Source organism: Balaenoptera musculus, chromosome 5, assembly GCF_009873245.2.
Source record: "Balaenoptera musculus isolate JJ_BM4_2016_0621 chromosome 5, mBalMus1.pri.v3, whole genome shotgun sequence".
Lineage (NCBI taxonomy): Eukaryota > Metazoa > Chordata > Mammalia > Artiodactyla > Balaenopteridae > Balaenoptera > Balaenoptera musculus.
In genome coordinates, this window is record NC_045789.1 from 37,790,466 (window position 1) to 38,078,823 (window position 288,358).

Consider the following 288,358-nt stretch of genomic DNA (forward strand, 5'->3'; position numbering starts at 1 on the left):
TAGTTCCTATTTCTGTCTTCATTATTATTTTCCATGTTGTCAGTTTACGTCTACCACATCACAAATACAATATTCAGAAGAGAAAGCTGGAGTTTTTTATGATGTTCTTACCTTTGGAAACCAAATTACTGAAATGAAAATCAAATTGCCAATTTCCATCAGGTAAACCCCTCAAAGAACGATTGGTTTTCCCTTCAGCTGCTGGAAGCCAACCAACATAAATAATACATGACAACTTCATATGTAGGATGCTAACTTTATGGAGCTCAGGAGTATTAAGCATTATGTAGATGTACAAAGAAGTACTGAAAGCCCTCATTATAAACAATAACCATACCTTATCTACTATGTGACTCATCAATCCATAAGGTTTCTTGTACCTTTTTAAATCTCAAATGTCCAAGAAAGAAAACTATTCACCTCTTTGTTTTATACAACATACAAGATGTCAAAGTGAAACTGTCTCTTATCTGTGGAAGCTACCCAGTTCCCTGTAAGCTCAAAATTATAAATGTAAGTAAACATAGTTGTGTCCACACATATGAGTTAAAGTGTCGTCTGCCTTGGCCAACATTTTGGAAGCCTCTGCTTCTAGAGGGACTGACCAAGGTGCTAATGAGGTCGAAATTGAGGCTGACTGATGACTCCTGTATAGAGAGAAAAATGAGCAAGTCAACAAGCAAATCTCTCACTCATTACCAGGACTGCACCCTTAATTTCAGAGAAGCTCCGTGGATGACAACAAATCCAACCCCTCTGAAGGAATGACGTACATCATCCTGCAAGTGGGTGAGCAGTCAGTTACAGCACTATTTGTGGGGAAAAAAAAAAAAAAGACAAAAGAAAAAAATACAGCATATTCATCAAGTGGACGCTCAAACACTACTCATGGACAACTATGACTTTAACACGGTACAATCACAGTCATTGCTATTGTGCACTTTGGTATGGATTGATGAAAGTCTTTGAAGTTAAATCAGGCTTCTCCTACCCCCCAAACATAAGACTGGGGTTGGCCCTTTTGTTGAAAAGTAACTCATAGGTTGAGTCTTGCTCCAAGTTAAAGAAGAAGAAGGTTTGTTTTGCTTCCCGCTTGGTTGCGTGATTTACTCCAGGGCTCTGCAACCAGAGAGGGAGAGGGCAGACTCTAATACACTGAGAGATGAGAGGCCAGGAGGTCTGGAGTGGTGGCTGCCCAGCACGTCCTGCGGGCCTGCCGGTCATGCCTTCTCATGAGTAACTTAGTGACTGTCTCCTTTAGGGTGAACCCCATGGTGAAAGGAATAGACTGTAGCTGAGAACGTAGGTGGGATTTGTTTAAGAGAGGAAGAGTGGGAGGGTGGGGAGCGGGAAAGGAGAGAAATAGTGAAAGAGAGGGAGGAGGAAGAGGAGGGAAAAAAAAGAGGAAGAGGGGAAGAAAACAAGCAAAAGTAAGGCAGTTGAAAACCTGGTAATCTCTCTATTCAAGGAACTTAATAAACTTCATCTACTTTGCTGTGATAACCATGGGAAATTTGGAAGATTAGTCCTAAGTCAAACTGAGGAATCTCTGTATCTTATTTGCAATACACAGTAGCATAACAACAACAAATAAAAACTGGAACATTTACAAAGTGTTTCCCCTGCATTTTCTAACTTGATTCTCACAATGACCTCATTTCATTATCCACATTTTACAGACAAGGCACCTGAATTTATGGAGGATAAATTCTAAAGCAAGGATACACTGGGTCAAAGAGAAATATTATTAACTCAAAGATATATTTTATAATTACTCCTTCATTTAATCTTTTGGATCTTTTTGATTGTATTTTAGGAAAACATACTATAAATCTAGAGTCTTAACATGTTACTAGGAGCCAAGAATGAATTGCATTTCTGTGTTCTCCTCTCTGGCCATGAAGAAATTGTTGCTGCACCTTTACCAACTATAAACTGTGATATGTCTTTCACAACTATAAAATGTGGTGATGGTGTTCATCAGATTTAACTTAGAATGATATACTTTGCTATTTAAAACAAGATTCCAAAAATGGAGTAAAAAAGATAATATAAAAACTTATAAAATATTATGCTAGACCCTAGTAGCTAGAGGAATGTATTACTTTATAGGCCTTAATTTTTCCACTAATATTATACACTCACGTTTGGGAATGACGTGACCAAAATAAAAATCAAATGCCATGCTCTTATCAGACAAATATCACAAAGGATGACCGGTTTTCTCTTTAGCTACGATGTTTATGTTGACCATCTTACAAATTTTTAAATATTATAAATTAACCAGTCTTGTAAATAAATAAGATCTTTATTTATGGTGTGACTTAAGTTGCTCAGGAATCTACAGTGGTAACTCTAAACATTGCCCAGGTGTGCATGGCACATCCCTCCCTCATCTCCTCTCCCCCATCACCTCTCCCCTCCCCCTCCCTCTCCCATCTCCTCCCTCCCATCTCCTCTCCTAGGTCTCCCAGGCACCCCTGTTACCACCTGTCAAGTCTTCAGGCCTATTTCCCTCTTCACACTCATCACAAGGTGATGTTTCTTTACTTGTGTTGTCTCTTTTCCCTTGAGAAGGTGAGCAACTTAACGGTAGGCTCCTACCACCAGAGTCTAACTCATAAAAAAGATAATAAATATTTGTTGAAAAATGAGACATGTCCTAACATTTTCACTTAAGTCCACAAGAACTTTGTGCCTTTTAAACTTTAAAGGTTTCATGGAAATAACCAAGTTACCTCTAAAAGAAGAGTATCATTTCTAATAGTCTCAATATCTAAAATCTTTGACCTAAGCACTGTACTAATTATTGGCTTTAATCTTCCAGCATCTTACCACATTTTCCAGATCAGAAGACTAAGGTTTAGAGAGGTTAAATAATTAGTACAAGTTTATATGAATAGGAAGTGATGAGAGCAAGATGGTAGAGAAACATGGCTTTATTTCCATGGAGTACTGTAGGGCTTTAAATTCACCCGTTCATCCAACAAACTTTTATTTAGAACCAGGTTCTTGGAAGTTACTTGGTGGAATGTGGTCAGTGAGGAATACAAAATTGATTAACACATAGTTCCTGCCAGAGAGGAGCTCAGAGCTCACTGTCCCATGTGGAAACCCAAGGTAGTCTTGTCCATGTTGAGTGTGTTCACTGTGAATGGGAGAGTTTGTTTCAATTGGGATTTAGCAGAGTTAAAGTCTGGGGAAAACACATACTATTAAGAAGTGACTTGTTGAGTGTTTTCAACACCTGGAAAGCGATATACAATAAATATCCAATAACTAGATTTGTCAAGTAATTAATTCACAGATTCAGAATGCACTACACTCTAGCTGCTTGGGAACCCACTTGTGGCAGGAAGTGTCACCAAACACACTGAGTCATTAAGTCTTCCTAGTTGGGTAAAGAAATTAGGTTCAGCCACCACATTGCTCAAATTGTTTCATGAAAGATTCTTCCAAACTTCAGTGTCTTACTTCTATCTGATTCCTGGCCTCAGGAAATTAACCTTTTGACTCCTTGACTTTGCTTATATTTTATTTTACACTTGCGAAACCCAACTACTCTCCCATCTTTAGTCTAGTTTCACCTCTTCCTAGGAGCTGGTTTTTATCTCCTTATCTTGTTCAGGCTGCCTCCCAACCTCTGCTGTTTCGTTAGCCATTTAACTCATCCACCCCTGGATGTCTATGAGTGACCCAGGCTCAGCGGGGCAGCCGACAGGGGATGAGCGACAGCACCACAGAAATGGTACCTTGAACTGATGGGATTACGTAGGAGAGGAAAGAGTGAGCCAGTGAGAGTCATGGGTGCTCTGATGGAAAATGAGCCCCATGCCCCTCGGCCATTCTTCCATCCAGCTGGCCTCTAGTTGCCGGCCTCAGGGCAGGGCAATCTCTCTTGTCTAAAGTGTCTCCCAAACAACTCCAAGCACAAGTGAGGTTTCTCTCCAGCTTCTCTCACCTTCACCCCTGTTGCTTCCATCCTTCTTTCAGTGTGTAGCAGTGTATTCCATACTCTCTCACCACCAGATCTTAGCACGCAGTCCCCTGACTTGGATGAATCATCCCCTTCTGCCCTCCCTCCCCCACCTTCCTGGGTAACTTGCTGTCATTCAGGTCTCAGATGAACATGACTTCCTATGTGAACCTTCTCTAACAGCCTCCATCAGGCAAGAAAGATCCTGCTGCTCTGTGACCCCAAAGTTCCTTGTGCCTCTCTCCCTTCTCAGAGCTCTTTCATAATTACTTGTTTAATCAACTTTTATCTCCCTTATACTATACATTTTGTGAAGGCAGGACTCACCTCTCTCAAGCCTCCTAGTGTATCCCAGTGCCTAGCAGAGTTTGATACATAATTGAAACTAAGTAAATATTTGACTGAAAGAATATATAAATTCTTAGACATCAAGCTCTGCTCTCAGTTGACATCTGATACACCACCAGTCAAGCCTCAACAATTCAAAAATAACTTGGTCAAAATCTATGTTCACTAAGCTGCAACCACTTCCATCACCACAGGAAGCAGCTCATAGTTATGGATGAATGCAGATCTGAGAGGAGTGGCGTTCTGAGCTTGAGGAAGGACCCCCCTCCTCACTGCCTACTTCAGCCAGTTTATGTGGAAATACACCCGGAACCAGACAGAACCTGGAATATAGTCCAGTGACTGTGAGGTCCTGAGTAGGTGAACTGATCAGTACTCGCTTTGTTGCAACTAAAGTAAACTGAATTCAAAACTGCATAAGTAAATAGGAAGGAAGGGAGGGAGGGAGGGAGGGAGGAATGAGGGAGAGAGGGAGGAAGGGAGGGAAGGGAAGATAAAAATAAAGTGGAATAGAATGAACACAATTTAAGAAGACCATTCACTTCGGTCAACTAAATTGTCAAGGGGAATAGCCACCTGGACCATCTAGTTCCAGAGTTATTTTATGCTTTCAGTCCAGGATAGTCCTCCTTCCAGCAGGAAAATCACTTTCATTTTTGAAGTGTTATAAGAGATGCTGAAAAATAAAACATGGTTTGTTTAGACTAAGAAAACCTGGTAAAATGGCAGATAAACATCATTCCAGCATAAACTTTCCAATCAAATTGAAGACAAATCAGGAATTCCCTGGTGGTCCAGTGGTTAGGAATCCATGCTTCCCCTGCAGGGGGCACGTGTTCAATCCCTGGTCGGGTAACTAAGATCCCACATGCCTCGCAGCATGGCCCACCCCCCCAAAAAGAGTCAAAAAAATTGAAGACAAATTTTTCAAGTTTTTACTTTTTTATTTTTAAAATTTACTTATTTATTTATTTTTAGCTGTGTTGGGTCTTCGCTTCTGTGCAAGGGCTTTCTCTAGTTGCGGCGAGTGGGGGCCACTCTTCATTGCGGTGTGTGGGCCTCTCACTATCGCGGCCTCTCTTGTTGCGGAGCACAGGCTCCAGACGCGCAGGCTCAGTAGTTGTGGCTCACGGGCCCAGTTGCTCCGCGGCATGATGGGATCTTCCCAGACCAGGGCTCGAACCCGTGTCCCCTGCATTGGCAGGCAGATTCTCAACCACTGCGTCACCAGGGAAGCCCTCAAGTTTTTATTTTTAATAAATATGCTAAGTTATAGTATTGTGAAATAATAACTATTATAAGTTTAAATGTGCATTTGGTACTTATATCAATTTAATTTATTGAGTATATCTACCCACCACATTTTACAGAAAAATGTTTGTAAAGGCTGTATATTATCAATTAGCGTGCATATGGGAAAATAGGACTTTCCAATGAAAAGGATCAGTATTGGTTCAAAATTTTTCATTTCCTTGACAGTGCATTTGAAAAACATTAGTCAATTAATTTAGAAAATCAAACCTCAGTTGCTTTGTTTAATTGGCAGCTTTTTTGTTGCTATTGTTTCTATTTTGTGTTGGGCATTTTGCTATAAAAAAGTTTTTTATAGCTAACTGTGCAAGGTAAGCATTACTCGTCCCATTTTATAGACAAAGAAGCAGAGACTCAGTTAAGCAACCGGCCCAGGGTCACACAGACAGGCCACACAATAAACTGACTCCAAACCAGGGTCCGCTGTAGTTCCTGTGCCCTTTCCTCAGACCTCAGGGCTTCAAGCAATATACTGTCACCTATTGGCAAGGGAGCTACTGCTGGATGGTGAATTGCTTGCCAGTGGTCCCGTTTCCAAGCCCTGTTTCATGTCTATCCATTATAGAAAGGAGATTCAAGTCTAGGTAAGTGATTAAATTAAATGACTTTTAAGGTCATTGAAGGATACAGAAACATTCTGAAATTTCATCACCAACTCTGGAAAAGCTCCACTTCCTCCAGGTAAGTATTCAAGCTAACAGGAGGTAGAAAAATATCTTCTCTCTGTATTACAGTCTTACAGTCTTAAAAAAAGAATGGGATGTGTTCTTTAGAAGGAAGCAAGATTCTAGCATCCTGGCCTTCTGTTTAGAATCAAAGAAAATAATAATGTCCTTACTGTTGCTTATGGGTTGAAATGTGTTCCCCCAAAAGAAATTGGAGTTCTAACCCCCAGGACTTGTGAATGTGACCTTACTTGGAAATAGGGTCTTTGCAGAAGATCAGGTTAAGATGAGGTCATTAGGGTGAGGCCCTAATCCAATAGGGCTGGTGTCCTTATAAAAAAGGGGAAATTTTGACACAGAGATAGACACGCGCACACACAAAACACCATGTGAACGTGAAAGCATAGGTCTGGGGAATGCATCTATAAGCCACAGAACACCAGAGATTGCCAGTAGTCCACCAGAAGCTGGGAGAGAGGCATGGAGCAGACTTGCCCTCAGACTGTTCCTCACGGAACAGACTCGGAAGAAACCAACCTTGGCAACACCTTGATCTCAACTTCTAGCCTCCAGAACTGTGAGACAAAAATTTCTCGAGTTTAACACCCACCCAATCTGTGGTACTTTTGTTATGACAGACTAACACATTGTTAACTAAGGTTTGTTTGTTTTTAACAGCTTTGTTGAGATATAATTCACATACCATACAATTCACCATTTTGAGAGTATACTATTCAATGTCTTTTAGTGTATTGACAGGGTTGTGCCCCATCACCAATCTAATTTTAGAGTATTTTCATTTCCCGTGGAAGAAACCACATACCCATTAACAGTCAATTTCCATTCCTCAGCTACTCCCATCCTTCACTCACCTCCAGACCTAAGCAACCAGTACTCTACTTCCTGTCTCTATGAACTGCCTCTTCTGGACATTTCATACAAATGGAATCATACAATGTGTGATCTTTTGTGACAGGCTTCCTTTGCTCAGCACATTTTCAAGGTTCAACAATTCATGTTGTAGTACGAATCAGTACTTCATTCATTTTCATGACAATGATTTCTGTGCTACAGATATTGCATATTTTATTTACCTATTTACTGGTTGATAGACATTTGGGTTGTTTCCACCTTTTGGCTATTGTGAACCATGCTGCTATAAACATTCACTTACAAGTGTTTGTGTTCACATACATTTTCATTTCTCTTTGATATGCAGTGAGTGGAATTGCTGGGTCATATGGTAACTATGTTCAGTATGTTGCAAACTCTTTGCAAAGCAGCTGCAGCCACCAGCATTGTGTGAAGCTTCCAGTTTCTCCACATTCTTGCCAACACTTGCTATTGTCTGTCTTTTTGATATAGCCATCTGCATGGGTGTGAAGTGATACCTCACTGTGGCTTAGGTTTACATTTCCCTAATGACCAATGATATTGAGCATCTTTTCCTGTGCTTATTAGACATTTGTATATCTTCTGTGGAGAAGTGTCTATTCAAAACTTCTGCCCTTTTTTTTTTTTTAACTCAATTTTGTCTTAAGCAGTAATGTCCAGGAAATGATGTGTAGGATGTACTGGCTGGTTATTTTCTAATATGTTAAGGTAAATATGTAATTATTAAAAAGTACTAGTCCACACTTTGGAAAACTGCGTTTACTACCCCAGAGCTTCCCAATCAGTGTGCTGCAGCCTGTGTACTATTAATGAGGTACAGATGTCCCTGATGGCAAGCAGCCTCATCTGTTTAACTCAGTCTGCTAGATAAATGTTGTCTGCTGCCCGTTTTAAATTGAGTTATTTATTATTATTATTAAATTTGAGTTCTTTATATATAGCAGATACAAGTCCTTTATCAGATATAGAATATGCAAATGTTTTTTTCCCATTCTTTGGATTGGATTTAGTTTCTTGATGGCATTGTGTGCCACACAAGAGTTTTTAACCTTGATATAGTCCAATTTATCTATTATTTTCTTTTGTTGCTTGTGTTTTAGGGTCATTTCTAAGGAACCATTGACCCAATTACTATGTTTTCTTTTAAGAATTTTATATTTAAACATTTTACGTTTAGTGCTAGATCCATTTTGGGTTATTTTTGTATGTATGGACTGGGTAGGGATCTAACATCTTTCTTTTGCATGTGGATATCCAGCTGTTCTAGCACCATTTGTTTAAAAGACTATTTTATACCCATTTAATTGTCTTGGTACTGTTGCCAAAATCAATTGATTACCAATTAAGGATTTATTTTTGAATTTTCAATTCTGTTCCCTTTACTTATATGTCTTTCCTAAGCCAGTGCCACATTGTCTTGATTATTGTAACCTCATAGCAAGTTGTGAAATTGGAAAATGCGAGTCCTTCAACTTTGTGCTTTTTCAAGATTATTTTGACTATTCTGGGTCTCTTGCATTTGCATATAAATTATAGGATCCCACTTACCATCTTCTACAAAAAAGACAGCTGGGATTTTGACAGGGATTGCCTTGAATCTATAGATAAATTTGGGAAGTACCTTAACAATATCGTCTGGTGATCCATGAAAATATAGGATGTCTTTACATTTATTTTGATCTTTAATTTCTTTCAATAATGTTTTGTAGTTTTCAGTGTATAAGTCTTGTACTTCTTTTGTTAAATTTATACCCAAGTATTTTATTCTTTTTGATGCTATTGGAAATGTAATTTTTTGGTTAATTTTATTTTTTAGAATGTTCATTCTTAGTGTTACTGGCCAGAGCCAGAACTGAACTCAGGTTCGGCTGCTTGTCACTCAAAAGTCAATGTTTGAGAGACAAGGGTTGGTGGAAAAAGAAAGATGCTTTATTCAGGAAGCTGGCAACCTGGGAAGATGGCAGACTAGCATCCACCAAACCAGCTCCAAGTTGCCAATCAGAGTGCAAGAGCTTTTAAAGTAAATCTGCAAGGACATGCAGGTGGGGGTTATGTGCAGAACAGCACAGTCAGTTCCGAGAATCATCTTAAAATTGGTCATGCAATGTTCTGGTCAAGGTCATCTTGATTGTTTTAAGCAGTTAATCTTCAGCTCCAGGGTTGTTTTTTTCCCATTCCCTTGAGGCCAGTTCCTGGAATTGTCCTAGCCATAGATTTAGTACTACTCAAGATGGAGTAGCTTATGTCATGGCTACAGTCTGGTCAACATGCAGTTAGCTTTTTCCCTCTGGTGGCGGTTTTAGTATCTGCAAAACAACTCAGGAATGTGCATCTGACAGTGTTATCTATGTCTTTCAGGGAGGAACTAAAGATTCTGTGACTGCTATATGGCCAATTTACTGTTTAAACTGTTACCAGTTCTCTTGGCCTAACAGCTATTTTTGTCATACATGTCTATATCTTTTCAATCATTAATTCTTGAGCGATGCTTTGTGACTCAGGGGATGCCCCTAGGAGACTAAAGCCTTTTTCTGCAAACAAGAAACAGGGGACATGGAAGGGCTTTTGTACCTGGGAGTTTCCCACAGTGTCCTGTTTGGTTTCATTAGTGTATAGAAACACAACTTATTTTTGTATATTGGTCTTGTATTCTGCAACCTGGATAAACCCATTTAATTATTCTAATTAGTTTTAGTGGATTCTTTAGGATTTTTTAATGTAAAAGATTATGCCATCTGCAAATGGAGGTAATTTTACTTCTTCTTTTCCAATCTGGGTACGTTTTATTTCTTTTTCTTGCTCAATTAGCCTGCCTAGAACCTCCATTACTATGATAAATAGAAGTGGCAAGAACAGACATCCTTGTTCTGTTCCTAATCTTACAGGAAAAGCCGTTAGTATTTCACCATTAAATATGTTAGCTGTGGGTTTATGGTAGATGCCCTTTATCAGGTTGAGGTAGTTCCCTTCTACTGCTAGTTTGTTGAGTGTTTTCATCACAATAGTGTTGGATTTTTGTTGAATGCGTTTTTCTCTTTTTTCATTGACATGATCACATGGTTTTTATTCTTTTATTCTATTAACATGATGTTTATTGGTTTGGGGATGTTAAACTAACCTTACGTTTCTGGGATAAATCCCACTGATGTTGGTATATAATCCTTTTTATATGTTACTGGATTTGGTTTGCTAGTATATTCTTGTGGATTTTTGCATCTATAGTCATAAGGGATATTGGTCTGTAGTTTTCCTTTCTTGTGATATTATTGCCTGGTTTTGGTATCAGCATAATACTGGTCTCATAGAATGTGTGTTAACTGAATGATAAACAGTTACTATTTTTTTCTCTCTCTCTCTCTCAAGTCACTGCCAAGTGTTTTCACTTTCTTGAAAAGTCTGTGTACCTATAGGTATTCTGATTTTGGTCAACAACTGATTGAACATTTATCCACTTAATACTTACATTGAAATAACTTTTAGGCCTTTTTTTGTCAACCCATTCTGGTTTCAGCCCCCAAATAGTCATGTTTTCATTTTATTTAGCTTTCCTAGTAACCCCGGACACTGTGTAGGAACTGGGGAGGCTACTATGAGTAAGATAACCACTACGACAGTCCTTGAGGATTTTCCAGTCTACTGGGGGACACAGACAAGTAAAGTGGCCTTTGCAATGCAGTGTGCTGAGAGCCATGATAGGGGAAGAACAGTGTTAAGAGAGTACATCAGAGAAGTGCCCATGTCAGACTTGGAGAGAAGAGATCAGAAAATGATCGCCAGAAATGTCTGATCTGAGACAGGAGAACATGTGGGAATTAGTTAGTTAGGTGAAGAGGACGAAAGTTCTTAGAAAAGAAAGATTGTTCTAGGCATCAGGAAGAGAAAATAAATATGCCAAGAGGAAGGAGAGAACAAGGCTCTTTGCAGGGCTGAGCAGCTCTGTATGGACCCAGCTGGAGTGGTGCAAGTAGGATCCATTGAGACAAAACCTTGTAACCATATGAAAAATTGTTATAACAATAAAGTAAAATATCTTCACTAGAACCACGGACAGAGCTGGAAGTATCATTGGAAACAACTCTGTGCAAACTCTCCCTCATTTCACGGATCTCTCTGTGACATACTGATTAAGGATCCTATAGCTGCTGCCTAAACCATCAAGGAAGGAGCAGGCAACAAGCTCTAATGGTTAGAAAGTTCTTTCAGAGTTTGAGTTATTAAAAAAATTTTCTATAACTTTATTTCCTAGTAAAGTTCTTCCATCTGGGGCAATAAAGAATGCCTCACCCTCTTTTACAGAAAACCATCTCAGATATTTGAAGACAACTTTGATATTTCTATTTAGTCCTATTGTCACCAACCAGTGCTTTCCAAAAGACCTTCTGTAATGACGAAAATGTTCTATAATCTACTCTGTCAAGTGTGTCAGTAGCTACATGTAGCCAGTCACTCCCATACTCGATAGACCTGCTCTAGACTAGGTCTCTACATTCACTTACACTATTTTTGTGTCATTATTGCTAGGCCTTAAGCCATTCCTAGTTACTGTTTTGAATCCAAATGCACCACAATAAACATGATATGCTTTTCTGTGTGCAGCCAACCAAGCAGTCAAATAAGATGATTGATTACCTTCTCTGCAGTTTGGGCTTGCCAATAATTCAGTTTAAGATTGTCTTAACATTGGGGTAAGTTAGTGCTTGTAGTCTACTAAGATTCTTAAGTTTTTCGGCTATGTGTTGCTATTAATCCAACTCTGTAACTCTCAGCCTCCATTTGAACAGCTGATCTTTAAATGAAGGCAAAAATTTATTGGTTCTTGACTCTGTCACGTAGGACAAAGTGTTAGCTTTCTGTTTTTCCTTTGCCTTGATCATAAATTTGATAAGCTCACCTTCAATGGCATTATGCAAGGAAGATACATGTGTTTAACAGGACAAGGCCACAGCAAAGCCCCCTGTCACGACACTAGAAACACTCATTAATCAAGATAATTTGTATTCAGTTGTTCAACCAGGTAAGAATGTAACTATAGGGACTTCCCTGGTGGCGCAGTGGTTAAGAATCCGCCTGCCAATGCAGGGGACAAGGGTTCGATCCCTGGTCCAGGAAGATCCCACATGCCGTGGAGCAGCTAAGCCCGTGTGCCACAAATACCGAGCCTGCGCTCTAGAGCCCGTGAGCCACAACTGCTGAGCCCGTGTGCCGCAACTACTGAAGCCCGCACGCCTAGAGCCCGTGCTCCGCAACAAGAGAAGCCACCTCAATGAGAAGTCCACGCATTGCAACAAAGAGTAGCCCCCGCTCGCCGCAACTAGAGAAAGCCCGCGCACAGCAACGAAGACCCAATGCAGCCCAAAATCAATCAATCAATAAATAAAAATTGAAAAAAAAAAGAATCTATATTCCTGGTCAAAAGTGATAAAGGAGGTAGTCAAGTTCTTGATCTGGATAGTGACTCATGGATGTGATCATTCATCAAGCTGTGGGCTTTTGTTGGTATGATGTACTTCAATTAAAACTTTCTAACAGAGTATTGAAAAATACTGACATCCAGCATTGCAATCTCTATTCAGAACTCTGTTCACAAAGGCTTTAGGTCACAGGCCTCTTCCCCAGCTCTGCATGGCCACCCCTCCTAGGGAGCAGGTTTATTCTCTGGAGAAATTGAATAGAAATTGAACAAGAGAGGCTCAGGACTCTCTAGATACTGCGGAGGCCTCGTGTGAGGTGGGCATGAGGCTGAGAACAGAAGGATTTTGTGAAAGGGCACCTGCTGAACTTGGGGTCCTAGGTCCCCTTTCCATACCTGATCCCCAGAATGATGGCATCTAGGCATATTCTTCCCCAGACAGATTAGGAAATTCTTCTCCGGAGAAACTGAAACCAACCTACAGAAAAACACAAAGTCTGAAAAGACGGAGTGCTGCCTGATCGTCTAAAATGGTTTCAGAATCACATTTCAAATCCTTTCCCTCCTTAGAAATGTAACTCATTTGAAGCTGGAATCTTCAACGTTAATTTAAATCTATTAGGTGCTTGATGAAATATCTCCTCCGCTATATTGGGATTCAGTTCCCTCTCAACAGGGCTATTTTGCTTCCTTTTCCACCTTGAACATGGCTTTCCCTTGATAAAGGAGTGCAAGAATTGAGTTGTTCTGAAGCCCCCTAGCATGTTAATGGTGTGCCACCTACCCCTGAGGAGTGGTCCCTGCCTTATTCTCACGGCTTCCTTTTTACCTTCTTCTAGCACTAGCAGATGAATTATTTTCTAGCAAAAGAAATCTCAGAGACTTTTTTTTTTTAAATTTATTTTATTTATTTATTTTTGGCTGCGTTGGGTCTTTGTTGCTGCATGCGGGCTTCCTCTAGTTGCAGCGAGTGGGGGCTACTCTTGTGGTGCTCGGGCTTCTTATTGCGGTGGCTTCTCTTGTTGCGGAGCATGGGTTCTAGGTGTGCGGGCTCAGTAGTTGTGGCTCGCGGGCTCTAGAGCGCAGGCTCAGTAGTTGTGGCACACCGGCTTAGTTGCTCTGCAGCATGTGGGATCTTCCTGGACCAGGGATCGAACCCGTGTTCCCTGCATTGGCAGGCGGATTCTTAACCACTGTGCCACCAGGGAAGCCCTCAGAGATTCTTCATGGAATACAAGAAGTCTGGCTCAAATCTTCCAGAAGACTAAACAAAGTTTTACATTTTCCTTATCAGGTAAATACAGTCTTTGTTCAAGTTAAATACACACACACCCTCTAACCTGTAATTTGTTCCCTAAAAGAATACATCAAGCTGCATATCCCATGAGAATCTCCACTTACTAAGTCAAACCTTAGGATCCTGAAGCATCAGCGCGCAGTCAGACTTCAACGGGCCCCGGCAGCCCCACTATTTGCTGTTATTATTTAAAACTTTCTGAATTGATTGTTTAAATGGCAATGTAATTGCCAAATCCTACATTAAGTTGCTGTTACAATATTCTCCCCTTTTAAAAATCAATAAGACATTTCTTGAACTCCTACCACGTACAAGGAAGGCATCGCGTCAGGTGAACAGAGGATACGGGAGGAAAGATGGAGAATAGCAAAGTCCCAGCTCTGCAGTCAGTGCAGCCACTCATGACCTGCATGACTTTGACCTTATTAATAACCCTCACTGAGCCTGTTTCAGGCTAAGAGATTAGCATGAGCAAAGGTACAGGAGAATGAAATGACACAGTGCAAAATAGAAATCTTTGGATTAAAAGAGGTAGCAATACAAGGCAGCACGTGCTGAGGTGTGATAAAGGTGAGTGATACAGAACGAGGAGTGAGGGAGAGTGGCGAGAGGTTGCTGTCACCTGAAGCAGGGACAGGACCTCGGTAAGGAAGGTGGGGCTGGTGGGGGGAGGCTGGAGCTGGTCCATTAGAGAAGGGGAGGGAATTTGTAACACAATAGCTAACGTTTATTGCGCACAGCAACACATACTTCACATGGAGCATTTTACTAATCCTCACAAACTCCCTATGAAATGTCATCATCCTCATTTCACGGATGAGGAAATCAGTGCAGAGTAGCAGGAGGGGGAAGGGCTTTCTAGGAAGTGGACCAGTTCCCTGGAGCCAAGGGGCAAGGCCTGCTGTCCCAGCAGCTGCAGCTCAGTCCCCTGTGCTGCCTGGTGACGGGTTCAGTCTCCTGTGAGCAGGTCTCCTGGGAAGGTACCCTGGGCTCCGAGCCTCCAAGTACGCAGTGAGCCTCCACCCATCCTGACTTTTGCTTATTTTCTCAATAGTTTGAAGGTAGTGTTTCATATAGTAGGTTCTACCCTCTCACATCCTTCCTTTCAATGTTTGAAACACAACAGTACTCCTAAGTGTGTCGTAAAGACGTTTTACCATGGTCCTCTGGTGATTTTATGGAAGAATGTCAACATTTGACAGCCACCTGCCAGAGCATCCATTTGATGAAGGGCACATCACTCTTCTGAACATTAGCTGAAAGAGCCTGATCTTTTCGAAGAATGGATTAGAAGCTAAATCCTCAGAGACAAACATACAGCCCTTGTGCACTCATGCATGAAGATCTTGAAGAGCGTCTTTCTCCAGCTAGGGGAATTTAATAGCCCTAGGCTTTATGCGAGAGCTTAGGAATCGGAAGTTGGGATGAGAATTTCTTTAAGTATTGCAGACCCAAGCTTTTCCAAAGGTCTACATGTCTTTAGCCAGATTATATAGAAAAAAATAAAATACTAGTTAATTATGACTTTGTAGATAACTGACTCTAAGCATATCCTACCCCTCATTTTAATTACAATATTAACTTTAAGCTTTCAAATTACATTAGCAAAATCCAAAATAGATAAGAATAGATAAGAAACAAAGAATCCCGTTTTCTAGAATAGACTCAGATCTATGTATTGTTTTTGTACTCTAGTCTTTGTATTTATTTCTGTCTGTCTCACCGGCAAGTGCTAAAAGACAGAACGCTTAATTCAGGTAACTTTAAAAGAAGTCTGGCCAGTGAATCGTATCAAAATCCATTTGTACTAAAGTGCCTGTGAATGAGTCTTACTACTTTCTGGATGGCTACTGGCTTAGAACTTTCTTTCTTTTCAAGTGTCTTCTTAAAGACTGTGCATAAGAATGAGGGGGTAATTTGGGGAAGTATCCCCTGAGATTTTCTCAGAAGATGCAAGTCTGCGGTGCATGAATGGTCAACGTAGTGGCCACAACCATGGCTTCTGAAGTCAAAAGTCTGGCCCCGTGGGTCTGAGGTAACTTCACCTCTCAGACAATTCCCACAAATATAAATGGAAAAAAAATGGCATCTACATCAGAGCGATAAGTGAGACCATGCACAATTCAGGGTGTACTGTCAGTGCTCAGTAAAAGGTAACTAAGTATGAAAGAAAATTAGAATGTACCAAGTTGTTTAAAAATGTTTAGCACCATTTTCAACAGTAGGTGTCGCTCTCTCCCTAAGTGCTGGAAGGAGTTGCCTTCTACTGTTAGTTCAGACACCTGTGTGTTCCAGTATTAGGGAATGAAAGCAGACGATAAAAGAATTCCCTTAGATACCTTACAACTAAACAGCACAGTTTTAGGTACAGCCCCCAAACTGCTGTTTGAGATTTAAGAGATTGATTAAATAGACACACACACACACACACACACACACACACACACACACACGGCAGTATGGGTTGGAAAGGGAGAATGAAAAAGGCCAGAGAACCAGGTACTAGTTAGAAAACATGGTCTAGCAAGTCTCAGCTGTAACTTTCTCAACTCTTATTTGAACCTCTTTACTGTATAAGTGTAAAAACAAACAAACAAAAAGAAACTTACCAGAAGATGGCTCCATATTTTTAAAAAATTACGATTTGGTACTACCGTATACAAAGTTAGAATTACCACCTTTTGATTTAAATTAGACTCTAGATACTTGAAATTAAACCAGCCCTAAAAAGTTTAGCTCCATTCTTCCATCTGTACATTTTCTAAGTGGAGAAAAGAGCTGCTTCGATATCCTCCATTTTATTAGGTCAATAGAATTTCCCACAATAGGTAGCCTGATAAATACATGTTGAAACTGCCAAAAGTTTAGCAAATGAAGCACTTAAGAAGATAAAAACTATTCCTTTTATGACAAAATTTAATAATTTAGTGATTTCTGTGCTTTTCCTGATAAGAATAAAAGGTGACAAATGATGTTCAAAATTGGAAACCAGACAAAATCACATTTATTTCAATAGCTCCAAGTGCAAATACAGCAAGTCAGTACACAAAGTTTCAAGATACAGCTTTAAGTATAATGAAAACTTGATATACAAAAAAGAAAGGGTAAATAGCAGAAATAAAGCTCAATGTTTAAAAAATTCAAGTAACCTGAAAACCTTTAGACTAAAATAGTCTTTCATCAATTCAGAAATGCCTTAGTTTATAGATAAGAGTAGTACATTGCAGTCAAAAAGGACTTCTCAAAGAAAGAGAATCACCCCAAACTGGTCAGCTGCACATACGAGTAGAAATTCCCAGTGCTGGCTATTTCAGAGTTAGCATTCACTCACACTATACAGATTGGTGTGGTTCAACCCATGGCATTTGATCTTTAAGCAAATTCCAAAATAGTGTTTAAAGTTCAGTACTACTAAGAGTTCTTGAAATGGCCACTATATATTTAAAAGGTTTGAAGACCAATTTCAGGTTCAGGCCTATGGTACAACTTGGGGAAAAGACATACATTAATAGTCCTTCCATTACTTCAATCCTTTTTGTAAGGTTAGCAACATGGCCTTTAAAACTTCCTCAGGGAAACTGTAGTTAAACATAGAAAAGTTCCCACTAGGAAGATAATTAAAAGGTGTTAATGTTCTTTTTATCACTTAGCAACCAAGACACATGTTTATTTCCACTCCCCAGAAGCAATGTTAGCTACTAGCTTCAATTCAGGAAATGTGTATCTGCAGGAAGGTTTATGTGAGATGCTTATTCAGTCTTTTTCTCAACCTTCTTCATTTTCTCAACGTAGGCAGTAAATTGAGAGTCTGTTCCAAAAAGTCTATCCCACCATGTAAATGTCGAAGCATAGTTTCCAATGAAGTTCATGTGGTGGAAATCATGATGCCGAGAACCAGCATAGAAAGGAATAAGATTTAAAGGGTTGAGAGGAATGTCATAACCACTGAAATAAAAATGATAAAGAGTATTAAGAAAGTAAATACACCTTAAATAATCGACATTTTCATTGATAGTAATATGCTTGTTAACCATTCAAATAACATTCCACTTTACCTAAGTCACTTATTCCTGACATGTTTACAAAAGACAAAAACTCACAGCAAATGGTGCATATTCTAGAAACCACTTTAAGAAATTAAAGAAAAACTTGAACAATTAATAGACATTAATATTATACATCAGGGGATGAAAGAGGGGTTATAGTAATGAATCTTTAGACATAGATTTTCATGCCTTTTTTTTTTTTCTTGTTTTAGAGGACTTTCTCACCATAGTTTGTAACACCCATAATACTACATATTTTTTTTAGGAAAAGTTATATGAAATTAGTACCAAGCATTACAAAGGTTAAACCTGAGGATTACTGTTTTGCAACTTCTTTTAGAGTACCCACCTTTATTTCTAACTACAAGTCTAAAATCTGATATCTACAATTATACCAGTCTGAATCACCCCAATCCTTCCCTCCCTTGAGGAGTCTGAAGGGGGAAGGAAGGAGAAAAGAGCAATGGAAGGAAAGATTGAAGGAGACACCATCTACCACTTTTCTGCCTAAGACTAGAAGCATTAATTTTGCTACTTTAGTGATTCAGAAACAATTCCTAGAATTTCATATTCTGCTTGCACAGATGAAAATTCCCAAATAAAAATGCAATAAATATATAATCATTTTTAAATGATGAAAAATTAGGATATTGGGAATTTGAAAAGGCATTTAATAGAAATAATTTACCAAAAAATGCCTTCCAATCAACAGAAAGGAAGCATGTGAAATATGAACATATCACAAGCAGTTTTCATCAGTGCTGGGCAGTGGAGTACACAAATGTTTTATTCAGTGAATCCATTCAGTGGATGTTTCAATATTTTTTTCAAGTAAGAGTTAGGTTTAGGTTCATTACAGAAGGATAAAGTAATTGCTGCTCCTGAATTACAGTATTTAACCAAATTTTTAAGAAAACAACAAGAATATTTTCATTTGAACAATGTTTCAGGAAGACTCTGCAAGGCATGAAATCCAAAAGCCATTAAAAAAAAAAACTGAGAGATTTTACTACATAAAAATTTAAAACTTCAGAACTGCAAAAGAACCATCAAGAGTTAAAATTCAAATGACAGATGGAGAGAAAATATTTACAACATATGTAACAAACAAAGCTTACACATGAACCAATAGGTTATAAAACGTATAGCCTTAACAGAAAAACTGGCAAATGGTATAAAATGGTAATTCAAAGAAAAAATTACTGTTGGTCAACAAGCACAAAGACAGGTGGAGTAGAAGGACGTGTGCTCACTCCCTCTTGCAAGAGCACTGTAATCACAACTAACTGCTGAACAATCATTGACAGGAAGACACTGGAACTCACCAAAAAAGATACCCCACATCCAAAGACAAAGGAGAAGCCGAAATGAGACGGTAGGAGGGGCGCAATCACAATAAAATCAGAACCCATAACCGCTGGGTGGGTGATTCACAAACTGGAGAACAATATACCACAGAAGTCCACCCACTGGAGTGAAGGTTCTGAGCCCCACATCAGGCTTCCCAACCTGGGGGTCCAGCGATGGGAGGAGGAAGTCCCAGATTCAGACTTTGAAGGCTAGTGAGATTTGATTGTGGGACTTCGACTGAACTGTAGGAAACAGAGACTCCACTCTTGGAAGACACACACAAAGTAGTGTGTGCATCAGGACCCAGGGGGAAGGAGCACTGACCCCATAGGAGACTGAACTAGCTGTACCTGCTAATGTTGGAGGGTCTCCTGCAGAGGTGGGGGGTGGCTGTGGCTCACTGCGGGGACAGGGACATGGGCAGCAGAAGTTCTGGGAAGCACTCCTTGGTGTGAGCCCTCCCAGAGTCCGCCATTAACCACACCAAAGAGCCTCTAGGCTCCAGTGTTGCCTCAGGCCAAACAACCAACAGGCAGGGAACTCAGCCGCACCCATCAGCAGACAAATGGATTAAAGTTTTAGTGAGCTCTGCCCATGAGAGCAACACCCATCTCTACCCACCACCAGTCCCTCCCATCAGGAAACTTGCACAAGCCTCTTAGATAGCCTCATCCACCAGAGGGCAGACAGCAGAAGCAAGAAGAACTACTATCCTGAAGCCTGTGGGACGAAAACCACATTCACAGAAAGACAGACAAAATGAAAAGGCAGAGGACTATGTACCAGATGAAGGGAACAAGATAAAACCCCAGAAAAACAACTAAATGAAGTGGCGATAGGCAACCTTCCAGAAAAAGAATTCAGAATAATGATAGTGAAGATGATCCAGGACCTCAGAAAAAGAATGGAGGCAAAGATTGAGAAGAGGCAAGAAATGTTTAACCAAGACCTAGAAAAATAAAAGAACAAACAGAGATGAATACTACAATAACTGAAATGAAAAATACATGAGAAGGAATCAACAGCAGAATAACTGAGGCAGAAGAATGGATAAGTGACCTGGAAGATAGAATGGTGGAATTCACTGCCACAAAACAGAATAAAGACCAAAAAGAAATGAGGACAGCCTAAGAGACCTCTGGGACAATCTTAAATGCACCAACATTTGAGTTATAGGGGTCCCAGAAGGAGAAGAGAGAGAGAAAGGACCCAAGAAGACATCTGAAGAGACTACAGTCGAAAACTTCCCTAACATGGGAAAGGAAAGAGCCACCCAAGTCCTGGAAGCGCAGAGAGTCCCAGGCAGGATAAACCCAAGGAGAAACACACCGAGACACATAGTAATCAAACTGACAAAAATTAAAGACAAAGAAAAATTATTAAAAGCAACAAGGGAAAAACTACAAATAACATACAAGGGAACCCCCATAAGGTTAACAGCTGATTTCTCTGCAGAAACTCTATAAGCCAGAAGGGAGTGGCACGATATAGTTAAAGTGATGAAGGGGAAGAAACTACATCCAAGGTTACTCTACCCGGCAAGGATCTCGTTCAGATTCGACAGAGAAATCAAAAGCTTTACAGACAAGCAAAAGCTAAGAGAATTCAGCACCACCAAACCAGCTCTACAGGAAACGCTAAAGGAACTTCTCTAAGTGGGAAACACAAGAGAAGAAAAGGACCTACAAAAACAACCCCCAAACAATTAAGAAAATGGTAATAGGAACATAAATATCGATAATTACCTTAAATGTGAACGGATTAAATGCTCCAACTAAAAGACACAAGCTTGCTGAATGGATACAAAAACAAGACCCATATATATGCTGTCTACAAGAGACCCACTTCAGACCTAGGGACACATACAGACTGAAAGTGAGGGGATGGAAAAAGATATTCCATGCAAATGGAAATCATAAGAAAGCTGGAGTAGCAATACTCATATCAGATAAAGTAGACTTTAAAATAAAGAATGTTATGAGAGACAAGGAAGGACACTACGTAATGATCAAGGGATCAATCCAAGAAGAAGATATAACAATTATAAATATATAAGCATCCCACATAGGAGCACCTCAATACATAAGGCAAATGTTAACAGCTATAAAAGAGGAAATCGACAGTAACGCAATAATGGTGGGGGACTTTAACACCTCATTTACATCAATGGACAGATGATCCAGACAGAAAATTAATAAGGAAACAGAAGCTTTAAATGACACAATAGACCAGATAGATTTAAATGAAATTTATAGGACATTCCACCTGAAAAGAGCAGATTACACTTTCTTCAAGTGCACACGGAACATTCTCCAGGATAGATCACATCTTGGGTCACAAATCAAGCCTCGGTAAATTTAAGAAAACCGAAATCATATCAAGCATGTTTTCTGACGACAACGCTATGAGATTAGAAATCAATTACAAGGAAAAAAAATGTAAAAAACACAAACACATGGAGGCTAAACAATACGTTACTAAATAACCAAGAGAACACTGAAGAAATCAAAGAGGAAATCAAAAAATACCTAGAAACAAATGACAATAAAAATACGACGGCCCAAAACCTATGGGATACAGCAAAAGCTGTTCTAAGAGGGAAGTTTATAGCTATACAATCCTACCTCAAGAAACAAGAAAAATCTCAAACAAACAATCTAACCTTACATCTAAAGGAACTAGAGAAACAAGAACAAACAAAACCCATAGTTAGTAGAAGGAAAGAAATCATAAAGATCAGAGCAGAAATAAATGAAATAGAAACAGAGAAAACAATAGCAAAGATTAATAAAACTAAAAGCTGGTTCTTTGAGAACATGAACAAAATTGATAAACCTTTAGCCAGACTCATCAAGAAAAAGAGGGAGAGGACTAAAATCAATAAGAGTAGAAATGAAAACGGAGAAGTTACAACAGACACTGCAGAAGTACAAAGCATCACAAGAGACTACTACAAGCAACTCTATGCCAATAAAATGGACAACCTGCAAGAAATGGACAAATTCTTAGAAAGGTAAAACCTTCCAAGAATGAACCTGGAAGAAATAGAAAATATGAACAGGCTAATCACAAGTAATGAAATTGAAACTGTGATTAAAAATTTTCCAACAAACAAAAGTCCAGGACCAGACGGCTTCACAGGTGAATTCTATCAAACATTTAGAGAAGAGCTAACACCCATCCTTCTCAAACTCTTCCAAAACACTGCAGAGGAAGGAACACTCCCAAACACACTCTACAAGGCCACCATCACCCTGATACCAAAACCAGACAAAGATACTACAAAAAAAGAAAATTACAAAGCAATATCACTGATGAACATAGATGCAAAAATCCTCAACAAAATAATAGCAAACAGAATCCAACAACACAGTAAAAGGATCATACATAAGGCAAATGTTAACAGCTATAAAAGAGGAAATCGACAGTAACGCAATAATAGTGGGGGACTTTAACACCTCATTTACAGCAATGGACAGATCAAAGGATAAAATCCTTTTATCCTGGGATCAAAGGATTCATCCCTGGGATGCAAGGATTCTTCAATATACATAAATGAATCAATGTGATACACCATATTAACAAATTGAAGAATAAATACCATATGATCTCAAGAGATGCAGAAAAAGCTTTTGACAAAAATTCAACATCCATTTATGATAAAAACTCTCCAGAAGGTGGGCACAGAGGGAACCTACTTCAACATAATAAAGGCCATATATGACAAACCCACAGCAAACACCATTCTCAATGGTGAAAAACTGAAAGCATTTCCTCTAAGATCAGGAACAAGACAAGGATGTCCACTCTCACCACTATTATTCAACATAGCTTTGGAAGTCCTAGCTATGGCAATCAGAGAAGAAAAAGAAATAAAAGGAATACAAATTGCAAAAGAGAAGTAAAACTGTCACTGTTCGCAGATGACAAGATACTATACACAGATAATCCTAAAGATGTCACCAGAAAACTACTAGAGCTAATCAATGAATTTGGTAAAGTCCCAGGATACAAAATTAATGCACAGAAATCTCTTACATTCCTATACACTAACAACGAAAGATCAGAAAGAGAAATTAAGGAAACAATCCCATTCACCATTGCACTAAAAAGAACAAAATACCTAGGAATAAACCTACCTAAGGAGGTAAAAGACCTGTACTCAGAAAACCATAAAACACTGATGAAAGAAATCAATGATGACACAAACAGATGGAGAGATATACCATGTTCTTGGATTGGAAGAATCAATATTGTGAAAATGACTATACTACCCAAAGCAATCTACAGATTCAGTGCAATCCCTATCAAATTAACAATGGCATTTTTTATAGAACTAGAACAAAAAATCCTAAAATTTGTATGGAGACACAAAAGACCCCGAATTGCCAAAGCATCCTGAAGTGAGAAAACAGATCTGGGGGAATCAGACTCCCTGACTTCAGTCCATACTACAAAGCTACAGTAGTCAAGACAATATGGTACTGGCACAAAAACAGAGATATAGATCAATGGAACAGGATAGAAAGCCCAGAGATAAACCCATGCACCTATGGTCAACTAATCTATGACAAAGGAGGCAAGGATATACAATGGAGAAAAGACAGTCTCTTCAATAAGTGGTGCTGGGAAAACTGGACAGCTACATGTAAAAGAATGAAATTAGAACACTCCCCAACAACAATACACAAAAATAAACTCAATATGGATTAAAGACCTAAACGTTAAGACCGGACACTATAAAACTCTTAGAGGAAAACATAGGAAGAACACTCTTTGACATCAATCATAGCAAGATCTTTTTTGATCCACCTCCTAGAGTAATGGAAATAAAAACAAAAATAAACAAATGGGACCTAATGAAACTTCAAAGCTTTTGCACAGCAAAGGAAACTATAAGCAAGACGAAAAGACAACCCTCAGAATGGGAGAAAATATTTGCAAACAAATCAATGGACAAAGGATTAATCTCCAAAATATATAAACAGCTCATGCAGCTCAATATTAAAAAAAACAAACAACCCAATCCAAAAACTACAATTAGGTATCACCTCACACCAGTTAGAATGGGCATCATCAGAAAATCTACAAACAACAAATGCTGGAGAGGGTGTGGAGAAAAGGGAACCCTCTTGCACTGTTGGTGGGAATGTAAACTGATACAGCCACTATGGAGAACCGTATGGAGGTTCCTTAAGAAACTAAAAACAGAACTACCATATGACCCAGCAATCCCACTACTGGGCACATACCCAGAGAAAACCATAATTCAAAAAGACACATGCACCCCAATGTTCATTGCAGCACTGTTTACAATAGCCAGGTCATGGAAACAACCTAAATGCCCATCGACAGACGAATGGATAAAGAAGATGTGGCACATATATACAATGGAATATTACTCAGCCATAAAAAGGAATGCAATTGGGTCCTTTGCAGAGACGTGGATGGACTTAGAGACTGTCATACAGAGTGAAGTAAGTCAGAAAGAGAAAAACAAACATCGTATATTAACACATATATGTGGAATCTAGAAAAATGGTACAGATGAACCAGGTCTGCAAGGCAGAAATAGAGACACAGATGTAGAGAACAAACGTAGACACCAAGCGGGCGGGGTGGGGGGTGGTGGTGGGATGAATCGGCAGATGGGGAAAAAAAAAAAAACCAGCACAAAGACAGCCATGCAGCCTCACCAGCCCCTGGGGAATGCAGTGCATAACCCTGAAGGCTCTCTGCCCTCCTACTGACCAAGATTAACTAGACTGTAATGTCCAGGTTGCAAAAGGTGTTGGGTGCAGGGAAAGCATTCTTACAGGTTCCTGCTGGGTGTGTAGAGAGGGGCCCTTTTGGAGGGCAGTTCTGCAGCACTTATCAAAATTTTATTTCATTTTCTCAAATGATACATGAATATACTCTCACCATAAAAACGACAACAGCCATAGATAGGAATGTAAAAAAAACCAAAAATTATTATTTGAACTTTTATCCAATGATTATGTTCTCCTGTTTATTAAAAATAGCAACATTAACAAGGTTAACTTCTCCTATTACTCTACTTAGGAAAAAAGATAACCTATGACAATGATTACGGTGCATGAAATGGGTGAAGGTGGTCAAAAGGCATGAACGTCCAGTTATAAGATGAATAAGTCTTGGACATGTAATGTACAGCATGGAGGCTGAAGTCAACAATCCTGTGAATCTGAAAGTTGCTAAGAGAGTAGATCTTAAGAGTTCTCAAATTTGTAACTCTGTGTAGAGATGAACAGTGTGGTGAGCATTTTGCAATACATACATATATCAAACCATTATGTTGCACACCTAAAACACAATGTTACATGTCAGTTACATTTCAATTTAAAAAAAAAAACAGAAATAAAGATAATCTATGACCATGAAAAAAGAATATTTTATGATACTTTTACCTGAACAGAAACCATAGCTTACCTATGGACATCAATAGTTTCTATCAAACGAATGGTTACCCAGGCCCAAAGAAGAATAACATGATCACATAAAAGCATGATTCCAATGAAAAATCCAGTTCCAAGAATTAAGGTTTCCAGAGGATGTGCATATTCAGCTTCCATTCCAAATGGAGCCTAAAATAAGTAAGAATTGCTTAATATATTGTGATGGTTAATTTTATGTGTCAACTTATCTAGGCCATGGTGCCCAGCTGCTTGGTCAAACACCAGTCTAGATGCTGGTGTGAAGGTCTTTTTTAGATGTGATTAACAGTTAAGTCAGTAGACCATGAGTAAAGAAGAGGACCCTCCATAACCCAGGTAAGCTTCATCCAATCAGATGAAGGCCTTAAAAGCAAAGACTGAGGCTTCCCAAGAAAGAAGGAATTCTCAAGACTACAATACAGAAACCCTGCCTGGTTTCCAGCCTGCTGCCCTACGGAATTGAGATCCAGGCCTGCAACATCAACTCTCACCTGCGTTTCCAACCTGTGAGCTGCCCTACAGATTTCAGATTCACCAGCCCCCACAAGTGCATGAGCCAGTTCCTTAAAATAAATCTGTGTGTGTGTGTGTATCTCCTATTGATTTTGTTTCTTTGGAGAACCCTGACTAATATATATATTCTAATTTATTTATGTATATCATTTTATGAAATTATATCCCTTCTATATGTTATGATAGATAGTACAGGCATCCCTAGGTATCCCAGGGGGATTGGTTCCAGGACTCCCGTGGATACCAAACTCCAAGGATGCTCAAGTCCCTTATATAAAATGGTGCAATATTTGCATATAACCTATGCACATCCTCCCATATACTTTAAATCATCTATAGATTATAATACCTAATACCATGTAAATGCTGTGTAACTGTTGTAAATACAATTTAAACGTTATATAAATAGTTGTCCACTCGAGGCAAATTCAAGTTTTGCCTTTCGGAGCTTTCTGGAATTTTTTTCCCAAATATTTTCAATCCTCGGTTGGTTGAATTCATGAATTCAGAACCCATGGATACTGAGGATCAACTATATATCTAGCCATACATATATAAACATTAACAGTAATTCTCAATAAAAATGTTTTTTTGTTCTTACCAAACATTAAAAGTCTAGGGATGTCCTTAAAACAATCTATTTTAATAGCTGTCTTTGATGATTTGAGATAAAGGCATTAAACAATTGACTTGAATTCTAATTTTGGTTTATGCACCTGAATTTGTTCTGCCAAGAAAGGGATGTTTGGTTTATCATATCATGTAATTAGGATCAATGCAGAACATACCAAAATAACAAATTTGACAAAGCTAACATCAAAGCAGTTCTGATAAAAATCACTGTTTTGTGGGAAGGAGTTAGCAATGATGTGGAAATGTGTTAAAACTAACTTGGAAATTGTTTTAGGAATTTAACGATTCAAGGTTTGTTGTTTTGGGGTCCCACTTAAATGACCTTAACAGCACTAGAGGCCTCTATCAAACTGCCAGGTACCCAACTGTGTGAGGATAGCGCTCTGGACCCAAAGACAAAAATGAACGATTTCACGTAACATTTTTCTTTCAGGTCTCAATTTACCATGAAATTAAGATATTAAAGAAAATCTGTAGAACTCCCTTTGTGTTTAGGTGTGTGTGTATTATATTCTTAACAATCATGCCAAAGGAAAAAGAAATAAAAACATCACTGACAATTTTTTTTAAAAGTCCAGGAGATTTTTTTTTTAAATGACATTTTTGCCTCTAGTAGGAAAAATGTATTAAATATAGTTCTAACATACCTGAAACTCATGATGAATTTTATGAATATGCTTATATATTCTTTTGTGGTGTAAGAGCCTATGCAGGAAATAGTGCCAGGTATCCTCAATCACTGCACAGCCAAAGCATCTTGCCAAAAGCATGTACCTTTAAGATGAAAATACTGCAATGAGGATTAAATAACTTTTACTTAAACAATCTAGACTTTTACCTGGGATCACTGCTGGAGACACTGCATAAAACCAAATACCAGCTTGACCTAACTGGTTATATTGATCAACAAATTCTCAAAACAATATATATAGATGCAAGCTAGCTATATGATACCACCTGAAGAAGGGTTAAAGAATCTGACCACCATACCAATTCTAATTCACTTAAAAAAAAGTCACAGATATAAAATCAGAGTTAAGAAACAAAACTCAAAACTTCTAGGAAAAGAGTAACATTGATAAAAGACTTGAATTAAGATTAATAATAGTAAAATCATTGTTTTTTTCCTGACAAAGAGAAGCACATAAGTGCAATGGGCAAAATATATTTTATATACATATGAACACATACACAGAAATTCTTTTATATGTTGAATATACAGTAATAGGAAAAGCACATATCTATATACTGTACATCTGTGTTCAGGTTAAGTCAGAACAGACAGTTGAATACAAATATTATTTGAACACAAATATTTATGCTCAGATAATATATATTTGTGTCTGCATAGACACAATTTTTATAAACTTCACAAACTATTCTCTCATTTTTTTCTTTCATTTTAGACTTAAAATGCAATAAATTTTTTCTTTGGCATAAGCATGTGTACCTGTATACAATCATATAAAGGATGCTATGGAAACTTCTGATGCAAGAAACTCACCTTCCAATAAAAATATTACACTAAAATATAGAAACATATAAAAATGGGAACATTTTAAGTTTCTGCTACGGTTTACTTTTCTACATTTTATTTATTTCCAAAGTTTAGAAGAAACAAACATTAACCAAATGAAGAAAGAAAATAACATTAAGGATATTTTAATTGAATGATAAACCATGACTGAGTATAAAAAGCAAATCTTCATCTACATACCATCTTGGCATTGTTTCCCAATCATAAGGAATATTGAAATACTCTGTAAAATAATAGGTTCCACAAATCAAAGGAAGCTGGATACAAAAGTGATTAAAGAGAAGTACTTTAAAACATTTCCATTGATTTTCCCACGTTTCTGGTTTATCCTATGGAGAAAAAAAATCAAAATATTTAGTATTAGCCTCTGCTATCAGGAGTTTCACCTGAAAACTAGAAGTAAATTCCTAGCGTTTTCTCTAATGTTTATATGGGGACTTAAGTTTATGTTATTTAATTAATCCTATGTTATGTGAATTCTATATTATAATTGCTGTGTTATAGTAACTAAGGTCCAGGAACCACAACACACACACACACACACTCACACACACCCGCTTCTAAAACCTTGACAACTATCGATATTATCACTACTTTAAATAAGTGAAGAAATTGTCAATAGACAAACCCAGGCATAATGGTCCCGATGATCTCTACAAACCAAAGGAGCACTACAGAATGAATAACTCTTGTCTTTGCTGCCCACAGATCATTTACTTCTTTTATCAGGAATGCCAGAGAGGAAGAAATGTGTTATGCTAAGATCACAGTTGGGTTCTCCCAATTGCTGAGGCAGCTGCACACATAGCATTGGAAGCCTTATTACACAGGTAAATCAACACTGCCAGCCATTCAGCAGTTTTCATTCCCAGAAATAAGTGCATTTTTGTTCTTAAACATTGACAGAATGAGAAACTCTCTGAGCTGGAAGAACTTAGAAAACAAATGCGTCCAGTGGTTCCCAAAGAATGGAGAGCTACTACCCACATGAAGTTCACAGATTAAAGTCAAAATGAGGAAGTGAGATTAATGTAGTGAAACGTTCACAAAACCTCATGAGGATTATCGACTTGCTTAGCAAGCCATATAGAAAAATCTAAAATTTATTCAACTTAAAGGGGTGCACTTAGTTAAAAAGTGCTTTTGGTTTTACAAAAAGATGGTGATAATAAATAGTTATTGCTTTGTTTTAAATGTCCTTACCTAAAAATTCGGAAACCTACCAATGCAAGTTTTTTAACTTAACCATAATATCCCAAGGATGAAACCACTGACCTAAGCAGAGGCCCGGAGGTCAACCTCCCTGCCCAGGATCACACAGACAGTTATTAGCAGAACTTGGACTAACTAAAATCTAGGGTTCCAGTGTTGTTCTTGAAATTCTTTGGGAGAGTTACCTTCCCTGACAAAAAAGAAACAGCATTCAACTGGTAATCAGTCTGGAGAGCTGGCTCTAACCTCAGGGCCTCTGTGAAGCTCACATCTCAGTCTGCTCAACAATAAAATGAGAGAATTAGGTGAGATAATTTATAATTGTCTATTTCTACTCTGAGCATGATCTGACCCCGCTCCTCCAAACTTCCAGTCTGTGATTGGGGACAAAATAAATGGAAGATTCTGGCTTGGGCCGGCAAAGGCACTCTTTTTCCCATAGAACTATGTTTAACTGACAACTGACTTGTGATATCCTGGCTAGACTCTAATACTGATGTAGCTGCAGAAATTAACACAAAAATGAATCAACTGTAACTAAAAAATCATATGCTTTACTGTTTACCAGGCCCACACTTCAGAAAGAATGTTTTTAGTGTATAAATCCTTGAGGAAAATTCCTAGAGAATTATCAAGATGTAAGACTTAAAAAAATCCTGCAAGGTCTATTTCATTACTCTCTCATTCCTGTGAATATTCTCCCCACTAGCAAGCATGTGCATTAGCTGTCTATTCTGTTTCAAAGCAGAGTCTTCAGTGTTAGCTCCACCAGCAACTTTTTCCTGTACCCTCACTGTTTCAGGGTATCTGCCTTTAAAATGTGTAAACCTGTGTACACTGATTTTTTGGCTTGTTTTTAAACCCCCTGATATTGTGAAAACTTGTACTGATTATCTTCACAACTAATTTTAGTATCAAAAAATCTCAAAGCAGGGACCTTAATGGTTGTGAAACTCAAGGAAGACATGCTAAGTACAGACTTGAAGGCTTTCGATCTCTGTTTATCAGTAACTAGTTGTAAACTAGATTACTTCTTGTCCTTTCTTTTGCCACATTTTATTCTAAATTCTTCATAAAACCTTGAATGAAACAGGTCTGTCTCCCTCTGAAAAAGTTACCACCTCTGACCAGTGAGTCAACTGTAGAGGGCAGAAGACAGACAGGGATACTTTGGCCTGGACAGCCATACAACAAATCAGCCCCATAAATAAACCAATGGGTGACCCGTGGGAGCCAGAATTCCAAACATGCATGAGAACTTAGACATCCAAACTCAATTCTGCCTTTCAAAGCAGGCCTTTTTATAAGGCGTATTCTGGAAATGTTGTGCCCTTTATTTACGGTAAGAGGATACTCTCCTTTAGGCCACAGCCCTTTTAATTCCTTCTCCCTTTACCCTTTGTTCTTCCCTCCTTTGGCTTGGAGTCCACAGGCAGCTGACCCTCTGCACTATCCCCAGAGAGAATCAATGTTAGTACTTGCTTAAAGTGAGACTCACTGGGAGAGGCTACAAAGAGAAGAGACTGGTCAGAGAGGATGTGTGCACTGACTGCCACCCGACATGGACTCAATGAGTACAAACCAGTCTCCTTAGGTGAACACTCCCAAGATGCCTGCTTTCCACCAAGACTGTGTGCCCTTGAGTTTGAGTTTGGCAAGACTTTTTGAGAAAAGTTAACAGTAAGCATTAGAAACTATCGTGGGTTTACCAAGTGTCAATAAATCATTTCTTTCTCTAACAAGCTGGTGCAGATTCCTTCCTGGGAACTGTGTCAAACTCATTAGTCTACACATTACTAGAGTTCACTATTTTCCCTATGTTTAAAACTGAGAAGAGGGGCTTCCCTGGTGGCGCAGCGGTTGAGAATCTGCCTGCCAATGCAGGGGACACGGGTTCGAGCCCTGGTCTGGGAAGATCCCACATGCCACGGAGCAACTGGGCCCGTGAGCCACACTTACTGAGCCTGCGCGTCTGGAGCCTGTGCTCCACAGCAAGAGAGGCCGCGACAGTGAGAGGCCCGCGCACCGCGATGAAGAGAGGCCCCCGCTTGCCACAATGAGAGAAAGCCCTCGCACAGAAACGAAGACCCAACACAGCAAAAATAAAATAAATTAATTAATTAATTAAAAAAAAAAAAAAAAAAACGGAGTACAGAAACAATAAAAAAAAATGATTTGTTCCTTTAAAAAAAAAAGGAAAAAGAAAAAAAAACTGAGAAGAGGCACTGCATATATCTCAACACTTTGTCACGCATAGCAAGCTCTCAAGAAACATTTAGTACACTGAAGTGAATACCTAGAAGCTAGGAGCATCATCATTTTTGGGGGGATGACATGAATGCTGCAGAATTACCATGATATATTTAGGGTAAAAACAAAACCTTAACAGTCTTGATCAAAGTCTTAGCATATTAACATACATTTAAGAGTTGAGACATCATGGGCTGGAGTGAACTGCAAAATAATACTCATGAATCCCCATAGCCTTCCCTTCCAGCTAATTTAAAAATTAAAATTTATGTATGATAAACCTCTCCATAAAGTGGGTACAGAAGGAACATATCTCAACATAATAAAGGCCACAGATGATAAGCCCACAGCTAACAACATACTCAATGGTGAAAAGCTGAAAACATTTCCTCTAAGGTAGGAACAAGACAAAGATGACCACTTTTGCACTTTTATTCAACATAGTATTGGAAGTCCTAGCCACAGCAATCAGACAAGAAAAAGAAATAAAAGGAATCCAAATTGGAAAGGAAGAAGTAAAACTGCTACTGTTTGCAGATGACATGATACTATACTATACATAGAAAACCCTAAAGATGCCACCAGAAAACTACTGGAGCTCATCAATGAATCTGGTAAAGTTGCTGGATACAAAATTAATACACAGAACAGAAAACTGTAAGACACTGATCAAAGACACTGAAAACGACACAAATAGATGTAAAGATATAGTGTTCATGGATTGGAAGAATCAATATTGTTAAAATGACCACACTACCCAAGGCAATCTACAGATTCAATGCAATCCCTATCAAAACACCAGTGGCATTTTTCACAGAACTAGGACAAATAATTTTAAAATTTGTATGGAACCACCATAAAACTCCTAGAAGAAAACATAGGCAGAATACTCTGCCTCTACAATTATTAAATTGTAATAATATTTTTTTGGATCTGCCTCCTAAAGCAAAGGAAACAAAAGCAAAAATAAACAAATGGGACCTCATTAAACTTAAAAGCTTTTCTGGACAGCAAAGGAAACCTTTGACAAAACAGACAATCTGCTGAATGGGAGAAAATATTTGCAAATGATACAACTGATTAGGGGTTAATATCCAAAATATACAAACAGCTCATACAATTCAACATCAAAAAAAAAAACTGATTAAAAAATGGGCGTAATACCTGAACAGACATTTTTCCAAAGAAGACATACAGATGGCCAAAAGGCATATGAAAAGATGCTCAACACCACTAATCATCAAGGAAATGTAAATCAAAACCACAATGAGATTTCACCTCACACCTGTCAGAATGGTTATAATCAAAAAGACTACAAATAACAAATGCTGGCAAGGTTGTGAAGAAAAGGGAAACTTAGTACACAGTTGGTGCAAATCTAAATTGGTGCAACCACTGTGGAAAACAGTATGGAGGTTCCTCAAAACACTAAAAATAGAACTACCATATGATCTGGCAATTCTACTCCTGGGTATATATCTGAAAAAAATAAAAACACTAATTTGAAAACACCCACAACGTTCATAGCAGCATTCTTTACAATGGCCAAGATATGGAAGCAACATAAGTGTCCATTAACAGATGAATGGATGAAGAAGATGTGGCATATATACACAATGGAATACTACTTGGCCATAAAAAAGAATGAAATTTTGCCGTATGCAACAACATGGATGGATCTGCAAGGTATTATGCAAAGTGAAATAAGTCAGAGAAAGACAAATATGTATGTTATCACTTACATGTGGGAAAAAACCCCCCAAAATAAATGAACAAATATAACAAAACAGACTCACAGATATAGAGAACAAATTAGTGGTTACCAGCAGGGAGAGGAAAGGGGGAAGGAGCGAGATAGAGGTAGGGGATTAAGAGGTACAAGCTACTATGTATAAAATAGATAAGTAACAAGGATATATTGTATAGCATAGGGAATATAGTCAATATTTTATAAGAACTTTAAATGGAGTACAATGTATAAAAATTTTGAATCACAATGTTGTGCATCTGAAACTAATATACTGCATATCAACTATATCTCAGTAAAAAATATTTTTTTAATTAAAACTTATAAACCCAAATTAGATAAACATCAATCTACTTAAGGCACAATTTAACAAATTATTCTTGAAACCTTAACAGTAAATGCTCTAGGGTTGTGCTGTCCAATATGGTAGCAACTAGAAATGTGGCTATTGAACATTTTAAATATAGCTAGTCTTAACTGAGATGGGCTGAAATTAGTGTAAAATATACACTGGATTTCAAAGACTTATTATAAGAATAAGAACATAACATATCCCATTAAAACTTTTAAATTTTGATTACTTACTGAAATGCAACAGTTGAGATTTATTGGATTAAATAAAATATATTGCTAACATTATTTTCCCTACTTCTTTTTACTTTTTAATGTATTCTACTAGAAAATTACACATGTGGCTTCATTATATGTCTATTGGACAGCCCTGATCTAGAGTCTATTTTGAGTTATAAAGTTATATTTACCTTAAAAATATTCAACAAGACTAATGACAATACTCCATTGCAAGTCCATCATACTCACCTTTTGAATTTTGTACTTTTTCATGTAAGGTATAAATTGAAACAAGAATCCAGGTAAACAGAACAAGAAATAAAGGACCTCATGAACTATGAGGGATCCCCATGTTGCAATCTGGAACTTTGTATAATTATTCAACATATAGTTCCAAGCATTTTTAAATGGTTCCTGCAGAGGATTCTCAGGTAAAAGTGAATCTACATATTCCACAGCCAAGGATGCTGAACTAAAGATGCTGATACTTTCATTTGTTGCCATTTTGCAAATCTCTGCAGACAGCCTTATAATTCTGCAAAAATAAGTAAATAAATAAGTAAATAAATAAATAAGCAAGCTAAACAATGAAATTCTAAGAAAACAGTTTTAAAAATGCTTCTGATTAATTTTTAAATTACTAGAGGAGTGCCAATCTCTCAGGTCCTAAACATGATTAAAAACCCCAGTCTACAGGATGTCATCACCACCTCCATTTGTGGTGTATGATTTAAAAGTCACATGTTAACTTTCAAGAGCAGAATCTAAAGAACTATAGTGGATAAGAAATTTCAAGCCATCTTTAGACTTTTCAGTGTGGTCTCCAGGAAAAACTTGTAATTTCAATGAGCAATAGTTGGGTCACTTAAAACTAAAAGAATCTATAAAGAAAAAGTCTGCCAAACATGACTGCATAAAAATTAAATACTTATAATGGGGAATAAAAAGACAATCATAAATAAAGTCAAAGATCAAATGACAAACTGGGAAAAATATTTCCAAAAATTATGACAAAGGGCTACAATGAGTGCTTTAGAAAAAGCCTAAAAACCCAACAGAAAAATGACAAAGACCATTCACAGAAGGTTCACAGAAAAATAAATACAAATGCTTACTAAGCAAATAAGCAGTTCAATTTGACTCAAATAGGAAATGCAGCCTAAAACAAAATCTTTAAGTTTCATAATGCCCAGTACCCAGTAACAATTTGGGGAAACAGGCACCATTGTACATTGTTGATGGGAGGATTAGTCTATAAAATTCACAGTATTTATTACAACTCAAAATGAATACACCTTTTGACCCAGCAATTTTCTCACTCAAGTGTACCAAGATGAGCACACTAAGACTGAAAGAAGCATTGCTCATAATAGCAAAAAGAAAGAGAAAAAAGTAAAAGAAAATGTTAAGTCCGTCAACAAGAAATGAATTAAATAAATTCTATCAGGTCCTTCCAAAGACACACAGCCACAGAAAAGGAGGAAGATCTACATGTTCTACATAGAAAGATGCCTAAGATACAGTGTTGTGAAACAGCAAGTTGTGGAATGTATAGCAAGAACCCCACTTATGTTTTTGTGAAAAGGTTATATACTTTATGCACTTTCATGCATATGTATATATGAGAGACACACACACAAACATAGAAAATGTACAGAAAATGCATATGTATACACGGTTGGGGGGGTTATGAAGAGGAGAAAGATTTTACTTTCCATTTTATACCTTCTTACAATTTTAATTTTTTTCATGAGCATGTTTTACTTATTTAATAAATAAGCTTAATAGGTCACCAAATCAAAAAATATAGAAACTTATGAAGAATGTCACTTTCCTAAAAATGTTTACTGATGTCCCTAATTTATGAATTATGATGGGCCACTCTAAAAACAAATATATTAAGCCTAGGAAACTCTTAATAGTATTTAAAATGCCCCCTCCCCCCATAGACCTCTAATCATAGAGGATCGGGGAAGCTTAGCCAGCTTCCTCAGGACTCTGAATTCACTTTGCATCCTTATTCCTCTGTCCTACTCATTCTCAAGTGACTTACAGCACGGGGACTATTGTGCCACAGCCTGTGCTCACTCACCCTCTCCTCTAAGACTGTCTGGTCTTGTGTTCTTATCCTACCTCATCAAGAACTTGTCCATCACTTACTCTTTCTCATCTTTCCCTCTTCACTGAGTTCATCCCGTCAATTTTAAAAACATACTCAAGTCTTCCTTTCTTGAGAAAAGTTTTCCTAACCTCTATCACCTCTCCCCCAAGCCACTGTTCCCTTTCTCTTTTTCTTTGGACCAACCAACTTCTGTCTTAAGGGAGAGATCAACATGCAGCCTCTGACTGGTTAATTCTCACACACACAACTCACTCAACTACAGCTGACCCTTCAATAACATAGGTTTGAACTGTGCAGGTCCACTTAGACTCAGATTTTTTAAAATAAATATATTGGAAAAATTTGGGGAGATTTGCAACAATTTGAAAAAATTCACAGATGAACCACATAGCCTAGAAATATCAAAAAAAATTAAGAAAAAGTTAGGTATGTCGTGAATGCATAAAATATATGTAAATAGTATTCTTACATAGGCATAAAGTGAGTGATATTTAATATAAAATTAATGTGTTACTGCAAACCAGCCTATTATCAGTGAAGTGGTTTAAAAAAGTAACAATGTTTCCAATACTGTATTATGAATATGACTAATACTATGCTATAAAACTTTATAATGATTCATTTATTAGTGTATAGGCTGAGCTACTGTAAAGCAATAGTATCGACTACACGAGGTGACCACAAAGCAATCATATTGCTGCTTCTTCATTATCAATGCGTGAATCCTTATACATGTAAATAAATATGAATTTCTTTTTCACATTTTCTTTCCATTTTTGATATCTGGTGTTAGTAATATTCATAACATCCACAGTGTTTTGTATCATATGAGACAATGTTGATGTAGGTTCTGACAGACCATTCATCTTGTAAAAAGACATAAACTTACGGTATCAATAAATACAGCACAGTACTGTAAATGTATTTTCTCTTCCTAATTTTTTAACGTTTTCTTTTCTCAGCTGTTTATGTTATTGGTAAGGCTTCGGTCAACAGTAGGCTATCAGTAGTTCAGTTCTGGAGGAGTCAAAAGTTATGTGTGGATTTTCAACAGCCCAGGGGTTTGGCGCCCCAATCCCCGAGTTGTTCAAGGGCCCACTGTACTTGCAGTCTAGGTCCCCATCCACACCAAAACGTCTTCAATATTCTAAATTACAAAATAAAAGTTGTTCCAATCCTCATTTTTCATGAGGTTGTTACCAAATCTGATGATGCTAAACCAACACCAGTTACTAGCTGTGTGACCTTGAGCAAGTTAAGTCACTTCTCTAAGCCTCAGTTTTATTATCTGCAGAATGTAAAGAATAACAATAGTAACTAGATGATGGGAATCTTTTCATGATGTACATGTATATCAAATCACCACAACATACACTTGAAATATCTTGCAATTTTATTTGTCAACTGTACCTCAAAAAAGCTGAAAAAATAAGGAATAACAATATAGTTCTTCTCATGAGTCCAAGAAATAATGCACATGAAGTACTTAACATAGGACCTGACACATGGTAGCTACAAGAAGCTAACAATTATTAAGGACTTTCTATAGGCCACTCACTGTTCTAAGAGTGTTACATGCTCTCTCTATATTAAAGACTTTAATCCTTACCACACCTTCAAGGCAGGCACTTTTATTATCCCCATTTTACAAATGAAAAACTGAGGTTTAGAAAGATTAAGTAACTTTCCCAAATTACAAAAATGCTACGTGGGGGAGCCTGTGCTCGCATTCATTACGCTATACTGTGATCCGAAATAATAAAGTACATAAATATTATAGTAAGACGGGAATAATTCCCACAGTTTACCCAAGCCCCTTGAAAGGGTATTCCATATAGGCTGCCTTCATTTTCACATTTCCCATCCATTCTCCAGCAATTACAATCTGTTTCCTATTCTAATCAATGCACTGAATTTACTCTTACTAAGTAAAATCAGTAAGTCTCCTAGCTTCCAGATCCAACATTTTTTTGACTTTATTTTATCTGGCCAATCTGGAAGATTTGATACTTCTCACTTTGAAATGCCCGCCTTTCTTGGTTCTTGGGATTCATATGTATTCACTCTGATTTAGTGTGTGGTACTATGTGCAGCCACTGTGCTCCCTGCTGCCCTCACCCCTAACTTCAAAACATAAAATCTAGTGAGGAATACAAAGAAGTAACCAAACTGTCACAAAATCTGTGACAAGAACAATAAAGGGTTGGAAATATAGAACAGAGAGGCCCAGGGAAAGAGGCATCCTAGAGAAAGAGGCATCTAAACTCAAGTCTGGAGCACGGAGGGGAGGTGACTAGATTAAAAGAGAGTGAAGTCGGGTGGGATGGGGTTGGGGGGGATAGTTTTGAACAGAGGAAACATCAGTTCCAAAGACTCAACCAGGAGATGAGAAAGGATACAGCACTTTCTGATTTAGTTATGTCTGTGGTACAGCTTTTGAGAAAGGAAGGCTCAAGAATTGAGGTTGAATAGTTTCCCAGAGATGCTTTCTTTACTCCTTCCAACTATTCTACATTACCTGGAGTGAGCTTATCTGTTCCTGTTGCGAGAATATGCTGATATCCACAATCTCTCTCTCTCTCTAGGCCTCTCTCCTAAACCCCAGGTTCTGATTATCCAAAAATCTACTGGCCATCTCCAACTTAGACAGTTCAGAGGCACGTCAAAGTAAACATGTCCAACATGTTCCGCCACTGCCCCTTGCAGCACTACCCACACACTCCCTACCTCCTGTACCACTCAGTGAACCGGTGCCACCACCTACTTAGCCATCTGGGACAGAATGTTCCAGACCTCTATCTCTGCTGCCCGGGTTAAGTCTTCACACACTTACCCAACTGAGAGATAACTGCTTTAATTAACATTCAGGAGTTTACTCTCCAGACTCAAGGGAGGGAAATGGACACACTGTTGACAACTGAAGCAAAAAATAGGAATTCAAGAGGAAAGGGGAAGGGAAATAAAGAGTGGATTTTCTTTTCCTTTTTTCATCCTTGCACAACTGGATTGACTGGATGCCTGCTACAGGCTCAGACAAAAGAAATGTAGTCGTTTGTGGATTCCCTTAGAAACCTTCAAGTTTAGCTGTCGGAGTGCTGCCAGCAGTGCCTGCCCTTCGCCGTGCCCGGATCGCGCCTCCAAGCGTGCCTTTCTTAAACCCTCCCTCCAGAACAGCAGACAGGGTTCACCCCTTTTCCAGACCCTTAGAGTTCCAGGGAGCGCCTCCCCACAGATAAAGACCTAGGCCTCTGCTCTCCTCCTCTCTCACCTTCTCGCCCCCACCCTCGGTATTCCTACAAGAAGGCCTCTGACCGTCCTCCGCTTGGGCCTCTCTGCCCACGAAACAGCGTCCCTTGCCGGTACGTCCTCTGCCCAACTCCCATTCATCCTTCAGTACCCTTCTCGTACGCTCTTCCCAGCCGCACGCCCCGCCGCGCACACAAACAGATCTTGCCCCCCTCCTTTTGTACAACTCTGGTCACACTGGCACCGTGGGCTGTGACCACTGTCCCGGACGGCTGAGGGCCGTGCCCGGTTCCGACACTGACTGAGGGATTTCACCCTTTTCCACCCGTACCCGCCGCCACGCCCTCCATCCCGGCCTCCATCCGCGGGCACCGACACTGACTGAGGGATTTCACCCTTTTCCACCCGTACCCGCCGCCACGCCCTCCATCCCGGCCTCCATCCGCGGGCACCGGCCGTACCCTCTTCCATCCCGGGCCCTCACCTGCACACCGCTGTATCTGCTGCCGTCTCCTCCCGAGCTTCGCTAGGCTCAGCCGCTCGGGCGGTTCCTCCCGCCGTTATTGGCTTGCGAGGGCCCCCCGCCCCGCCTTCCGGGCGCTGTGATTGGTCTGCGCAGCTGCCGGCATCGTGTGACTCGCGCGAACGGAGCACTGGCGGCGCGGCCATTGGCTGCGAGGATGGAGTGAGGATCTTCAGAGCTGGGCGTCAGGCCAGTAGAGGCGCCGCGGCGCCTGGGGGCGGGAGCGCACAGCCAGGTAGGTGGGGCGGAGGTGAGGCAGTGAGGGGTCGCGCATCAACGTCGGTCCCGCTCCCAGCCTCCTGCGCGGCCGGGGAGGCAGTGATTCCGCTGGTTGTGAAGTGTTTTCGCGGCGCTGGGTTCACAGGTCGCTGCTTTCGCTGGTGCGCCTCGAGTTTAGACCACCTCTTTCTCCTCCCCAGCCCCAGCGCCCCTTGATAACTCCCACGTTTACGTAGGAGATGGGGAACTTCAAATGCAACGCCATTCCTGTATGCGGACGGGAAGCCGAGGGTCCGGGAGGTTTAGGAGAGACTGGACGCGGCAGTTGGCTCGGCACGCGGGGAGACCGCCGCCGCGGACCCGCACGGGGCTCACACTTGCAGCCCAGCTTGGCCGCCTTCCGCCCCTGCGGGGGTGCAGGAGTGTGCACGGATGGGGGTCATCCACGAATTTAAGCTTTCGCTTAAGAGAGCCTTTTAAAACTTGCACAAGGGCAACACGTGGTCTAGTTGAAGGCACTTTGTACAGGACTTTGTACAAACGGGATAATGTCGCTTTTCATGGCTGTGATCGGACTGGCTCTCCTGCCTGAAATAAGGGGTCAGGTACCACCTGCTTCAGGAAGCCCCTTCTTGAGGAATATGTCTCTTGTTAGGTCCAGTGACCTCTACCGATTCAGATAACTGTCCCATGTGTTTGACACCCACGTTCTTTGTAAAGTATCATGACAGAAAAATCACATCAAATGAAAAGAAATGGGATCTGTCCCTTGGGTGTTCAGAGCCTTGTCTTTAGGAGGCCTATGGTGTCCTGGGGTGGATGTTGTGCTGCACCACCTAGGTCCCCCCTTCAGGACTAAAGCAGGTCTTCAGCTACTGAATGTTGGCAAAAAGAGCCACTTTCCCATGGCACAAGTCCCTTTCCAGGGGGCAGCCTGAGTCCAGTGACTGGTTGATGCAGGAGTGTAAAGGCCCAGCCCCTCACCCCAATTTAGGATTCCTTTGGCCAGCCTAGCTCTAGGCACCCCCCCCGCCATTGGCTGAGGTTGTGGGAGTGACTGCACCGCAGCCCAAGTTTCCCTTTGCCCAAACGTGTTGCCTTCTGTCAAGGATTGTTAAGGGCATGCGCTATGGGGTCAGACCTACCAGGTTGTCACTCATTAGCAGTGTGCTCTTAGATAACTTACTTCTCAAAATTTTATCTAGTACTTCTGTAAAATGGGTATTATAATAATGTTTGTTATGACAGTAAATGTGATTATGTATGCAAAGCCCTTTGCACAGTATCTGAAATACAGGAAGTGCTCAGTAATACTATGTTGGTTATTATGACTTAAAATCCTACCACAGTAGCGATATATATTTTATATATCGGAGCAGATGTATGTATGTGAAGGGGTTAAATTATTATTTTAAATCTTGGAGATTCAGAGCTGAAAGGAAATACAGAGATGGCTCCAAAATTACAGAAATAAGCTCAACTCACTTATTTCCGTACAATGAAGAAATGGGAGGTTCAGAGAACTGCAACAATAGTGATAATTTATTGAGGGTCTTCTGTATGTCAAACACACTAATATACATCATTTCTTTCAAACTCCACAATAACCTTGTAAGTGACATAGACACTACTGTTGCCATTTTAGAGAAGACAAAATGTCAGAGGTTAAGAAATGTGTTTAAAGTGGTGACAGCTAGCAACTGACAGAGGGGGATGCAAACTGAGAGCCATCTGATTCCTATGCCCATGGGCTCTGCAATACATCACACACTGTTTTCCTTAGAGTCCTGAAGCCAGGGTTAGAATGCCAGAAACTTGATTCAAAGTGTGATTCAACTTTCCCATGTAGCCTCCTCTCCAAAATGAGACACGGCGGCCATAAAAGCCAGTAGGACACAATTTGCTCAAGACCAAACTGAAACAAGAGGCAGGCTAATCCAGGGGTCCCCAACCCCCGGGCCAGTACTGGTCCGTGGCCTGTTAGGAACCGGGCTGCACAGCAGGAGGTGAGCAGCCGGCCAGCGGACAAATCTTCATCTGTATTTACAGCCACTCCCCATTGCTCACATTACCGCCTGAGCTCCTCCTCCTGTCAGATCAGCAGCGGCATCAGATTCTCATAGCGCGAACCCTACTGTGAACTGCGCATGCAAGGGATCTAGGTTGTGTGCTCCTTACAAGAATCCAATGCCTGATGATCTGAGGTGGAGCTGAGGCAGTGATGCCAGCACTCGGGAGCAGCTGCAAATACAGATTATCATTAGAAGAGAGGTTGGACTGTACAGAGACCATAATAAATCAATTGCTTGCAGACTCATATCAAAACCTTATCAGTGAGTGGCAGGTGAAAACAAACTCAGGGCTCCCACTGATTCTGCATTATTTTAAGTTGTATAATTATTTCATTATATATTTACAATGTAATAATAATAGAAATAAAGTGCACAATGAATGTTATGAGCTTCGATCATCCTGAAACCATCCCCCTACCCCCACCACCATTCTGTGGAAAAATTTTCTTCCATGAAACCGGTCCCTGGTGCCAAAAAGGTTGGGGACCGCTGGGCTAATCCATTACATCACTATGTAATATTATGTTACCCTGTCTCATAACTCATCAACAGCTGACATTATAAATACATGGGTCCTCATGCTGTCTATAAGGGATGATAATAAAAAACAGGAATCATATGCCAGAGTCCATAAGGGATGGGAGGGGAACTGGAAGTATACACACCATTCACCTCAACCCCAGTCATCACTGCTTTCAGTCAAGAAGGTGTAGAGCCAAGCAAAGCAAGCAGCAGAGTTGCTTTACAATGCATTTTCATGGATATAACCTTGAACTCTGCTCACACCTGGTGGTCTTCTTGGCAGGATTTCTAAGACTTCTGACCTCTCTTTTTTGTACAATAATCTGAACAAGCCAGGAACATTTTTATAGGCCTAAACAAAACAAAACAAAACAAGATGTTTCAAACTGGAGAGGTAAGGCTGGCGGTGGGGGGGGGGGGGGGGAGTACATTCAAAGTCTCTGAAATCATGGAGTTATGAATCTAGCTACTGACAAACCTTGGCAAACTGTTTTATGGTATAGCTATTAAGGCTTCAAAGAAAGGAAAGACAAAGAGGTATCTGACATGCTAAGTTTTTAAGACTGTCACCCTAATAGATTGTATTTTAAGAAAAGCTTTAAAGATTTTTAGATAAATCTTTAATTGACAGATTCATGGAGAGTTTCATGCAACATTAGTGTTTGGAAGTGATCAGGAAAGGTAATGACACACTTTTCTTGGTGCCACTGTCAGAAGCAGCTAGCAGTGCTCCAAGTTCATTAGATCCTCAACATGTTTGTTGACAATGGATGTGCTTGGAGCCACACTAATGCAGAAATTCATGTTTTCATAGGGTGAACACAGGCTTTTTCTTTTTCTGATTAAAGTCTTCATATTTCCACTTATAATGGAAAATTCAACTAAGTTGGTAATAAATGTGGTTCTATGTTTAAATGTGAATACTCTATATTAACTAAACAGAAATTTTATCACAGGTATAATTCTTTCCTCTTGATTACTGACTGTTCTGGCAAGAGCTCATGCCTACCTTTTAAATTCCTGAGGAACAGCCACCATACCCCATCACCCCCTTCCATCTCCTTCCCCTCCTGTGTCCAGCACCTCAGCTGTCCACCCCACTCCCCCATGCCCATTTCCTCCATTCCTTTTATTTGGTATCAAAACCACAATTTATTTCTCAGTTGTTTTAAAGTAGGTATTTTTTCTTTGACTTTCTTTTTGGTCCAATGCTATTTGTTTTATCTTTATCTTGTGCCCTGCCCATATTAGGGACAGAAGAATATAAAACTTTAAATTTCACCAATCCTTGGGAGACTTTTTCCTTGATTATTAAGGTAGCTTTTTCTTGGAGAACAGTTTTCCATGACTTCAGTTGTTGAACTTTAACAGACTTGCCTTGTAGGTTTCTTTGGCAACAAATTTTAAATATTGATTTATGAAGTTAGAAAATGCAAATTTTATAAAAGAATACAAAAAGTGAACAGGCAACTTTCTTAGTAGCAAACTAAATAGATAAAAATCAAGGACAATGTGAAACAAATAATATACAAACTTTTATTCAAAGTTAATTCAAGAAAGACATATTTTGGTCATTTTTAAAGTAAGATTAATTGAACATCTCAGAAAAATTGTATCTGATCAACACACATGGCTACTCACAGAAAGTTCTCTCTTCTGTTAATAGCAGCTAAATTTATACACACAGAAAAAATTCTTAAGACCATGCAAATTCAGTTGAATTCCATACATTCATTATATTCATCAAAAACCTGCAGTTATGTTCATGCCAAACTGTTAAGAAAAAAATTTGAAATACACACCAAAACATGACCAAGATTAAACCAAAGAAAATAATAAATAAGCATAATTTATATTTTATTTTAAAAAGTTTGGCATCACACATGTATTCAAGTGTGTTACACCAGTTCATTCCTCAGAAGTGGCATTTTAAAGTGTTAAGCATTGTTAAATATCAAAAAATACAACTCTGTTTTACAATGTAGTACTGGCATAATTCAAAGTACTGTGCCAATTATAAATAGTATAATCAAGTTTCAAACATCTTTTAAAACATATTTAAAGGAAAGCATATAGACACACATTTATATGCACACAATTTATTATACTCATGTAATCAAACATATTTTATAAAAGCAAACAGTTTTATCCCTCAACTAGTTTGTATACTTACACAGAGTTTAATACCTGTTCAAAGATTTTCAGTTCCTGTGTATACAGATTTTCAGGAGAAGGAATAAAGATGAAACTTAATTTTACAAGAACACATATTACTTTATTCCCCTTCACAAAATAATCCAGTCATTCAAGATTGGTAACTAGTCTTTGTGGAAGCAACTATTGTCCAAAGACTACAGAATAATACTGCAGTACAAGTTTCTTATTAAAATTCAGTCAGCTGCTGCTCACTGCAGAAAAATCTTACACGGTGCATCTACCAAAAATAATCTTCAATATCTGAGGCCTATAAAGGCAGATGATCTTATCTTCTGCGGAGACTTAAAGTGCAGCTACAAGTGGAGAAGTGCTAGACTCTCAGTCACTTCAGAAGTACTTGTTGAAGTCTGCTTCTTCTCATGTGTAAATGCGCTGAAAATGTCCTTCAGGCTCATAATGGTTTATCAATAACTGTGACCCCTGAACAAAGAAACGAAGAAATAAAACAGAAGTCACAGGAAGCATTCTGTATCTCTGAGAAAATACTGAAGTTTTTATATTATTACTTAAGAGGGACTGAACACATCATGATGTTTCAAAATCTCTTTCTTAGAAACTTTAGTATTACTATCGTTTTAATCTAAATGACAATGAAATCTTTGTTTAAAAATTAGGGACCAAAACTGCATAAGACTATTTAATCCAGAGCTCATCTTTTGCTCTTCACAGTTACAATTAAGGGAAAATAATTTTACTCAAGAAATACTAAGATCCACTTAATACTCAAAGGGGCACAAACAGACTTTTAAGAGTGATGAATATTTTCATTACCTTGATTGTGGTGGTTTTGTGGTTATATACATATGTCAAAACTAATAAAACTGTACACTTTAAATATATGCTATTTATTCTTTGTCAGATATATCTCAATAAAGCCGTTTTAAAAAATTTCACGTAATTTTGAGGAATGCTATCCTGGGATCCTACTCTATATATCAATAGTTCTATTAGGTGTTGTTTTATATGACAAATAACAGTGATGGTTAATTAGTATAAATTTCTTTTTTCCCCACTATTAAATCTATATTAGAATGTTACTGAAACATTCTAGTATTTAAAGCAATATAAATATCTATCATCAGAATAAACTATATGCAACATATACTTTTAAAGACTCATCATTATATTTATTAAAGAGTATTACCATTTGTCTTACGAAGAGAATGGACCAAACTGATATTTTATAATTCAATCAGTGCTGTGCTTAAGTAAGAAAATTACTCTGTAGCCTCACTGTAATAGTATCACATGGAGCCCTGCCAGGGCAGATGTTATAGGGCTCATATCTTTTGGATATCTGAGTAATTAAAGCCTTGCCACATTGTGAATTCCATGACACTGAATACAGATGTAGCCATATTAAATTTTATTATATGATTCCACACTGGAAAGATTTGTAATTTTGAATACAAATGACTACAGAATGACAAAAGGATACTAGTGCTTTATTTCAGAATATACATATCTGATATTAATTATTTTGAGAATAAGAAATAAGATATACTTTGAGAAAAGACTTCCTTCTTATATAGGAGAAGAACATTCTTAATGTAAAAATCATAATGATGTAATCCTTTCATATTATAATAGACGACTATAAGAAAACTGAACAATTATTACCTGCGTAACTTCTCCCTGTGCTCATACAAGATGACACAACTGTCCATTTATCAGTTGTTGGGTTATAATATTCTACTGATGCCAAGTTACAGGAACCATCATCCCCTCCAACTACGTATAACAGACCGTTAACTGCACAAACTCCTTTAAAAAAATTACACAGAGAGAAAACAATTATTTTAAAAATTCGGACGAATATAAGTATCCCTGCACGTGTCTGGTGAGGTGATCCAGAGACACGTACTTCCTGGAAAGAGGCAAGGAGAGAAGATGGGGGAACCCGAAAAGAATTCCTTTATATGTGAGAATCTAATACTAACTGTAAGCTCCTACTCATGTTACTTATGCAGTAGATGCTTTATATATGCATTATTTCATTTAACCTTCACAATAACCTTACTTTACAGGTTAGAAACTATTTTAATCCCCATTGTATTAAAAACAATAGAAAATTAAAAGTCAAAGAAGGTTAGTAACTCTCCCAAAGTCAGCTTCTAAGGAAATCCTAAGGAAAAAGGAAAAATAAATATATATATTAGTAGAAAGTAAAAATGATTCTGAATTTTAATTATTATACTGACTGGTCAACCATTTTATCTCTTTAAAAGGGAAAACAGTATTATTTATTTAATTATTATGAGAATAATATATTTTTTGTATTTTTGCAAAATTCAAAATATCTAGAAAAGTGTAAAGAAAAAAAGTCCACCACTAATCCTATACTGCTTAGAATCCTGATCATCGAAATTCTGGCTCTTTTCTACACATACATACTCAGACACTCCTTTTTTTTAACCCCAAAGTAGCTCATACTACACATGCTACTTTTTACTCACTCCCACCAAACAATATATACCTTGGACATTACCCCAAGTTAATAAATACAGATCTACATAATTTGTAATGGCTGTATAGTATTCCATGTATGATAATACCATAATTTGTCTTTTACTGATGGATTTTAAATTATTTTCAGCTTTTTTGCTCTTATCAATAATGTTACAATGAACAAGGATCTCTCTTGCACATTTTGCATACTTGTGCAACAATTTTCTTAATATAAATGTTTACAAAGAAAACTGCTGAGTGAAAAGATAAACACCTTTTAAAAGCTCTTTATTTCAATTTATTTTTTAAAAGTATATTTAATAATTTTAAACACGATTCAGAGCTTTTATGAACTGGTACTACAGGGCATCAAAACATCCAGAAGGGTGCTGCCCACACACTGGTCTCTTTACAGACAGTTTTGCTAACACAATTAATAGGTGCTTGTAGATTTTTAACGTAACAAAATAATAAGCCCAAATCTCTACACAGCATTTAAAAGCAATAGCATCTTCTGTGCAAATGGAGTGGATCTCCTTTACTCAAACTCTGTTGTGCCACTATGCTAGTCTCTCGACAGGAAGCAAACTCATATCATTTTAAAGTAGTTCAAATACCTGAAATGCAAGAGCAGGATGACAATAGCTCTACATACACAAAGTATCTCCTTATTCTTATGGCTAGAAGAAATGAGCTAATTTTGATTTGAAAACAAGGGTAGAGAAAAAATAAGATTAGAATAATCTTTAGGAAAATAATAACAAAAGTTCAAATTGCAAATAAATTTCCTAATCCAGGAAGCACATGCACATATGCTTTTCTAACTTCATATGTGCTGGGGCCCAGATTTGTGGGTCTTACTATTAATAGTTCTGGACTATCCATAGCTGAGAGAGTTTTAGTACTTCACCAAGTACCAGTTGTACCAGTTGGATGAGGTAAAAGGTCACGTAAATTAATTTTATATTTTGCTCTTTTGAGCAAGTTCTTGCAGTCCCATATACTTGTCTCCCTTAGTGATCACATTTAAATTAAAGAGAAATTAAGAAGAACATTTCTGGGGGGATGGAGGGTGCATCTTGCAACATCATCCAGTGGTATACAGTGAGTTTGAGAATCATCAGGAACTTATTTTGGATTATAGGAACAGGCATGAAGATAATGGCATTTTTAAGAAAATGAGAATTTCCCAAAAAGACTACCCAGGTACACTGAATCTATTTTCCATTTCTATTTCCCTTCTACAGATCTTCCTTTTTTTTTTTTTTTTTTAAATTATTTATTTATTTATTTATGGCTGTGCTGGGTGTTCGTTTCTGTGCGAGGGCTTTCTCTAGTTGCGGCAAGCAGGGGCCACTCTTCATCGCTGTGCGCGGGCCTCTCACTATCGCGGCCTCTCTCGTTGCGGAGCACAGGCTCCAGACGTGCAGGCTCAGTAATTGTGGCTCACGGGCCCAGTTGCTCCGCGGCACGTGGGATCCTCCCAGACCAGGGCTCGAACCCGTGTCCCCTGCATTGGCAGGCAGACTCTCAACCACTGCGCCACCAGGGAAGCCCCAGATCTTCCTTTCAAGTAGGTAGTTCCCTACCTACTTAAGAGATCTTGAAGACCTCAGCTTTCTTAAAATTATTGTTGTTGTTATTTTAGCTTTTCCATTTTCTATAAACCCTGAACTGTATTAAATTGAGGTTGCCTTCTTCAGGCTTCCCCTCCAGATTCAGATAAACAACTAGCTTTTTTATCTGGTATAAATATTTACTCAACTAGACTAAATTCCCTGAGAACTGGGCTCCAGAATGTGATACAGGTAGACACTCAAAAATGTCTGTGGTAAGAATGAATGAATTCAAGTATCAAATAAAGAGGGTTCTTCCTCTAATTAAGTCTCTACATTCATCACCAAAAAGTAAACTTTGACAGAAATTATAAGTTAACAGAAGGATCACATCAACCTGTTATATCCAGACACTATGTTAGGCATTTACTATATAGGATTATTACAAAAGTTTCTGCAAGTTTCTGCCTTTAAAGAGCAAGTCTATTAGGGAACTCAGATCAGTAAAAGAACAATGGAAATACACAGTGATACTCTGAATATAATTCAGTATAAATTTCATAATCATAAACTAGATAGATACCTGCATTTCTTCTACACATGTTCATATCTGCAACCTGTCTCCATGTGTTGGTGGCGGGATCATACACTTCAACACTTTTTCTTACTAAAGGGCCATCATGACCCCCGACAGCATACAATAAGTTGTTTAGCACACCAACACCTGTAAAACACAAAGAACTAAACAATAGTAGAGTAAAAGGGACAAGAAATTTATAATATATTAGGGTTTCTTCAAATGACTTGTAAATAAAACTTTTGAAATGATTATTCATAATAAAAAGTCAATATTAAAGCATACAGCCTAAGAAATAGAAACGAATAGAATTACAAATGAGAATCTCAGTAAGAACTATTGTTCTAAAAAAGTATGTCAAATACAATAAAAATAATATGGAGGTGAAACACAGAGAGGGAAGTCCTTTACACAATTCTTTTGAAAACAACTTTCATGATAAAAGCAAACCAATATTAGAGCATAAAATCTGTAAGAAATGGATATGGAGTTGATTATTAAGCAAGTTCTCCAATAAGCACTAAAAACAAAAACCTAAAAGTAATGCCAAACAATATAATTAAATGAAACAGAAGCCTTTAATATAGCCCTTTAGAAATTTTACAAAGTGAAATTTAAGTGCAGCTACCTATCAACTCTACCTGCATAATGCAAAAGACATTTTAACAGTGGCACTAAAATCAGTATATATTTTCTGATAATATAAAGAGATGCCACCATTTCACTTGTTTAATTCTTTTCCATCATTTCCATGCTTCAGTTACTAAACGAGGTTCCTATTCACCTGCTCCGCTCCGTCTGGTGCTCATTTCTGCTATATAGGTCCACTCATTTGCTGTGGCACTGTAGCATTCTACTGTGCTGAGACACTGACGTGAAGCTCCGTCATAACCCCCGACAGCATAAAGCAGACCTAAACATGGAATCACAGAGAAAGCCAAATTCATAAAAAGCTATTTTTTCAAGTCAGGAAATAATATATTTTCCTCCTTGGTAGCACAGTTTACCTTTAAAGTATTAGGAACGATTTAAAATCTTGCCTAATGGTGATAGGTGGACTTACCAAATCATATTATGAAGATCTGCAGAATATATATGATATTAATTTAACACTTTCATCAATAATCTGACTGACAGAACAAGAGAGTACACTCAGTATACCTTTGGATAAACACTATTTGGTAAGTGAACATCCTGGAAAACCAAATTAAATATCAAAGTTATCTTAATAAATTGAAAAAAAAAGTTGAATCAAGAGTCAGTACCAGTATACAATGGAATATTATTTGGCAATAAAAACAAATGAAGTACTGGTAAAATGCTACAGCATGAACAAACCTCGAACGTTATGCCACGTCAAAGAAGCCAGTCACAAAGGACCACATACTGTATGATTTCATTAATATGACATGTCTGTAAGTGGAAAATTTATAGAGAGACAGAAAAGTAGATAGTGTTTGCTGAGGGGTGGGAGGATGGGGGTGATAGCCAAGGGGAGTAGGACTGCTTTGGGGGGTAATAAAAATGTTCTAAAATGAATTGTTATGACAGATGAACACTGGATTGTATACTTTAAATGCGTGAATTGTGTGGTATGTGAATTCTATCTCAGTAAAGCTGGTAAAAGAAAAGTTGGTGCAGAGGATTATACCCACCATGGGGAGGGGGGTGGGAACCCACAAATTTGCTCAACCAAGTAAAAAAAAAATCATACTAATTAAACTCTTTTGGGGGACAAAGTAGGATATAAATAAATAACTGTGGCAACCCATCCCTTAAATGTTGAACAGCCCTTCTCCAGATGTAAAATTTCATATTCACGCCATCTGGTTTGTTCCCCAGATGACTGTATTAAAGTCAGTTAATAATATTACACAGGTTACACAGAGAGAGGGAGGAGGACCAGAGGGCGGGCGTGCCTTATTTTAAAAAGGGATAACTAGCGTTTTCCAATAGCCACTATTTCCCTTTTAAATGGCCCTTTGGTTGCCCATTTAGAAAACCAGAGTCTGGGTTACGGGAAGAACCACTCACAACCGCCGGGAAGCCGACCCACCTCCAACTACGGCGACACCCACACTGCTCCTCCTCGTGTTCATGGGGGCCACGTGGAACCACTCGTTAGACTTGATGTTGTAAGCCTCCACCGAGGACAGCCCTGTAATAAACAAAGCACAACGCACTGCACGTCAGGTTCCTTATATGTATTAGCAGGGGAAATACTTCAGCTGCATTAAAGTGGGCCAAAATCCAATTATGTGACGAAGAGGAATAGCGAGCTCCTACGCAAGCTACTGACATTTACTGGCTTTTTAAACTTGGGAAGGTGACTGACACTGAAGCATGAGAAAGAAAATTTACATACTGAGCACTCTTAACATCATTTAAAGGAATTCTGGATGGAAATTTTAAACTTATCTTCACAATACCTGTTAAAACATTCAAATGTCTCCTAATTTTGCTAGGCCTTGTTCCATAAATGTGATCGCTATGTTAATTCTAACAGCAATGTAGGAAAGATAAAAGAAAATTGCCTGTACTCCCGTCAAAGCCTCCCACGGCATATAATAGTCCGTTCAACACAGCAGCCCCCAGGGTGCTTCTCCGGTCTCGCATGTTAGCAACACTGGTCCACTGATCTTTCACGGGGTCATAGGAATCCACAGTGCGGACCCTTAAGGAGCCATTAAAGCCACCGACAGCGAAAACGAGTCCAGCCATGTAGACCATCCCTGAAAAAGAAATATAGCAGTTAATGATGCATGTGCAACCCAACTGCTACCACCATCTAAAGACTGCATTCCAAACAGTCTACAGCTGTTGTCAGAACAGAAGTCCCCCTTAGGAGAAGCCTGGTTGAATAGGTCCTAAGAAACGCTATTCATTAGCGAGAATATAGAATGAATAGACTGTGCTCCTTACTACTACTGAAAAATGCAATGGCATGGGCTGAGGTACTATTTTGACTCTTGGCTTCTTCAAAGACTTACTTACAGACGTAAACAATGAGCCAATATTTTCCAACTACTTGAACCTGTACACATCTCCCATGGCTTTCAATTTTGGACCTTCTACTCAAAAATACCAGACCAAGTGCTCTTCAAAAGAATCAAGGGCATGAAAGATAAGGAAAGACTACGGAACTGTCACAGATCAGAAGAGACTAAGAAAACATGACAACTAAATGCAATATAACAAGGGAGGATCAAGATGGCAGAGTAGGAGGACATGGAGCTCACCTCACCCACAAACGCATCAAACATACATCTACATGTGGAACAATTCTCACAGAAAACCAACTGGAAACTGGCAGAAGATCTCTTTTACAACCAAAGCTGCAAGAAAGATCTCCACATAACCCGGCAGGATGGGGGAAAAAGGCATTCAGAACAGGACTGGCACCCCTGGGAGGGATCTGTGAAGGAGGGAAGGTCCACGCGGGCAGGACCTCGCTCTGGGGAGCCCCTCTGCCTGCTACGAAGTCTGCCAGGACAGACAGAGGGACTGGAGGTGTTACAGACCCGGGTTCTTGGACTCTTTAAGCAACAGAAATTGATAAGAGGCCAGATGAGGAATTCAGGCAAGGCTTTACTGGGACTTGTGCTTAGCACGAGGGAGCAAAAACAAGTAACAGGTTCCCTTTCTTGCTCCCTGAGGAGAGGGAAGCTGTTTCCTTAAATGGGGTGAGGGTGGGGGCACATTGGTGGCTTGGGCTGGAGGCGTGGCTTAGGTGGTCTGCCCACCCCTTGATGGTGGTGTGTGCAGGGATCATGCCCAGTACCCTGCTTTTGCTCCTAGCACTTCAGAAGTGGCAGTTGGGTTTTGGCCTTATTATTCATAATTACCCTGACTACACAGGTGCGTGGTTATTTTTAGTCCCTTAGAGTTTCTTTGTATTCTGTTGCTCAAGGAGATGTTTGTCCAGGTGCAAGCACTGCAGTAAAGGGTCCCAAGTCCCAGGTCCCAGCCTGTCTCAGAGGGGCCTGGTCTCTGCTCTCAAGGAGTGTGTGGGTGCTGGTTTACTAGCAATCAGAGCAGAGCTGATAGCTGCAACCTCGCCATGCTTCCCAGTCTGAAATGCATGATGGGCAGGGGTGCTAGTATGCACAGCGGCTAGATGCTGAGTCTTGGGCAGATGGGCCCGGGAAGAGGACTCTGTCTCCTTGCATGGAGACAGCTTGGAGGGCCTGGGGTATGGCCTTATCAAACCTCAGAGCCCACTGTCAGCATTCACACCACGGGGGAGGGTCCAGATCCAGTGGACATTGTTGGTGCACACACTGGGTCACACCACAGAAATGCATGTCTTGGCTGGACAGCCCCTTGGGAGGAATATACAGGGGTTCCTTTTCTGGCTGGAGCACTCTAGTTCTGCCCAGACCACACTGAAGCTTGGAGCCAGATCTAGTGCAGACAGGTCCTGGGAGAGGCCTGCCACAGAGGCAGCCCAGGTCCCAGGTGGCAGCACAACCACCTTGACTCTGCAGCCACAGTACCCCAGCCGCCAGCACCAGCCCACTCCACACCACACACCATAGCCTAGCACTAGATCTGGGACGAACACAGTGGAGAAAGAGACACGACCTTGGGCTGCTTCTGGGCAGAACTGCAGATGACTGCAGAGGCGGTGCATAGGTTCACTGTGACCACATGGGCCTCACTTGCTTCAGCACTCACCTCCTTTGCAACAGAGCAAGGGCAATGGAGCCATATTATATCTGAGACTCAGGGTTTCTACTCAAACAACTGGGGAGCAGACCTTGCCCCTGACAAGGCTGTGACATCCACAGAGAAAAGAGGAGGCTGTGCCCAATATCCAGGGCAGGCGCTAGACACCACAACTCCAATCACACTGCCTTATCAAGGGGATAATGGCCAGCACACTCTGAGGAAAGATATGGTTGGCATACAGCCCTTGCACCAAAAATATTGGACTTACACAGTCTACACAGGGATGCTCCCACATAAAAACAGCCCTTTAAGACCACAATAGACAACTGTTCCTCCTAAATTCATAGAGACAGACAAAGTCAAGTAAAATAAGAAAGCAGAGGAACTACTCCCAATTAAAAGAACAAGAGAAATCCCCTGAAAGAACAAATAATGAAACAGACCTCTCCAATCTACCAGACTCCTAGTTCAAAAAGGAGATAATAAAGACGCTGAAGGAATTAAAGATTATCGATAGAAATGAAGATCACTATAACAAGGAACTAGAAACTATAAAATGAACCAGTCAAAACTAGACAACTCAATTGCAGAGATAAAAACAAATCCAGAGGCAATGAACTGTAGACTAAATAATGCAGAAGAATGAATAAGTGATCTGGAAGATAGAATGATGGAAATCACCCAATCAGAGCAGCAGACAGAAAGACAAATGAAAAAAAAAAAACAAACAAAAAAACCCCAAAGTAACACACAAGATCTATGGGATAATATAAAGCATACCTACGCAAAATAGGGGGGTTGCAGAAAGAGAAAAAGGGCTCAAAAATGTATTTGAAGAAATTATGGCTGAAAACCTCCCAAACTTAAGAAGGAAACAGATATCCAGGTAGAGGAAGCACAGAGGGTCCCAAACAAGATGAACCCAATCACACCCACATCAACACATTTCATAATTAAAATGGCAAAAGAGATACTGTAAAAAAACTGATACTGTAAAAAACTAGAAATCAACCACAAAAAGAAAAACGGGAAAAAACCAAACACATGGAGACTAAACAACATGCTACTAAAAAACCAATGGTCACTGATGCAATCAAATAAGAAATCAGAAAATGCTTTGAGACAAATGACAATGAAAAACACAACCTTACAAAATCTACGGGATGAAGCAAAAGCAGTTCTAAGAGAGAAGTTCATACCCACACAGGCCTTCCTCAAGAAAAAAACTCAAATAAAAAACCTAACCTATCACCTGAAAGAATCAGAACAAGAAGAACAAACAAAACCAAGGTCAGCAGAAGGAAAAATAATAAGGATAAAAGAGGAAATGAAGAAAATGAAGATCAAAAAAACAATAGGAAAGATCAATAAAACCAAGAGCTGGTTTTTAGAAAAGATAAACAAAATTGACAAACCTCTAGCTAGGCTCACCAAGAAGAAAAGAGAGTGGATCCAAATAAAATAAGAAATGAAAGAGGAGAAATAACAACCACAGAAATACAAAAAAATCATAAGAGAATACTGTGAACAGTTACATAATGACAAATTGGACCTCCTAGAAGAAATGGAAAAGTTTCGAGAAACATATAACTGGCCAAAACTGAGTCAAGAAGGAACAGATAATTTGAACAGACTGATTATTAGAAGTGAAATAGAATCTGTAATGAAAACAACTCCCTGCAAACAAAAGGCCAGGACCATACAGCTTACCTATCCTTCTCAAACTATTCCAAAAAATTACAGAGTAAGGAACACTTCTAAAGTCATCGTATGAGGGCACCATCACCCTGATACCAAAACCAAACAAAGACACTACAAAAAAAGAAAATTACAGGCCAATATCTCTGAAGAATACAGATGCAAAATTCCTCAACAAAATATTAGCAAACCAAATCCAACAATACAGAGAAAGGATCATATCTCATGATCAAACTGGATTCATTCCAGGGTAAAAAGGATGGTTCAACATATGCAAATCAATCAATATGATACACCACCTTAACAAAAGGAAAGAAAAAAACCACAGGATCATATCAATAGACACAGAATAAGCATTTGATAAAATTCAACATCCACTCATGACAAAAACTCTCACCAAAGTGGGTATAAAGGGAACATATCTCAACATAATAAAAGCCATTTATGACAAAGCCACAGCCAACATAATACTCAACGGTGAAAAGCTGAAAAACTTCCTGCTAAATTCAGGAACAGGACAAGGATGTCCACTATTACCACTTCTATTTAATATTGTATTGGAAGTCCTAGCCACAGAAATCAGACAAGAAAAAGAAATAAAATGTATCCAAATTGGAAGTGAAGAGGTAAAACTGTCACTATATGCAGATGACGCGACACGCTATATAGAGAACCCTAAAGACTCCACACGAAAAGTATTAGAACAAATAAATTCAGCAAGGTGGCAGGATACAAGACTAATATACAGAAATCTGTTGCATTCCTTTACACAACAACAAAGTATCAGAAAGAGAAAGAAAAAAAAAATCCCATTTAAAATCCCAACAACCTAAGAATAAACTTAACCAAGGAGATGAAAGACCTATACACTGAAAACTATAAAACAATGATAAAGGAAGCTGAAGATAATTCAAAGAACTGGAAAGAAATCTCATGCTCTTGGAAAAATTAATATTGTTAAAATGACCATATGATTTACAGATTAAATGCAATCCTTATCAGAATATCCATGATATTTTTCAAAGAACTAGAACAAATAATACTAAAACTTATATGGAACCACGAAAGACCCAGAAATGCCAAAGAAATCCTGAGGAAAAAGAACAAAGCTGGAGGCATAACTCTTCCAGACTTAGACACTACTACAAAGCTACAGTAATCAAAACAGCATGGTATTGGCACAAAAACAGACATATAGATCAATGGAAGTGAACAGAGAGCCCAGAAATAAACCCACACACCTATGGTCAATTAATCCACGACAAAGGAGACAAAACTGTGTAATGGAGAAAAGACAGTCTCTTCAACAAGTAGTGTTGGGAAAGCTGGACAGCTGCATGTAAATCAATGAAATTAGAACACTCCCTCACACCATATACAAAAGTAAATATAAAATGGTTTAAAGACTTAAATGTAAGACATGATACCATAAAACTCCTAGGAGAGAACATAGGTGAAACATTCTTGGAAATAAATCATAGCATTATTTTCTTAGAGAAGTTTCCCAAGGCAAAAGAAATAAAGGCAAAAATAAACAATAGGACCTAATCAAATTTAAAGGTTTTGCACAGCAAAGGAAACCATCAACAAAATAAAAGACAACCTACGGAATGGAGAAAATATTTGCAAACGATGCGACTGACAAGGGGTTAATAACCCAGATATACAAATAGCTCATACTATTCAAAAAAAACCCCCACAACCCAATCAGGAAATAGGCAGAAACCTAAATAGACATTTCTCCAAAGAAGATATATAGATGGCCAACAGGCACATGAAAAAGATGCTCAACATCTCTAATTATTAGAGAAATGCAAATCAAAACCACAATGAGGTCTCACCTCACAGTGGTCAGAATGGCTATCATCAAAAAGTCTACAAATAATAAATGCTGGAGAGGATGTGAAGAAAAGGGAACCCTGCTGTTGGTGGGAACGTAAATTGGTGCAGCCAGTATGGAAAATGGTATGGAGTTTCCTTAAAAAACTGAAAATATAACTACGATATGATCCAGCAATCCCACACCTGGGCATATATCTGGAAAAGATGAAAACTGTCATTTGTAAAGATACATGCACCTCAATGTTCAGAGTAGCACTATTTATTGGGTTGGCCAAAAAGTTCATTCGGGTTTTTCTGTAACCTTATGGTAAAACCTGAACGAACTTTTTGGTCAACCCAATACAATAGTCTAGACATGGAAACAACCCAAGTGCCCGTCAACAGATGACTGGTTTAAGAAGATGTGTTATATATACAATGGAATATTACTCAGCCATAACAAAGAATGAAATACTGCCATTTGCAGCAACATGGGTGGACCTAGAGAATATTATACTAAGTAAAGTCAGACAGACAAATACTACATGACATCGCTTAAAATGTGGAATCTAAAAAAATGAAACAAACAAATCTACATACAAAAGAGACTCACAGACATAGGACATAAACTTATGGTTACCAAAGGGATAAATTAGGAGTATGGGATTAACGGATACAAACTACTACACATAAAATAGATAAGCAACAAGGATTTACTGTATAGCACAGAGAACTATATTCAATATTTTGTAATAACGTATAATGGAAAATAGTCTAAAATAAATATAAGTGAATCACTTTGCTGCATATCTGAAACTAACACAATATTGTAAATCAACTATACTTCAATTATAAATAAATGCATGCATGCATTCAATGTGGGATCCTGAACTAGAATAAGAACATTAATAGAAAGAATGATAAGATACAGTAAGTCTGTAGTTTAGATACATGCACCTCAATGTTCAGAGTAGCACTATTTATTGGGTTGGCCAAAAAGTTCGTTCAGGTTTTTCTGTAACCTTCTAGAAAAACCTGAACGAACTTTTTGGCCAACCCAATACAATAGCCAAGACATGGAAACAACCCAACTGCCCATCAACAGATGATTGGTTTAAGAAGATGTGTTATATATATAATGGAATATTACTCAGCCATAACAAAGAATGAAATACTGCCATTTGCAGCAACATGGGTGGACCTAGAGAATACCATACTAAGTAATAGTAATATGTCAATGCTAATTTCTTAGTTTTGATAACTGTATCACAGTTTTATAAGATATTAATACTAGGGAATTACACACACACAAATAATTTCTGAGTAAGGCTTTTCTACACGAGAAACAAATCTTTAAGTCCAAGGACAAAATTCTGATGTACAGGAATTCATAAAAAGTAACATTGTTAAATGGCAAAAATAACACAAAAATAATGCAAGTAAAGTCAGAAGATAAAAGATTAATACAAATAAACATTCACACCACAAATGACAAAAAGACTACTTCCCTTAAAGTATCAAATCAATAAAATAGTATAATAAAAAAATGGCAAGAATCATGAACTGACCATTCAGAAAGATGTTTAACTTTCCTCATAATAAAAGTGCAAAGTAGATAATGAGATAGCATTTTTCACCTACCAGATTGCAAAACTCAATTTAATTATAAGGTGTTCTAGGGTATGTAGGGAAATTTGTACCTTCATATTTTACTGTTAGTGGAAGTAATACTTGGTGTATCTTCCTTGCATACTCTTTTAATAATTAATTCTAGTTCTAGAGTTTTATCCCACTAAAATATATTAGCATACATACATAATAATGTATGTATAAGGAATTAATTGCAGTACTATTTATAACATAAGATTAAAAACAATTTTAATGTTCAATTAAAAGCTAGTAAAAATTATACTACATCCAGATCCCTGTCCAACATACTAGACAGCTCGAAAGGAATGAGTTAACTCTATGTTGTTATGTAACAGTTTCTAGGATATATTGTTAAAGGACTACCATGATAGAAATGTTCTGTTACACTTAGAACTCATTTGCTATGGGAGCTATGGTTTATGGATCCAGGTTTGAGTCACAGGAAGAATCCTTAGAATTTGCAACTGCCTCTTCTGATCACAGTTTTGGATAAATAAAGTCTATTTCAACAAATGTTTGTAAAACAGATGCTTGGAAAAAGGAAACTGTAGCTTATTAGCTAAGCCAGGAATCTCTTAGAACTAAGGGTCCCAACCTAAAGAATTCTCAACACTTCAGCAAAGGTAACTGGGAAAATATCCAGCAAATTGCTAGCTACTCCACTTTATACTAGAGAATCAGAAAAATATGTAAATTGAAGACAGAGCAGCTATCCCCATCGATGTCTTATGAGTTGCACGGTGCTCCTCAATCACTCTGTAATCACATGGCTATTTTAATCAAAGCTTTTCCAATAAAGATTCTTCTAGTTAATAAAATAAGACCTGAGCGAGAAGCTCCCAATGACCCAGCAATAGGGAAATGACCGCAATGCATGATGCTTACCTGCCCTACATCTCCTGGAAGGCAATTCTGCTACTTGGTGCCATCGTTCTTCTTTGAAGTCATAGCATTCCACACTGCGGATAGCCTTTGGTGCTTGGCCCCCAACCACCACCATTAACTGCAAGGGCAGAAGTAGAGGCACTTGAACCAACAACTACTGCATATTCAGGGATTTAAAATGTCTTACAAAGACAATGACGTGGAGAATATTAGGATGAAGATGGTAGGGGGAGCTGGGGGAAAACAACCACCTCATCAACATTTAATAAACATCAACAAAGGGGACACATGTATGTTAGAACTACAGTTCTATTTTCTAGCACATTTAGTCAAAAATAAGGATATCAGAAACTAAGTTTCTGATCCTTCAAGCAAAAGCAGTATTTAAGCCAAAAACAGCAGGCAGTCAGCACTGGCAAGGCTGCAGTGTCATAGGGCTTGCTATAAACTAGATCCCAGCTTTGTAAGGACCAGGGATTAGATCTCCACAATCTAGGAAAGCAGACGGAAGTGAAATTTATGTTAGGGGGTAGGTGAGATGAAAAGGACAATAAGGTATTAAAGAAAGATGGAAGAAGGAAAAAAAAAAACCTATTGAAAAAGGAGGACTAATTGAATTGTTCACAAGAGAGCACAGATTCCCAGATGTCAAGTAAAGAGACCTCCCTGGATGCCCCACAAATAAAACAACCAAGAGGACAGATAATGGAGATACTAGAAATCACAACGAATGAATGAACAACAGTCCAGCACTGAGAATAAGTGAGGTCGATAAACTTCTTCAATTCAATTCAATCCAACAACTATTTATTAAGTGCCTATCTTCCATATTTGATCAGAACTGTGCTAAGATGTTCTACATAAGAAATGTAAGACAGCGTCTCTACCCCCAAGAGCTATTAGATATCACTAAGGAGACAAGACTCTAAAGTACTTCAAGAACTATATACAATTATATGTGACCAGAAAGCTATGATTGGTTATAGACATTAATTGCTATTCCTGATCAGAAAATGAAACATAGCCATAATTTAGTGAAAGCTTCCTGGAGGGAGTGGAACCTTGAGAGATAAATGGGATTTAGCAATCAATGTGTTTGTCTTTTAATGAGTATAAGTGGGCACACTGGGCACTCTTTGGAAACACTGAAAACACAGCTGTCAATTCAGAAGAACGTAAAAGTTAATGATGTCACGTGTAGAACACTGTAAAGAATGGTAAGGACCTGTCAAGGGAAAAGTGAGATGACAGGAAAAACGGATGTTCAAAAGAAACAAAAAATCAAAACAAACAGAAGATGGAATGACTCATGCATACAAAAAGAGAAGGTTTGCAACCTTGACTGAGCAATGACCTACCTGTACTTGGAACTATAGAAAGATGGGTACACAGAAATCAGAATAAATCTTGTTTCCAAAAAGAAGCCTATTTTAGTAATTTATTTACTGTAAAGTATAAAGAATTTTAAAGGTCTTAAAAAGAAGACTGAATGTAGCACAGTTATATAATTTTTTTCAGACCTGCCATTCCTCTAGTGTTGAATACAAATAAATAAAAGGAAGAATTAACAAAGAAAATCTGCAATACCCTTCCCTCCTAATCCCAAAGGGAAAAAAGGGAGGGGCAAGGTTATGAAATCACAGAGGTGCAACAGACAGTAAGATCAATCCTGTATCTAGAGGTCTACAGAAGACCTACCTGTGCTTAACTTTTAAACTCTGCCCGGCAGTTAGACAACAGTTGAAAGAGGTTTGGTTAACATCTCTGATGAAGATCAGTTTGAAAAAATCTCTGAAGGGAATACTTTTCAAATAATCCTTGAGAAACAATACAGTTTATTAGATTTCATGATTCTCAACTATGAATCTTGTGATTTCCACACAATAGTTCACTTCTTGTAGATCAAAATGAGGATGGAAGGGAATATGTGCTACCGAATATAGAGGAAAGTAGTAATATCTGTCCTTTACTCACCCAAGAGAAGTAAAATGGGGTGAGGATTTGGAACTCCAGGAATCAGAGATAATGGGGAAAGGAAGAATGTATAATGGGAAGACAAGAGCAGGAGAGCAGGGATATTTGTATGAGATCAAGAGACGGTGATAAAAACCACTGTGCTACTAGCATTGAAAGAGGTGTCATGACTCTGACACCCCAATTATTTGTGACGCCTGATCTGAGAAACATCATACTAGTTTATGCTAATGCAAAGGAATAGAAAACTGGGAAGACATTTGTATGGAAAAGTTAAATGTGATGTATTTAAGGAAGGCAAGAGGTCGGGAGTTACACAAATTCAAGTGACCATCCTGAAATGTAGATCAATTAAACTTTGTTCTTTCATTTTCTTCACCTATTAAATATTAGTTTAAAATTGCCTCCTGAAATACCAAGTTTCATAATTTTCCAACTGGAAATCTTAATAGATATCCCGGGTAAAAAAAATAAAAATATATGTACAGAAATAATAAGATAGCATTTGTAAAAATACAGATTCCAAAGATAAAAAGAAGCTAACAACAAAGCACAGTAGCAAAACATATACAGTTTTTCATTATACTGTCCAAATCCAAGAGTGCCTTACACAATCCCAAGACGGTTTACTGACGATACAAAACTAATACCTGAGATATAAAAAGATCTTTCATGCAAATTAGTATGCGTCCACAGAATCAGAGCCTAATTAGTCACTGTCATGGTAGAAACATTATCTATTATTCCAGCATTGCTACCACATTTTGTCTCATAGGTCTTACCACGATTATGATATGTCAGCAAGAGAAATTAATCTTTGCCTCATTCTTACCTACCTATTTAGAATTAATCTTGAGTACAACCACTCTAAAATGACAAACAGTGCTACTGAAAAATGTCCAACACAAGCACTTTTGCAAAAACATGTGCAGATAAATAAACTTTGGGGAGAGACTATGCAAATGCAAAATCAGGAGCTGAGTAGCTCCCTGCTACCTGTCAGGTCTGCAACCCTCCTCCCCAGCCACCCTGAGAGAAGAGAAGAGAACCTTCATGGATCAGCGTACCCACCACAAAATCAGAGCTAAAGAACTGAGAAACCGAAAGTTTAATACAGTTAGGAGGGTCACTCCAAAGCCACAACCAGAGAAGCCCAGAGAGTGTCAACTGAACAGATGATCACAACTCTACATAAGCGAAAATACTTGATAGGATTTTACCAAAGACTCTTTAGAATGTTTTCAAAAGTGACATGCTTATTACAGAAATTAGAAGAGAATTAGTTTTCACTCTAAAGGTTAAGGCATAGCTAAAGATAGCAAAGCTAAAGATGCCAGCAGAGGGAATATGCAAGTTAAGAAGAGATCTTTTACAAATATGAAATGTTTAAAAAGTATTAAAGATAAAACAAGCTATTTAGAAGGAAGTTAAAAAGACCAGCATAAAAGAAATAATAATTCAAATGGGCTAAGGCTATGAACAACTTTTATAAATCTATTTTTTTGTAAGAACAAACACTGACACCAAATAATATGGACAAATATGAAGTAATGAAGACTTATAGAGATGGCTACTTATAAAAGGAGGTAAAAGGGTATTTGGAAAATGTAAACACTTATAAAATCGGCAGACCCAGATGGCATGCATACTAGGGTGTTAAGGGAACTAGCTAATGTACTTACTGAGCCACTTACAATTATTTTTGAAAAATCTTGGAGAACTGAGGAGAGATCAGAAAATTTAAAAACGGCAAATACCAATTTTCAAAATAGGGTAGGAAGTGAGTGCCTTGTAAATACTTTTTAAGTGATAATAATTCTCAGTAAAAATTTAGAATATTTTGAGAAAAGCATTTGAACTTCCAGGAGCCTATGAAACGATGAGTAACACGCAGAGGGATGTTAAAAAAAAAATCATGCCAAATTTGAATCTATATGATCCTGACTCTCAATAGATGTTATATGCCAAATTATTTACTTTTTGGCTTACATAATAAACATAATCATATAGACTGAAACTTCCTACAAACGGACTATGTTGGTAAGTGGGTATTTCTAATGAGGTATCACCAGGGAGAGCACTGAAGTCCATTTTTTTTTTTTTTAATTATTTATTTATTTTTGTTCATTTATTTTTGGCTGTGTTGGGTCTTCGTTTCTGTGTGTGGGCTTTCTCTAGTTGCGGCGAGCGGGGGCCACTCTTCATCGCGGTGCGCGGGCCTCTCACTATCGCGGCCTCTCCTGTTGTGGAGCACAGGCTCCAGACGCGCAGGCTCAGTAGTTGTGGCTCATGGGCCTAGTTGCTCCGTGGCATGTGGGATCTTCCCAGACCAGGGCTCGAACCCGTGTCCCCTGCATTGGCAGGCAGATTCTCAACCACTGTGCCACCAGGGAAGCCCTGAAGTCCATTTTAAATTAAAATATTTACTAATGATCTAGAAAAAAGGAGGGAGTAGCACACTGGCAAAATACAGTTGGTTCTAAATTGAGAACTCTTGTTAACACTGGGCAAAACAGAAAAACACTACTAATATGGATTTGAAGCAATTAAAATGTAGACTCCAAAAAAAAATAAAATTGAAAAAACACTAAATAAAAGTATTAAAGTGAAAGAATTTAAAAGATTTAATTTAATGGAAAGATAAAGTAATAACTAAAGGTGATATAAGAAAACAGTGGATAACAGATTGTCTTATTTCTTAATTCATCATTGCCCCAAACACACATGAGAGCTAAAAATCAATACATAAATAAAAGCATTATATTATGGGTCATTCTGATTAGACCATACACAAAATGGTGCTTAAAGTGCTGGTCTCCTAGTACTGTAAAGATGCAAACAGAGCAGAAGGAATTGCAAACAGAGAGACAGAAATGAGGGGTTATTCGTAAGGAAAATTAAATCACTAAGACATGAATGGCTTCAACTAAAAAGATAAAGGTAGAATATGAACTTTCACAGAGGAATTACATGAACACTGGAGATCTGGGAAAACATATGGAAAATCTACACTGAAATGACTATGTATGATGTGTGAGTGAACCATCAAATAGTACACAACAGACAATAGGAAGGAACAAAAAGAACAAGCTAGCATCCTAAGTTCTTAGCAATTCTGTGAAACTAGTCGGTTTTCAGTTATTATCCAAACATGTAGCTTACAAAGAAACCTTTGTAAAGAGCTAAAAAAAAACTCAGAAGGGACAAATACCAGTTGCCTCTGTTCCAGAAGAGTGACATCATGTGGTTTATAAAGATCAAGTGAGTCAAACAATCCCCACCCTCCACAGACAAAATCAATAGAGAAGTTGAATTATATACACTTCAATGAATTCCTGGGCACATGGAAAATCAGATGAGTAAAATATTAACAGCCTCACTATGGGCCTTTCAGATGAGGTAGTAACAAGTATGAACAGCAGATCCTACTTTGGGAAGGTTCATGGGTGTCCTCAGTCGGGTCCGGACACTCTTCATTAATATACGCTGCTCTGTTGGTAGCAGATGATACTTCATAGCTTCAATGAGGTAATCTTTGCAAGCACTGCTGTTCTTCACCAGTGCTTCTTCCTCAACCCTCTGGAAGAAAAAATCAGACCCACCCCATGAGGGGATAGCTACTTCATGCTAAGACTGACAAAGAAACAAGTAAAGTAGAGGAAAAAAGCAATAACTATCCTCCCTGGTTCAGTCTAAAAGTCACAGAGGAAAGTTTATAAACATCACTAAAAGAAAAGTAAATGATGCCCCCAAATGCTCAAGTATCTGGTCTGCAGAGCAAAATATTTATAAGTAATAAAGAAGAATTGCAATGAAAATTATATACTTCAATGTCAGCTACAGAATAATCTTTGGATAATATTATGTTCACCTATTGTTATCTTTAAACATTAAGCCAAATAGTAAGAAAAATAAGAAAATTTAGATAATGAGTCCTTCAGGTGGGGGAGGAAATATTTATAAATTAAAGACGTCTTTTTAAAACACAAATAAAATTTCCAGAAAAGGAATTCAAAATACTTTATAACAATGTGCCTACACCACAAATAAAACTTGTCCTTCCTATCCCTGACGTCAAGTGCAGGACAGATTTTTTCTGTTCATTTTCTTAAAGGCAGAGTACCAATGATTACACAGATTACCACAAATAATGAGGCTTCAAGAAATTCTAAAATGATCAGATCTAATCTCCTAATAAAGAAATGTTTCATTAGATGGTTTCAATTATAAATTAAAATGTTGAAATGTTCCTAGTAGAATGTTAATAATAAAACAATAAATTTAAAATTGTTCAGAGACCACTAAAGATCCATTTATTGCTATTTATTTCAAATAACCTGGTTTTCCTCAGTTTAGAAGTAAAGACAGAAACCAAATGCAAGCCACTGAAACTGTGAAGGAAAATTAAACAGTATTTGGGTTGAACGCCAAAATTCCATTTCTACAGAGCAGTCAGAGCAGGCTATCAAAAGGAAAGCAAAGGAGATGCAGAGCAGTGACACAGAGCCACAAATGCATTTATTTACATGTACTTAAGTCACCACAAATACTGCCTCCATAAGCTCTAGTACTTGCTTACTCAAATCAGAAATAGGGAAGAAGCAAACCTGTAAGACTGGGAACTGCCCCAAGAGTTAGCAGCTGCCAAGGACAGCAGGTGCATTTACTGCTCTCTGCCTAGTTACCACTGTGTAACAGGAATCTACATGCTGTCAGCCCAGTGACATGGAGTAGGTGTACTCATGTGTTTTGCAAATGCTTTTACCTGAACTAAATACTCCCGAGGAAGCAAAGGTAATCGTACATGTTCCATCAGCCGAGCCATAAATTCTTGCCTTACATCCTTGTCATGATTCACCCAAGCTATTACTGCTTCAAATACCTTGCCGAAAATACAGGGGAAAGAAAAATAAGTAATGAGTTATGTACCAAGGCATCTGAATAAAATACAATATTACATTTTATACACAACTCTTGCTAAGACATCCAAGTTTAATCCATGGCTCAAGTTTTTCAAATCCTGACTTAATGATGCACTTGAAAAGTACATCCACTCCATTTCTTTCTTTGCTTTTTATTTTTTTCATTTGGTACTTAGTATGTACTTAATTTAAGGGGTACTCTCAGGAACTTTTAGATAACACAGTATTGTTAATTGTTAGTCACATTAGGTCTCTAGAACTTTTTCATCTTATAACTAGTAGTTTGTACCCTTTGACCAACATCTCCCCGATTCCCCTACTCCCAGCCGCTGGTAACCACCACTCAACTCTCTTTTTATGTGTTTGACTTTTGAGTCTGCATATAAGTGAGATGACACAGTATTTGTCTTTCTCTGACTTATTTCACTTAGCATAATGCCCTCAAGGTCCATCCATGTTGTCACAAAAGGCAGGATTTCCTTCTTTTTATGGCTGAGTAATATTCCATTGTGTGTATATAGCAGCTCTCTATCCATTCATTCAGGTTGTTTCCACATCTTGGTTATTGTGAAAAATGCTGCAGCCAACACAGCAATACAGATATCTCTTCAAGATTCTGTTTCTATTTCCTTTGGATAAATACTCAGAAGTGGGACTGCTGGATCATATGGTAGATCTACTTTTAATTTAGTAGGTACTTTAATAAATACTTTAGTACCTTTACGTATTTAGTGAGTACTTTTTGCTGGGTATTTACTACGTATTTCATGAAGTACATTATCTAATCTTCTTGAACTTGAGTGGTAGCGGTGATAATTTGATGATATATGATCTAATTCATTGTTGACAACCTTTCCAAATTGAATTTGGTTCTACTTACCTAGATTTAAATCTAAAGTCCCTTTTGAATAAAGTACCCAAAATAATAAAGCAAAGTGATATCTGGAATGAAAATCATGTACTCTTAGCAACAACTCATTTTTTGGCTTTTTCTTTGGGTTTACAAACAAATGTTGGACCATATACTTCTAAATCAAGGATCTGCAGAATAGATTAACTCTCTTTTGTCACAACAGTAGAATGTATTAAAATATAATATTTTATATTAAAAATAATCAAAATAATAAGGGCATTACAACATATACCTATGAGAAAGCTAATAAGCTATTATGAAGACAGTATTTGACTAAATAATTTCCTTCCAGACTGATGAATATACAACACAGTAATCTTTAAAGGGTTGTAGAAAATGTTTGATGATATGTAAATGAATAACTGGGAAGCAATAAATAGGTTATTTTGATGCAGGTATAGAGCAAGAAGCTAAAAATAATCTACATTATAATTAATGAGCCTCTTTAATTCATTCAGTCACCAAGTACCTCTATGTGCCAGATGCTAGAAGATAAAGAGGGTCCTGTCAATTCTATCTGCTAACTATTTCTCAGCTCTGTCTTCTCTTCTCCACCCCTCTTTCTACCACCCTATACCAGATCCTATTGCTCACTGGTAACTTCAACATCCTCCTATCTGACCCTCACCCCACTTTTGGTCCATTCTGCACACCACCACTTTGGAGCTAGTCGCCAAAAATGGTCCCTAATAAACCACTTCTCTAGTATCCACACCTTATGTAGTAACCTCCCACAGGAATCTAAGCTGGCCCTGTGTAACCAACAGAAGGTTGTGGAGGTAGTGCTGTGGCGTTTCTGAAGCTGGGTCATAAGCTGCCTCTGGTCTCTTGAAATGTTCATTAGGGGGAAGCCAGGTGTCATGTAAAAAGTCTGATTACTGGAGATGAGATGCTATGAGACCCAAGCCAGTCATAGAGAGGAAGGGGGGGTGGGGAGGGTGAGATACCAACCAATACCTGGCCCAGGAGCCAGATAAGTGAGTGAAGGAACCATCCTGGGTGTTCCAGAAACATAAGATGCCACGTGCAGAGGGACTGAAGCCTTGGGTATGTGGCTCCAGTAGAATAATACCACCTGTCAAGCCAACCCAGCTGAAGCCCCAGGCACTGCAGAGCAGAGACAAGCTGTCCCTATGTGCCCTGCATGAATTCTGCCCACAGGCTGTGAGCATAATGACATGGTTGTTTTATGTCCCTACATTTTGGGGTGGTTGTTATGCAGCAGTAGAAAACCAGAACAGCCTCCGTGACATTTCTACAGTGAAGGCATTATCATGGCACTCTTCTACTGATTAGAACCCCTCAGAGGCTCTTCATTACCAGGATAAAGTCAATTATTTAAAAAAAATTTTATTTATTTTTGGCTGTGTTGGGTCTTCGTTGCTGTGCGTGGGCTTTCTCTAGCTGTGGCGAGCAGGGGCTACTCTTCATTGCGGTGCACGGGCTTCTTGTTGTGGCTTCTCTTGCTGTGGAGCATGGGCTCTAGGTGCGCGGGCTTCAGTAGTTGTGGCACACGGGCTCAGTAATCGTGTCATGCAGGGTTTAGAAAGCAGGCTTAGTAGTTGTGGTGCACGGGCTTAGCTGCTCTGCTGCATGTGGGATCTTCCCGGACCAGGGCTTGAATCCGTGTCCCCTGCACTGGCAGGCAGATTCCTATCCACTGCGCCACCAGGGAAGTCCAAGTCAATTTTCTTTAACATGGCTGAGAAGGTATTTTATGTCATCTTCCCACCTTATCTCCTACTACTGTGCCAAACATACTGTAAACTCTAATTGTACTGAACTAAAAGAATGCAATCATTCTTTCACAGCTCTTTACACTTACATATTCTGTTCCCTCTACCTGGGCTGCCCTTCTCCTTCCCACCCATCCTTGTTTCCCTGGCAAACTCATACGCACTTTTAAAAACTTGGATCATATATCTGAGCCACACTGAACTCCAATCTGTATCCAAGGAATGATTAAAGGCTCCTTCTGGACCCCCTACAGCATTCTGTGATCATTCATTACCCCACTGGTTGTCCCTGTAGTCATGAGTAAAGGATTTTATTTTGTCAATCTTCTTGTATGGAGGACTCCATGGCAGTGGTCTGGTACACAGTAGGCACTCAACACACATCTATTAAACATGAATAGTAGTGTCTTCCTCTCCTCTATATTTCTGGGGTGTTAAGATTATACATTTCACAACCACTTTCACATATTTTTTTATTTGGTAAATATTATAAGAAATGTGTCTTTTTGCCCCCAAGCAGTATGAATATCCTTGAGGAAAAGAACAACAAAGTTTATACAACGAATCACACAAAGGAAAAACTCAAGTTTCACTTCCTCCAAACACTGCAGGTTCATAAGCTTTTGCCCCGATTCCCACAAGCTACAAAACCTACCCAAAGAATAAAACCCACTGAGAAGCTTCTCCCTCCACCGATACAAAAGGTGCAGGTGGCTGAAAAAGGCAACCCCAACTTCGGAGAGACAGGCTACAACCAGACAAAGCAGCTGCACAGGGCTCTGGAAGGGGGGAAGGACACATGGGGAGGGTGGGGTGTAAGCTGCAGGGGCACATCTGAAGGAAGAGGTCAGTCTGGAACTAGCTAAACTTTGTCACCTGGGTGACTTTGTCCAACTCACATGATGGTGAAATTACTTTGGTTTGAGAATATTATGTTTATTTATTTATTTATTTTTAAAGTGGCTTCTTTTTATTAATTAATTAATTTATTTTTGGCTGCGTCGGGTCTTCATTGTTGCATGCGGCCTTTCTCTAGTAGTGTTGAGCGGGGGCTACTCTTTGTTGCGGTGTGTGGGCTTCTCATTGCGGTGGCTTCTCTTGTTGAGGAGCACAGGCTCTAGGCATGCAGGCTTCAGTAGTTGTGGCACACGGGCTCAGTAGTTTTGGCTCATGGGCTCTTGAGCGCAGGCTCAGTAGTTGTGGCGCACGGGCTAGTTGCTCCATGGCATGTGGGATCTTCCCAGACCAGGGCTTGAACCCATGTCCCCTGCATTGGCAGGCGGATTCTTAACCACTGTGCCACCAGGGAAGTCTGAGAATATTATGTTTAGATCACAATTTTTCCAGGTATCTAGCTGTGAGAAGAAACCCAGTTCCCCAAAGGCCCTCTGTTTCAGATAGTTCAATGTATGCAAGCTCTTGCTGTGGGGTCAAGCACAAAACTCTGGTGTCTAACCATTTGGGGAAGCTCCTAAGGAATGAGAACACAGTTATTTACACAACCAACAAGTCAACTAGTGGAGTTTCTCAACTTCCAGATCAAAGATCACTGGCTGCCACTACACATACAGGATCACAAAGTTAAAAAACAAAGCGAAAGAAAGGAAAAATACTATATCACTGTACACTGGAAAAAGAAAAATACACTTACCTTCTCTTCTGAAGAAATGGTAAGTTTGTCACTCGAGATTAAGCTGCACACTTGTTCAATGCCAAGGTTGAGAAATTCTTCACTAAGTACGACATCTGCAAAATGTTGCTCTGTTTGGAGGTTACAAAGAAAACCCATTAACGCCCCATTCTATTACCATAGTTTCAAACTGCTTAAAAAAGAAGAGGTTTTTCCTAATCTAACCCATGAAGGAGAAAACCAAGTGTACTTCCTTAAGGCAAGAACTAACAAGACAAACCCAAACAAACTCTCCTGGGGAAGTGGTCTGTACTTGAGTGACAAAGTGGAAGCACAGGCAGGAAGGTAGCCTTACTGTACGCTAGGCTGAATCACTTCTGTTTTATAAGGGGGAGTTTTAGAGTTAATCATCTATCTATTCCTTTTCTGGTAATAAGACTATCAGTGTTGAAATCTGTAAAACCTTTTGATTACATAAATCAGATAAAGTACATGGTGTTATTATTCACACACTTAAATGTATTATGTAAAACATTAGAGGGCTTTAGGACATAACGGGGTAAGGAGGGGAAGCTGCTTCAATTGAAAACCAAAGACTAAACAAGGAAATCTTAAATGCTGGTCAGTCTGAATACAGAACTCTGAATTCTATGTAAGCAATTTACTTGGGGATCAAGTTACACTATTTTATACCCTCAATTCCTTTCCAGAAACCAGTGAAATTAGTAATTCTTAAAACTGAAAAAGAAACACTTTCTTTGATTTCACAAATGTACCCACTCCTCCAAAGGGGGGGAGGGGGTACTATTAGTATAATCAATGACTTAAAAACTTAAAAAAAAATCAACTAATCATTTACAAAGTATCCTTTCCTCCAAATCTAGCTCTTATTTTAAAGCGTGAGCTCACAAGGAAATATGGTGGTCAAATCCCAGCTCTGCCACGTGCTAGTCTGTAAAACCTTGGGCAAGTTTTGTAATTTCTCTAACTCTTGGTTTCCTCATCTGTAAAATGGGGATAATAAAAATACCTTACATAACAAGATTGCTGTGAGGATTAAATAAATTAATGGCTTGTAAGCATCTAGAACTGTGTGTGGTAAAGGGTAAAGACTCAATAATTTAGCTCTTACTGTATTGTGATCCCTATATTCTAAAGTAAAAATCTGCTAGGAATTCTAGGTATTTTCTAGGTCTTTACAATTAACCATATTCTAATAGTAATTTTTTTCAAAGCCTTTTTTTTCTAAGGTGAAATAAAAGATTCATTTCAAATGTATGTTTCAACATACCATAAAAAGGGTTAGTTGGCTTCCCTTGCAGAGAACACAGAGCAAAGCAATGCCCCCAAGATTGGAGAGATCAACAGAACACAGGGAGCTGCAGCTGATTGAAACAGAGACTCACAAGTGGAAACCGCATGGGAATCAGTGCGAGGGTAGGAAAACCTCAGCGGGGACAACTCTTGAGAGTTAAAGACTCCAGGGGGACCCAGTCATAGGGGGGTCCCCACAATATTGTGAGATTTCCTCCAGGAGCTCAACCAGGTTTCCACAGTAAATATGAGAAGAATCCCCTCTGGCTTCTGGTAGGGGGAGGAGAAATGAAACAATTTGAAATACCCAAAGCAGTCTGTTCTTAATAAGGCCTGCCCTCAGGAGAAACTAGTTAATAACCAGAGCCTAACTGACCCAAGGAAGGGAAACACCCAACTCCAGCCCACTCCAGCCATCCTGTCCCACCTAGGGAGGGAGAAAGAAACCCGAGAAACATTTGTCAAGTTCACAGTCCAGAGCCATAGGCTCACTAACAAACTGAGACCTAATCATAGGAATACAGAAGGCTTCCCTCCCCACATCTCACTGCCACATCTCTAAAGGCCTGTTTACAGCAGTTCCTTTCACTGGGTACATCATGTCTGGCTACCAAGAAAAAAATTACAAGGCATCCCAAAAGGCAAAAAACACAACTTGAAGAGACAGAGCAAGCATCCAAACCAGACATGGCAGGGATGCTGGATTTATCAAAGTGGGAATTTAAAACAACTATGATAAATATGCTGAGAGCTCTAATGGATAAAGCAGACAGCATGCAGGAACAGATGGGCAATGTAAACAGAGAGATGGAAAATTCTAAGAAAAAAGTAAAAAGAAATGCTAGAGATCAAAAACACAGTAAGAAAAATGAAGAATGTCTTTGATGGGCTGATTAGTAGACTGGATACGGCTGAGGAAGCAACCTCTGAGTTTGAGGAAAACGGTGGATACATGTCATTACACATTGTCAAAACCCACAGAATATACAACACAAGTAGTGAACCATATATACTATGGTCTTCAGCTAATAATAATGTATCAATATTGGCTCATAATCTGTAACAAATGTACCACACTAATGCAATATGTTAATAATAGCAGAAACTGTAGGAAGAGGGAGGACACAGGAAGAACTCTCTGCACCGCCCACTCAATTTGTCTATAAAACTACAACTGCTCTAACAAATATTATTAGTTAAAAAAGAATGCACTGATAAAGAACATAAATGATTAATTTGTAACTTAATTTGTAATTAATCAAAAGTCAATGAAAAAACTAAAATTAGTATTTGAAAAAATACAAACGAAAGATTAAACTTACATTTTTAAGAGATATCTAGTCCTTATAACATAATATTACTTCATAATAGTACTTCAAAACCTACTGTGAATTTTTAATAGGATTATAGATTTTAATAAACCATCATGATTAATTACAAAGGTCCTTTCTATATCTGAAATATGATCCTAATAGTTCCTGACCTCACAAGAAGTTTACACAAAAAAATTATTTCAGAAGTTTTTATACATAAAGAAATAAGGAAAAACTTTTTTTCAGTGGTTGGATTTGCTTTTTAAAGAATGAACATAAGAAAAGCATACAGAGATTCTTTGTATTTAAAGTTCCCAAATATTGAGAAATTCATTTTAGTGAAAATTTGGCAAGTAGCATATAAACTTAAAAATGTTTATGACAGCAAATTGGAAATTCAAAGATAAATACACAATAGCTACTGAACAAAAGACAAGTGAATATAAACTCTTTTTCCTAGTCATAAAATATTTTCACTTCCAAACATAGGTCTGTAATGATTTTGCACCAAGCTTCTTTTACAATTTTAAAATCTGAATCAAAGAAAGAGATTACTGGCCTCCCTTTTTATGGGGGAAAAAATCTCTAGTGGTAACAAACACAACAGAGAGAACATAACTTTTCTATATCATGACTGTATAAGTTACCCTAGACTCCGCCTCATTAATCAGAAAAATGGGCTTACTAAAAAACAAATCTGGTGACTTTTTAAAAATAATCAATTACTTAAATTTAGAAGTAAGGGCATTAGTAAACTTTATCCAAAGTCAAGTTTGGGCTCTAAATTCATTGTGTACTCTTTACTAGTGACTAAAGGAGTTTAAGAGGGCAGGAAAAGTAGTCAACTACTACAACTGTACCGTCGACCTTCCCATATCCAGGGCTGTGAAACTCAACTGTATTCATCCTACATCATTTTATACAGGGGACCTGAGTATAGACAGATGTTGGTATCAGCGGGTCTCCTGGAACCAGTCTCCCAAGGATACACAGGGATGATGGTATTGCGAAAACCACAACACAGCTGTTATTCAAACAAATGAACCTGAGGACCCTCACCAATTACAAAAAAACTAGTCTAAATGAAAAGTGGAGAAAGATGAAATGTTCAAGGGAACTTTCATTGCAGAAAGTCATATACATATTTTTAAATAGTTCCAACCCTCACATACGTTCTACTCTCTACCTTAACAACCTCTCCTCCTCAGTAAAATCTTTCGGTATTGGTATCTAATGTTTACCCCTTCACATTAAGCTTTCTTTGGAAAGGTTTTGGCAATTATGTGGAGCATCACTAAATATGGAGGGCAGTATCTGGCAACATCAGGAGTAAATTAGTTTACTGTAAGGCCTGCCTTTTCTCTATTTATATGAACAGTATGAATCTTCAAATGTTCTGCTGTATTAACTGACAGGCAATTTGGCAGGACTCTTGCTGGTTAATACACCCCAGGCACCCAGACACACCAGATGACTGGCTCAGTCACTGTAAGGCACTCTGGGGCACGAGTGATATTTTAAATGTCTTTGGTTACCCAGGTTTGTCCTGTGAATAATATTCTTAATTTAATGTCACCTAACTTGAGCATTTACTGATCTTTCCCACTAAACCTGAAGATTCCACCTACCTACCTACAACAATTCACATAATTTATATGGCCTGACTTCATCCCACACACCAGCAGAACTCACGGTTATCCTAGGGCCACTGTCCCTGGCCCAACCCTCACTGTTTCCAGAACAGCTTACGCTTGACACTGCCAACTGTCTGCTATTTTATATGTTCTGAAGCCTTGGTCTCCAGATCCTATTGTTTCTTATCAGTCCATGCTTGCTCTGCATGATCCTACCAACCTTAAAACTTTAACCAATTCACTCAGTATCAAACTAAAAACATTAAAAGTAGCATCCATTCTTTTTGATGTGATGGTAAATAGGATTATTTCCTTAATCTCTCTTTCTGATACTTTGCTGTTAGTGTACAGAAATGCAACAGATTTCTGTATATTAATTTTGTATCCTGATACTTTACCAAATTCATTACTGAGCTCTAGTAGTTCTCGGGTAGCCTTTAGGACTTTCTATGTACAGTATCATGTCATCTGTAGACAGTGACAGTTATGGGACTTCCCTGGTGGCGCAGTGGTTAAGAATCCACCTGCCAATGCAGGGGACATGGGTTCGATCCCTCGTCTGGGAAGATCCCACATGCCGTGGAGCAACTAATTCTGTGCACCACAACTACTGAGCCTGTGCTCTAGAACCCGCGAGTCACAACTACTGCGCCCGTGTGCCACAACTACTGAAGCCCACGTGCCTAGAGCCTGTGCTCTGCAACGAGAAGCCACCGCAATGAGACGCCCGTGCACCGCAACCAAGAGTAGCCCCCACTTGCCGTAACTAGAGAAAGCCTGAGCGCAGCAACGAAGACCCAACGCAGCCAAAAAAAAAAAACACACAAACAAACAGTGACAGTTTTACTTCCTTTTCAGTTTGGATTCCTTTTATTTCTTTTTCTTCTCTGATTGCTGTGGCTAAGACTTCCAAAACTATGTTGAATAAAAGTGGCGAGAAGGACATCCTTGTCTTGTTCCTGATCTCAGAGAGAATGCTTTCAGCTTTTCACCGTTGAGTATGATGTTAGCTGTGGGTTTGTCATACTTGGCCTTTATTATGTTGAGGTATGTTCGTTCACTCTATGTCCACTTTCTGGAGAGTTTTTACCATAAATGGATACTGAATTTTATCAAAATCTTTTTTGGCATCTACTGAGATGATCATATGGTTTTTATTCTTCAATTTGTTAATGTGGTGTATCACACTGACTGATTTGTGGATACTGAAAAATCCTTGCATCCCTGAGACAAATCCCTTTTGATCATGGTGTATGATCCTTTAATGTATTGTTGGATTCGACTGGCTAGTATTTTGTTGAGGATTTTTGTATCTGTGTTCATCAGTGATATTGGTCTGTAATTTTCTTTTTTTGTGATATCTTTGTCTGGTTTTGGTTTCAGGGTGATGGTGCCCTCACAGGACGACTTTGGAAGTGTTCCTTCCTCTGCAATTTTTGGAATAGTTTGAGAAGGATAGGTATTAACTCTTCTCTAAATGTTTCATAGAATTCACCTGTAAAGCCATCTGGTTCTGGACTTCTGTTTTCTGGGAGTTTTTAAATTATTCAATTTCATTACTTGGTCTGTTCACATCTTCTATTTCTTCCTGGTTCAGTCTTGGGAGCTTCTCTCCATTTCTCATTGAATTTTAACTTTTCCACCTTTGGAAGGGACAGGAAGGGACAATAGGTTTGGCTACTGTGCTGGTCCAGATTGCCAGCAGCAATACCATCTAGCAAATGCTTCCCCTTCAGCCCACTCCCATTTACATAGGGTATCATTCCATAGGTACTGAACTAGTGGTCTATCTCAACCACTAGGTAATACAGCTGTATTCACTGTCAACCCCAAGTTTGCCAGATGGGGTGAACGCACAATCTATCACATTAGGCCTTTAGGAATCCTGATGTAAAAGTTTAGAAGTACAGTTAAGGTTTCTTGCTTAGGAATCACCCCTGCTTCTGGCCCCTGCAACTGCAGCCCTGGTCCTGGAACCACTGAATCAGGTAGGAATAAAAGGAAGTTGAGGTGTTGTGGGGGAAACTGTATAGTCATACCAGCATCTTCTCCCACCTCTTCTTCCCCAGATTCTTCTGAAAAGTGAAGGAATCTATCTGTTGAAGACCCTCCCTTGGTCACACCCACATGGGGTGTCCTTACCCCATGCTGAGTGCGAGCACACGCTTGTGAAGACGTGTAAGCCAGCCCTTCATGCCTTTACCTCCCCCAGTTTTAGACAACAAATGTTTCAGTTGCCTGTTCTAAGTCTCTATCAAAGTACTACTCCTAGGATATCTCTCCTAGGATACCTCTTTGCTCATTGTTGGACATTATGGATTACTACTGTGGACTGAATTGTGTTCCCCCAAAATTTACATTTTGAAGACTGAACACTTAATGTGGTTGTATTTGGAGATAGATCCTTCAAGGAGGTAATTAAATTTAAATGAGGTCATAAGAGAGCCCTAATCCAATAGGGCTGGTGTCCTTATAAAAAGACACCAGTGGTGTGCATGCACAGAGAAAATGCCATGTGTGGACACAGAAGGTGGTCATCTATAAGCTGGGAAGAGAGGTCTCACCAGAAACCAACCTTACTGGCAGCTTGATTTTGGACTTCCAGTCTCCAGAACTATGAGGAGGTAAATTTCTGTTATTTAAGTCACCCAGTCTGTGGTATTTTGTTATGGCAGGAAAACTTTTGGAAATTGCAAAGCACTACAGAATTTAAAGAATCTTTCATTCAATTAAAAAAAAATGTTTTTAATATCTACAAAAAAAAGTAGCATCCAAACCTATTACATTATTTTCAACAGCATATAACATTTCTCTTTTCTTCTTTGTAACCCTTGTGCTATAAGAAAAAAAAATATTTTAGTGAAAAACACTTTGGTGATATAAGCTTCTGGCAAGTACTACTGGAAACTGAGAATAGAGGAGGAATTAATTATTACTCAGTTAATGAGACAGTTTTAATGAATGGCCAAGAGAACACATATAGCACATCTAAATAATATACTAATAAACTCTTCTCTAAGTGACATTAGAGTGTAGTTTAATCTGCTACCTTCACAATGGTCATTCTCAAACCTTATGCTGAAGATGACAGTTCCACTGTTGCCATCAAACCATCCTGCTTTTTGATTGTGGGCTAGAAATGGAACAACTGTGAGAAATACAGAGTAGTATTACCACATGGACAGGATTCACTATCAAGAGGAACCACTGCACATCTGTGCACGTGCATAGACATGTGCATACTGAAACGGGTCCATTAGCTACCACCGCCATTCAGTTTTATGCCTCAGAATGCTTTGGGGTAAGGAGAATGGGAAGTGGTTTGTTTTACAGTATCTATAACCAATTCTCTTGAACTAAAATAAAGCAAGTCTTGTCATTTGAATGGGAAAAAGTATAATTCTGTATCTGTTGGAGGAAAAAAACCCTGTTGTCTAAATTGTAAGGGCAAAAGGAGCTTTACAAAGTTGTTATGGGAACATATAAAATTCAAACCACATTTATAAAGGGAATCGCTAGGCCATCTCAGAAGGAAGAGCTTTGGGTGTGATAAGATCACAAATTTTAGTCAACTAATGCAAGACACTTAAAATACGGCAAGCCATTTCCCCAATACATATTAAAAAAAATAGCATGGGCTCCTAACAATACCTTTAATGAATCGGTAAAATCTTGCATGTGTTTCTAAAACATTAAAATAACATAAACCTGTAATGACTGACAGTGGCAGTTCTCAATTTTACGATTCCTATATGCATATTCAAATTTCTAGGCACCAAAAGCAACTGAAAACATGTTTAGATAGAAATGTGTTCACAGGAACTCTGTAGAAAGAAAGACAAGGTTAGTGTTACCTGTCATTTTATGTGTTCTTTATACAAATCATTATTTGTCTCTCTGCTCCTTAGTTCCTGTTGTTAAATGCTCTAATATAACCACTACTGCTAATAAAAATGATATATGAACATTTCTTCCCTGGCCTCAAGCTACAAAACCATGAAGATCAAAATTAAAAACAAACAAAAAAACCCAAAACATATCCCTACTATGAAACTGTGTACTATTTCATACTGCCGGTAAGAGTATAAATTAGTACAAGCTCTACAGACATCAATATTGAAATCTCATCCTACAAATACACTTGACCAGTTATGAAATAACACATTCCAAGTTATTCACTGCAGCATTGTTTTTAATAACTGCAAAAGAGTTAATTGGTTGGCATTGATTAAAAATGGTACAATTACACAATATTCTGCATCTATAAAATATTCTGCATCTATAAAAAAGAATAAGAAAGTTCATGCTATGAAGAGAGTTTCAGGAAATGTTGCCAGTTTGAGGGGAAAAAAGGTACTACCGAAGGAGTACACAGCATATTAGCTACCTTTTGTGTAAAGAAAGGGGAAGGATAACACTATAGATTCATGTACACTGGAAAACTATAAAAGGAACTAATAAAAACACTTCCCTATAGAGGAGGGCATACCTAAGGAGGAGGGAAGTAGGACAGATGTGGAAACAAATTTTTTCAGTGGATAGCTTGGTACATTTTATTGTTATATGAACCATGTGAATAGATTACCTAGCCTCCCTCATCCCCACAAAACAAAAAAACCCCCAAAACTAATACTAGTAACTACATTTGTTGGGGGACAGGGGGTGAGGGGGAATGACAGACAAGGGTGAAAGGGAGACTTCTTCAATATACACCTTTCAATACCCTTGTGTATATAGTCAAATGATCTTTGATAAGGATGCCAAGACCACTGAAAGAGGAAAGAACAGTCTCTTCAAAAAACAGTGTTGGGAAAACTGGATACCCACCTGCAAAAGAATGAGGGCGGGCTCTGATCTTATACCATACACAAAAATTAATTCAAAATGGATTAAAGACCTAAACCTAAAACCCCAAACTATAAAACTCTAAAAGAAAACACAGGGGGAAAAACTTCATGATGTTTGATTTGGCAATTTTTTCTTAGATATGACACCAAAAGCACAGGCAACCAAAACAAAAACAGATAAATGGGACTACATCAAACTTAAAAACTTTGTGCATCAAAGGACACAATCAACAGAGTGCAAAAGCAACCTATGGGAACTGGAGAAAAATATTTACAGATCATATATCTGATTAGGTGTTACTATCAAGAATATAAAAATAACTCCTACACCTAATAAATAGCAAAAAAACAAACAATCCGATTAACAAATGGGCAGAGAATCTGCATAGACATTTTTCCAAAGACATTCAAATGGCCAAAAAAGCATATGAAAAGATGCTCAACATCACTTATCATCAGAAAATGCAAATCAAAACCACAGTGAGATATCACCTGACAACTATTAGAATGGCTCATCAAAAAGACAAGAGACAAGTATTGGTGAGGATGTGGAGAAAGGGAACCCTCCTGCACTGTTGGTGGAAATGTAAACTGGTGCAGCCACTATGGAAAACAGTATGGAGGTTCCTCAAAAAAATTAAAAATAAAACTACTGTATGATCCAGAAATCCCACTGCTGGTATATATTTGAAGGAAATGAAATCACTATCTTGAAGAGATACCTGTATTATCATGTTCACTGCAGCATTATTCATAATAGCCAACATATGGAAACGACCTAAGTGTCCATTAACAAATGAATGAAAAAAGATATGATACACACATATACACACTCAATGGAAAAAGAAGAAAATTGGACCATTTGTAACAACATGGATGGACCTTGAGGGCCTTATGCTAAGTGAAGTAAGTCAGATAAAGACAAATATTATATAATATCACTTATATGTGAAATCTAAAACAGCCAAAGTCATAGAAACAGAGTAGACTGTGGCGGTTACCAAGGCTTGGAGGGGTTAGGTCAAAGGGGATTATCTGCCAGTAAGAAGATGAATAAGTTCTGGGGATCTAACATACAGCATGGTGACTACCATCAACAATAATGCATTGCACAGTTGAAAGTTTCTATGAGAGTAAATCTTAAATGTTCTCACCACAAAGAAGTAATAGTAATTATGTTTTGTTATTGAATTGTGTGAGTTCATTATATATTTTAGATATCAATCCCTTATCAGATATATGATTTGCAAATATTTTCTCCCACTTTGTAGGCTGCGTTTTCATTTTATTTATTGTTTCTTTTGCTGTGCAGAAGCTTTTTCTTAGCTTGATATAGTCCTACTTATTAATTTTTGCTTTTGTTGCTTGTGCTTTTGGTGTCATATCTGAAAAATCATTACCAAGACCAATGTCAAGGAGCTGTTTTCATCTAGGAGTTTTATGGTTTCCGGTCTTATGTTTAAGTCTTTAATCTATTTGAGTTAATTTTAGTTAAGTGTTGTTAGATAGGGGTCCAATTTCATTCTTCTGTATGTGGTTATCCAGTTTTTCCAACACCACTTACTGAAGAGATTGTACTTCCCCCACTGAATATTCTCGACTTCCTTGCCAAATACTGGTTGGTTGTCCACAAGGTGGTTATTACCAGGCTCCCAATTCTGTTCCATTGGTCTATGTGTCTATTTTAATGCCAGTACCCACCCTGTTTTGATTATTGTATCTTTGTAATATAGTTTTAAGTCAGGAAGTGTGATGCTTTCAGCTTTGTTCTTCTCTCTCAGGACTGCTTTGGCTATTTGGGTTCTTTTGTGGTTCCACTAAAATTTCAGGATCTTTTTTCTATTTCTGTGAAAAATACCACTGAAATTTTGATAGGGATTGCATTGGATCCATAGATGGCTTTGGGTAATATGGACATTTTAACAATATTAATTCTTCCAATCTATCAATGCAGGATATCTTTCTATTTATTTGCATCTTTTTCAATTTCTTTCATCTAAGTCTTGTAGTTTTCAATGTACAGATCTTTCTCCTCCTTGGTTAAATTTATTCCTAAGTATTTTATTGTTTTTGATGCTATTGTGTATGGGGCTGTTTTATTTCTTTTTCATACATTTCATTGTTACTATATATAAATTCAACTGATTTATGTGCTGATTTTGCATCATGCAACTTTAATAAATTTGTTGATTAGTTTCAACAGGTTTTTTTTTTTTTTTGGTGGAGATCATATCATATAAGATCCTATCTGCAAACAAACAATTTTACTTCTTCCTTTCTGACTGGGTACCTTTTATTTCTTTCTCTTGCCTGATTGCTCTGGCTAGGACTTCCACTACTATGTTGAATAGGAGTGGTAATGGTGGGCACCCCTGTCTAATATCTGATCTTAAAGAAAAGCTTTCAACTTTTTGCTTTTGAGTATGACATTAGCTGTGGGCTTGCCATATATGGCCTTTATTATGTTACAGTATGTTCCTTCTATATCCAATTTGCTGAGAGTTTTTCTCATGAAAGGATGCTGTACTTCCGTCAAATGGTTTTTCTGCATCTGCTAAGATGACTGTATGATTTTTATCTTTCATTCTATTAAGTGGTGTACCTCATTAATTGATTTGCATATGTTGAATTCTATGCATACACTCCACTTGATCATGGTGTATGACCCATTTAATGTGCTGTTAACGTCAGTTTGCTAATATTTGGTTGAAAATTTTTGCATCTATATTCATCAAGGATACTGGCCTATAGTTATCTTTTCTTGTAATGTCCTTATCTGGCTTTGGTATCAGGGTAATGCTGGCCTTGTAAAATGAGTTTGAGAGTTTTGCTTCCTCTTTGACGTTTTGTAAGAGTTTGAGAAGGATTAGTGTTAATTCTTCTTTAAACGTTTGATGGAATTCACCAGTGAAGCCAACTTGGTCCTGGACTTTGCTTTGCTGGGAAGCTTTTGATTTCTGATTCAATCTCCTTATTTGTTATTGGTCTGTTCAGAGTTTCTGTTTCATGATTCAGTCTTCATAGATTGTATGTTTCTAGGAATTTATCCATTTCTTCGAGGTTATATTGGCATATAAACATCCATCATAGGCTCTTACAATCCTTTGCATTTCTGTGGTATAAGGTGTAATGTCTCCTCTTTCATTATTAATTTTAATTCACATGAACCTTCTTTATCCCCTAGTCTAGCTAAAGGTTTGTCCATTTGGTTTATCTTTTCAAAAAACCAGCCCTTAATTTCATTTACCTTTTTCTATTGTTTTTCTGGTCTCTATTTCATTTATTTCTACTCTGATCTTTGTTATTTCCTTCCTTCTGCTATCGTTGGGCTTAGTTTGTTCTTCTTTTTCTAGTTCCCTGAGATACAAAATTAGGTTGTTTGAGATCTTTTTTCTTAATATAGGCATTTATCACTGTTAACTTCCCTCTTAGAATTGGTTTTGCAGCATCTTGTAGATTTTGGTATGGTGTGTTTTCATTTTTGTTTGTTTCAAGGTATTTTTAAATTTCCTTTTTGATTTCTTTTCAGTTGTTTTCTTTTCTTTCTTTTTTTTTTTTTAATTTCTTTTTTTGACCCATTGGTTGTTCAGGACTGTGTTGTTTAATTTCCACACACTTGTGAATTTTTTTTTTTTAAACTTTGGGATTATTTATTTATTTATTTATTTTTGGCTGTGTTGGGTCCTTGTCTCTGCGCAAGGGCTCTCTCCAATTGCAGCAAGAGGGGGCCACTCTTCATCGCGGTGCGCGGGCCTCTCATTATCGCGGTCTCTCTTGTTGCGGAGCACAGGCTCCAGACGCGCAGGCTCAGTACTTGTAGCTCACAGGCCCAGTTGCTCCGCGGCACGTGGGATCCTCCCAGACCAGGGCTCAAACCCGTGTCCCCTGCATTGGCAGGCAGACTCTCAACCACTGCGCCACCAGGGAAGCCCACATTTGTGAATTTTTGAATTTCCTCCTGTTACTGATTTATAGTGTTATACCACTGCGGTCAAAAAATATACTTGGTATGTTTTTAATTTTCTTAAATTTGTTAAAACTTGTTGTGTGACCTACCATATGGTCTATCCTGGAGAATGTTCTCTGTGTGCTTGAGAATAATGTGTATTCTGCTATTTTCGGATAGAATGTTCTGAATATGTCTGTTAGGTCCACTGGGTCTAAAGTACGGCTCAAGTCCAATGTTTCCTTGTTGATATTCTGTCCCGATGATTATCCATTGTTGAAGGTGGGGTACTGATGTTCCTGAAGATTATTTTATTATTGTCTATTTCTCCTTCCAGATCGTTTAGTATTTCTTAATACATTTAGGTGCTCCAATGTTGGGTGCATATATATCTATGATTGTTATATCTTCTTGATGAATTGAACCATTTATCATTATATAATGACCTTCTCTGTCTCTAGTTACCATTTTTGGCTTAACATCTATTTTGTCTGACATCAGTATAGGTACCCCTGTACTCTTGTGGTTTCCAATTGCATGGAATATCTTTTCCATCTCTTCACTTTGAGCCCATGTGTGACCTCAAAACTGAAGTGAGATGCTGGTAGGCACCATATATTATTTTTTTGTTTGTTTGTTTTTTTAAATCCATCCAACCAATCTATGCCTTTTGATTCTCCAATCAAATCCATTTACATTTAACATGATTATTGATAGGTAAGATATTACTAATTCCATCTTACAGTTTTCTGGCTATTTTTGCAGTTCCCTTGTTCCTTTCTTCCTCTCTCACTGTCTTCCTTAGTAAACATGGTTTTCTATAGTGGTGTGCTTTGAGTCCCTTCTTTTACCTTTTGTGTATCTACTTTAGGTTTTTGCTTTGTGGTTACCATGAGGCTTACATAAAATATCTTATAGATATAACAATGTATTTTATGCTGATAACAACTTAACTTTAATCATATACAAAAACTCTACCCTTTTCCCCCCCCCCCCCCCCACCTTTTATGGGTTTTGATGTATAATGTACCTCTTTCTACATTGTAAATTCATGAACAAATTATTGTAGCTATAGTTTTTTTTAATACTCTTATCCTTCAACCTTATACCACTATTTTAGAGTATTAGAGTATTCTTAATTTGATTATACGCTTACCTTTACGAGTGTGTTGTATATTTTCATACATTTTCATGTTACTAATAGGTGCCCTTTTATTTCAGCTTGAAGAACTCCTTCCAGCATTTCTTTTATGGCAGAACTAGTGGTGATGAACTCCCTCAGCCTTTGTGTCTGGGAAAGTCTTTATCTCTCCTTCACTTCTGAATCATGGACTAAGAAAGGGCACTCCTGGCACTAAGCTGTGCTGCCATGTGGAAGGGGTGACACAGGTGAGGTCAAACTGTTCCTCTCACCCTCTCCAGCGTGTCCAAACTTGTGCTGGTATTGTTGTTTTTGCTCCGATGTAATGCTATATCATCTCCTCTGGAAACCTGGACTTCCAAGAAGGCTCTCTCATCTGTGGGGGATAGTCTGGCTCAGTGTTCTCCGGGGGCTCCCAGACTGCAGTCAAGAGGGGCTGGAACCATTTCACAGATCACTTCAGGATCCACAGCCAGTACCAAGGTCTGCCTGCCTATTGCCTAATGCACAGTGGGCAAGGCTCCTTCTGGGTCCCTTAGGGTATGATGCTGGATCCCACAGCTGCCACAAAGGTACCTTCATTTGTGGATGGATACAGGATATTTGTTGTGCAGGGAGGGAAGGCAAGAATGAGGGATGTCTTATGCCCACGACCAGAAAACATTTATAACCATGTGAAAACATCAGTGATTGAAATTTTAAAAACAAAAAAAATAACAAAATATCCCCAAACTAAGCCTAACTAGTTTCTGTCCCCAGTGAGAAAGAAAAGTGTTACTATAAACAGTCAATGCGTTTTATTGTCTTGACTTCAGTGAACAATCATCTGCTATCCTCTCCTACTTGGGCCACTGCTTTACCTTGCTGGCCTTTACACCAAAGTTCTTTGGAGCAGACCTTAATACTGAAGCCTCTACATACTGATGCACACACATCTTTATCTGTTGAAACACAGGCTCTGGCTCACTTTCCCCTCAAATTGTTCTTTGGAAGTTCTTAAGATTAGTATTTCTCAACCCCTGTGCAGTGTTTCACCCTAAGAACACTCTCTCCTAGCTTGGATTCTATAACACTTTTTTCTACCTTTCTAACTACTCAGTCTGTCTCTATCAGCTCCCTAAAGCTAGGTATTGCCTACAGTCCTGCCTGTCCCAAGTCCCCTTTTCATTTTCTGCTTGTTCTCCTTTAACCATTTCATCCACATTTGTGTGTCCCCAGTTACTGTCAACAGTTGACAATTCCAGAGTCAACCTCTTTCCCAAACCCCAATAACTGAATTTCCAGCTATCTGTTAGTCTCCATATGCTCTGTCTAACCGTCATAGCTATTTTAAACAAATAGATCCACCCCAACACCATTCACCTGCAACACATACAAGCAGTCCTCTAAAACTCACATTATTCATTGCCATAGGTCACTTACTTTGGCTTCTTTTGCGCTCTGTGGTCTGACTTTTTAATCATCATACATCTTTCCATTGATGGCTTTGCTTCACTTCTTGGCTTGATGCTCAGCAAAGATTCTCTGGCTGAGTGTGCTGATTATCTCCTCAAAACAAATTAATGTCTTCTGCTGGCCAAGCTGTCTTTGGCTACTGCTAATAATCTTGCCGAGTCTGAGAACCTCTAAAGTGATACTGCACTTCACTGCTGGTTGTCCCTTGAGCAAGCAAGACTAAGACCTATCTACACCTTCCTCCAGACACCTGCCTCCTGACCTCCCATGTTTCTTTTGGGTATTAATGGCTCTGTTATCCACACTGACTCCAAGGCTAAATAAAGTCTCAGTCACAATTGATTCCCCACTCCCTCTATCTCTTTTTATTGTGGTAAAAACATAAGATAATTTACCACCTTAACCATTTTTAAGTATACATATAGTTCAGTAGTGTTAAATATGCTCACATTGGAAAATCTAAAACTCTATACCTGTTAAACAACTCCCCTTTTCCTCCTCCTCCATCCCTTCCTCTCTATAAACCCGAAAATAAATTGTTTCACAAATCCTGGGAACCTTTCTCTATAGTGCCACAAGAAATCATAAGATCTAGTGGTATAAGGAATCTGAAAGGTCACCTGACCACAACTTTCATATGTAAGAGTAACCTCTAAAATGTTTACATTCAATGGATATCTAGCTACAGTTTGCACACATCAGCAGAGAGCAAAGCAGTCACCCTTGAGCATTTACTGTAAGCTTCTTTATGTTTCTCCTTATTTTGTAACATTGATACTACTTATGCCCACCACAGAACAAGATTAACTTCTTTCTCTCATGAAATTCCTTCGAACTTTTACAGAGAGCATTATATTCTCCTGAATTTTCCTTCTATGGTTTATAAATTCCTAAGTCTTTTGACAACTACTTCTACAACATGGTTTGGGGTCTTCATCATCATCCTGGCTGTGAATTCAGTGCTTCAGTTCATCAGTCTCTCTGAAAACAATAACTGAAAATGAATTCGGGACTTCCCGGGTGGTCCAGTGGTTAAGAATCCGCCTTCCAATGCAGGGGATGCGGGTTCAATCCTTGGTCGGGGAACCAAGAACCCAAATGCCGCGGGGCAACTAAGCCCATGCACTGGAACTACTGAGCCAGCGGGCTCTAGAGCCCACGAGCCACAACTAGAGAGAAGGCTGCGTGCCGCAACAAAGAACTAATGCAGCCAAATAAATAAATAAATAATAATAAAAAAGAAAGAAAATGAACTCAATTTCATAGATATGGTCTGACCTAGGCAGAAAAGAATGAGATAATCACCTTACACCTTTCTAGACACAATTACATTACTGATTGCTATTGAATCCACTATCAACAAAAACCCTAACAACTTTGGATTGGTTTGGCCAATACAAGCCTAATACTTGTCACAAAGCTGAGATAAGAAATTCTTCCTTTTTGCTAAATGAATTCTTATTCAGATTACTGTATCTCAGTAAGGTACAGTAAAAATTAGCAGCTACTGCACATTGGTAATAAATATACACACTTTGAAATGTACTTACAAAGCATTACCTAAAATGTAATGCTACAGGACAGAACATCTCAGAGTCTAGTCTGTTTCCTGTACTCTTATCCAGGGTTAGTTCCCAGATCCACAACCTCCTCTCTATCTTCACTACCCTAGTTCTCACTGTTACCAACCTCAACTACTCTTTCCAGTCCTCTCACCCACATGTTGACAGATTATTCTGTTTATAGCACAGAGCATGCATTGTGGTATTAGTGATTTGCCTCTACTAGTTTACTCTGGCACTGAGTAAAGCCAACCAGTAATTATACTGGCATTTGATAATCAGTTCCTTCTCTCTCAACAAACCCCATAACTGCAACAGAGCATGATTCCCAGTCGTATGGACTATGCCGTGGATATGCAACATACATTGAACACATATTTGTAGGTATATAATGTACATAGGCATTCTTCCTTATATATAAGGAATCTCCTCACTCCGTAGAGCAGATGAACTTTGCTGTTTGCTTCCCTCCTACAAATAAAATAAGTGTATCAAGAAATGAGAGACAGTCTCTAAGATCTGTCACACCAGGTCTAAAGGGCTCAGGTCCCTCATCCCAAATGAAGTCAACAATACAAATCCAAAGTTCTGCTTGTTCTGTTTTGTACCCTGTGATAAGGTACAAAGTAGTCTTTATATTTGATTTCTACACAACAAGCACCTTTTTGATCAAAATTAAATGCTGCAAGGGGCTCCTATAATTCCTCTATACTCCATCCAGTGCAGAATCTATCTGAGAAGTGAGGTTAAGTGCATGGATACAACAACAGTATTTTAGACCCACAAACAGCTTACCCCTGAGAGACAAAGTGTTTGGGGGAAAATAAAGATATCTCTAGTCTTCATTTTCTTAATTAATAAAATGACAGTGTTAGACTAGATAACTGCTAAGGTTCCCAACTAGTGCTAATACTCCATGAGTCTTTCATTCTGAATACTATTAGTCTCTAAGGGGAAAAAAATACATATATGTATCTCCATCAGTTCCATTAACACAGACAATTTGGTGAAACCTGAAAAGAGCTAACTCACCTCAGCTAGAAAAACTGTCAACAAAGCAGAACAGAGAAATTGCATGTAGTTTGTTAGGACATAAATGAAGATCATAATAAGTTTAAGAATATAAAAATGATTAATTCTTTTAAGAAGTGTCATTTAAGTCAGCTTAAATTCAATCAAGAAGTGGTGTACGGGCTTCCCTGGTGGCGCAGTGGTTGAGAGTCTGCCTGCTAATGCAGGGGACACGGGTTCGAGCCCTGGTCTGGGAAGATTCCACATGCCGCGGAGCAACTAGGCCCGTGAGCCACAACTGCTAAGCCTGCGCATCTGGAGCCTGTGCTCCGCAACAAGAGAGGCCGCTGTGGTGAGGGGCCCACGCACCGCGATGAAGAGTGGCTCCCGCTTGCCGCAACTAGAGAAAGCCCTCGCACAGAAATGAAGACCCAACACAGCCAAAAATAAATAAATAAAAATAAATTTTAAAAAAAGAAGTGGTGTACATCAAATGCTTTCACAGTTCTGCAAAGGAAGAAATTTTCTGTATCAGTAAATTAACATTGCGATAGACCCTCGAATAAGCGGCATCTGTTCTTTGGTATGCATATCACAAAGTCAAGGCTGGTGATACCATTATTAGAACCACTCTCTCAAGTTTCCTCCAAGAGGGCAGATTTCAAAATCATGAGCTTATTTTGACAGATGTTTACCCCAAGCAGTGATTCCTAGCCTAAATTACAGAAGGGTGGGCAAATGATTGAAGTAAACTGACTGCAGAAGAAAATGTTATGGGACCACCTCTCAGAGAGAATAAGGCATAATCTAGATATACCAAATTTGGGTGTGACTTGACTACTACTGGCCTATAAACTCCTTTGAAGCAGGGGTTAAATCGTATTGAGCCTGTCATCACCCACAGCAGTTTGGCACATAAAGAGGGTAGCTCTGAAAGGACTGACCACTGGGTCTAAGCTGAGCAGCCAAGAGATGACTGGGAGAACTGGGACCAGAGAACACATATTTATGAAGAAACACAAGAGCACGAGAAGGCAGGAATATGGTCAGTGCAAAGGTTGAAACCTTGGGAGTTCCAAATACCAGCAAGGTTCAACATGCCCTACAGTTGTGCTCTAAGGTGGCAAATGGGTTTATGGAAGGAAAACAGTAGTCTCAAGGAGGTAGGAAGAGGGAGGCTCAAGGGAGACAACAGTATAGATTTTGAAGTTGCTGATGGCAAGAGAAACAAAGTACAGAGGGAAAAGACAATACAGGTGTCAGACGAAGTATGACTGGAGGCCTGGAGTCCTAGAGAGAATGGGCTGCAGAGAGAATGCTGCAGACTGACAGCCAGAAAGTGCAGAACCGAGGACAGTGACAGTGACAGAACAACAGTCTGGAAGTCTACCCTCCTACCCACCTGGTGAGTAGGGGGGGAGTGCCCCTTAAAGAAGTTTGCCCCCAACATGCAGGTATGGGACAAAGCAAAGTTTCATTTAAGACAAAGGGAGAGGGTACACACAAGAAAACAGCTGGGCATATAAAAATGTTTGATCAGTGTCCAAGCATAGTGGGAAGGCTAAAGTAGGGCACTATGGGGTGCCTGGACAGGCCTAGGATATATAAACAGATAATAGGGTTAAGAGCAAGAAGAGAACAAGAAATAAACTGAAAGCATGTCAGTGACCTGAGGACGTCTTCACAGGTAGCCCTGTTACTGAGGAATGTCAGGTCCCTCAAAGTTTCAGCTAGAGCACTGGTTTGAATATGATACTAAAAATTTCCCCAAAGGTCAGTTAGAACCAATATTAAGCAGCTTCTCAAATTTTTAGTGTGGGGAGTGGTGAGATGTAGGAATGACTAAGAATCGGGAACTTACTGTTTCCCTTAAATTTGTTAGAAATTCTCACAATTCAACCACTGGTAACTTCTGTTTATCAACAAGAAAGTTAGAATAAAATTCATATTTCAAGTTAAAATCTAACTTCCAAAAGAATCTTTTGCTGGAACTATAAAAATGCACCTGAAGTCATAAGTTCAGTTTTTATCTCCTCTATATTTTCAGTTCAGCAAAAATGCTCAAAACAAAGGTCTTAATGATTTGGGAAATGAGTAAAACACGAACACCAATCAAAACACAAGTCCATAAACCAGCATTCTCCAAACAAGTCCATACTCTTGGCGTAGGTGTGAAATTTTGCGTTTTTAGGTATAGAGCAAAAATAATTTCACACAGCTTTTCTGCTAAGAAAACAATCACTCAAGAGCATAAGAAAGGCTGATTACAGTCCAGAACAACAGGTCTCAACATGAAGGTCGTTTTGCCTGACTGGTCTGGTGGCCCTCGGTGGTCCATGGTTTGAGGCTGCTCACGACCCTGGAAAAGCAGAGTGGGCCAGGGGGGAAGGGCTGTGACTGAAGCAATGGGAGGGGGTCACCAGGATGGGCAGTGCAGACTCTCCCCCAGTGCTGAGACCTCTGACCTTCCCCACTAGGTTTCCCATATTTTTACTTTTTCTAAAGATGCTGATATATGAAAAATGAACACGAGTTCATAGAAGAGATTCCCATGGACCATTTTAATTTTCATTACACCTGTACAATTTAATTCAATTATAATGAATATGACACAGCTCATTTCCAATCTGCAAGAAAAAGGAATGAAGCAGATCTTCTGCCCAGAAGCCCTGGTGAGTTTTCAGAGGATAAGGAGTGCTCCAGTCTCTTAAGCACAGTCACACCTTGGATCAGGATGTACCCTGAGGTTATGCAACTTTCTTCCCTTTCCCCTCTCTCTCCCTCAGCCCCTCTTTCTCCTCCCTGCTTCTTTCCATGTACGTATGTACTTATGTATTTAATAACTCTTCTATTGCTCCTTATTTCTTCCTTTCCTTCTTTCTTGCCTGTATGCCACACAGCCCACTTATAAGCACACTGCCTAGGATGGGGGAAAAAAGTTAAGATATTAACTTCTTCTATGGATGGGGGAAAAAAGTTAAGATATTAACTTCTTCTATTGTCACTGTTCCGGGAATACCTTCAGTCTCCTAGATTTATTTATATGCTCAAATTTGAACTTGAAAGTAATTTAGGAGTTTGGGTAGGCCTTCTGGACACATAAAATGTTTGAATTGTAAAAATAAAGGAGGGAAGGACTGAAAAACAATAATTTATTATGGCAGAAAAAGAGAACTCTAGGTATCTTCCTGTGTTGACTCCCTACCTCCCCACCTCCTGTTTGCTTAAGATATAAACAACAATCAGATATTTTCACTATGAAGAACAACTATTTTACTTTAGTATTATACTGGATTATTTATTTTAGAAAGTTTGTTGCAACTAGTTATCAATACCCCAAAGTTATGGAAATAGCTTGATTATATGAAGTTGGTCACTGCAATTTTATTTCTTTAAAATTATAAGGATGAAACATGTATATGAAATAATATTACTGAATTGCTTCAAAACAATATTGGACAGGGTGCTTTTAAGATGGCAGAGGAGTAAGATGTGGACATCACCTTGCTCCCCACAAATACATCAAAACTACATCTACATGTGGAACAACTCCTACAGAACACCTACTGAACTCTGCCAGAAGGCCACAGACTGGCCAAACGGGTCTTGGTACTTTGGCCCGGTGTCAGGCCTGAGCCTCTCAGGTGGGAGAGCCGAGTTCAGGACATTGGTCCGCCAGAGACCCCCCGGCCCCATATAATATCAAACGACGAAAGCTCTCCCAGAGATCTCCATCTCAACGCTAAGACCCAGCTCCATTCAACGACCACCAAGTTACAGTGCTGGACACCCTATGCCAAACAACTAGCAAGACAGGAACACAACCACACCCAATTAGCAGAGAGGCTGCCTAAAATCGTAAGGTCACAAACACCCCAAAACACACCATTGCACGCAGCCCTGCCCACCAGAAAGACAAGATCCAAACTCATCCACCAGAACACAGGCACCAGTCCCCTCCACCAGGAAGCCTACACAACCCACTGAAACAACCTTACCCACTGGGGGCAGACACCAAAAACGACAGGAACTACGACCCTGCAGCCAGCGAAAAGGAGACCCCAAACACAGTAAGTTAAGCAAGATGAGAAGACAGAGAAATACACAGCAGATGAAGGAGCAAGGTAAAAACCTACCAGACCAAATAATGAAGAGGAAATATGCAGTCTACCTGGAAAAGAATTCAGAGTAATGATAGTAAAGATGATCCAAAATCTTGCAAATAGAATGGAAAAATACAAGAAATGTTTAACAAGGACCTAGAAGAACTAAAGAGCTAACAAACAATGATGAACAACACAATACATGAAATTAAAAATCCTCTAGAAGGCATCAATAGCAGAATAACTGAGGCAGAGGAAGGCATAAGTGACCTGGAAGATAAAATAGTGGAAATAACTACTGCAGAGCAGAATAAAGAAAAAAGAATGAAAAGAATTGAGGACAATCTCAGAGACCTCTGGGACAACATTAAACGCACCAACATTCGAATTATAGGGGTCCCAGAAGAAGAAGAGAAAAAGAAAGGGACTGAGAAAATATTTGAAGAGATTATAGTTGAAAACTTCCCTAATATGGGAAAGGAAATAGTCAATCAAGTCCAGGAAGCACAGAGAGTCCCATACAGAATAAATCCAAGGAGAAACACGCCAAGACACATAGTAATCAAACTGACAAAAATTAAAGACAAAGAAAAAATATTAAAAGCAGCAAGGGAAAAGCAACAATTAACATACAAGGGAATCCACATAAGGTTAACAGCTGATCTTTCAGCAGAAACTCTGCAAGCCAGAAGGGAGTGGCAGGACATATTTAAAGTGATGAAAGGGAAAAACCTACAACCAACATTACTCTACCCAGCAAGGATCTCATTCAGATTTGATAGAGAAATTAAAACCTTTACAGATAAGCAAAAGTTAAGAGAACTCAGCACCACCAAACGAGCTCTACAACAGATGCTAAAGGAACTTCTCTAAGTGGGAAACACAAGAGGAGAAAAGGACCTACAAACACGAACCCAAAACAATTAAGAAAATAGTCATAGGAGCATACATATCAAAAATTACCTTAAACATGAATGGATTAAATGCTCCAACCAAAAGACATAGGCTTGCTGAATGGATACAAAAACAAGACCCATATATATGCTGTCTACAAGAGACCCACTTCAGACCTAGGGACACATACAGACTGAAAGTAAGGGGATAGAAAAAGATATTCCATGCAAATGGAAATCAAAAGAAAGCTGGAGTAGCAATTCTCTTATCAGACAAAATAGACTTTAAAATAAAGACTATTACAAGAGACAAAGAAGGACACTACATAATGATCAAGGGATCAATCCAAGAGGAAGATATAACAATGGTAAAAATTTATGCACCCCCCCCATAGGATAACCTCAATATATAAGGTAAATGCTAACAGCCATAAAAGGGGAAATTGACACTTACACAACAATAGTAGTGGACTTTAACACCCCACTTTCACCAATGGACAGATCATCCAAAATGAAAAAAAATAAGGAAACATAAGCTTTAAATGACACATTAAACAAGATGGACTTAAATGATATTTATAGGACATTCCATCCAAAAACAGCAGATTACACTTTCTTCTCAAGTGCTCATGGAACATTCTCCATGATAGATCATATCTTGGGTCACAAATCAAGCCTTGGTAAATTTAATATAACTGAAATCGTATCAAGTATCTTTTCCAACCACAATGCTCTGAGACTAGATATCAATTACAGGAAAAAATCTGTAAAAAAACAAACACATGGAGGCTAAACAATACACTACTAAATAACCAAGAGGTCACTGAAGAAATCAAAGAGGAAATCAAAAATACCTAGAAACAAATGACAATGAAACAAAAAACCTATGGGATACAGCAAAAGCACTTCTAAGAGGGAAGTTTATAGCAATACAATCCTACCTCAAGAAACAAGAAAAATCTCAAATAAATAATCTAACCTTACACCTAAAGGAACTAGAGAAAGAAGAACAAACAAAACCCAAAGTTAGCAGAAGGAAAGAAATCATAAAGATCAGAGCAGAAATAAATGAAATAGAAACAAAGAAAACAATAGCAAAGATCAATAAAACTAAAAGCTGGTTCTTTGAGAACATAAACAAAATTGATAAACCTTTAGCCAGACTCATCAAGAAAAAAAGGGAGAAGACTCAAATCAATAGAATGAGAAATGAAAAAGGAGAAGTAACAACTGACACTACAGAAATACAAAGGACCATGAGAGATTACTACAAGCAACTATATGCCAGTAAATTGGACAACCAGGAAGAAATGGACATTCTTAAAAAGCACAACCTTCCGAGACTGAACTAGGAAGAAATAGAAAATATAAACAGACCAATCACAAGCAATGAAATTGAAACTGTCATTAAAAATCTTCCAACAAACAAAAGTCCAGGACCAGATGGCTTCACAGGTGAATTCTATCAAACACTTAGAGAAGAGCTAAAACCCATCCTTCTCAAACTCTTCCAAAATATAGCAGAGGGAGAAAAACTCCCAAACTCATTCTAGGGGCCACCATCACCCTGATATGAAAACCAGACAAAGATGCCACAAAAAAAGAAAACTACAGGTCCATATCACTGATGAACACAGATGCAAAAATCCTCAACAAAATACTAGCAAGCAGAGTCCAACAGCACATTAAAAGGATCATACACCATCATCAAGTGGGGTTTATCCCAGGAACGCAAGGTTTCTTCAGTATACGCAAATCAATCAATGTGATACACCATATTAACAAACTGAAGGAGAAAAACCATATGATCATGTCAAAAGATGCAGAAAAAGCTTTCGACAAATTTCAACACCCATTTACGATAAAAACCTTGCAGAAAGTAGGCATAGAGGGAACTTACCTCAACATAATAAAGGCCATATATGACAAACCCACAGCCAACATCGTTCTCAATGGTGAAAAATTGAAACCATTTCCACTAAGATCAGGAACAAGACAAGGTTGCCCACTCTCACCACTAATATTCAACATGGTTTTGGAAGTTTCAGCCACAGCAATCAGAGAAGAAAAAGAAATAAAAGGAATCCAAATTGGAAAAGAAGAAGTAAAATTGTCCGTTTGCAGATGACATGATACTATACATAGAGAATCCTAAAGAAGCTACCAGAAAACTACTAGAGCTAATCAATGAATTTGGTAGAGTAGCAAGATATAAAATTAATGCACAGAAATCTCTTGCATTCCTATACACTAATGATGAAAAATCTAAAAGAGAAATTAAGGAAACACTCCCATTTACCACTGGAACAAAAAGAATAAAATACCTAGGAATAAACCTACCTAAGGAGACAAAAGACCTGTATGCAGAAAACTATAAGACACTGATGAAAGGAATTAAAGATGATATAAACAGATGGAGAGATACACCATGTTCTTGGATTGGAAGAATCAACATTGTGAAAATGACTATACTACCCAAAGCAATCTACAGATTCAATGCAATCCCTATCGAACTACCAAAGACAGTTTTCACAGAACTAGAACAAAAAATTTTACAATTTGTATGGAAACACAAAAGACCCTGAATAGCCGAAGCCATCTTGAGAAAGAAAAATGGAGCTGGAGGAATCAGGCTCCCAGACTTCAGACTATACTACAAAGCTACAGTAATCAAGACAATATGGTACTGGCACAAAAACAGAAATATAGATCAATGGAACAGGATAGAAAGCCCAGAGATAAACCCATGCACATATGGTCACCTTATCTTTGATAAAGGAGGCAAGAATATACAATGGAGAAAAGATAGCCTCTTCAATAAGTGGTGTTGGGAAAACTGGAGAGCTACGTGTAAAAGAATGAAATTAGAACACTCCCTAACACCATACACAAAAATAAATTCAAAATGGATTAAAGACCTAAATGTAAGGCCAGACACTATAAAACTCTTAGAGGAAAACATAGGCAGAACACTCCATGACATAAATCACAGCAAGATCCTTTTTGATCCACCTCCTAGAGAAATGGAAATAAAACCAAAAATAAACAAATGGGAACTAATGAAACTTCAAAGCTTTTGCACAGCAAAGGAAACCATAAAGAAGATGAAAAAAGAACCCTCAGAATGGGAGGAAATATTTGCAAACGAAGTGACTGACAAAGGATTAATCTCCAAAATATACAAGCAGCTCATACAGCTCAATATCAAAACAACAAACAACCCAATCAAAAAATGGGCAGAAGACCTAAACAGACATTTCCTCAAAGAAGATATACATATTGCCAACAAACACATGAAAGGATGCTCAACATCACTAATCATTAGATAAATGCAAATCAAAACTACAATGAGGTATTACTTCACACTGGTCAGAATGGCCATCATCAAAAAACCTACAAACAATAAATGCTGGAGAGGGTGTGGAGAAAAGGGAACCCTCCTGCCCTGTTGGTGGGAATGTAAATTGATACAGCCATTATGGAGAATGGTATGGAGATTTCTCAAAGAAATAAAAATAGAACTACCATACGACCCAGCAATCCCACTACTGGGCATATACCCTGAGAAAACCATAATTCAAAAAGAGGCATGTACCACAATGTTCATTGCAGCTCTATTTACAACAGCCAGGACATGGAAACAACCTAAGTGTCCATCGACAGATGAATGGATAAAGAAGATGTGGCACATATATACAATGGAATACTACTCAGCTATAAAAAGAAATGAAATTGAGTTATTTGCAGTGAGGTGGATGGACCTAGAGACTGTCATACAGAGGAAGTAAGTCAGAAAGAGAAAAACAAATACCGTATGCTAACCCATATATATGGAATCTAAAAAAAAAAAAAAAAAAGGTTCTGAAGAACCTAGGGCAAGGACAGGAATAAAGACACAGACAAAGAGAATGGACTTGAGGACACAGGAATGGGGAAGGGTAAGCTGGGATGAAGTGAGAGAGTGGCATGGACATATATACACTACCAAATGTAAAACAGATAGCTAGTGGGAAGCAGCCGCCTAGCACAGGGAGATCAGCTCGGTTCTTTGTGTCCACCTAGAGGGGTAGGATAGGGAGGGTGTGAGGGAGACGCAAGAGGGAGGAGATATGGGGGATTTATGTATATGTATAGCTGATTCACTTTGTTATAAGGCAGAAACTAACACACCATTGGAAAGCAATTATACTCCAGTAAAGATGTTTAAAATAATAATAATAATATTGCACAAGAGGATACAAAAATTCATGAAGCTGTAGATGTACGATTTGCATACTTTTTTATATGTTCATTAGACTTTATTAAAAAGTCTACATATAAAAAATAATAACAGAGGAGGAAAAGTTAAGAAGGGTGTAGTTAAAACAAGATTATCCATGAATTGGCAACTCATGGTGAGGTGGGTGGTGAGTACTATTCTATTTTTGTATGTGTTGCAACTTTTCATAATAAAAGATGCTATAAAATGTTACTTTAGAAACTTGAGCAACTTTAAGATTCAGATGCATGGTATAAAAGCAGTATATCTTTTAAATAAGACTTTGATTTAAGGTTTAGTGCATTAAAAATGAAAAATCAAATTTTCTTTGCAATTTTGTTGAAACTGACAATTTTTTCACAAAAAATTCTTGTCATAATTATGAAGGAAGACTCTGTAAACTACGATGTATAGGTGTTGTAATTCTGGTGGAAAATTGTTCACATTCTGTCATACACTACAATAAATTTATGATTGTAAATAAGAGAAAGAAATAATAAAATCTAAGTGTCTCCTAAAAACACAGTCAATGAGTTGGTTCTGATATGAGTGAAACTAACAGTTCTAGTGTATCATGGGAACTATGTATGGACATGTTTTGCATTAATTCTATTTTATTCATTCCCTCTCTATCTCTTAAGATTCAGTAATATTTATCAAGTACCGTGAGACAACCAGCAGCCCGAGAAAGATATATTAAATGCAAATTACATATTATATGCATTCCCCAACTTACAGAAGGGTTATGTTCTAAAAGTTTATCTGTAAATAAGCATTTTGGAACTCGTATCACATTTTCCCGCTGAAACAATTTTATAAAAGGTAGTTAGGTCAATCAGGCCACCCCACAGAAATCTATAAAGTTCAAACTCACTGGACCTATTATATTTTACTGCAGCACTGTGGGCTTTTTTTTTTTTTTTTTTCCAACTAACCACCTTGTACGACTATTTCTTTGATAAATGCAATAGGCATTCTAGGAATACTTCTCCTGTCAGAGGCTCTGTGTATACATACACACACACCCCTTACCTGGGTCTATGTGCCAAAATGTTCCTTAGTTATCAGAGTATGCAGAGTGGAGCAGAGTTTAGACGAGGGGCTCTTGCATTTGAAGGCTGCAGGAAGTTGGGGTTCTAGAGCTTACTAAGGGGCAGTAGTCTTGGGAGGTTCTATGGTAACTGTTCCTACTGGGTGTCACAGATATAGGGCAGAGATGGGGGATTATAACTTCCACCAGGTTTATCTTCTAGAAAATCATTTTTTAAAAAATTAGACACTTCCTAATAATCACTTTTAATATGAATTTTTTAAATGTTTATAAACTCAGAGCAAAATAAATTATAGGTTACTTTTGTGTATTTTAGCTACATCCTAAGCTATAACAATAATCTCTTCTCCCAGACTGGACAGACACAGGCCTCCCTCCACCCACCACAGGGAGAGGATGCCAGCAGGAGGTCCTGGAAACGAGTGTTTAATCTAAGGAGAGGGCTGCCTCTATTTGGGATCAACTTTTCTACCCCACTCAAAGGCAACTAGATTTCTTTGCTTTGAATATTTTTATGCCACAGAATGTTTTCTTGGATACAAGAAAAAGGTGTAAAAAGCCACAGAGATAAAATGACTTAATTTCATATGTAAACACTTTCTTATATGCTTATTAATTTGATAATTTGAAAGAAAAATACATAGGGATTCAATATTAACATAAAACTACCTATTCTATTATTTAGGCCTAATACCACATACAGTTTCTTCTTTTTTCTTTTAAATTCAGAACTCCATGAACATGCTTCAATTATGCAGTGCTACCATACCATTATAAGATTGTAAATGCATTTTTATAAAGTCCAGGTCCAGAAATATGACACAACTTTCCAGATTCACTATAGAATCATATCAGAAATCAAGAGTTCCAGATTCTTCCCTGTCTCAAACTCAGCTGAGGTTTATTCCACTTGCCTGCATAGGTGTTGGCCTTGTTCAGGAGGTCCGTGCATGCGTGCATATCAGCGAAAGCCCGGATTCCTAAGCAGTTGACAGGGTGAAGCTGAGATTCCAAAAATTCACAGCAAGTCTTCTTCACATCCTGTAACTGTAACAGACCAGCTGCTGGGAGAAGTACCTATAACACACAAGTAAGCATGGTTAGGCAACTGGCTAGAAAAAGTTTCACTGTTCACTGTGTCTATAGAGGGCTTAGGGGTCCAGCCACAGCTCAAGATCTGCATCCAGACCCCAGCATCCCATACAAGAGTCATGTAACAATTATTTGCAAAAAGGGTGATGCCTCCTTCCATTCCCCATAATTTCTATGGAATCTTTCAAAGATCTCTTCTTGGTCACAAGAATATAAGAGATATCAGATCATATTAGATTAATGATTCTTTTCATAAGCAGAAACAAAATGTTCCTTTGAATTTTAAAAACATAAATTATTAGGCTGTTAGGGGGTGCTATGGTTCAGTGAAAATGGTTTTCTTCCCTTAGTTCAAGTAGTCATGAGCTTCAGTGATTTGTGGGGAAGGGGTGAGCACAGAGTAATATATGCCACAACAAAGCCTCATTCTGTTTTTCCACTGTCTCTGAGTAACACCACAAACTACTTTCCTTAGGGGGACAGAACAATTTAAAACTCAACAGTCTAACTACAATCAAACAGTTTCTCTTAAATGTAATATATGTGCTAAAAAAACCCATAAAGAGTAATTGCCTAATAATAACTTTTTAATTTGTATTTTTATTTCAATAACTCCAAGAGATTTTGTATTAATTAGGTTATTCTTTGGGATTTAACCAGTATCTTTACTAGAAATACTACATCCAACAGTACAACTGCTTTTCAAATAGGTCAATAATGGAAACATTCTTCCTTGTAAGTGAATTAGTATGATGCTATGTAAAGGATCATATTTGAAAATCAAATTGGAAAACTTCATAAAAAATTTCAAAAAAAAGTGAATTAGTATGATGCTATGTAAAGGACCATATTTGAAAATCAAATTGGAAAACTTCTTAAAAAAACTTCATAAAACTTCATAAAAAAGAAGTTTCAAGTCCTTCTATAAAAGCCAAAGGAAAAAAAAAAACCTATCAGAATAGTCAATTTAAGAAAAGGTCACATTGGCATATTAGCGTAAAAAATAAATAAGATCTAAGTTCCTTCAGGAACTGACTTTCATATATGCCAAGCTGCAGCCCAAAGAGAAAAGGAGAAAAGAGATAGTAGTTTTGAATATCCTTTACAATTTTCCTAAATGTATGTAGTAAGTCCCAAATGCGGAAGAGAAAGAGTACATTCGTATCTTTCTGTAACACAAACTACTCTATTTTCTTAAAGGAACCACAGCAGCTTTAACTCTCAGATCTAAAGGCTGTGGGCCCGCATGTACACAATCAAATGATTATGAAGCAAGGACTAAGAGGACAACTCTTTGTGTTTTACTCCAACTCCACCAACTAATATTAGTTTTCTCTGAAAACAAGGAAACAGTATCTGGTGATAATGTCTTTTCCTTCTAAATTTAAGAAAAATAAAGTGTAAATAATTCTGTTTATAGCCGAATCTTTTGTATAATATATATAGTGTGTTTCATTATGTTATGGGAATGAATCTCCATGGAAGGCTTTAGTTGCTGACAATTTGCAAGTTGGAGTTTTTCTACACTGGTATAATTGTGCTCTGAAGTAACATAAAGTACATTCCAAGATGCTTAACTGTGCAGCCATTTAATTCAGCAAATACATATAGCTAAGTGGTCTTCAGCGTAAGATTCAATCTCTGTGAAATTTGCACAAATATCAATAGTAATGATCACCCACCTAATCAGCATTTTCCCAGAGACGACAAAGTATAATACAGTAGTACTCAAATTCCTTCGTAATACAGAAAGACAGGGATCCTTGAGGGGGAAAGCAGCCAAGCAGAAGCAGGTTCACTCACGCATTGTTGGTGGGTGTGTACACTGGTTCAACCTCCATGAAGAGCAATTTGTCTACTTAATCAAATTACAAAATGCACATATCCTCCAAACCCAGCAATTTAACCTACAGATACACTAACATACACACAAAAGCTCACACACACAAGACATTCATTAGAGCATTATTGTGGGTAATAGCAGAAGTTAGAAAAAGCCTAAAGTCCACCGTAAGGAGACTGGTTAAACACTGGTGATCATTCCATTCGATGGGAAAACACTGCAACCACTCAAAAGAATGAGGAAACTATATGAATGGGAAAATTTCCAAGATATATTCTTAAGGGAAAAAAATCAGCAATTGGTTCATACTATGCTGACATACACATACACACCCATATTTATATACACATCCATCTAAAAAAGCAGCTATAGCAGACTTTAAAAAATTTATTTTGCCTCCTTGACTTCACCTTCATCACTACCAAGTCTAGACCTACCCTATCAGGAGACTGAAACTCATAAAACTGTAGAATCCCAGATCTGGAAAGGATATGGCAAGTCATGTAGGCCAGAGATATAAAAGTTATTTTAATTGTAGGCCACATGGCTAGAGATTCACATATAATTTTTTATTGATGGCAATGATGCGTCAAGTGGTTCCATGCCTGGCAAACATATATTAAGTACACCTTAAATGTTAGTAACGTGTAAAATGTATTTATTTATATTTTCCTTTTATCAGTAAATCCTTCAAAAATGCCTCAGTTTTATGATGTAATTTTATTAGGATTAAACTTCAACAGCTCATAATTATTAAATAATTATATACAGCTTCAAAAACAATTAATAATTGGCCCAGGCTTACTAACATGATGAAAACAGGAAAGCAGCTGGGACCACACCAAATGCCCAGATTACTCTATGTATCAGACAACCAGCTAAAAAACCAACCAAACAAAACATGCTCAAATTACAGATGAACCATATCCCACAATCAGAACCAAACAGCTGGTGGCCTATGAGCCAGATGCCTTGGGACCAAATCAAATCAAACCTCCTGATTTGTCTGATGAAGAAACCAAATCCTAGAGAGGCCAAAAGATCTGACCAAGTTGCACAGAGCTAGTGATATAAAATGCACCAACTCTTTGGTCTATTGTTCTTTCCACTACCTTGAGCCCCATCTGTAGATGCAGAATGGAAGTGCTTGTCTAATTTCTAAATCTGCAATGTTGCTCTTTTCAGAAGAGTAATGAAGACGAAAATCACTTCAACCGAATTCATGCAGTTGCTTCCGTTTACTGACTAATTACTGTGTCGGGCACTGTCTTAAGCACTTGACAGGCAACAACACCTCATTACCCCCATTAGACACAACGAATACAGAGGCTGGGAGAAGCTGGTAACTTGCCCAAGGTCACACACCTGGATGGGATAGCTTGAATCTGCTAGGAGAGCGGTATTAACCAAAGTGGGTATAATGCTTTTAGATAGCACAGACGAACATTCTCATGTTAATAGTTGGGAATACATCTTTAAAGTTACTATCTATTTATTTCAATAAAATAAATTCTTAAGTAAATTTATGCAAAAACTGAGTCATTAAGTATTTAATAGTATGAGCACTACAGAATATAGCAAATCATGAAGGTGGCACACAAATTACTGATTTGGGAGATCAGATTTAGTATCCTAATCTTTCAATATCTGATATCATTCTGGCTTCTGTGGTTTTTACGTATCGCTGAAAAGGAAGATGTGCTTTTTAATCTGGGGCGATCATAATCCCATGGTTTATTTTCTACAAAGTGGATTAACTGTACAGTTAGTAACAAATGTGGGAAACACCTATATTGTGAAGAGGTGGTTTCTTAATGTGCTATTCAGGTCACAAAAATATCTTGGGCATTATAATTAAGAGATCTGAAGAATAAATTTACGTCTCTAAAACTAATTTTCCTGAGCTCTCTAAAGAAGCAGTTGAATAGTGCTGCTTCATATATGAAATGGAAGTATATATATATATATATATATATATATATATATTTTTTTTTTTTTTTTTAAAAGGATAGCTTTATTACTTTGCCAGGCAAAGGGGGACACAGCAGGCTCCTGCCTCAAAAAACTATGTGTCCCAACAAAGGAGGATTTGATAAGGCATTTTATAACAATACTTCCCAAGGGAGGGGCTGCTGACAAGATTACGGTGTATGCAGGGTCTCAGGTCCTTGGTCTCCTAATCTTTTTTTAATTTTTTAATTTAATTTAATTTTATTTTTTTATACAGCAGGTTCTTATTAGTCATCAGTTTTATACACATCAGTGTACACATGTCAATGCCAATTGCCCATTTCATCACACCACCACCAACATCCCCCCCGCGGCTTTCCCCACTTGGTGTCCATACCTTTGTTCTCTAAATCTGTGTCTCAATTTCTGCCCTGCAAACTGGTTCATCTGTACCATTTTTCTAGGTTCAACATATATGCGTTAATACACGATATTTGTTTTTCCCTTTCTGACTTACTGCACTCTGTATGACAGTCTCTAGATCTATCCACGTCTCTACAAATGAACCAATTTCATTCCTCTTTATGGCTGAGTAATATTCCATCGTATATACCTACCACTTCTTCTTTAACCATTCGTCTGTCGATGGGCATTTAGGTTGCTTCCATAACCTGGCTATTGTAAATAGTGCTGCAATGAACATTAGGCTGCATGTGTCTTTTTGAATTATGGTTTTCTCTGGGTATATGCCCAATAGTGGGATTGCTGGATCATATGGTAATTCTATTTTTAGTTTCTTGAGGAAACTGCATACTGTTCTCTGTAGTGGCTGTATCAATTTACATTCCCACCAACAGTGCAAGAGGGTTCCCTTTTCTCCACACCCTCTCCAGCATTTGTTGTTTGTAGATTTTCTGATGATGCCCATTCTAACTGGTGTGAGGTGATACCTCATTGTACTTTTGATTTGCATTTCTCTAATAATTAGTGATGTTGAGCAGCTTTTCATGTGCTTCTTGGCCATCTGTATGTCTTCTTTGGAGAAATGTCTATTTAGGTCTTCTGCCTGTTTTTGGATTGGGTTGTTTGTTTTTTTAATATTGAGCTGCATGAGCTGTTTATATATTTTGGAGATTAAAACTTTGTCCATTGATTCGTTTCCGAATATTTTCTCCCATTCTGAGGGTTGTCTTTTTGTCTAGTTCATGGTTTCCTTTGCTGTGCAAAAGCTTTGAAGTTTCATTAGGTCCCATTTGTTTATTTTTGTTTTTATTTCCATTACTTTAGGAGATGGATCAAAAAAGATCTTGCTGTGCTTTACGTCAAAGAGTGTGCTTCCTATGTTTTCCTCTAAGAGTTTTATAGTGTCTGGTCTTACATTTAGGTCTCTAATCCATTTTGACTTTATTTTTGTGTATGGTGTTAGGGAGTGTTCTAATTTCATTCTTTTACATGTAGCTGTCCAGTTTTCCCAGCACCACTTATTGAAGACACTGTCTTTTCTCCATTGTATATCCTTGCCTCCTTTGTCATAGATTAGTTGACCATAGGTGAGTGGGTTTATCTCTGGGATTTCTATCCTGTTCCACTGATCTATATCTCTGTTTTTGTGCCAGTACCATATTGTCTTGATTACTGTAGCTTTGTAGTATAGTCTGAAGTCAGGGAGTCTGATTCCTCCAGCTCTGTTTTTTTCCCTCAAGACTGCTTTGGCTATTCGGGGTCTTTTGTGTCTCCATACAAATTTTAAGATGATTTGTTCTAGCTCCGTAAAAACTGCGATTGGTAATTTGATAGGGATCGCATTGAATCTGTAGATTGCTTTGAGTAGTATAGTCATTTTCACAACATTGATTCTTCCAATCCAAGAACATGGTATATCTCTCCATCTGTTGGTATCATCTTTAATTTCTTTCATCAGTGTCTTATAGTTTTCTGCATACAGGTCTTTTGTCTCCTTAGGCAAGTTTATTCCTAGGTATATTATTCTTTTTGTTGCAGTGGTAAATGGGAGTGTTTCCTTAATTTCTCTTCCAGATTTTTCATCATTGGTGTATAGGAATGCAAGAGATTTCTGTGCATTAATTTTGTATCCTGCAACTTTACCAAATTCATTGATTAGCTCTAGTAGTTATCTGGTGGCATCTTTAGGATTCTCCATGTATAGTACCATGTGGTCTGCAAACAGTGACAGTTTCACTTCTTCTTTTCCAATTTATATTCCTTTTAATTTTTTATCTTCTCTGACTGCCGCGGCTAGGACTTCCAAAACTATGTTGAATAATAGTGGTGAGAGTGGACATCCTTGTCTTGTTCCTGATCTTAGAGGAAATGCTTTCAGTTTTTCACCATTGAGAATGATGTTTGCTGTGGGTCTGTCATATATGACCTTTATTATGTTGAGGTAGGCTCCCTCTATGCCCAATTTCTGGAGAGTTTTTATCATAAATAGGTGTTGACTTTTGTCAAAAGCTTTTTCTGCATCTATGAAGATGATCATATAGTTTTTATTCTTCAATTTCTTAATATGGTATATCACACTGATTGATTTGCATACACTGAAGAATCCTTGCATCCCTGGGATAAATCCCACTTGATCATGGTGTATGATTCTTTAATGAGTTGTTGGATTCTGTTTGCTAGTATTTTGTTGAGGATTTTTGCATCTATATTCATCAGTGATATTGGTCTGTAATTTTATTTTCTTGTAGTATCTTTGTCTGGTTTTGGTATCAGGGTGATGGTGGCCTCATAGAATGAGTTTGGGAGTGTTCCTTCCTCTGCAATTTTCTGGAAGAGTTTGAGAAGGATGGATGTTAGCTCTTCTCTAAATGTTTGATAGAATTCACCTGTGAAGCCATCTGGTCCTGGACTTTTGTTTGTTGGAAGATTTTTCATCATAGTTTCGATTTCATTACCTGTGATTGGTCTGTTTATATTTTCTATTTCTTCCTGGTTCAGTCTTGGAAGATTATACCTTTCTAAGAATTTGTCCATTTCTTCCAGGTTGTCCATTTTATTGGCATAGATTTGCTTGTAGTAGTCTCTTAGGATGCTTTGTATTTCTGTGGTGTCTGTTGTAACTTCTCCTTTTTAATTTCTAATTTGATTGATTTGAGTCCTCTCCCTCTTTTTCTTGATGAGCCTGGCTAATGGTTTATCAATTTTGTTTATCTTCTCAAAGAACCAGCTTTTAGTTTTATTGATCTTTGCTATTGTTTTCTTTGTTTCTATTTCATTTATTTCTGCTCTGATCTTTATGATTTCTTTCCTTCTGCTAACTTTGGGTTTTGTTTGTTCTTCTTTCTCTAGTTCCTTTAGGTGTAAGGTTAGATTTTTTGTTTGAGATTTTTCTTGTTTCTTGAGGTAGGTTTGTATAGCTATAAACTTCCCTCTTAGAACTGCTTTTGCTGCATCCCATAGGTTTTGGACATTCGTGTTTTCACTGTCATTTGTCCCTAGGTATTTTCTGATTTCCTCTTTGATTTCTTCAGTGATCTCTTGGTTATTTAGTAACGAACTGTTTGGCCTCCATGTGTTTGTGTTTTTTACGTTTTTTTCCCTGTAATTCACTTTTAATCTCATAGCATTGTGGTCTGAAAAGATGCTTGATATGATTTCAATTTTCTTAAATTTACTGAGGCTTGATTTGTGACCCAAGATGTAATCTATCCTGGAGGATGTTCCATGCGCACTTGAGAAGAAATTGTAATCTGCTGTTTTTGGATGGAATGTCCTATAAATATCAATTAAATCTATCTGGTCTATTGTGTCATTTAAAGCTTCTGTTTCCTTATTAATTTTCGCTTTGGATGATCTGTCCATTGGTGTAAGTGAGGTGTTAAAGTCCCCCACTATTATTGTGTTACTGTCGATTTCCTCTTTTATAGCTGTTAGCAGTTGCCTTATGTATTGAGGTGCTCCTATGTTGGGTGCATATAGATTTATAATTGTTATATCTTCTTCTTGGATTGATCCCTTGATCATTATGTAGTGTCCTTCCTTTTCTCTTGTAACATTCTTTATTTTAAAGTCTATTTTATCTGATATGAGTATTGCTACTCCAGCTTTCTTTTGATTTCCATTTGCATGGAATATCTTTTTCCACCCTCTCACTTTCAGTCTGTATGTGCCCCTAGGTCTGAAGTGGGTCTCTTGTAGATAGCATATATATGGGTCTTGTTTTTGTATCCATTCAGCAAGCCTGTGTCTTTTGGTTGAAGCATTTAATCCATTCATGTTTAAGGTAATTTTTGATATGTATGCTCCTATGACTATTTTCTTAATTGTTTTGGGTTCGTGTTTTTAGGTCCTTTTCTTCTCTTGTGTTTCCCACTTAGAGAAGTTCCTAGCATCTGTTGTAGAGCTGGTTTGGTGGTGCTGAATTCTCTTAGCTTTTGCTTGTCTGTAAACCTTTTGGTTTCTCCATCGAATCTGAATGAGATCCTTGCTGGGTAGAGTAATCTTGGTTGTAGGTTCTTCCCTTTCGTCACTTTAAGTATATCTTGCCACTCCCTTCTGGCTTGTAGAGTTTCTGCTGAGAAATCAGCTGTTAACCTTATGGGAGTTCCCTTGTATGTTACTTGTTGTTTTTCCCTTGCTGCTTTCAATAATTTTTCTTTGTCTTTAATTTTTGCCAATTTGATTACTATGTGTCTCAGTGTGTTTCTCCTTGGGTTTATCCTGTATGGGACTCACTGAGCTTCCTGGACTTAGGTGGCTATTTCCTTTCCCATGTTAGGGAAGTTTTCGACTATAATCTCTTCAAATATTTTATCTGGTCTTTTCTCTCTCTCTTCTCCTTCTGGGACCCTTATAATGCGAATGTTGGTGCGTTTAATGTTGTCTGAGAGGTCTCTTAGGCTGTCTTCATTTCTTTTCATTCTTTATTCTGTTCTGCAGCAGTGAATTCCACCATTCTGTCTTCCAGGTCACTTATCCGTTCTTCTGCCTCAGTTATTCTGCTATTGATTCCTTCTAGTGTAGTTTTCATTTCAGTTGTTGTATTGTTCATCTCTGTTTGTTTGTTCTTTAATTCTTCTAGGTCTTTGTTACACATTTCTTGTACCTTCTCAATCTTTGCCTCCATTCTTTTTCCGAGGTCCTGCATCATCTTCACTATCATTATTCTGAATTTTTTTTTCTGGAAGGTTGCCTATCTCCACTTCATTTGGTTTTTTTTCTAGGGTTTTAACTTGTTCCTTCATCTGGTACATAGCCCTTTGCCTTTTCATCTTGTCTATCTTTCTGTGAATCTGGTTTTTGTTCCACAGGCTGCAGGATTGTAGTTCTTCTTGCTTCTGCTGTCTGCCCTCTGGTGGATGAGGCTATCTAAGAGGCTTGTGCAAGTTTCCTGATGGGAGGGACTGGTGGTGGGTAGAGCTGACTGCTGCTCTGGTGGGCAGAGCTCAGCAAACTTTAATCCGCTTGACTGCTGATGGGTGCGGCTGGGTTCCCTCCTTGTTGGTTGTTTGGCCTGAGGCAACCCAACACTGGAGCCTACCTGGGCTCTTTGGTGGGGCTAATGGCAGACTCTGGGAGGGCGCATGCCAAGAAGTAATTCCCAGAAGTTCTGCTGACAGTGTCCTTGTCCCCACGGTGAGCCACAGTCAACCCCCGCCTCTGCAGGAGAGCCTCCAACACTAGCAGGTAGGTCTGGTTCAGTCTCCCCTGGGGTCACTGCTCCTTCCCCTGGGTCCTGATGCGCACACTACTTTGTGTGTGCCCTCCAAGAGTGGAGTCTCTGTTTCCCCCAGTCCTGTCGAAGTCCTGCAATCAAATCCCACTAGCTTTCAAAGTCTGATTCTCTAGGAATTCTTCCTCCTGTTGCCGGACCCCCAGGTTGGGAAGCCTGACGTGGGGCTCAGAACCTTCACTCCAGTGGGTGGACTTTTGTGGTATAAGTGTTCTCCAGTCTGTGAGTCACCCACCCAACAGTTATGGGATTTGATTTTACTGTGATTGCACCACTCCTACCGTCTTATTGTGGCTTCTCCTTTGTCTTTGGATGTGGGGTATCTTTTTTGGTGAGTTCCAGTGTCTTCCTGTCGGTGATTGTCCAGCAGCTAGTTGTGATTCTGGTGTTCTCACAAGAGGGAGTGAGAGCATGTCCTTCTACTCCGCCATCTTGGTTCAGGTCGAAATGGAAGCATATTGATACAATAAACCTTCATAGCCACAAAGCACTGTGATCTAATGGAAAATTTCCATTTGTTTCCTTTTCAATATGCTTCACTAGTATTAACTCTGAGATTGATTTTAAAAATCCTAAGGCACTCTAAGATCCTGAAGTGTATTCCAAAATGTCAAAGAAAAAGCAATTATATTGGCAATATAGTCTGAATGTTAATGATATATTCTAAGAATCTAAAAGTGATTAATTCCCATACAGTGTATATATTGAGAGAGGACGACATTCCAAAAGCTAAAACATCTCTCTTGGGTATGCCAAGCCCTAAGAAAAAATGTAAAGTAGGCAGTTTGTCTTGGGGCTGGCCCTCACCACTCCTTCCTACAGACTCCTCCTACGTTTCACCCTGAGTTCTATTCCATCAACCCTGATGCCCTCCACTCAGACCCTGGTGCTCTCACCAGGGTCTCAGTTCCTGCAGGTCACTACTAACAGCATTGCTCCATTTCATTTGCTTTGTAACATTCAGCAATGTCAGAATCAATCTTTACGTATCTGTTCCCACATTGACTCTCTCTATCCCTGCAAAAGAACATATACTCTGAGACAGTAGTCACATCTGTTCTACCCTCTGTTGTATCCTCAGGTAGCAGCAGAATATATAGGTGCTTAATAAATAAATCAACCTGAAAGTAAATTAATTTGTTACTCTGGGGGGTATTTGTATTTTAAGAGATACAATTTTGGATGTCTTTTGACCCAGAAATACTATTCTAAAATGTATATGGGACACTTGTGTCCTACTGCAAATCCTCTCAGTCCCACCTCTTGTTCAAGCTACCACTGCAACAACCAAGTGCAAGTAGGACTTGTTCACCTTTGTGAAGATGTAACTTAACAGTGCCTCACCCCAACCCCTACCATACCTGTCTTTGGCTGCCTACTGGGGGGGGGCACTTAGGGACCCACACCTGCACAACCTGGAAGCACAGGGGAAACAATGCTTGTGGGACCACCTTGGACCAGTGGAGAATGGTTCAAAGGAAGATGACAGATAAATGCTTCCCCATTTTCTTCCCCAAGCAGATAGCTCTGAGACACATTTCATAAGGCTCCTCAAAAGGTCCTGGTGAAAATAAACATGTCACATTTATATCTATACCACATTTTGAAATGGTTTTCCCTCCTTTTCAATTCAAATCCCCCATTTACTCACTGTCACTCTCTTGGATCACTTTCTAAATAAACTAACTGCCCAAAAGCTTTGCTTTCGGGGGAACCCCAGTCTATTATACTACACATGGAACAAACTGTGAATGTGGATATATTTAGTTATAATATTAATTACAGTGCTGTTCATAATATTGAAAATTGAAAAGAACTTACATGTCCAATAACAATGGGTAGATTATGCAAATTCTATATTATCAATAAAATTGAATACTTTGTAAGCACAGATGTCCCTCGGTTTCCACTAGGGACTGGTTTCAGGACCCTCCAAGGATACCAAAATCCACAGATGCTCAAGTCCCTTACATAAAATGGTGTAGTATTTGCGTATAACCTACACATATCCTCCTATATACTTCAAATCATCTATAGATTAATTATAATACCTAATACAATGTAAATGTTATGTAAATAGCTGTAAATACAATTTAAATGCTATGTGAATAGTTACCAGCACACAGCTTTTTGGAACTTCCTGGAATTTTTTTATTTTAATATTTTTAACCTCTGGTTGGTTGAATCCGCACATGTGGAACCTGAAGATATGGAGGGCCCACTGAATTAAAAGAGATATAGTAGATAAATAGTTAATGACTAGGAAGAATGTTCCTAATATATTTAGTATAAAAAGCTAATTTCTAAACAGTCCCCTTTTTTGTAAGCACACATACACATAAACACAGAGACAGTACTAGAGGAATATTCCACAATTGTTAATGGGGATGTTCTGTCTGGTTAACAGTGGTATGGAGGCTTTCTATTTTCTTCTTTTTATTTGTATTTTCTAAATTTTCAATCATGAATATGCACCATTTAAATGGTCACATATTATTCTAAAGGAAGTCAGGGAGAAGTAAGTAAAGAAATGCCTTTCTGGACCTCTAGAATTCTAGCCAATACAGCAATGGTAAGTGAGCTGTTTATTTAGTGACTATCACCCACCATTCACCATAAACTGCCTCAGTTTGGCCTGTCCTCTGAGTACCATGAAGCTGAAAGGCCTTTAGTCATAAAGCTAGTGTTTTGTAGAACAGTAAGAGGTTCTACACATTCCTCTTCTTGTTCATGTGAATAGCAATCTCTTTAAGTGCTCGGAGAAACATGAAGTAAAAGAACATGCCAGCTGATTAAATAAACTTAACTCCATATGCTATCATTCTGTTAAACAGAAAAAAAATTTTCCATCTAGATATGTTGATTTCCAACATATGGAGACACATAAAGCCTAAACATTTTATACTGTGGAGATGTTTTCTGCAATGAACAAAGAAGTTGGGGGAAAGCTACCGCTGACTCCTGAAGACAAGTAGAACACTTGGCACGGAAGACACCCAAGCCAAACAATGAGCACCCATATGACACTCTTACACCAGCTGCACATTTTAAAGTAAGAAGCTTTCATCCTACTTCACGTTGTCTGACAAGCCAAATTACATATAAGATGTTTCACTTAGACAAGTACACTCCTTCTGCTTGGCTATTAGGATCTGTAGCTTATTTTCAGCTTGGGTACTTACTCCATAGGGGGAAATAATTTATGTAGTAAATCTTTTAAATCCTAAGCCATTAGCAGGGTGTTTATTAGAAGATACTACCATGGCGTCTGATTATTCCATAGATGTAAGATTTCCAGATGTCTAGGAAAACATGCAAACACGATGCTCACAGCTCAGTCCCTATTAACGTTACAGTCAGTGTACTGCTAAAAAGCAAATTTTTATTAATTTCCCAGCCATCTTATATCAGAAGCACCTGTTTATTTAAAGTGCCAGGGCCTTGTGTGCCAGGAATGACGTGAAAACATGTAAACAGCTGTCCGAAGGGCAAGAGCAGAGGGTAGAAATTATCCCCAAAGTTAAAGAAGCTATATGTTGTTAGACTAAAAAAGCCTCATTATGAAATATAACCTATAACTTTCATTAGCATATGTCTTCTAAAATCCGCATTTAGTCCCCAATTTATAAATAAGTCATGTTCCAAAAGTTTATTTTTTCAACTGGCTACATGACACTCATTGCACATTTACTCATAGAAACAGTATTAAAAATAGTTATAAACCACAATAGCAATGAACATATTACTACTTGACTGCTATGACCTCAGGGGGCAGTGGGTGCAGAGAAGGAAGAAGAAAGTTTCCTTCCTCTTTCTGGGATGTAGGCCTGGCCGGGGAAGGAGTTTTGAAATAGGAAGTGTTTGTCATTGGCATCCCGCCACCTCATTTGCACTTCTACATCTCAAAGCCCTAAAGCTGGGCCACAGGCAGCCAGTTCTCTGTGCTGTGTACCCAGCTATGATTCTCCACCCAGATCTGCCTTTCCTGCTAAGTGTTTCATCCTCTAAATACACCTATCTCACCTCCCCCTCTGAACACCCTCCCCCCCCCACCCAAGCTCCATCCCTTGGGCTAGCTACTGCCAGCAGGGTCAAAAGGAAAGCCATCTTATTATTAATTCATATTAAGAGTTAATAACACATCACCTTCTAGGACAAATTCCTTCCAGAGGTATTTAAAGTTTTAAAAGAGGCTGACTCTTAAGCAGAACACGTCTGTAATTGATGTGATTTCCAATGATATAATAAATGAAGGAGAAAGGCAAAGGTAGCACTGGAAGAAGAAATATGGGGGCAATATGGCTTTCAGGCAGGATGAAAGCCCCCTCTCCTATATTACCCTTTTTACAGCTGCTTCTTCCATTATTTTTAACCCAAGTTTTCTCTAAAGTCTCCAACTTAGTCAACAGTGGCTCAAACGTACAATGAAGACAGCACCTACCTTGCAGAGTTGTTGAAAAAATTTAAAAAGTTGGTCAACCATTCAACACAGTGCCTGGCACATGACCAGAGTAGCACATTAGCGCTAATTCAAGGCTTTTGTTCTTAGTTTGAACATTCAATCCCATTACAATGAAATGCCACGATTTCCTTTCTCCCTCACAAGATGACGTTCTATGCCAGATCATTCACAATAAGCATAAGGTTGCTTTCTTTTTGCATCAAATATTCTAAAAGTAAAAGATATAATCAGGGACAATTTGGAAAAGAACAAACACAACATACAAAAATAGAAAATATATTTGATACCTCACTAATTATCAAATAAATATAAACTAAAATAAGAGCATTTTATGACTACTGATTAAAAAAATTAACATCAAACATTCAGGTCAAGGTACAGTAGGCCATGGCCCCTAGCACATTTTTGCTGTCGCTGTAAACTAGTCAGCTCTCTTAGAAAGGAAATAGGCAACATTCATAAAGAGCTACCAAAAAATATAAAAGTTTAAAGCCTTTGACCCTGAAAGTATGTTCTGGGAATGTACCTTGAGAAAATAGTTCAAAGAATGAAACAGGCTACATCCATGAATTCTACTTTAGCATTACTTATAAGAAGAGTAGGGAAAAAAACAGAAACAACTAAAGATTGAACAGTATGACAATTAACTAAATTATGTTACACTAAAAAAAAAAAAAAAAAAAAAATTATGTTACACTCACATAATAAAATATTATAATCAATGACAATGAAAACTAATAATGGTTGAAAAAACTAATATTTCTAAAATGTTTGCAATAAGATACAATCATATAAAATTAAGTGAATACACAGCTTTAACCTATAATCATACTAGAAAAAGTTTAATGGACATCAATCACGTTCCTTTGATCTCAAGGAACTTGATTAGTAAGACAATGTTGAACAAACAAAACACCTGAACATTCCCACAGGTTTCATTTTTCCTAACACATAGTGGACATAAGTAAAGAAAGTGGTCCATGGATCCTTCAATGACAGCTCGCCTCCTTGCCCTTGCATCCATCAGTTCCATAGCTGGAAGCTTTAGGTCTGAATCTAATCTTATCTCTAAGCAGAGAGAACATCGGGGCTCTAATTAAGCAGCTCAACCCAGTGGGCACTAATTTATCCCCACACTGATGTGGCCCTGGGCCCTGTGATGCTCTGCTCCCCAGACCCAGTTCCAGCCCACATGCCCCCCTAACTAGGTCCCTTCTCCCAGTGGACCCTACTTTACTGTGTACTGACCACTTCTCCGAGAAACCAAAATCGTGCCCCTGAGTCCCTGCCCAGAAAATACAAATGTCTGTTCCCAGGTCCCCTTCCTCCTGTCCTGCCAGGACCTCCTGCCTGGCTCAGCCTCTATTCATCAAACAGGGCCAACCTATCCTATGGGCATTCCCTCATTATTCATTTGACAAACGTTTATTGAGCTTCTAATTAATACCAACCACTAGTCTAGGTTCTGGGGATTTGGGAGTGAACAAAATGAACAAATATACCAGTCATCCTAGAGCCTGGATTCTAAAAGGTAGTGCTTACATTTGGTAGGGGCATGTGGAGTTTCCATCATCTGAGTGCTCCTGCCCTTCACAGTGGTCTCTGGATCACAAAGTCTAAAGTTCACAGGCATGAGAGTACTCAGGAGCTGTAGATATTAATCCCCAATCTGTCACTGAGTTCCTGTAAAGCCTCAGGGGCAGAATGGAGTTAGTGTGTAAAGAATGGAGAATGGAAACTCTACCACAAGCTCTAGAGTTAGAGAGCTCTGGCTTTGAAGGCTGGATAAGCTCCATACTCACTGTATCACCATAGTCACTTAGCCCCTCAGAGCTAGAATTCTCTGATTTGTAAAAAAAAAAAAAAAAATAACCCTCTGTCCAGGATGTTACAAAGACTAAATGAGGTCAGCATTTAGCAAAGTAACTGAAACACAGAAGGCAGGTAGTCCCTTCTTCTAACAAGAATATTTTATTCTATTTTTCCTATCATTAATCAGAATTAATCCATTTTAATCTCCTCTCCTTTAGTCTCTCCTCTCTATAATCACTACAAATCAAAAAACATGACTGCTGGTCTCTCGACTAAAACTAAACATACATTTTACTTCTATAGGTCAAAATTCCCTTCTGTATCTCCATCAGATCCTCTAAGATTCTTCCTTTTCACAACCTCAGAATTTCACAAATAACTACCTTCATAACCAGAATTTAAGCTGGTTAGATCCAGGTTGTGAGGTTAAGGGATTGACCCACTGTCTAAAGAAGAAAATAGAGACTGACAAGTGCCATCAGTGGGCCTCAAAAATATATATATTTTTTTAATTAAAATAAAAACAGGCAAGTTTAAGGCCAAGATTATCAGTTAACTCAAAGAACAGAAGTAAGATATACATCTCTTAATACAGGGGACTAAGGACACCTCTGACTTTTCAAAGGTGTTGCATGGATATAATTACAACTATGGATGATAATCACCAAATTAACTGCCAAATATAATTGTCAAAATAGTTCATATTCATTATCTCCCTTTTGTGTCAGTCATCTGGTCTAAGCACAAATAGGATTGGATTAAACTTTCATTCAAACATGTCTGAAAACCAGAAATTTTTTAAATGAAGGAAAAAAGAAAATTCCTAATATGATCAATTTGAGAGATCCTTTACCAAGGGTTCATTATTCTTCCACCAACAAATATTTCTTCCTTGTTCCAAAATCTGTAATGTTGATAAAAATGGGAGAGTCTTTATCCAACCATCATTGTTCAGTAGGTATCATAGAATAGTTAATGGGGAACAACTTTACATGCGTAATAGAATGAGTAAGGCCTTAAGCAAGATCTCTATTTTAAAGAAAAAAATTGGGTCATGTGAGGGCACAGTATGACTCAGTTACATCCTACACCCTCCTCTTCCTCTCTTTCTCTTTCTGTCCTCTCCCTCCTCTCGCCCTTTTTGTCCATGCCTATTCCTTTTCCATCTTCTTTCTAAACTGCTTTATATTATTCAGAGGACCCCACAGATTACCAAATTTATTTCAATGGGATTTTTTCAAGGCTGAAGAGACTGCTAATAATTTTTAAAGATTTTTTTTGTTTTTTTTGTAAATATAACGCTATATCAAAACAGACATATATGCATGTGCATATGTGCACACTTTCTCTCTCTCTCTCATACACACAAACACACACACACGTCATACACTCTTACTCCTTAGACAAATAGCTCTTTTCAGGTACATGTTATTTTTCATCAGAAATTATTCTGTATTCTCTCCTCTCAACCTTGTCTGCAATCAATATTCATACATCATCTCTCAACTTTGTTTCTCAAAGCCTAGACTTAACATAAAAAAGAGATTGTAAGATAAAATCAAATTATTGCTGGAGAATGAAAAGTGAGAAAATACATGATAAGAAAACACATGTTAGGCAAAACAAAGAAAAAGAAAAAAATAAAATCATATTTAATAGGCAATTAAATAAGTTCATCCATCTTAATAACAGCCTCTACCTGACCCCAACTAGAGCTTAATTATAGTGCGTTATTGTTAATGTCTCTTATCAAAGTGCTTTAAGTTTTCTTCATAACAGTCAAAAACTTTAGACATATGTTCTTCAACATGGTAAATTGCAGTAAATCCACACAAAGGAGTACTCAGCATATTTATAAAGAAGAACAAACTACTGGAACATGTGATAACATACGTGAATCTCACAAACGTTATGTTGTGCCAAAAAAGTCAGCCTCAGAAGAATACATTCTGTGTGGATCTATTTATATGAAGTTCAAGAGGCAAAACTAATATACTATAATAGAGATCATATCACCCTCGAGTTAGGGTGAGGGATTTACAGGGAAGGGGCTTGAAGTTATAAATGTTCAATATCTTGATTTGGGTGGGGTTAACAGGTGTATGCACTTGTTAACACTTAGCAAACTGAACAGTTAAAATCTATAGAATGTAAACTACAGCCCACCAGGTGGGGGAAACGATTGCTTTAAGCCAACACTGAGATTAACCAGAGGTCAGTGGAAGGTCTTTATAAATTATGAAACAAAATTTTTAATGGAAAATAATAATCCTATCTGATAGAATCCTAAATAAGAAACTGACCCCCCCAAAAAAATCAAACGTACTTACATGACCAAATTTCTACACTTGTCATCATAAAGTTAATTTAAAACAGCAGCTTCTGAAAACATGTTAGTGATACAGCTATACTTTCACAAAGTAAAGTTATCATAAATTATATGTCCTCGGGAAAGGCACAAGTACACTTAAACCAGATGATCAGGACTTCCCTGGTGGCGCAGTGGTTAAGAATCCGCCTGCATTGGCAGGGGAAACGGGTTTGATCTCTGGTCCGGGAAGATCCCACATGCTGTGGAGCAACTAAGCCCGTGTGCCACAACTACTGAGCCCGCACACCTAGAGCCCGTGCTCCACAACAAGAGAAGCCACTGCAATGAGAAGCCCACGCACTGCAAGGAAGAGTAGCCCCCGCACACCGCAACTAGAGAAAGCCCTTGCGCAGCAACAAAGACCCAATGCAGCCAAAAATAAATAAATAAATAATTAAAAACAAAAACAAAAACAAAAAAAAACCAGATGATCAGAAGTGCATTAATTTTACTAACCTGACAATGGAATTAATACATCAAGGTTCAAAAGGTAATAATTTTTAAAAACTGTATGTCAATAATGCTAGGGCTTATAAAACCTTTGGCTTATCTCAAACCACATACACCAGAATCACAGATAAATTAACAGCTCTAGACTCTAATCACCTAAACTGGTTTGGAGAGACAGACCCTTAACACTGGCCACATGCCAGATGCAAACGTGCTATCTCCCACGCAGGCTCCATACCTAAACATGAGGCAAAGATCAAAGATCAAGAAAAAAAATCCACCTGATAAGGATTTATTTCGAATTTTTCTCATCCTTGCACAAATTATTCAATGTTGCTTTATAAGATGCTAAGTCATAATCAGGATAGAGTCATTTTTTGTTCATCAAGATAAATACCTTTTATATACCACATGCAGCGCCTTAAAACATGAACTCCAAAATGACTCAACCATCTGGACATCTTCAAAGATTATGTATTGTAATGATATGAAGTTACAGCAAATAACATAATTACTAATGTTTCTGGAGTAACTAGCTTTTCTCCAAATAAGAACTTAAAAAACCACTTCAAGTGTGATGTCCATCTAGTTCTATAGGATATTCTTAAAATAAAGCTACTAGATTTTCTCAAACTAGCTGACCTCAATGGCTTCTTCCATATTAAATTTTAAATAAGTTCTTCATCTGTTCTATACTCTTAACTTATATAGAGTAAAACATAACTGGCATGATTAAAAATGGATGTTCTCATTGGTCAAATATTTTGATTAAAATTATGAGGCTTACCGAGTTCTAACTTAAAACATAATAAAATACAATTAAGATCAAAACTCAATTGTAAATAATTTAAAATTTTACAGTAATTATTAATGTAAAAGAAAGTCATCATTTTTGCCTCTGGATAATAACAATAAACTAAAATTATCACTATTCTGGTAAAGTGATAAAATACTAAGTTAACAGATCTCCAGGTATTAAAATGTCAGATAAATTCACTCCCATGATAGGATTTTCATTGCTATACCATAAACAACCACTAATCCTAAAGGTTTGATTCAAGGCATTTTTATTCTTTTTTAAGTTTTAACAAGTGTTTTCCAAGCACATTCTCTGCCAAAACCCTTTTAGACACAAAGGACTTACGCTCTACCTCATAAGAGAAACAGAACTCAAGTGGAAAAACAGTAAGCTTTCTGTAGACTTTGCTATGAGAAATATCTGCAGCCACCACAGTCAAACCAATGGAAAAGGCTGTTATAAGTCGAAGATATAAAACAGTACTGCCATCACTCCAGACTGCTGTCTCCACACTAATCCAAATACACAAGACTTGTTGGGTGGAGAGAAATCAATAGCAAATTAAGAATCTTTTTTTTTTTTTTTTTGGTTACAAATAATACATCCTGGTTTAAAGACTGAGATATAAAGAGTAAGGGAAAGAGTACATGAGCACTTTTTATCCAGCAATCCCAAACAATCTCAAATGAGTTCTTCTTCCTCATGGCCTCAAGTCTTTTTACTGCTGTTCCATTTTCTGGCTAACGTTCATAGAGCACTTTAATATTTTTAGAAGCTTTAACTAGTATATCTTACAGCATTTCTACGAGGTGTCAAAGCATCATTAGCCTCATTTAATAGCTGTAAAACAGACAGAAAGGTTAATGTCTTACTCAAGGCCATTAGTGAAGTCAATAGTAAGTTCAAGATTTGAGCTTTGAATTCTAACAGGACAACTAGCCAGAGTCCACTGGCCCATGAAGTTTCTAGCAGACAGCCAATCTAAGGGCTCCTTATTATGTTCTGAGTTGTTCAACAATAATCTAAATATGCAGTATTATATACTCACTTAAATAATTTTATGCTAAGATGCCACTGTAAAAATTTGTAAAACTATTCAGTAGATGTTTTGTTCACCTTGAAGATGAGCCTTCCTTCTACTGAACTCCTTTGGTACTTGGGCAACTTCTAAATGTGTGGCTGAGAATGGAGAATGGTCATTCAATCAGGATAACTAAAGGGCAGATCTAGAACATGACTATAACCAAGCTTAAACCATAATCAAGTGTAGAGTTATAGTCTCTGTCAGAAAAAATTATTTTTAACATAAGGTGCAAAATGGTCCATGTTATTCAATTTCCATATGGAGACAGATGAGAGTTCAAAAATACTACAGCCCTCTACCCTCTGGTTGGAATTCTGGCCTCAATAAGCACTGTGGCTGGTACAGTTTGTCACATGCTCAAGTGATTGAGGGTAGAAAAAACAACTACTGAATATCAAATGTTCAGAAATGGGTTATCTGAAGAGCAGTTATTCGTCAGAGTTTTTCTGGATACCACACAGCGTGGAGAGACACTGGATTTGATGGCACTCAATCAATATTCTCGTCACTAGAAATGTGTGTTTGATAGTTCATTAGAGCCCTCTCTTATCCATTTGAAGCAAACCCCCTTCTCTGTGACTCCACACTAACCACACAATCCTCTGATTACTAATTATATCACTTAGATACCTAGATCCTAAGAATGATGCACACTGGCTAATGTACACATATAGACAGTCACTAGAAACACCCAATTACATGTAAAGTAATAGGCTATAAAGGTTCTCAGGACAGAGGCCTTGTCTGTCTTGCTTGGTATTGCATCGCCAACAGCTGGAACACTGTCTGGCACAAAATGGATGCTCCATAAATTTTTAATGAACTATTATTGAAAATTGGAATTTATCAGGATCAATACTGGCAGTGGAAAAACAGGCAAGCTCAATAGCTTAGAAGTATGAAAGAGAAAGAGCAAGCCATGTATAAAAAGCAGTAAAATCACTGTTAATCCTTACGTGAACTAGCCTGGTCTAGCTGCAGACTTTAAAAGCCTTAAATCTTCAAGTTAAGTCCAATTCAGTCCTAAACTAATCCTGACCAAGACTGCAAAGTTTATTAGGAGCCTAATCAATGATTACGGTCTGTCATTAATCCTGCTGCGCTAAATGTGGTGTGCTCCCCCAAAGCACCCCCATGCTTACCAAGCCACAATGTGAACCCTACACCCCCACAGAACTGAGCATGACCCCAGATTCTGGGTTTGCTGTCCGTTCCCTAACAGACACCACAATCCCAAACTTACTTAGCTCTGGTCATTACAACTGCCTAGCCCTTACCAAGTCTCTTTCCAGACAAGCCAGAACACAGGAGCTGTACGCTCGGATCACTGTTCACTCAGGGGAGCTCTTCCTGAATCAAAGACATTGTCATCAGCCTAACGGTATGCACCACCACAAGACCCTGCTGCCATGCATCCTGAAGCACCTCATTCATACCTGAATTTGTCACTCATCCTTGAACATTTTAATTTGGAATGCATGCCACCCTCAATTTAAAAAATATTTATTGAGTGCTTGCCACCCGCCCTGCCCCAAATTACGCCCTTATTCCTAGCCCCATTTATTTCTGGCTCAAGCCTCAATCCCAACCGGGCTCTTAATGAAGTCCCAGCATGTCTCACCTCTATATAAACCAGTTATCTAATCACAGTGTTCCACAAGGTCTTATATAAGAAAGAACAGAATCATCCCCCTTTTTCAGACAAGAAAATCAGGCTCAGAGAGGTTAAGGAATAAGGACAAGGTCACACGGCATTTAAATAGCAAAGCCAAGATTCAAATTCAGTTTAAGTCTATACTCTATCCATTACGTTTTGTTCCTTGTTCATTTTTTGTAGCATCAGGACCGTCATCAGCATAGGCCTGACTACTCAGCAAATATTCCGTCAATGTCTGTTTAACTCATAGGGTGTCTTCAATGTCCATTTTTAAAATAAATAGCCATCAACAGGAATCTCATTTCAATGTTTATTTACCCAATGCAGAAATACAGCAAAAGCACCTTTTACCAACCTCCCCGTTTAACCTACTGGCCTGACTAACCAACTCTCCCACGCCCTCTGTACACTCTAACAGGCTTGCACACTTCTACCGCTCCTCTCCAGCTGAGATGCAACTTACCAACTCATGCATGTTAGGTTTGCTCCCAATTTGTTTGGAACACTTGCACTTGTTACTGAAATTATATAACTTGAATAAATATATGTAATCCAATGACATGTGCATGTAAAAACAGAGCTTTTCTAAGAAAACTAACTTGATTGCTTTAGAATGATTTGATCAATGTGTTACCACAAAAAAATTTCTCAATCAAATTAGACGTGTGAGGAATGTCAGAGAAAGTGTATAGTCCGAAGATGACTTTGCATTGAGATTTCTTTTCAAGTGTCTGAGCTCTCGCCGCACTTTAAAAGCACTGGGTAGTTAGAGCTGATGTATCAGTGTGGTGTGGTATGTGCAAGAACAAGCGTGTGGCTCTCCAAGCAGCGGGCCATACTTAGTTTTACAACGAAAGACTAGCATACAATTGTACAGTTACATGTTTGGGGTTAAAATAAAATATTTAGGGTATACAAGTACTCTGTTTTAACGGTTTCTCCCCTTCAGCCTTTTTTTGATTAAGTGGTCAACCATATCAACAGGACTCCTACCATGGAAGCCCCTCCTACGATGCCCTCCTTTCAGGAGCCCTCAGGGGTAGAAGGCTCCACAATGACACACTGCTGTCACTTATGGTCCCATCTCAAACAACAAACGTCCTGCCCTACACCACCAAGGAAATGGACACACGACCTTCAATTTTCTACTGTACTGAGGTTGTGTTAAACACTCTAGTGTGTTTATTACCAATAATTAATTTTAACTATCTCTTGAAAAACTCTTGTTTAAATTCTGTTCCTTTTTTGAACGAAAGTGAGTTATCTGTAATGAGGTGGATGGAGCCAGAGTCTGTCATACAGAGTGAAGTAAGTCAGAAAGAGAAAAACAAATGCCGTATGCTAACACACGTATATGGAATCTAAAAAGTGGTACTGATGAACCTAGTGGCAGAGTAGGAAAAAGGGGCAGACGTAGAGAATGGACTTGAGGACACAGGGTGGGTAGGGGAAGCTGGGATGAAGTGAGAGAGTAGCACTGGCATATATACACTACCAAATGTAAAACAGATAGCTAGTGGGAAGCAGCCACATAGCACAGAGAGATCAGCTCAATGCTTTGTGATGACCTAGAGGGGTGGGACAGGGAAGATGGGAGGGAGGCTCAAGAGGGAGGGGATATGGGGATATATGTATACATATAGCTGATTCACTTTGTTGTACAGCAGAAACTAACTCTACACTGTAAAGCAATTATACTCCAACAAAGATATTAAAAAATAAATAATAAATAAACTCTGCTCTTTTTTTAAAGAGATGAGATTTTCTATCTCAAATAATTCCAGTTCATGCAACATAAAAGTTTAAACAGTTCATGAACTGTTTAAAACCCATCCATTCAAGATTATCAGATGCTTCTTCAATTCTGAGATGATAAAAGTTCTAACGTAGACAGAACCTATAGATGAACACTTATAATATTAATTTGGGAATAAGATCATTTACTTACATTGGCACTGTCTATTAATAGCCTTACCTTAGTTTTTCACATTTACATCAGGTGAAAAACTCTTGTCTACTTTTAGCAAGCCAAAACAAATGCCCAAAAGCTGAGAAGTAAAAACATATGTAACAAAACCACAAATTTAGCAATAAAGTAAATGTTTTTAAAAATTCAAGATCCTTTAGGATTCTCCAAAATGTTCATCAACACATCAAATGAAGAATAGTAAACCTTCAATAATTTTGGGGATACTGAAAAAATTTTTTTCAGTTATAAATGTACCTTTATTTTTGAATATACAAACTCTCTTTTTCAATAACACTAGTAGTTAATGACAACTTAATAGTTGCTGTGTGATGCTGAACTAATTACTTAACCTTCCTGAGCTTCCTCATTTGCAAAATAGAGTAATACCTATCTAATACGCTGGTGAATATCAACTAAGACATATGTAAAATGCCTAGCACACAGCTGAAGATAAACCCATGTGAAAACCCTTCATATACATACACACAAACACACACACAAAGTCAAGTATTCTTAATGGGGAAGGTGGGAGGAGACAAAGTACATGCATTCTCTGAACATGTATGTGAAACTTCATGCATATATACTTTAGTGCCCTTTACTTGGGAAAGAGCTCAGTTTTTCATTAGCTTCTCAAAGGAGTCCATGACCCCAAAAAAGTTTACCTCCTTTTATAGTAGGCTTTGGCTTTATTTTCTCTGGTCCCATATATATAAAGTTTATAAAATTTGATTGGATACTTTAAACACAAGTAATTTAAATTATTCAACAGCAACAACAGCAAAAAAATTCAATTAAAAGTGTGGTCATGGTAAAATATGTATTCTCCTTTTATTTCTCTTTAAAAAAAAAAAAAAAACAAATTCATTTGGCTCAAATTATTCCCCAACCTTACCATAATTAAAAGCAACCATCCAAACTCAAAATCAAAGTTTGAAAACCTAAACAAAAAAACAACAGCAATAACAAAAGAAAAAAATAATCAGGAAACCCTAAACAGCCAGAATTAAAACCCTATTACTTATATAATAAAATGACAATTGTCCCTTCTTTAGAGTTAATCTTTCAAACTACTTCATTCCTTCATTTTGACTCAAAGTTAACAACATTCACTTCAAACAGTTATTACATATATTTTAAATCTGTGTAATAAGGAGACTGCGTAGTATCGCAGAAGGGACCCTTAACTAGGAATCAGGGAAACCAGGGTTATGGTCCTGTTCTGTCACCAACTGACTCTAAGACAGCTGGACCTCAGCATTCTATGGCACTATGCTTCTACATAAAAACATGCAGTCCCAAAGTAGAAGACTAAGATACCTGCTATCCTAAGACTATACTTTATTACTAAAACAGAAATGTACAAAAGGGAGGTTACCTGACAAGAGATTTGATTCTAGGTCTAATGAGAAAATATACCGACAACAATAAACCTTTGAATTACAGAGAGTTCCGTACCCACTGTCAGCACTCTCACAGCAGATATACTCAGAGCAGAGCTTCTAGTTGGGGCCATTTAAAACTTTAGCTTCACATTAATAAGAATAACTGATACCTCCCCAGAACTGCTCCTTTCCTTAAGGTGAACAGCACTTAGAAGAAAGATTTAACAAAGTACAGACAGACAAAAATATACAAAATAGAGGAAAGAGCAGTTTAGTGTGTCTGATAGGTAAGCCCTTACTCTGTATTTCAATAAAAAATACTTGTTATGGGGCTTCCCTGGTGGCACAGTGGTTAAGAATCCACCTGCCAATGCAGGGGACACGGGTTCGAGCCCTGGTCCAGGAAGATCCCACATGCCGCGGAGCAACTAAGCCCATGTGCCACAACTACTGAGCCTGCGCTCTAGAACCCACGAGCCACAACTACTGAGCCCACGTGCCACAACTACTGAAGCTTGTTTGCCTAAAAGCTCGAGCTCCACAACAAAACAAGCCACCGCAATGAGAAGCCTGCACACCACAACAAAGAGTAGCCCCTGCTTGCCGCAACTAGAGAAAGCCCACGTGCGGCAATGAAGACTCAATGCAGCCAAAAATAAATAAATAAAATAAATTTTTAAAATAATAATACTAGAAAGAATTTAAAAAAATACTTGTTAGGGAAAAGGTAGCTTATTTTAATCAATTTTATTTCCAAACTGACTTTTGCAAAACAAGTATTTTTCAATGGAGTATAAAATAAGGCTTTATATACCAAGATACCCCTACGGTGAAGAAACATCCCTCTTCCAAAAAACAACAAAAACAATGTGAATGTTAAGCATTTAATGAGTCTGCCAAATACAACTCTTTCAATGTATTCCTGTAAGAGCTAGCAATATACACAAAGGCAAATTAGCAGGGCAAGAGGTTTTCTGAGAGGTGTGATGACTAACACTTCAGGACTGGAACATGACAGTTATTAAAAGAAACATGAGAAGCGTTCTCCCAGTTCCTCACAGGCCAATGTCTCTACTGCAAGAGCTACTACAAACAGCATTCAGAGCTGAATTCACACACTCCAGTCTTGTAGGCCTAAACCACCTTTTGCAGTTTTCCCCCATGTGACACATTATGTGAATCAAAGAAACCAATCAGTAATTCATTTACTGAAGGTCAGATATAGGGTACAGTGAGACTCAGGCACTCAAACGAATAAAAAGAAGGAGCAAAAGAAACCCAAGATAAGGGTCTTGTTGAAACCAATGCCCCAGAATCCAGCAAACAGCCCACCTGTACAGAAAAGACCAGAATGAGATGACACGTACCAAACATTTTCCTCCATGTTAAAAAAAGGTTCACATAGCATCTGATTCACACCTTTGTACATGACTTCAGGATCAACCAAGGCTTTTCAAATGCTTTACCTCATGAATGGGACTTCCAAGCAGAGGTTAACTGAGGCCATCTAGGAAGGATCACCAGGAGGCCTTACCACTGCCAGTATTGAAGATTTAATAACAGCATGCTCTAACAAGTTAAAGTGAAAAGATTTCAGTCTCCAAATTCAAATATTTTGCAGCATATTTCAACTAATTACAAGGGACAAAAGATTTCCGATTTGCACAAGTAGAATTTAGAGATTATTTCTTAAGAAGTTAGTCCTAGTTCTTTTTGCTGTCCTCAAAATACAGTCTACCTATTGGAAGGAGTATAAATAAATACAAACTTTTAGATGGCAATTTGGCGTATCTATCAGAAATTAAAACATGAATGTACCTTTTGATCCAGCTATTACATGTTGAGGAATCTATCCCATGAAATTTTTGGATGCAAATATAAAAATGTTCATTCACTGCAACATTTTTGTAAAGGTGAAAAATCATATATGCTGATTAACGTACAGGACACCACACAAAAGAATGAGCTGGACTCATGTGTATTGACATGTAAAGAACTCCAAGACACTTTGTTCAGTGAAAAAAGCAAAGTTACAGAACAACAGGTATAGTAAAAGTATACTTATGTCAAGAAAATTGTGTGTGTGTGTGTGTGTGTGTGTGTGTGTGTAACTACATAGAAAATATTCTTAAAGATTAACACCAAACAGATAACAGAGGCTACCCTCTGGGGAAAGAGAGTAAGTCACGGAGTGTGGGATTGGTGAGTGCGAAGAGAAGTACAGTTTTAAAGAGGGACTTTCACTTTCTACTCCACATCCACCTGTATTAGTTAAACATTTACATCATATATATAAAGCATTTGTTCTTTATAGAAAGTAAGAGAGGTGCAATGCCAAATTTTAGCTAAAATCTAGAATCACTAATAGAGGATGCTGAAATAGTCAAAGAAGTAAAGGCTGTTGGCCATCAAAAACACCCTTTACAGACTTAACCTTCCAGGGAATAAAGGAAAATATGGGTAGCACTGTAGTTATAAATGAACATGACCATGTCTTCATAAAAGAACAAGCATCATTCAGAGAACTAAAGAATTTGTATCTTAGAACTTTGAGAATATAAAAGATACTGAAATCAGGAACATTATTAAAAAGCTATAATCTTTATAATGTCTCTTAGAAATACAGTTTTAACAACAAATTCTATTACTTTGGTACAAAGTGTCTATGTACAGGTATGTCCTTTTGCATTAGAACACTGACATGTGTAAAGAACCAAGTGATATGAGGCGTCACCCTTACCTGTACATTCTCTTCTGTCACCTGAATCTCCGCCGTGTAAACATAGTCAATCAGCATCCTCAGGGTCCAGCCGTCCACCTCCTTGATTCGAACTCTCTTTGCTCGGCTCTCACTCATCTCACCTGAAACACAAGGAGCAAGGCTGATGCTGTAGCAGACACCCAGCGGGAAGACCAAAACCCAGTCAGACGGCCACTCACTGTATTCAGGAGGCAACATGGTCAGCCACTTCAGCAGGCCTACAACATTCCCCTACCTCCCCTAAAAGCTTACCTGAGGAAACCATACAAGGTACTTCCGTTACCCACTTGTACCTGGAAATCACATCATGGTGATGAATATGCCACATGTCCAACTGCATGAACTCTTAATACCTGTAGAATTATAGGTTCAGGACCCAATGCCGTCCATGCCTCTTTTTGGTCCAATGTGTGGACAAAGAATGTCACCTGCCATAGCAGTAAACACAGGATGTTGCAGCCATCAGCCATTGCAGGCCACCCCAGACTGTGCACCATGAGGGGATTCAGAATGGGAAAAAAAAATAGGATACTGGCCCTAGGTAGTTAAGGTGTGTATCAAAGGAATGATTTCAATGAGCCCAGACGCTTGTTATCTTCCCATACATAGAAAAGTGCTAAATTTATTAACTTGTCTGGTTTTCTTTAATTAACAATAATCTTTTGATGTTCCGACTACCTGGTTCTTCTGCAAAAACTCCTACATATTCTGGCTCCTCCCTGACCTCTTTGGAGCAGTCCCTCAGAGAGATCTGAGAGGCTGCCTCCTGGGCTGAAGTCCTCCGAAAGTCCGCTGAGTAAAACATAATTCGCAGCTTCTAGGGTGTGCATTTTTTTAGTTGACAATGCTTTAGAGCAGTTTCTTTTCCTTTTGAATTTCTATTCAAGACTAGAACACAGCGTTACCCCGTGAGGCTAACTTCCAAGTTCCTGGTACTCGCTCACAAGCACACCAGTGCCTGCCCCTGCCCTCTGGGAAGACACACCTCTCAGATAGGAAACAATCAGAACACAAATTACAGAAGATGCCCAGGAAATGCAAGACAAAAGAGGGGTCTTAAAGAGGTGAGTCAATGGCCAAGGCAAATGGCAATGGGCCTTCTAGCCCAAGTTCCGTTCCTATTTGTCATCTGCAGCAACTTCATCCTGAAGTCATTTCCATACCAGCATTTATTACTAAAGCCAGATGCCCTTCTACATCACTGCCTGCTAAGTAAGTGGTACAAGACCTCCCTCTTACTACCCACTGAACCGGTTAAGCATTCAGGGATCATAAATAAGATCCTCTCTTGTATAAAGAAACGGGGAAGCAGAAAAGAGAAGGGATGGCTCCTAAACCCAGGGGACTCATGGAGAGTTAGAAGCAGGTTTGGGCACATATGTGCGGACATAAAATGGCCCAAGAATAGGGAAACATAAGCAATTGAATGGGGAAAGAAAACTCAATTAAAAACAAGACAGCCTAAAAATAATGTTGAGTGTTAGGGAACACCTTAGCAAAAAGGTTTAGTTCTACATTCATCAGGTTTCAAAGATAAAGGAAGTATGAAAAACAATGCCACCATCCCTCACCTGTTAGAAAAACAACACAATGGCCTCAAGATTTCTTGAAAGTTCATTTCTTTTTCAGGTACAGTATACTGTCAGTGATCATAAATTGTCAGAAAAAGCTATAGGAATCCATAATCATACAAAATTCCTTTGCAAACATAAACACCGGGAAGAGAGAAATAATAACAGTGATGTATATTTAACTACCTGCTTCCCTGGAGATTCTCTCTGACAAAAGCTCAAAAAAAGCTGTTCTCCTAAGAGCTAAAATATCTGAAAAACTATTATGCTACTTCCCAGGGGGGAAAACATCCACTGGTAGTACAAGGGAAGAGAGAAAGTTGATGATATGCTCCTGTTATATGCCTATATAGCAGGAAGACAAGGGATTGGGCTATGTATCTGCTGCCTCAGCATGTTTTTGGTTTTTTTTTCCTTTCATGAAAAAGGGGAAAGCATGTTTTTTTTCCCCCTTAAAGAAAAGGGTAAAAAAAGCAGGGTCGAGGAATATGGAAACATAATTCTTCATCTACATATAAGGCACCTTCCTCTGTCCTGCTCTCTCTGGATCTTGTAGCTAGATGGGATTTGTGTCATCTGAAAGCTCTTTTGTGGTAGTGAGGACACTTTGGTAATTCCCACTTGGACTTTAGCGAAAGGCCACTCTAATTCATCTCTAGGGTCCCTGCGATGTGCAAAGCCCCACAGGGCCCGGGGCCACACAAGCATAAAGCCATGTACTTAGTTCTCAAGGAATTCACTCCTCAGGACTTAGGCATGATTTAGACAAAAACAAGTTTGACCTTAATTTACATGTATGACTGAAAAATTATCAGTTCTCTGCCAAGCAGTTTTTAATATTATAGTTTTTAAGGTATTGCTGCTATAAGATGCACTGTGCTGATTCATACATTCCTTAAGTGTCATTTTTAATATTAATTATTTCTCTCCCAAGAAAACTGTATCTACTTCCAACAAATTCTATCTCTATCACATACTGCTTTAGAAATGCTTTAATCTTTATTTTTCATATTAATTTACAAAAACAAATAGCTTGCCGCAGACTGTGTTAATAGTTTAAAAATTCCAGTAACTACGAAGAACCAAAACACATACCAAAGAGAGTTGTAAAAGCTACTTAGAGCTAATTCTAGTTGTTAAATATTATCTTACTTCTGTCCTTTGCTGTGTTTATAGAGGAGATTTATTTTTGATAATGAGTTTTGTTTTTCTTTCTTTCTTTTTTTTTTTTTTTGGCCGTGCCATGTGGCTTGTGGGATCTTGGTTCTCCGACTAGGGACTGAACCCAGGCCCACAGCAGTGAAAACGTCAAGTCATAACCACTGGACCGCCAAGGAATTCCTGATAATGAATTTTAAAAAGATACCCAATGATACCGTAAAGAGTTTAATCACAGAACATTTTTTTAACTTCCTGTCTTAGGGTTCTTCTCCTGTGTTTGATCATGTATTATAGAGCTGAAGCTATACTGTGATATCCACACAGATACCGCCACCCTCACCTCCTCTCCATCCCTCCTGCCGCTGTGCCACCTCTTCCTTCGCCCTCACCTCCAGGATGGACTCCACACATCTGGCCATGGCGCTCAAAAGCCTTCAGCTGCTCCCAGTCCAGGCATGCAGGCCTGTCCACGTCCCACCCCTGCCTCGCTATCCAGCCTCCTCTCTCTCTCTCCCACTTCTAGTCTTAATTTACATAAGGAAGGAACTTTGTGTAGTTTCCCACACACACCCAGCAATTTCCTACCTCGATGCCTCTGTCGAGCTTCATCATCTCTGTCTCCCCATGCCCTCATTCCCCAGGCTAACCCCCACATATTCTTCCAGATTCAGCTGGAACCTCTCCAAGCAGCCTTGCCTGCTGATGACCCAAGGCTGGGTTAGGTTCTCACCGTAGGTTACCTCCTGCAAATCCACTCTGTCATAATAATATCTGGTTCTCCCCACCTGGATTCTCGAGTTTCCTGAGAGCAGGGATGACGTCTTCCTTACCTCTGTATCCCACAATGCCTGACATATGGTAGATACCCAATAAATAACGGCTGTTTGAATGAATGACTAGAAAAGCAAAAAGTAAAACAAGTGCCAATTTTAAATGTAGCACCTTTACTTAACACAATTACTAACACTTAAGTTAGTCTTGAATATGGGTATTCTAGCTCTGAAGGATTTCAGTTAACAAACATCTATTGAACGTCCACTATACAGGCCGAGCTAAGCACTTTCACTAATGAACACTGCACCATCTCTACTGTTTTTGAGAAAAGAAATGAAGTCCCCCCAAATCGTAAAAGCTTATGGACACATGTATGGATAGAAACATTTCCAGCTCAAGGATCTTAATCAGGACTCCTGAAGCCCAGAACAAACTGGTGACTGTATTTACCCATTCTGAAGTTCTAAAAAGTGAATAGGTTTAAGAGGGCAAACCCTAGGATCAATTAAAAACTCATGTGACTCTAATTTCAGTTATTGCTTAGCACATAAATTGAAAAAATAATAAAAATATAGTACAGTACACTTTATACTATGTTGAAACCCTAAGAATTGAATGACAAGCTTACAGCCACATTTAATAAATAAATTTTATTCCATTACTCTTCAAGTTATACTTGTCACCTAGTCGAATCACTATTGCCCTTTTGCTCATTATTAGTCTCAGGTTACAAAGAAGCTACTGACACAATGGTATCTTCGTTCTGGCAAGATGACCCGAATGCCCCTGCCAGGCACTGGGTATGGTGGCATGGTACATAATTCCCCAATTCTACAACTAATCTAAGGCAAACATGGTAACTACATTACCCTGCCAGTTTGGCTCTAGCTTGAGTAACTTCTGGAACAGGTCTCCCAGTTCCTAAAAGAAAAATAGGAAAGAGACAACCCCTCTCCTTCCTCGAGATGTTGGGTCCACTCTCGTAGGCATCTTGCATTCATGGGGGAAGCAACCATAGGATAAAATTTTTAGTGAGCACAGCCGGGTGGCGAGACAGAAGGAAGAGGATCCCTGATGATCCGATCATACCTGGTGCCCAGCCTATTTTCCAGTTATGAGAGAATATATTTCCTTGCTACTTAAACCAGCTTAAGGGGAGTTTTCTGTTATATGCAGACTAAAGTTATATGCACTTTATGTGCAATGCCCTATTTAATGTTCTTCACAGCAGTCAGCGATATGAGAAATTACCTTTTCTTTATGTTTCCTCTCTAACCATTCCTCCTCTCCCCAAAGCCTAGGATAACACCTAGCACACAGAAGATGCTCAATGAATACTCCTTCATGAAGGAAAGCACAAATCTTAGACAAATACAACATGCACACAACTTTTAAAATATCTCACATCTTAATCATTCAAATGATAATGTATCTTTTCCTATTCTAATTTACCTTACTAAATCATGTTCAATGTGACAAAAGAAATTATCAAAACGCACCCCCAAAAAAGAAGACTGAAAATAAAAATACAGTATTTCCCACTAGATTTCAGATATTTTAGCCTGTGGCACCACAGAAGCCTCAAATATATTTGTTAAGAAAAATGGCATTTTAAATGCCACATTTGTACACAAACAAGTAATTTTAAAACAAGAACTCAGGACTTCCCTGGAGGTCCACGGTTAAGGGACCATGCTTCCTTTGCAGGGGGCATGGGTTCAATCCCTGGTCGGGTAACTAAGATCCCGCATGCTGCGTGGCATGGCCAAAAAACCCCAAACCAAACCAAACCAAACCAAACAAAAAAAGGATGATAAAATAAATAAATAAATAAAAACACAAGAACACAATTTGATTTATTCTTTCCCAAGTAACAGTTAAACAACCTGGCCTTGATCTAAATTGGTCCATACTTCACAAAAGAAAAACCTGTGACTACATCACAGAATTACTTTTCACCTCCCTTCTACCCAAATGGAACTACAATAAGTAACAGAATTCTTTTTTAGGTGATATAATTTGAATGAAAAATTCACCTATAGTTTAGGGGAGATGAAAAACAAGGGCCAAAAAAGAATATCTGTAGAGTCCCCATTTCCTAATAGGCGAGTCACAGGGAACAAGAGGAGTACAAGGTAGCCCTGTGCCACTGCAGACACTTCTGCTTACTGCTGATCATTGAGCCACAGTGCACAAACATCATGGTGTGTGATGGGGTGGAAGCATGCCAAGGTCTTCTTGTGGGCCTCGACATATTTTTTATGACAGATAATATAAATATAATAGGACTTCAGACCAGGAAAACAGATAAACAATGGGCTCACAGTCTAGCAAATCTTAAATGAATATATGTACACTAAACCACCTAGACCAGATTTTCATGTCTTCTTTAGGTAAAAAATCTAATCTAATCTCTGCCAAACTGCTATTTAGTGGATTCAAAAGAAGAAAATGAACAAAGATTGCCAGAAAGGTAAATAGCATCTATTGCTGAAGAACCATAAAAGTCTAGCCTACTAAGCAAATGAAAAGATGCTCAACATCATTAGTCATTAGGGAAGTGCAAATTAAAACTATAAGAGATGCCATTTCACACCCATTAGAATGACCACAATTGAAAAAAAAAAAAAAAGATAGCAACAAGTGTTGGCAAGGATGTAGAGAAATGGGAACAGTCATACATAACATAGGCATATAAAATGATGCAGCCACTTGGGGAAATAGCATAGCAATTTTTAAAAAGTTAAATATAAATTTACCATATGACCCAGGAATTCCACACATAGGTATCTACCACCATGAGACATTTGTCCACACAAAGAACTGCACATGAATGTTCATAGCAGCATTATTCTTTTTTTTAATTTTAATTTTATTTTTGGCTGTGTTGGGTCTTCATTGCTGCACGTGAGCTCTCTCTAGTTGCGGCAAGCAGGGGCTACTCTTTGTTGCAGTGCGCAGGCTTCTCACTACAGTGGCTTCTCTTGTTGTGGAGCATGGGCTCCAGGCACGCAGGCTTCAGTAGCTGTGGTGCGCAGGCTCAGTAGTTGTGGCTTGCAGGCACTAGAGCACAGGCTCAGTAGTTGTGGCTCACAGGCTTAGCTGCTCCGCGGCATGTGGGATCTTCCCGGACCAGGGATCAAACACAGGTCCCTTCATTGGCAGGTGGATTCTTAACCACTGTGCCACCAAGGAAGTCCCCAGCCTTATTCTTAATAGCCAAAAATTGGAAACAATGTAAATGTCCATCAGCTTGGTAAATGAATAGTCAAAATGTGCCATTTTCATACAATGGAATCTACTTAGCAATAAAAAGGAACAGACTGATGATACATACTATGACATGGATGAACCTCAAAAATATTATGTGGGAACAAAAATGTTCTAAAGTTGATTTATGGTGATGGAAGTACTACTCAGTAAATTTACTAAAAATCACTGAACACTACAATATAAAATATGCCTCAATAAAGTTGTAAAAAAAATCACAATTGAGGTACTCAATTCACATTTTATATGTGTCAGAAATTAACATAGAATCCCTATTTTGTATCTACTTTAGCACCTAGCAATCTAAGATTTGACCAAGTACTCTCAGGCAGAAACAGGTTGAACTGCAAGGACCCACCCATCAGTTAACTGAGATACATACTTAGGAATACTTATACAATCAAGACGTCTTCAGGGCCTCATTCCCATCATTAAGCAAAACTCACTTATTCAGAAATTGCATGTTAGCTGAAACATGAAGAGGTGAGAACCATTAGGCAAAAAAAAAAAAGAGAAAAGAAAAAAGAAAAAAAGAAAGAAAAGAGGGAAGCTGAAATATAGTTCAGATGCTTAAGTAAACAGAGAAGAAAAATAGAGACATAATGAGATCTCCCATCTCCAGCATCCATGTCTCTGGATGTCGAAGGCTCAGGGAGTCTGCAGACTCTTAAGTATCATCTTTTGAAGGGAAAGGAAACTAACCCTGATCTTGTAATTTTAAGTTAATCACTACATTTTGTAACTGGAAAATAAAACATTTATCAAAAAAAGTCTAGTGTAGACGTTTTCAATCTTATATTCTTACAATATAAAGACATTTAGGAATTGAGGGTAAAAAATAATAATGATAATCATGATAATTACTGCCAACATTAATTGAACATTTTCTATGTGCCAAATAAAGGGCTAACATACATGATCTCACTTAATCTTTATAAGAATCCTAGGAAGTAAATATTATCATCCCCATTTTCCAGAAGGGGAAACTGAAGCCCAGACTGATGAAGTGATTAATGATCCCAAAGATCCAGTAACTCTGACAAGGAAGTGGCAATAACAGTGTCACCTGAAGGAAGGCCACTTACAGGGACAGCACTTTACTAGTGAATTCCTAAATTAGGCCAATGCAGATCAAATACTCCTTTTGCAAACTAGAGATTCTGTTTAGAAAAGACTCCAGGAGTAATAAATAAGATGTAAACCAAAAGACTGAAGTGAATCCACAACATAAAAATTTGACTAATCCCATTTCAACTTTTCGAATTAGCCTCAGCTAAAGGCACCCTCCCCAAATCACTTGCCCAACTTGGCTCACGGCCCCTCTACTATCTTTCCTAACTTCTTGATTATTTAATTCAGTTCGGAACAGCAAGAATGTAATAGGCTGAAGAGTGAGGTGCCTCCAGACTCCTCTCTACTCCCAAAACACTAAGTCCATTCTCTCCACATTGCTTTCTGCACTTTTCTTCATCTGTGTAAACCTTTACATTCATTATGTTTCAAGAAATGTCAGATCCCCTTCTCTCAATGCTGCCCATCACAGTCCTCACCATCTGTATTACTCCTTTGCACACACAGATCTTCCATAAACTATTATGTATTTAAAGTGTGCACATCTCATTTCCCCAGTGATATAATACACTACTGGGGCAGGAAGTATGCTAATATTGTTTTGTATTCCTTGAAGTATCCAGCAAAATGTTAGGCCCAGGATATATTTAAGTTTCTAAAGTATGAATAGATTTGTATTTGTGCTTTTTTTCTATAACTGTATATGTATTTACAAGTATTTACTTGTCCTACCAATAATCTAAGATTATAAGCTCATTGTTGGAACAGATAATAACTTCATATCCTTGTACAGTACTGTATGTTTAAATTTTGTTTTTTTAAGAATGAGGTTAAGGGAGGGTGTGGCTAGGTGGCAGAGTAGGAAGACCTGGAGCTCACCAGCTCCTACAGGCACACCAAATTACAACTACTCACAGAGCAACTATAAATGAGAATGACCTGAAGACTAGCAGAGATTTCCCACAACTAAAGACATAGAGAAGGAACCACAATGAGAAGGACAGAAGGGGCAATGACATGACCTAGTCAAGACTCACTCACCCAGGTCAGCAACCCACAAACAAGAGGATAATCACAGTTACAGAGATTCTCCCCAAAGAGCAAGGGTTCTGAGCCCCACATCAGGCTCCCCAGTCCAGGAATCCTACACCAAGAAGACAAGCCCCTAGAACATCTGGCTTTGAAGGCTGGAAGGGCTTGGCTACATGAGAGCAAGAGGGCTGTAGGAAACAGAGACTCATCTGTTAAGGCTGTGTGCAAAATCTCATACACTCTGAGACCCAGGACAGAGGCAGTAGTTTGAAAGGAGCCTGGGTCAGACCTATTTTCTGATCTCAGAGAGCCTCCCAGAGAGGCAAGAGCTCACCCTGGGGTCACTGATGCTGGTGGCAGCCATTTTGGGGAGCTCGTTCTACCACAAGGACACTGGTGCTAGCAAGTGCCATTTTGGGGTCCACCCTATAGACTATTAGTGCCAGGGGCTTACCTGCCCACCAGTGGGCTGGCAGCAGCTGTGTGCCCCAATCAGACCATGCAGACAGCCGCGTGGGAAGCCTACCCCACCCTCCAGCCTGACCACAGCCACTGTGCATGGCACAGCCTTGCAGCCAACCAGGCCAGGGGCCAGCCCTGCCTACCAGACCGCCCACAGTACTCTTCCCCCCACAACAAAAGGGGTCACACAGCCCACACAGGGGGTACCCCTAGAGGGGGTACCCCTAGAGCATACAGCTCTGAACAGGAAGGGAGTGAGCTGCTGGGCCCCACAGGATGTCAACTGCATAAGGCCACCTCTCCAAGATCCAGAAACTTAACCAACCTACCTGATACACAGAAATATATACAGAAAATTGGGCAAAATGATAAGAAAGCAAAATATGTTCTAAACAAAGGAACAAGAGAAAACCTCAGAAAAAGAACTAAATGAAATGGAGAAAAGCAATCTACTTGATAAAGAATTCTAGGTAATGATCATTAAGATGCTTCACAAACTTGGGAGAAGAACTGAATGAATACAGTGAGAATTTTAACTGATAGGTAGTTAGAAAATACAAAGATGCCCCAAACAGACCCAAAGATAAAATAACTGGAAAAAAAAAAAACTAGAAGTAATGAACAGTATATTAGATGATACAGAGGAGTGGAATAGCAATCTGGAAGACAGACTAGTGGAAATCACCCAAGATGAACAGAAAAAAAAAGAATTTGAAAAAATGAGGGTAGTTTAAGAGACCTCGGGGACAACATCAAGCGTACTAACATTCACATTATAGGGGTACCAGAAGAAGAGAGAAAAGGGCAGAGAACTTACGTGAAGAAATAGCAGGTGAAAACTTCCTTAACCTAGGGAAGGAAACAGACATCCAGGTAGAGGAAGTACAGAGTCCCAAACAAGAAGAACTGAAAGAGGTCCACACCACAACACATTATAATTAAAATGGCAAAAATTAAGGATAAAGAGAAAATCTTAAAAGCAGCAAGAGAATGCCCACAGACTATCAACTGACTTTTCAGCAGAAACTTAACAGACCAGGAGGACGGCCATGATATATTTCAACTGATGAAAGGATAAAATGTACACCACAAATGCTCTACCTGCAAAGCTCTCATTCAGATTTGAAGGACAGAGAAAGAGCTTTGCAGATAAGCAAAAGCTAAAAAAGTTCAGCACCACTAAACCAGCTTTACAAGAAACGTTCAAGGAATCTCTCTAAGTGAAAAAGGAAAGACCACAACTAGAAACATGAAAATTAGGAAAGGAAAATTCTCACTGGTAAAGGCAAACATATAGTAAAAGTTGTAGATCAGCAACTTATAAAGATAGAAGGAAGGTTAAAAGTCAGAAGTAGTAAAATCATCTATATCCACAATAAATAATTAAGGGGTACACAAAAGAAAAAGATGTAAAATATGACATCAAAAACATTAAATATGGGGAGGTGGAAGTAAAAATACAGGGTTGTTACAATGCATTAGAACTGAAGAGATCCTCAACTTAAAATAATCACATATACAGATACACATAGGTTGTTATATATGAACCTTATGGTAATAATAAACCAAAAACCTTTAAAAGATGTACACACACACAAAAAAAAAAGAAAAAGAAAGGAATCCAAACATAACACTAAAGAGAGTCATCAAGTCACAAGAGAGGAGAGCAAAAGAAAAAGGGAACAAAAGAGAACCATAAAAACAACCAGAAAACAATTAACAAAATGGCAATAAGTACATACTTATCAATAATTACTTTAAATGTAAATGAACAAACTGCTCTGATCAAAAGACAGAGTGGCTGAATGGATTAAAAAACAAGACCCACCTATATGCTACCTATAGGAGACTCACTTCTGATCTAAAGACACACACAGACTAAAAATGAAAGGATGGAAAAAATATTCCACATAAATGCAAATGAAAAGAAAGCTGGGGTAGCAAATGTACATCAGACAAGACAGACTTTATTTTTTTTTATTTCAGTTTACTTTTTTATACAGCAGGTTCTTATTAGTTATCTATTTTATACATATTAGTGTATATATGCCAATCCCAATCTCCCAATTCATCCCACCACCACCACCCCCACCCCCGCTTTCCCCCCTTGGTGTCCATATGTTTGTTCTTTGCATCTGTGTCTCTATAGACAAGACAGACTTTAAAACAAAGATGTTATCAAGAGACAAAGAAGGACATTACCATTTAATGATCAAGGGATCAATCCAAGAAGCAGATACAACAACTGTAAATGTATATGCACCCAACATAGGAGCACCTAAATACATTAAGCAAATACAGGTAAACATAAAGGGAGAAACTGACAGTAATACAATAATAGTAGGGGACTTTAACACCCCATTTACATCTATGGACAGATCATCCAAAAAAAAAATCAATATGGAAACACGGCCTTAAGTGACACATTAGACTAGAGAGATTTCATAAATATTGATATATATAGAACATTTCAACCGAAAGCAGCAGAATACACATACTTTTCAAGTGCACATGGAACATTCTTCAGGACAGATCACATGCCACAAACTTAATCTGAATAAATTTAAGATAACTGAAATCATATCAATGGTATGAGGGAGAAATCAACTACAAGAAAAAAAATGAAAAAACACAAACACATGGAGTCTAAACAATATGCTACTGAACAACCAATGGGTCACTGAAGAAATCAAAAGGAAATTTTAAAAAAATCTGAAGACACATGAAAAAGAAACACAATCCAAACACAACAACACAACAATCCAAAATCTATGGAACACAGCAAAAGCTGTTTTAAGAGGAAAGTTTACAGCCATACAAGCCTACCTCAGGAAACAAGAAAAATCTCAAGACAATCTAAGCTTACACCTGAAGGAACCAGAAAAAGAAGAATAAACAAAACCTAAAGTTAGAAGAAGGAAAGAAATAATAAATATCAGTGCAGAAATAAATGAAATAAAGACTAAAAAAACAGAAAAGATCGATGAAAGAGCTGGTTCTTTGAAAAGATACACAAAATTAATAAACCTTTAGTCAGACTCATAAGAAAAAGAGAAGGCCCAATAAATAATCCAGAAATGAAAGAGAAATTATAAATGAAACCACAGAAATACATAGGATTGTTAGAGATTACTTTGAACAATTATACATCAACAAAATGGACAATTTACAATGGATACATTCCTAGGAACATACAATCTCCCAAGACTGAATCAGGAAGAAACAGAAAATATGAACAGACCGGTTACCAGTAATGAAATTGAATCAATAATTTAGAAAACTACCAACAAACAAAAGTCCAGGACCAGTAGGTCAATTCTACCACACATTTAAAGAGTTAACACCTATTCTTCTCAAACTATTCCAAAAATTGAAGACGAAGGAACACTGTGGAACACATTCTATAAGGCCAGCATCACCCTAACAAAAAACAGGCAAAAACACCACAAAAAAGTAGAATTACAGGCCAATATCTCTGATGAACACAGATGCAAACATTCTCAAAATATTAGCAAACTGAATTCAACAATACATCAAAAGAATCATATACCATACCAAGTGGAATTTATCCTAGGGATGCAAGGATGGTTCAATATCTACAAATCAATCAATGTGATACATCACATTAACAAACTGAAGAATAAAAATGATATGATCATATCAATAGATGCAGAAAAAGCTATTGATAAAATCCAACATCCATTTATAATAAAAACTCTCTAGAAAGTGGGCATAGAGGGAACCTACCTCAATATAAAAAAGGTCATATATGACAAGCCCACAGTTAACATCATATTCAATGATGAAAAGCTGAGAGCATTTCCTCTAACATCAGGAACAAAACAAGGATGTCCACTCTCACCATTTTTATTCAACATAGTTTTGGAAGTCCTGGCCACAGCAATCAGAGAAGAAAAATAAATAAAAGAAATCCAAATTGGAAAGGAAGAAGTAAAACTGTCACTGTTTGCAGAGGACATGATACCATATATAGAAAATCCTAATGACACTACCAAATAAATCAGAATTAATAAATGAATTCAGTAAAGATCCAGGATAAAAATGTAATACAGAAATCTGTTGTGTTTCTATACACTAATAACAAACTATCAGAAAGAGAAATTAAACAATCTCATTAACAATTTCATCAAAAAGAATAAGATACCTAGGAATAAATATAACCAAAGAGGCAAAAAACTTGTACTTTGAAAGCTATAAGACACTGATGAAAGAAACTGAAGACGACACAAACAAATGGAAAGATATACTGTGCTCATGGGTTGGAAGAACTAATATTGTTAAAATGACCATAAACCCTAAGGCAATCTACAGATTCAGTGCAATCCCTATCAAAATACCCATGACATTTTTCACAGAACTAGAACAAATAATTCTAAAATTTGTATGGAAACACAAAAGACCCCAAATAGCCAAAGCAATCTTGGGAAAGGAGAACAAAGCTAGAGGTATCATGTTCCCTGATTTCAAATTATACACAAAGCTACAGTACTCAAAACAGTCTGGTACTGGCACACAAAAAAAAGATACATAGATCAATGTAACAGAATAGAGAGTAGAGAAATAAATCCAAACTTATATGGTCAATTAATCTCCAACAAAGGAGGCAGTGGGGAATAGACAGTCTCTTCAATAAACGATGCTGGGAAAAGTGGACAGCTACATGCAAAAGAATCAAACTGGACTACTTTCTAACACCATGCACAAAATAAACTCAAAATGGATTAAAAACTTAAATGTAAGACCTGAAACCATAAAAGTCCTAGAAGAAAACATAGGAAGCATGGTCTTAGCAATATTTTTTGGATCTTTCTCCTCAGGCAAGGGCAAAAAAGCAAAAATTAACAAATGGGACTACATGAAACTAAAAAGCTTTTGCACAGCAAAGGAAACTATCAACAAAGGCAGCCTACCAAATGGAATGAGGTATTTGCAAATGAACTACCCAGTAAGGAGTTTCTATTCAAAACATACAAAGAACTCATACAACTCAACATCAAAAAAAAAAAAAAAATTGAAAAATGGGAGGAGTACTTGTATACACAGTTTTCCAGAGAAGACATACAGATGGCCAACAGACATGTGAAAAGATAGTCAGCATCACTAATCACTAGGGAAATGCAAATCAAAACCAGAATGAGATACTACCTCATACCTGTCAGAATGGCTATTTTCAAGAAGGTAACAAATAACAAATATTGGTGAGGATGTAAAGAAAAGGAAACCCTTGTGCACTGTTTGTGGGATTGTAAACTGGTACAACCACTATGGAAAACAGTATGGAGGTTCCTCAAAAAATTAATAATAGAACTACCATATGATGCAGAAATTCCACTTCTGAACAAAAACAGTAATTGGAAAGATATGTGCACCCCTATGTTCACTGCAGCATTATTTACAATAGCCAACAAATGGAAGCAACCTGTGTTCATTGATAGATAAATGGATAAAGAAGATGTGGTGTATATATATATATATATATATATATATATATATATATATATACAATGGAATATTAATAGGCTTAAAAAAGAATGAAATCTTGCCATTTGCAACAACATGGATGGACCTAGACGGTATCATGCTAAGTGAAATAAGTCAGACAGAGAATACAAATATCAAATGATTTCATATGTGAAATAAAAACATAAATAAATAAAATAAAATGAAAACAGACTCAACAGATACAGAGAACAAACGGTTCACAGAGGGGAGTATGGTGGGGGTGGGGTCGGGTGGGAGAATTAGGTGACTAGCTAAGTGATACAAACCTCCAGTTATAACGTAAATAAGCCATGAGGATGTAATATACAGCATAAGGACAATAATATTATAGTAACTTTGTATGGGGACAGATGGTTAAAGGACTTATCATGGTGATCACTTCATAAAGCATGCAAATGTCAAACCATTATATAGTGCTCCTGAAACATAATATTGTACATCAACTATATTTTTAAAGGCTTCCAGTGTGGCAGGCACAAATTGCTTTTTTGCCAGAAATATTAAAATCATTTTATGTATTTTTATAGTTGCCTAAGTGCCCACTCTATTTTCTTATATTTCTGAATCAAAAGGCATTAAATAAACATCTCTTTGTTCACTATAAACACTGGATGAGGCAAATGTGAAAATCATTTGAAGAAATGTGAAACAGTAAAAGCAATTTACTTTTGTCAAAATAAGAAAGTGCCAAAGGCTGTTATAAATGGCAAGAAGGCAAACTTAGCCAATATATGTAAATATAAATGTAAAGGGGGGAAACTGAGCATAAAATTGTATTTGTATGTAACATATACATGTATGTAATGGACACATGTATGTACACAACACCATTACAAGAATGAAAAACAAAGATGAGGAGTAATTTAAAACAAAGCAAGAGCATTTTCTTCTATTACAATGCTTAACTTCATAACAGTAAAATGTTAATAAGGAAAGAAAATATGGAAAGAAAAGCCCAGATCTGTATACATTTTATAAACATCCGTAACTAAAACATTTCATACCTGTAAACATGGCGTGAAAGTAAGGACTACAGGCGGCCAGCACCACTCTGTGAGCAGAGATTTCCATGTCTTCAGCCACAATCGTGACATCACACAGCAAATTCTGACTGTTTACAAAACAGGGAGAGAATAATTTTAATGATAACAAGAGTAAGTGTATTGAACACCCTATGCAAAAATTTTACAGTAAAAGCCCAATTTTCTGAAGTTAAGACTGACTAAAAATTGCCATCCTTAAAAACAGGATACCCAAACATGAAGCACACAGAAAACAGTCATGACATACATCAACATGCCTTGACCCTCACTCAGAATCTTGCCTTTGTTTAACAGAGAAATCTTTCCAAACTTGATTACTGATTTCTCAACCTAATAAAAATTACTGGCAGCAAACCATTAATGGGGTGTAAAAGGGGAGGCTGTTTGCATTAAGAACTGCATCAGCAGAAGTGGCAGATGACACTAAGATAAAGACAAAATAAAACACATGGAGAAAACTAAATTGGGTCAAAGTATCAAAACTATACAGACATAGAAAATGTCCTGGGTCATCAAGCAAAGGTAAAATTACATTCAACTACACCTGCTGCTCAAAAGGCGTTTGAGCATTTGAAGTTTAACTTAATCAGAACATTTTCCCAATGCAAAATATCTCATTCTTCAAGGTCAGAAAATATTACCACACATAAAATTAAAAAGCATTTTGTTACCTTAAAACAATTATTCAGCACACATAATTATACCTCCAGTTCTAAAATATCCATTTTAATACATTCAAAAGCATGTAGTGGGCTTCCCTGGTGGCGCAGTGGTTGAGAATCTGCCTGCTAATGCAGGGGACACGGGTTCGAGCCCTGGTCTGGGAAGATCCCACATGCCGCGGAGCAACTAGGCCCGTGAGCCACAGCTACTGAGCCTGCGCGCCTGGAGCCTGTGCTCCGCAACAAGAGAGGCCACGATAGTGAGAGGCCCGCGCACCGCGATGAAGAGTGGCCCCCACTTGCCACAACTAGAGAAAGCCCTCGCACAGAAACGAAGACCCAACACAGCCAAAAATAAATTAATTAATTAACTAATTTAAAAAAAAAAAAGCATGTAGTGAACACTTTTCACATGCTATACAAGCTGCTAGATGAGACTCCCCAGCTAAATAAGAATGTCACAGAATTTATCTTCTTGGCAAAAAAGGTGGCTGGCGCTAATTCCAGAACAAGGAAGAGGGCTCCACTCTAACACCAACCTTGCTGGTAATCATGTCATTAATGAATGAAACAGGTGCAATGAACCCAAAGTCCTTTCTGCACCTCAAATATCCTCGCACTGAATTTATGTGTATAGTGTACATAGGTCACGCTGGGCCACCTCCTCAACTATTCCGACTATTTCCTACAAGGGTGCCTGATAGCTTGTCATGTCTAGTAGCTTACAAGCAACATTTTCACAGGAGCTTAACCCAGTCCTTGAGTGTTCCACTTTTCGACACTGCTTATAAACTTGTTTCTGCAGAGTTCACACCAAAACTTCTGGAGATCCTACTGGTACTCACTTTCCCTCCAGTCTAGGAGAAACTGTAAGAAAAGGGGCCAGCACAGCCCTGGTGAGGACTGCATCCTGGTGATGAGCTCGCTGTGCCCTGTAAGTTGAAGCACGGGTCACGATGCCATATGAGACATCAGGCAGGTCATGTGTTAGACTCAAGAGGTGGCCATCACTCAGCTGTAATTCCTCCAGATCAGTGTGGAAAACTGACAAAGTCTACAGTCTGCTCTGCGCAGATAAAATCACTCTGCAATTCTATGAATTCCATGGGTTCACAAGTTAAGCAGGGGGAACTCAGTGGTGTTTTCAGGAAGGTGTTATACAGGAGCTCCACTCGCATGTATTATTTCACTTAGACCCTACCAAAATCTTATGAGATCCATGTTATTGTGATTTTTACCCTTAAAATGTATAGCTGGGGAAACCAAGGAAAAGATGAGTAAGAAGCCTGAAGTCACCACTAGTGGCAATGTCAGGATTCAAATCTATGGAGTCTGGCTCACAAAACCATCTAAAGCTATGTGGTTTTAAGACTTGTTAAGGCTTGAATAAAACAGGGAATAGAAAGAAAGAAACAACACCCAATTATTATTTGACATACTGTATACTAGAAGCTATTTTTAAAGTTCTATATATAGTTTATAAAAGGGCCAGTTTTAGTGGGTTTTTAGCACTACCTCTACAAGAATAGTTAGAAAAAATCAAATTCAACAAAGCCCTACAAGATCATCTCTGCCATTAAGGAGATTAGCAGAAAGGACTGACAATGCAAGGATTACAGGACAAAGTGGAAAGCGCCAGAGTGAAGATGCTAGGGGAACAGGGGAGCATCTAAATCAGACTGGGGGTCAGAAAAGGTGTCCTGCAGCTACTGCCCTTAGCCGAGTTCTAAACACAAGTAAGTGTTAGCTGGATGGAGAAGGACAAGAGAACCCCACACAGAGAGAACAGCAGATGCTGCTGGACAGAAACTTGAAGCAGCAAAGCACAACGGGGTGTGTAGCACAAGAAGCATGGGCGAGAAGGAGAAGAGGGATGCTGGGGTCAGCAGGGCCATCCAGGTTTCCTACGGTGACCAGGTCATCTGGACACAGCTCAAACGTGAGTCAAGTGCATATTTATGTCTATTTTCCTTTTGTCAATAATCCTTCCTAGTGCTCTGGTTTCAAGATGGAACTCAAGCGGAATTACACTTGAACGCCTCCAAATCACATAATTAATTACATTTAACTTCAATTATAATTACTCATTGATCCAAACCTTCTAGCATAACACCTGCTGGCTATCACATAATTATCTTGGCCTTACTGGCTTATTAGCTGATGTTAGTTAACTAATAGAGTAAAAACACTGCCAAACCAGTATGCAGCCGCACCCTGGGTTAGGTCACATGGAGTCTAATGCCACATTATAGATCAAGGACATGCTTAGTTTTAGTGTTCAATTTTTTATCTTTCTGTCTCTAGCAATAACATGTTTTTAAAACAGCACTCACAGACTAGAGAGATTTGACCAACCTTTTTATCATTCAGCCAGTGTATGTCTGTTGACTCTGGCCCTTACCTCTTCATTCCAAGTGTGCATGCTCACAAGAAGTTGAGTGACTTTAGGTGAGGAGAAGAGGGCTACAAATAAAATCCGGCAATAAAAATAACAGAAACTTGTTTTAGCAGCCCATACCCAAAGTCTACATGGTGAGTTTATATTCCTATTATGTGAAATCTAATGAGGGAATGGACTATAGAAGGAAAAGTCTTTCAGAATAATGGTATAAATAAAGTTGCTACTTAGCAAAATCTGAATTTATTCACTCATTCATCAAATATCTAAAGTGCGTACTGGGCACCAAGGACTATGTCAGTTTACCACAGTAAACAAGACAATGTCCGTGATAGCAAGGAGTTTACAGTGGAACTGGGGAAAGAGACAAGCTGATGGGTACTTACAAAATGAATTGATAGGTATTAGGGCAAGTGTGGGGTGTTTGAGTACACAGGAGACAGGTCAAGACCAAACATACAGGAAAGCTTTGGAAAGAAAACTGCTTCTAAGCTCAAGTCTGGAGAATAACAGGAGTTACACAGGCCTTATGTAAAACTCAACTGACACAGAAAAAAAGATAGGCACTCATCTCCAAAGTGAAACATCATGAAAATTGGTCCTTCTCAAGAAAAAAATTGCTTTGAAAACGAATCATACCCAAATATATCTAGACACCCTTTGGTTTTCTGATATCAAACGAATGAATTCCTAAGACTAGAAAACCCTATCACTGCTGTATATACAGAAGCCTCCCTTAATCATGGTGGATGCATTCCAAGACCTCCAGTGGATCCCTAAAACCACAGATAGTACCGAAACCTATATGTACCATGTTATTTCCTACACATACATACCCATGATAAAGTTCAATTTATAAATTAGGCACAGTAAGAGATTAACAGTAACTAATAATAAAATACAACAATGATAACTATACTGTAATAAAAGTTATGTGAATGTAACCTCTCTCTCGAAATATCTTACTGTACAAATTTAATGCCTTCTCTATCTTAACTAAGCAATTATCATGCCCTGTGGCTGTAACTTTCATAGTTTGAGGTGCAACAGCAAAACTAGCAGAAATTTCTTTTTCCTTTTTCACAATTTCACAGATAGAAGATTCCTCCTTACCATAGATCTTTAGCAACCTCAGCATATGATTTTTTTTCTTTTCTTACTAAGTCAAGAACATTCACCCCTTTCACTTAAAGGAAGTACTTTACAGCATATCTTTGGCATATCTGAATTGCCAGCATCACTTCTCCTGTGCTTTGGGGCCATTATGAGTTAAAATAAGGGTCACTTGAACACAAGCACTGTGATATTGCAACAGCCAACCTGATAACCAAGAGGGCTAACGGCCGGGACACACTGGACAGAGGGATGATTCATGTCCCAAGCGGAATGGAGCAGGACAGTGAGATTTCATCACACTACTCAGAACAGTACTCAATTTAAAACTTATGAATTGTTTATTTCTGGAATTTTCCATTTAATATTTTCAGAGTGTGGTTGACTACAGTAACTGAAACCTTGGATAAGGGGGGACTAATGTGTATCTTCTTAAAGTAAAATGTGCCATTAGGCTCTGAGATATCTAAAATAATTGGTAGTTTCATGAAACAAGAATTTACTTTCTACTAGAAGTGGCGGTGGTGGAGAGATTACATAGATAGCATCTGTCCACCCTTCTTCCTCAGGTGCCAGGCTGTGTGAGATGTGGAGGCACCTCCTGCCACATGGAGCAGAATCAGAATAACGGCCGAGGTGCTAGGCTGCTGAGATGAGCTTTAGCCAGAGTCCACAGAGCAAACACAAGCCACAGCCTCGGAATGTGCCCAAAGGCATCTTTGGAGCAGCATCAGTGTTAGGATAAAGAAACAAGAGCAAGACAGAAAAAGAAGTTAGGCAAGAGGTCAGAAGCCAAGAAAGTTAAAACCTAGTGAGGAAGCACAGGATGAGCCAGATGCGGAGCTGCTCATCAGCTACTTCATCAGGTTCTGGCTGCTCAGGAAGAAGGGAGGTGGGGAATGAAAACAAGCTGTTTTAAAGGTGAAAGGCTTCCTGATCACTGACTTAAATCAGTTATATTTAACCAAACCTCCAAAAACTGATAGTGTCATTTACAGACAAGGGAGATGCAACCTAGCTAAAATGTCAATAATCTTGAAGAGCAACACAACTCCATAACAAGTGTCACCACCATCACCTTCTTCTTCTTAAAACAATGATGGTTTGAATTTGAATTTCTGTGGCAGTGAAGCACAGGGAAAACCTAGCTGTTGGGCTTACTAAGATTCACCACCACAATTAGAGTCCTGAAAAACAGCACAGCCCCTTCAACAGATTTGCACCTGCTGAGATTTTCTAACAGGAAGCAGGAAAGGATGACAGTCAACTTGGAAACTCGTATGAAAACCTACTACAGTCAGTGATTTAGAAACTGCCTTAAACTAGAAAAGGATCCCAGAATAGAGAATCCCACATAGAATCAAGAGAACAGAATGACAGGGAAAAGTGACAAAACCGAGCCACAAGAAGACGTGGGGGGAAGTACATTACTGAGTATTTGTCGAGAAGGGAAGGTAACAACTCCAGATTTGAGGACTTCTAAGAATACTTGGTCACAGTTGAGAGGAGATGAAAAGAATAATTAGAAATAAAGTGAAAGAAGATATGAGTGACAGGGAAAAGATGATGGGGAGGAGGCAAAATGGAGAGATGAGGATTTCAGAGAGGGGAAACAGAAATGGCAGGAGTGAGTTTCTGAACGTGTGTGATAAAAGCTCGACTACATGTAGAAAATGGAGAATATGTACAAAGAAAACTTCCTTATTAAAAGTTACTTTTTTAAAAAACTTGGTGAAATAAAACATGAGCTAGATACTCTTAGCTATAATAATTTAAAAGAAAAACAGCTAAGGTAGCATCTTCCGATTTTCTGACTTAGGAGGGGATGCTGAAGGCAAGCCCTGAGGCAGCACAGCACTCCACACCAGGAAAGAGAAGACAAAACAGAAGCAAATTCATTCACTACCATCCATTCTTCACATCTTTGAAATGTTTAATGATTCTATCCATGGTCAACAAACACCACCTAAAAAGAAATCTATCACAAGTACTTAAGATACACTGTAGAAGATTACCAGTTAAATTGAGACTGTTAGCTTCAAAATGTCTCTTAAACTTTCTTAAATAAACAAGTTTGCTTGATTTAGGGACCCTTCCCAACTGCTCTGTCCTTCAAGGAATGTTTTATATTCTACTTCAGTACAACATAAAAACAAAAGAAACTGACGTTTTACTATAGAAATATATATACATACATTAGTGATAAAAAAGAAAATTCACACCCTGTGTAATTTCCTAAATCTCTTTCAAAAACAGTGATATAAAGCTATGAAAAGGTAGTCTCACTTCAGTTTGTTGTTTAATTCACTTGCGACCTAAGCAACAAAGTACAAATAACCAAAGAAGAGCCACAAACTCGACGTTTTCATAGATGCACAACAGATATAATCCTAGTAGTGATCTGGGTCCACACTGTCTAAAAGTCCTGGGGGAAAAATACAATAAGCATTCCCTCAAGAGAGGGATTCAGGATCTTCTGTTTAAATTATCTTCTGGAATGTAAGAAATGCTATTGTAACTGAACCACTAAATGTTTATGGCTTCTGTGTGATTAATAGGCAAACATTCAAACTGCTTCATAAGACTTATCCTTACTAAAAAGTTTCAACTCCTAAATGCAACTTAAGGATCAATATTAGCTTGCTTCTAAACAAATAATAGGTTGCCCCCCCCCCCCCAGTAATACTCATTGAAACTTTTAAAACTCAAGTCCGGTCTTATCCCATATCCTAGAAAACAGACTTTTTTTTTTTTAATTTATTTTAAACACAAAAGATTAAATCTGATAGTTCCTTTTTGGTCATCTCAAAAAGCTCACGGTGTAATGTCCTCAAGCAAATGTGTGTCCGGGGTACAGCCTGCTTCTCTGTCTGCTCCACAGGCCCAATACAGTGTGTTGCATAGAGTAAGCACTCTGTAAAGGTCTATTGCTTTGATTTTGAAAATGTCAGTGTGTTAGTGCTTTGAAAAACTCCTCCTCCTGCCAAGCCATGCCTAGGAAATGTACAGAGCTGAATTCCCCACCAGAGATGTGTTGCTGTACAAGACTCGCCTTTCACTACGCTGCCAGGCTGTTTCCCCGATGTCATTAGTCTTATGATGCTACACCTTTTCTCAAAAACCTTCACTGATTCCCACTGTCCTTGCAATTAAATCGCAATGAATCACACTGTTTAAGCCTGCCATAATTCTGACCTTTTCTACAGACTCCCCAGCATGAACTCTTCTTGATTCTTTACCAAACAGGTTACATTTAGCCCGTCCCTAGCTTGTGCAATTATCCAGACCAGGAACTGCCTTTCCTCTCCAGTCCTTTGTATGAATCCTACTGCATCCCTATCAGGCCCAACCAAAACCACCTCTGTGAATTTCTCTTGTGAGAATCCTTTTCAGGACCCACATTTTGCACATGATATTCCACCACCTCATCCTCTTCTCTACATCTCCTGCACAATCAGGTCACTCGAAAGGCAGGGGACACGTCAGACACTGGCTCTGGCTCCCACACAGCCTCTGGGCGTGCTAGCTGACTTCAAAGGAGAACCAGGTACTTACAAATACTTGCTGACTACACTGTTTAGAAGTGACCACAGGGTTTTTAAAACCAATAATTGCAAGTTATTCAAACTCGTATTGGACTGGGACATAGAGCTATATCTGGGCCTCCTGTCTAAAAGAAATGAAAAACTAGTTTAAAGAAAATATAACATTCCATTTTTATAAATTTAAATTATAATTCTTAAGTTATAATTCTATAACTTGGGGCTTCCCTGGCAGCGCAGTGGTTAAGAATCTGCCTGCCAATGCAGGGGACACGGGTTCGAGCCCTGGTCTGGGAAGATCCCACATGCCGAGGAACAACTAAGCCCGTGCGCCACAACTACTGAGCCTGCGCTCTAAAGCCCGCAAGCAATGACTACTGAAGCCCACGGGCCACAACTATTGAAGCCTGCGCGCCTAGAGCCCATGCTCTGCAACAAGAAAAGCCACCACAATGAGAAGCCCGCTCACTGCAACGAAGAGTAGCCCCCGCTCGCCGCAACTAGAGAAAGCCCGTGCGCAGCAACGAAGATCCAATGCAGCCAAAAATAAATAAATAAATCAATAAAATTTATATTAAAAAAAAATTCTATAACTTAAACTTTACAAAACTCCTGTCTTCCTAGTCCCATAACCATACCTTACACCAAGTATAATTGGAAGAAAAGTGACTTTTACTTCTAAAATTTCTCTTTCATTAGCCAAAGGTTAATAACACTCTTTGGGGTACAGCTGATATTCTACTTATTAGAGGTGACAGCCCAAGAGCAGAATGGAGAGAACAAGGAAGTTCTCCCTTCCCAGAAGTCAGGAAGCCACTCTCAGCTACCTATTTCTGGCAGCAGGAAGTTGATGTAAGGACAGGAAATAACAAAAGATTTTCAGCTGTACAAGGAGTACGTTTCTTCAGAGATTTTTTTTTGTTTTTTTTTTTTTAAGAATTACTGGGACTTCCCTGGTGGCGCAGTGGTTAGGAATCCGCCTGCCAATGCAGGGGACACGGGTTCAATCCCTGGTCTGGGAAGATCCCACATGCCACGGAGCAACTGAGCCCATGTGCCACAACTACCGAGCTTGCACTCTAGAACCCGCAAGCCACAACTACTGAGCCTGCACTCCTAGAGCCCGTGCTCCACAAGAGAAGCCACTGCAATGAGAAGCCCGCGCACTGCAACAAAGAGTAGCCCCCACTAACCGCAACGAGAGAAAAGCCTGCGCACAGCAACGAAGACCCAACACAGCCAAAAATAAATAAATAAATTTATTTTAAAAAAAATAGAATTAAATAAAATTGGCAATAAGGGGTAAGAGAAAAGGGAATGACATTAAAAAAAAAAAGTGCTGATGAGCCTCAAAGAGAGTTCATTTTTTAAAACACTAGCAGTCGGTGACTTCATTAAAACAATCCTTGTTGTGGATGTGGCAGCCAAGACTCAGCTATTCAAAGGTTATTCTTCGTTCTGAAAATCAACATCAACTATTAGCCTGGTTACATGCTAGCTACTGAAATGGTGCAACACAAAGATCAAAAACATACTGTTCCACAGCCATACAGTTCACCCCCAAAATGGTACAAACAGCTGAATGACGGCTACAGCTAAGTAATCCCAGGATGAGACAAGGTGCACCACATGCAGGGAAGCAGGAAAAAACCTCACAGGCTAAAAGAACGTCAGAGCAGCAATGAACCTTAGACTGCATTCCATCCACTCCCCTCATTTTATAGTTAAGGCTCAAAAAAGTAAAACAACTGGCCCAAGGCCAAAGAGTTTGTCCAAAAACTCGGGTCATTCACCTCAGGAAGGAGAGCTAGGTGTGGCCCTCCCTGTAGTTTAGTGACTGAGATCTTCGTCAACAGGGGCCCACTCACACATCAGTGGAAGGTCTGGCTACCAGCCCCATGGGAGTGGGGGGAAAAGTAACATGAATAGGCCTATTAAAAGTCAGTCTTTCTAGATTTTTCAAAGAAAAAGAAAATGTCTCAAAATAACCAGACTATTTTTCTTACTTTTCCTTCAGTGTCACTTAATAACCACTGCATTTTACATTCTAATAACTACTTTTGCAACGAGATTAACTGAAACAGCATGGGCAGACCTGCTGGATTATCCCACCTATATTTTCTCCCAAAAACTAAATGAAAACCTACTTACTGAAACTGATGTCAGAGCAGCACTAGGAAACAAATCTAATATCCATTATTTAGTTTAATTTTCTCTTATCGCTCTCTCTCCAATCCACTCTCCACCCAGCAGCCAGTGTGTTCTTTTCAAAATACAAATCTGATCTGATCATGTCACATCCCTGCTTAAAACTCTCCAATGGCTTCTCCCACGGCAACTCCTGATAAAGACCAAAATGTAGAAGGCTCTAAGAATGTTGGCCCTCACCTACTCACTCAGCCTCCTCTCTTGCCATGACCCCCCAGCCATCTGCACTCCAGCTACTCCTCAGCTCCTCCAGGAGGCTAGCTCACTCCCACCACAAGACTTGGACACTGCCATTCTCTATGCCTGACTTCATTTCCTTACTTATTTTTTCCTTTTGATCTCAGCACAATTGTTCTTATCTTCTCAGGGAAGCTTTCCCTGACCACTGTTATCTAACTTCATAGCCCTCCCTGTAGCAGTTACTGCCATTAAAATTTACAGTAAATTATTTGTGTGATTCTTTGATTAATGCCTGCTTCCTGCAGTCAATCACAAGCCCCATGAGGGTAGCAGCCATGTCTGTTCTGGCTTACCATTGTATCTCCAGCACCCAGCAGATGAATATTTACCGAGTCTTTAATTAAAGAAGAAACAAACAAATGATGGAACAAAACAAAAGGATGGGCTTTCAGGAAGATATAGCATAGAGAGATTAAAGGAAAGTTTAAGTCACTCCCTTCTTAGCCCAAGCTTTTAAATATATGTACTTTCACAAAGGGAATGATGGGAAAATATATGTCTTTCACAAAATGCTAAGAAAATAAAACCAAGCCTGCTAATACATACATTAGTCTTTTAGTTAAAAAAAAGCTACTCGTTTTTCAATCAACCTTTAAAGTCACTCTTTCATTGCAGTGACTCTTAACATATTTGAGAATTCCTTAGCAATGGGCAGGTCACTACTCCCCCAAATTACTAACACTACCACCACCACCACCAAAGAGAGATTTACATTTTTCTCTGTCTAAAAGTTTTCTTATATTTCATGCAAATGGAAATGACAAGAAAGCAGGAGTAGAAATACTCATATCAGACAAAGCAGACTTTAAAACAAAGTCTATAACAAAAGACAAAGAAGGACATTATATAATAATAAAGAGATCAATATAAGAAGAGGATGTAACACTCATTAACATATATGCACCTAATACAGGAGCACCTAAATGTATAAAGCAAATATTAATAGACATAAAGAGAGATGTTGACAATAATACAATAATAGGAGGGGACTTTAACACCCCACTGACATCAATGGACAGATCATCCAGACAAAATATCAATAAGGAAACAGTTGTCTTAAATACCATGTTGGACCAGTTGGACTTAGAAGATATCTACAAGACATTCCATCCAAAACAGCAGAATGTACTTTCTTTTCAAGTGCACATGGAATGTTCTCCAGGATAGATCACATGCTAAGCCACAAGACAAGTCTCAACAAATGTGAGAGGACACAAATTATATCAAGCATTTTTTCCAACCACAACAGTATGAAACAAGAAATCAAATACAAAAAGAAAAATGGGAAAAGCACAAACACATGGAGACTAAACATGCTACTAAAAAACCCAATGGGTCAATAAAGAAATCAAAGAGGAAATAAGAAAATACCTCAAGATAAATGAAAATGGAAACACAACTTTCCAAAATCTATGGAATGCAGCAAAAGCAGTTTTAAGAGGGAAGTTTATAGTGATACAGGCCTTCCTCAAGAAAAAAGAAAAATCTCAAACAACCTAATCTACATCTAAAGGAATTAAAAATAAGAACTAACAAAGCCCAAAGTCAGCAGAAGGGAGGAAATAATAAAGATCAAAGAGAAAATAAGTAAAACAGAGACTAAACAAACAAAAAAAAAGCGAACAAAAAACAATGAAACCAAGAGCTTTTTTAAAAGATAAACAAAATTGATAAAACTTTCAGCCACGCTCACCAAAAAGAAGAGAGGACCCAAATAAAATAAAAACTGAAAGAGGAGAAATAACAACCCATACCACAGAGATACAAAAAAACCATAAGAGAATACTACAGTTATATGCTAACAAATTAGACAACCTAGTAGAAACAGACAAATTTCCAGAAACATACAAACAGCCAAGACTGAATCAAGAAGAATCAGACAATTTGAACAGACCAATCACTAGTAATGAAATTGAATCTGTAATTAAAAAAAAACTCGCAGCAAACAAAAGTCCAGGACAGGATGGCTTCACAGGGGAATTCTACCAAACATATAAAGGAGAGCTAATACCTATCTTTCTCAAACTATTCCAAAAATTGAAGAGGACTGAACACTCCCAAATTCATTCTACAAGGCCACCATTAATTACCCTGATACCAAAACCAGAAAAAGATATTACAAAAAAAGAAAATTACAGGCCAATATATCTGATGAATACAGATGCAAAAATCATCAACAAAATATTACCAAGCCGAATTCAACAATATATAAATAGAATCATATACCACGATCAAGTGGAATTTATTTCAGGGATGCAAGGATGGTCCAACACCCATAAATCAATCAATGTGATATACCACATTAACAAAAGGAAGGATAAAAATCACATGATCACCTCAATAGATGCAAAAAAAGTATTCAACAAAATTCAACATCCATTCATGATAAAAACTCTCACCAAAGTGGGTACAGAGGAAACATATCTCAACATAATTAAGGCCATTTATGATAAATCGTTAGCCAACATAATACTCAACGATTAAAGCTGAAAGCTTTTCTTCTAAAATCAGGAACAAGACAAGGATGCTCACTCTTGCCACTTCTATTTAACATAGTATTGGAAGTCCTAGCCACAGCAATCAGAAAAGAAAGAGAAATAAAAGGAATCTAAATTGGAAGGGAAGAAGTAAAACTGTTACAACTTGCAGATGACATGATACTATATATAGAAAACCCTGACAGTCTCCACCAATAAAATATTAAACTAACAAATGAATTTAGTAAATTTGCAGGAGACAAAATTAATATATGGAAGTCTGTTGCTTTTCTATATACTAATAATGAACTATCAGAGAAAGTAAGAAAACAATCCCATTCAAAATCGCACCAAAAAAAATAAAATACCTAAGAATAAACTTAACCAAGGAGGTGAAAGACCTACATTCTGAAAAATATAAAATATGACAAGGAAAAGAAGATGATACAAAGAAATGAAAAGATATCCCATGTACATGGATTGGAAGAATTAATATTGCTAAAATGCCCTTACTACCCAAGGCAATCTATAAGTTTAATGCAATCCCTATCAAAATACCATGATATTTTTCACTGAATTAGAACAAATAATCCTAAAATTTGTATGAAACCACAAAAGACCCTGCACAGCCAAAGCAGTCTTGAGAAAAAAAGAACAAAAGCTGGAGGTATCACACTCCTGACTAAAAGTACCATAATCAAGCAGCATGGTATTGGCACAAAACAGAAACATAGATCAGTGGAACAGAATAAAGAATTGCCCATCTATGGTCAATTAATGTACAACAAAGGAGGCAGGAATATACAATGGAGAAAAGACAGTCTCTTCAACAAGTGGTGCTGGGAAAACTGAACAGCTACATGTAAAGAATGAAAGTAGAACATTTTCTCAAACCATATACAAAAATAAACTCAAAATGGATTAAAGACCTAAATAGAGACCCGAAACCATAAAGCACCTAGAAAAAAACATAGGCAGAACACTCTTTGATACAAATCATAGCAATATTTTTTTTTGGTCTGTCTCCTAAGGCAAAACAAACACAAGCAAAAATAAACAAATGGGATCTAATTATACTTAAAAGCTTTTGCACAGCAAAGGAAATCATTGACAAAATGATAAGACAACCTACTAAAGGGAGAAAATATTTGCAAATGATATGTCTGATAAGCTGTTAATATCCAAAATGCACAAACGGTTCATACAATTCAATATCAAAAACACAATCCGATTAAAAAATGGGCAGAAGACCTGAAGAGACATTTTCCAAAGAAGACATACAAATGGCCAGACACATGAAAAGATGCTCAACGTCTGTAATTTTCATAGAAAAGCAAATCAAAACCACAATGAGATATCACCTCACACCTGTCAGAATGGCTATCATCAAAAAATCTACAAATAACAAATGTTGGCAAAGATGTGGAGAAAAGGAAACACTCTTACACTGTTGGTGGGAATATAACTTGGTACAGCCACTATAGAAAACACTATGGAGGTTTCTCAAAAAACTGAAAATAGAACTACCAGCAACTCTAATCCTGGGTATACATCTGAAGAAAATGAAAACACTAATTCGAAAATATACACACATCTGAATGTACAGAGCAGCATTATTTACAATAACCAAGATGTAGAAGCAAACTAAGTGTCCATCAACAGTTGAATGAATAAAGAAGATGTGGTATATATACACAATGGAATACTACTCAGCCATAAAAAAGAATGAGATTGTGCCATTGGCAACAACATGGATGGACCTAGAGGGTATTATGCTAAATGAAATAAGTCAGAGAAAGAAAAATATTCTATGTTATAACTCATATGTGGAATCTAAAAAAGAAAACAAACTAGTGAATATAGCAAAACAGAAACAGACTCACAGGTGGTTACCAGTGGGGAGAAGAAGGGGAGAGGCAGGATGGGGGTAGTGGATTTGACTGAGAGGTACAAACTACTATGTATAAAATGGATAGGCCACAAGGATATATACGCATTATTTTGTGGTGACTTTAAATGGAGTATAATCTATAAAAATGTTGAGTCTCTATGTTGTACACCTGAAACTAACATGATGTTATAAATTAACTATTCAATAAAAAAAATTTTAATAAAAGTTTTCATATGCTTTGCAATGATAAGTTAGAAACCCTAGACCAGCCAGTCCAATAGAAATATAATGCAAGTCAGAATTTTCTAGTAATCCCATTTAAAAATAAAAACAAGTGAAATTAATTTAATAGAATTAAGTAAAATTCTATTTAACCCAAAATAGCCAATATTAGAATAATAAATATCATTTCAAAATGTATTATTTTTAAAACTTATTAATAAACATTTTTTTTTTGGTAGTTAGTCTTGAAAATCCATTACGTATTTTCCACTTACAGAGCACCTCAATTCAGACTAGCCACATGTGGCTAGTGGCTACCATATTGGACAGAGCAGCATTATACCATTCACACTTCTGATAAATTTTTTGCTCTCTTCCTTCCTTTAAAAAACTTGCAGAAAAAGCTTTAAATGTTCTCTGTATCAAACAAAGCAAAAATGAGGGGTGGGGAATATATTCACTTTATAGTGAAAAATAAAGGTATGTTAACGTAATAATACCTTCTTAATTCATTCATGACTTTAAAAGCTTTCTTCATATGCCAAGGATTCACTGTCACTGGGCAGTGTTTTTCGGTATTATCATCTTTTGAATCGAGAGGCTTCTGATGACCCTGCTTTGTGCATCTGTACATAAAAGAAAATAACAAAACACAGAAAAAGATCTTATTAAAGATAGTTTAGTTCAGACTTATCAGGCTACAAGAGATACAATGAATGCCCTTCTCCCCCACTCACTTAGAGGAAGTCTCACAGCATTTTTCAACCCAAGACTAAAACACAATTCAGAACACTTTCTGATGGTCACTGTGGTTTTAACAAAAAAGTAGATAATTACCTCCCTGGTTTCAAAGCTCTCTCAAAGATGGGCACAGAAAATTCAGTAAACATGGTTTAGCAGATACCTTCAGAAGAAATGCTGAGAAATGATTTTCTCTGTTGGAAATTAACCTGCTTTTACATTCTGCAGTGGGCCTATTTACAAACCAAGACAGGAACTGGGTCGTATTTTACACACACTTCAGAAGCTTAGAATCTGATTTGAATTTGAATTTGAATTTTGTTCTCCACCTGCAAGGTTATTTACCCCATATACTTTGGACCTACTTTAACTGTTTACTGAGTATTAACTTTAAGGCAGACACTGTACTAAATTTTCTTTCATTGTTTGTTTAATCCTCACAACAACTCTGTGAGCTAATTACTATTATTATCCCCATATAACAGATAAAGAGATTGAGGCAGAAAACAATTTGGGTAAATGGTAGAGCTGATAAGAGTGCAGCTAGTCTGACCCTCAAGGCCGTTCTTTTCACTAATGTTCAATACCATTTCCTACATTAAGCAATGGATAGTTATTTCATATTTAAATGTGTAATTTTTAAGAGTACAAAGCTATGTTAGTATTGCTGTGTAAATTATTCTTTCGAAATCTGGGGGCGAAAAAATTAACAAATGAAATCAGGGTGCCATCGTGGGGAGGGTTAACTGCATATGGATGGACAAAAGGAACTTTTTGAGGAGATGGTTGCACAACTCTAGAAATTTACTACGATCACAATTATAATGGGTGAATTTTATGGTATGTAAATTATACCTTAATAAAGCTATTAAAGTTTAATAAATTAGGATACCAAATTAAGCCTAAAAAAATCATAATTGTATATACATCACACAAAGAACAAAAGGCAAATATCATTATTTATTGCACCATTTCTTTTCATGCCTCTTCCTTTCCTGACCCATTTCTGAAAAGATAATTCATTCTTCAAATATTATTTTATTAATTCAGCAAATAATTTTTGAGTGCCAACTATGTACCAAGCACTATTCTAGGCACAAGGAATATATCAATAAACAAAATAAAAATCCCTGTCCTCAGGGAGCTTGGAGTCGGGGGGCGGGCGGGGGCGGGGGGGGCATCGACAATACACACAACAGACCAGTAGAGTAAGTGGCACGTTAGAAATTAAGAACTACGGAAAAAAGAAAGAGGGCCGGGTAAAGAGAGTCAGGAGTACGGGGGTGATGGTGATGGAGTGATGGAACTTGCAGTATTAAACAGGGTGATCAGGGCAGGCCAAATTGAGAACTGAGATTGGAATGAGGACCAGGAGGTGGGAGAAGGCCAAGACGGAAGGAATAACTAGAGAGCAAAGGCCAGTATGCACCTCGTGTGTTCCAGGACATGAGAGCAGGGCTGGAGAGGGGAGTACAGATCATGTAGGACACTAGCTTTTACCCTGAGTGAGCTAATTACTATTATTATCCCCATATGACAGATAAAGAGATTGAGGCAGAAAACAATTTGGGTACACTAGCTTTTACCCTGAGTGAAATGGCAAGGTACTGCAGAACAGTGACACAACCCAGCTTATGTTTTCAAAGGATCATTTTGGCTGCTGGTTGAGAATAGTCTCTATAGGTCAAAGATGAAAAGAGGGAAGCTACTGAGAAGGGTAATGCAGGAGGAGATGACAGTGGCTCAGAACAGCGTAGCAGCAGTGGAGGCAGAAGCAGTGATGAGAAGTGTCTGAGTTCTGGATATATTTTAAAGGAGTGCTAATAAGATCTGTTGACAGAAGGCATGTGCCATGGCACTGACAGTGCCATGTCAGTGAAGTCCGAGTAACTCCAAGTTTTTTGGCCTGAGCAGCTAGAAGCATTGACTTTCCATTCATTGAATGGAGGAGGCTGCAGACAGAACCAGTCTGGAAGTTGGAAGATCAAGGGCTCAGTTTTTACACATGTTGGTTTTAAGATATCAGACTTCCAAGTGAAGATGTTCTCAAATTGGCAGATGATTACAGGAGTCTAGAGTCTGAGAGAAAAAAATCTAGCTGGAGACAGAAATGTGGTACATGAAGCCATGAAACTCGGGTACTTGAACATTAAGATAACCCAGCATTAACCACAGAAGTTATCCTTGCTCGTTCCCCCTCCCCCAGAATCAACACTTATTGAGGGATACCTGATCCTTTGAGGGCTCACCCACTAGAAGTGGACATCAGAGCTGCTACCCCACCAACTGAGTTTCTAAGGGGACCTTACAAACGAATTAGTGCCATTGCTGCCTCCAGTGGGTGAGTCCACAGCTGGAGTGGGAGAATGGGATGGTGCACCCTACTCCTTGTGGCCGCGTGCGCACGCGCACACGCACTGAGGGATGAGTTACACCCGGCCTAAGAAAAAGAGCTAGAAGCCAAGAAAGAAAGAACATGCAGATCTGGCAGAGGGAAGTGGGGACACACTTTTTAGTATAAGACGTATTCTCATAATGCCATTTCCACCACCTTTTCATTAAGAAAACAGTAGGAAAAGGGGAAATTATGTAGATATATGCAACCTACACAAACTTTCTGACCACGTAACACCGAATATCCACATATGTAGCAAGTTAATGATATTTATATCTGCTTCAAATTTAGTTACTTAAGTTTACAACAGAGGGAAAATATAATATCGAGGACTGGCAAAACTATCATAGAAGGCCTTTCAATGCTCAGAAAGGAAACAAAAGCAACTCTGCCCTACAAAGAACATCATTAAGAGTCAAGAGTTTATATTTGCTTAAGAAATTGGGAATTAAAACTTCCTGCATTAAAGAATTAACTTTAAGACAGATACCATACAACAACCAATGTTTATACTGCTGCTTTCTTTCTTAAATCTAAATATTTTTAGCTCCCACTTCTCTAATACTCCAGAAACTCTGCAAAGAAAAGATTCCATTAGAAGGCTTAAAGGAATAAATAAGAAATAACACTGCATTCTTTTAAGTGTTCTCTGTACTGAGAGCCCCTTACAAATGCAGCACCCTGCCACAGGTCTACATTTTCAACACTAAAGTCCTTCCCACAATTTTCTAATTCCTATATGGTTTTGTGTCAGATGGTCTCTCGTTCAGAAGCAGAACTGAGTAACAGAAAATGATACATCATGTCTAAAATTACAGATGTGGAAGATGAACATCCACTAGAAAGCAACCAAGTGGGAGGGAAAGGTTTACCTTTTAAGTTACACCATAAGTACAGTTACACCTCCCTGCTTCCCTTGTGAAGCGAAGGGCTAGTCTTTTCCAGAAAAGCTCCTCAATATGAGAACCGTCTTCTTTAAACTATCTGGAGGAGATACTTTTTCAAGGTTCTTTCACTTGTTAAGTCTTTCCCCCAACTCTACATCCCATAACCAGTGTTAAAACTACCCAACAGCCTGTTGTTACAACACATATTCTACAATAATTGAGGGTTCAAGGGTTTGGATCCCAGAACACTGCTAATAGATAATCCGAAAGCCTTCCTTCCACGACTGACTCTTCTACAAATTCCCAGCTGTAGGCAAGGTTGGCTTCTCAGACCGGGTAACTTTCTAACTCTGCCTAAGAACACACTACTGCCAATAACTGAATTCTCAAGAGAGGAGGCAAAGACTCTAATAAGGGCTGTCTCCTTCCAACAGTCAAGATTCCACAACCAACCAAAGGTTTAAACCTCCTACAAAAATTCTGAGAACATCTTAGAAATAACATACATTTTCTTTTGATGCATATTATTTGTTCTGGAATAGTGATTTCCGATGGAGGGGACAGAAGGACCACATGACCCAAGCAATTTTTCTAAACTACCCATAACCATCCCTCTTCATGTGAAGATTCAGGCAAGCCCTTTTTACAGGTCTAGGCATACCAGAATGACAGCATCTCCAGGAGTAGGGGGGAAAGACAGCTATGTATGATTTTTTTAAAAAGAGGGTGATGTAATATGCCCCACCACCCACTTACCTCCCACCACAGGACAATCATCTCAGATCAAGAACGAACACTTTAGGAAATAGAGGTTGTTTATGTTTTCAAGGTTTTCTGGTGGAAATAATGCTGTAAGTCATGTGAATGATGCAGCTGAAAAATTTAACAGGGGACCAGACATTTTCACATTCAGGACAAATACTCAGCCCCTGGGTGGCCACCATCTCTACTCTCCCCTTTGCCTGTTCACCTCAAAAGCTGCAAGACTCCCCTGCTTGCAATGAATCACCCACCATCACTTATAAATTTCTGCCAAGTTCACGTCAGCAGCTGATGTTTTCAAAGTCACCATCCATGCTATACTGCTATGAAGTTCTCCATTACTTTATATCTCTTCTATTTTCTCTGCTGTCTTCCGAGCTAAACTTGCATTTGGAAGCTGATTACCATAAGAACATTGCTCCAATAACAAGTCCAGGATATAAGAAGTAGAGATTCAACCATAACTCATACTTTAATACTTGTTATGCCACTCTACAGTTTCCTAACAAAATACACTCACATCCTTCACCTCACCCAAATAACCACCGTATTACTTAGAGGTTGTAAAAGTGGGAGGCTTTCTCCACTGGAAACATTTTTGGTTTGTGGCAGAGTTGTGCTTTCAGTTTTTGCAATTAGCTACATGCAAAAAGACCTGCTCTGCAAATTTTTTTCAAGTGCTTGGAATTTACACTTTTATTAGGTACAGACCCAGCAGACTAACTGTAATCAACGAACATATGGTCATATTACCAAATAATGTTAATGTCTGCCCTACAGACATGTAAGAACTTGAATTAGACCTTCAGTACACAGACCCTTAGAACTGAATATGAAGCATCTTGTGAGAAAAAACCTCCTATCCAGTCACAGAACACCATACAGACTACATCATAACAATGCCACTGAATATATTAGTATAGTACATGTATTGCTAAAAGTTATGTTTCCAATTTCCCAGAGCTGGAAAGGAAAAGTCTAGAAAAGCTGGCCATGCCCAATTTTACTAAAACGGCTTAGCACTTAAAGTGGAATGCTGAACTTTCCGGAGGATGGAGGGAGGGCCTTCGCCCTGTCCTCCCCCAGGACCAGGACGTGGCCTTCGAGAGAAACACCGGCAGGAGGAGGTAGCTGGGACTCTGAGGTGCAGAGGTGAGGAAGCTCTCTGATCCTAGAACAAGAGAGCTGTAAAATGCTCTGCTTCAGTTCAACCCCGCTCCCTCTCACCTACGTGACAAACAGAGGACAACCTGGCACTTTTTGTCCTTGATAGTGACTACCACCAGGAAAGCGACTAGGGTAAAAGCATGTCTTATGCAAGATCAGTCTTATTTTATAGCATATGTTATAAACAATTAACACAGCATTGTCAGAGTGGGATATCTGTGAGGTGCTAAAATAGGGAGGAGAAGGTTGATGATCCATTTCAAACATTTCCATGTCTTTTATCACTCTCATTTCTAACCTTTCTTTTGCCACTTTTCCTATTACCATCACTTGGCTGGTAAGGGGGCAGCACTATGACTTGGCATATTCAGTTGACTGGGCTACATTTTCCAGCATTTAATGAAAAGGCACTGGAAGAGGAGCAAAATCAGCCGGAAGACATGAACTGCAGTCCTAGCCTGCAGATACTAACCAAGTGACCTTGGATTAGTCCCTTAGCCTCTCTGGGCTTCAGACTGTGTACTTATAAAATAAGGTTTTTGTTATTCCACAGATCTGTCTAATAGTAAATGTAATATGAAAGTCAAAGACAGTGACACCTCACCTACTTGCCTCAGGAGCTGTATAAGCACTAAACACTATGTGAATGTAAACACAGAGTTAAGAAGAAAAATGTTGGGGTTAGGAGCTAAACTGAACATGGAGATACATTTTTATGGATTTTCTTGGCCTTCTTCATTTTTAATTGCAACACTAAATTAAAAGTTATTGGCAATACTCCAGACCACCACCACTGTTAATAAATCAAGTAGGTAAGCACTGCCTAGCCCACTGCTGCCCTATACTAAGCAGGGGGAGCGATTAGGATGCTGAACACAGAAACCTTCTCCAGTTACCAGCCAAGTGAGGAGGCACTTCGGAAACCACCAGGGAATGGCAAGAAGTCCGTACACAAGTGCAAGATTATGCGCTACCAATTATAAATAGTATAGGAATTGCAAAGAGGAGCTAGAATGAGTTGACGTATACAAGGAAGACTTTGTGAAGGGGATGGGGCTCCAACTGGGCCTTGGAGGGATTCTAAGTTGTTTTAACTGAGAACAGGATAGGAAAAGGCTGGAGACTCCCGGCTTGTGATAAGATATAGTTTACCTTGGGAGGTTAAGGCACATAATGATTTTGAACATATAAGATAAGGCCAAAATGATGGAGGGCTGAGACTTCCTGGCTGATATCTGGTTTTGTTAAGTGTTTGACTTGACTCGATGTTGGGGGTGGGGGCGGTGGTGTCAAAACAATAGGTGGACTGAAAGGTGATGAGAGAATACCTAAGAGTTCAACAGGAGAAATAATCCAGGTATCAAGGGATGAAACCTTGAGTATCACCAGAGTATCAGCAATCAGAATGGACACTTGAAACCAACACTGTACAGTTCCTGGGAGCTGATAAAATGTGGAGGATGATGAAAGAAAGAAAAATCAAAGACCATTCCAAGGCTTTGTGTATCCAGGACCAGAAGAATGATTATTCCACTGAGTAAGTGGAGATGCTATAAAGGGAAGTCAGTTTGAGAACAAAGATTATGAAAACTCAGTTTTAGACATGTTGAATCTGATGTATGCGCTAAGGGTAGGTGTTCCGTAAGAAGCTCAAAATTCAAAACTGAGGCACAGATCTAGAGCCCAGGCTTAAGATACAGATGGAGCCACAACTTAGTGATTAATAGTCGACTGAAAAGAAGAACTGGCCAAGGCCTGCATCTGGGAGAAACAGCTACTGCCAACGAACAGAAGCCATGTAAGCCAAAAAAGCGATCCACAGAGAGAGATTAGAGTCCCAGTTTCTCCTCTACTTGATAAGCTTGGAAATGTAACTTAACCTCTGAAAACTAATAATAATAAGAGACCTACACTTAATAAGGTAGGTTGTTGACAAGATTAAATGAGATAAAGTAATAAAATAAATAAATCACCTTTAACAACCTAAAAACTAGAGCAGGAAACCAAGAAAAAGTAGTGTCATGGCAAGCAAGGGCCTGTTTTTCAAGGCAGGATTAGTGAAAAGAACTGGTCAAAAAATACTTTAGCAAATGCCCATAGCCTGAAATTCGAGACAGAAAAGCACACAACACAAAGTACACAGACCCACCCACTACAGATAACTGTATCATGTATTGTTTACTGTCAGTTTTCAACCATGAGGAAAAGGACTTTGTTTTGGTTTCTGAGATATTCCCAAAGCCTGGTCACCGAAGGCACCCAATAAATATGAATAAAAAACCTGAACTCCCTCATTATAAACAGTAAATACATCTGGAATTTGGTAGAATTCTATAGAAGAGCATCTGAAAGGCAATTTCCATTCTCTGTATCACCTTGAAAGAACTTTCCGCCTGATCTTAAGAAAGAATTTCACTTGCTTTCATAAACACTCTTTGTGCAGTTCCGTAGCAACCACAGCTGAGTAGATGTACAATCACCTTCACAAAAGCACACTTACTAATATTTATTGATGCCTACTATGTGCATAAGAAAATGTAAATTAGAAACAAGAGGTTTAGGACTATTTGGTGGGAGGGGGAGGAGTGATTTCCCAGAATCAGAGACTACTACATAAATGCTACCTATTTTCAGAATCCACTTCTCAAGTTCCCAAATGCACCTCAAAATTTTCCTTATATATGACACTTCAGCACATGTTGATGCACACGTCTTCTTTCAACATCACCTTGTGGGCCATTATCGTTCCTGAATATTTTAAACGTCTTTGTCTATCATTAAGGAGATTCACCTATGATCTGAGAGATGCCCAATTTACACTTAGGAGTGAACAAAAAACAAGAATACATTCCAAAGGGTTATAAAAGGCAAACAAATGACTACTGGGATAACCCATGCCAAGGTTCCAAATTCATAGTAATTAAATCTTAGAATTAGAATGAACATTAAAGGTCATCTGGTCCAGTGGATCGCAAACATCAGGTTTCAATGAACTTTTTATTGATCTGTGACAAAATGAGGACAATGTAGTAAGTTTTCATAAAACTAAATGTATTCAATTTAAGAACTATCCTTTGGCCTGAGATTATGTACTTCGCTGTATTTGGGGAGGGGCACTAAAATGTCCTTTCTTTTACAAAAAGATGATGATAGTTGATAATTTTATCTTTTTTTTTTTTAACTTGGCAAAATAAAAAACTTAGCAATTCTATGTTGGACTTCAGTTTTTTTTAAATTTTACAGTCAGTGAAATCCAAAAACATGAGAATCTCTGCTCTAATCCAACTAATTTTCTGCTGCCTAAATCCCTTAGAACACAGTCAATAAGATGTTTGTCTGCCTATGCTGAACATCTCTAACGCTCAAGAGCTTCCAGTGATGTGGAATCCACTGAAAAAGGACATGGCTGTATATCTGAGGCATGCTTGGAAAAGCAAAAAAGCAAGGCCTGCAGGGAGAAAGCCAACTTGTGAAAGAGGGCCAGTAGGAAAATGAAGGCCAAGAAAACTTTTCAGTGAGGTCAAAGGGATGCACTCTGTCCTATACTCACAGTCTTCCTTCAACTTAGTAATTATGAAAATCCTTTACAAAAATAACTATAAAAGCTAGAATGTATAAAACATTCCTGAAGTCAGGGCTGATCAGTTTACAATTCCTTTCACACATCTCAGTTTATTGCCTGAGACAACTCCTTTGCTAACCTACATATAATTTTAGTTGAACACTTTTCAGGTTCAATCAGGCAAATAAATGTCCCATGGTCTTAATATCACCCAGACCCGAAAATGCAGGAGAATCTAAAAGCCACATACACTCAAGGATGCAAAAAATAATAGAGATATAAAGCCCATGACAATCAACATGAGAATCAAAAAGGATGAGAAGAACGTGAAGGCAAGGAGTAGAAAGAGCAGAAGAAATTTAAAAAACCTAATCTCAACAAGCCCATCGGAAGGAACTAGGGAGCCTGGACGTAGTCACCTCCATCCCTCCAAGACAATGTCTAACAGGCTGAAAGGGAGCAAGGTGGGATTTGAAAATGATGCAAAACTGGCTGTTAAAAGAGAAGGGCAAGCAAAAGTATCACACTCAGTGCCAGGGAGAGACCAACATGCAAACATTTGCAGAAGGAATGAATTAATAAACAGACAATTATGCAAAGAGGATCTGAGTCCCTGCTTCCAACCACATCATCCAAGGCACTTTAAGTCCACCTCAAACAACTTTCTTTGCCTTTAAGCTCAAGCTAAAAATCTAACCTTATGAAAAGCTGAGCCCGCCCAATAACTTGCACTGGTCTCTGACCTAGCTAAGCTTTAGCACAGCGAGGCCTGACAAAGCTCCTTCCCCAAGAACTGCCATTTCTCAAATCCAGCACCCATGATTCAGTGTGGAAGGAAAAAACAAAATTATTGGGAGTAGAGGCAAATAGGCCAAAGGGTGGGAAGAAAAACTATTCTGATGCACAGAAAGGTAAAAAAAACACTATAGTTCTGGAATTAGGGCTACTCCTAGATAGACCAAATGAAAACAAAACCTATTTGTATTTACCATTAAATGAACAGAAACAAAAGTCTCACCAACTTCAGCCACCCATGGCTGAACAGAGTTTTTTGGGTTTTGGTTTTCTTTAACTATTCTTTCATCCCTGTTGGCATTCAGGCTTTCCATTACATCTCAGCCTCTCATTGTTCCAGCACTACTGATGAAGTCTCAATAGCAAAGAACTGGGCTGAACGCCAAAATTCTGATTAGTTGATGTCTTAGATTCAGTTTATCAATATTTGTATGCACACATTTATTTCATTTTAATTACCTCTATTTAAATGATTTTTAATCTCTCTCCTCCCTCCCTCCAGAGCCTACTTTTCCACACCCTTTTCTCACCTGCATTCTAAGGTCCCCCTTTTCTTTCCTTTAGTGCCCTCTGCTCCAGAAGCAAAACAGGGACTGCAGGGAACTGATATAAAGGGGGCGGGTTTACGACAAATATCATCCTATGTGGGATATCCTCTATACTATGTGTTGTCTATAGACAAGTAGCATTTCCTGCCTTGCGTGCCTCTGAGCCTGGGCAGAACTCATGTGCTGATGCTGTGCTCACACATGATGCTAACAATCCACCATCATGTTTCCTAGAGGTTCAGGAGCCTTCCCGAACCTGTTGAAGAACATGACCAGATGACAAAGTCTTCAAAGCGACAGCCATCACCAAGCAACTGAGCTCTTATTCCTACCAGCCCAGGAGGGTCAATTCAAGAGTCGTAGGTACTCCTTAAGATTTTCATGACCTGTTCCACTCAAGCTAAAATTTCTGTAAGGCACTTTTAAAAAGTGCCAGAATCCTATTAGCGCTCCTAAAAAGACTCAACATCAAAAAAATTTTCAGCCCAAGCCAAATATTTATATTTTGGCTGGTATTCTGCCAAATAGCCACAAGAGGCTGGTGTGATACAACTGCCCTGGAGTGAAGCTGGCCAAATCTAAGTGAAAAACAATAAAGCTCCAAGAATGAGCTGTCATGAAAAGGTACACGGTTCTTAGAATGAGATTTTTCTGGCAGTTTGAAAAGTCAGATTCAAAGGGCTCTTGTTACTTCATAAAGGTTAAACTAAGGAAAGCAAATCAAAATTGAAATGTTCAAAATTCCTGGGGATTTATAGTCCACTTTTAACAAAATGCTAAAAAAAAAAAAAAAACTTGTATTGAATAATGCAATATTTTCAATGTCTCCCACATAATTGTTCAGCTTATTTCTGGAAGCAATTTTGTCGCAGGTGGTCTTGACTGTACTTGGGTACCAAGGAAAAAGACACCTGTGCCTGACAGGTCGTACACTAACTAATTCGCCCAGGGTGCCAAAGAAACAGAAGATGCTGTGATTTCTGGATACGATTTTCTGCAGTGCCAGGTAAAAGAGGTCACATGCCCTGTACAGCCGCGGCTCGGCTCGTTCCGAGTGATGTGCAAGCTCCTCAGACAGAATTTTGCTAGGAATTAGCAAGAATTAAGCAAGCAAGCTAAGTGGAATTCCTCTCGGCACCGGCGTCTGTACTTTGCAGCTTCCTTTTCCGACGGCCTCGCGCGCATCCTGTGTCTCCATCCCGCGGATGCTCGGCCCTCCCGAGACTCCCCGCTCACCGGCGGAGGACCTCCCCACACACCGCGCGGTGACGCCCCGCCCGCCAGCCAGGCTGCGTTCCGCCCGCCGCCCGGCCCGCCGCCGGCCCTGCCCGGCCGCAGCGGCCCCCGCCCGCCGCCCGTCAGCTCACTTCACGCGGGAGGCCGCGGCGGCGTCTCCATGGCGGCTCCTCTCAGGCTTCAGCTCGCGGGCGCCCGCCGCCGCCAGCACCATTCCAGCTGCGGACGCCTGCCCCGCCCGCCCGCCGCGCCGCGTCCCATCCGCCCGGGCGCCCGCCCGCCGCCCCGCACCCGCGCCGCACCCGCACCCGCCCCCGAAGTGGCCCAGCTCCGCCAGCCTCGCTCGGCGGGCTAGCTCAGCCTGCCGGCGCTCCTGGGGGCGGGGCTGCAGGCGGGCACTTCCGGGTGTGACGGGCCCTCGAGACCCCGCCCCGCACCGCCCCTTCCTGCAACCGCGAAATACGGGGTGTGTCCGCCGGCCCAGACGCTGGAGCTGGAGACGTAAGGGTGCGGTCTCACCGGAAAGCGCGGCGTCCCTCCGCTCCGCGTTCCCTGACTGTCCCGCTCCACAGGCGCGCTCGCTCTGTCCTTTCCCAGCCTGCACCCAGGGAGGCGGGAGGGGTGGACGTAGCCGATCCTTCCTCTACGGATAGTGAAACTGAGGCAAGAAGAAATGACTCGCCTGTCGAGGGTCCCAAGCAGGAACTGGAGCCTCCCTGCTCAGGCTGTGATCCGCTTGTTGCACCTGCTGGGCGAGGTCTCGGCGCTGGGATGGGATGCGGAGCAAAACCAGGTCTCCGTGTCTGCGCACCTGTCCATCTGGACGTGACAAGGGAAACAAAAACGACGATGCCTGCCGTGAAAATACCAAATAATCAAGGCGAGGAGACAGGATGCTAAATGGCAGTCAAGGAAGGCCTCTCAAAACATGTCATTTAAAAGCGATGGAAGAAAGCGAATCTTGAGTAAATCAGAGTTCTCAGGGCAGAGGGAAGAGCAGTGCAGGGACTCCTGGCCATCGAAGAGCGGGAAGAGTACAGTGTGGCTGATGGTTCCCCAAGTATGCCGCTGGGCAGCGGTAGCATCTGGGAACTTGTTAGAAATGCAAATTCTCGAGGCCCACTTCAGATCTCAATCAGAAGTTCTGGGGGTGAGGCCCAGCAGCCTGTGCTGTGACAAGCCCTCCAGAGGGTCCTGGTGCCCGCTAAGGTTTAAGAACCTCTGCGGTAACTGAAGCAGAGTCAGGACAGGAGACAGTTGGAGGAATTGGTGTCAGGGGAATAGTGACAGATCACACAGGCGTGGTAGGCCATCAAAAAGGTTTGGCTTTACTGAGAAGAGGAACAATGAAAAGTTGTGAGCAACGTGACCTGATCATTAAAAGGATGACTTTGCTGGGATTTGTTTTAAAATCCTCCTCAAAAAAAGGGAGGGTAGGGAATAGAAGAAAGAAGATGGGCAAAATGTTAATTTTTGATGCTGAGTGATGAGTGCATGGGGGTAGTCATTTATGTGTATTTATGTGTATGTTTTAAAAGGTTCATAATAAAAACTGATTTTTATGTTGCTATATGAGCCATAGATGTAGGGAAGCAAGAAAGCAAACAAGGAGTTGCCTGGCTGCGATGATCAGAGTGATGGAGAGAAGATAGAGCAGATGAGAGTTGCTGATAGATTAGATATAAGAGAAAGACTAGAGTGAAAGATGATCTCAAGGGTTTTGGTCTGGGCTCTTGGGAGAGTGGAGTTGACATTTACTGAGATTGAGGAAATAGAGAAGAAACAGATTTGGTGGGGCAAGGAGCATATTTGTCAGTTCTGATTTAGACATGGTTACTTCTGAGGTGTCTGTTAAACATCCATGTGAAGATAGGTGTAGACAATTAGGTATCTGGGGTGGACATAAATGTGTGGGTGGGCAGCATACAGGTGGTATTTAAGGACTGGTTGAGATCAACTAGATAATGTAACTAGAGTAAAGAAGAGACCAAGAAGTGAGCCCTGGGGCACTCCAACACTAAAACAATAAGATAAGGAGGATTCAGCAAAGGAGACAGAAAAGGGAGCAGTAGTGAAGTAGGAGAAATGTCTTGGTAGCCTACTGACGTGATCCAGGAAAAGACTGTATCTAGTAAGCCTTAGCATGAACTCACCCTTCCATAACCTCCTGGCATTATTGACCCACCATGAGGAGCGCATACATGATTGAGTTATTCCTCAAGTGTTAGTGGTGATTTTGTTCAGATCCATAATAAAACTTCCTACTTTATAAGGTCATTGTAAGAATTAAATAATCTATTTAAAACATATAGCGGACTTCCCTGGTGGTGCAGTGGTTAAGAATCTGCCTGCCGATGCAGGGGGACATGGGTTCGATCCCTGATCTAGGAAGATCCCACATGCCACAGAGCAGCTAAACCCATGCGCCACAACTACTGAGCCCACACGCCACAACTACTGAAGCCCACACGCCCTAGAGCTCATGCTCCACAACAAGAGAAGCCACCACAATGAGAAGCCCGTGCACCACAACGAAGAGTAGTCCCCCCCCGCCCCTCGCTCGCCTCAACTAGAAAAAGCCCACGGGCAGCAACAAAGACCCAATGCAGCCAAAAATAAATAAAATTTAAAAAATAAAAAAGTAAAGCATATAGCACTAAGTGTATAAGGGAAACAATAAATGTTCATTGCTTTCATTATTTCTGCATATTTCCATGACCATCAGTTATACTTGACTCAGCTAGGAATTGAGGTTAAGTGCTAAACCCAAGAGATACACACTAACTTAGGTTTGATCAATCCTTTGGCCTGACCTCCTTCTTCTGCATGCAAGCAGAGTGAGCAGGACTGTTCAATCAGCCATTTCAGGAGATCTTTCAGGACAAAACAAAACAAAAACATAAAATTCTTCTAATGCTTTTGTGTCTTCCCACCCCAAATAGTGTTATAGGTGCAAGTGAATACTGAAAAGTGAGGCTATGTCAGTCTGACAAATAGGCACACAACTCCAAACCATAGCCCCTTTCACATCCTCCCCTGGATTAGTTTTGTCTGGTACAATTCTCTGCTTCTTAAGGGATCCAGTTCAGCTAGCATGCTAAATGTCTACTCAAACTTTCTCTTTTTCACACACATCCCTAAATTTGTAGGCCTGGGAAAGGGTACTTTTTTACCCTCAACCTTGCTAGGAGTTAAATATCAGCCCCACAAGCTCTGGTATCCTAGTGTGGTGGCCACCAGGTAGATTTGAAGACATTCGTTTTCCTAATTCAATTCTCTGCCCTGACCCCACTCCATGCAGAGAAGAGGAAGAACTAGGTCCACAGCTCAACATCTCATCTGTGAATCTTTAAGCAATTTGAAAATGTTAATTTACACTGAACCTTTGTTGTTTTCTGAAAAGACAGTGATGGGACCTTTGGCTTTCAGACATAGGCAGACCTGCTTAAGAGCAGTAGCAATTTATGAGGCCAGAGTTTCCATTTTCATCTTTGTGTGGGCCAAGTAACTTCACAAAACTGGCCCTTGGCCAGATATAGCCTCAACAGTTAACCCTGTCTCACCAAACACAAGAAAAATAAACAAAAAACCTTGATAGGATGAACACAAATCCATCTGTGGGGAAAAAAACGTTTAATATGTCTTCCTTTGTATGTCAGTTTCACCATATTATGAAGTAAAAGATTAGGAGTAGCTACCCAAGGCCACCAAGGACTTCCTGTCTCCATTTCCATTGGCCTAAGAACTAACTAGCCATGCTGAGGTGTTTGACCTCTCCCTGTTCAGGTTATTAGCTCCGATCACCTACCAATTCTTCTTTAGATGAGCTCTTCACTCCCCCAAAGAGGGATGAGATATTACAGAAGTCCATTCATTTGTTATACTGTTGAAATAGAACAATTCCTTGGCTGTATTAGTAACCATAACCTAAAGCTAAGGTAAGTAACTGGAATATATCACTGGTGAAGAAGATGCAACCATGCAGAGGAACAAGTCTGTGACAGTAGCTGGTAGCAAAAATTACTTAGATTGAGTCAAAATCAGATGGTGCAGTAGAACTAATGACATGACATGGCAAGCACAAACATATCACATGGCAAGAATCTGGGACCTGAGAATTGCTCCTGTAAAGAAAAGACAATTTCACCAAAGAATATATAAAATGGTAAGAGTCTGTTTTGTGATTCCATCCAGTGTAAAGGTAGCAAGGATGAAAAGCATCAGTCATTCAAAACAGGATATTAGGGAATTCCCTGGGTGTCCAGTGATTAGGACCAGCTTCAATCCCTGGTCAGGGAACTAAGATCCCTCAAGCTGTGTGGCAAAGAAGAAAAAAAAAAAATCATATTAAAGAAGGTGGAGACCTTCTAAAAAGCCTTAGTTTCTATCCTAAAGAGTTAGTCTAAAATGCATTTCTTGATTTGCTTTTCTAACTTTAAATCAGGGTTTTTGCTTTTATTCTTTTGATTTGGAAGCAGCTTAGTGTATGTAATATATTATGAAGCATTTCAAATTATTCTTGTGAGACTGCTATTTAGCAAACGGACTTGTCAATACACGAAGGTATTTATTACAGGCTTTGTGGTGTTAAATGGGGGTGATGTGAGTCTTCTGCTTCAGACCAGTAGAAAATCTTTAATTGAAGGAATCCTTCATTTCTGAGTCCAGTTTACAAAAGTTGCTTCCTTGTTTCTGTAACCTTTAAGATACAAACCTTACATCCAGCACAACACAGCTGCCCATTTTCCTGTATTGGAGATTCCTGGAAAGATGAAAGCAAATTGTTTAGTGCAAAGTTCAATTGGAAATCTGTTGGCAGTATCCCCAAATAGACTTCACACTAACGTATATCAGGTAAGCAGTTTCTCTGTGCTTTTTTAACAAAAGGAAATTTACTTAATCTATTTTTACTTGTATATAGTTATACGGTATCTATTTATGTAGTCTGGTGATGTAATACCTCATTATAGAATTATCTAGGACTAAACATCTATCTACACAGTCAGCAATGCCAGGAGAAGAAAAAGCAAGTGAAAGTTCTTGATAAATTATGCAAAGCATTATGAGCTTGGTGTCATTCATCTCAGGTTACGCACACACACACACACACACACACACACACACACACACACACACACACTTCTACCCACAGTGTCTGTTTGTTCATCACCGATGACTGTTAATAGCATGGACCCTAAGCTAAACTGTGAAATAAGGGGTTTTTTGCCATTCTCCTTTCCCCCAGTGTTCACTTTTTCCTTATGGTGTTGATGTATCTATCACCTCTGACCCTCACCATCAGCAGGACTCCACTGTCCTCTCTTCATCCCTAATCAAACTTAGAAATTATCTAATATCAGTTAGAATGATTAGTGGATTACACTATAATACAATGGGTAATACTGGTATTATTTCATGCTATTATTTTAGCCAAATAATATCTTCATACCCTATCCCCTATTCTCCTTCCTCCTAAAGTACATTCCAATGCCTTCTATATTATTTCAATCACAACATTTTTGACAACTAAGTGTGAGGTTGAAATGTGTCTTTTTCATTAATAGAGGTATTTCTGTATAACACTGTCAAAGGAATGCGTTAATAAAGGACCAAGCTGAGAAAGATGAAAAATATTCTTCTTAAAGTCTAGACCTTTTGAGACCAAACCTCTAGGAGTTTGTATTATTTGTTCAAATTGATCACATGGTAATGTGAAAAGATAAGTCTTGAGTTTCCACATAAATCCTAAAATTTGAGCTCAGCCCAAGTCTTGGAATTATTTTTGCAAGTAAAGATACTTTGCCAAGAAATCCTTTCTCATTCCTAATCTGGTACCAAAAATCAGCTTCTGGATGCAGAGGAGCACGTTTAATGCAGGATATAAGTGGTTAGTCAATTCTTGAGGCATCTATATTTCGTTTTTCTTGTTAAGATCTTGGTAATAATCCAACCGAAGAAAAGGATTGAATCCAGGCTGCATATGTATGAGAACTATTCTTCATTGAACTAAAAATGAACCTAGGCTGCCATTTTGAAGTCCTTGTTAAAAGCCAACTAAAAGTAAATCATGAGAAAAATATTCCTGGTCATATTTTCTGAGGCAAACTGATTCAAGCCAATCTTAATTGTATTGTATTATACTTAGGTATTATATCAACCTTTTCTATGCCAGATAGGGGAAATACTGGCAGCCCTATTTCAGGTTGCAGCTACCTCTGCACCCCCAGCACTCCCTAAACTTTCCTGATTTATGTTTCCCCAAAGCTCTTATCACAACTTGACAAACTATGTGTTCTACTTATTTTTTCATTTATTGTCTATCTTCTACCTTGGAATGTAAGCTCTATGAAAGCATGGATTTTGTCTGATTAGTCACTGCCATACCCTCAGGGCCTAGAAAGTACTGCAAATATTATGCCCGCAGCAATACTGTTGGATGAACAAACTGGCATGATTTATTGTGTACACCAACCAAAAAGTTAACCTCCAGAAACATACGTTTTAATTCAAGTTCATGCAATGTTCATTTTAACAGCTATAAACTACATCTATATGTTAGTTTTCATTTCTTTTTACTTTTGGAAGCATAAAATCAATGCTCCCTGGAAATAAGGAAGACACAGAGAAACTTTCTTTGATTTCAGTCAGTCAATCGGCCAACATTTGCTGAATGATTTCTTTGATGAATACACTGTGATAGGTGGGTAGTAAGGAGTGGTATAAATAAGAAAAAGCTTAAGGCAAGGATTCTACCTTTAAGAAATTTGTAACTAACTTGAGATACAAGAAATAAGTTCAATGTTTAAACCAAATTAATTAAACAAAAATACCAGACAAGAAAGTCTTCACAAATAAGATGAATGCTGACTTGAGCACGTAAGAAAGAGAAAGGCACATAGTAGGAAAAGAGAGCGTGTTCAGTGGACAGTAAAGGAGATTTTAGACAAACGATTCCAAGGGTGGGGTAATAAGAAAAAGCCAAGATGTTAATGTTAATGTCAGATCCTGGGGATCCTTGAATGGATGTTAGGCTTTATGTGGAGTAATAGTCAAGTATTGGAGGAGTATGTCTGGGTGTGAGTGTGTGTGTGTGTGTGTGTGTGTGTGTGTGTGTGTGCAGGGAGAATAAACAAACTCTACTGTTAAGACTTTTAATCTGGCGTGGGTGTGCAAAATTAATGACAGGTAGGAGAGATTAGCTGGGAAACTACTGCAAGATTTCATGCACGAGAAGATAAAACTTGAAGTAGAATAGCGTGCTATAAATGAAAAGGAATGGCCAAATGGCAAAGATGGAATAAGAATGATAACTAATTTGAAATGGGGGCAAAGAAGGTAAGGTAGTCAAATATCCTAAGGTTTTCAGCCTGAGACTATGGAGACAGAATTGATAAAAAGAAGAAAGCCACATGAGGTAGATGAGGATGTGTGTGGTTTTAGACCTGCCAAGTTGTCAGTAATGGCAAGATATCCAAGCGAAATGTCCAGCAAGAAATTGTAGATAAGCCAGGACAAGGATACTTGGTACAAAGATAGAATCACTCATAAAATTATTGACCCTTAAAGAAACTGGTAGGGCAACTTTCTGTGGGGAGCTTCTTTGTTACAAGACGTAACCTCAAAGAAAAAAAAGATGTAAACTCTCCTGTATGGGGACTTCCCTGGTGGTGCAGTGGTTAGGAATCCACCTGCCAAGGCAGGGGACACGGGTTCGAGCCCTGGTCCAGGAAGATCCCACATGCCGTGGAGCAACTAAGCCTGTGCACCACAACTACTGAGCCTGCACTCTAGAGCCCGAGAGCCACAACTACTGAAGCCCGCGCACCTAGAGCCCATGCTCTACAACAAGAGAAGCCACCACAATGAGAAGCCTGCACACAGCGTGGAAGAGTAGCCCCTGCTCACTGCAACTAGAGAAAGCCCGCGGGCAGCAATGCAGACCCAACGCAGACCCAACGCAGCCAAATTAATTAATTAATTAAAAAAAAAAAACTCTCCTGTATGTTCTTCACATTTCTCTCTACATAGGTTGGCATCCCAGTGTTGCCTTCTTAATTTTAAGTTCTAAAATTGTGCAAAAATACATGATTACTTTCTTATAGTAAAAATTCAAACCATAGAATGAAAGTATCCATCAGCCTCTCCTCCAATCCCCTCTGTGTAAACAGAGATTACACATGTTAATGGTTTTATGTGTGTCTTTTCAAATATTGTTCTACGCAATTACATACATGGGTGGTACATATAGAAACACAAGAGTTTGTATTTGTTTGCTTTACCTAAGCGGAATCATGCTGTGTGGTACCGTTAGCCTGTTAGTAACTGCTAAGTAAGCCTTACTGCCAATTTGCTGTAGCTGCGGGACCCAGGCAGGCGGAGCTGAGCTGCCGGCTGCCAATGCATCCAGGATTTTAACTGATGCTAATTTCAGGGACGATTCTGAACATCAGAAGTTTGGCTGATGCATTACATTAAACAGTACCCTGCCAAATAGATACTCCATTGCATCTTAGTACCACAGACAATTTTTCCCTCCCCTCTCACCAAAACATACATACTCTTTTGTAAATCTTATTTTTACTCTAATCTTGAGGGAGCAAGATTCAAAGTCACTACTTCCCCTATATAAATTAGTTTGTTTTTTTTAAATTAATTTATTAATTAATTTTTGGCTATGTTGGGTCTTCGTTTCTGTGCGAGGGCTTTCTCTAGTTGTGGCAAGCGGGGGCCACTCTTCATCACGGTGGCGGGCCTCTCACTATCGCGGCCTCTCTTGTTGCGGAGCACAGGCTCCAGACACGCAGGCTCAGTAGTTGTGGCTCACGGCCCAGTTGCTCCACGGCATGTGGTATCTTCCCAGACCAGGGCTCAAACCCATGTCCCCTGCATTAGCAGGCAGATTCTCAACCACTGCGCCACCAGGGAAGCCCCATAAATTAGTTTTTTAAAATTGAACTTACGTTTCCAGAAATCCTTAGTATTTCTAGATTCTCTATTTCTGTTTTTTTCATATCTTTTGTTTCAATCTGTACTTTTTCTCTCCATAATTTTTTATTCCAATTACCTCGTCTAAGAAGAAGGCTTTCTCTTTGAAACTCAGGGTGTGAGGAAGGTCTTGAAGAATATCTGTGCATTTTATGTTGGTCAAGAGCTGCTGAAATTTTATTCTTTAGTGTTTTAGTTCCTGATTAAACCTTCCTAAAGCTGTAGTAATTACATGCCTATTTATAATGATTTACTTTAAAGCATGTATAAATATTTCAGTAACATGCATTTTATTTAGCACAATCCACTTTTAAAGTTCTAACTGTGAGAAGCTATATATGTTCATAATTACAGTTTATTTGAATGTGTAGTATTTTTGGAACAGTGAAGTACCATACTTTTGGAGGGGTGGAATGAAAATAATTTACGTATTTTTAAATGAACTAAAGTTTTTTTAATGTTCAGTGTCTACGGTAATTTTAAAATTAATTGTTTCTATTTTATATTATAATCTGTGCATAAAAACATCTTTACACAATGGAATCACACTAATGTGGTTTTCAAAATCTGTGTCAGCGCAGTGGTTGAGAATCTGCCTGCCAATGCAGGGGACACAGGTTCGAGCCCTGGTCTGGGAAGATCCCACATGCCGCGGAGCAACTAGGCCCGTGAGCCACAACTACTGAGCCTGCGCATCTGGAGCTTGTGCTCCGCAACAAGAGAGAGGCCGCGACAGTGAGAGGCCCGCGCACCGCGATGAAGAGTGGCCCCCGCTCGCCGCAACTAGAGAAAGCCCTCGTACAGAAACGAAGACCCAACACAGCCAAAAAAAAAAAAAAAAAAAAACTGTGTCATATGGCCACAACTACGTTGTAATTGTGGTGATTAAATCATTTTTGAGAGATTTTTTTTTCTCATATACTGAATTTCATGCCAAATAATGTTTGCAAGTAAGCAAAAGTGTCTTTCAAATGACTAGCTAAAAATTATTTATATTTCATCAAAATCTTTTATAGTCATGTTATTAGAAAAGGATGGCTGAAGCCACTCTGAAAACTCATCCAGTTTATTCACTCAATTTCATATGGGAGTATGACCAATTCTAAAGGCATTTGGGGAAGATTTCAGAACTTTCTCCAGCAGCTCAATCCACACTTTTACAGTCCTTTTTAAGATTCAGCACCTAGCTCTGTGTTTGCTTTGGAGACAGATTCAAAAAATAACCTGCCTGGGAACAGCTTGACCACCCTGAGGAAATGAGATATACATACCTAAAATTATAGGGGAATATGATTCATGAGTGAAAAGATAATTTTGGGGTGGGATTATCCCAGAAACCCTTTCTGGAAGAGGTATAATTTGATCTGGGCTTTGGGAGACATACAGGATCTACATTAGCAGAGAAGAAGGGGAGCAGTTTCCTCATACAGGGAAGGAAGAAACAAATGATGCACCTGGGAGAAATTATAGATCTGCCTTAACTGGAGTTGAAAAGTAGTAAGTGAAGTTGGACAGGTAGGCAAGGTGTTTTGCCAGGAGAACCCCAAAGCCTGAGTGAGTGGTGGTTTGAAATTGATCTAATAAGCTAGAAGACACTAAGGCTCTTTAACAAGGGAGTAAAATATGCAAGTGTGACTTTGGTGAGATTTATCTGGCTGAAGTGGACAGACTTGTTGGGAGATTTTAGAAGGAAGGGCATTGATAGAGGAGACATTACATATGCATCAAAAATTTTAAAAGCTAGATGTGTCCTGTGACAGGACACATCTTCTAGGAATTCCACTTCTAGGAATTTATCCTAAAGAAGTAATCATAGATGCACATAATAAGTCAGCTGCCAGAATATTAAATCAGTATATTCATACAATAATAAATTGGAAATTTAAATTGACCAAAAGGCGACTGGAGAAATGTTATTATAATACCACCATATTATATTAAAATTGTTACATGATAAGACTACTTAACGTCACAAAAAGATGATACCGTTGGAAGAAAAAAGCGAGTTACAAAATATTCTGTATGGTATGATCTAGTCATGTACAAGGAGAAAAGTTTGTGTGTGTGTTTGTGTGTGTGTGCATCTCTGTGTATAACGGGTAAGTTAAACAAATATGACACAATTTAAATATATAGAAAATGCAATTTTTGTCCTTTTAAATATGTGTGCATTGGTGTTACTTTTTCCTGCCCTAAGGTGAAGTGTCAAAGAGGCCCATCACTCTTAGATAATAAAAAGTCCTTCAGCCAGTTATAGTCCTAACAAGCCACAACTCAGTCTTAAGTAATAGTCAAAATTCCAAACTTAACTTTGTCTTAATTTTTCTTTCCCTCCCCAATCTTTGACTACTTCAGTCTGAAGTCTTGTAGGGAAGAAAGTTGAGGAAGGGGTGAGATCCCTTTGCAATACTCCTCAGACTTAGGATGATTCACCAGGAAATTTGATTTCTAGAATCACCTCTACAGTCCAGACTAGTAAATTAACCTCTCCAAAGTTTCATTACCTCTTGTGAAAAATGGAACTAATACTTGGCCTACCTATATCTGACATTTACTATGAATATCAAATTATATCATAGAAGCAGAATTATTTTGCAGAGTTAAATAGTGTTTTAGTAGTGTATTATCAAATGCAACTCACTAGTCTAGAGATCTAAAATAACCCAGATGCCCACAGGCAGCCAGGAAGGTAACCTAAATGACCAGATCAGGCCAGGTGTAAGATGACAGACAGCACCTGGCATCTGCTCGTGCTGTTGGGAAAGCACTGGTAGGGAAGATGGGGAGCTAGAGATGGAGCAGTCACGCTCCATGAGCAGCTCCTCCTTGGATCTGAGCAGCTAGCGCCAGTGCTGCTAGATCCTCTCACATTTCAAGGGAAGCCCGAAAGTCTGATTTTTACGTGAAATCTTCTAATTTTCCAATGTTAATAACTAATTAAAATATCAAATACCACATAGACCAACAATGTGTGAGTTGAACAGTTGATAATAATGAATAAGGGCTAGATTCAATCCCCAGGACATCACTTCATCATTCTGCACTAGACCATAAACAACTTGAAGGCAGAGACCTTGACTTTTCTCTCTGTGGTCTCAATGTTTTATACAATGTCTGACATATTTGGTGCTTAGTAAATGCTGGTAAAACTATGGATGCATGCTGCTAAATTGAAAGACTATTTCTGCAGGTGAAGATGTCTAACAACTTGACACTGCCTTTGGCCTTGTGCATAAGGGTTCTTTATACATGTATATTTAACTGTAACAATCCTTCCTTGTATTTTTCCCAACCCGTCAAAGTAGAGTAGGGGAAGGAATCAGGAGAAAGCTAAAGGAATAGATGCAAAATAAGAGACTAATGTGAGCAAAGATAAAAGTTAAGCAAATAAAACATAAGATATTTTGTTATTTCTGGTGCTCTATCCTGTAAGGTTAGATCGGTCTGATTGAAGTGGGTGGATTTAACTAACTTTAGGTAAATGAGAAGAAGAGCAGCACCTAATTTAGCAAATGTGGGTGTCTTTTGGGGGAACAGTGGGTAGTCAGAGAAGACTTCTTGAGGGTGTGATGTTATTTCGTTCAATGAGTACCTGTTGAATGTTTACTGTGGAATACATTGGCAAGCAAAACAAAGGCCTCCAACCTTCATGGGACTTATTTTTAGTAGAGGAGACAGACAATTGATGTAAAAATTAGAAAATCGTACAGGATGTTAGAAGGTATGATGGTCAATTTTATGTGCCTATTGGCTAGGGTATAGTCCTTAGTTATCCAATCAAACACTAATTAAAGTGTTCTTGTGAAGGTTATCCTAGATAATCTGGGAAGGCCTGATTCAATCAGCTGAAAGACCTGAAGAGTAGAACTAAGGCTTTCCTAAGAACAAGAAATTCCCCCTGTGGATTGCAGCTTTGGCTCGTGTGGACAAGTGCTAGCCTGCCCCTTCCTGACAGCCTGCCCTGTGGGTTTTGGACTTGCCTAGCCAGACCCCACAGCTGCAGAAGCCAGCTTCTTAGATATAGATCTCCTTCTAGTTCTGTTTCTCTCGTGGATCCCTGACTGATACAAAAGGTGATGATAGGGTACGGGGATGAGTGGGAGTGTAACGTGGCAGGAGAGAGCAGGTTGCAGTATTAAATAAGAGAGTCAGCTTAGGCTTCATTGAGAAAGTGAGATCTGAGCAGACTTGGCAGAGGTGAGGCAGGGATGCAAGTCTTCCTTTGGGACAGTCGTTCCAGGCAGAAAGAACTGCTAGAACAAAGTCCCTAAGGTAGGAAACTTTGAAGAAGGGGGCCAGTGTGGCTGTTGCAGAGTGTAAGAGGGGCAAGCAGATGAGAGGAGGTGGGAGAGGTAAGGGGCGGGAGCAGAGGGCTCAGACCATTTTAAGGACCTTAGATGTTACTTGGAGTGAACCCGAGAACCACTGCACAGTTTTGAGAGAGGGTGCATAATCTGACTTATGTTTTTAACTGATCATTTACATTTTAAAAGATAATTATGTTGAGAACAAACTATGGGATGGGGAATGTGAGAGCAGAAGCAGGGAAATCATATGAGGTGCTCTAATAATCCAGGCAGCAGGATGCTTGAACTGAGACTCAAAGACAGACTTGACATTCAGGTCGTTCACATTTGATTGCTTGCTGCCCATGCCATACCAATTCTTAAATATTTTTAATATACCCCTGCTCAAGGGACAAGGAGGAGGTAGGCAGTCAATGAATGCAGACATGAAAGTTTTAGTCATGTGCAAAGGTACAGGAATATAAGAAGGCTCAGCGTATTCACAAGTCTCCAAGATCACCATTATGGCTGGAACCATTGATAAAGAATCATAAACAACTACCGACACAAGCATATAACTTGTGCCAGACACTTTTCTAAATACCTTTCATGTACCATAGGAAAACTCATTTGTCTTGTATCAGCTAACTATTGCCACATGACAAACCACTCCAAAAATTAATGACTCAATCACCACTTAATTGCTGAAGATTCCGTGGGTTGGCAATTTGGATTTAGTTGGTAAAATTCATCTCTGCTCCATGTAGTGTCAGCTGGAATCATTCATGTTTTTGCAATCACTTGGCAAGTTAGCCAGGCTGATTAGTCCCAAGTGGCCTCATTCACATGTCTAGTAGTTGACCAAGGGGAGGTGGGGTAGGGTGGGGTCAGCTGAACAGGTGTCTCTCATCATCCAGGAGGTCTACCCAGGTTTCTTTGGGTGGTGGCTGGGTTCAAAACAGCAGCAAGCAAGAGAGTGTAAAAACCCAATGTGCAGGCACTGATCAAGCCTCTGTTTCTGCCACTGGCCAAAGAGACCACATGGCCAAACAAAAAATCAATGTGGGAGGGGATCTCCCAAGGGCATGTGTTCAGAGAGGCATGACTCACTGGGTTTGCCAGTATTCCAGCAATCTACTACAGTCTTCATAAAAACCCCGAGAGGTAGACCCTATTAATATCCCCATTTTTCAGATGAGGAAACTGAAGCCAACACGTGTTGAGTAGCCCATACCCAGCAAGAGGCAAAGCCAAGGTCAGGACCCAGTCCAGCTCCAGAGACTGAGGAGGAACGAGGCAGCGAGTCCAGAGGGTGAGAAGGGAGAGAGGGTGACAGGCCCGGAACGCTATGCAGGTCAGTGTAGACTGTGACAGCAGGACTGGGCAGCAGTAGGTAGAGGACTTGTGGGTGGGATTCCTGGGAAAAAGGAGAGAATAAAGCTTTAGCCAAGAAATGGAGTCAGAGTTACAGGCTGGGAGAAAAATAAACCCTGAACTAAACTGTAGAGGCAGGTGGAGGCATAAATGGAAGCCGGCACTGAGAGAGGTGGAGGCAACAGAGTGAGAGTAGAGTGTGCTCTATGTGGCTGCAGACAAATGAGGTACACTTAAAAGCGATATCTGGTTTCGTAACAATTTATCTGGAATCATGGTCATCATAGCAGAAATAAAGTTCTGCTTTTCTCCTTTTTGTGAGGGTGCGGGTGTATGTAAAAACCGGGAAGAGTGAATGTGCTGAAATACCAGTGAGAGGCTCTGAGCAGCTCTGAGTGTATTTATAGATGTCAAGCACACGAAGCACGCCCACACCACACACCCGCTCCCAGGGATCCAGGAGTGGGGAGAGGAGTACAAGGTGTACATGGGTGGGATGTACCCCACACGGGTGTGCCGGGCATCATCAGTTAAAGATCCTCTAGAGTACCTGATCAGGGTTTAACAGAGCTGTAAGATGAATGATTGGAAGCCTTGTAGACAGAATGATTTTGAATACAAGGGTTTTCTTCCTTCAAACATGGGCCCTGACATAATCTGTCTGAATCTTTCAAGACATTTCTGTTGTGACCTCAGGTGAATGGATTGATGACAGAATGGCAAAGGGTTGGAACTCTTTCTTTTTACTCCATACAGTTCTCTACCATCACTTATAATAGTAAAATATATTGATTTTCTGATCATGAATACTTTATTTTTTAAAAAGTAATAGGCTCTCTAGACAGAGCTGTCTGGCTCTGCTGGTGTGAAAGGCAGAGAAGTCCACAGCAGCAACAGGAGGGATGAGTACTTAGTTCAGGGGTGCTCCCCTGACACCCGGTGCCCCAGGGTTTGGGAATGAAACCCTTAAACTCAAGGACCACATTCCAACTAATAATAGTGTCTAAGCATGAAAAATAGGGGCCCTGCTGGCCTTTTGATTTGTCATTTTTAGTGGCAATGGAGACATACATCGTTTACTAGAAAAGTCATCAATTTTCACTCAGCAGAAAGAAAGGGAAATAAATTACTGTGAGACCCAGGCTTGGAACAGATAGTACAAAAGATTGAGGGCATCTGCTTTCCTGTCACCAATTTAGTGAAGTGCACAGAACAGAAACGATTGGCTCACTACGGGAGAGAACACATGCACGTGCTGACCTTTCCTAGACCAAGTGTGCCTAAAAGTTTTTAATCCACCAGACATCTACTGAGCTCCTCCTCTGCGCTGCTGAGTGAACAGGGAATTCATTGGTGAACAAAACACAGCTTCTTCCCCAAGGAGGTGATAATTTGACTATCTGCTTTGCTTTCCAGGACTTTGCAGCAACTAAAGCACACTCTCCCTATTTCTTGGAATTGGATCTGCTTATTTGTTTTATTTTGTTTTGTTCTATGACTGTTCTGCCACTAGTTTCTTCAGATATGTGATGGGTGGTGGACTTTAGTTTTTATTTCAAGTCTCTTGTATCTGATTTCTCTGGAGAAGAAGAGACAGATTAACAATGTTACCCGTTGGGACTTTTCAGTGACTCACTCATCAGGGTTTCTAAATTCACAAAAGCTCACTGACAAGAGATGACATCTCTTTTTTCGAGTTGTTAATTCCTCCTTTAGGTATAAACCGTCTTCTCTTTAAACATGATAACATAATGAGCTCTCTTTTAGCATAATAATAATAGCAAAAGTTATAGATGCTTCTTTCTTACTTTTAAATTCCCTGTCAGTCACTACACATGACCACTGTGGCCCTGTGACACCAGGAAAGTCATGCCATGTCTGTTACTACCTGTCACGCAAAGTGGAAAAAGAGAAAAGCTGAAGTCATCTGGCTTCTGGTCTCCCACAGGTCCTGGGATTTCTGTTTTTTGTTTTTGTTTTTTTTTAAAGTATTTATTTATTTATGGCTGCATTGAGTCTTAGTCGCGGCACGTGGGCTCCAGAGCGCATGAGCTCTCTAGTTGCAGCACCTGGGCTTAGTTGCCCTGCGGCATGTGGGATCTTAGTTCCCCGACCAGGGATTGAACCCATGTTCCCTGCTTTGGAAGGTGGATTCTTAACCACTGGACCACCAGAGAAGTCCCTGTTTTTTTTTCTTTTTGGATCATAGCATAGAGCTATAGAATGCTCTGATGGGAAACCTTAAATAAGCTAGCGCCTGGGTTCATAGGAATAGGAAGACATAAAACAGAATTTATGAAGGTCATTTACTGAAAAGAAGGGATGACAGGGTGGGGCCAGGCACATTTCCTTATTTTTCTGTTCTTCCCTCCAGCAAGACAACCCTCTATGTAAAACAGCATTCCCTCCTGCACACACATGAGTAGTGTCCTGAAGGAGATGTAAGCCTCTCTCCTCCAGCACCAGCAGGCCTCAGCTGAGAAGCAGCCCAGGACAAGGAAAGAAAGGATAGCACACCAGGACAAGCAACACAGAGCAACACAAAACTGTTGCTCTTTTAAATCAGACAGAGTTCAGGAATCTGTAGAAATTCAGAGGCTAAAGAGACAACTTCTAGTTAAGAGAAACGAGGAAGGGGTGGCTTTTGAATTGAGCCTTGAAGGATGGGTAGGGTTTCCACCCAGAAATAATGGATGGGGAGAGATAAAAGACCTGCTTCTGCCATGGTGTGAGCTTGTGACTCCGTTTCCCCGAGATCCAGTATCTTCCTCTCTAAAAACAAAGACTGGAGGGTGTAGAAGTTTTCCCCCAGCTTAGCTCTTGTTCCCGCGTGCTGTTCAGATTCCAGCTGAACTCTGGATCTTGACCAAGATTTTTCCCACTCGCCTTCCCTTTTATGCCGCTTTTCGTCTTCCTCCATTTGCTCCCATTTATCCTCTTTAAGTTAATAATGAAATGATCACAGCTTATATAAGTGTATTTGTCAGCACTGCTATGAGGATGCTGCCTAGAAACTAGCCACAGTTCAGTGCCTCATGACATTGATTCTCAACTCCACAAGCTTCTGGGGGAGCTGCTCCAGCCTTGCTTTGCTGGGTGGTTCTGCTTCCCCCTCCAACGTTACTAGGTTCTACTTTGTTCTCATTATCACTTTCAAAGAATGTTTTGGATCTTTACCTTTGTCTACACCATCTCCCAACACATTGCTTATGTGGAAAAAGATTCAGATAAATATTTATTAGCTAAATAAACCCACAGAATTTTCCCAAATCTTGTTTAATGTTGAAATGAATATTCTAGAAATAGTTAATCAAACCATAGGGAACTGCTATCTGGACTGTTTTCCACAAGGTTGATACACATGACACAATTACCATTCTTGTGTGATAAAGGTAATAAGGAGGATACCAGTAATTTCTCATTAAAGAAACTTAGTGTTTAAGAAGATGGGATAGTTCTACAATGGTAAGATCACAACCTTTGTATTTTTTTGGAAGAAAGTGTTTGCTAAGTAAATTATTAATGAAAAAAAATCCAGAGGGGACTATTAGCCTTCCTCAAGAAGACCATTCCAGCACCCTTGAAATTCTGTGGCAACATTTATTTGCATGTAAATGATAACAAATTAAAAATGATTTTTATCTGTCTGTTAAAAAGGTCCCAAAGATGCTCTCCTTGGAAGTTTTGTGGGAATTAGCCCATATTCCAGGGGACCTTTAAAACACAAACTTGTAGATCTCAAAAAGAACTTTATAAATCAGACTTTGATTCACTTGAGTCTTCCAGACAGTAATTCTGAATAATTGTGGTAAGTAACTTTACCCACCTACGGATGACTTTTAACGGACCATATTTTAACCCAGATAAGTCAACCCTGACAGGCATCACTGCACAGTGACCCAGTTGTACCACATGGCCTGCAAAGAAAGGTCATGAGAAACCCAAAAGATACAAGCGTTCTCCTTCCAGAAGTGACTCTTAAAATGTCTTCTTCCATGGGATATAGGTGGAGTGTCCCTGTTTGTTCTCCAGGGACACTCTGTATTTCTCTAGCAGTTCAGAGTAATTACTGTGCAGCAAATGGTTAGAGTATGAAAATGTGTGTGTGCCTGCTATGCTACTTGCCTCCAAATAATACATGCTTTTGAACACTATCTGTAATTCCAGCTTTTGGCTGGAACAAGCAGTAGACTTGTTACCTTAAAATGCTAAATCCCTGTGCATTGCAGTGAACAGCATTTTTTATTGATTACTATACACTTAATTGTATGATGACCTATCGTTAGAGATTCTGTGTTTCTTCATAAACTTAAAATTCAAGAAAACATTTTCTTAGTGTTCTCTCTCCCTCTCTTCTAGAGCTTGCTTGGGCTCTCTCCCGCACGGTTCTCCCCACCCCCACCCAGTCTCTCTCTTTCTGATTCTCTTTGTATCTCTCTCTGTCTCTCTGTCCCCCTCCCTCCCTCTCCTTATTTTGTTATCTTTACTTTCCCAGTCACCTTTAGGCCCAATCAAAACCCTTAACCTTTTGGAATTGCCACTTGGCAAGGGTTATGTTTCTCTGTTTCAGTTCTGAAATGCAGTGCCCATGATTTCAACTGAACTTGGCCTTTAATGAAGCTAATCAAGTTGCAGCTCTGTCTTCCAAATTCACAGCTTGCTGTGAGCAGACAGGCGTGGGAAGGGAGGAAACTGGAACACTGGGTGCTGGAGATCTCCCCGTCCCTCTGTCACCCCTTTTACTAAGAAAATTTTCTTCAGATCCCAGCTAAATGACCAGCTCTTTTTAACCCTCCTTCTTTTACAATAATGTTCAGTATTTATTAATGCTTCTCAAGTTTTTTAACCTATACACCTACTTTTTTCCCAGAGTTTTACCTTCTCTCGTCATTACAAAAGTAAGAGTATTTCCCCCAAAATGTAAAATTATAATTGAATTTTTTTTCCCACTTACATACACCTAGAGATTCTCAGCCAGCCCTGAGTGAGGAAGGTGGGGATTGACCGTCTACCCTCCCACATGGCCTCCCTTGAGAATCACTGGTGCAACTGTACTGCTCCCAGGAGCTTGGTTAGTAAATCTGCCAAAATTGAAAAAGAAATTCTAGAGAGAAAATTGTTGTAGATATCCCAAACTGCATTAAACCGAGAGCTTCGCTTATAAAATAGGAACTTAATTGGTCCCTGGGGAAAATGCTCAGATTTCTTAGAGGTTCTACAGTTGGTTCTAGAGCCCTGCAGTAATGACTTTCCATTTTGTAACTAATAAAAACTAGCAGCCCACGATAATCCTTGTGTTTCCCGTCATGCAAAACAGAATTTAAAGAACTCTTTGATTAGTCTAAACGAGTTTTCTATTTTCAATCCCATTTTCCAAAATATGTAGTTCTGCATTTCAGTTTTTATACCAAACTGGCTTATGCACATTCCTGAAAATATGAGAGCCAGAAGTTAGTGACTAAGGGATAAGGCTGAGCAACAGTGGAACAATGTGGAAAGCTTGCCTTCTTAGCGTTTATAAGACCTTGGGAACTTGGGTGTTTCTAAAGCTGAGGGGGTTTTTTTTTTTTAACCTTCCTGGCAAAGCATAGAGACTGAATTTATCTATGAATTTGAAACATTGAAGGTATTAAAGTTTACACATGCTTTTTATTTGTGGGACTATATTTTTCCTTTTAGTTATCAATATGCAATAAACATATGCATAACATTTTCTCCCTTCTTCCTAAAAATGGTTATCAGTACTATCTCATTAACCTTTACTGACCCCCTGTGAAGTAAGGAGATGCTCTTGCTCTCTTTTTTTTCAAATTGGGCTGACCAAATCTTAGAAATAAAAGAGTATGTCCAAACGCAACAGCAAAATAGTGCTGCAACTGGAAACAGAATTCAAGACAGCAGAACCTAGAACTTCTCAAGGTTGTAGTAGAATATGAAATTTGACTCAATCTACAGTGTCAAGGAAGCTTATTAAAGACAACATTTTCTTTAGAGAATGCCTGTTGGCATAATTACATGAAAGAAATAAATCCTAAATAAGTATGTGTGAAACATAAAACACATGTTTATTGATTCCAATAGTATGGAGATCTTGCCTAATAGTTGCTGGTGTTCAGAAATGTTTCAGGTCAGGGAAGGGAAGACCAAATCTACTTCTAAATCGATTCCATTTCCTCTGGAACATAATATCCTCTTGAAATATATTTGATAGTTCCATTACCAACCCTTGTTTCTGGCAATGATGTGCTATGTATTTGGCCTTGCCCAGTACTATTGCCTGATACTATTTTTTTGTCCTTTGATACGTTTGTCCTCTGACTGCAAATGTAAGCTTCCTTCATGAGAGTCAGTGATGGTTCTGACTGCAAATGTAAGCTTCCTTCGTGAGAGTCAGTGATGGTTTTCCTGACCTTGTTTTTAGATATTTCACCACAGGAATATGTACCAATTCAAGAGATTTAATTTGAACAGTGAATGTCACTTTTGAGTATAAATGTGGTATATTTGAGTATAAATTTTGCTGGCAGACTGTTTTAATGGGATACACAGATGCTAGGTGAACTCTTTGAGGCCAAACTGTTGGGTACAGAGTTATCTGACTCCGAACAAATCACCCTGTACTAAATCCCTCCCAATATCTCTTCTACACCCTGAGCTTTTTTATACTTTTCTTTAGACTGAGGGTGTTTTAAGGGAGAAATGTCCTTGACATGATCACTGCTCCCATATCTCTGCCACATTGCTAACACATGCATTGCCACGCTGAAAGGAGCTGCCTTTACGGTCAATATATGAAAACTAGCTTATTGTTTTTAAAATATGATACATGCTCATTATGAACAAATTTCTAACATGACAGAAAGGTACGAAGAAGAAAATAAAAATATACCAAAATTCCCACAGAAAGCATCTGACAGTGTGGTGACACCCTCCAGTGTTTCTCTATGCATATCTACACATTTGCAGACAAATACTATCTTACCTAAAGGAAATCACACTGTACTGGCTATTCTGAAACACACTTCTTTTCAGTCAGCCATTTGTCCCAGACATTCTTCCATAGCCAACAATAGAGAGCTACTTTCTTGTCTGACAGGCTGCAGTATATTCCTTTGAATCCATGTACCATAATTTACTTAATTATCTAGGCTGTTTCTGAATTCCTACTAATATAAACAAAGTCACAATGAGTATCCTTTGGTGACATCTGTTCTCACTTATTCATTTATTTCTTTTGAATAAATTCCTATATGTGAGGTTTTTTGGTCTTTTTTATGCATATTGACAAACTATCCTCTAGCAACATTGTATCAACTTACATTCCCACCAATAGGACATAAAAGTATCCATTTCCCGAAACCATCTCCAACTCTGAATATCATTAAGCTTTTAATATTGTCAATTGGGCCAAAAAGTGATATTTCATTGATATTTTATTGGCTAGTTTTGATCCTACCTAGTAAGGTTAAACATCTCATATGTTTTATTGGTCATTTGGATTTCTTCTTTTTGTAAATTTCCTGTTCTTTTGTCATCTTTCTTTTGGCTTTTTTCCTCCTACATATGTGTAATTTATATATTTTTATTTTTAGCCCTCTGTTTTGCATCACGTTGCAAGACATTTTCCCAATTTGTCGACTATCTTTCTCCCTTCTCTATAGCATAAGTTGTGAGTTTGTTTTTTGTTTGGTTGTTTGCAACACAGAACTTAAAAAAGTCAAAGTTATCAATTTTAGCCTTTTTTGGTTCCTGATGTTTCAGGACATAGTTTTGCCATATTCCAAAGGGGGAAATAGTTTTTCATGCTTTCTTCTAGTGCTTCCAACATTCCATCTGTCACACTTACATCTGTGATCCATCTGGAAGGTATTAGCGTGTAAGGAGTTGAAATCTTGGTCTGTTTTGTTTTTTCCAGATGGTTGACCTGCTGTCCCAAACCCTTACTGAATGGTCTGCTTATTTGAAATGCTAACTTTATCATATAAGTTAATATGTATGGGGACTTCCCTGTGTGGTCCAGTGGTTGGAACTCCGTGCTCCCAATGCAGGGGGCCCGGGTTCCATCCCTGCTCAGGGAACTAGATCCCACCTGTCGCAAGTAAAGATCCCGCATGCCGCAACGAAGATTCCGCATGAGGCAACGAAGATTCTGCATAAGGCAATGAAGATCCCGCGTGCCGCATCTTAGCCCCTGCACAGCCAAAAAAAAAGAGAAATGTATGGATACATCTAGAATAGTGATTAAAGCATTGTATTTGTAGTCAAACATACCTCAATAAAGTCCGATCATTTTCTTCATATAGCACTTCTTGTTAAAGTTTTTTTTTTAATGTATTTTACATTCTCGTTGCTATCGAAATTGGTGTTGTCTGTCAATATATTTTCTGACTAGATATTTTTAAAATATAAGCTAACTACTAATTTTATATATATAATTTAAAATCGCCTACAATAATGATAACTTTGCTTCTTCCATTCCAGTTCTTATTTGATTCCTTGATATATAAACAACACCTCTATTTTATTCCTGATTTTTTTTTTAATTTTTTATTTTTTTAATGCTATTTTTGTCTGCTTACATTCTTTTTATTTATGTATGTATGTATGTATGGCTGTGTTGGGTCTTCGTTTCTGTGCGAGGGCTTTCTCTAGTTGTGGCAAGCGGGGGCCACTCTCCATCGCGGTGCGTAGGCCTCTCCCTATCGCGGCCTCTCGTTGCCGAGCACAGGCTCCAGACGCGCAGGCTCAGTAATTGTGGCTAACGGGCCAAGTTGCTCCGCGGCATGTGGGATCTTCCCAGACCAGGGCTCGAACCCGCGTCCCCTGCATTGGCAGGCAGATTCTCAACCACTGCGCCACCAGGGAAGCCCTTATTCCTGATTTTAATGAGTTAAGAAAATATTCATCTAATTCTACTTACTAAGCATTTTCATTGGAAATGGATGTTTATTTCCATAAATCCTTTGATTTATTAATATACATATGGTGAATTATATTAATAGTTTTGTAAAAAGCTATAAGCCACATTTGCATTTCTGGAATATATCCCACTTGGTCATGAAGTATCAGTTTTTTAATATATTTTCTGGATTCTGTTCAAGATACGCAAGATTATCTTTGCATTTACAATTTGATTGTAAACAATGTATCTTAACAGTCCCATTATTTTTTTTTTAAAAAAATGATGGTCCTACTCTAAGTAGTAAATTCAAAGTCAATTCATTTAAAATAATGTATGTGTTATAAAATGGAACTACTCTCACATGTGAATTCAGTCCTAGAGAGTGAAACTGTCTATATGAATTTGCTTAAACAACAGTTTAATTACATTAAAATTTTGAAGTCACAGGTACATACCCAAGAGAATGTAAGCATATGGCCACACAAAAACATGTACACAAATGTTCATAGCATTATTCATAATAGCCCCAAACAGGAAACAACCCAAATGTCTACCAGTTGATGACTGGATAAACAAAATGTGGTATATTCATATGATGGAATATTATTCAGCAAGAAAAAGGAATAAAGTACTGATACATGCTACAACATGGATGAAAATCAAAAAATATTATGATAAGTGAAAGAAGCCAGTCACAAAAGGCCACATACTGTATGATTCCATTCATATGAAATTCCAGAATTGGCAAATTCTTAGAGACAGAAGGTAGATTAGTGGTTGACAGGGACTGGTGGGAATGGGGAATGGGGGGTGACTACTAATGGGTACAAGGTTTCTTTTTAGGGTGATGAAAATGTTCTGACATTAAATAGTGGTGATGGTTGCACAACTCTGAATATACTAAATATCACTGATTGTACACTTTAAAAGACTGAATTTCATTATATGTGAATTATGTCTCAATAAAGTTGTTATTTAAGAAAAGAATTATATGATGGAAAGGTATGGAAGTGAAACCACAGATAGGAAGCAATTATTTACTCCATTTTTCCACTCTTTCCAAAGGCTAGCCGAGGAATTTTGAAGACCCCTGTTAAAAACTGAAGCTCTGGGGCAAGAGGAACAAAGAACACTCTAAAAGTCTTGATTAACTCAGACTGAGACATGTGTGAGCTTCCCAACCCCCAACCATAGACCTGCACTACTGAGTAATAGTTTAATTTTCCTGATCTATGAAATTTTGATAACAAAGGGCTTTATATTTTAGAAGATATAAACTTAAAACACATTTGCACAAATTCAGCTGACCTTCTGTGTCTTACTGCTATTATGACAAAGGTAAGGACAAATCTGTTGGGAGTGGGTTGGCAGGTGGAGGTGTGGGAAGGATCGACAGAGGGTAAAAGGAAGAGGAGAGGTGGGAGAACCAGATATGTTCGTCAGAGAATGGTGCTCTAATCCATGAACATTTTCTCCAGGCTGTGTCCCTTCTTGGGAAGGCTACGGTCCCTGTCGTCAGACCTCAGAACCGTCCTGAGGCATCTGGTCCTCCCCACCATCCCTGGAAGATCACATCAACTCATGAGAGTCACCAGTCAAGACCCAAGTGATCCTTCTGCTGTTGTTGTCTAAAGGTCCTGTTGTTTTACATATTCAGTCAGAGTCTGGTCTAGGGAACTTGTAGGAAAATGTATTCAAGTCTGTGTTTAACACTTAACTCTGAATTTAGGAGAGTATGTTAATGAACACTTACTAATTTGGAAATTATAGTACTATAGGGTGCAGTTGCACTGATTTCAATTCTCACACAGGAAAAATCATACCTCTGTGTTTGCCCTCACCTGCAATCAACGTAGATTCAGCTGTATGCCTTCGAGAAACTTGAATTTAGTTTTTGAAATACCATTTTAAAGAGTTATATTACCTAATAGTTGTTAGGGTCGGGTACCTGCCTTACAGATTTGTTTGGAGAAACAAAAAACACATGGAAAGTGCTTGTTTTTATAAATAGTAAGTACTATACTACTAACACTTCTACCACTACTAGTAGTAGTGGTTTAATAATAATTATGTAGGGTTCGACATGTCCTAGTCCAATATACCTGGAATCTATTACTTAAACAAAAAAGAGAGATGGAGTTCCTGGTAATCAATCTAATAAGGGGTAGCTGGAACATTTATTATGATAACAAGTCTCCCAGAGGGGAAAAATGTTATAAAAAATGTCTTCAAGGATGAAGATGTCTGTACTGACCTATTACCACTTTCTTGCCAAGATTTTCTGATAAAAGCAATATTTTTGTGACAGATGTGACAGCTGAAATATCATTTCTCATTAGCCAGAAGTGGGTCCCATGGACACCCTACCTGGAGGAGGCTGGCTGGGAAGATCAGGGCTGTGGTTCAGGTTGGGTCAGCCAAACAGTGTCAGCTCCATCATCCCTCTCCTCACTCCTTCCTAACCCCACTGAACTCAGTGAAGCTCAGTGATGGGGAGAAGCACAGAGATGTTTGGAGGCTCATAGAAAGGGAAGAGTGCCTGTTTCACAAATTACCTGATAATCAGTTTTTACTCATGAAAGCTTAATGGTTTGAAGAACAAAGTTAAGGATTTACACTAAGTGATTTTAAGACTTATTATAATGCTATAGTAATCAAGAGAATAGGGTATTGAAATAAGGTGAGACATAGATATAGCTTAGTGGAACAGAATAGAAAGTCTAGAAGTCTAGAAATAGACTCACACAAATATGATCAAGTGATTGTCAATAAAGATGTCGAGGCCAATTAATTAAGAAAGAATTGTCTTTTCAACAAACATTACTGGAAAAATTGGACTTCCGTATGGCAAAAAAATGAACTTTATACACATAAACAAATATTAACTTGAATTAATGTAAAATTTAAAACTTCTGGAAGAAAGCAGGAGAAAATCTTTGTGATATTGAGTTAGGCAAGGTCAAAGTACAAACCATAAAAGAAGAAATTGATAAACTGGACTTCATCATAATTTATTTATTTTTATTTTTAATTTTTTTATTATTTTAATAAATAGGATTTTTCTATTTTTTTTTATACAGCAGGTTCTTATTAGTCATCAATTTTATACACATCAGTGTATACATGTCAATCCCAATCACCCAATTCATCACACCACCACCACCACCCCCACCCCACTTTCCTCCCTTGGTGTCCATACGTTTGTTCTCTACATCTGTGTCTCAATTTCTGCCCTGCAAACCAGTTCATCTGTACCACTCTTCTAGGTTCCACATATATGCGTTAATATACAATATTTGTTTTATCTTTCTGACTTACTTCACTCTGTATGACAGTCTCTAGATCCATCCACGTCTCAACAAATGACCCAATTTCGTTCCTTTTTATGGCTGAGTAATATTCCATTGTAGATATGTACCACTTCTTCTTTATCCATTCGTCTGTCAATGGGCATTTAGGTTGCTTCCATGACCTGGCTATTGTAAATAATGCTGCAATGAACATTGGGGTGCATGTGTCTTTTTGAATTGTGGTTTTCTCTGGGTATATGCCCAGTAGTGGGATTGCTGGGTCATATGGTAATTCTATTTTTAGTTTTTTGAGGAACCTGCATACTGTTCTCCATAGTGGCTGTATCAGTTTACATTCCCACCAACAGTGCAAGAGGGTTCCCTTTTCTCCACACCCTCTCCAGCATTTGTTGTTTGTAGATTTTCTGATGAAGCCCATTCTAACTGGTATGAGGTGATACCTCATTGTAGTTTTGATTTGCATTTCTCTAATAATTAGTGATGTTGAGCAGCTTTTCATGTGCTTCTTGGCCATCTGTATGTCTTCTTTGGAGAAATGTCTATTTATGTCTTCTGCCCATTTTTGGATTGGGGTGTTTGTTCTTTTAATATTGAGCTGCATGAGCTGTTTATATATTTTGGAGATTAAACTTTTGTCCATTGATTCATTTGTAAATATTTTCTTCCATCCTGAGGGTTGTCTTTTCATCTTCTTTATGGTTTCCTTTGCTGTGCAAAAGCTTTGAAGTTTCATTAGGTGCCATTTGTTTATTTTTGTTTTAATTTCCATTACTCTAGGAGGGGGATCAAAAAAGATCTTGCTGTGATTTATGTCAAAGAGTGTTCTTCCTATGTTTTCCTCTAAGAGTTTTATAGTGTCTGGTCTTACATTTAGGTCTCAAATCCATTTTGAGTTTATTTTTGTGTATGGTGTTAAGGAGTGTTCTAATTTCATTCTTTTATATGTAGCTGTCCAGTTTTCCCAGCACCACTTATTGAAGAGACTGTCTTTTCTCCATTGTATATCCTTGCCTCCTTTGTTATAGATTAGTTGACCATAGGTGAGTGGGTTTACCTCTGGGCTTTCTATCTTGTTCCATTGATCTATGTTTCTGTTTTTGTGCCAGTACCATATTGTCTTGATTACTGTAGCTTTGTAGTATAGTCTGAAGTCAGGGAGTCTAATTCCTCCAGCTCTGTTTTTTTCCCTCAAGACTGCTTTGGCAATTTGGGGTCTTTTGTGTCTCCATAAAAATTTTAAGATTTTTTGTTTTAGTTCCGTAAAAAATGCAATTGGTAATTTGATAGTGATTGCATTGAATCTGTAGATTGCTTTGGGTAGTATAGTCATTTTCACAATATTGATTCTTCCAATCCAAGAACATGGTATATCTCTCCATCTGTTGGTATCATCTTTAATTTCCTTCATCAGTGTCTTATAGTTTTCTGCATACAGGTCTTGTGTCTCCCTAGGTAGGTTTATTCCTAGGTATTTTATTCTTTTTGTTGCAGTGGTAAATGGGAGTGTTTCCTTAATTTCTCTTTCAGATTTTTCATCATTAGTGTATAGGAATGCAAGAGATTTCTGTGCATTAATTTTGTATCCTGCAACTTCCAAATTCATTGATTAACTCTAGTAGTTTTATGGTGGCATCTTTAGGATTCTCTATGTATACTATCATGTCATCTGCAAACAGTGACAGTTTTACTTCTTCTTTTCCAATTTGTATTCCTTTTATTTCTTTTCCTTCTCTGATTGCTGAGGCTAGGACTTCCAAAACTATGTTGAATAATAGCGGTGAGAGTGGACATCCTTGTCTTGTTCCTGATCTTAGAGGAAATGCTTTCAGTTTTTCACCATTGAGAATGATGTTTGCTGTGGGTTTGCCGTATATGGCCTTTATTATGTTGAGGTAGGTTCCCTCTATGACCACTTTCTGGAGAGTTTTTATCATAAATAGGTGTTGAGTTTTGTCGAAAGCTTTTTCTGCATCTCTTGAGATGATCATATGGTATTTATTCTTCAATTTGTTAATATGGTGTATCACATTGATTGATTTGCATATTTTGAAGAATCCTTGCATCCCTGGGATAAATCTCACTTGATCATGGTGTATGATCCTTTTAAAGTGTTGTTGGATTCTGTTTGCTAGTATTTTGTTGATATTTGCATCTATATTCATCAGTGATATTGGTCTGTAATTTTCTTTTTTTGTAGTATCTTTGTCTGGTTTTGGTATCAGGGTGATGGTGGCCTCATAGAATGAGTTTGGGAGTGTTCCTTCCTCTGCAATTTTTTGGAAGAGTTTGAGAAGGATGTGTGTTAGCTCTTCTCTAAATGTTTGATAGAATTCACCTGTGAAGCCATCTGGTCCTGGACTTTTGTTTGTTGGAAGATTTTTAATCTCAGTTTCAATTTCATTACTTGTGATTGGCCTGTTCATATTTTCTGTTTCTTCCTGGTTCAGTCTTGGAAGGTTATACCTTTCTAAGAATTTGTCCATTTCTTCCAGGCTGTCCATTTTATTGGCATAGAGTTGCTTGTAGTAGTCTCTTAGGATGCTTTGTATTTCTGTGGTGTCTGTTGTAACTTCTCCTTTTTAATTTCTAATTTGATTGATTTGAGTCCTCTCCCTCTTTTTCTTGATGAGTCTGGCTAATGGTTTATTAATTTTGTTTATCTTCTCAAAGAACCAGCTTTTAGTTTTATTGATCTTTGCTATTGTTTTCTTTGTTTCTATTTCATTTATTTCTGCTCTGATCTTTATGATTTCTTTCCTTCTGCTAAGTTTGGGTTTTGTCTGTTCTTCTTCCTCTAGTTCCTTTAGGTGTAAGGTTAGATTGTTTATTTGAGATTTTTCTTGTTTCTTGAGGTAGGCTTGTATAGCTATAAACTTCCCTCTTAGAACTGCTTTTGCTGTATCCCATAGGTTTTGGATTGTCATGTTTTCATTGTCATTTGTCTCTAGGTATTTTTTGATTTCTTCAGTGATCTCTTGGTTATTTAGTAACATATTGTTTAGCCTCCACTTGTTTGTAATTTTTACGTTTTTTCCCCTGTAATTCATTTCTAATCTCATAGCGTTGTGGTCAGAAAAGATGCTTCATATGACTTCAATTTTCTTAAATTTACTGAGGCTTGATTTGTGACCCAAGATGTGATATATCCTGGAGAATGTTCCATGCACACTTGAGAAGAACGTGTAATCTGCTGTTTTTGGATGGAATGTCCTATAAATATCAATTAAATCTATCTGGTCTATTGTGTCATTTAAAGCTTCTGTTTCCTTATTTATTTTCATTTTGGATGATCTGTCCATTGGTGTAAGTGTGGTGTTAAAGTCCCCCACTATTATTGTGTTACTGTCGATTTCCTCTTTTAGAGCTGTTAGCAGTTGCCTTATGTATTGAGGTGCTCCTATATTGGGTGCATATATATTTATAATTGTTATATCTTCTTCTTGGATTGATCCCTTGATCATTTCGTTGTGTCCTTCCTTGTCTCTTGTAACATTCTTTATTGTAAAGTCTACTTTATCTGATTTGAGTATTGCTACTCCAGCTTTCTTTTGATTTCCATTTACATGGACTATCTTTTTCCATCCCCTCACTTTCAGTCTGTATGTGTCCCTAAGTCTGAAGTGGATCTCTTGTAGACAGCATATATATGGGTCTTGTTTTTGTATCCATTCAGCAAGCCTGTGTCTTTTGGTTGGAGCATTTAATCCATTCACACTTAAGGTAATTATCAATATGCATGTTCCTATTACCATTTTCTTAATCTTTTTGGGTTTGCTTTTGTAGGTCCTTTTCTTCCTTGTGTTTCCCACTTAGAGAAGTTCCATTAGCTTTTGTTGTAGAGCTGGTAGGGTGGTGCTGAATTCTCTTAGGTTTTGCTTGTCTGTAAAGCTTTTGATTTCTCCATCGAATCTGAATGAGATTCTTGCCGGGTAGAGTAATCTTGGTTGTACGTTCTTCCCTTTCATCACTTTAAGTATATCATGCCACTCCCTTCTGGCCTGTAGAGTTTCTGCTGAGAAATCAGCTCTTAACCTTATGGGAGTTCCCTTGTATGTTACTTGTCGTTTTTCCCTTCCTGTTTTCAATAATTTTTGTTTGTCTTTAATTTTTGCTAATTTGATTACTATGTGACTCAGCGTGTTTCTCCTTGGGTTTATCCTGTATGGGACTCTCTGCGTTTCCTGGACTTGGATGGCTATTTCCTTTCCCATGTTAGGGAAGTTTTTGACTATAATCTCTTCAAATATTTTCTCAGTCCTTTCTTTCTCTCTTCTCCTTCTCGGACCCCTATAATGCGAATGTTGTTGTGTTTAATGTTGTCCCAGAGGTGTCTTAGGCTGTCTTCATTTCTTTTTCATTCTTTTTTCTTTATTCTGTTCTGCAGCAGTGAATTCCACCATTCTGTCTTCCAGGTCACTTATCGGTTCTTCTGCCTCAGTTATTCTGCTATTGATTCCTTCTAGTGTAGTTTTCATTTCAGTTATTGTATTGGTCATCTCTGTTTGTTTGTTCTTTAATTCTTCTAGGTCTTTGTTAAACATTTCTTTCATCTTCTCGATCTTTGCCTCCATTCTTTTTCCGAGGTCCTGGATCATCTTCACTATCATTATTCTGAACTCTTTATCTGGAAGGTTGCCTATCTCCACTTCATTTAGTTGTTTTTCTGGGGTTTTATCTTGTTCCTTCATCTGGTACATAGCCCTCTGCCTTTTCATCTTGTCTATCTTTCAGTGAATGTGGTTTTTGTTCCACAGGCTGCAGGATTGTAGTTCTTCTTGCTTCTGCTCTTCATCATAATTTAAAACTTTTGATCATTAAAAAACATGGTTAAGAAAATTTAAAAAGCAAGGCACAGAAATTCTGAGTTTCCTTTCTTCCTAGTGATCTGGGAATGGTGATCTGAAGAGGTTGTAGGATAAAAAAGCACTCACTCATGCACTATGGATGGGATGTTAATCAATCTTCAGAATCGTACCTGGAGTATTTAGTTAACGTAAGTACACTAATAATCGGTGGCCCAACAGTCTCCCTCCTGGGTATATACCCCACAGACATTCTCACACGTTCTGTGAGGGAGCGTGTATAACTGCTCTCATTGCAGTAGCGATGGTGATGAGGTGGTTGGAAGCCATCTGAGTACCTGTCACTGGAGGAAGAGATCAGCAAACTAAGGTGGATACATAGCTTGAAGTATAGCAGTTAGAAGGAAAGGACCAGAGAACAAGTAGCAGTGAGGATTATCCCAACAACCAGTGCTGACTACAAACAGCAGGAAACAGAATGAGATATATCACACTTATTATTATGTGAATAAAAAAATACATACATGCAAAACACATAATCTCATACAAATAGAAGGGTATACCTTAAACACACTAGAAAAGTTGTGGGGATATGGGAGGAGGGTGGAGAATAGGTGTAGAAAATGAGGATAAAAGGCAATAAACAGAACAAGGAAGGGTTAAATGAAATGAAATAGCACATATGAAAACAGACAGTGAATACTGTAGGGGAGGAAAAATAATTTTCCCTCTACCCTTCTAGACCCCTCTGTAGTAAAAAGGCAGATTAACAGAAAAAAAGCAAATTTAATTTCATGTATATTTACAGGAGCCCCACAAAGATATGAGACTCAAAGAAGTGACCAAAGCAGGAAGATTTTATACCATTTAGACAAAGAAACAATAAATCTGTGAAGAATCGACAAGAAAAAGGGGTTTGGCCTAGGAGAAGCATAATGTTGAAGAAGTAACAGGTTTGTTTACACAGACTTCTTGGCCCTAAATTCCCTGTCTGGTGATAAGGATGTCTTCCACCTTCCTGGTACAGGGAGGGTACATTTCACAGGGGAGATTTATCTTCTGCTTTCAGGACAGAAGCTGAGGAGTGTTTCAGAGTGACCTTCCTGCTCCTACCATTTTCTCAAGCTCCTTGAGCTTAAGATATTTAATATACCAAAATGCCATATTTTGGGGTAGTGTGTCCTGAACCCCAATAATACTTACTTAGCACACAGAGTAGGCAACTCAATAAATGTTAGTTTTCCTTCTTTCCTACATCCTTTTGTATACACTGAGGTACAAAGGAAGGAATTGGGGATGGGAGAAAATTTGAAAATCCCAAACATTGGATCAGTTTTGAGGTTGTGGTATAAGAAATATTAGGTCTTTTGTCCCTGGTTCCTGGCACAGAGCCCCTAAAACCCTTGGGATTTCCTGAGTGATGGGAGTGTCTTTAGGTATTCACTAGGAGTCCTTTCAGAGCACACATGAGTTCATGTTAATGAAGTGACTTAGGATAGGGATCTTAGGTAGCCTTAAGATGAGGCTGGTCACCAGAAGGACCAAGTGATTAGAGGGTTGGAGCTATGGGGCCCACCCACAGACCTAGGGGAGGGAAGGAGGAGGCATTAGAGATTGAGCTCTATAAAAATTATTGAACAAGGAGTTCAAAGAGCTTCTGGGTTGGTGGGTATATCACAGGGCTAAAAGGGTAATATGCTTTGAGAGAGTATGGAAGCAAATTATTTATATATATATAATTATATATATATATATCACCAATTACAATCTTCAAATCTGAAAACAACTCACCCTAGTAGATCCTATTTTCTTAATTTTACAAAAAAGAAAACTACTTTGCACCCATTAGGATGGCGATTATTTTTTAAAAAAGGGGAGGGGGAAATAAGTGTTGGTAAGGATGTGGAGAAAATGGAAACTTTGTGCACTGCTGGTGAGATTGTAAAATGTTGCAGCTGCTGTAGCAAACAGTTTGGCGGTTCCTCAAGAAGTTAAACATAGAAGTATGGTATGACCCAGTAATTCCGCTCCTAGGTGTATAGGAAAACAGGTACTCAAACATATACTTGTATGTGAGTGTTCATGGTAGTGTTATTCACAATATGCAAAAGGTGGAAACAGCTCAAATGTCCATGTGAATGGATAAACAAAATGTGGTACATATGTACAATGGAATATTATTTGTCTGTAAGGAGGAATGAAATTCTGATACATACATACATATGTATTCTCATACATACAATGTGGATGAAATCTGAAAATATTATGCTAAGTGAAACAAACCAGACACAAAAGGACAACTGTTTTTATAATTTTACTTATATAAGTTTGCTAGAATAGGCAAATTTATAGAGACAGAAAGTAAAATAGAAGTTACCAGGGGCTGGGGGCAGAAGGAGATGGATGTTATTGTTTAATGGATACAGAGCTTCTGTTTAGGGTGATGAAAAAGGTCTGGAAATGGATGGCAATCATGATCGTAGAACATTGTGAATGTTAATACTTAATATCACAGAATTGTATACTTTAAAATGGTTAAAGTGTGTTATATCTATTTCATCACAATAAAAACAAAATTGAGAGACACACACACAAACACAGAGAGACAGAAACAGAGAGAGAGGACCAAAGGTTCAGAAGCCTTAGGTGACTTGCCCGAGGCTGCATCACTAACAGATGCCAGAGTACGGATTCAAGGCCCCTCCAACTGACCCCAGCACGGCAGCCTTGTGCGCGACCCTGCCTTACCACCTGCACCCTGTGGTCCTCTCACCATAGGAGCTGGAACAAGGCGGGGAGCACCTGCTTCCACCTTGGCTGGGAACGTGTGCCATTCAGATTTTTCGAGGTTCTGCACAAGTCTGTAAATGACCTCAAAGGGCCACAAGTATGGATTTGGGAGTTACAAATGAATTTTAGCAAGTAAGGGAATTCACAGATGTGGAATCTGCAAATAATGAGGATCAACTGTATTTACAAAATTGTATTTTTAAGCTTGCGAGGCTTTGGAAGTGACCTCCCAAGGAGAGGTACCCATATGGATGAGGTGCACAGTCCCCTGCTGGCTTTACTTGGATGGACTGTTCTTCAACACACGTGGAAAAAGATGGAATTATTTGCACTCTTTCATGCACATAAGAATCACCTGGGGAGCTTGTGAAATGCAGATCCTGGGCTTCAGCTGAGGCTCAGGTGATGTAGGATTGAACCCAGGAATCTTCATTTTTAAGAAACAGGCTCAAGTGATTCTGACACATTTTGAAAATGAAATATTTAGAAATTTTAAATCTGAGCCTGCTTCTTGTTCATGCACTGCCACCAAAAACCACCAGTAATACACCTGCAGTCAAACGAATTGGGGTTTATTGGCTGGGCTCATTGCAACCATGGAGAACACACACTGCGGGAAACTATGGGGTCTCTCATCAAGAAAGAGTTAGAAGGGATTTTTATGGGAATTTGGCTTCTGTGACACGTTTTGGGGGAAGGCTCAAAAAGCAGGCATTTGCCACGGATTGGGTGTTGTCTGGAAGTAAGAGCAATTCTATGATGGGGTATCATAATCATTTTTGTCTAGGAGGCAGGAGAAAGGAGGAGGGGCTAAAGTTGCAACTGGTAAAGAACCAGTAATTACTCTGCTGGGACAGAGGGCATTTGACCAGTTTTATGATTTCACAGTGACCTTGTTTGTTGTTGAGCTCAGACACGATTACAGAATGGTCTTGTGCCTTTTTCCCTGCATCATGGACGCCGAGCCCCCTCACCCCAGTGTTGGTGCTCCGGCAGCCTGCATGGGCTCAACAGAGCAGCAGGGCCAGCGGTGAGCGCTGTCAACCCCAAGGCCAGCTGGTAGGATCAGGCCCGCTCTCAGCTGTGAAGGGTTGCTTTTTCCTTCTCACTCGTGGACGTCAGTTTTTTGCCCTTTTCCGTCCTCCTTCCATGGCCCTTTCACCTTCCCTTTGTCTCGTTTCTGCCAGTGTCTTACCAGACTCAAGTCCAGCACTGCAGATGGGAGCAACAGCCCTTGCTCACCAGCCCTTTCACAATTAGCTTGTCTAGTATACTCATAAAATTTTCCATGCTCAGATGGATACCATAATACATAAATCCTTGTTAGAGAAAAATGCTCCCCAAACACCCACAGTAAGATGAAAGTAATGTGGTTCTTTAAGTTGCTATCCCAAGGGAAGATATTTTGTCTTTTATATAGCTCTTGGCATATCATAAATATTAAGCAAGTACGAAAGGCGGTGTGGTGGTGATCTTGGGCAGAAAAAAGGCAGAAGCAGCGGCGTTGAATGGAGTCAGAGGTGTTTAATCTCATTTTAAACCCTTAGAAAAACTATAACCACCTCTAAAAAACAGCTCTAAATGTGTTGCAGTAAAAAGATGTGGATTGAGTGATCATAAGGGCATTAAGAAAACCAAAACATGTAGTTTAGATTTTTTAGAAATACAGAATCCACTGCTTTTTAAGAACCTTGGAATGGTCAAATTTGATTTTCCATTGGTCTGGGTCTGCCTTGGATAGTAGGGCTAGGGCTGATGGGTGTGCATGGTGACGCAAATGGTTGGTAAAACCTAGATCTTTATAAGTGGAGTGACAGTTACTATAAATATGCTAATTATCACTAACTATAAATGCTTACATTCACGCATTCTGAACATGCTTTTACTTGCTCAGAGTCTGGGGAGTAGAAATATCAAGTTAAATGTTTGCATCATAAAAATATATGTAATTTGTTCACTGTAAATATTTGCCTTTATCACATATTTGGGCAACATTCCCCACACCCCAACAAAACATCTTAATGAAAACTTTTGAATTATTATTCCTATAAACCAAGTTTCTGATAGTTCAAAATAACAAAATGAGTGTTCTATGCCTGAAGAAGAAAATCTTCTTTTACCAAAAAGAAAAAGTAAAGAATTGGGATGAAAATAGCCCAGGGGAAAAAGAGAAATCGCATCAACTTGGCAAATAAAATAGTTCTGGATAATCTATTCATAGCAGCTCTTCAGATTCCAGGTGATCTTAGTTCTTCCCTGAAACAATACGCTCTTTCAAAACTCTATCTTAAAAGAAAAAAGTCATTTTTCCAAATATAGAATACCTCATTATCCCCTTACTATCCTTACCTCTTAATTTCTCTGTATGTTGTCTCCAGACAACATCTACTTCCAAACAGAAAGTATCTGGAAAAAGAAATATAAACATACAGAGAATCCTCTATTTTTTTTTTTTTGAGGCTAGATTTATTACAACCTTGATAATCATATTAAAGCACATGGTTACTCTACAAAGGATTAAAGTAAAATATGTGCTTTAAGATCTTTACTGATGTGTTGACAAAATATACCAGTTCAGTAAAACAGTTGTATAAATGGAAACCCATATGAAGTAGACCAGTAGTGGGCAGAGGTAAGCGTATTTTGGTTTGTCTGAAAAACTAAAATCTTGGTTGGATAAGAAAAAACAACAACAACTCAAATTATAGACTTTCCTGTTTACAACATTTAAAATTGAAGTGTACGCCACATAATATTTGCCAGTCTTCTGCATAAGAGGTGGGAGAGGGGACATATATTCCTTTAGTCCCATTTTATTTCTGAAAAATAAATTTCAGAATCTAAATGGGTGTAAAGCACTGAGGCTGGGTGCGTTGGGAAACTCAGTCCTGTCCAGGCTCTGCCCAGGCTTCCAACTGTACTTGCACTGGGTCTCTGTCCCTCTGAGCCTTCAAGGTCCCAAGCCTCTTAGCTTTCATACAACTTAGTTGTTAAAATATACATGATGGGCTTCCCTGGTGGCACAGTGGTTGAGAATCTGCCTGCTAATGCAGGGGACGCGGGTTCGAGCCCTGGTCTGGGAAGATCCCACATGCCACGGAGCAACTAGGCCTGTGAGCCACAACTACTGAGCCTGCGTGTCTGGAGCCTGTGCTCTGTAACAAGAGAGGCCGCGATAGTGAGAGGCCCGCGCACCGCGATGAAGAGTGGCCCCCACTTGCCACAACTAGAGAAAGCCCTCGCACAGAAACGAAGACCCAACACAGCCAAAAATAAAATAAATAAATAAATTTAAAAAAAAAAAGATTTCCACTTTAAAAAAAAAAAAAAAAATAAAAAAAATAAAAAAATAAAAAAAATTAAAAAATTAAAAAATAAAAAAAATAAAATATACATGATCATATGACTGGTCTACAACCCTGATTTTCCTGGCTTTTAAAGCTAGGTAAATTGTTTATGTAATAATTAAAAATAGTAAAATCTTGATAAAGAAGATGTGGTATATATACACAATAGGATATTACTTAGTCATAAAAAGATGAAATCCTTCCATTTGTGACAACATGTATGGACCTTGAGGATATATGTGAAATGAAATAAGTCAGAGAAAGACCAATACTGTATGATCTCACTTATATGTGGAATATAAAAAGCTAATAAACAAACAAAAACAAAATAAATGAACAAATCAATCAAAACAAAAATAAACATGTAGATACAGAGAACAGAGTAGTGATTACCAGAGGGGAAGGGGTTGGCAGGAGGGTGAAATGGGTGAAGGGGATTAACTGTATGGTGATGCATGGAAACTAAATTTTTGGTGTGAGCATGCTATACGGTATACAGAAGTAGATATATAATGTTGTACATGTGACACTCGCATAATGTTATAAATCAATGTTATCTCAGTTAAACAAATAGCAAAATCTCTGTTGAGTTTACTCAGTAATCATCAACCAAGAATAATACAAAAGGAAAAAGTACCCTAATTAGAAGAAGAATGAAAAGATGCCTCAATTTCATGACTGTATTCTTGAAATTTATATATACATAGATAGCTTATGTATGTTTATGAAATTAAACCAGTTTTTCTGCAAGACACACACCTGCAATACCTTTTGAGAGCAGACGTGTAATGAAATGGCACAATCACGAGAATGGCATTTAGGTGTATTCTCTTTCAGGGTTAACACACTACAATTTTACTCAGTCTGTTCATGTGTTTAATTGCCTTCTGTTATTATTTTTTATGCAAGAAATCCAGCCAGAGATCAGTGAATTGGAGCAGTGATATTTGGTTTGTACTCGTTCAAATGAGAACAGAGCCTACTAATTGCTATGAAGTTTACCTTCACCTGTGCTTTCAGTAGTCTGCCTCAGACCACCTACACAGGCAGAGTGGAGGCTTAGAGCATTGTTCAGGTAAACCAAACCCCCCAAAATAACTGGGAGAAAAACGTACTTTCTAAAATACAATATGGTGACTAATTTACACAGATTGATTTTATTTTATTTATTTTTTTTATGTTAAGGTAGATTTTATTCAGGACCATTGTGATAGGTATGGGTACCACTACAGTGGGATTTTACAGTGGGGGGAGAGGTTGAACTCAACTCCAAATACAGCATGGACAAGTGGGACTTTATTGTCAAGGAGGAGGGTGGGAGCCATACACAGACTGATTTTAAATATGCATTTTATCAACCAATTGTTTATAAAAATTACTTCTCTTAGGTATTTAATATTCATGTGATAATATGTGTGTTATACTAGTTATAAAAATGAAAAGAACAGTTAGAATTACATGGAAAAGACAGAATTAAATTGAACTGAGTCTTAACATTTGGAGAATCATTGTAACGGACCACTGCCTCAGTGTGACGCTAAATGGAGTGAAGGTGTCGACACTCTGCAGCCAGACTTCAGAATAAACATTTTTTTTTTAATTAATTTCTTTTTTATATTTCTTTTTGGCTGTGTTGGGTCTTTGTTTCTGTGCGAGGGCTTTCTCTAGTTGCAGCAAGCAGGGGCCACTCTTCATCGCGGTGCGCAGGCCTCTCATTATCGTGGCCTCTCGTTGCGGAGCACAGGCTCCAGACGCGCAGGCTCAGTAGTTGTGGCTCACGGGCCCAGTTGCTCCGTGGCATGTGGGATCTTCCCAGACCAGGGCTCGAACCCGTGTCCCCTGCATTGGCAGGCAGATTCTCAACCACTGCGCCACCAGGGAAGCCCCAAATATTTTTATGTTTCTGATTTTTATCACGTTCACATGTTCAAGACTAGATTTTCTCTTTTCTTTCTTTCTTCGGCTTTTAGCTCCAGCAGTTATGAAGAACTGCTGGCTTCCCTCCCTCCTCTCCACACCAGGTTCCCTGTGGTTGGCCCACAGGGCTGCGGGGACCAGCTCACAGAGGCTCCAGGAATGTGGTTCTAGGCGGGCTTAGGAAGCTCAGAGTGACTTCTCTGCAGTAAGCCTCATTGTATTTCTGTTTTCTCACTGTTTTTGCTCAGTAGTTAAGTACATTTATTTCTAAAATACTATATTCATACTCAAATGTTTTACTGTCAGTTTTATTCCTATCATTCAGCTTGTTCTACCACTAATTCCTAAATTTATTTATTTGACATAATTACTAAATTTTCTCTCTTTTTGCAAAAGGATCTCTTTTGGATTTACATTATGTTTAACTTTTTCTCCTTATCTTTTATTTAGATTTGCTTTTCCATTCTCTAACGTATTTTTCTCAGTTTAATGGTGTCTTAGTTTTCTGACCAAGAGCTACATTGAGTTTGGTTTTACCAGAGTTAGAGTCAATCTTTGGCTTATCAATAAATATACATAGTGTCTTAGCTAGTTTTCTGTTCATTTCCATCCATTTTACACATTTTTATCCCCTTAAGGAAAGAAGCTCACATTTGTAGGTTTAACCTGGAGGTTAAAAAAATCACATAATTTGGATTGCTCTGTCCTCAGCCTTTTTTTGTAGACGATATTGGAAATATGACTACATTGCAATGATCTTGTAGCATGCTGTGTGTTACCTTGGTCTTTTTAACTATCAACAGAGTCAAGGTTCTTCTACTAAACTTAGCTTATGGAATTGGAACTCAGACCTAAAACTGCCTTAAAATAGATGAATAAACTAACAGTAGCATGTACATAAAGAAAAATCAGTTCAAAAGCAGAAGGTTACAGAAGGATTGTTTAAGAGAAATAACTTGGGGAACCAATAATTTGCTTATCTGATGCTATTATCTTTAATTACGTGTCTATTGATTCCACTCATCATACTGGCTGCCTATGTTAGATTTGTGGTTTTGTTCCTGAGGAAGGCTCTTCTGGACCTGCATATGTTGGAAGCAATTCCAGAATGCCTGGACTGAAGATCAAAAAATAAAATAATTGTAAGAATTCAAAATCTTAGGGAACAACATGGTAATTAGGATGCATGGTAACTGATGGTGCTTGTTGCTTCCCTCTCTTCTGGCTGGCCTCCTTACCCAATGAACCGCAGGTGCCTCTGGAAGTGTCTTTGCTTTCTGGAAAAAGAAATTTGCAGGTTCAACTTGACTTTTCCTGCTGCAAGACACAGGATCAGATATTTTGAAAACTCATGGTTCTTTTTAAAAGAGAACAATAGTGGAGAAAAAAAAAACAAACAAATTAGGGCACTGGAATGTATTTTACATACTGTTTACTGTTTACATGACTGCTGGAAGGAGGTTGAATGACATCAGGGAACACACTTCTCCAATTACTGTGCTAACAGCAATAATCTGCTAAGAAGAACAAATGATGAGTTCATGTTAATGGTTTTAATTTATCTCTGCTTAAATTAAGTCCCTTTTGTCTTGTTCTGTTAAGGGAGCTTATTTTTCTACTTTAGATAATAGAGTTCTTCTATTTTATGTTAACTTTAACATGCCGTTCTATATACTTGCATACGAAACCATGTGTCTTAATTATTGTGTTGTCCCCTAAAATGTCAAATTCTTAGAATTCTTCTAATTTTTGGAGGGGGGAATCGTCCACCCAGGTATACTGGAATTGGCTCCAACGTATGCAAGTTCAGAGAGCTTTCTCTACCATTAGCAGCATCATCAGAACTCTAACTATCTTAAAGTGAAGAACCTCCCCCCTACCTCAGGAACACGACCACAAATCCAACCCAGCCTGATGAGTAGAATGGACACTTAATTGAAGGTAACAATACCTGATGGGCAAATCATTGGTTCTCTAAGTTCGTTTATTAGCAATGTATCTCTAGCCTTCTCCTTTTGAGCTGATTTTTCCTTTACTTTTTTTCCTCATGGTTGTGCCATTGTTCATTTGTTTGTATATTTATTTTAAGGCTGTCTTAGGGCTGAACCCCAGTTTTAGAAGTCCTTGGATACTATTATCTCAGTGTTGCACAACTCCTATGATCAAAACAAGGCAAAAAAAAAAATCTGATAACCTGAAAATAAAATGAAATTATAGCTAGAATCATTGGAAACCCATATTAAATGGAATAGTTAAGAGAAGTCTCTTCTTAGGAAGTTTATTTTGAACAACTTCTGCTGACTCTGCTACATTCCACAAGAATTTTTTCTTAAAAGACAAAAGCTCAACTGAATTATATTGTTTCCATATTCGAAGAACTTTTAGATATTCCCCTAATAACATTACATGTAATACCCAGACACCTTGGCTCTTCTGCAGAAACTTGCAGTCCAAGAATTTTTTAACTCAGCATATTATAGCTATAGAAAGTTTTAGTGCAACAAATCCAGATTCTTGATGGATTAGAATATTCCATGCCTATAACCCAATACTGCAGTCTATGATAATTACCCAGTCACCACAGAAATAAATAACCCAAATAATCCAATTCTACTAAAACTTTGTTTAAATAGAAAGAAAAGAAGAAAAAGATGGTTTCCTTTTTCAATTAGAAGCATATATAGAGAAATCTCACACAACTAAGAAATAATAACTTCTTCAGTTTTATTGTACCATACATGTCAATCTTTTTTTTTTAAAATGACATGAGGAGAGAGGTTTACCCTGTTGTAACCAGATGGAAGAAAGAAAAAAATGAGAGTCCAAATAGCCAGATTTGTGGTTTTGGTGTCAGGAAGATGAGGAAGTTGAAGTTTGATGGTTTCTATCTTCTCAGGCAACGTATTTTCACAATGAAGTATGAAGTGAGTGCATCACCTTGAGAGTGGGTGTGCAGGAGCGGGCGCAAAAGTTTGAGGAGAGAGTACGAGATAGAAAATAATCATCTCAAGGAGTGGGAAAACCGGTCAGTAGGAAACAGTGGGATTCCAAAACCAAACGTCTATGTGAAGTCTGTCACCATGAATTTAAAGTGAAGGTATTGACCTGGGTTGTGTGGTCCCCAAATGTCCAACTGCTTAGGTGGCAAAAGAAAGCTTTCAACCAGAGTGGTTCCTGATTGTGCCTTGCCTCAACCCAGGTGAATAACAAGGGTGGGGAAGGGGGAAGGGAGGTAAGACCATGGAATACAGACCAGCAAGGAGGGAGGTAAGATGAGAGGAACCTGAAATTATGGTATAGTCCAGGAACTGGATAGCACCATGATGTGGAAGAGGGGGCCTTACTCCGGCAACTGAGCTAAAAGGAAGTGGTGAAGTGAGTATTTGAAAACAAAATTTCAGAAGTGGAGACATTTTTTGAGATTGATATCTTGATTGTGACCATGGGAAGTGGTGCCAGGGATCAAGTAGAAGAAAAAGTCATTAGAAATGTCTTGGATCCTTTTCAGCGTTACATTTTTAATTGCTTATTACTGGTGTATAGAACAATGTTGATTTTTGTGTTTGTTCTTGTATCTGATGACCTTACTAAACAATGTAATTAGTTCTAGTTATTTTAAAGTTGATTCTCTTGGATTGTCTAGGGAGGTAATTATATTACTGGCAAATAGTGACAAATTTCCAATAATCTTACTTACCTCATTCTTCCTGTCTTATTGAATTTGCTAGAATATCCAGTAAAATGTTGAATAGTACTAGTGATTATCAGAGTCCACTTCGGTTCCTAACTTTAACATGAATGCTTGTACTATTTCATCACTAAATGTGGTGTTGGCTATGACTTTCTGATATATGCTTTTTATCAAACTAAGAAGTTACCTTTTATTCCCAGTGTATAAGGTTTTTGTTTTACTTCTTGCTATGAAATTGGGAGTGTGCATTACATTTTTTTTTTTTTTTTTTGGCTGTGCTGGGTCTTCGTTTCTGTGCGAGGGCTTTCTCTAGTTGTGGCAAGTGGGGGCCACTCTTCATCGCGGTGTGCGGGCCTCTCACTATCGTGGCCTCTCTTGTTGTGGAGCACAGGCTCCAGATGCGCAGGCTCAGTAGTTGTGGCTCACGGGCCCAGTCGCTCCGCGGCATGTGGGATCTTCCCAGACCAGGGCTCGAACCCGCGTCCCCTGCATTAGCAGGCAGATTCTCAACCACTGCGCCACCAGGGAAGCCCTACATTACATTTTATCAAATGTTTTTTCATCATTTATGATGTTAAACATGTTTTTCTCCCTTAATGTCTTATTATAATGGGTCTTATTATATTAAAATGCAGATACTATTTCAATTCAATTTAACAAATATTTTTTGAGTGGTTGCTATATTCCACATCCCATATAGTTAAATCTCTGCCCTCATCAAGTGTATATTCAAATGGATCCATATAACTTAGTACTCCTTCATCTAGGGATTTATTCTACAGATATATACTTAAATGTACGTAGGTTCAAGAGTATTTTACTGGAACTATTTTCTATGTTGAAAAATATTCAACAACAGGTGAGTGATAAAGGAATGATGTCATATTCATGAATGAACACTGTGCAACTATTAAAAGAATGAGATAAACACATGTGTACTGACATGAAACGTTCTTTAAGATTATTAAATTTAAAAAGAAGTGCATCATCAAAAAACACACATCAATGGAACAGAATAGAGAGCCCAGAAATAAATCCACATACTTATGGTCAATTAATCTATGACAAAGGAGGCAAGAATATACAATGGAGAAAAGATGATCTCTTCGATAAGTGGTGTTGGGAAAACTGGACAGCTATATGTAAAACAGTGAATTTAGAACATTTTCCCACACTATATACAAAAATATATACAAAAAAAACCTCAAAATGAATTAAAGACCTAAACATAAAACATGACACCATAAAACTCCTAGGAAAGTACATAGGCAGAACACTGTGACATAAATCACAGCAATATTTTTTGGATCTGTCTCCTAAAGCAAAGAAAACAAAAGCAAAAATAAACAAATGGGACCTGATTAAACCTAGAAGCTTCAGCACAGCAAAGGAAACCATCGACAAAACAAAATGACAACCTACTGAATGGGAGAAAACATTTGCAAAGGATATTACTGATAAGAGGTTAATATCCAAAACATATAAAGAACACATACAACTCAATATTTAAAAAACAAACGACCCAATTAGAAAATAGGCAGAAGACCTGAATAGACATTTTTCCAAAGAAGACATACAGATGGCCAACAGGAACATGAAAAGATGCTCAACATAATTAATCATCAGAGAAATGCAAATTACAACCACTGTGATATATCACCTCACACCTGTCAGAATGGCTATCATCAAAAAGTCAACAAATAATAAATGCTGGTGAGGATGTGGAGAAAAGGGAACCCTTGCACACTGTTGCTGGGAATGTAAATTGGTGAAACCAATGTGGAAAACACTATGGAAGTTTCTCAAAAAAACTGAAAATAGAACTGATGTATGATTCAGCAATTCCACTCCTGGGTATATATCTGAACAAACAAAAACACCAATTTGAAAAGATACATGTACCCCAATGTTCATAGGAACATTATTTACAATTGCCAAGATATGGAAGCAACCTAAGTGTCCATCAACAGATGAAGGGATAAAGAAGACATGGTATGGATATATAATGGAATACTACTTAGCCATAAAAAAGAATGAAATTTTGCCATTTGCAGCAACGTGGATGGACTTGGAGAGCATTATGCTAAGTGAAATAAGTCAGACAGAGAAAGAAAAATACTGTATGATACCAGTTACATGTGGAATCTAAAAAATACAACAAACTAGTGAATATAACAAAAAAGAAACAGACTCACAAATATAGAGAACAAACCAGGGGTTACCAGTGGGGAGAGAGAAGGAAGGAGGGGCAAGATAAGGGTAGGGGATTAAGAGGTACAAACTACTATCTATAAAATAAGCTACAAAAATATATTGTACAATACAAGGAATATAGCCAATATTTTATAGTAATTATAAAAGGAGTATAACCTTTTAAATTGTGAATCACTATGTTGTATACCTGAACCTTATATAATATTGTACGTAATCTATACCTCAATTTTAAAAAACATTAAAAAAAAGAAGTGCATCATAGATCCATTGTGTAAAAGATGTGTATGCCCATGATATACATGTATAGAAAGAGAAGTGAAGGAAATTGTGATGGTTAATTTTATGTGTCAACTTGACTGGGCTAAGGGATGACCAGATGTCTGGTAAAACATTAACTCTAGGTGTGTCTGTGAGGGTGTCTCTGGAAGAGATTAACATTTGAATCAGTAGACAGAGTAAAGAAGATGCAGGTGGACATCATCCAACCCATTGAGGGTCTGAATAGAACAAAAAGTTGGAGGAAGGGTGAATTCAGTACCTCTGTTTGAGCTGAAACATCCATCTTCTCCTGTGCTCACACATCAGTGCTCCCTGTTCTTGGGCTGTTGGACTCAGACTGGGACTTACACCATCATCCCCTGATCCCCCATTCTCAGGCCTTCATACTTGGACCTAATGACACCACCAGCTTTCCTGGTTCTCCAGCTTGCAGATGGCAGATTGTGGGACATCTTGACCTCCGTAACCATGTGAGCCAATTCCTATAATAAATCTCTTCTATGTGTATCTATAGCTATAGCTATAGCAATAGCCATATATATATATGTGTGTGTATATATATATATATGTATATCTCCTAGTGGTTCTGTTTCTCTGGAGACCCCTGACTAATAGAGATACCCATCAAAATGTAACAGTGGTGGTTACCTCTATGGAGGGAAGTAGAAGTAAGAGTAAGGTGAATAGGAAACCAAAATGTTACTCCATAAACTTCTGTATTGTTTGAACCATTTACAATGAGAATTTATTTGTGTATTATTTGAGCACTTTTAAAAAGAGAGAGAGGGAAAAAATCAAAGCATGCAACTGCTGTGAAACTAGCAAAATTTTGACAGATGGTCTGTCAGAACTGCTAGGAAAAAAATGCAAGCACTGGGGAAATAAGAGAGAAAAAATATCAGGGAAGTATCCTCGGTTAATTAACACTAAGATAGAAAAGGAAGAGAGATAGAAAAATAATCTAAATAATTGGAATCTAAAACCAAAGCAGGAGATCTGAGAGATCTTGAATAGCTGTTAACTTGACCACAGCCCATTACATCTGTGATTTATGAAGATCATTTTGTCAAAATGAGAGCGTCACGAGTCTTTCTTACAGCTCTATTTCAGAAAGGCTGGAAAGCATCATTTCATTTTAACACCCAAGAGGAAATGATCATGAGCCAAGAAAGATTTAAATATCCTAAGAAACAAGACTTTTGCTTGCCAACTTTTAAGGAGCGAAGATTTACTTTTCATGATGAACCAAGATACTGAGCAGAAAACAGATTCTCAAGTAAAAGGCAGGGACCAAGCAGAGTGACATATGCAAGTCAGATGTTTTTATTAAGGAGTTTGGGTTTTTTTAATTTTTAAGACTTTTAAATTAAAAAATTATTTAATACATGCTTCTCCAGTCAAAATCAAATCATATCAAAGGAGAGATGGCAGCAGCTTCCTGGAAATTTAGCTGTCCACATCATTGGGCCCCTTGTTCTTGCACATTGTCTGGTGGTTTATAAAACACTGTCTCATGCATTATCTCAGGGAGTTCTCACAACAAGTGTAGGCCTGGTCCTTTTGATCTTATAAGTGGGAAACAGCTCATGGGAGTTTCTTCAGCAAGGTAACATGAGTGAATAGCATAGCTGGGAGGCAAATCTATGACTGCTGACTGCAGTGTTCCCCACAATGATCTCTCAGACAGAGATAATTAATGTAGTTGACCTTTGCCTGAACAATATTTTTGTATTAGTACTAAAGAAGGAAAGCAGATAGTTTTGGACGGAGCAGAAGAATTGGGACAAAAAATAATATAAAATAAGCTTGGGGGAGCATGTAAGGATGAGTGACTGAGCAGTGTTGATTTTGCTGGAGAGTTTTTATATGTTATGATTAGGCATTCCAAATGCCACTACATAACTTTGAAAAGGGAAACACCATGATCAAAACTGTGTTTAAGTGAAATTATCTGAAGAATTCAGCTTAAGAGGAAATGGAAAAAGGATGTATTAGAAAAAAGGAGAGTGGGGCAATACAGTAAAAAATGATGAGAATCAGAAATATCAAGCACAGGAAGTTTCTCAAGACCCTGGAAAGAAGAGCCATTGAGACCGTGAATGAAAAGTGAAGAATGAGTCAAAATATATAGCCCAAGATTTGATACTAAGTATGCCAGACTGGTAGTGTTGCTAGGAACCAGTGGGAACGTTAACAAGGTGGGTAAAGATGATCCAGCCAATTACAGGTACGTGAAGTTTTAGGTCTCAACAATCAAGTGAAATGTTCTTATGAAAAGTCGGTAGTGGGACTTCCCTGGTGGCGCAGTCGTTAAGAATCTGCCTGCCAATGCAAGGGACATGGGTTCGATCCCTGGTCCAGGAAGATCCCACATGCTGCGGACATACTAAGCCCGTGTGCCACAAATACTGAGACTGCCCTCCAGAGCCCGTGTGCCACAACTACCGAAGCCCGTGTGCCTAGAGCCCGTGCTCCACAACAGGAAGCCACCGCAGTGAGACGCCTGAGCACCGTAATGAAGAGTAGCCCCCGCTTGCCATAACTAGAGAAAGCCCATGTGCAGCAACGAAGACCCAACGCAGCCAAAAAAAAAAAAAAGAAGTTGGTAGTATAAATCTGGAGAAAATTGAGAAACGAGTGCTAGTCCTTTATATCCGAAAGCTGTTTATTTAGTTAGGTGATTGTGACAACTAGGGGAATAGAGAATTGCCCAGGCATAAGAAACACTGGAGAGGTCCACCCAGTAGTAGCCAGAGAGGGAACTCCAGCCAGGCAGAAGGGATGGAGCAGATAGTGAAGTTTCAGCAAGCAGAGCATTAGCCAAAGTAGAATGAAGACATAGGAGTCACTTATCTACCCAACAAGATCTGCAAGTCTGTGAATACAGCCTCATGGAACATGCCTGGTTATCTCTGGATTCATAGCAGACCTCCTTTTTGCTTTTGCTAACTCCTTATTGAATGGAAGTAAATTCTAGGCTTAAAAGCACTCATTATGGCCATGAAGAGGCTACTGAAGAAGGGCAGGTTGTTGGAATTACTTCATTCTAAAGGTGACTACTGTATAAAAGGGAGAAAAGCCAAAGCCAAAGATCAAGTTTAAGAGATAGCCCACAATTAAAGAACAGGAGAAAGGTTAGTGAAGGAGAGAGAGATGGGGAGAGAACAGGAGAAGGAAAGAAGAGTACAACAGTAGCTCATATCTCAGGCTAAGGTAAAGCAGAGATACTGCTGTTAATCTAATTTGAAAAGATATGCACCCCAGTGTTCATTGCAGCACTTTTCACAACAGCCAAGGCATGGAAGCAACCTAAATGTCCATTGACAGATGAAAGGATAAAGAAGATGTGGTATATATATACAATGGAATATTTCTCAACCATAAAAAAGAATGAAATAATGCCATTTGCAGCAACATGGATGGACCTAGAGATTATCATGCTAAGTGAAGTAAGACAGAGGAAGACAAATATTATATGATATCACTTATATGTGGAATCTAAAAAAAAATAATAGAAATTTACAAAACAGAAATAGACCCACAGACATAGAAAACAAACTTATGGTTACTGAAGGGGAAAGGGAGTGGGGGAGGGATAAATTAGGAATTTGGGATTAACATATACACACTACTATATATAAAATAGATAAACAATAAGGACCTACTGTATAGCACAGGGAACTATATTCAATATCTTGTAATAACCTATAATGGAAAAGAACCTGAAAAATAATACATATATATATATGTATAACTTAATCACTTTTCTGTATGCCTGAAACATTGTAAATCAACTGTACTTCAATAAAAAAAATTTCTAAGCAAAAAAAGAAGTGCTGTTAAATGAACTAGAAGATCAAAAGGGATGAGAACACACCAAAAAAGATTTCAGTTATTTTATAATCAGGAAATCACCAGTAATGAGAGAGGGTAATTTTAGTGAGGATGAATGCCAAATTGCTAGGAAAAAGGATGGTTAGAAAAGCGATAGGAAAGGAATAACCTTGCAAGACAGTAAAATAATGTAATGACAGTTGTTAGAAAACGAAGATTGAATTTAACTGAAGAAACATTTAAGGAACATTTATTAAATGCATAGCATCATGTTATGTGCAAAAAAATGTTTAAAAAAAAAACAGACAAAGGAAAGTAAGGGAGGGGTAGTAAACATGGCATGAGCAAGGTGGTCCCCAAAAGGCTGACAGGAAGAAAGCAGAAGGAGTGACAATCTGTCAGCTAGCTGCTCAGATACAGAGGTCACGTGGAGGGCAGCTGGGGCAGAGAAAAACTCAGGGTAGAAGTATGGCTTTAAAGGGGGGTTGGTCATTACTAATCATCTGCAAGATTGGCAACTCCAGTCAAATTACAGTATAGGTAAATGTAAGGCTGCCGTTGAGGGCAGCGAGGTGAGGGAGAAGGGGTCTTATGAGAGATCTGCATAATGAAAGTGAAGAATGTTTGGGGCAGACCAGGTCATTTCCAGTGGCATGTTGCCTTTGTAGTCAAAACAGACCTGGTTTTGAAAGCTGGTCTTGTCACCCTCTAGCTGTGTGACCTTAGGGAAATTGCTTAACTTTCTGGAGCTCTAATTCCCCCCTACAGTAGCTACCTCATAGTGTTATTGTAAGTATTATATGAGATAATGCCTGTAAAAGCAAGTGCCTGACATTTGGTAACTACTTAAGAAATAGCCACTATTATTAATATGAAGTTCATGGGGACAGAAGCATGGGGGTGGGGGTACAGGGCTGGATTGCATCTGAGGCATGAAGGCACCACGGTTCTGAGGGAATGGGGTAAGGAAAGCAGGAATGAACTCAACAGTCAGGCAGAGAGGCCTGGGAAGATAGCCTTTGATACTTTCTAGAAGGTACCATCGATAGTGCTATCAAAGAGGACCCCTAGGGCTTCCCTGGTGGCACAGTGGTTGAGAATCTGCCTGCCAATGCAGGGGACATGGGTTCGAGCCCTGGTCTGGGAAGATCCCACATGCCGCGGAGCAACTAGATCAGTGCGCCACAACTACTGGGCCTGCGCGTCTGGAGCCTGTGCTCCACAACAAGAGAGGCCGCGACAGTGAGAGGCCCGCGCACCGCGATGAAGAGTGGCCCCCGCTCACCGCAACTAGAGAAAGCCCTTGCACAGAAACGAAGACCCAACACAGCAAAAATAAATAAATAAATAAAAATTAAAAAAAAAAAGAAAAAGAGGACCCCTAGAGAGCAGCTGACTAGCATTTCAATTTTAATATATTTATTATAAAACTAATACATATGATCTATATAAAAAACTAGAAAATCTAGAAAATATAAATAATGAACTCTAAAAAATTATGTAATTCCATATGTGGGAGATAGTCACTATTAAAACTGTAATTCCTTAGTTTTGTTTTCTATATTCATGTGCATATGGGGGTAACAAACTGAATCCTACTTTTTTTGTTTAACATTATATCACAGCTTTTGTCCAGACTCTAACTTATGGACATACTGTACTTCATTTATCAAATAGCTACATTTATCAAAGAGTGACATTGGTATCTGTGCATCACTTAAAGCACTTGCATAGTATTCTATTGTGTTGCTAAACCTTAATTTATTTAGCCATTTAATCCTCTCATACTAGATATTTTAATTTTTTCTTTCTCTTTGATCTTTGTTATTGAAACAATGTCATAATGAACATACGTATGTGTGTTGGGGATAAATTCCTTTTTAAAAAAACTTTAAAAACTCACTTGATACAGACAGCCAAATTTACCTCTAGAAAGCTTGTGCCAATTTTCACCCCATGATCAGAGCCTGATAGTGTCTATTTTAACACATCCCTAACAATAATGAACAATGATCATTTTCTTAAATTCATTGCCAAATTGCTGACCAAACCAATGGTTTTTGCTTTATTTTTTATTTATTTTATTATTAGTGAGGGTGCACACATAAATTTTTTATTGGCCATTTGTTTTTAATATAATGCTTTTTCAACCCTCTTTAAGGCAAAACAACAACGACGGAAGCCTCCTTTCAAGTCTTATTACCAGAATCCCAGAAATAATGCTTTCTGCAATACCTTAAGAGAACTTTGTTCTGTTTCCTTTCAAGCTACAGCTGGGTAACAGAAACATTTGGCTTCAACTCCCAACAGCTCTTCATTATTTATATGCTAGAATGGAAAACTCTAGTGGATATCTGAGAGTATGTCAGTAACAGAGTCTTATCTTCTGAATGCTATTTTCTAGTCAGTCTTCATTGGAGTTCACTGAAAGGTTAGGTTGAATAGACTCTACACTTTTCTACCATGTATGATTAAGTGCCCCTCCTTTTTCAAGTTGGAAAATAGACATTGGATATTGGAAGTGTTGACTGTAATTAATGTTTTTAATATAAATTTATTTATTTATTTTTGGCTGCATTGGGTCTTCGTTGCTGCACACGGGCTTTCTCTAGTTGAGGCGAGCGGGGGCTACTCTTCGTTGCAGTGCGCCGGCTTCTTATTGCAGTGACTTCTCTTGTTGCGGAGCACGGGCTCTAGTCCTGTGAGCTTCAGTAGTTGTGGCTCGCGGGCTCACTAGTTGTTTGTGGCTTGCGGGCTCTAGAGCGGAGCCTCAGTAGTTGTGACACACAGGCTTAGTTGCTCCATGGCATGTGGGATCTTCCAGGACCAGGGATGGAACCTGTGTCCCCTGCATTGGCAGGTGGATTCTTAACCACTGTGCCACCAGGGAAGTCCCTGTAATTAATTTTCAAACAAGGCAGTGGGTATATTTCTTTTCTTGTGGCTAATGGCAGTAAGGGTAGGGAACTGTAGAAATTTCAAACAGAAAAAATCTGATTTAGATGGATGAGACCACAAAGATCACTATAGTGAAAACCTATTTGATTGCCCAAATTTCTCTTCTTTCGTGAACTCTTTCCTGCTCTTCTTACCCCTGAAGTCTATATAAATTATCACTGACAGATTGGTTTTACTGTGGACAACTGTCCAAAACTGGGCCAATCCTAATCTTCGGGAATCAGAAAATTCTTTCACCAGGTGGCTGGACCTGTAGGCTAATAAAAATTGGGGATGTTTTGGCAGCCAGGTTTTCTGCCATGTGGCTTGGGAAACAGAGAAAATTGGTCAGCGAGTAGAGAAAAATGGTACCAAATATTTCCTCGGTTCATTAGGATGCTATAGGCATCCTACTTCCAGTCTACTGCCATGGGTCCCAGCCTCTTTATAATAAATTCTCTCAATTTTTCCCTCTCTCTCCCCACAACTCTCTCCCTCTCTCTTTCTCTCTCTCTCACTCTCCCCATCTCCATCTCCATCTCCATCTCTTCTTAGTGCTGGCTAGGGTTGGTTTCTCCTATTTGCAGACAAGACAGTTCTAAAGAATACAACCACCCACCTCCCTTTTTTGTTTTTTTACCACCCTACCTGAGAATAAAGAGCATGCTAATTATTTTTAAGGGGTGAGGAAAGGATATATTTTCTCCGCTACTGCCCTTATTCCATCTGCTCTCTCTTTTTTTAGCAAAACAATTGCAAACCATTTATTATCACAGTGTTCCTGTAAATGTAATCAATTTAACTGTGATCAATTCAATTAGCAAATGTAATCAATTTAATTGTAAGAAGATGTTATTGTATGATTGCCTTGGATATTCCTCTTCCTCAGAAGAATTCTAAATCTTCTAAAGGGCATTCTAATTAATTATTTTTCTAGGCACAATCTTGTAAAGTAGTCATGTTTTGAGACATACTGTTGAAAGATTTTCTTGTTCAAAAATATTTCCCCATTTGGGGTGATGAAAACGTTTTGGAATTAGATAGCAGTAAATATATTTTTTTAAATCATTGAATTAGCCACTTTAAATGGCAATTTTATGATACGTGAGTTAAATATCAATAACAATTAATAAAAACAACAACAACAAACTTAGCCACAGTGGGTAATACGTGTTTAAATTAGAACATGATATAATAAAATTAAATTTGTTGATGTTATAATTCAGAAAAAAAATACCTCCCCAACTACCATGCCAAGATGCCTCTAATTCTATTAGTGGAGAAATTGGTTCTTTAGTTAAGGCATTGCCACTCTGGAAACCCCTATTTATAAGCAAGATATTTTGCAGGGTTACCTTTAAAAAAAACCAGTATCAGCTGTTCACTCCTTTAGTTAACCCTCAGGTAAGCAGCTGTCGTTTATTGGGACCTTGAGGAGAGAAAATATGATGGAAAAGTGTAAGTTCTTTTCAATGTGGACAGTTGATAGGGGAAGGCATAGTGCTGAGAAGGTGGGCAATGGTCAAAGAACGAACTATGTCCTGCTAGGTCCTGAACACTAGAAGGTAGCATTAATGTTTGGGGCCTATGAGAGGGGTAGTGGGGGATCAGGTTGTGGAGTAGGGAGAAGAAAGAGGAAAGAGTGTAAAAAAGGACAGAAGTTGTTGGTGGGTAGGAAAGTACTTAAGCCACACTTTACCCCTCTTATAACTACCCCAGAGTGGATCCAGCCTGTTATCCTTCCTAGAATCCTGGCTTTCTATGGAAATTGAAGTCAAAGACAAATCTTAGAACAAAACTAAATTATTAAGGGTCCCTGAAACAAATAGACTTTTTATCTCTCTGACCAGATGCTTGTTCTCCTTTGCTTGTTAACTGCTGATCACACAGCTTACATTTCCCTTTGTTCTCCGAGAGGCACAAACACTTTTTGAATTCTTGCCATGTGACAGAATGACAGGATGGGGTTTCTATATGAGTTGTGATGGTAAGTCAGTTACACAGGCAGCCATGCACTAAACTTTTCACTAAGTCAGACCCCATTCCAAAGAAAGACTCTTAAGAAAACAATAAAAAATAAATTCTTTAGAAATAGTATTTACTGGGACTTCCCTGGTGGTGCAGTGGCTAAGAATCTGCCTGCCAATGCACGGGACATGGGTTCGAGCCCTGGTCTGGGAAGATCCCACATGCCACGGAACAACTACAACAGTGCGCCACAACTACTGAGCCTGCGCTCTAGAGCCTGTGAGCCACAACTACTGAAGCCCGCACAACAAGAGAAGCTACCGCAATGAGAAGCCCGTGCACCGCAACAAAGAGTAGCCCCCACTCGCTGCAACTAGTGAAAACCTACATGCAGCAACAAAGACCCAATGCAGCCAAAAATATATAAATAAATAAATAAATTTATTTTTTAAAGAAGAAATAGTATTTACTAATCTTTAAAAGAAATAATTAAAATGGTACCAATATTCCCATCCAAAATTAAAGTGAATTTACAGGAAGAGGATTAAGTGATGTCTTTGTAATTCAGTATGTGCGTAGAGAGTTTAGATAACATGTTACTTTCTCATCAAAATGTTTTGGGAGAAATTTGCCCTGACCATTGTCTTTACCCATGTGAATAACTGCCTATGAGCCATGATAGGTAAGGGAGTTAGCTACTACCCAAGAGAGACCAATTATGTTACATGAATGCAATGGTTACGGTTAGGTACTAAGATAGAATTGTTCTAATAATAAGAGCTGAACTTTACTAAGCAATTACTGTGTACCAGGGTTTGTTCTAAGCATTTTACCCATGTAACTCAAAGTTTTACCACAACCCTATGAGATAGGTACTGTTAGTAGCTCCACTTACAAAATGAGGAAACTAAGGTACCAGCCTGGTAGTGGCAGCATAAAATCATGAATTACAGAAAGATCCCAAATATAATGTAAAATTCAAGAAGGCAAGTGGGTTTGGTTAGTTACTCCCCTCTCTCTGGAAATTCTCCTTCCAATGTTAAAACCTGGAGGTTCTGGGTTTTGTCTCATTATGTCAGTTCTGAAGCATGGTACCCTGAATGCCTTGTCCTAATCCCCTAGGACCTTCATGATTCTGTATGAATTCTGTGTGTATAGATCTAGAATCTCCCAGACTAAAATAAAGTGAGTTTTGATACTTTGCTCTCCTTACCTAGAAGCCATGGTAAGGACTTCTGACTTTATTCAGAGTGAGATGGCAAGCCATCTGAGCATTTTGAGCAGAGAACTGTCATGATTTAATTTTTGCTTTTCACAGATTACTCTGGCTGATATGTAGAAAATAGATTGGGATGAGGGTAAGGATTGAAACAGAGAAACTATTTGAAAGCCAGTGAAATAGTCCAAGTGAGAAGTAATGATGTTTGGATTATAAGGTGGTAAGGGAGGTAACAGGAGATAGATTTTTAAAATACATTCTACAACTAAAGCAAATAGGATTTGTTGATGGCTTGATTGTGGGCTATCTCCAAGTTTCTTGGCATTAGAAGCTGGTTGAATGGTAGTATTTCTATTCAATAATATGGAGAAGTCCATGAAGGAGAAGGGAAGAAAATCAAGAGTTTTCTTTTTTGTTGTTGGGGGCAGATATTTCAAGTTTGAGCTGCCCTTTAGACATTCAGGTGGCAATATGAAGTTGGCATTTAATATACGAATCTGTAATTTAGAGGATAGGTACCTTCATTATTTTCCCTCCTTCCCTTGTGTTCTCAGGCAAAGACTCAATTCACATCAAACTACAAATTTTGATGGAAATTTTACACATTCTTCTTTTAGAGATAGTTTAATTTCAATAAGGGACAAAGCATTATGCCATTTTCTGGTGGCAAAATTTCAGACATTCATATTGCTCCAATTTGGGGTGAATAAAAAAGGCACCTAAGTGCTACTTGAGCTATACCCCATAAGTAGGTATTTACAATACTTTTTAGTCAGTCCTTATGACAATCTCAATGATCAAGAAGCAGGCATCCTTTTAGAAATGTCAATGAGTATCGTGACATTTCACCACTTTGCAAAGGAAATTTCTTGGAGTAAATATGTTCTTAGATTAAACAGATAGCTGGTAAAACTGTGCTTAAAATAAACTATTTTGCCCAATAAATGACACTATTTTTTTTAAATGGCCTAAGAGAGAGAGAGACAGAGAGGTAAATATCTTTCCAGGCTGAAACTTTATCAGGAAATAAAGACACAAAAATCACAGCACCGTATCAGAATGTGTAAGAAAAATACAACATATTAAAAATGTTTTAAAGTCAGTCTTTTTTAGATGCAAAAAAGCACAAGTTTTCTTTGTGAAGTACACTTAAACTTAACTGTATTTCTCAGTAGCTAAATTAAATTTCTCTATTTGGATTTATAGCTGGAAAAAAGAGAACTTTCCCCAAACTGGTTCAACAGAAAACACTGCCAAAACCACTCTTATTTTATTTTTATGTTATTGTTTCTTATTCCCAAATGTTCTTCAAAATAAAAACCTTTATCTTATTATGTCTTGCATTAAGAGTGTTGTGTTTAACATGTCTAAGTTATAGTACTTTACAAAATATACTTACACATGTGCTATATTATCTAGCTGATCTCTACAACAACCTTTTGGAGCAAGTGTTATTAATATCCCCATTTTGCAAGTGAGGAAATTTGAGGCTCAAAAAGGTTAAATGATATGCCTAAGATAATATAAATTGATGGCTATCATCTAGTTCTTCAGATTCCATATTGTGCTACTTCTTTGCATTTTCCTCCTTTCCACCCACAATACTGACTCAACTTTGACTCATTTTTCTCTACCTTGAAACAGTAACTTTTCTATCAATAGAGGCTTTTTCAAGAAAATATACACCGCCTTGCCAAGATACTTACCCATGCCAAGCGTGAAAGGACAATCAAATGCTTTCTATGAGTCTGACAGAAAGGGGAAGAACTTGTCTGTATATGTCATTTGTCCCTCTTTCTCCCCAATTTCCCTCTTCCATCTACAAATCCTATTCCAGATCTCTATTCTGAGCATATTTCCATTTATCTGATTGAACATAGTAACAGCTGCTTTAAAGTCCTTTAAATTCTACCATCTGGGTCATTTCATAGTTGACCTCTGTTGATTTTCTTTCCCTTGAGAATAGCTCAGATTTTCCTAGTTCTTTGTAAGTCAAGTAATTTTGGATTATATCCTAGATATTGTGGATGTTACGTTGTAGAGACTCTGGATTCTATTTCTCTGAAGAATGTTGACGGTTTTGTTTTAGTACATAGTCAATTTGGTTAGACTCAATGGAAACCTTATCTCACCTGTGGTGGGTGGCAACTCAAATCTCAGTTCTGTTCTTTTATCTTTAGCTTCACTGCTTGCAGTCTGACACCATGAATAATTCAGGAGTCAGCCAGCATTTGGCACAAAGTTTACACACAAAATTTTTGGCTCCCTTCTCTAGCTCTTTCCTTTCTGGGATTCCTCTCTCATGTTCTGGCTACCCTTATTTGTCCCAAACTTATTGTTCAGATCAGAAAGATAGCTAACTTTCCATTGGAGTTTTAGTTGCTCTGTGCCTTCCTCTGACTTTGGTCTGCACTCAGGGAAAAGCTGCAAATAAATGGGAATCTCACCCTGTAATAGTCCCTTCTTCCAAGATTCAACTCTTCTCCAAAACTTACTGCTTTGACCAGACTTCATAGCCCTTGAGTAGTTGCTTCTTATATTTTTTCCAGAGTTTATAATTGTTATCTGCAGGCAGTTTGAGCTGATAGCTTCTTCTACAGTACCAGAAGCATAACTCTCCATATAGATCTCTATTTCAATTATCTGTTGCTATTATAACTAATCACCACAATCTTGGTGGATTAAAATAACAACTATTTATTTGTTCACGATTCTGCAGTTTGGGCTGGACTTAGCTGGGTGGCTCTTCCCCATGTAGTGTTGGATGCAGCCGTCTGGAAGCTTGAAGGGGGCTGAAAATCTAGAATAGCGTCACTGGTAAGCCTGACACCATTCCTCTCATTGCTCCTCCTCCTTCCCACACCTCTCCTTCTAACCCATCCTTCTTGATCTTATTTATCGCACTCCCCACCTTCCACTAGTACCTTATTTTTATACCTTTCCCTTTTTTCTCTTTGACTGAGTTCAATTCAACTACCATTTGTTGCATGTTCAGTTATGGGCTGTCTGAAGTTGAGCTGAGTGGGTTAGGGCATAACCATGAAACTCCTGAAACAAAAGAGAACATTTACAATACCTATATTCCAGTCAACTTTGCTTCTGATTGATTTAATCACCGTTATTTAGTTCATGGGAATACGTACTTGATATAGTCACCAAAATTGCTAAGGATGTCTGTAACAGGCTTCAGATAGACACAACTCCTTCAGGTGCCCAGATGTAGCATGAAAATAGTGAGGGAGAAAAAATATGCTATAATCAGTCATATTCTCTTGCTAGGAAACAACTTTCATTCCCTCCTTAATCTTCTTTTAAAAGGCTGAAGACAACCTGAAACAGAGAACCAAATGTATCTTTATTATGCTGCTATGTTAGCATGTAAAGGTCATGCAATCTCTGCCTAGAGCAAAAAAGGAACCTCCCTAAAACACACAGAGTTCATTTGAATATAATACCTGCTGAAGAGTATGCAATGAAATAGTTTTATATTGCTTTGCATTTAGTTTAAGATCCTCAATCATCTAAGATTTCTATAAAGACAATCAATATTGAAGAAAATGTCTTAAAAAGAGAATGAATGCTCAACATTGATTTCTAGAAAACACAGCAACCTTATTCAAGTTTCCTAATCTTGAAATTTTAAAGTAATTTCAGAAACCTAAAAATACTCTCTCCCATCAGAAACATCTGCCTTGGTACTTCCCTGCTGGCGCAGGGGTTAAAAATCCTCCTGCCAATGCAGGGGACACGGGTTCGAGCCCTGGTCCGGGAAGATCCCCCATGCCGCAGAGCAACTAAGCCCATGTGCCACAACTACTGAGCCCGCGTGCCACAACTACTGAAGCCCACGCACCAAGAGCCCAAGCTCTGAAACAAGTGAAGCCACTGCAATGAAAAGCCTGTGCACCGTTACGAAGAGTAGCCCCTGCTCGCCGCAACTAGAGTAGGCCTGCATGCAGCAACGAAGACCCAACGCAGCCAAAAATAAATAAATAAATATAAAAGTACATCAATAAAAAAAAGAAAGAAACATCTGCCTTCCATTTGTTGTTGTAGTGTATATGTTTAGGGTGAAAAACCATCACTTTGCTGTCACATATATTTGAGTTTACACATTGGTGTAACTGTGTGACTTTGGCCAAATCATCTGGCTTACCCGAGCCTTGGTTTTCTTTTTCTGTAAATTGAGCATACTATCACTTACCTCATAAGGTTATGAAGTTTAATGAGGTAATTTTATAAAATAACCACATAATACCTACTGAATCATGGTCATTTAATAAATATTAATCTCCTTTCCCTGCTCTCCTTCTCGAGAAAAAAAATAAAGACACCCAGAATGCCTCTTCCCAAACTCACAGGTAAAGAATTTTGGTTCTGTTATCTGGCTTCGTGTTCCTGCCACCTGCACAAAGACAAGAGTATCCAGGTACATGGCAACAGCTTAATACAGAACTAAAGACTCCGGCCTTAGTGATGATGAAAATGATGATGATCATCATCAGAGTTGAGGCACATTATTAAGGTCTCACATTTTAAGACTCTTAGATATTCTGGTATGTCAACCTCTTAGCACAATGCCTGATGCATGCTAAGTGCTATTCAGATAACAGCTTGCTTTAATTATTTAGTGTCCACTAAAGAGCCTCTTCATACACATCATGAAAAGGAAGCAAATATCTATCTTTCAACACTTAGCCAGAAACACTAACTATTTATCCATTTGATGAGAAAGATTACACTTCTAAGGGTCCACTGTCCATTTACTAGTGTAGGAGCAGCACTGCTCAGCGGGCTGGATGAGAACTGCATCTCTAAGTGCAGGGGTGGACAGGGAACTTACAACGAAATTGCTCAGCTTTTGCAAAGCAAGTCAGCTCAGGAAAGCTGCTGGATAGCTTGCAGTCCTTAAGGCAGTGAGATGAGTGCCTTCCATCCTGCCCAAACTTCACTGCTTGCTCCTAGGCGGCAGCCACCGGAGCAGTGTAGGGGAGGGGTGGGAGTTAAAGAGTAGGAGGAGGGGTGATGAGGTCGAGAAGATTCCACACCACAGAATTTCTCCTAGGGAGAGCCCTGAAGCCCTGTTTGGAAGCTGCTAGTGGAGGAGGGCAGGGCATCAAGAGCCTGATGGGACAACAAAAGATGTAAGCAAGAACATGCAAGGAGCGAAGAGGGAGGAAAGGGGCTGAGCCAATAGGACGGCAGAAAGCCCCACGCTTCCTCAAATCCTCAGAAAATTCCACAATCCACAAACACCTGGTGTAAATTGGTTTCTTGCAGAAATCAGTGAAGGGAGAAGGGCCAGGAGACCCCAGCTAACATCTGGGTTCCTACTGAAAGCCTTATCTCACCCTCTCCTCCTGACCTTTGAAGGGGTGATGACCGTGAACAAGCGACAAAGCTCTTCATCAGTCTCTCTGACCAGCCTCCAACTGAACCTCTTTGCTTCTATCTTAGATAACTATGTGATCTAAGGGCAGGACACTCAAATTCTAGATGCCTGACTGCCCAGTGCCATAGAGGCAAAGCTGTGAGACAGGTGTGAGAAGTATCATCCCATCTTGGGGAGAAATGAATTGAAGTACATTATGTGATTTGCCAAAACAGCACTCTGAATTTAGCATTGGTGCCATCTGAAATTCTGCCAAGGAAAAACATCTAATCAGGGTGATTGAGCAAAGTGCTTTTCGCCTGCTATGATGCTGCTGAACTTAATCAAAAAGCATTTGTGAAGTACTTAATTACGGGTGTTGCTGTGCTGGATACCCACAGAGAGAACTAGGTGCCCCAGGCCCCCCTCCTGCAGTTTACAGTATAGAGAAGTGGAGGCAGGGGGTGGAAGGCAGAGGGAGAGACAGGAAGGAAGCTAACATATCATGAGTTCCTCATTTGTGCCAAGTCCCATCAACATGTGAGTTAATCCTTATGGAACCTTATAAGACAAGTATCATTTTGTCCATTTTATATATGAGGAAACTGAGGCTCAGAGGGGAAATTGTAGAGCTGGAATTTCCTAAGTCCCAGGCTCTTTTCTGGACACCACAGTGCCTCCGAGAGGACAGGCTGACGTGCAAAGTGTGCTCAGAGCAAAATGGCCCCTTAAAACAATAAGACGGCTTCCCAGCATTTGGGTATGGAAGGCAGAGATGATGAATGAAATGTAATTTGGGATCAAAGAAAGTATGTCCTGTAGACATCCTGAAAGAGACTTCTTTATTCAGTCCCGAAAGCTTGAGGCAAAAACTCTTTGCTTATTCTCTCAGGCTTGGGGTCCTGCAGAGTGCAGGGGGTTGAGAAGCGGCTTCCCCTCCCACGCCCCTCCAGGCTGTTATGAGATCCCGAGATTGCCCTTCGTATTTAGCGCCTCTGGACAGTGAATCTGCCGCAGATGCAGGACCATTCGGAGAGTAAGGCTGCAACGCTACGGCGGGGTCCACAGAAACGCCCAAGCGCGGAGCCCGCTGCTGCTGGTGGCCGGGCCGGGACCCTGTCACCACGCAGACGTTTGCTCGCTGCCTGGCATCCGTCTGCCACTCACTGTCAGCACGGACTGTGTGTTTGGTGCCTCTGCTGCCCTACGCCAGGCACCTACACGGTCTATCTCCCTGTGCCCCTACCAGCCCTTGGTGTTTCATGTAGACCTCGTTCTCCAGGTCTTGAACTAACTGAGGAGGGGCGCGGTGACTCCCCAGGTCAGTGCCCCTCAGGCCTCGCCCCACTGCTTTTCTGTACCTCTGCTCAACTGCCGCAAGCGTTCTTATCTCTTCCTCCACCATCCCTCTCTCTCCTCCTCCTTCCCACGTCTCTCCTAACCCATCCTTCTTGATCGTATTTATCCCATTCCCCACCTTCCAGTAGCATCTTATTTTTATCCCTTTCCCCTCATTTCTCTTTGAGTTCAATTCAACCTCCATTTGTTGCTTGTTCAGTTCTGGGCTGTGTGTGTGGATCACCCTTTAAAGCGTCTGATTTTGGGGGGGCGGGGGGCGTAACCATGAAACTCGGTGATTACAGGAAATCATTATTGGAACTCAGACAGAAACACGGTGTGGACTGGAATCTAAAGAGACGAGAAAGGCTTTGGTCTTCTTTTTAACCTTCTAAACTCTAAATATCTGGTTTAAGCTTTGCTAATTTCTCAGTCACTAAAGGATAAAAGTCAATTTAAAATGTATGTTAAAAGGTATGAGAAAAGGATACCTGGAAAGAAAGAAATTCAGGTTTGTTACTTTCAAGCGGCTGGAGAAAATCTGCTGTTAGGGAAGGAAGAGGAGCCACCGGTCCAGACAGGAGCGTCAAGGAGCCAAGGGCATCCGTGCATCTTCTCCCGAGTCCGGCCTGATCCTGGCTGAGGAAACCTTTACTCTCTGACTCCCCTTGTCCAGGACTCCTCCTCACATTCCTGTTGATGTCTGTTCTCCTTACAGTATTTTCTTAATTTCTTCGGTTAAAGTTTCCCATCTTTGATTCAATGTATTTAATTCAAACCATGTTTTAGGCATGTTGACTATGAGGTAGGTTTTTAAGTCATTTTCCCCCCATTTTATTTCTCTTGGCTACTTTCCAATGACACATAGAGAGACACCTTCAGCCTTTAAATATATATTCTATCTATACTGTTGGATACTTATGTCTGAACTTTCCAAATTTATGTCTAGTAGCCTTCCAAAGCATGATTCTTTGTCAAACTATTTTTAATTGTAAAAATAACATACCTGTTCCAGAAAATGCATCAAGAAGCACAAGTGTACTTAAAGAAGGGAGTAGAAAACTGTTCATTTATTGCGTTATTTGAAATATCAAATAAAACAAGCTAAATATCCATTATTTGATGATATTATTATTTGAGGATATATATTATTTGAGTTTATATAATATGTGAGGATATATATTGAGGTTAAATGAACTATGATATTCATGATTAGAATACTATTCAGCAATTTTTTAAAAATGAAGTGGATCTATATACATTATCCAAAAAACTCGGTTCTACAATGTAGAAAAAAAATACTTATGATATCATTTTATTCATTAAAAAATGTATACATAATAGAAAAACCAAATGCAAATATATGCTATAAAAGTATATGGAGGGGCTTCCCTGGTGGCGCAGTGGTTGAGAATCTGCCTGCCAATGCAGGGGACATGGGTTCGAGCCCTGGTCTGGGAAGATCCCACATGCCGCGGAGCAACTGGGCCCGTGAGCCACAACTACTGAGCCTGCGCGTCTGGAGCTTGTGCTCCGCAACAAGAGAGGCCGCGATAGTGAGACGCCCGCGCACCGCGATGAAGAGTGGCCCCCCCTTGCCGCAACTAGAGAAAGCCCTTGCACAGAAACGAAGACCCAACACAGCCAAAAATAAATGAATAAATAAATAAATAATAAAAATAAAGTAATTCCTTAAAAAAAAAAAGTATATGGAAAAAAGTCTGCAAGAAAACACATGCCAAACTGCTCATGGTGTAGTCATGAATTACCTGTTTAATGAAACATTTAAAAGTTACCTGTTTAATGAAACAGTTAAAAGTCACGTATAGTAAACATTTTAAAGTGTGGAAAAATTTAACCTGGAAAGAAAGCATTCTTCAATACCCTTAACTCCTACTCAGTAAAGGTAACCACGACGGAAACATATATAATATACGCATAATTGCAAATTGGAAATTTTTTACTTGCTATGTCATTGAGATCTACCCCTATGCTTTTTAATGGTAAGTTTCTTTGGTGCAATATTTTATTTAACTAGTCCCCTACTGATGGATATTCAGATTGTTACTGTTTTTAATAAAGAGGAGAGTTTAGAAACAATATTCCAACAAATGTCCACAAACAAATATCTTTCTTATCTTTTCTAGTATAACATCAGGAAAAACTCCTAGAGTCAAAGGATAAATATTTAAAACTTGGGTTTGATTTGGTGGGTTAGATAGATTTGGCCAAATTTTTCTCAGAATGGTGTGTGAATGTTTCCCACACTGTCACCCAGACTTTCCATCTTTGTCAATCTGATAAGTAAAATAGCATCTTCTGTTGTTTTAATTTGCCTTTAAAAAATTATGGGTGAAATTGAACATACTTTTCCTATGCTACTAGTATTTCTGTTTCTGTGAACCACTTATTATCATTTGCCCCCTCCCTTTTTTTTACATTTTTGTTTAACAGTGATTTGAAGCACTCTTTGTATAATAAGGAAATTAGCTCTTTGTCATGTGAGTTAAAGTTAGAATCATGCAATGATTCATAATTACACAGTAAGCAGTTTTTTGTGTGTATTCCAGACTTTTTATTAACTATATTTTTATTGTGGTAAAATATTTATAACATATCATTTGCCATGTTCCCAATTTTTAAGTTTACAATTCAGTGGCATTAATTACATTTGCAATATTATGCAACCATCACCACTATTTATTTCCAAAAAATTTCATTTCCCCAAACAGAAATCTTTACCCATTAAACAATAATTCCCTACTTCCTCCTTTCTCCAGACCCCTGGTAACTTCTGATCTAGATTCTGTCTCTATGAACTTGTCTATTCTAGATATTTCATATAAGTGGAAACATATAATACTTGTCTTTTGTATCTGGCTTATTTCACTTAGCATAATATTTTCAAGGTTCATCCATGTTGTAGCATGTATCATAACTTCATTCCTTTTGATGGCTGGATAAGATTCCATTGCATGTATAGACTGAACTTATTTATCCAGTCATCTGTTGATGGACGCTTGAGCTGTGAGTGAGGGGAGGTGCTGGAAGGGAGAGGCCTGGCCTCCACACCCCCACCCCTGCAGAGAGAGGCTCATGTCCCCGAGATGCCCAAAGAGTTCAGGCCAGGTGCTGGGGCCTGACTGGCACAGGAATTGCTAAAAAAGGAGTTGTAAACAGAGGACTTGGTGGGTGATTATGTGCATGGTGTGACTGCCCTGTGTGTCTTGCCATGCACCTGTGAGGAACAGCTCAGCTCTGAAGCTCTTGGTTCCATCTGTTTACATTTGTGATGTCTCCAGAGCGTCATCTGTCAATCTTCTTAATTTCAGTGGCAGGAAATCATAACTCTAGCTGAAAATTACAGGGATTTAAGTCCCCTGACTCCTTTCATGTGTAAATATGTAAAGTCTATCCTATGTGTACATATACAGTATATATATATATATATATATATATATATATACACACACACACATGTTACCATTATTGCCTTTAACAAGACTGCTATTATTTCTACTCATACTATTTAATGATGTTTATATTTCCTATCTGTAATTCTAAAATAAACATGGAGAACTGCAAAACAACAACAACAACAAAACAGAAAGAAAAGAAAAAGGAGTGTTCCACCTTTTGACTATTGTTAATAATGTTGCAGTGGACACTGTCAGACAAATACCTGTCTGAGTGCCTGCTTTCAATCCTCTTGGGTATATACCTAGGAGTGGAATTGCTGGGTCTTATGGTAATTCTGTTTAGCTTTTTTGAGGAACTGCCAAACTGTTTTCAGCTACATCATTTTACATTTCTACCAGCAATGTTTGGGGATTCCAGTTTCCTCACGTTGTTGTCAGTGTTTGCTGTTTTCCATTTTTCTGAGTATAGTAGGTGTGATGTGCTATTTCATTGGTGTTTTGATTTGCATTTCTCTGATAACTAATGATGTTGAGTACTTTTTCATGTGCCTATTGGTTATTTGTATGTCTTCGCTGGAGAAATGTCTGTTGAAGTCCTTTGCCCAACTTTTAATTAGGATGTTGTTGAGTTGTAGGAATTCTTTATATATTTTGGATTAAACCTGTATCAGATATATGAGTGTCAAATATTTCTCATTCTGTGGGTTGTTTTTTCACTTTCTTGATAGCATCTTTGGATGCACAAAAGTTTTTCATTTTAATGAAGTCCAATTTATCTTTTTATTCTTTTGTTGCCTGTGATTTTGGTGTCATATTTTTAAAAAATTGCCAAATGCAAGGTCATGCAGATTTGACTCTATATTTTCTTCTAATAGTTTTACAGTTTTAGCTCTTAAATTTAGTTTTTAATCCATTTTGAGTAGTTTTTGAATATGGTGTGGATATACAGTTTTCCCAGCACAACATGTTGAAGAGGTCATTCTTTCTTTCATTGAATGATCTTGGCACCTTTGTTGAAAATCAATTGATTATAGATGTGTGGGTTTATTTCTGGGATATCAGTTCTATTCTACTTGTGTAAATGTCTTACCTTATGCTCGTATCACACTGTTTTGATTACTACAGATTTGTAACAAGTTTTGAAATCAGGAAAAGGATGAGTCTTCCTTTTCAAGATTATTTTGGCTATTCTGGGTCACCTGAAATGCTGTATGATTTTTAGCATGAGTTTTTCCATTTCTGAAAAAAATACTGTTAGGATTTTCACAGTGATTGCATTGAAACTGTTTATCACTGTGGATAGTATTGTCATCTTAACAATGTTAAGTCTTGCAATCAATGAATGTGGATGTCTTTCCATTTATTTAGGTCTTTAATTTTTTTCAGCAATGTTCTTCAGTTTTCAGTGTACAAATCTTGCACCTCCTTGGTTAAATTTATTCCTAAGTATCTTATTCTTTTTGATGCTATTTTAAGTGGAGTTCTTTTATTCTGGAATGTTTGTTGCTAATGTTTAGAAATGCAAATCATTTCATGAGTTGATTGTGCATCCTGAAACTTTGCTGAATTTGCTTCTTAGCTCTAATGGTGTTTTTGTGGATTCCCTAAGGTTTTCCAGATGTAATATCATGTCTTCTGTGAATAGAGATAGTTTTACTTCTTTCTTTTTTATTTGAATGCTTTTTATTTTCTTTTTCTTGCCTAATTTCTTTAGCTCTGTATGCTTTTATAGCATATATTTGCATATCAAAATATTTGTTTTTTGCATTATGTGTGTACTCTCTTTTTCATGAAAAAATTTTGCAACCTGCTTTTATGACACATGAAATTATAGAGCTGCTTTTTTTTTTGCCAAAATATATAGATCTATCTTATTTAAAAAATTGTTGGATAGTATTCTAATTATAGATACCATAGTTTATTTAACCATTCCACAAATAATGGATATTTAGGTTATTTTCAATTATTTGGCATTTATATTTTAAGTTTATGCTGTCTTTTTTTCTTATGCAAAATTTCAAACCTTTTATGTAGTCAAATTCATTACACTTTTTTCCTTTGGTGCCTCTGGGTTTGGGGTTATGCATGGAAAGTCTTTCTTTACTATAAGACTGTGTTAAAAATGTTCTTTTTTCTAGCACACTTGTTGATTTATCTTTTATGTTTAAATCTTTATACTTTTAGGAACTTATTTTGGCTTAAGGAATGTGGGAGTGATCCAGTTTCATTTTCTTCTAAATGGCTGTCTGGTTTTCCCAACATCATTCATTAAATAATCCATCAACTAGGAGGTACTTATAAAAGATATATAAAGTTCAAGTTGAAAAAGGACTAGGACATTCTTACTCCTAGGAGGGTTATGCAGACAAAGACTCATACTCTGGAGCATGAGTCTCCTGAAAGAAGATGAAACCTACTTATCATTCAGAACTGAATTGCAGCCAGATTAGGAACAACTGCTCAGCCCAGTGTGTGAGACTATGGCTTCTAATTTGGGTTCTTTGCTCATTCCCTTTAATCCAAATATCCCTCCCTTTCTACTTTTCTCTGTGAAATCCAACTCAGTTACCACCTCAACCACAATGAAATATTTATTTGCTCTCCAAAAGTTTCTGGTTTTTCTCCTGCTTTACTTCAAACACACATATCAGGACATCCAGGAATCCTTTTTAACTGTCAGCTGAGAATAGAAACCTGAAAATGGGAAAGGGTTGACAGGAGATACCAGAGAATTGGGCTAATGCTGGAGACCAGAACATCATGTGAGGGTATAATTGGGAGAATTACGGGCATTTGTGAGTATAGTATACTCAGTCCATGTAGAAATTAAGCCTGAAGACAGGAGTCTAAGGGCAAATCTGAGAGCAGCATTTACAAATACTAGCCAGGAGGCAAAGAACAGAAACAAGGAAACAGGACTTACTAATTTTTTTAGTTTCCCACTGTGCCTATCAGTTTCCCATGTTGGAGGACTTTAGCAAATATTTATTGATGAATGAATAAATGAATGAGTGAGGCAGTGCTGAACATAAAGTCAAACTTCAGTGTCCCTGTGATTAACAGGTGATCTTGGGAAAGTCATTTAAACACTCTTACCAATTTTCTGAACTATAAAATGAAAGTAATAATATTGTGCAACCCCACCTCTGAGGATTATCATCAGGACCAAAATAGAAATGTTGTTTAAAAATGTGTAAAGTCTTTGTCAATTGTCATGCCCCCATAAATGCTGTACCTAGGATCCTTCTTAGAGAGAGGCAGGATATACACATGTCCATGTACAAATTTACATATTATTCCTTTTTGTCTTCTGTTTTTTCTCCTTTTAACACTCTAGTAACTTAATTTTCACTTATTTTAAAGAACAAATTCATCTCTAGCTTATATTAACAAAGATGCTGTAAACAGCAAATCATCACACATCCTGCTTTATGTCACCTCTGCCCACACAACTTCAGAGACTGAAGCTACAAGCGTTTCTAAATACTGGAAAATCAAAATAATTATTTTATAAGTTATTGGAGGACATTTCAAATGTCACAATTCAGCACACAGAATTGTGAATTGTATTTTAAAAGAAAAATTTTACTTCTTAATCTTACTTGATTAAATGAGACATCACTGCAGAAAGCTGAAAGCCTCATCTTCTGGTTATTTCTGGTATAAGGAAATCCTCCATGAAAATGTTAAGAACTAACCTGGCTGAATTGCAGAGCCTGGCACTTAGCATTAGAGTAGAATAAGGCAAGAGCAGAGATCAGATGAGACCAGCTCTAGAATTACTAAGTAGTAGCCTTGATTTCCATGAAAGTTACAAAATTCATTTCTTCCTGAGTTATGGTAAAAGTTTTTTTCTAAACTTTCAGGGAAATTTTGGCTCTGGTCTAAAACTTCACATATTTGGTGTCTATCCAAGGACAAATTATTTTTGGAAGTTTTAGCAAATTTTTTCTCCCACTCTCGAATTAGTCAGTGAAACCAAAATAAATTTTTTCTGTCTTCAAAAACAAGTGTGTTTTTAAACGTCAGGCACAAGAACTCCTGGAGAACATAAACCAATAACGTGGGAGGAAGTACTGGATAATGTCTGAAATTTCACTGGTTCTGAGGACCTCTAATAGACCATTTTCACCCAAATTTGAAGTGTGTGGTTGCAGTTGGATTCTATTTGTGGTACACAGTGCTCTGAAAGACATGAACATTTATGGAACAAATAAATGGAAACTGTGGGATATTTCCAATTACTCACAATATCCTTACATTTCTTTCTGGAAAAAGTTTTCTAGAAAAAGTACATAAGGCAAAAATAATTTGACACACTAAAATAACTGTTGACTTACTTTTTCTGACTGTTCATTGAAAGGGAAAATTTCAGTGACACATCTCTGGGGAGCTAAGAGAAACTTAACTACAAAGCATTATCCAAAGCCAGAATTTGGAATATGTGCATTCGTGAGGTACGGGGAAACTTAAGAGAATTGTGAAAATGTCACAATTGTGAAAGAGAGTAAAGAGATCTCACTTTAAAATCAATGATAAATATTAATTAGGCACCTATCGTTTGCATGATACATGATACTAGATATATTAGGCTGAAAAATGTGTGAAATAAAGTTCGTATTTGATGGCAAGACAAGAAAAATTTAAGCATAAAAAATTTTCTCTGCCTTTTGGCCTCCTATCTCCCCCCACTGTGCATTGTGTGTCTGCATTATTCATTGAACAAACCTCCCCATTGGCAGAAATACCTGCTCAACCATAAAGAGCAACATTCTCCTAGCACCAACAAGACAACTCCTTAAAAGATAACGTTCCTTCTTAATCTTGTTAAGGGGCCACAGTGACCCATGACCCACTACTCGCTTTGTATGTATACACCTGGATTGTGTAAACTGTCAGTAATATGTACGTCATTTGATGGACAACTCTCTGTCTCAAAACCTTATGTAACTGTGCTTTGACTTTTAATGGGTAGAATGTTTCTGGAGCTTTCTGAGAGGCTGTTCCTGCCTTATAATCCTCACTTTGGTTCGAGTAAAATTTTCCATTTCTTTGTTAGATCAACATTAATTTTTCATTGACAAATGGAAGTTACAGTGAATTAAGGACACATTGTGTTTTGACGTTGGAAAAAATGAGATATTATTAACACTGTAGTATCTGTGATAGGGGCTAAGCACTGTGCTTGGAACTGTATAAATGGTGACAACACTCATAGGAAAGATGGCACTTCAAACCTGAATCTTTACCAGGTGAACTGTTTAGCCGAAAGACAGATTCTCTGCTCTCCTCTTACTCCTCATAGGTAAACAAGTGCAAGAATCTTCACCAAAAATATTTTAATCATGCAAAAGAGAAGTGTCAGACACTTTTATAAATATAATTTCTTCATAGGGCTATGTTTATTTAACTTGTTTTGTCTATCGCTAGAGCATTATGTAGACATGAGATTTTAATAATCTTTCCTGATGATGAATAAGTTTTAATTCCCATACCTATCATATATGTGTTTGGTTCTATAAAAACACCATTTGGAGACTGAATTTCGGACAGAATTCCACAGAACCGTGTTCCTGTACCTAACCCATTGTTTCTGCTTGTATTCTTAGTATGGATATTGATGACTTTTAGTGGCAATTATATATTTCTCTTTATTTCTAACTTTTGGCCCGGACACAGTAAACATGACATAGCACCTACTCCTGCATGTCTAGGCCTACACAAATTGGTGAGGCAAAGATAAACCTGTTCTACTTCTTCCTTCTGAATATTCACTCTTACCTTTCCATAGAGCACACTTTCCCCCACTCACTGTTATTCCTGGAAGTCAAGGTCTCCTACGGAAGCACACCTCCTAACCTGACAACCTCACTCCCCACCAACCCACTCCAATAAAACCTCATGAAGTTCAGAATTCTATTTCTTAAGACCATTACTCCCCCTGGTTTATACTGGGTAATCACAGATTATTTCTACCCTAAAGTGTAAGCAAGTCCTTTAACCTATCAAGTACACCATCATCTTTGTCCCCTTGTAATAGGGAAGAACCTTTGTATTCTAAGTTAATCACTAAAGGGATGTTGCCTATAAGCTTAAATTATACATAATGGCCCATCTCTGGGAACCCTGCCTCCCAGGTAATGAGCATTAAGCTAAAATACCTTTGTTTAGCTCACAGGAAACATCCTGACCAGGCCCACCTGTGAATGACTGCAGGCAGGAAGAAATTAACACATTCCCCTCCAGAGGCTGATGGGAACCAGGAAGTGTTTGATTTTACTCCCTCCCCTTTTAATATAAAAGAAGCCTGAATTCTAACTCAGGCAAGATGGTTCTTTGGGACACTAGTCCACCATCTTCTTGTTTGGCTGGCTTTCCGAATAAAGTTGGTGTTCCTTGCCCCAACAACTCGTCTCTCGATTTATTGGCCTGCTGTGCAGCAAGCAGTACAAGCTTGGACTTGGTAACACCCCCAACTTTTTTTATTTTGAAAAATGTTTACCTTTGGAAAAAAGACTTGCTGAACTATTTGAATAACAGTATTTTAATGTGTTATTAAAACAGTGACTATGTATGTTAATAATGCTTCAACAAACCTGAATTAGACAAAAATGTGACTAATATTTGCTGGGTGCTTTGTAGAGCCCACCCTGTACAAGAGCATTACATGCATATTTCATTTAGTCAAATAGCTCTCTGAAATTAGAAATAGTAACAGTTCCATGTTTACAAGTGAGGAAACTGAGCCCTAGAGAACTTAAAGATCACACCCTTAGTAAGATGCAGAATTCAAACCTCCATGACTAATTCCAGAACCCTGGAATTAGTTAACCCTGGCTTAACCAGTTTACTATACCTGTTAAAATACATGTCAACATAATAACTAAATGCAGTGTGTGAACCTTGATTGGATCCTAGATGGTGGGAAAAAAAGCAGCAAAAAAGACATTTGGGGGACAATTTGGAAATTTCTTGCAAATATGGCATAACTATTAGTTTTCTTAAGTGTAATAATATAATTGTAGTTAGGTAGGAAAATGTCCTTATTTTTAGGCAATGAAGTATTTAGGAATGAAGTTTCATTATGTCCTCAACCTACTTTCAAATGCTTCAGTTAAAAAATGTGTGACACACACACAAGCACGCACCCTCACACAGAGCAACTAACTGTTGGCATAATGCTAACCACTGTTGAATCAATGTGAAGGGTACCTGGATGTTCACTGTACTAGTCTTTCAACATTTCCCTAGGTTTGAAAATTTTTTAAATAAAATGTTGGGGGAAATGCACATTTAGACAAGGCTCTTAAGAAATAATTCATAGAATCTCAGGAAATTTTAAAGATTTAAAATTTTCATGAGATTTTAAAGATCAAGTGGAGTCTTACACCATCTTTTTCTTTGCTGCTACTTAAATGATTTTATTTCACCAACGGTATAAACAAGATTACAACATACACAATGTACAAATAAGCATTAAAAAGTATGAAAGTGTATGTATTGTAGTATCAGCATAGGGACTGGTATTAACAGAAAATTTTACTTTCCTTACATTTTTACAACGATCGTGTATTTTCAGAAAAATGTCATAAAAATTCTTTTCAATTCCACTTAAAAAAAAAAAGAGAGAGAAGGCCCTAAAAATTCCTTATTGCCTCCTGTCCCACTGGTGAAAACTGTATGTCCTGGAAATCAGTCTTTATTCTGTTCGTGTCCCTCTGCAGGTGGAATTTTGAGCTATAAATGGGAACCTGGGATTCCACCGCTGGTTCTGTGCACGGAGCTGTGCCGCAAACAATAATTAAGCAAGACCGAGAAAAGTTAATGTTTTACAAAGAAGCAAGTGGCGGCCAGAAACAGTTCAATTCTTGGATTTGGAACGCATCCTTTAGTGCCCAAATCTCCGGCCAACCTAGGACGCGAGCGCAGGTTGCGGGCTCCCCAGGCACTGCAGCCTTCCCAGAGGCAGCGGCGGCCGGAGGCTGGTCTTCAGGGAGTAAAACGTCCCCCTCCTCCTCGGCCATTCCGGATCTAGATGTCGGGCATCTGCCAATAGTAAGCGAGAGGCGAGGCCAGTCCATCCTGTCCCCTCTGCCAATCGGGAGCGAGGGGGCGGGTCCGGGAAGGCCTCTGGCAGTGGAGCCCTGGAGCGAGGAAGAGGGGTCCGCCCTCTGCGCCTTGGCTAATTGAAAGCGAGGGGTGGGTCCCGGGGCGGGTCCTGGAAGGCGGTGCCAGGCGCAGGTGCGAAGGCTGGGCGGTAGGGCTGCGGCCTCCGCCGGCGGGCAGTATGGAGGACGTGAGTGCGCGGATGCTGCTGGCAGCCTTGGCTGGAGGGGCGCCTCCTGCGCGGGGCTGCCCGGGCGCGGGGTTGTGGGAGGAGGCACCGGGGCGGTGTCGGGGTCCACGCTGGCCCCGGGCTTATTTTCCCGGCGGAAGGCCGGGCGGGCGGCAGCCCCATGCGGACGCGTGTCGGGTCCCGGAACTGGGGCGGCCCTAGGTGCGCGCGTGGCCTCGGGAGCGGGGCCGGTCGGACGCCCGGGCGCAGGGGCGAGTCCTCCTCCTCTTGGGTCCCGGCCTTGGCCCTGAGAGCTGTGACTTGGAGCGGCTGCGGCGTCCCGCGGGCAGACCTGTCGTTATCATCACCCGAAAACCCACATTGGAGAAAAACAATGTGATGTTTTGAATCGGGGCATGGTAGGAGTGAAGGGATTTTTAAATTTCTTTACTTTTTTGGATCCAAACCAGATTACTAAAAAAACAGTGCATTAGTTACAGTGTATATAGTGTACAGAGTGAAGAGTAATTGCAAAAATCTTTGCTTAAATGTATTAAAACATTTTTAGGAAAAGCATGTATTTGTGCCCAGAATTAACTGGGTTGCTCATTGGCACAAAATTCTTGCAATTGAAAAATGCAAAGTGATAGTTATATTAAAGCACTGATTTGAGTTAATAGATTAATAGGAATATTACTGTGATCCTACCACTGAATGAGGTGCATCAGGCAAGACACATGAAACACAGTTCCAGCCCTACACAAGACCTTAGATTCTTGTGCAAATAGTGACTATAGTTCAGTTATCTTGACTAAATAAAGACCGAACAATTTCTAATGATAAGACTAAAAAATTCTATCTTTTTTTTCAGTTGAGAACATGGAAAGCTAACTGTAACACCTGGAAGTAGATTTGAGCCTCATATATATTTAAAGAAAAACTGATTGTTTCTAAATTTTTTAAGGGTGAGATTCATGAACTGACAATGTGTGGAGAAAATGAGTAAGAGGAAAATTAGAGACTCATCAAAATGTGTGCAGTAAATGCTTCTTGGTTGGTGCTAAGCTGGCCCAGGGTTCTTGGGTCTGTAGCTTTTAGCGTTGGGATTAGTACAACCCTAGAAAATTGTTTCACCAAACAGTTGAAGAGTAATGTTTCACCAATAGCTACATAACTTTAGATCTGAGCAAGTCGCCTGCTTTTGGTATTTTGTGGATATGGTCTCTACCACTCAGTAGAAAGCTAAAAACTGTGTGCCATGTCTTAGGCCCAGACACCTAAATTGAGTTAAGAGAGACAAAGGCTTTTTAGTTAACGGTTCTTTGTTTGCAAGTGGGTGAACCAATTGTGGCTACTTTAAGGAAGAAAGGGATTTATGTGAAAGGATATAGGGTAGATGAACACCTAGGCCTCTGAAAGGATCCAAACAAGGGCAGCTCAAGGGATCCAGAGACACAGGAGTCCTTTCAGAATCTGTCCTGGGATGGATCGCCTCAACCATGGACTCCGTTTGCTTTGCTGCTCTGAGAGAGAGTTGGATTGGCCCAGCCCTTTTTGGTTTCATGACCACCCCAGGCCAGAGGAGGGTGAAGAGCATCAAAGGATGTTCCCCTTGAGACTTAATGCAGAGGTAGACATTGGGTCCCCAAAGGAAGTAGCTATTGTCACAAAAGAAGAGGGAGGAGATGGTATGGAAAAAACAACAGCTATCTTCACTTGCAGATGGTGAGTTCCAGAGGGTGCTGTTTGTATGGTTTTCCCACATTTCCTATAGGCTCCAAAGGGCAGTGTATTTGATGTAGTCACCAAATACATTGTATTTCATGAACATTGAATAAGTGACATAGAAACCATGTTGTCCCCAGCCCCTTCAGTGTAGTCAGGGAAAACAAAAGGCATACACATAAAGGAAACAATACAAGGCAGCATAAGAAATATTCCAAATTAATATTATGGGCAGTACTTTTTTAGGAGTTTTAAAGTAGAAAGAAAACACTTGGCAGGACAAGTTTTATAGAGAATATAAGTTTTGGTTGGACCTTGAAGGATGAGTTGTATTCTGAAAAAGATAAGATATTTGTGGGGCATTCCAGAAAGCTCATGCAGGCTAGAGGAGAAGGTGCATGAGAGGGAACGAGTGGGAGATAAAGTAGACTATTGTCTTACAGTCAGGGTTTCAATGCTACCTTTTAAAAAGTTCCCAGATCCCAACTGTTCAAGAAGTTGGGCCGTCTTTCATTCACTCAGCACACATATTGAGTACCTGCTGTGTATCAGGTACTAAAGGTACAAAGAACATAGTATAATGTAGAGTCCTGCCCTTGTGAAGCACACCTTATTCGAACCACTTTGATACCTTGTCCTTCCATCTACCTGAAAGAACCAAAAACCTGTATATAATATACGAAAAAACAGGCGCGGCCGCCCCCGGAAGTGGACTTCACCTCCCCAGAAGCGGTTTCACGGGGAAGGTTATCAGGAAGGCTATGAAGAAGGAAGTAGTTTGGGTATGATTGAAGGAAGACAGTATGGCACGTTACATGGAGCTAGAATCGGATCTGAGATCGGGTGGTACCAGGGTTTTGCTTTTGCTTGGAAATGTCTCCTGCACCGCTACGCCACTGAGAAAGACAGCAAAAAGATGAAGGTCTTAGAATTGTTGATTGGAATGATTCAGAAATTCTCTTATGATGACCCTACTTATGATAAACTTCATGAAGACTTAAAGAGAATTAGAGGGAAATTTAAGCAGCTTTGTTCATTACTAAACGTCCAGCCTGACTTTAAAATTAGTGCAGAAGGTTCCGGACTTTCATTTTGAGGATGACAGACGCACAAAGACAAAACATCAGGGAACAGATGTTCGTATGTCAAGTGTTTAAAAATGTGATTAAAGGCAAAACAATGATGGGGGATTCATTGTTTTGCAGGGAGGGTTCCAGCTTGGCCGGTGAAAGGGCTTCCTTCCCCCGAGGTCTGCCGGGTAGCCTCGGTGCCGCCCCCCACGGGGCCCCTCCACACAGGCCCGTCCTTTGTTGGGCCCTGTCTGCTCTGCAGCGTGAACGTGGCCCTGGCAGAGCCCTCACCAGTCTGCTCTTCTCTGGTCCAGGGTCCAGGCCCCTGGCTCACGGGTTCTCGTCACCTGGCAGGCCTGGCTGGATCTAGACTCGGGTTGGCTCTGGATAGGATAAACCTCCCCTTTACCCCCCGGGCTTTGGTCAGCGCTCAGAGGGACAGTTTTTTTAAAAATGAGAGCCACAGGGTTGACACGAAGCAGGTTAATGGGAAGGAGTGATGGGAACTGTGACATTTATTGACCCTTGAGATATGCCAGTGCTGTGACCTTCTCATGTTTTATTTAGTCCCTTCAAGAGCCCATGAGGTAGGCGTTATTCCCATTTTATAGACGAGGAAACTGAGGCCCAAGAGACTGCCTGGTCCAAGGGCAGTGGGCGGCAGAGCTGGGACTCCAGCCCTGTCTCCTGGTGCCCGCTCTGGAATACATGGTCGCACCCACAGTCTCGGGGTCCCTGCCTGCATGTCCCCACTATGCCCCGTGGAGCCCTGGGGCATCTCATGTGGCCATGGACGTGGGTGTCTGGCTGAGAGGAGGAGAGGCCAGCCCTGTCCCCAGGGAGCTGGGACGTGCTCTTCCTGTGTCCGCGGGTGGGTAGGGCTCTGCAGCATCAAAAATGGTCAAGGGGAGGAGACTTTAAGGCCACCGTTCTATGTGCAGAAACTTTGGAGCCTTACTGCAGCCTTCCTTCTAGTGTGAGTTCTTCTGTCTTCTGCCCGGACTTAAAAGGCATCATCTGTACGCGGTGCACGGCCTCAGGTGTGCCTTTGTCACAGACACCAGCAGCGCTTACCTCTGGCTGGTGGGATGGAGGGGCTTTTGTTGTCGTTTTCCTGGGTGGATTTTTGTGCTTCCTAAGCTGTCTGTTTGGATAATGTATTATTTTTATAATTGGAGAAAAAAAGAGTATATTTTAAAGCAAAAAAAACCCCAAAAAACGAAACAAAACAAAAAATATATGAAAAAACACTTGTTGAGATCATAGACATCAGGCGATGAAGGACAGTGAACTTGGAGAGATGGGAAGCAAATGACATGAGCCATATGATCGCCCCAGCTCACTGCCTTGAGAGAGTTTTCGGGGTGGGCAGAGGAAGGGGGACCAAGTGGGGCTTCAGTAGACCCCGAGTTGAGGAGATGGAGCTGAATCTGGGGATACCAAAGCAGCTGGAGTTCACAAGACAGAGAACCCAGAAAGGAGAGCACGGCGCAGAGGGAGAGCTCGGAAGAGGTGCAGAGTCCCCTCAGGTATTCAGCTGAGTCCTGTTCTTCGTGCCTCTGAGGAAACTCCCTGAGGACTGGGGGAAAAACCACTCAGAAAGACTAGAGGGACCAGTGCTGTCATGCAGGGCCGGGAATAGTGCCTGTTCTTCCAGCCACACTGGAAACCTCATAATCACAGGGTATTAGGTTTTCAGAAAGGTCTTGCCTCACTTGTGGGGAATAACTAGCACTAGACCAAACATGGTATGATCCCACCTAAGAAAGCACCTTAAAAGAAAGACCAAAAAGATCAAACTGTTTCAAGTGACTTAACTGAATCCCAGAACAAAGCTCAATAATATAGGAATACAAAAATGTCCAGCACCCAAAGAGGTAAATTTTGCAATGTCTGGCATCCAGACCAGAATTACCAGGCATTGCTAATTATGTGATTTAGTGAAGGTGTTAGGTAATGCTATGGTGGTAATCATTTTGCAATATATAAGTGTATCAAATCAACTCATAGTATGCAAACTTACACAATGTGACATGTTAATTATATCTCAATAAAGTGGAAAAAATGATCAAGCATGCAAAGAGGCAGGGAAATATGACATAATGGGTCAATTAAAACTGATTCAAAAATGACATGCTAGAAATAGCAAACAAGGACATTTAAAAAAATTATAACTGTTTTCTGTATGTTCCAAAGGTTAAAAAGACACATGGGAGATATAAAATAAACCCACTCAAACTTGCAGAAATAAAAACTACAATGTCAGATGAAAAAGGCAGTTGGAACAGCATTGAGGCATCAGAGAAGGCAGCATTTTTGCTAAGACAGACACTTGACAGGTGGGGGAGGGATGAATGGGCACAGAGGCTGGAAGGATGGCCTGGAGAGGTTCATGGACATTAGTTAAGGGAAGAGCTGTAAAGGTGGGACAGCTGGTAACTGAGAAAGCTAGAAGCAGAGGAGTCTGGAAGAGAATAGAAATCATCAGAATTGCTCCATGAGTTATGGCAAACTAAACAGGAAGCTATCTAAGCATTGAATAAAAAAAATTGCAGCAGCATTGAATGCCTGGGCGTGGAAATCGAGAAGCCCATTCCAGATCTGGTCATTTCCCAGATCGCTGTGTTCTTTATAATCCTGGTGCACAGCAGCCTGCCCTTAACACCATTGGTCCCCCTCTCTACCCCTTCCAAAGTGAAGAGCCCATATCCTCTATCTCCAAATCCAATTCTCAGGCTTCGCCTTTTCCCACTAAATTTTCATTTCCCTCTTGTTCTAGTGCAATTATCTAACCTAAATTTTTTGCATCATTTGTGCTATTCATTTGCTAATTTATTATGTACTGCCCCATAATATGCCACACACTATATTCTATTGTGCATTCTTATATTGTTCAGTCCTGCATGCCTTTATCCTAACCTCCCTGATGAAAATATAATCTCCTTTTGAATAGGGACTGTGTCTTATATTCTTTTATCTCAGGAACAGTGCCTTATATGTAACAGTTTTCAGTAAGGCTCTGAGATGGAGAGATTGTTTTATGCACCAGATACCTAAGATGCTGTTCCTGTCAAGACCCTAACTTTAAACATGACTAACAAGATTTTGAGGTTGCAGCTCAGCCTTTGCTGGCTACTTCAGTGACATTGCAGCTAGTTGTTTTCATTGAGAATCTGGTATCTACATACTGAAATCTCCTGGAGGGTCTATCAGGGTGATCTGTATCTATTAACACTCTAACATATTTCTCTCATGATTGAAAGTTTAAGACCTCTTAGTAAAGCCTCAACCAGCTTTCCAAAATTTTGTGGAACACCGAGATATAGCTTAAGAATTGCAACCATATGTAATTATTTTTATCAATAATATAAATAATGTTGGGGACTACCCTGGTGGTCCAGTGGTTGAAACTGCGCTTCCCACTGCAGAGGTCACGGGTTTGATCCCTGGTAAGGGAACTAAGATCCCACATGCTGCACGGCACAGCCAAAAATGTAAATATATATATATATATGTGTGTGTGTGTGTGTATATATATAATGTTAAATAAATCAATATCTAAGTTTTGAGGGCTTGAAGAAAATTATTTGAGATTAATGAGATTAATAATTGATAGTTAATGAGATTATTTATACATAATCTCATGTCTTACCTCATTTGGAGATAAAGAATTAAGATTTCTTCTACTTGTTTTAATAATTGTTTTTACCAGTTTGTTTACAGTAGTCATCAAGAAGTTTATGGTATTTTTTCAAAATTGGCTTTAGGTAGGGAGTGTGTTTTCTTGTCTATAATTTGTGTAATGAATTTTAAATCTTTATAGTTTAGTAGATTTGTCTTGGAAACATAATCCAGAGAGTGGTGATTATAGCTTGCTTCCTTTTTTCTGCACCTCAGGGTTCCTTGGATCTCATCCAAAGTATTGAAGATGACCCCCTTCTGGACACCCAGCATCTCCCACATCACTCATTACACGCTCATTTTAGGCCCAGATTCCACCCTCTTCCTACAGTCATCATTGCAAATCTTCTCTTGTTGATACATGTAAGTTAACTGGGAGAAAGTGATCCATCCAAAGGCGATGTTTTTCAAAAATTTATAACCTCTTCAGAGGGCAGTTTGGCTGTATCTATTAACATTTAAAGTGTGCATACTTTTTTACTCATATCTCTACTTCAAATAATTTATTGTAGACATATTTGCACACATGTAAGGATATCATTTATGATAGCAATGTTGTCTGTAATACGAAGAAACTACAAACTGCCACCACCCAGAAGATGCTTTGTATGTTCTGTCCATACGAAGGAATGCTTATACAATATTAAAAGAGAAACTTAGAGGAGAAACTTGGGGTGGATGTGTATATATTTAGATTACCCTTCACGGTTCATTGTTGAATGGAAAAAAATGAGGTTTACAATGGTGTGAATAGAATGTTCCTATTTGTACATTTTAAAAGGGTGTTGAGAGAAATGTTGTGTATATGGGTGATATTGTGACTTATAAGAAATATATTTGGTCATTCAGATGATCAAAATATAGTTCTCATATGTCTTTGGTCTTCATCCATGGTTTCTGGCTCACAGCTCCCAAAACCCTTGGAGTTTTCTGAGTGATAAGAGCAATGGGAGCATCTTTTGTTATAATTTTTGGTCTTTTGTCCTCAGTCCCTAAAATCGCTTCAAAGTCTTAAAGGTGAAATGGGTGTCTTGATATTCATAACAACCTCTTTCCACCACTGCTGGATTTATGTTGGTGAGATGACTTTGGAAAGCACCTAAGGATGGGGGCTGTTGCCAGGGGAACCAAGCAGGAACAAAGGGTTGGAACTTTCAGTCCCACACCCTGGCCTCTGGGAATGGGAAAGGGGCTAGAGGTTAAATCATCCACCGATGGCCAATGATTTAATCAACCAGGCCTATGTAATGAAGCCTCCATAAAGACCCAAAAGGAGGGGGTTCAGAGAGCTTCCAGGTTGGTGAGCTAGAACACTTGTTATGAACCACCTGCCAGGCCCCCTAACTCCACCAGGACAGAAGCTCCTTTGTTTGGGAACTGGCAGGAAGTATGTCTTCATCGGGCTATTGATTTGTATCTTTTAATATCCTTTGTAATAAATTGGTAATGTGGTGAGTAAACAGGTTTCCTGAGTTCTGTGAGCCAGTCTGGCGAACTAATTGAACCCAAGAAGGAGTTGATGGGAACCTCTGATTTATAGCCTGTCAGTCAGAAGTGCAGGTAACAACCTGGATTTGTAAGTGGTGTCTAAAGTCCAAGGAGGGGGTTGTGGGAACCTCTGACTGGTAGCCAGTGGGTAAGAAGCACTGGTAACAACCTGGACTTGCAGTTAGCGTCTGAAGTGAGGGCAGTCTTGTGGGACTGAGCCTTTAACCCATGGGATCTGGTGCTGTCTCCAGGTGGTGTCAGAGATTTGCCGCCCCACTCCGCCATCCCCTCCCCCCGCCCACACATTGGAATTGGTACTGGAAACTTTTAACGTTTATTCCTGTATTCTGTGATAGAATATTTCCAGAAGCATTCACAAGACCCTTTTAATGCTAGTTGTACTGAGCGCCTCAGTGGAAGGGACACCTAATATATTTTAATGTTTACTTTTTGTACTATTTGAATCTTTTTTTTTTTTTTACCATGTATTACTTTTTCAGTTATAAAAACAAAAAAAGATACAGATAAATCTATATATGTTGACGTGGAAATTTATCTATTTATTTACACCTAGGAAATAGTGTTAAGCAGAGAAATCAGTGTACTGTTGCCCCATGTTTTATATGATAAAATTACAAATGTCTGGGAATTTTTAAAAATGTGTGTTGCAACCACTAGATAAATAAATCCTGGAGATCTAATGCATAGCGTAGTGATTATAGTCAACACTAATATAAATTTCAAAGTTGCTAGGAGACTAGATATCTTAATTGCTCTCACCACAAAAAAGAAATGGTAATTATGTGACATGATACAGGTGTCGGCTAAAGCTACGGTGGCCATCATTTTGCAATATACGAATGTTTCAAATCAACACATTGCACACCTTAAACTTATACAGTGTTATGTCAATTATATCCCTCAATAAAAATAAATAAATAAAGTTCAACGTCATAAAAACAAAACAAGACACATGTATGAATGGTCTTGTAGGCTTACTGGGGGCTCTGCTCCAAGTCTGTTAATTATTTCCTCATTTTGGTTACTACAGTCTCAAACACTAGGGGCTGTAGTTGTTCTTTGCTGCAATGTGAAAGATCAAAAGAAGGCAGATTCTCGCCACTCCTTGGGTGTTCATGAGGAGGGTGGATGTGGTTGAGGACTGGCCCAGCTGCTGCTCCAGTGAGGTGCACTGCGGAAGACTTGCACTCAGGACTGAGTGCATTGAGGACAGAGGTGCACCCGTTTTCCTCATGTAGATCTAATAAGTGGCCGGATTCTGCCCTGGCTTCCTGATCCCCAGATAGCAGCTGAAGCGCTTCTTTCCTTGTGCCTCTTTGTATTAATATAATTTATAAATTATATAATTATAAATTATATAAAGAATATAACATACTCTTTATGTACGTACAGTACACACACACACCACTTAAAAAAAACTTTTTACGTTAAATTGCCTGCCTTCGATACTATGGGATTGATTGCCCTAATTTTAGGGCTAAGAAAATCTTATGTTAAAGAACAAGAAAAACTAATGTCTTTATATGCTACTTTGTATAAAATGGATCAGTTGGGTTCAATGTACAGTATATTACAGTAGAGGGAATATGTTGACTTTTCTACTTTCTGCTTTATGAGGATGTGCATCTTGAGCTGCTATAGCAAATATTACTGCTCTTGACAAACCACATAAATTTTAAATAGATTTATTACATGCTAAGATTGGCTGCTATTGGATGCTTGGTGATGGAAGCTAATGACAGCATTTAAAATTTTCTTTGATTTTTTTAAAAATTACAGAATAATACTGCCTTATGGTTAACAAGTAAAACATTACCAAAGTATACAAAGATATAATCTTCCCTTTTCTCTGCTTCGCCCCTTCTCCCTGAGTTAATAAATGGGGTCAGTTCACTGTATCTCTTTCAGTGTCTTTTGTTAAGTTCATACAAATGTATACAAAAAGATTACCACATTATAAAAGGATGTCCCCCATTTCCAAAAAAGAAAAGATTGGATAATACGGTATTTATTACTCAACAGCAGTGTTCCTCAAACTTGAGCATGCACCAGACACCCTGGCAGGCTTATTACACTACAGGCTGCTGGCCACACCCCCAGAGATTTTGATTTGGGGCCTGAGAATTTACATTTCTAACTGGTCTGGAGACCACACTTTGAACTACTACTTTACACCTTACTTTCTTTAATCTTAATATGTCATAGATATCCACCCAAACTAATACATAGAGCTTTAGTTAATTCTTTTTTTTTTTTTTTTGGCTGTGTTGGGTCTTTGTTGCTGCACTTGGGCTTTCTCTAGTTGTGACGAGAGCGGGGGCTACTCTTCGTTGTGGTGCATGGGCTTCTCATTGCGGTGGCTTCTTTTGTTGTTGAGCACGGGCTCTAGGCATGCAGTCTTCAATAGTTGTGGCACCAGGGCTCAGTAGTTGTGGCTCGTGGACTGTAGAGCACAGGCTCAGTAGTTGTGGCACACGGGCTTAGTTGCTCCATAGCGTGTGGGATCTTCCCAGACCAGGGATTGAACCTGTGTCCCCTGCATTGGCAGGAGGATTCTTAACCACTGTGCCACCAGGGAAGTTGCCTAGTTAATTCTTTTATAGCTGAATAACATTCTATTATGTGAGTGGGTATACCTTAATTTATTCAAATATTCTGCTATGGATGCATACATATACTTGGGCAATTTACAGGTTTTTTTCAAATACAGAGAACACTGCAGTAAATATATGTGTCCATATATCCTAGGTACTGTGCTTTTACTTCTGAGTGATAGGGTCCTAAGGTAGGATTTCTGGGTCAAGATATTTCCAAATTATTTTTCAGCAGCACTTCCCAGACCAGTCAGCATTTTATGAGGCTGTCTGTTTGCCCATATGTTGACATCAATCTTTTAAATTTTTGTCAATCTAATTGGATAGTTATTCTTGTTCTCTTAAAACTGAAGCTAGAAATAAACTTTTTTAATTCATGATTTTTATTAGTTAGTTTTGAGGTGCTAAATTAACTTTTTACTCTTTTTAATAAAAGAGAAGTGGGCAGGAAATTGAATTTAACATTAAGTACTCATCTTTGTTAGATGGGATTTGGGGTGATTTTTATTTTCTTATTTGTGATTTTATCTGTTTCCCAAATTTTCTGCAAATTTTTCTCCAGATTATCTGTTTAAAAAGTTTGTAAAAATGGCAAAAAGAAAGTATTTTTAAACTCATAAAAGTAGGATACTGAAGAGTATGTGCTGGGGATGGTCATTATTGTTTCTTAAATCCAAATATTGAATATTAATTCTACTGTTTTCCTTTCCACCAGATTGTGTTTGTTATTTTAGCATTTTTAACAGGTGTGCTTTGTTCTTACCCCAATCCAATTGAAGACAAGTGCCCAGGAAACTATACCAACCCATTGAAAGTTCAGACAGTCATAATCCTCGGAAAAGTGATTTTGTGGATTCTGCATTTCCTTCTTGAACGATACATCCAGTATCACCACAGCAAAGTAAGAAACCGAGGCTATAACAAGATCTACCGGTCAACAAGGCATCTTAAAAGCCTTCCGCTAATGATACACTCCACTGGTAAGCCCAGTTGTCTCACTCAGCTATTCGGTGGCTTGCTTGAGTGTAATAAATGACAGCAGAAAGAAAATGTTAAGTTTGATTTTATAATCAAATACATGCTCTCATTTTTTTAAAATTAATTAATTAATTTATTTATTTATTTATTTGGGGCTGTGTTGGGTCTTCGTTGCTGCGCGCAGGTTTTCTCTAGTTGCGGCGAGCGGGAGCCACTCTTCGTTGCGGTGCGTGGGCTTCTCATTGCGGTGGCTTCTCTTGTTGCGGAGCACGGGCTCTAGGCACACGGGCTTCAGTAGTTGTGGCACACGGGCTCAGTAGTTGTGGCTCACAGGCTGTAGAGCACAGGCTCAGTAGTTGTGGCACACGGGCATAGTTGCTCCGCGGCATGTGGGATCTTCCCGGACCAGGGCTCGAACCCGTGTCCCCTGCATTGGCAGGCGGATTCTTAACCGCTGCGCCACCAGGGAAGCCCCGTGCTCTCATTTTTGTGAGAGTGATGTGGCCACTAAAATTAGGATCACCTTAATGTCTTGAAGTTTTTCTTATATTTCCCTTTGAAATCTGTATTTGTTATGTAGGGGAGGAAAAATATTCCCTCTACCCTTCTAGGTTCTTGGCTGAGATTCCACCAATAAAAGACAGATTAACAGGAGAAAAACGAATAGAAGTTTAATAACATTATACCTCCTGTATACATGGGAGAGACCCAGGAAAACTGAGTAACTCCACAGTGGCCTAAGCCACCCTCTTAAATAATATCTCCAGCTAAAGACCAAAGAAGATGGGGAGGGTTGGGGAAGGGGCGATAGTTCTGGGAGGTGACCAGGAAAAGCACAGTAAACAAGGGTAAGTTTGTTATGCTTGCCTTCTGCATTGATTAGAGTTTCTAGAGATTTAGAGTCATCCTGGTACAGAGAGGGATATAACCTTACAAATGGAGATTTCCCTTATGATTGTAAATGTCTCTTGTAAAAGGTAACTCCTACCTGGTTTTCAGAGCTTCATCTGTGTCTGCCGTTTCTTAAAAATAATCAGCTTAGAATAATCCTTAAGACAAAGGAGGCATATTTTGGGGTAGCATTTTCTGTCCCCTTCATTATGAGCAAGGTACCCCTGTGTGAAATGTGGACTTTTTCCCCCTTTTGATACTAGCAGACTTATTCATCTCAAGGAGATATACAGCTGATGCTAGTTGATACTTGTAGGATAAGAGGGAATTGTTTTATTTTAAATGAAGCTCGGTGCTTTTCTCGCAGTAAGAGAAAGACTGTTATATAATAAGATGTATTACTAAAACAGAAAACCTGGAAAACAATTTTGAAGGCAAGGTCAGAAAGTCTATCCAGGATGCAGACAATTTAAAGGCTTAATGGAATTAAACTGAACTTCTTTAGGTATTTTTGCCTAATTGTCAAGGTTTCTACCTTTTCTAAAAAGCCCTCTTTTTCAATTTGAGTCCAGAATAAATGTTTGAACATTTTGAAACCAAATTAGAAATTAATTTTTCCCCAGAAAAACAGCTCTACAGAATTTAATGTTTTTCCTGTGTTCTGGTAGTGCATTTTCTTAAAGGGCAGGCTGTGAGTTCATCTGCTCAGCGAGGTTGTCAATGGGAGCGGGAGGGCCCAGCGGTTGCAGTGAAAGAAGCATTGTATTGGAATGGCTGGTCTTGAAGCATCTCCAAGGGGCGGCCTTTACTGCCCCCAGAGGAAGATTGCGGTTTCTACATTCTACTGCTGATTGCAGTACTTGTTTATGGCCAGAAGATGTCCCTATAATCTTTGCGCCTCTGACAAAGAGAAAAGCAGAAACCTATTTGTATACTGACCAAAATAATGTTCAGTTTCTCCACTGATGGTCTGGAGATAGTATTTTTGAGGCCCACCAAGAGATTGTCTAATCTTTGCCTTTCCTCTGACTTTCAAATTATTGCTACACATGTGACTCTTAATCACAATCTGTTTCTAAACAATTGGACCCTCAGTTTAATCACAGACGGCATCACTTTTAAGTTACTCATATAAGGACCCAGAAAATCCAGGAGAATTGGGGCAGGTGTTTACTTTGTTTCTATTTTCTTTAAATATTTTTTTGTCTTATTTGAAGAAAAAGAAGGTAAATCTATGAGGATATAGAACTTCCAGCTAATCCGAAGGGTGTAACCATTCTTTTTTTTTTTTGCCTGTTGATAGTATTGCTGGGTATGGTTAGCTTCATCCTGATGCTTGTTATTCTCTGCAGAGAGAAAAATAAATTGATTTTACTTTATTTTGTGGAGATGGGAGAAGGGGCTTTGCTTTCCTTCCAAATAAGTTGAAAATGTGTATCTGATTTATCTGTTCTCCTTCCTTAGATCGAAATACATCCTGAACTCTATCAAATGTTATTAGCTGCATAGCAAGTTGCATATTTAGTTGTTCTTTTCACTGAAGCGAAAACTTGACCCTTGGAGACATGGTGCTGGGCAGGGTGCTCTCATGATGTCCACAGTGCTTATCATTCAGGGGAATGTCTTACTTCTGCAGTCTCTTCTGCCAGCCTGCAAGTTCACCCTGTGACCTGCCACACTGCTGACACAGGCCTTGCTCAGGGCATCAGAAATCCTCTGGAAACTGTGTGTTCACTTTCCCTGCAGAGGTTTTTCCCTAGTTTTTTCCTCTCCCTAAAGCTGTAAAGTTGTATATGTCTTGTACACAAAACTAATTCATAAATTGAGCTATTGGTCAACATGCTAAGGCACTGTGACATTTGTGAGTGTAAGGGAAGGGCTTAGGGATTTGTGCTGGACCATTGCTTTGTGTAGAGGGACTTCTGATAGGTTATTTAAACAGGGTTCTTTGGCTCACAGTCACCCCTTTGTACCAAGAAGCAGAAGGTAAATCAAATGAGCATCTCCCCAGCCTTGATCAGACTTGGATAGATATGTTAGTTTTAGGAAATTCTAAGATAAAACACTACAGGAATGACTTCTGCCCCTAAACTTTTCTTTGACAGTCTTCAGACTGTAAGTGCAGAATGAGGTTAAAATGGTCTTCAAAAATAAATAATGGATATGCTGAGCAGGGGAGAAACAGCTAATATTTATTGTCACCCCATTTTTCAGACGAGGAGTGGAGGTGTTAGGTCATCTGTCCAAGGTCAGCAGCGTGTCCCCGGTTTTTTTCTGGATACTCGCCTCGTCCTTGACTGTGCTGCACGACCAAAAGGGGCCACCGGGTCCTCGTAGAAACTCACTCCTTGAGTTTAAAAAAAGTCCAGATTCTTAAGTATTTGTGTCATGGGGCATCATTTGCTCTTAGCCGTGTTGTGTTTGATTTCCATCCTCTACCTTCCTTCGTCGCCGCCTAGCTGGGTGGGTGCCCGCGCCCTTGCGGTACCCCTGCGGGGGCTGCGGCAGCGGCGGCGGCGTGGGATCGGGGACTCCGCCCCGCCCCACCCCGCTCACGCACCCACGCTGCGTCTCCTCCCCGCAGGCAGCACGGCGCTCCTCCTCCTGCTCTGCCTGCAGCACTCCTTCCCCGAGCCCAGCGCGCTGTACCTGGACCTCATTCTGGCCACCCTGGCTGTGGAGTTGGTCTGTTCCCTGACGTGCCTGCTCGTGTACACAGGTGAGAATGACAAGGAGCCTGTTCTTATAGAAAGGCCTTTCACTGCTGGTCGCATCCCCACCTGAAGCCCAGCCCATTACCTTTCTGGCGGGAAACCTTTTCTACGTGGCCGAGACCCTATTGAGACCCCATAGCTCATTGCTGACCACATCCAGACTCCTCTAATTTAAAACCACCAGGAACATACCGGTGAGTCGCATTTCTAAAGTTGTGTCATCCACAAATTCTTATCAACTAGAATGAAGGCTTTTCATTAAAAAAAAAAAAAAAAAGAAAAAGAAAAAAGATCTACAAACTTTTGCGTCCTCAAAGGCAACTGAGATGTAAGTCTGGCTTTAAATTAAAATATAGCTAAATATAGGACTTCCCTGGCTGTCCAGTGGTTAAGACTCTGCGCTTCCACTGAAGGGGGCATGGGTTCAGTCCCTGGTAGGGGTAAGATCCCACAGGCTGTGTGGCAAAATAAAAGTAAAATAAAATAAGTAAATAAGTTAATACATGCAAAACTGCATTTAGCCCAAACTTGATTTTGATAAACCATTTAAGAACCCACTTCTTTCTAAATTTAGAACTGTCTGAGGATTGTTCTGTCTGGCTGTCTCTCAGAACTCTCAGTGGTAAGATTAAATAAGCTTCAAACATGTTAACATGAAAGATAGATGGAAGGATACTTGAAGAGAAAAAAATCCAAGCCTGAAAGAAACAAGATTCATTTCTGCTGCAGTACTGACATGCACTAAAATCTGTAATAGCAGCTAATTTGGTGGCATTGAGCAACAGTTGTTTTGTGACAATAAAATACCTTATCTGTCCATTTTGAAAGAGATTATTTCTTCAGTTATGAAGGAAAAGTCACATGGGCCAAAGCTTGTGTTTCATTTTACTGTTTTGTGCCTCTTCTTAAGGCTTCTAGGACAAATGTTGACTTTGTTCAGTGTATCACAAAAAATTTAAGGTTGATTCCCTGATACATGCATTTTTCTTGCTTCTCTATATTAAAAAGATTTAAAAGATACCTAGTTTTGGTAATGCTGATAGTAACTCTTCATGACATGATTCTTTGATATACTAATTCTAATCTAAATTTGACTAATTTGTCTGCAGTAAAGTGGTTAATCTCTATAAGTCAAGATGGACTCTTCTCATTGGGCACCTGACTGTCTCTGTAGGAAAAAACTAGGAAAATAAAACTTAAAAGATTTGCGGTGATTTGATTAGCTTTCCATTTGTTTAAAAATAAGCAAGGATTCAAAAAAATGCCACTCAGTTACCAGCCTTCCAGTAGCCCTGATGATCGGGCTTCAGCTCAGGAGGAAAGGACTGTAAGGGGCAGCAGGCCCATGTCCAGTGTCCTGCGGTGTAGTGAGAGCTTTCCTTGGCTTATTGTGGTGGAAAGGAAGAGTGGAAGATTCTCATTCCATGTAGATTGCACTGATGTTATTGCCTGGCCTGTGATCTGATATATGCTGACTGCATGCAATTTAATTTATTTTAAAAACCACAAACACCAGAAACTATCACAACATTGTAAATCAACTGTACTTCAATTAAAAAAAAAAAAAGGAACACCTTCAGGAAAAAAAAACCCCACAAAGATGAGTCTGAAGGATGGACATTTTTATATTGTTGAGCTATTGTCTTTTATTTCTGCCTCTTAACTTTTACTTTAATATTCTGTAACTGTTATTTCCTTTTCCCCAGTTCAAGAAACTTAAACTTGTTCCAAGTTTCTTCATTTATCTTGGAGTTATTATGTGGAAGACACCATTATAAGGAGATGCCATATGAACGTAACTCCAATTTAGAGGCAAGCCTCATGGGACAGTCGAGTCTCAGCCTTCATCTCCTGAGTGGCAGTGGACACAGTGGCTCGCTCCCTCCTTGAGATGCGTTCTTTACTTGTCCTGGAGAGCTGGCTTCCTGGCATCCCGCCTGGCCCCCTGATGGCCCCATCTTCTCTTTTGTTGAGCTCTCCCGGGCTGCATGGTGGAGCCCAGCGCTCAGTCTCCGTCTGCCCTTGGGTGGGCGCGCTGTTCTCGTGCCATCAGAAGCCGAGGGGCTATTCATATCTTTTTTTTTTTTTGAAGTATAGTTGATTTACAGTGTTGTACTAGTTTCAGGTGTACAGAAAAATGATTCAGATACATATATTCTTTTTCAGATTCTTGTCCATTATAAGTTATTACAAGATATTGAATATAGTTCCCTGTGCTATACAGTAGGTCCTTGTTGTTTATCTATTTTACATACGGTAGTGTGTATCTGTTAATCCCAAACTCCTAATTTATCCCTCCCTGCACACCCCATTTCCCCTTTGGAAACCATAGTTTGTTTTCTGTGTCTGTGAGTTTATTTCTGTTTTGTAAATAAGTTCATTTGTATCATATTTTAGATTTCACATATAAATGATATCATGATATTTGTCTTGCTCTGTCTGACTTATTTCACATAGTATGATAATCTCTAGGTCCATCCATGTTGCTGCAAATGGCATTATTTCATTCTCTTTCATGGCTGAGTAATATTTCATTGTATATATGTGTCACGTCTTCTTTATCCATTCATCTGTCGGTGGACATTTAGGTTGCTTCCATGTCTTGGCTATTGTAAAAAGTGCTGCAATGAACATTGAGGTGCATGTATCCTTTTTTTTTTAAACAGATTTATTTATTTTTATTTATTTATTTTTGGCTGCGTTGGGTCTTTGTTGCTGCGTGCGGGCTTTCTCTAGTTGTGGCGAGCGGGGACTGTTCTTCATTGCATTGTGAGGGCTTCTTATTGCAGTGACTTCTCTTGTTGCAGAGCACAGGCTCTAGGTGCACAGGCTTCAGTAGTTGTGGCACACGGGCTCTAGAGCACAGGCTCAGTAGTTATGACGCATGGGCTTAGTTGCTCCGCTGCATGTGGGATCTTCCCAGACCAGAGCTGGAACCTGTGTCCCCTGCATTGGCAGGCAGATTCTTAACCACTGCGCCACGAGGAAAGTCCCGTGCATGTATCCTTTTGAACTATGTTTTTCCTCTGGATATATGCCCAGGAGTGGGATTGCTGGATCATATGGTAAATCTGCTTTTAGTTTTTTAACAAACCTCCATACTGTTCTCCATAATGGCTGTACCAATTTACATTCCCACCAACAGTGCAGGAGGGTTCCCTTTCCTCCACACCCCCTCCAGCATTTATTATTTGTAGACTTTTTATTTTATTTTATTTTATTTTATTTGTATTTGTATTTGTAGACTTTTTTTTTTTGTAGACTTTTTTTTTTCTTTTTTTTTTTTAAATTTTATTTATTTATTTATTTATTTATGGCTGTGTTGGATCTTCGTTTCTGTGCGAGGGCTTTCTCTAGTTGCGGCAAGCGGGGGCCACTCTTCATTGCGGTGCGCGGGCCTCTTGTTATCGCGGCCTCTCTTGTTGCGGAGCACAGACTCCAGATGCGCAGGCTCAGTAATTGTGGCTCACGGGCCCAGTCGCTCCGCGGCATGTGGGATCTTCCCAGACCAGGGCTCGAGCCCGTGTCCCCTGCATTGGCAGGCAGGCTCTCAACCACTGCGCCACCAGGGAAGCCCTTGTAGACTTTTGATGATGGCCATTCTGGCTGGTGTGAGGTGATACCTCATTGTAGTTTTGATTTGCATTTCTCTAATTAGCCATGTTGAGCATCTTTTCATTTGTCTGTTGATCATCTTGATGTCTTCTTGGAGAAATGTCTGTGTAGGAGTTTTGCTGAATTTTTTATTGGGTTGTTTGTTTGTTTTTGATACTGAGCTGTATGAGCTGTTTGTATATTATGGAAATTAATCCCTTGTTGGTCTCGTGGTTTGGAAATATTTTCTCCCATTCTGTAGGTTTTGTTTTTGTGTTGTTTATGGTTTCCTTTGCTGTGCAAAAGCTTTTAAGTTTAATTAGGTCCCATTTGTTTATTTTTGCTTTTATTTCCATTACTGTAGGATATGGATCCAAAAAAACATTGTGGTGATTTATGTTAGAGTGTTCTGCCTATGTTTTCCTCTAGGAGTTTTATAGTCTCCAGCCTTACATTTAGGTGTTTAATCCATTTTGAGTTTATTTTTGTATATGGTGTTGGAGAATATTCTAATTTCATTTTTTACATGTAGCTGTCCAGTTTTCCCAGCAACGCTTATTGAATAGATTCTTTTCTCCATTGTATATTTTTGCTTCCTTTATCGTGGATTAATTGACCATAAGCATGTGGGTTTATTTCTGTGTCCTCTGTTCTGTTTCATTGATCTGTGTGTGTCTGTTTTTGTGTGAGGGGCTTCTCATTTCTAACTCTCTTGGCCACCACCTAAAAGTCAAGGGCTTCTTGTTACATTCCCTCACTTGGTTCTTTCGGCATCTCACTGACCACTTCCTTCTGGTCCTTTCTGATGAACCCTCTGCATGTCTCCTAACCTTCTCACATTTCTCTTTAACCTCTTTGTTTAATCTTCTTCAGCCTCATTCTCATCTGAGAGTCACATCAGAATCATCTGTGGGTCCTGGCAGTTCCCTGACAGGTTGAACATATGACTCAGCACATGCACTTCTGGGTCCATGTGTACTTTTACACAGATGTTCCAAATGGCATTATTTATAGCAGCCAGAAGTGGAAACAACCTAAATGGTGTTAGGATAAAGTGATGACTAGACCAACAAAAGGTGTTCTATCCATACAGAGGATAGTATTCAGCCACAAAAAGGAAGGAATAATGGAATGAAGCACTGACACTTGCAGTATGGATGAACCTTGAAAGCATTATGCTGAGAGAAAAAAAAAAGCCAGTCATAAATATTATATGATTCTGTGTACTTGGAATGCCCAGAGCAGGCACATCTATAGAGAAGGAGAACACATTAGTGGTTGCCTAGTCCTGGAGGTGGGGGTACCTAGAGAGTGACTGCTCATGGATCCCAGGCTTCTTTTTGGGGTGACAAGATGTTCTAAAATTGATTGTGGAGACGGTTGCACAACTCTTTGAATGTACTGAATCATTGAATTGTACACTTTGAAGGAATTGCATTGTATGTGAATTATATCTCAAGGGTTGTTACAAGAAAGGAAAGAATCAAATGTGGAGTTTTAAAAAATTGTGCTGGGGCCTAACCCACCTCCCCTCCCCCTTCCCACATGTTGAATACTTGACCCATTTGGAGCTGCACGAACAATTCTTAAGGCCAGTCTCATTGGACAGTCACTGCCATCACTGAGGCCTGGCTCAGCCCTTTCTCTTGATCCCTTGTCACCATCTGTGGTGGGAGTCCTCATTCCAGCCGTGTCCCAGGGTTATTACGCAGGTGGGGCAGGGCCCCCGGACAGTGGCTCTTACTCAGACATGCAAATTGTTCGGCTCAGTCTGTAGCCAAACCTGCGAGGTTGGGAACAACAGCCTTGTTGTGTCTGATTATTCAACTCTCTGCAGCAGACTTCTACCCACGTGCATTAGGCTGCTGGGGCTGCCAGAGCACATACCCAGCCTGGGTGACTAAGACACACAAACTTATTTTCTCTCAGTTGTGGAGGCTGGACCTCTGAGATCAGGGTGTTGCAGGCCTGGCTTCTCCAGAGGCTCCTCCCTTGGTGTGTAGGTGGCCGCCTCTCGCTGTGGCCTCACATGGCCTTTGCTCTGTGCAGGTGCATTCCTGGTGTCCCTTCATCTCTCAGATCAGCACTGCCCCCATTACTTTGTTCTTACTTTGATTACCTCACCAAAGGTCACGGCTCCGAGGGCACTCATGTTGGGGTTAGGGCTTCAGGTTCGTCAGTGGCCTCCAGGTCGCCGAATTCCCTGGCTCTTCCATGTGTCTTCACTTCCGGGCAGTGAGCGCTGATGACTCTTTCCTGACTCTTCTCCTGCCTCTGCATCAGCATTTCCATTCCCTTTTAGCACATTTTCCCTATTTGTTTATTCACTTTATGAACCTTTTTTTTTTTTTTTGCATATTACTTGAAAAGAATAGCCAATTACTAATGAAATTTGAATAAATGGAATTAGAAAATTTTTCGTGATTGGATAACCTGACAATAATGACTTTATTATTTTAGTGAAAATTCGAAAATTTAATAAAGCCAAGCCACAGCCTGATGTACTTGAAGAAGAAAAAATCTATGCTTACCCCAGCAATATTACATCGGAGACTGGATTCAGGTAAGTGTGGAGTAAAAGATTAGCGAAAGAGATTTAAAAGTTTATTCCATCTGGAAATCTAGAGACCATTCTGATGCTTGGAGTTTAGGACTCTGCATATGTTAAAATATGTTTATAACTATGTTTGATTTGTTTACTTCCTCTCAGCTGTGGTGAAACCAAGTCTAAAGAAAGAATCTCGTTTGGGGATATTGCCTTGGCTTATAAAATCTAAGAAAAAGTAACAGATATAACGTGCTGTACTGAAAACTAGTAGAGATCCATTTGCAAAGAGACTGTTGGTGAACATGTGTAACCCATGAATACCTTGGTTCTGTGCAGGACTCTCTCAAGCCTGGAAGAGATTGTGGAGAAGCAGGGAGACATCATAGTGTACCTGAAGCGACACAATGCCCTGCTCAGCCAACGTCTGCTGACCTTCACGTCCTCTGACCTCAGCTCTCAGCCAAGTGGGATTTGACAGCAATTCCAGAGGAGTCAGAGTAATTTAGACTGACCGGCTACCTGACAAGCTGTCTTAGGGAAATGCAGCTTTGCCAAGTAACATTCTACAATTTCTGCTGGAAACCTGAATTTGGTTCTCACCTGTGTGGCTGTTTAATAAGTAGGACTCGTGGATCATTTGAAAGACACTTTGTAGCGCCTTGTGAACTCAAGGGGAATGTCTGTTTTGCACATTTTGAAATTATTTAACTGCCTGGTTTATGCTAGGATCAAAGGTATAGATTAAACATCTCCTTGACCAACACTTCTTCCATACTCACTGGGACCTGGTAATAATTTGGCTTTTTATAGAGGAAGTCTGAAATGACAACCTATTTAAAACTGGGCTTGAGTTTTTCCCACTTCTATACTGGTGAGAGAAGTCATCATTTCTCATGGTTAGTGTTTTATCCTGTGGAGCCTTATGTATTTTATATGCTTGTGTGGTATTGGATGGCCTTGGCCCGTATAGCTTTTATAAGAATTTCGTCACTGTAGGACCAAGGTCTCACTGGATGATTTACTTTGCAGCCCCTACAGGTTTCCATTCTCCAGAAATAAGATTTGAAGATTACTTGGACCAGCGTTAGACCGACCAGTGCTGCCTGTGAAAGCAGGAGCGCCTGCCATTGGCAGCAGCTGAAATAGTTAGAGAAGACTTCCGGCTTTCTCTTTATTTTGGCCCTTCTTTGAGAGGTAGCCATGTATTTCAGTATTGACTGTCTTTGGATCAATAAGTTCAGTGATAGGAAAGGGGTCTTCTGTAGCTTTAAGTTTGAAAGGAAAGAAGAATATGTTTTTTAGTCTTGGATTATACTTAAAAATTATGATGAAAAAAATGTCATATCAACTTATATATAGATATTAAACATATCTAATTCTCCAGATAAAATGAAGCATATTTATGAGTAAATGGCATTTTTTCTCCAGTTTTCCTGGCATGCCCTTTTCATGTATCAGTTTGCTTTTGGCACCTTTACATGCTGCCTCAGAAAGCCTTCTGTGTGAAAGCTTAACATGAGGGAAGGGGATATGTGTGATTATGTATGCTGCTAAATTCTTTTTTTATTTAGCTGAATAATCAATATTTGATTTAAAAATCCTTGAGCTATACATAACTATTTGGCAAGGGATGTGTTCATTGGGTCATACCATACATATGAAAGGCAAACATCTGTTTCCTTTAGATACAGCCATTGTGGAGCATTCTCAAGGTTTTCTGCTGAGGTCAAGGTGATTGTGTGTCACCTGTAGTCAATACCATTGAGTCCCCAAATTGACAACATTCACAAACTAAAGCCAAAGTTGTATTTTTAAAGTTAAGATTGTATCCAAGTTTGCTGACTTTTCCTTCCTCTCTTTTTCTTTTTTCCTTCCTTTTTAATATGTCTCAAAGCCATTGCCTTCTGTGGAAACCTGTCTCTATGTTCTGGAAGAGCTTTTGCCTTTAGCTGTTTTCCTTAGGGAAAATACATGTGGTAGATGATTAATTCTCATTTACTTTTAAATTCAGTTTGGATCTACAGTCAGTTTCTAAGGTTTATGTGATGAACATTGGTTTACAGAGAAAGGTATAGTTAAAAAGTTAGAATACTCAAGTTCTGATGGGCTGTCTGTATAATCACCAACACTCTTTTCTAAACTCAATACTGAACATTTAAAACAATAAAAGAAAATGAAAGAAAGGAATGAACAAAACAATTTAAATGTTAATCATTCTGCGCACCAAGTAGATACTGTGCTAGCACCGTGGATACAAAAATTAATAAGACAGTCCTAGCTTGTAGCTTACATTCTAAGGAGAGGACTAGGATTTCCAGGCTCTGTGCTAAGTGAAATGATGACAGTAAGCCCAAAGTGCCGTAGGGGCTCCAGGTCATAGAGTTTCCTGGGGGGAAAGGCTTTAGGTATTCCAGGAAAATTTATGAGTAAACAAGAAGGTCGAACAGCTACAGATGATCATCTGCACTGTGTATAGCTTGAGCCCAAAGAGTGATGCTGGACATGGGAGGAGGAACGACCAGTGGCAGATTCTGGGGACCCTAACGCTCTCTAGGCCAAGGGGCCTGCAGTGGAATGGGGCCCACTGAAGGGTTCCAGGCAAGGAAGTGGCAGTTGGTTTTAGTTTCACGAGGATCAGACTGCCAGTGTGGTGTAGGAAAGTGGGTGGCAGAGTATATGGCGCTGAACTAGGGCAGGTAAAGTAACATTTTATTATGGGTATATATGTATACATCTGTATTGTATTTCTATATTGTTAATTTGGGGATTTTATTTGAAATGACAATAGCATCATGACTTACTGCATTTCTTTGAATACTAATGAATTAGAGCTTTTTTCCCATATTCTTTGGCCTTTTACAAATCTTTTGTGATGTACATGTGTAAGTCTTTTGCTTATTATTCTCCTGGGATATTCTTTTTCTAACAAACATCTTCCTTTATATATAAGGATAGTCTTCAGTTTATATTTGTTGGAAATATTTTCTAGTTTGTTTTGGGTTCTTTTGCCATGTACTCTTCAAACACTACAGCCTGGATTCTGTCCCCATAGCACTGGTGGAAAGTTCACACAAATGAATTCCTAAAGCCACACTGGGTGAGAGCCAGCAGTGTTTGAGGGAATTTTAATATACTCATGCTTGGGAATTCCCTGGCTGTCCAGTGGTTAGGACTCTGTGCTTTCCCTGCTGAGGGCCCAGGTTCAATTCCTGGTCAGGGAACTAAGATCCCACAAGCTTCGCAGTGCAGCCAAAAATACACACACACACACACACACACACACACACACACACACACACACACACGCACCCACACCCCTAGGCTTCTGCTGGAGGCCGTTTTTCTTCACATGAATTAATTCTTTTTCCTTTTTCCTCTAAGGTAGGGTTCTCTAACCTTGGCACTATGGACGTTTTGGGTTGTATAATCTTTGTTATGGTGACTGTCCTGTGTGTTGTAGGATATTTAGCAGTATTTCTGATTGCTAGGATGCCTGTAGCAACCTCCAGTTGTGACAACCAAAAATGTCTCCATACACAGGCATTTCATTTCATTTAATACTTAACATTTAGTTGAGAGCCGGTGTGCACCAGAGAACAGGGGTCAGTCAGACAGAGGTGGTTTCTGTTCTCGTGAAACCTACATTCTCATGGCGGGGTTGGGGCATGACGGGGGAGGAAGTGAACACAGCAGACAGACAAGCCAGTATCGGGATTGAAGAATACAGTTCTCCTTCTGTAAATTAGGCCTTATGGAGATTCTGATGTTTAGATGACTTATGGAAAGAATTTAGCTTCCGTTCAGAAAACTGAATGGCAAACAAAATGAACTTTACATCCTCTCCCCATCCTTTTTACAGAAGACGCTGTTATTTGGTAATCTCACAGACTGATCAGAGATGCTCTTGTGAGCCTTGAATACAAAACTCCCATCTGTTAGCCTCTTGAATTCTTCAGGAAACAAACCTTGAATATATGCCAATCACAAATCACAAAAATTTCAAAACATTTCCTAGGTTTCCTAAGGAAGGTTGTTTATTTGTAAACCACGTAAGCCTGTCTCTAATTCTTCCCCTCCCAGCCTCTCTAGTCTGGCCCAGCTTTTCATCCTGTTGTTCTACTGGAACTTCTTATCAAGGCCAAGGGTAGGATACCTCTTACCAGGGCTGAGTGCCCTCCTCAGCCTGCCTGCACCCTTCCTCTCAGTTGCCCACTCCCTCCTTGATTGATTTTCTTTACTCTGGCTTCCAGGACACTGCAGCCTCCTGTCTTTCTTCCAGCCACACTGGCCTCCTGTCCTGTCTCCTTTGCGGGCTCCTTTTCTTGGTGTTAGTGTCTCCTGGGCCTCTTCTCTCTCCATAGGCACTCACTCTTGCTGACCTCATGGCTATAGCGCAGTGTACAAGCTGGCCACTTCCAGATGTGTCCTCCCTGACCTCCAGACGTGTATACCCAGCTTCTCTTCTAGATCTCCACTGCAACGGCTGAAAGGCATTTTTCAAGGCCGAGCTCTCCTCCACAGCCTTCTCTGTCTCCACAGGGGTCGCTGGCTTTTCCTTTAAAATAGAGTCAGACTCCATCACCTTCACATGGATTGTTGCAATAGTCTCTTAAGTGGTCTTTCGGATTCTAACCACCACCCTCCCCCCGCCCCTACTACCCCACACAAGCATCAGTGTTTAGTGTAGCTGCCAAAGAGATCTTTCTAAAACACACTTGACATACCGTGTTACTCTGAGGTTTCCCTAATCAGTAAAATCCCAAGTCCCTGGCAGTGACCTCCAGGGCTCTAGAAAATCAGCTCCCACCCACCTCACCTCTTCCTGCTCCTTCACTTCCTCTGTTCCAGTCACATTGTTGTTTCTGGACTCTGAGACACCCCCACCTCAGGACCTTGCACCCCTGTTCCCTCAGCCTGGAATGATCAATTCCTATGTAACTTTACCTCCTTCAAGTCTTTTTTCATGTCTCTTTCTCAGTGAGGCCTCCTCCCCACTCAGCCCCTTCTATCTCCCTTACCTTAGGGTTTCAGAATATGTCATCTCAAAATATGTCACTTTGGCATATTGGTTATTTTGAACTAAAGTTACTTGAGAAACATCCACTACAAGAAGTAAACTCTTGGAACTTCCCTGGCAGTCCAGTGGTTAAGACTGCACTTCCACTGCAGGGGGCATGGGTTCGAACCCTGGTCGGGGAACTACGATCCCACATGCCCTGCAGCATGGCCAAAACAAAACAAAAACAAAAAATCCCAAACAACAACAACAACAAAACGCTACCACTCATAAAAGTCACTTAAGAAACAAAAAACAGAAGTAAACTCTTACCCTCCTTTTTCCCTGAGAAAGCAGGAGATAAATCTGCCATGTGAAAGGTACCCTCCCCAGTGAAACTGAGCAGGACCCGGCAGGGCTCTCCTGGGTACAAAAGCCCCTCTATGTCTCTGTTTTTTGTTTGTTTGTAGAAAAGGGCTTTAATCTCCTAGGCCTTCTCTGAGTTCCAAAGAGCAGGCACAAGCAGTTACTAATTAGAGGAGTGAGGGAATGCAGACACAAAGGAAAAGCAGTCAAGAAACAATACTGCAGAGATAAAAAGAATCCTGCTTCCTCCTCAAGTGCTATACATAGCAATCTGATGCATATCTTTGAGTTGTTCTGCAGGAACTAAGACCCCACTCAGGTGGAGGATGGCGACTACAAGCTGACCACAAGCACGTAGACCGCAGACTGGTTGGAACCAGAAGGTTGATGATTAAGGTTCCTGGAACACCACCTGGTTACCTCACCACCAAACAATCAGAAGAAAGTCATGTACCCTGCAACCCTCACCCCAATTGTTGCCTTTAAAAGCCTTTCCCTGAAAGCCATCTGGGAGTTTTGGGTCTTTTGAGCATAAGCTGCCCATTCCTCTTACTTGGGCCCTGAAATAAATGCTGTACTTTCTTCACCACAACCTGGTGTCAGTAGATTGGCTTTGCAGCATGGTGGGTGAGTGGACCCAGGTTTGGTCTGGTAACACCAGGAGGGTAGAAGACATCCTTATCACCAGACAGGGAATTTAGGGCCAAGAAGGCTGTATAAACAAACCTTGTGTAGGGGAGGTAAAATAATATCCCTCTATCCTTTTATGTTCTTGGTTGACACCCGTCTGTAATAAAAGATAGTAAACAGGAGACAAATAGAAGTTTAATAACATGTATACCTTCTGCAAACATGGGAGATACCCAGGAATACTGAGTAACTCCCCCAAGTGGTCCAAGCCACCACCTTAAATACCATCCAGCTAAGGACAAAAGAAGATGCTAAGGAGTGGGAGAGCTGGTTATGGGAGGCTACAGGCAAAGCACAGTTGACAAGAGTATGGTTGTTATGCAGATGTAGGTCTTTGCCTTCTGCATTGGTAAGACTTTATAAAGATGTAGAGTCATCTGCCTCTTTTTTGGCACAGAGAGGGAGATACCCTTACAAATAGAGATTTCATTTATAAATGTAAATGTTTCTTACAAAAGGGTAGCTTCCTGCTTAATCACTTCTTCACAAGTCATCTTTTTATGGGGCTCCCATGTGTACAAAATTAAATTTGTTTTTCTCCTGTTAATCTGTTTTATATCCATTTTATTATTAAACCAGCCAAAGAAACTAGGAGGGAAGAAGGGAAGATTTTTCTGCCTCTACACCCTGTTTGTTTTTTTCCCATTGCACTTCCCACCCTCCATATTATATAATTTACTTATTTACGTTGTTTTTCTGTCCCCTGACTGTAATGTAACATAACAATTTCAGATGTAGCAAAGATTTAAAAGTAAAAAATTACAACCATTATCCTGCATGATACACAAGTGCACAAAGACATGTAAAATCATGGCAGTAATGTTTATAATAGTGAAAAATAGGAGAGGCAAATATCTCAATATGATAAAGGGATTTCATAATACATACACTGAAATCGTTTCAGGTGATTAAATATATATATATACAAATACACATATACTGATATAGAAGATGGCTGGTACCATATATATAATTAAGAATAAACCTACCAGTATGGGAAAAATATTTACAATGCAAGAGTCAAATATTCCTATTTAAGATTTTCATTTTGAAAAGAAATAATGCAACAGAAAACAGACAAAGTTAGTAGGAAACGTCAGATATGTTCCCATTTACATCAGAATTAAGACAAAAATGTCCACACATTATTATTCTGGAGGTTCCAACAAAATATTCAGATAAGAAAAAGAATACGGGTCTTTATAGATTGAAAAGGTAATGAAAATTACCTTTACTTGCAGATAATATGATTGAATACCCAGAAAACTCCAAAGATCCTGCTAGAAAAACTTTTATTAAAAAATATAGAAATAAGAGCATTCAGTAAGGTGGCTGGGTGAAAACTTAATATGTAAATATCCGTTGCGTCATACAAGCAACTACCAATTTAGAAGATACAGTTCAAGAAAAGGCCCCATCTATAATAACAACAAAAAAGATTAATCTAAATCTTTTTGAAGACAACTTAAGAACACTACTGAAAGTTAACAAAAGAAGACTTGAAAAGGCGTGGCATGTCCTCAGATAGAGACTTGACACCAGAAACATGGTGATTCCTCCTCAGTCCATCTATGAGAGGACTAATGCTATAGGAGATTGGGCCCATTATTATAATAACAGTAACAAACAGTGAGATACTGTCCATGAATAGTCAGATCAAAGAAACGACATAGGAAATAAAGACATAGACCAAAGTGTTTATGGAAATTTAGTACATAAAGGTGACCCTTAAAATCACCACAGAGAAGTGAGCTCAATAAGTAGATGGTATTAAGACAACTGGGTAAAGCACCAAGGAAAAAACTTAGGTTATTAGCTCTACCTTACAGTTCATAACTTCTGAATCAGCTGATTCAAAGATTTCATGGTTTAAAATGAAACTATTAAAGTATTAGAAATAAACAATGGGGTATGTTTTCAAAATCATCTCAGAGAGGGGAACTCTTAAGAGTTTTTAGGATTGGCATAGAAGCCATAAGTGGAAAGCCTGATATATTTAACTACATAAAAATTAAAATTTCCCCTTGGGAAAAACTGTTGTAAGATGAACATGACAAAAGTTATAGGACAAATAAACTGGGTAAAAAATATTTACACTTCAAGTCACAGGCTGAGAGTGTGATTTATAATAAATATATATTTGACACAGAGCTCCTAAAACCCTTGAAATTTCCTATGTTTAACAGCAATGGGAGCATCTTTTCTTATAATATTTGGTCTGTTGTCATCATTTCTTGAATAGCTCCAAAGCCAACCGCAGCTGAACTGAGTTTCATGAGGTGACTTTTGGAAAGGCCCTAAGGATTGTGGTTTGCTGCCTGGGAAACCAACCGAGTGATCAGAGGGCTGGAACTTACAGTCCCCTCTCTACCAGCCTCCAGGAAGGGGAGGGGAGAGAGGCTGGAGGTTGACTCAGTCACCAGTGGCCAATGATTTACTCATCTGTGCCTTTGTAATGATGCCTCCCTAAAAACCCCCAAAGATGGGGCCCAGGTGTTCTTGACGAGCACTTGGAGATGGGGAGAGGGTGCTGTGCTCAGGGCGGGGTGGGGGGCAGGTCCGTGCCCCTTCCCACACACCTTGCCTTATGCATCCTTTCCATCTGGCTGTTTCTGAGTTATTAGAAGAAACCGGCAATGTAGTCAGTAGAATGTTTTCCTGAGTTCTGTGAGCTGCTCTAGGAAATTAAAGGAAACCAAGGAGGGGCTGTGGGAAGCACAGGCGATGACGCGGGCTCGTGACGGCTCCCCAGGCATGAGGGGTGGGTGGGACCGGCAGTTTTGTGGGACTGAACCCCTAAGCCTGTGGGAGCTGATGCTGTCTACAGGTGCATGGTTGCAGGATCACAAATTGTGGGACCCCCAGCTGACCTGGCAGGACTGTTTGATGTGTGAGAGGAGAGCAGACACACAGGCTGCGGGGGTTCCTTACACAGACTAAGGGCAGAATTCTCTAATATAAAAAGAGCAACTGCCACCGAAAGGGCCAAGCACAGCAACAGAGTTCACAGGGAAAAAAACACAAATGCTTCATAAGCCTTTGAAAAGATGATAAATCTCAGTCATTAAAAAAATGAGAACTCACCTGCACTGAGATAGCAAACCAGACGTGAGAACGTGTTAACTGCTCCGTGAGCAAGGGTGTGGGAAGCAAGCGCACTCGTGTCCCACTGGGACCTGTAAACTGTGGAAGGCAAATTTAGAAATATCTGTCAAAATCTCAACTGCATATGTCCTTTGACCCAGCAACACTGCTTCCAGGAATTTATCCTGGGGATATACTCCCACCAATTCGAAAGCATTAATTGCGTGATTATTTGTTTTAACCAAAATTAGAATACAAATTAAATGTCCATCAGGAGAGGATTGGTTAAATAGCACCATCAAAAAGAATGAGGCAACCTTCTATTTACTGCGAAAAAATAATCTCCATATATGTTTTCGAGTAAAAACAGGGTACAGACTAGATAGTATGCTACTGTTTGTGTAACAAGAAGATAAGTGTACGTTTTCCTTATACATGCATTTCCTTATATATCCATTAACTATCTCTAAAACTGTAAAAACTGGTATCTTTTGTTGCCTCTCAGAAGGGGAATTAGGTGGAAGTGAGACTTCATTGTATATCCCTTTCTACCTTTTGAATTTTGAATCTTGATTTTTATACCTATTCAAATATTAAATTTCAGATTTAAAAAAGCAAAGCAAAGAAAAATAAGCAAAAGAAATACATGCAGCTTGTAGATGATACATAGTGGTCAAAACTATAGGCACACCTCAGAGATGTTGCCAGTTCCGTTCCAGACACCACAGTCAAGTGAATATCACAATAAAGCGAGGCACATGAATGTTTTGGTTTCCCAGTGCAAATAAAAGTTATGTTTACACTATAGTCTATCAAATGTGCAATAGCACTGTATCTAACAAAACAATGTACATACCTTAATTAAACAATACCTTATTACTAGAAAGTGCTAGCCATCATCTGAGCCTTCAGCAAGCTGTAACCTTTTTGAAAGAGTAACGTTGTGAGAATTACCCAAATGTGACACAGAGACAAGAAGTGAGAAAATGCTGTTGGAAAAATGGTGACGAGTTACTCAAGGCCCGGTTGCCACAAACCTTCAATTTGTACCAAACACAGTATATTTGAAGAGTAATAAACCAGTAGCTCTCACTAGAAAGAGGTGACTCTGGAGTGGGAGACTGAAAGGTGAGGGCTGAACAAGGGATTTGGGGCTCTTTATTCTATTTCTGTATTAAGATTTTTACAGTGACTAGGTATTATTTTCTAGTTAATAAAGAAATGTTCAACATATATTAAATTTTAAAATGTAAGTTACAACCCAGCCCACTTAATAAACCACCTTTTAAGTAATAACATGTGCCATATATACAAAGAAAATCTGGTGTTTGCAAGAAAGGAGGGTGGGTGGATTGAACATACAGACTTACTACTCTTTCCTCCTTAGACCCCTAGAATGATAATAAAGAAAATTTTAAGGCATAAACTCACAATGACCAAAGAAAAGGAGAGGAAATGCCTTTTTGAAACATGGAGATTGTAAAACAGGTGGAAGAACATTTCCAGAGTGTGGCCAGCCTGCCCGGAGGACGGTCTCTGGGCTGGTGCAGTCCTGAGATTAAGGCCCTGAGCCATGATGTAAATCAACATCTGTCAGCAAGTGTGAAGATGAGCTGACGTTTTCACAGCAAGACTTCTCAGCAGAGGAGGTGGTGTGTTGGTTTGCATTCCCCTGCCAGCTCCTTATCTCCTGGGGGGCCAGTAAAAAATACTTCAAGGATGGCGACTGGGGTAACTCCAGGCTGTGTTAACTGTCTCTTCTCTGATTCTCTCTTGACCTCACATTTCTAGCTCACTTGTGCTTCCCCTGCTCCACAGAGACTGCTGTTGTCAAGGTGACTAGAGGCCTCCGTGTCTCTGAGATGGTTCTTACCTCTTATTTTCCTAGATGTCAGCAGCTTCAGAGTTTATCATGCCCTCCTTGATATACTTTCTTTACTTGGCTTCCAGGTCAAAAATCTTTTTTTTCTTTTTCAATATTTCAATATTTTCAATATTTCAAATCTGTTTCATTGATTACATCAAAAATTCCACAGAAGTCCATACTGTGGGCCAAGTGTTTCATAAAAATTTCTTGGAGAACCATCTTATTTGGACAGACTGTTTATTGACATTTGATAAATTATGGGTAATCTATCATTGAAGGGATTCCTTTTAAACATTCATTGATCTGCAGGTCACCACAGTCTTGGGGTTTCTTTCCACCTCACTGGTGGAATTCTCAGTCTCCTTTGCTCTTTCCTCTTTTCCTACCCCCACTTTTAACATTTAAATACAGTAAAATACACTGTTGGTATGCAGCTTTATGACTTGAAAATATACATGTAAAGTTGTATAACCAATACCACAAGAGTAGTAGGTTGGGACTTTGGGGAGGTTGAGATGAGGTGAATGTCTTTTGCGTGGGGGGCAGATGTGAATCTTTGGGAGCCAGAGGATGGGCTGTGGTGGACAAGATAATGCCCCCCCCGCCAAGATTTTCATGTCTTTATCCCAAGAACCCATGAACTTATTCCCTCACATGGCAAAAGGGACTTGCAGGTGTGATTAAATTAAGCATCATGAAAGATGGAGGTGCCGGTGGGCCCATTGTAATCACAAGTGTCCTTATAAGGAAAAGAGGAAAGCAGGCGAGTCAGTGAAGGTATAACAAGGGAAGTTGACAGATTAGAAAATGCTACACTGATGGCCTTGAAGACTGAGGAAGGGGCCTTGAGCCAAGGAATGTGGGCTGCCTCTGGAAGCTGGTAAAGGCAAGAAGGAAGTTTCTTTCCTGGAGCCCCCAGAAGGAATGCAGCCCTGCCAACACCTTGATTTTAGGACTGTTTACCATCTTTACTGTAAGATGGTAAATTTGTGTTGTCTTAAGCCACAAATGTTTTGTAATTTGTTATAGCAGCTATAGGAAACTCTTACAACAATCAAGAGAAAGAACAGTGTCAGCAGCCCTTTTCCCCAAAATACCCTAGTTCTACATTCCCTTTATACTCAGACCTTACCCCCACTCTTAACTGTTGGCAAGGATAGATCTGTTCCCCACCTCCATAGTTTTATCTTTTCCAAAATGTCATATAAATGGAATCCTACAGTATGTAGCCTTTTGAGTCTGTCTTCTTTTGCTTAGCGTAATACATTTGATATCCATCCATGTCCTGAGTGCCAATAGTTCATTCTGTTTCATTACTGAATAGTATTCCAGGAATGTACCACAGTTTGCTTATCCATCTCCCAGTTGAGTGACTTTTGGGTTGCTTCCCAAAAGGAAGTGATTGGGGTGATTATGAATAAACCTGCTGTAAACATTTGTGTAAAGGTTTTTGTGTGAACTTCCCTGAAGTGAAGCTTGCATTTCATTTGGGTAAATACCTAGGAGTGGGATTGCTGAGTCATATGGTCTAACTTTATTTATTTATTTTAAGACAAAAGGTTTTTATTCAAAAAACACCAAGTATATATTAAAAAAAAATCTCTTTTATTCCCCTGTACAGTATTTCACGCAGATAAAACCAGAAGGCCACATGCTGCTCAAAACACAGCCCCAGAGAGGATGCGGAATGTACACCATCCAGAACTGCTTTTCATATATCCACCCTATATACATAAGTCAGCTACGCCCCTCCCCCATCACCCATGAACCCCATACCCACTTGGGAAACCAGGCCAGGGGGCCCGCAGCAGTCAGGGAGCTGCAGCAGCTGTCCCACCTGAGTCCTGTCACCCTATGAAGGAGCAGAGCAAGCGCTGCAGCCCTCCCCAAAAGGTCCCCAAGTCAGAGGAGGAAAGAAGAAAAGAAAACTATGGTGGTAGCCATGAAAGCTTGAAGCGGGAAGGGAACCAAATAAATAAATACATAACGTTGACCTCCAGGTTAAAATGCGCATCTTTCAAAAAAAGCCAAAACAATACAAAACAAACGAGGTAAAATAACTTAAAGGCAAAATTAAAAAAGAATTAGATCAACTACAATCTTTTTGTACACTACCATGCCAACTGTACACACATTTACAGTTTTGTGGGGGTTTTTTTTGGATTTGTGTTGTTTGTGCATTTTGTGTGTGTGTGTGAGGTCTTGGCTTAGAAACAGTTAAGTAAAAACCAAAAAGGAAGACCAGTTCACTTGGGAGTTTTACTAAAGGAGGTGGAAAAAGGGCAGGTGGCTCAGCATTTGGCCCTGTAGCCTCTTCCATGGCACCTTTCATGTGAAGGACGGGGCGGGGAGAAGGGGTGGGGGAGAAAGAGAGGGAACCAAACCCAGGCAGATTTTTGGAGAAGCAACAGGTAAAAGACGCAAGTTCAAGCGCTTTTCCCAGCATAGCCAGAGTCCCCACAGAAGGCACTCAGAGGAGTCGGAAGAGGTGACAGGGACTTAAGATGGTGCTAGTCCTATCCCACCCCAACCCGATTTCCCCCTACCCGACCCATCGCACATTCAGCAGAACTCCTGATGAAGGGAACAGTTCCATGGCAGGATTCTGACACACGCCCACCCCCCCACCCCCGGGGATTTTGCAGAGTCCAGCGATGCTGGACTCCATGAGAAGGAGAGCAGCTGTGGGAGGAGTCGAGGCCTAGGGCGGCTGGAGTGGAGTCTCTTCCTCCCTTTGGGAGGCGGCCTCCAGGGCCTGGGGTCTGGAATGAGTTGTAAATGTTGTTCCTGTATCAAGCACTGTCCTGCTTGGAGAGAAGTGTCACTGGTACTTGGGACGCTGGGAACAGACACTTCCCCTCCCGTGAGCATCTGACAGAGAGGGGAAAACCTTCCGCAAAAGCTATTTGCTGGGCCCTGGTGACAGGCTGTGGAGATGGATCTCAGCAGTTTCCTGGGGCAGGAGGACATCTTGCATCCACGGATGGTTCTGGATTTCTTCGAAGGATGGCTGATCTGATGGTCTCAGGGCCAAGCAGAATCTAATGAGATGCTGTCACCCTGAAGACAGCCTCTGCCTGAAGAAACCTTGGCCCCAGTGATCTCTTCATTATGCTCAAAGGGAATATCTCCATAGACCATATCCTACAGCAGGATCCCCAGAGACCAGACGGCCGCCGACCTGCCATGGTAGCCATGGCGGCGGATCCACTCTGGAGGACTGTACACTCGGGTCCCATTAAAGTCCGTGTAGACGGCGTCCTTGACCCGAAGTCGATGAGCTTGAACTCGCAGCGATTGAGGCGGATAATGGTGTTCTGGTCCTTGATGTCACGGTGCCTCCAGGACCTGCCAGAAGAAGCTGCAGGCCAGTTTCTCTTGCACGGCCCCACTTTACGTGATCAAGTCGAAGAGGTCTTGAGCCAGCTCGGGCCTCTCCAGGATCAGGACGAAACTGTCGGGCCTCTTGAACCAGTCCAGGAGCCTAATGACGCCGGGGAAGCCCGAGCTCACCTTCTTCAGCAGAACCACTTCCATAGACACTCGGGTGCCATTAGGCAGCTCTCCGCAGTCGGAGATCCGGTCCTTCCACGTGCTTGTTGGCCACGGGCCACACAGATGCCTGAGTAGTGGACCCACCTGGTACTGCGACTCCAGGGGCTCCTTCTCCTTGCCGGGTGCCAGCTTGGTGCCGTGCAGATCGTGGCAGGGCGCGACGCGCAGGTGGGCAAGCAAGTTGATTTTGGAGAAGAGCATCCCAACCACCAGGGTGTCGGCGCAGGGACTGGGTCTGGAAGAGCTGCCGCAGGACCTGGGGCTGGGGTTGTGCCGGTGGCTGTGCCTACGGCTGGGGCTGAGGCTGCGGGTGGCGCGAAAGGCCGAAGACAAGTCGGAGGACTCCTGGGGGCGCTGCCGGGCTGGGGGCCGACAGACACGCTGGCGGGGTCAGGCAGCCTCAAGGGCAGCGGTGCGGGCCGCTCCTGGGGCGCGTGCAGCAGCGCCCTGGCACGAGGAGCTTGTAGCTGCTGCTACCGCCGCCGGTGCCGCTTCCTCTGCCACTGCGGCCCTGGTCTAACTTTAAAAGAAGCTGACAAACTATTTTCCAAAGTAACTGTGGCATTTTGCACTCCTACCAGCAACTTGAGTTCCAGTCTCGACCTATTTGCCAGAGCTTGACACTGTCACTCTTTAATTATCTATTGTAATAGGTGTGTATCTTTGTTTTTAATTTGCATTTCACAGATGGCTAGGATTTTGAGCATCTTTCGTGTGCTTATTTGCCATCTCTTTATCTTCTTTGATGAAATGTCCGTTCTAGTCATTTGTCCATTTTTAAAACTGGGTTGTTTGCTTTCTTGTTGATTTTTAAGAGGCTTTTAATATATTTGTATGTGCCCCAGGCATGAGCCACTCAGGAGCTGTCTGGGACTTCCTGTGGGTTTACATTGCAGCTCATTTCTCAAAGCAGCTAGAGGTGGGCCTGGAGCTATCCACAGTTAGGGAATTCCCTTGTCCAGGTCCCACCTGCTTCCCCCACACGCGCTGACTTTATTTTCCTATTACATGTGGACAAAAAGATGGTGTTTTCCTGCAAACTTAGCCTCCCATGCTATTGTGCAGTTCTGAGCAATCGGGCCTTCCCTGAGGACAAAGTGGCAAAAGAGAAAAATAACAGGAGAATCCACCCCCCAACACACACACACTCTTTGTAAGAAATGGTCTCTTTCCCCCATTTCTGTAGCCCTGGAGTGCAATTTCCCTACTGGGTCGTGAACTGGTCTCAGGCAGAGCAAGGCGAAAACTCACACTCTCCATGTGCCCTTTCCCTGTCCTCTCACTAGAAGGGTCTTTCTCCAAGGGTTTGCCATCTTCGATTCACCATCCCACTCTTGGGTCAAAGCTGAGAGTAAAGGAGGGAAACCCCAGGAAACTCACTGCCACCTTACAGCTTGCTCTACAAGTTTTACCTTCCCTCCCCAGTCCGCCTGCCCTTAATTACTTTTCAGAGTCCTCAGGTAAGTGCTTTTTGTATTTTGTCCAGGTTTCAGTTGAAATTGATGCAGGAGATAGATGGGCTCCAGGCTAGGCATTTACAACTGGCCTCCTGTTTACATTTCTTGGGGTGAGAAAAAGATGGGCTTCAGGCCAGACACTTAAAACTAGCCTCCTGTTTGCATTTCCTGAGACAGGAGATAGGTGGGCTCCAGGTTAGATATTTACAACCTGCCTCCTGTTTGCTTTTTGAAAGAGAAATAACAGCAGAAACAGGGTAAATAGCCAGGCTTTGTCTCCTGAGGACAGAGGGGCTAAACCCTGTTGGAGTAAAGATCAGGAGGCCACATATTTCCCATCCTTGGGGCAAGGGAGACACTGCACGTGGGCAGAAAGGCCCCTTGCGGGTCAAAAAGGAGGGGGCGCCACCCCAGAATAGGTGATGCCAAGGCTCCCCCTAGGCCTCTGGGTTGGAATCCATCTTGGAAAAAAGTTGCACACGCGTGTTGGGGAGGGCCCTAGGTCAGGTCAGGTGTGGAAAAGGAAACCAGATAATTGGCTAAGGGTAAACAAAGGCCGGGAAGAACTGTCCTATATAAATGATTTAACGGCCTCTTTACTGCGCTCCTCCTCATTAGGGGGGAGGCCCACACCCTTTCTCTCTGGGTGTGTATCTCTACCATGCCTCTATCTTAAATAAACAGACCATTTCTCTGTGTGCTCTCCCACTTGTTGTGCTGTGTCTCTAATAATAAACTTTGTACCTGTTTTTACAGTTTTTACCTCCTGAGAAATGCAGTTTTCACTGGGGGCAAGAGCCAGGGAAATCTGCTTCTAGACTCTAGACCTTGCTAGTCAAGAATTCCTGGTTTTCATCCAGGCTACCCAGGTCTGATTCCTGGGCAGAGAACTAAGATCTCGCTTCAAGCCACTGCCCACTGCTGCCTCTCCAAGATCAAAATCAGTGGGAGAGATAGACTATAGCAGGCTTATTCCATTTTGTTTGGCAACCGAAGTTTCTCTCCCTGGATTTTCAAGGTTGGAATGACCAAGGGCTCAGTCCTGGGCCCTCTTGTCATCTCTGTCTACTCACACCCTGTGACTTCATCTACTTTCATCGCCCAGAAATGTTTAACCTAGGCACCCCATGGCCAGTCAAGTTGACAAGTAAAATTAACCCTCACATAAATATATAAGAAAATATTGGAGACCATTTTTACAATCTGGGTATAGGAAGTGACTTTCTAAACATGACTTGAAACCAGAACCCTTTAAACATTGTTTACAGTAACTTATACCAAGAAAAACACTAAGTGAATAAATATGTAGATAAAATATACAGGTTATCAGATAGGAAATCCCTCATCTTCCTGTAATAAACTTGTAAGACCTGAATCAGATGGGAATCCATGCTATTTACCTTCTTTTTAAGACAAGGAGTCACCTCTCCAGGTTACAGGGCAAACTTTTCTCTTGTGATCGATCTTCATCCTATTTTTCTTCCTTTTAGAAGTTTAAAGCAGTGGTTCTCACTTTTTTATCTCAAGACCCGTTTACACTGAAGGGTAGCAGAATAAGCTTCTTTGGCATAAAGATTATTTTGAGCTGACTATTTTGTAAAACTTTAGACACAGAAGCTCTGAAAACAGAGTAGAAGTTACCCTTTGGTAAGGAGAGTCATTAGAAAGGGGGCCTGAAACAGAAGAGCTACTAGCAGAAATAACCTCTCTTGCAAGCATAACAACTTTGTTTACCAGTTCCTCTTCTCACCATTCCAGGAACTGCTCCCCCTTGGCAATCCCAGGCTCCCATCCCTTTCCATAGCTCAGGATGGTATATAAATCTTAATCCTCTGGCCACCTTTTTAGTTCCATGTCTTTGTGCTGCTGCCAGATGTAAATGGCATATATAGTTAAATTTTTTTTTTCTCCTGTTAATCTGTTTTTTTACTACAGGGGGTTTTTAGCCAAGAACCTAGAAGCGTAGGGGGAAAGTTAGTTTTCCTCCCCTATACCCTTAAATATTAATGAGGACCCTAAAAGAAGTTTTGTGTATGTTGGTAATGTCAATTTGATAGCTGCTATTACAAATAAAACAGAAAAATTGAAGTCACTTAAAAATAATAAAGTTATCACATATTAATATGAAAAATATATTTCTAAAACACAAATAGTGAGAATAGTGACATTGTTTTACATTTTTGCCAACATCTTTAATTTCTGGCTTAATAGAAGACATCTGGCTTACCATATTTGCTTCTGCCTTCAATCTGCTGTGGTATTATATGTTATGTTGTTATCAGAAAAGTGGGTTTGCTTCTTGGTGGATGTCAAAAGACAGAACCACACCAAAGTTCAGGAGAAGGAAGGATTTATTACTTGCAGCAAGTAAGGAGAACAGCAGGGATCTTCCCAAAGCAGTGTATCCCAGAACAGCAAAATCTGAGAGGTTTTAAGCTAAGGGTACATGCATATTCATGAAGGTGCTCAAGCAGAGGAGAATTAGGTACAGAATTGGGGTAAAGGTCAACAGACTCCAAACTTTAGTTGACTGAAGTAAAGAGGGTCAACATCATCATTCCATCTTCCACCTGGGTGGGGGACCTTAGTTCCTGCAGAATGCAAAAGTGTATTATTACGTATACCCTTTGAGGAGGAACTAGGACTCTGCTTTATAACTGCGCTATCGTTTGACTGCCTTTTCTCTGTTGCTGCATTCATTTGTTCCCTTACGATCATTGACTACTGAGACCTATTCAAGGGCAAGCATTGAGGCCAGGCTTAGATCACAAAATGGCTTAGGTCAAAACAGTCTCTCTTATATCAAGAAAGCCATGCCTGATCATCTTTTGCCAAGGACACCCTAACCTATCTGCTTATATTACTGCTAGTCACAAAAAAAGATATCTCAAGTGAATGAAGTTAGTGCTTTTCTATGTGTGGGAAGATGCAAGAATCTGGGATCATTGAAAATTCTTTCTGAGATATGCATCTAACTATCTAGGGGCTCATTTATCCAAAGCACAGAGTGCCTCATCCTGGTTTTCACCCTGAATTCCTATCAGGGTCCACTGTTGGGGGGCGACTGCTGTGGGTGGCCTCTTAACCCTTGTAGAACCAGGTGGTGAGCAATGTTCTTTTTTCCTTTTTTTACTCAACCTCTGGTTCATAGATGCAAACTGACTTCATAAGGAAATTCTTGAGAAGTAATCTAAGTCCATTCTATTTATATATATAGAACATAATTCTAAAGTGATTCTTAAGTTGTAAAAAGGATAATCACTCTGGGTGATGATTGCATGGAGGTTTATTATCCTATTCCCTCTACTTTGTATAAGCTTTTAATTTTTCATAACAGGATTAAAAAAGATTTAGCTGAAGAGAAAGTTAAAAAAGATGTTGTAGCTGATGTAGGGGAGAGAAATTTGCCACCTCAAAATATGTTTCTGGCATATCAATTATCAATTATTTTCTAAGAAACTGCAGACATTCAGGAAAACTGTGAACACCAAGCAGGAGTTACCCTTAAGAAACATTTACATTTATAAGGGAAATTTCCCTTTGTAAGGGTGTCTCCCTTTCTGTACCAGAAAGAGGAGGATGACCAAATCTCTAGAAACTCTGATCAATGAAAGAAGCAAGGACTTAAATCTGCATAAACAACCTTACCCTTGTTTACTGTGCTTTTCCTGGTCAGCTCCCATTACTGATCCTCCCACCCTCAACATCCTCTTTTGTCTTTAGCTGAAGATGTATTTGAGGTGAAGCTTTGGCTATTTTGGTGAGTTACTCAGTTTCCCTGGGCCTCTCCCATGTATCCATGTTACTGAACTTTGTTTGATTATCTTCTGTCAATCTGTTTCATGTCAATTTATTTTTAAATTAATTTTTATTGGCGTACAGTTGCTTTACAATGTTGTGTTAGTTTCTACTGTACAACAAAATGAATCAGCTATACATAGACAAATATCCCCTCTTTTTTGGATTTCCTTCCCATTTAGGTCACCACAGTGCATTAAGTAGAGTTCCCTGTGCTATACAGTATGTTCTCATTAGTTGTCTATTTTATACATAGTATCAATAGTGTATATGTGTCAATCCCAATCTCCCAATTCCTCCCACCCTCCGCTTTCCACCTTGGTATCCATACATTTGTTCTCTACATCTGTGTCTCTATTTCTGCTTTGCAAATAAGATCATCTATACTATTTTTCTAGATTCCACATATATGCGTTAATATACAATATGTCTCATGTCAATTTAGTTGTTACATTGAGTTGTTTCAATGACTGAAACAACCCTTCCTGGCCAGGCCCAGTAGTAACCACTTGTATGAGTTATCTTACAACAGGAGGTCCTGGTAAGGATTGCAGAACTAACAAGCTATAACCAACCGGAAGAATTCAGGGAAGTCCAAAAGGAGAGAAGAGGCTCCAGTCAATATGTCCTACCAACCTTCCAGAATCCTTCTGGCTGGAATCCATCTTGGCTGAGTGACCTGCGCACCACCAGGAAGGACCCAGAGTCAGAGTGACTGGCCAGAGACAACCCAGAAACTAACCCAATTACCATAA

General features: G+C 39.1%; 3 protein-coding genes and 1 pseudogene across 10 annotated transcripts; 1 reads left to right on the top strand and 3 right to left on the bottom strand.

Annotated features, from left to right (window-relative positions):
- Positions 1-16,887: 16,887 nt before the first annotated feature.
- On the bottom strand, positions 16,888-40,131 carry MSMO1 (methylsterol monooxygenase 1). 2 transcript variants are annotated; one of them, XM_036853608.1, is made up of 6 exons: positions 40,067-40,131; positions 34,464-34,749; positions 28,616-28,764; positions 27,546-27,672; positions 25,748-25,902; positions 16,888-17,846 (listed from the first exon to the last, which is right to left on the bottom strand). In XM_036853608.1, exons 2-6 carry the CDS (start codon positions 34,716-34,718, stop codon positions 17,651-17,653), a joined length of 882 nt encoding a protein of 293 aa, XP_036709503.1. In that variant the 5' UTR covers positions 34,719-34,749; positions 40,067-40,131; the 3' UTR covers positions 16,888-17,650. The 2 variants fall into 2 exon arrangements, with proteins under 2 accessions (XP_036709503.1, XP_036709504.1); XM_036853609.1 differs by lacking the exon at positions 34,464-34,749 and having other exon boundaries at positions 40,067-40,108.
- Positions 40,132-44,431: 4,300 nt separating this feature from the next.
- KLHL2 (kelch like family member 2) lies at positions 44,432-172,635 on the bottom strand. Of its 4 annotated transcripts, XM_036853065.1 has the most exons (15): positions 172,364-172,635; positions 160,635-160,760; positions 145,343-145,449; positions 129,454-129,575; positions 101,059-101,221; positions 71,638-71,747; positions 67,181-67,297; positions 65,845-65,994; positions 60,442-60,559; positions 52,251-52,448; positions 51,773-51,874; positions 50,501-50,629; positions 49,723-49,863; positions 46,756-46,899; positions 44,432-45,555 (listed from the first exon to the last, which is right to left on the bottom strand). In XM_036853065.1, the coding sequence occupies exons 1-15, from the start codon at positions 172,387-172,389 to the stop codon at positions 45,527-45,529; spliced, it is 1,782 nt and encodes a 593-aa protein (XP_036708960.1). In that variant the 5' UTR covers positions 172,390-172,635; the 3' UTR covers positions 44,432-45,526. The 4 variants fall into 4 exon arrangements, with proteins under 4 accessions (XP_036708960.1, XP_036708961.1, XP_036708963.1 ...); XM_036853066.1 differs by lacking the exons at positions 160,635-160,760; positions 172,364-172,635 and adding an exon at positions 148,399-148,488; XM_036853068.1 differs by lacking the exons at positions 129,454-129,575; positions 160,635-160,760; positions 172,364-172,635 and having other exon boundaries at positions 145,343-145,432.
- Positions 172,636-246,396: 73,761 nt separating this feature from the next.
- Positions 246,397-274,243, top strand: TMEM192 (transmembrane protein 192). Of its 4 annotated transcripts, none has more exons than XM_036853391.1 (6): positions 246,397-246,507; positions 253,179-253,325; positions 257,781-258,045; positions 261,519-261,653; positions 267,703-267,805; positions 268,127-274,234. In XM_036853391.1, exons 1-6 carry the CDS (start codon positions 246,499-246,501, stop codon positions 268,263-268,265), a joined length of 798 nt encoding a protein of 265 aa, XP_036709286.1. In that variant the 5' UTR covers positions 246,397-246,498; the 3' UTR covers positions 268,266-274,234. The 4 variants fall into 4 exon arrangements, with proteins under 4 accessions (XP_036709286.1, XP_036709287.1, XP_036709285.1 ...); XM_036853392.1 differs by lacking the exon at positions 246,397-246,507 and adding an exon at positions 246,516-246,905 and having other exon boundaries at positions 268,127-274,235; XM_036853389.1 differs by lacking the exon at positions 246,397-246,507 and adding an exon at positions 248,384-250,810 and having other exon boundaries at positions 268,127-274,236.
- Positions 274,244-281,695: 7,452 nt separating this feature from the next.
- LOC118895999 lies at positions 281,696-282,564 on the bottom strand (annotated as a pseudogene).
- Positions 282,565-288,358: the final 5,794 nt, after the last annotated feature.

What these genes read in the sequence shown, in the direction of transcription:
- MSMO1 (XM_036853608.1), bottom strand. Translation starts at nt 34,718, where the DNA reads ATGGCAACAAATGAAAGTATCAGCATCTTTAGTTCAGCATCCTTGGCT. An exon ending in AAAAGTACAAAATTCAAAAG is followed by an intron (nt 28,765 to 34,463) that starts GTGAGTATGATG and finishes TTTTCTCCATAG; the next exon opens with GATAAACCAGAAACGTGGGA. An exon ending in GAAACTATTGATGTCCATAG is followed by an intron (nt 17,847 to 25,747) that starts GTAAGCTATGGT and finishes TTTTTATTTCAG; the next exon opens with TGGTTATGACATTCCTCTCA.
- KLHL2 (XM_036853065.1), bottom strand. Translation starts at nt 172,389, where the DNA reads ATGGAGACGCCGCCGCGGCCTCCCGC. An exon ending in CACCCATGAACCTTCCCAAA is followed by an intron (nt 60,560 to 65,844) that starts GTAGGATCTGCT and finishes CTGCCCTTGCAG; the next exon opens with TTAATGGTGGTGGTTGGGGG. An exon ending in GGGTGTCGCCGTAGTTGGAG is followed by an intron (nt 50,630 to 51,772) that starts GTGGGTCGGCTT and finishes TTCCATGTTTAG; the next exon opens with GTCTGCTTTATGCTGTCGGG.
- TMEM192 (XM_036853389.1), top strand. Translation starts at nt 250,598, where the DNA reads ATGAGCCATATGATCGCCCCAGCTCACTGCCTTGAGAGAGTTTTCGGG. An exon ending in GCTAATGATACACTCCACTG is followed by an intron (nt 258,046 to 261,518) that starts GTAAGCCCAGTT and finishes TCCTCCCCGCAG; the next exon opens with GCAGCACGGCGCTCCTCCTC. An exon ending in ACATCGGAGACTGGATTCAG is followed by an intron (nt 267,806 to 268,126) that starts GTAAGTGTGGAG and finishes GGTTCTGTGCAG; the next exon opens with GACTCTCTCAAGCCTGGAAG.